The sequence below is a fragment of the Camelus dromedarius genome, chromosome 2 (assembly GCF_036321535.1).
Source record: "Camelus dromedarius isolate mCamDro1 chromosome 2, mCamDro1.pat, whole genome shotgun sequence".
Taxonomy (NCBI): Eukaryota; Metazoa; Chordata; class Mammalia; order Artiodactyla; family Camelidae; genus Camelus; species Camelus dromedarius.
In genome coordinates this window covers 74,804,075-75,039,446 of record NC_087437.1, presented here as the reverse complement: position 1 = coordinate 75,039,446, position 235,372 = coordinate 74,804,075, and the positions used below count along the sequence as shown (strand labels likewise).

The 235,372-nt window shown below is 38.4% G+C and overlaps 2 protein-coding genes and 1 long non-coding RNA gene across 3 annotated transcripts; 1 reads left to right on the top strand and 2 right to left on the bottom strand.

Annotated features, from left to right (window-relative positions):
• Positions 1 to 11,488: 11,488 nt before the first annotated feature.
• LOC105087696 (uncharacterized) lies at positions 11,489 to 44,695 on the bottom strand. The gene is made up of 4 exons (XR_004138241.2): positions 44,355 to 44,695; positions 34,815 to 34,971; positions 13,180 to 13,229; positions 11,489 to 11,790 (listed from the first exon to the last, which is right to left on the bottom strand). It is a non-coding gene; the product is annotated as an uncharacterized LOC105087696 (long non-coding RNA).
• Positions 44,696 to 47,453: 2,758 nt separating this feature from the next.
• MORC1 (MORC family CW-type zinc finger 1) lies at positions 47,454 to 191,627 on the bottom strand. Its single transcript, XM_064495638.1, is given in 28 exon segments — positions 47,454 to 47,823; positions 47,825 to 47,908; positions 50,588 to 50,782; positions 57,613 to 57,666; positions 59,335 to 59,422; positions 67,150 to 67,311; positions 70,616 to 70,682; positions 72,794 to 72,863; positions 85,028 to 85,132; positions 90,470 to 90,715; positions 91,668 to 91,733; positions 108,204 to 108,342; positions 113,198 to 113,303; positions 116,023 to 116,148; positions 133,354 to 133,508; positions 135,718 to 135,861; positions 138,063 to 138,127; positions 140,284 to 140,357; positions 141,038 to 141,117; positions 150,724 to 150,849; positions 168,470 to 168,575; positions 170,350 to 170,509; positions 175,962 to 176,070; positions 176,737 to 176,827; positions 179,774 to 179,842; positions 184,849 to 184,883; positions 188,191 to 188,244; positions 191,493 to 191,627. Coding segments are annotated over 28 exon segments (2,913 nt in total). The 5' UTR covers positions 191,558 to 191,627; the 3' UTR covers positions 47,454 to 47,751.
• A 13,740-nt stretch (positions 191,628 to 205,367) lies between these two features.
• Positions 205,368 to 219,402, top strand: C2H3orf85 (chromosome 2 C3orf85 homolog). Its single transcript, XM_031456081.2, has 4 exons — positions 205,368 to 205,453; positions 205,550 to 205,602; positions 216,778 to 216,911; positions 218,301 to 219,402. The coding sequence occupies exons 2-4, from the start codon at positions 205,554 to 205,556 to the stop codon at positions 218,388 to 218,390; spliced, it is 273 nt and encodes a 90-aa protein (XP_031311941.1). The 5' UTR covers positions 205,368 to 205,453; positions 205,550 to 205,553; the 3' UTR covers positions 218,391 to 219,402.
• The last annotated feature ends 15,970 nt before the right edge of the window (positions 219,403 to 235,372 follow it).

Below are 235,372 nucleotides of genomic sequence, written 5' to 3'. Positions count from 1 at the left end.
AGGCTCAGAAGAATAAAATCCTCACTCTGCCTGGAACAGTTTTTTGCCAAATGAACTGAAAATACAAGAACAGTGGGTAAGACTAACTCAGCTGATGGCAGACCAGTAAACCTGCAAACAACAGGAAATGGACAAAGAAGAACTCTAATTACAGGGATTCATGTCCAAAGAGACACAGAAGTGTGAAGAAACCATGTTGTAACTGTATTAACCTAGACTTGTACCAAAGTACCATTTTTATACTCAGTTTCCCTTTCTCTAGCACTCCTCCTTGACAGAGATACACTTAAAATTTTTTAATAGAGATAATGCATAAATAGAGTCTCCTTTTTCAAAGTCTGACACAATCAGCCTTATCTCTGGTCTTGAATATGAAATGAGAAGCAGAGATTGATGTCAGTATAACACAGAAGATGCTTTGGTTCCTACATTAAATTTTCCACCTTGTTAGTATTTGGAAGTGATCAGGGCAAGCTTTTGCACAATTCAAGAGGAAACCTTAGCAATATATGAAACCTTAACAGAAAAAAAGAAAAATTGAAAATCTTTCAGGAATGTCTTCCTTTAGTCCAAATAGTCACGGAACTGCCCCAATTTCCACCCCTTTAAGCTATCTGGTGAGGCTGTGAATGCAGACAAAGGAGCTGTGAAGGGTCTATATTTCCCTTGATTAAAAACAAAAGTGATTGATGAAGAAGGCTACACTTTTGTTTTAATTTTGATAAGGCTGGTCTGTTAGAGGTACACGTTCTGATGTAGGGACCCTGAGCCAGGGTTTAAGGCCACTGGCTCCACCAACCATGATTGGAGATCTAACTGAGTGGCTCTTAAGTGTTATCACCACACACACACATACACAGACAGTAATTATGTGAGGCGATGGAGGTGTTAATTAACCTCATCATGGTAATCATTTTGTAATATATGTATCAAATCATCATGTTGTATACCTTAAACTTACACAATGTTCTATGTCAATTATATCTCAATAAATCTGGGGAAAAAGGGACCATGGCAAGGACACAAAAAAAGTGAGTAACAATTTGGAAGGATGTCTATAATAATTATAAGAGCTAAAGTTTATTGTATACTTACAATATATATGTAAGCACAATGCCAAGTTATTTAGTTTCAGTAAGAAGCAATAAGTAGTTGTAAATCAGAACTTGTCAGTCAAGATATAGGCACTTATCCTTGAGATAGAGTTGATCTCAAAATCCTCAAAATGACATTTGAGTCAAATAATCAAAATATTTTGCCAATTTCTTCTCTAAATCCCCAAATTCAATTTTACTATAAACTTATTATATGCTTATAATTTGGGATCATAAGATTGAAAGTGAACTTCAGTTTAGCAAGGATGAAATGTTTCACAACTTCTGAGTAAGCCAAGTCCAAATTAATGTTTACTGTCCCTAGGCTGCCCATTTGGCCCTTAGCCAAATTGATCCCGTGTTTGAGGCTCTGCTCTAAGGAGGCCAGGGCACTGCAGCTGGTCCCAGCTGGTGCCCGGAATGTTTTGAGGTGGCCTTAGTCAGCACCCATAAGATTATCAAGTGTTCTAGCTCTATTACCCATCACAACTTCAGCATGCCTCTTGAGCTGCTATTATCCTTTGGAGAGTGCAGTGTGTTATGACTGAGACCATGAGATTTAGGATAAAAAGCATATACTCAATTCCTAACTTGGGGACATAATGACCTAAGATCTCTTAAAGTTATCTGAGCTTTAATTCCTTCATCCTTGAATTAGGAGTTGTAATAAAGTCTTCCTTATATAGCTTCTGTGAGGACCAAATAGACAACAAGCATGAAAGTTCTTGGTAAACTGGAAAGTCCTGTACAGATGTCATTATTTGTTTTTGCTGAATTAATTGAATTCTGTTGATTCCCTTTCAAGGTAGTAGTAATTTTGCCCTGGTGGAGAAAAGAAGCATTGAGATCTGTGTCCCTCTCTTTTATGGCCCTTTGATCATCTTGTTAAAGGTGTGATGTATCTCTGTCTACCTCAATATCTCTCTCTGTCTACATGAAACCTAGCACCTCTGTGACTTATTCTGACACAGTCACTCAAGAGAGACTTCTGCCCAGGCGAGAAGTTCAAAATAATGAACACATCTTGTTACTGAGACACTTTTGTCCTAATGGGAAACCCAATTCTAATGAGTTAGGCTGCATTACACTGAGAATTCCTTCTGCCCAGGTTTCAGGGAGGCTTAGCACCTAGAAGTGGCTGTAAACACAAATGCCCAGACAGGCAAAGCAGATCATGTTAATTAGTGACACTGACCGGGCATACTAACAGAGAGTGATGGAAGCTGACAAACTGGCAGGCACTTTTTGTCTAGAGGGAGCAGCAGCTACTCAACCACTTCCCTCTCATCTCCCCAATCTTCCAACTTTAAGAGAAGGTAAAGATCGAGATTTTTATGATTTTTTTTTCAATTTTCAAAATACACTGTGGGTACCAAAAATGACTGGATCTGGCCTATGAATATCTTACTTGGGATTCATGGCCTACAACCAAGGCAAGGCAGAGCTACTTACATCCTTGTCTGTTCCCTCTAGGGTCACAGTTACGTCTTAGTCCTTTGTGTTTTAGAAGCAAGATCTGTCTGGGGGGGACGAGGGGTCAGCAAGCAGACTGTGACGTCAACTGGATCGGTGGTGGCAATCTTGGCTGCACACTGAAGTCACCAAACGGGCTTTAAAAAATGCTGATGCATGGGGCCCCATCCCAGCAGTTCTGATTCACCTGACCTGGGTTACATCCTGGACATGGGAATTTTTTTAAAGTTTCCCAAGAGATTCTAATGTGAGGCGCAGTTGTGATCACCAAAGTGATAAAGGAAAATTGACAGTGCCCAGTGCCTGAAGCAGTGCTTGTTAGTACATTCAGACAGCAGTGGGAGAGTGCTGGAGTCTTAGGGGACCCATGCCAGCAATGGGAATAGTCCTGAGCATTTGCAGATTAAAATCCTAAATAGGAAAGGATTTATACAGTATTTTCAGAGCATGCTTAAGGTTTTCTCATTTTTCAAACAATGATTAAAATTTGTATAGACTCTGCAAGTCTGTGTTTCTACAATATTTAATGAAGGTGTTTTGCCTTACTTTGTCATGCACTTAGCTCTCTAAAGGAGAGGTGGCTGAACCCTGCCACAGGTGATGTGAAATGAGGCCCAGGGCTTTTGTAACTTCAGTGACAAACGCTATTCTCTCTAGACAGCTTCCCTTCCCTTTTACTGGAAACATAATTCTTCTCTGCTGTGGGAAAGTCATTTGAACTTTCTAAAGAAAATCCATTCTTAAGATTCAGGGGAGGCTGATGATATTTGCTCCCACTGGATGGGGGGTGTATGAGCAGGGTTAGCCAAGCCCTCCATCCTCCTTGGCCACAGTGACCGATGCAGGCAATGACCCAAGACAATCACTCTTTGCTCAGATTTGATATACAGGTGCATAGGGAAGAAGGGGGAAGAAAGGGATATTGATAGAGCTGGAGCTATAGAGGTGAAGAAAGAGAAACAGAGAGGAATAGGGAGGTGAGGGAAGGGAGATTCTCTTCCTTTGGAATGGAGAATTGTAAAAATTTAAGTTAGATTCATTTGTGGCTATGTATCTCAGCCTAAGGGAGAGCACTGAAGAGAATGAGGCCAGCATACAGAGACATTCAAAGACAGGAGCTGCAGAGAGCTGATAACGTCCTCTGAGCCCCGTACTCCGCTGTCTGAATGTTTGCGAGTGAGGAGATTCTCTTTTCTACTTGAGCTTATTTTGAGCTAGGTTTCTGCTGTTGACTACTACAGTGGAATTAATCTGCATCCTCTGGTCCTAAGCTGGCATAAGTACAGTCATCAGTTTACTCTAAACCATGATACATGCACCTGCTAAGATAAGACAGGTTAGAAGACAGGAAGAGGGAGCTTTATTTTCTACACCAGATTAAAACTGTATGAGACCGGCATAATCCGAGTGGAAAAATAGGCTGTACACCCAACAGACCAGATCATAAATCTGGAGGCACCCAAAGTCTGATCAGATCCGGTTTTACTCGAGCTATAGGACCTGGAAGAGGAGCTCAGGGAGCACCAACAGAGGAAGATACACCCAGAATATTGTTGTTACAGCCCTTATCTTTCAGTTAATTCTCCCCAAATGCACCTATAAATTCAATGCAGTTCTAATGGGAAATTCCAGCAGTGATTTTTATGGAAATTGACAAGCTGATGTTCCATTTTATATGGGAATGCCAAGGGTCAAGAATAGCTGAGACAATTGCAGAGAAGAAAGAAGATACCAGATATCAAGACATATTGTGTCAACAGAACAGAGTGTCTATTCTTTTTTTTCAATTTTAACCTTTGAACTAATTTTATACTTAAGGAAAATTTGCAAAAATAGTAGAAAGCATTACCTTATTATCACCATTTTATGACTGATTTTTAAAACACACTTTAAATTTCCCTCTAATATTAGCATCTTATGATTGACTTTTAAAATAAATTTTAAATTTGACATGTGAAATTGCTTCTGTTTTCTTTAAATTTGTGGGGTTTTTTTTTCCTATTATCTGTGACCTTGAAAACTTTTTGTGTTTGTTAACCCATAATCAGTTGCATTTTCTCCTTTGCAAATTTCCTTCCCAATCTTTGGAGCCTTACTCTTTTCTTGTTAATTTGTCTGAACTGTTATATTTAAAATGTGTTGTCACACTTGTACAAGTAAATTCAACATATTTATCTTTGAATTTTTTGATCCAATAGTTTTAGATTTAAGTATTAGATTTCTAACTATTTGAAAATCTTTTGAGATTTTGAGAACCATTTTGCTCTTAATGGTGCCATATCATTCTACTCTTCGAGACTTTATTTTGAATTCTGAAAAGAGCCAGAAACCATTCCTAGTTAATTCAGGTAACCAGAGTAAAGATACAGTAATATCATTTGGTAAGCAAATGAACAAACCAAAAACCAAAACCATCAGCCAGCTGTGAAGATGATATGATAGCATTATGATTTTCCTTTGTGATCCAGAAACTGCTTAAAAGGCAGTTTCAATAACATTGTAAAAATGGCAGCATCAGTTGGATTACATGAGCTCCTACACAAGTTAATTTGAAGAATAATGGAAAAAAAATTATTTCTCCATTCTGACTTTTGTGACATAATGAAGGGACATGGAATGGAAGAGAGATGACAGAGAGACCCTGAAGAGCTCTGTTAGCACCATCACTGTTAAGATGTATAGTCATTGGCAACCTGTGTAATTCCTCTGTTCATTTAGCAAATATTTGTTGAGTGCTTACTGTGTGCCAGGCTCTGTTGTAAGTGCTGGAAATACGTTAATAAACCAAACAGCCAAAAATCTCTGCCTTGTAGAATTTGTGTTCTAATGGAGAGAGGCAAAGAATAAACAAAATAAGCCATGGAATAGTAGGTTGGAAGATAAATTTACTCCATAGTACTGGTGAAGTAGAAAGGGGCATACGGAGTGTGAGGGTGAGGAGAAGGAACGTTTGCAATTTTAAATAGGTGTCAGGGATGACCTCACTGAGAAGGTGACAGCTGAGCAAAAGCTTGAGGTGAGAGAAAAAAAGCAAGGTTGCTATCTGGGGAAAAGCGTCTCAGGCAGAGAGAATAGCAAGAAGGAAGTCCCTGCAGAGGGCTGGCTGGTGCCTTCGGTGTCTTAAAGAAAGTGGCTCTTGTGGCCGAGTGAATGAGGGGAGAGTAGCAGCAGGTAAGGTGGAGGGAGGGGCAAGGGCAGATGGTGTACAGATCCGAAGGCCAGTCGGGGAAACTGTGGCTTTTATCTCCAGAGAGAATGGAAGCCACAAGGAGTTTCGAATGACATCATCTGCCTTTTACTTTAGCTGGATCACTCTGGCTGCTCTGCTGAGACTAGACTGTGGAGGGACAAGGGTGGAAGCAGGGAGACTAGTTAGGAGGTTGCCGTAGTAACCCAGGCGCTAACGAAGGGCAGCCTAGGGCAGGCTGGTCCTGTGGGTGGTGGTAGCGTGGTGGAGAAAGTGGTCAGGTGCTGGATATATTTTGACTTAATATTCTTATATGTATTACTCTAAATAATATATTAAATGGCCATTATAATATCTAAATTATCTTAGTAAATTTCTATTAGTTTTATATTATGTATAATATAAACTAATATTTATATTAGTTCGTAAAGTGCTCATAAAGTATTAAATATTATGGAAATGTAAAGTGTATGATCAGAAGGAATGTATGTATGTGGTGGAGCAGGGACTGAGTGTATAGTCTAATCATAAGACCTCTGTACAGACATGAGGGTCCTATCATTTTAGGAGCACAGGGAAAATCTTTACTCTGTATAACTGGCAGAGGACTTGTTCCCTGTCGGTATTTTAAAGCTTTTGCCCACTCGGAGATAATAGTTTATAGATGATTATTTTCTCAGACTTCATTAAAAGGGCCAATTAAGCATGGCTTGAGAACCAAGAGATTTAAATGTCTGGGACAAGTATCTGGCCTCCCTCTAGGCCAGAATGGAAGCCATTCCCTAAGAAGTAACCTTAGTTCCATGTGTCTAAGGCCTGGAACATTCTACGAGTTAGAGGAAAAGCGTGTACTAAACGTGCACCCTGCCAGGCACTGTGCTAGGTCCTCACGTATGTTCTCTCATGCTGGCATCATAACAGCTCTCACTAAAGTATTTTTAGTCTCATTTCATGGGTGTAGAAACAAACCTACTGAGGGAAAATGACGCATCGAGGGTAATACAATTAGTGAGCGATTGAGGCAGGATTTAAACTAGTCTGCATGCGTGCAGGACCGTGATCGCTTTGCTGTACCTTGCAGATGAAGTGTGCAGGACTCCACGACCCCAAGGAACTTGGAAGGTCAGTGCTGGGGACGGGTACAGCTCCGTGGTAGAGTGAGTGCTTAGCGTGCACAAGGTCCTGGGCTCACTCCCCAGGACCTCCATTTAAAAAAACAAAATTTAAAAAAGTAAAATTAAAAGTTCAATGCTGGGAGACAGTGTGGGTAGATGACTCTGGGGCTGAGTCTCTCATAGAGGAGATGTGAGCAGCTGTGGCTTCCACACCTGGTCATGCATCAGGGATATCAGAGACATAAAAACATTCATTTTGAAAAAAAACTTTTAGGTGACTTCTATGTAGGCAGCCTGTCTCTAGTCTTCCCTTCCATTCATGATAGGGGGCAACGCAGAATGAGGGATAGGGACAAAAAATAACAAACGGAAACAGCCCATAGGTAGCAACCTGCAACTCCACTGGCCATGAATCTAAAAAAATCTGGGCTTCATGCAGTTTGTGTCAAACAAGTTTTCTTAAATTTTGTTTCCAAGTAACTAATCTCCTTGAGGTCCTGAGGTGTCATCCTCTGCATTATGAAGGTTTCACAGAATCATAGACAACTGAAGGTGGAAGGGACCTCAGAGATTTGCTTCTTGCCCCCACCCCCTTGAGAGCTGAGAGACCAAGACCCAGAGGGGTAAATGGCTCGTCCAAGGTCACCAGAATCCAGGTCTGGGTCTTAGTCCAGTGCTCCTTCCACCAAGCAATTCTGCCTCCCTCCGTATTTTTCTCAGTGTTATCAGTCATCCTGCTGATAATACTTGGTACTCCCAGGGTTTAATCTGAATGTCCAATGTTGCCTACCTGCAGCTGTCCCCAGAAACAAACTCTAAGTATTGGAAAAGCTATTCCCAGTCCACACTGTTCTAATGATGCAAGTTTTTTCAGTAAGCATAAAACTCCAGCTTGGTTTTAAATGTCAAGACTTTTCTGGATTTCATTTTCATTGTAAAGGTTATTCTAATATAAATGGGGGGGGGGGAGCAGAGGAAGCAGGCTCTTTCTAGCACTTACTTTGTTTCTTTAATACAGTAACCCTTCTTTTAGGCCTCTTCATTTGCCTCTCAGTCATATGTTTAAACAAACTGTGTTCTCTCCTTAATTCCCCATTACATTTTTGCCAATACATTTTGGGAAGGAAAATGAAGGAAACATTTGCCCACCTAAACCGTCCTCCCGCCCGCACAGCCTACTGTCCTGCTTTAAAGCGCAGCTCTACATCAGCAGACTCTTCTCTACCAGAAAGGACCAAGACTTACTTGAAGGAATAGGTGGTCACCAGCCACTGACCTGAGGAGAAAGAAGAGAAACCACACTAGAGCTCATTCTCATCCTCAACTAGCTGCTGCTCCTCCCTTTCCTTTATGCTTCCTTTCTTTCTCGATATTTTGGGCCAGAGGATAAGGCCATCTTCTTTCCGGTGCATCTTCAACTATATAGAGGGATGGGAGTCAAATGACTTTAGCCTCCGTTTTTAAAGGGGAGGGGTTATTTTTATAAGGTAAACATTATTAGACCCTTTAATATTTTCCCTTTCATCTTTCCTTAAAAAATAGTATTCTTTTTTTCAAAGCATCAAAGAATTGTTAAAGAAAAAAGAGGAAGATACATCAGAAGATCTAGGATCTCATTAGACAGTTATGATTCTGGCTGGCTTACTGCCCTTTGGTAAGTGGGAATGACAGTCTCAGAAATTAATTAAAGTTGAACTTCTTCACCCACCCATTTGTCATGGAATCCCTTGCCTGAAAGTTTACTGTTAAACCATTAGGGGGAAACACACGAATTCCAATTAATTCAGAAAACTGTAAAATTAAAAAAAAATCACTGTGCAGAAGGCTCTACTTAGAGCTTATCATCTAAAGGAGGAATTTAAATTTACTTTAAAATATTTAGTTCATTGAAGTATCATGACTTCATATTTCAGTTAGGACTGTTTCCTCGGACTCAGGATCACGATGCTAAGCTGCAGAAGACAACATGGAGAAGAACATGACTTTGGGGAGATGTGACCTTAGAGATGGAAACTTGAAGAACAAGGCTCTGTTTTTCCAGCCTCTTTTTCTCCCTTACCTATCCATGATTTAATCTAAATTCTTCTGTACTTGAATTTCAGCTTATCTCCTTCTTAGGACCACCGTCAGCAAAACTATGAGGTAGACATCATTATGTGATTTGCTTTCTTATGACAAACAACTAACATCTTCACGTACTTCAACCACCAGCCATGTTCCTAAGAAGCTGCTGTGTGTGTTATGTGGGCCGGCCTGCCCTTCTTACAGATAAGCTTCCTTTGGAAAAGGAAGGGAGTACTGCTCTTATCTCTCTCCCATGTCAACTTGAGAAGAGGTTGACCTGGAGTGAGCATTGGGTACAGAGATGGAACAGAGCTTAGAAATCTAAGAGGCAGCATCCAGGGAAAAAAAAACAAAAAACAAAAAACAAAAAAACTGAAACCAAACCTGGCAAACTAAACAAACCAGTTATGGCACCAAAGGGGGTGATGAGTGGAGGAGGAAGGTCCAGGTAAGAGGCCACAGGTAACTGGAGCCTGGGGAGGCCAGATGAGAACGACAGGGTTCAAAGCATCCAGTGGGAGATGGCGCCTGGGATCAAGCAGAGCTTGGATGCTCTTATTACGGTGTCTGTGGGTGGGGAAGTGTCCTCAAGTTGTCTACTTGGCTCAGCCCATTTATTCTACCTGTGCTGCTAATTAATCTATAAACCCTCAACTCCAAACCCATCCTTCCATATTCCACTCTGTGATGCTGGGCTGGTACCCTGCTGACCACATTGCTCTGTTACCACAGTTGTTTCCCTGTTAGGTTCAGCCCATAGCAGGTGATACTATCAGGCAATAATCTGGGGAAATGACATCAGTTCTTTGAGTCTCAGCTACCAGACATAAAGTGGAGATAACAGCCACATCACTGGGCTGTTAGTATTCAACAGCCCACTCGGCACGATTCCAGGGTAAGTGCTCAGTACATACAGGGAGAGGGGGGAGTGGGTTTCCTGCCTTAAAGAGAATTGACCCTTAAGTCAGTCAGGGTCCAGTACTAGTCAGGATCCAGTCAGGGGAACAGAACACTAGTTACTTTAACAGAGAAAATTTAGTACCAGGAATTGGTTAAAAAGACACTGGAGGACAGAAAAAGCAAAGGGAAGACACCAAAGTAACCCAGAAATGTCAAGGAGCAGCTACCATTCTAGGCTGGAGAAACAAAGGGAAGAGGTTGAGATTAGCAGAACACAGAATTTTGGAAGGGGGATCTGGAACCCAGTTTTATGTGGAAAGGACATGGTGTACCTCAGAGGAATGTGGGGAGAGAGTGAAATCAACTACCACTGCCAGGATTAGGCTGTTGCTGGGGCGAGACTGTAATGATGTTTCCCTTTTCAATTCTACTGCTAGGAAGCTCGGAGTCCAATGGGTAGCCCATCTTTGGCAAATGAGAAGAACTTTGTGGTATTACGCCTGCAATGATTTTTCTCACCTTACTTTGTGATAATTTTATTTCAACGTATATTATGTACTTTGTAGATCTCAAAACCTTTTGGAAAATCCTAGAATATTTCCACCTCCATTTATACTACCTCCATCTGTCTCTTCATCAATCCATTCATCTACAACTTTTCCACCTCCATTTGTATTTCATTTCTACTGCCATGTGTACCTCTATCTATACTTTATCCATATCTGTAACTGTGTGGGAGACAGGGACAGTCCAGGTCTTTCTTCACATTTTCAGTTGTGTGTTTTTAACACAAACCTGACTATGAAAACATAATTAGGAAGCTCTTAACATAAAGATAGTTCATATCTGCTCTTCGACTTCCACTGTGTTTCCATGAGAAAGCCTTGTGTTGACAGAAGGAACTAATGGGCCTGTGATACAGAACCCAAAACTTAAAAAGTTCTAGCCCATCAAGAGATCCCATTCATCATTTCATTTTGGGGAAAGGATATAAAAAATGAAATGTCAGAGCTATAATGTCAGGACCGTTTAAAATGTCAAGTGCTTGTTGTTGCATAGCCCGGCTGTCTGCTGTTCTGATCAAACTTCCAACTGGCATAATAATTACAGATGATGCATTGCATTTTCATGCACAACTGGACCCCGATTTATAACAAATCTGATGGAAACATTCTGGTTGCCCAGCCAGAAATTTTCTCCTTTTACTACATACTTTAAGACTTTTCCTTTGGAGCAGAACATTATTACTGATTCAAGACAGGATTCAGGGTAAGGAATGAGAAAGAAGGGCAGAAAAAAAAAAGTTTCTTAACAGACCAGAACTCAGTCATTTATAACATACAGATGCAACAAGAGCCAAGAGGCAGTGAACGCATTTGCCAAATGCATGTTTAATCTGAGAAGAATGCTAAACTGGGGAGACACTGCCCGGAGAATCCAGCTCTGTTTCAAGATGCAGACTCATTAACGTGGGCAAGGAAACACACATGCGAGTTCTATTGTGAACTGATAGATATGGAGGCAAAACTTCAGTTTAATCATCACGTTCTAATCTGCAGAGAGCGAGCAGAATACATAAACAGAAGCAACAATGCTTCTGTCTAGCATCTTCATGGAAGTCTCTATGCGACTTCAGGTAAGTGAGGTATTCATAACCAGATACAAATTATCATAAAAACCTGAGATCAACAGCAGGTATGTACAGAAAGTCACACTTCTCCACTGAAAGTTTTGTGTCCTCTGAAAGTTGGGTAATGCTTTCCCGCAGCCACTTCATTCCCCCTTCCCTAAAGCAGCCTCGTCAGGGAGTTTGGAAGCCTCGCTCCTGTGTCTGGTAGCTTCCTGGCACTGATTACTCTCAGCACATTCTTTCCAAGCGCTTCAGCGTTTCCAGTCTTCAGAAGACCTTGATCTTTTTCTGTGCCATTGCTAATTCTTCTACATTTTAAAGTCAGTTCTCCCAGAAAAAAAAAAATGAAAGAACAATTATCAAGAGGCTTTGTCTATACCACTCACGAGCATACACAGTATATTCACTGGTACTTTTACTGATAGTCCTTTGATAACTTTTCATCTCTACCAGACTCTCAATTCCTTATATAGAAAAGCATTCAATGGTAAGATTGCTCGTGAAAATAAAGGTGATGAATACATCTATTTTCATCTTGAGCCGAGAACATCAGGCAATGCATCTGTTCACATGTACGTTTGTACCTCGACACAATGTTGATTATTTGACCTTAAATTTTGAAGGTATGACCAAGTCATAGGAGTATGAAGATTGCAGATTTCTAAGATCAGAAGGAAATGACTGTTTTGCAAGGCTGTTTTTAATATTCTGCTCTCTGAGGAAATAATTCCAAGGACACTCCAAAGCTGTGCAAAAGGTTAAACATTCATTCATTCCATGTGTAATGACTGGTCACTAGTTCTCCTCTCCTCTTCTGATTTTTGATTCCTAATTTTGTCCCCTTAACTTAAGCATTAGGCCTACGCTGACCAGTCCAGTGCTATAAAACTATCAGCTTTTACCCTCGTGTTCTGGCCATGATGTTTTCCACTAACCTCATCCCACAAGACAACATTTTGGGGTGATGGGGGTGGGGTTGACTAAACCATTTGGATTATAATTATGGGTGTATTCAAGTCGAAAGGTACAGATGCATTTCCTGATCTCAAGGAGGTTGTACTTCATAGGGTTTGTGGCTTGGTGGGAGGTTAGCCAAGGACAAGTGAAGTACGTTGAGTAGCTAGAAAACGTGCACCTGCGGCAGAAAGTCAGCAGGAACTGAAATCAAGTGTTATACTGCACCTGTGCGTTAATAGATAAAGATCTAAAACAAATAGACATATCTACAACACCACAGCAGTGACTCAAATATCAGTAAGCATAAAGTCACATTCTCATAAGATACTTTTCGGTTTCCATGGAAAAATACAAAAATGTGTGTTTTTTGAGAGAAATCTAATCTTTGTTTCTTGTTTTCCTTATGCCAAAGAAGTCTGTGCAAAACCCCAGCTAACAGCAGGTAGGATTAGAATCCCAGGGAAAAGGCAACCATGGAATAAACCAAAGTGAGGTAGGAAAACCTGAAAATACAAAGGAGGGTTGCGTGTGTGGGCGGGGAGGGTCGCATGGAGGCAATGGTGGTAGGGCGGCAGCGGGGGGAGGGTGTCATAAATAACAAAAGAATAACCATCCTTTACAAAGGGAAAACACAGCTGCTAAATTCCCAAAAGATTTTTCAAATTTCTAGTGGCTCAGCACGACCAAAAAGAGAAGCAAGAGTGGAGACAGGGGAGCTGAAGTCGGTTTTGACCAGTTACGACAACACTTCCTCATTACCGCTCCTGGCGAGGAGAGAAGCTGCATCCGAAGGGGCTGGAGTGCCGTTGCTGAGGTGGAAAAGAGAAAATAAAACATTTTCTAAATTGAGATATAATTGACATACTGTATTAATTTAAGATGTACAACATGATCATTTGATACATAGACATTGTAAGATAATTAGTATGTAAGTTAACACCCATTCCCTCACATAGTTATAAATTTTTCCTCTTGTGATAGGAACTTCAGAGTTACTCTTACCAACTTAAAGATGGAATTCGCTGCTGTTTTACCACATTTTTCAAAATGTCTGTGAATTCTGCATATTCATTTTTTCCCATTAAATAACTATTCACATACACACACACACACACACACCCCCACACCCACCCACACACACACCTCTTTTCCAAAGTAAGCCAACCTCTACCTGTAGCAACTTGTCATGCTTACTATTTCTGTCTGACATACTTATTTGGAAGTTTTCCTCACTCCATTTGTTCATTTATTCATCAAACATTTATTAAGCCGTCATTACAAGTGCCACATCCTGCAAGGCACGGCTGCCACCAGTCCAGCCAGCTACAGAGCAGTGAAGGTGGGAGGGGCTCAGAAAACCCATGCTGATGAATTGCTTTCCTGTATCCATTGTTTTTAAATGCTGCTTCCTAATCCTCTTTAAGTTGTCTATCGAGTTATGTCCCAACAAATTAAAAGGGTGGTTTCTGGGTCTCCCTAGAAAAGATGGCCTGTGCAAGTCCAGAAATTTCCCATCAAAAGATCTACTAGCAGAGAGCCAAAGACAAGAGGTGGTTGGGCTGGAGATCGTGGGACTCAAAGACCAAAAATGATTTGTTTGTTTTGTTTTATCCTTAAAAACATTTCAATCTTTTTGGGGTATCATTCAGAAATTTAAGAATTTTTATACATTATATGAAATATGCACACAACTTGTATCTGCATTATTTAGGGCTGCTTGTTCTGTTGGTGAATATTCTCGCCTCCTGGGGACTCTGAAGTTCGGTGTCATGGGTGCTTTTCCATTGATCACCACCAGGTTCAGTTTTACTGGTGATAGAACCACTACCCACGAATATTAGCTTTCATCTTGTTTTTGTGATCTGGTTCTTTTGTTGAATATCTCTCAATCATGGATTCCTTCTCATTAACATCTTAAATGTCTTTATAACGTCACCAAAAAATTACTCCCTCCTTTCAAAAAGCCAGAATTTACTGTGCATGCCCACATGAGCATTTTTTGCTCCAAAGAAGTCAGCCTGGTTAGCAAAGAGCCTGTCTAAAAGGAATTGTTTGTCAATTCTTTGTAAGTCTTTTAAATTAAAACTTTATGAAAATTTATGCTGGGGCTAGGAAGTGACGAAAGATGAAAATGGGGAGTCCTGGGAAATGAGAACGACCAGATTTTCAAGGGAGGGTGCAGGATTTTAAACAACAAGCTTTGTATTCAAGGGCAAGGTAGCGCTAGCCGCATTTAGCAGCATTGTGTGGCGGAGCGTGGGCAGCCGCAGTCCCCTCCCTTCTGTAAGGAAACTGGATTCCCTCAGATCTGGTCGTTCCCAGGTCCCCAGTTTGATCCACAGTGTTGCAGTCTTTCTGGTTAGGTGCTCCATAAAATACCTTTATGTTCTGGCCCTGTTTTCTTTTACCCCGAATATCTGCTCAATAACCACCCTCTGTCCTTTCCTCTCTGGCCTTGTTCTGTCTCTTTTCACTTTCACGTTTTATTATTATGAGCCATTTAGCTTGCCTTTGTCCCTGGGCTACTTGGCACTTTGTTAAACCTGCCTGGACACTTTCTGCACTTGAGGTGGTGAAGAGCACCTATAAATCTTCCAAAATCATGCCAAGAACAACCCCAAAGCGGTGCAGGGGAGCAGGCCGAGCGCTTCCCGGAGAAAAGGCTGCAGAATTCTGTGCTTAGTCATTTACCTGGACTTGTCTTGTGGTCTTCTGTTGTCACTCTTCAATAATATTGAACATTGCGCTTTAATTTTCTGTCCTTGTGATTCTCTTCAAGATCTCCTTCCTGGATGCTTTTGTTCGTAATGTGAAAATAAAACTAACTTGCTAAATTATAACAGTGATTAAAAAAAAAAATCAAACACTACACAAAAGATGTAATGAAAAGAAAGAATCCCCTATTACCTCTCCGGGCCCCCAGATCTACTTTCCACTGGTAATTAACTTGTGCTAATCGATCCGTGTTCCTATTTTATGAAGTCTGCGATGCACGTGCGAGCCTATGTGAACCTCCTAGCTGCCTTTCTTCCTGCATACAGCATTGCACACTTTGCTTGTTTCTTCTTTACTTCTTCCTTTGCTTTTCATACGACATCTTCTTGTCAGACACTCATTCACTTTACAACTATTTACAGAGCACCTACTGTGTGCCAGGAAGTGTGAGAGCACAGGAAATACCAAAGTACAGAGCACAGAAGTAGTACTTCCTTCGTGAAGTTTATAGCTCTTGATTTTTTTTTAACTTTCCTAGCTTTTATCCTACACCCCTCTTTCGATTAATCTTCTTTGATTTGCTAACTACCACGATGATTACATATAGAAGAATTCATAGCTGTTGTGCATTTTTCTGTTTCAGCAGATCTGATGTTGGTCATTCTTACACAAATTATTTGCAGCCCATTTGGGATTTTCATGTATGTTCCTGAAGTGTTTCTGGTTGCATCTTGGTGTGCTGGGGTCTTCTTTATCTTTGGTCTCAGTATTCATTTGGATCATTGGATACCAACGGTATGCTTGCTTTTTATTTTGAGAGATGGAAAAAAATGTTGGCACATAGCAACACTATTCTGATGCACCTACTTGAACATCTCTATTTCTACCAACACTGATTTTTTTATAACAATGATAATAAAAGAATTATTTGAGGTCTGTATACTTAGGCTTATACAAATGTGAATAGACAGCCTCCTCTGTGATGCGAACTTCCCCTTTATGTGTGAGTGAAGCATCTCATTCTCTGTCAAATACAGGCAGAAATCCTTTTACCCTTCTGCAAATATCAACCCTCTACGTCTTCATTTCTTTCCCTTCCTTGGCCTCTGGGGCACTGGGCTGTCTTTGTCCAGTAGTACAATTTTAGCATCTTTTTCTTGATACATGGAATGACTCTGAAGTCCCTTGATGAGATAATAGCTTCCAGTGGTTTCCATATAAAAACAAATTTTATTAGTTTTAATTCTGTATCTGCACTTGCCAAGAAACAGTGGTTCATTGTTATGTCAAAATGCAACTAGTTTATTTGATGTCTTCACTTGTTAAAAGCCAGTGATACATATTTTCTTAAATTACAAGTTTTTGTATCAGGGAAGCGATTTGTGTGATTAGTTCTGTAAGCTATTCCAGAAACCACCAGGCATGCCTTCTCTCCTGACATATTCCTGCAGGTCGAAGAGCTCATCTCCCTAGTGTAGGTAACCTCAGTCACTGCCTCAGCCCAACACCGTCTCTCTTGCAGATTCGCATCCTTTTTCAACCAGGCTCTATTTTCTGGCTCCTTCCAACCACATTCCCCATTTTATTGGTCTCTTACACTTTGTTCTTGGGGAAACTGCATAGACAGGAAAAGTCTTGCACCATTTTCTTGTTTTCTGGAACATGTCATCTGTCTCCTCAAACTGAGCCTCTTAAGGAAACTGCCATCTCACCCTTCTCTACAAGAAGTCACTTTTCCTCTTCCCCCACCACCAGCACTAGAAGCAGGATCCAGAGAGACTTTTCAGTCTTGACCCTTCCTTTTGGAATTCACTTATGATGCTACGTCTTAAACATCCCTGGTGTTCTGTCTACTTCCAGAATTCTCACCCTTTGATCAATGGTTCGCGCCTGGGTTGAGTGGGTATATCCTCTCTACTCCAATTCCTGCCACCCGCAGCAATGCTAAGATTAAAAATGAAAACAAAACCGAGTAAAACCTCCAGCATTTCTCCTGTTTGATGATCATTATTTTCAGGTGCATATTCCAAATGAGGTTTCTACTGCCTTCAACAGGCCCTACTCTCTCTGTTTTTCTGGTTCTTTTCTAGTTTCACTTAGCTTCCTGACCAACTGTGGGTAGTCTGAATCCGTTCCTTGCAAGCTTTCACCTGAACAGACTTACTTTATTCTCTATCCATGTAGACCTAAACATGGATGATAACACACCAAATGGCTTTGGTCTTGGTAAACAAGTAAGTGAACATACTGACTTGAGACTGACATGAGGCAGATCTTCCTTAAGAGGAAGATCGATGCTCTTGATACATTTCCAAATTGTTTTTCAGAGAATTATACTCTTGTCCAAGGTTTGGTTCATTCATAGTGATGATTTTATTTGAACTTCCCGGCCTCCTCATCACATCCTGCCAGGCCAAGCGGCCACATTAGACTAATGCAGACTGCCACACTCAGCATGGGTCTCTACTGCCTTCTAGTGTCCACGACAAGAAGTGACCCATGACATGCAGATTCATTCTGCAGATTGGTGACAACCATGGCTCCCATCCCCTCCCCTCCCCTACTCCCTTTTTAATCTCTTACTAACAGCATGTATTCCATAATTCCAAACTTTTTGTTTTTCAAGGACCATTCCTGGATATGCTCCCTCAATCTCAAATCAATACGCCCACCTGCCAGTTTACAGATTACAACCGCTTGGTGTAAGCACTCTCCCTCCTCTTGGAATGTCTGTCTTCCCTCCTCACTGCTGCCTCTGAAGAAGTGTAGCTTCTGAGATAAACAGGAACCCAGGTTTTAGGGCAGAAGAAGATGGAGAAATGAGCAGAAATGTAGAAAAGGAGAGAAAGCAGAAATGGAAGCGAGTATGGACAACACTTCCCAGAAATGTATAGTCAAAGGGAAGGAAAAATCTGATAGAAGATGGCATATTTGAAGGAAGGATTTTTCTATCGTAGGGAAAACTTAAGTTTATTCGTAGGCTGATGAGAAAGATCCAGTAGAAAGGAATTCATTACTAGCACATATCCCAGAGCGAACAGAAGATCCCTCTTCTCATATTTGCCCATTTTTTCCTTTTATCTCCCTTTACTCTTCTTTATATATCCCAAGGTGTCAACCACTGTGCATTAAATATAAATATGATCAATAAATATTTACTCAATTGAATTGTATGCACGGATCAAATTACAAAGTTGCAATAAGATCACAAGCAAGGTTTGCTTGAAGTGTTCATGCTTTTGTCTGAATGGCAACCCCCCCTCCCCACTACTCCTGCTCTGTAAGAAAAGCGAGTGCAGGGTAAGTAGCTAATTCACTGTCCCCATTTACGTGGATCTAATGAAACACCAATTTGGTAAATTCTTCAGGACTCAGGTTTGCTGGCCATTGAGGGCTTACATAACCCGCAAAGAAAAATTAAATCAGAGTTCAACTTTTCCAGAAGCAAATTCATTTTGTGACATTTCTACCCCAGTGTGACAGAGTTGGGGGAAATGTTTAGCAAAACTGACATATGAAACCTGTTCCAGTTGTTAAAAACAAGATTCTATGTCATTTCTGGGTAATGAGGCTTGGAAGTTAAGTGAACTGAATACAGTCTGAAGTTTTATTTTGTACAGCACTAAGGGATCTAGTCTACATTCTAAGTAACAAAAGATCCTAAGAGCCCACTGAAGAAAAAAAAATCATAGCGGTCACTGTCATAAGAATTCTGGACCCAGGCAACGGACAGTGTCCTCAACTTTAGAGTGACTGTCTCTGATCTTATGATGAACATGAAAGGATGTTCTGTAAGCACCTAATGCTTTCTCTCTGGCTTCTGCTGCTGTCACCTTTGATTTTTTGTACCCTCTTGCAGAGTGATCAACTGGGAAGACAGACACGCATGCCTTGGAAGGACACTGAATTTCTCACACTCTGCCCACATCTTTTCATCATAAAAGCCGTCGGGGGATGCAGGAAAAATGACATTCCCAGCATTCCTAGAGGGAAGATTTAACCATCCTTCCACCTCACCTACCCCTGCCCCAGGTGATCCAATTAAATAACCCAAATCTGATGTAGAAATTCATAATAAAAGAGAGGGAGAGAGAATGGACTAGTCATCTGAGAATTTGAACATAACTTTCTTGATTGAATGTGAATGAATCATTAGGAGAACGGTTGACAAATTATTTCCATTAGAGGCACAGTCAAATACAACTCTCTCTCACTGCTTCCCAAGCATTACTAATCCTGAATCCAGGGATTAATCATAATTAACAGCAACAAAGCACCACTCTTGGCCTTAGAAAGCTGAGATCTCGCACTTAATACTCAGTAACAGTTACAGACATGTAAGCATCCTATTAGATGGAAATTTTTAAGGTTTCTCAATGTCTTGGCAGAGGCCCCCAAAGCCTAGGAAATTCAGCTGGACATCCAGTGTTCCCACATCCTGAAGAGATACTAGACTACATGCATATGTCATAAGAGATTATGAAATTTCTAGAATTTGTCCATCACCCAACTCCAGGCAGTAAGTGAGAGTGAAAGACTGAGTGGAAAGGAGGGAGGGAGTTGTCAGTGTGCCCTGTATTTTCCCTCTTCTTGTATAAGCAGCATGTGGAGGGATGGGCAAGGGGCTGTGGCTTGTTTCCTTCCTTCCTTCCTCCCTCCCTCACTGAGTACATCTACTCTTTTCCCTCATTTTGCTGAGCCCTTCTCTGACCCCTGAATGTGAGCAGGAGCAGGTAGGAGAGAAAAGGGGAGGAGGTAGGTGAGATAAGGGGAGCAGGAGAGCCCTGACTTGGCAGGTGTGGTCATGATTACCTAGTTTCAGAGCTCTGTGGATGGCTGATGTTTAAAGACCACTCTTTGATGAACATAGACGCCAAAATCCTCACCAAAATTTTAGCAAATAGAATCCAACAACACATAAAAAAGATTATACATCATGACCAAGTGGGGTTCATCCCAGGGACACAAGGCTGGTTCAACATACGCAAATCAATCAGTGTAATACATCACATCAACAAGAGAAAGGACAAAAACCACATGATCATCTCAATTGATGCAGAAAAAGCATTTGATAAAATTCAACACCCATTTATGGTAAAAACTCTCGCCAAAGTGGGTATAGAGGGAACATATATCTCAACATAATAAAAGCTATATATGACAAACCTACAGCCAGCATAGTACTCAACGGTGAAAAACTCAAAAGCTTCCCACTAAAATCTGGGACAAGACAAGGATGCCCACTATCACCACTCCTATTCAACATAGTCCTGGAAGTCCTAGCCACAGCAGTCAGGCAAGAGAAAGAAATAAAAGGGATCCAAATTGGAAAAGAAGAGGTAAAAGTGTCATTATATGCTGATGACGTTACTATATATAGAAAACCCTAAAAGGTCCACACAAAAGCTACTAGAGCTGATTGAAGAATTCAGCAAGGTAGCAGGTTACAAAATTAACGTTCAAAAATCAGTTGCATTTCTTTACACTAACAATAAATCAACAGAAGAAGAAAGTAAAGAAACAATCCCCTTTAAAATAGCACCCAAAGTAATAAAATATCTGGGAATAAATCTAACCAAGGAGGTGAAAGAATTATACACAGAAAACTATAAACCATTGATGAAGGAAATTAAAGAAGACTAAAAAAAATGGAAAGATATTCCATGCTCTTGGATTGGAAGAATCAATATTGTTAAAATGGTCACACTGTCCAAGGCAATCTACAGATTTAATGCAATCCCTATCCAATTACCCAGGACATATTTCACAGAACTAGAAAAAATCATAATAAAATTCATATGGAACCATCAAAGACCTAGAATTGCCAAAGCATTACTGAAGAGAAAGAAAGAGGCTGGAGGAATAACTCTCCCAGACTTCAGACAATACTATAGAGCTACAGTCATCAAGACAGCATGGTATTGGTACCAAAACAGACATATAGACCAATGGAACAGAATAGAGAGCCCAGAAATGAACCCACAAACTTTTGGTCAACTCATCTTTGACAAAGGAGGCAAGAATATACATTGGAATAAAGACAGTCTCTTCAGCAAATGGTGTTGGGAAAACTGGACAGCAGCATGTAAAACAATGAAGCTAGAACACTCCCTTACACCATATACAAAAATCAACTCAAAATGGATTAAAGACTTAAACATAAGACAAGATACAATAAACCTCCTAGAGGAAAACATAGGCAAAACATTATCTGACATACATGTCAAAAATTTTCTCCTAGAAGAAATAAAAGCAAGAATAAACAAATGGGACCTAATGAAACTTACAAGCTTCTGCACAGCAAAGGAAACCAGAAATAAAACAAGAAGAAAACCTATGGAATGGGAGAAAATTTTTGCAAGTGAAACCGACAAAGGCTTGATCTCCAGAATATATAAGCAGCTCATATGACTCAATAAGAAAAAAATAAACAGCCCAATCCAAAAATGGGCAGAAGACCTAAACAAGCAATTCTCCAAGGAAGACATACAAATGATCAAAAAGCACATGAAAAAATGCTCAATATCACTAATTATCAGAGAAATGCAAATCAAAACTACAATGAGGTATCACCTCACACCAGTCAGAATGGCCGTCATTCAAAAATCCACAAATGACAAATGCTGGAGAGGCTGTGGAGAAAGGGGAACCCTCCTACACTGCTGGTGGGAATGCAGTCTGGTGCAGCCACTATGGAAAACAGTGTGGAGATTCCTCAAAAGACTAGGAATAGACTTACCATATGACCCAGGAATCCCACTCCTGGGCTTGTATCCAGAAGGAAATCTACTTCAGGATGACACCTGCACCCCAATGTTCATAGCAGCACTATTTACAATAGCCAAAACATGGAAACAGCCTAAATGTCCATCAACAGGTGACTGGATAAAGAAGATGTGGTATATTTATACAATGGAATACTACTCAGCCATAAAAACCGACAACATAATGCCATTTGCAGCAACACGGATGCTCCTGGAGAATGTCATTCTAAGTGAAGTAAGCCAGAAAGAGAAAGAAAAATACCATATGAGATCGCTCATATGTGGAATCTAAAAAACAAAAACAAAAACAAAAACAAAAACAAACAAAAACAAAGTGTTAATAAAGGACAGAAATAGACTCACAGACAGAGAATACAGACTTGTGGTTACCAGGGGGGTGGAGGGTGGGAAGGGATAGACTGGGATTTCAAAATTGTAGAATAGACTACACTGTATAGCACAGGGAAATATACACAAAATGTTATGATAACTCACAGAGAAAAAAATGTGACAATAAGTGTGTATATGTCCATGAATAACTGAAAAATTGTGCTGAACACTGGAATTTGACACAACATTGTAAAATGATTATAAATCAATAAAAAATGTTAAAAAAAAAAAATAAAGACCACTCTTTCTCTGAGCCTCCTACCCACCCACTTTTTTTTTTTTTTAATGACTGAGATGCTCCTGAACTCCCTAGTCATGAATCATGACTTTTGATTCCAGCTGAGCCCTTGAGGCTCCAAGTCTGGTTTTGAAACACTTGCACAACTGATATTTTGGGCCAGGCAATTCTTTCTTGTTCTCCAATGTTCTGTACATTGTAGAATGTTTAGTAACACCCCTGGTCTCCAAACAATAGATAGTGGTAGCTCCACACCCTCCTCCCTCTCCGCTTGACAACCAAATGTCTCAGGAATTGGCCAAATGTCCCCTGGGAGAGATCAAGTGCAAAATAGGTGAGAACCTCTCCAGGTCTGCCTTCATCTTTCTTCTGAGGTCTCTTTCCTTCACCAAACATGATCCAAGACAACTCTATGCCAGCTGCCTCAACCATGGCCCATAGCTGATTCGTGGAAAAACCCAAGCTTCCCAACAGATGCCAGGAATGCAGATACATCCTAAACTTCATCCCTCTGCTCCACTGCATGGTCTGCTTTAGATTTCTCAGGTGGGATTCAAACACTGGAACACGGTACAGTGTTCCCTAAACTGCACTGTACACCCACATCTCAGTGGTCTCCTTAAAGCCCCATGCTATTGACATGAGGGCTCTCACAAGAAATTATCTCCAATAATCCTTCTCCAAAACCTTCATCTTGACCATTTCATGCTCTTCAAGTACAATTAAAATGTAACTACTTCCTTTGTAAAACCTGCCTACAATTTAGTCCTTCCTTCAGATCTCTTAATACCTGGGCTGAATTCCATTTTAATGCAGCGTTATCAAGTGTTAAGAGAACTTATAAAGTCTGTATTATTCCTTACCTTGCTGGGGTTTTGTTTTGGTTTTCTTACTTGCCATTACATAGAAAGTATATTTGTAGATCACAGCTTTGTCCATTTGTTACAATATTTCATTCTAATTGTAGTTCTACCCATTGATTTTCCCTTGCAGTTTTGCTAACATTTATTCCAGGCATTATGTTTGTGACTCAGCTCCTTTCATCTATAAATGAAAATTTGGATCAGATCATTTCTAAGGACATCTGATTCTGAGTTGCAAATTCAGTGTACTGCACTCATAATGTTAATCTTACTTCATTATTTAGGTACAGTGTCCCACTTAACTTCTTGTGCTCTGGGATCCATTTTATCTCATACCATGGTTAAAACTATCCTCACTCCATTGGTAGATGGGTAGAGGGTAATATTTATAAAGGAACTCCTTGAACTTTAGAGATGAAAAGGATCTGATATCCCTGAGCAATTTATGAGAAATACTTCAGTCAAGCTCCCAGAAAGATTAGCTCCTCAGGTACCTTTATTCTGAGTCCATGTCTCTTGCTATATAAACAACCTTGTATTTTAGCTGCTCCCCACAAGACTTTCTGCACCAAGGCAGAGGAAAAAGATAAGTTGTTTTAGAACATCACATTTATTTCATTTTTCATCTAAATACTGTTAAATTTGTACACCTGAGAGTGGATGGCACATGGAAGCTATGCAGCCATACACTCAGTAACCAACAGGATAGTGAACCATACATTTCCTCAGCCATTCCAGACGTGCATCCCGAGAACAGCCGGCCACGTGGAGGACCGTCACAAGCTCCACAGGAAGACTGAATTAACTACATGATGTCCTGCAAAGGGTATTTTACTACTTCACTGACCATGAGGATTGTTCAGTAGTTCTCTTTTGTCAGTAGAACCATTTCCATCAACAACATACAGCTTAAAATAACATTTTAATTTTTACTTCATTTTTTTTCCCTTGTGCTACTAGATTTACAGCAGCAATAAACTCTGAAAAGTCAGCAAATCCATTTGATGGAAAGCAAGGTGGAAAGGGAAATAAATATTTAAGAAGACCAATTATTTTTTATTTGAGAAGTCATCATTCATAAGCAGGACCTTGAGTACAATTTAAACACAACCCACAGTATTTTGGCATAAAACTTTGCCCTGGCACTTTATTTAAAAAAAAAATACATGGGTAAAGTGTATAGATACAAGTAATTTTAAACAAATACGTGAGTACCTTTTTAGAGAAAATATCTACTTCTTACGACCAAAAAAAAAAAAAAAAAAAAAGATTCCCACATGCCATGATGGAAGGCTAAGTCCTCACCACTAAGCACCCAAAAGGGGCTTTTTTCTCCTGGACCCCTTCAGGCTGTGTCCTCTACTCGTGGAGAAGTCCAAATACCAATTTTTTAACTGAAGGGAAATAGATCAGATAGCTGAATTCTGTACTCTATTTTAGAAAAACTGGTTGAAGTTTTTGGATGGCTATTCTCCAGGATTCCTTTTAACAGCATCATGTTCAGTTATGAATCAAAACTGATGAGCTTTTTTACAAAGATTTTGTCACATTCAATCTTAGGAAAGGTTGTTGAAGGGTTACAAGTGTAGGTAGGTCCCATCATCCCGTTTGAAATCGATAAAATATTCTCAGTTGAAACAGAAACAGCCTGGGTCATTCATTCTTAAGAATCATACAGGTCAAACCTTGCTCAGCCGAAAGCTCAACTGTATTAAAAAGGCGGCCAGCTCTGGGGAGCGGGTGACCTGCCCCCTGCCATTCTCCCACGTGGCTTGGCTGCCAGTAGCAGCACATTCAGCCCAGGAAAACACACCATTTCCTGCATTCTCTTTAAAATATTTGGGATGTCAAGTCCTATTCACAAAACAGGATGTGACATAAGTACACCTTTCCCTTGAAGATAAAGGGCTTTAGGCTTATAGGTCTAAAGTAATACGTGTTTGATTTGAGTCAAACTTAAGCTTTGGAGTCTAGTTCAACCGAGTTTATAACAAAAACAACTGAGGAACTATCTGCAGTTCTGGATGTAGAGCAAAGCCTGTTTGGCTGGTTAATGGCTTGGTTTTGGTTTTGGTTTTGGTTTTTTTGAAGACAACTGCAGTCTCTCAGATATTGGAAGCCAGTGTGTAAATCTTATAGCATTGCCCTCATAATGTATCATACATTAAAATTTTCTACAATGTGGATAGTCAGAAATAAAGTGCGAAAATATTTAAAAATCATTTCACTACCTTTGGGTATTAGATTTTTGTTTCTTACAACAGGAATCTTTACTCTATCAATAATTTATGTGTTATAAGAGATAAGACTTCTGCTAACAGATGAGAGTCTGGTTGAAGGCTCCTGAAGGAAGTTTTCTCCATCTTTTTTTCCTACTGCTCACAACCACTCCACCTTCTTAATTCCTAGTACAGCTATGGCTGAGGTGAGGAAATACATTATTATAGAGATGAAGTTTAAGATGATGTCAGGATATCATATCTCCAGATTTGGTGGGACACAACCACTATTTCTCAGAAACGGGACTGGCAGGTTTGGAGGATGTAAGCTGGGTGGAACGGTATCTAACCACGGGTACATCTGCTCCGAGGTCTTACTCCTGCGTCTCCAGGGCTGACCAAACAAGACAATCACTTCATGTGTGGTTATTGTGCATACTTACCAAAAAGTCACAAAAACATCCTCTCTGCGAAGACTGAGCTGGCTTGTTGGAAACTTGATACTCCAGTGCATCCGTTAAACTGTATATTTCATGATGACTCGTTTCACATTATGAGTCCCACTTCAGTGGTCACAGTTTTCAGTGCCACTTGCATGATGAATGGCAATAGGCTAGATTAAGCAATGTTTTCCTTAGAATATTTGGTATTTTATAATGAGGCACAGTGGGTGGGTGGTCCTAACACCTTCCAATCCAGGCTCTGAAAGCTCTGGGCAAACCCCACCAGGAGATGAGCATAAATATTTTCATTGTGTGGTTTAAAAATGGACAACCTGGCTACAGCCAAAGTTCGATTATGGATGAGGAAATCTTTCTACTTGGACAAATGCAACCTCTTTCAAAAACTCCTGCAAGCAAAACATTTCCTGTTTTCACTGCAGCATCCTGGTATGCAGTCAGCAAATTAATCCTTACAGTCCTCAGCCAACTCTTCTTTCCAATTATCGTTCTATCAAGATTCTGTAGAAATTTGCATTGGCAAAAACAACTCTGGCAAAGGTAATTTAATAGCTTGTGTTGGAGAGGGTTTTAAAGTAAACGCTTATTCTGTAAAACAGAAGAAAACAATTCTTGTCTTCAGTTAATCTATAAGTTTCAAGGATGGGAGGGGGAGATTGAAGAGCCACAGAGAAGGTGAGCCATCTGCAAATGTGACACGAAGCATGCAATAGAGAATGTCCAAGACTTTTCTCTGGGGCGACCCAAGGGAACACCGTTTATACTTGTGTGGTTGAATTACAGGAGCCCCCGTGGCACGTAGAACTGTCCGGAGAAGTCTGACACTTCTTGGCCTTGAGCCAGAGTGGAGTTCATAAACTCTGCATCAGAATCACGAGGGGACAATGAAATATGTGGCTTCCTAGACCTCCTCCCACCCCAACAAAGCATCAAAACTACCTGGGATGGGGTTCAAGAGTTGGCATTTTAATAAATGAGTCTCATGTATCCTAAGATTTGGGAACCACAGACCTAAGCTGTCTCTCTAATCCAGGTCTCTGTAGGTGATATTAACATCCAACCATCTCTCCAAGTGGCTTTTGTGATTGTGGCTTACTCTCATTTGAATTTATATAACCTTATTAAAACTAATTAGGAAAATTATGACCCACATGGTTCAGTCTCAGAATAATGACACAGTCCTACGACTACAACCCAGCCATCAAAAATTAATTTCCAAGTAACAGCAAGGCTTTACTTTCATTTCTGGAACAAACATGAGTTGCAAGAAATTTATGGGTTTCTTCACAACACCCCCTTCCTCTCCCGTCTGCTCCTCTGCACACACCCTGCTGCTCAGACTTCAGCAATCTCCACCGCCAAGCTCCATGAGAACGTTCCATTCTTTTATCCTGCCAATCCTCCTCATAATTCTGCCCCACAAAGTCCTTAAAAATGAGTTTGGCAATGGCAGGATCCTCCTTTGAGGTTGGAGGGAGGAAAACAGGGCACAGAAAAAGCCAGTCCAATGAGCCTCAGGAGGAGGGTGTGGGAGCCTGTGTACAAAAATAATTTTAATCCCAGTGCGTTTATAGGTTTATGTATCATGTTTTTCGGATGGAGTAGATTATAGGGGAGAGATAAGCGGGGACCAAGACATGGAGGAATGACAGTTTCTCAGGCTCCTAAGGGAGTTTGGCCCCATTCATATGTTAAGTCATTTCATAGTTGGGGGTTCAAATGAGAAAGAAAAAATTTACAGAGACTTCAATTTTAAGCTTTTTCATGGTCTCTAAAATGTACAGAAACTAAGACATACTTTTTACAATTATAAAGCATAAGAAGACTTTTAAAAGCTAGTTCTTCCCTACTAAAGAGATGAAACTTGAGAAGTCTAATAAAAAAATAAGGGAAACGGTCATGTGCTTCTGCACAACAGAAAAGCCACAGGTGGAAATTATGGTCTCCAGGTGATGCCATAAATCAGTTGATTTTAAAGATCTGATCAACTTGAAATGAAGTTAGAAAGTTAAACTCTAAAGCTGATATTCATATGAAAATTATTGTTTTATTATTACCAAGTATGACTATTAATATATGTATTTTTAAAATGGGGAAAAGCCCACGTCCCATTGTTCTGGTCACTTTCCATGCATTCTCTCTCGTTCTAACAACAGCCTTACAGGCTGCCTTATTACTCCTATTTTTACAGAAGAGAAAGCCGTTTTTCAGAGAGGTTAAATCAGCTAATTCAAGCAGCAAAACGGGGGTGTGGGTGGGTTCAGGACTGAAACCCAGTCAGCCTGTTTTAAGACTTTTTCTTCCTTCCACCCAACAGTGCCCCGAGTTCCTTACAACTGAATTCTCTTTCTGGAAGAGGTGTCTGCAGGCTGACTAGATGGGACACATTCAAGGCAGCATGTTGCTGTGGATTTCTGCGAGTGAACTACCGGGTAACACATCGTGTAAGGCGGGGTAGGTAACTCGCTGTGTCTGAAGATGCCGCACTTGAAGCTCGTGTTTCCTTCAAACCCAGGGCCGCCCAAGGTGAAGCTGGCCGGGTGCTCCCAGTGGCTCTGCATCCGGGAGGCTTACGAGCCCCCCAAGTCCATGCCCCGCTGCACCGCCCACCATACCATCCTGCTCAGCAGGACCTCTTGCCCTCCCCTGCTGTCATGTCTGATGAATATTCCTTCTTCTATCTGTTTTGGAATCCTGGGCCCCTGCCTCATGGTTTGGCCTCCAGCACCCCGTACACAGCAGTGTCTCCCTGCTTACAGTTTCCCGTGGGAAACTTCCCCCGTGGCCCCTCCAGGACCGTTGATCAGCTGAACCAGCTATTGTGCCGGTGCTCCTTCAGCTGACCCTGTCCTCAGTCTCACCCATGCCTGTGGCTAGGAACCGAGAGCCTTCCTCCACTGTGCAGCCGGTCCTTCCTCGGCTCAGCGGTTCCCCTCTCCAGAGCCTCCCCCCTGCGTTACAGCCCTGATTCCGCTCTTCTCCACACCCTATAAAGTCTTTGGCTAAAATCTCGCTGTAGAGATCACCTGACCTGCTCAATATGGCCCTGCCATCACTCTCCGTTTGCCTGAGTGACCTTGAGAAACAGATACTGGAATGTTCTCTCAGTATATGTCAGAGACATCTGCTTTGGTGTTTTGTCCCAATGATAGAACCACGAATTGATGAACCGGATAATCTCACTAGGGAAACTTGGCTTCATTTCATTGATATAAATCATAGAATTTCAGCTCTTGAGACAGTGCTTCATTCTGCAGATGAGAAAGGGACTGGATGAGTAATAAGTCATGATTGCAGTCATGACGCAGTGACGACTGTTGGTGTTGATGTGACACTTGCTATTCATACAGGGCCAGGCATCCTGCTTTACAGGTGAGCTCATTTAACCCCAACAAGGCCCTGCTTGGTGTTCACAAGAAGCACAGCACCTGGGTTCTGGAACACTAAGATCATGGAAATAAAAATCACTATGACAACTAGTTAGCCCCATTTATTCCAGTGGACCCTCTTATTCAGGAAAACAATCCCAATCCAACAAGAATCCAAACTTTAGCTCAGATTAAAACTGCTTCCTCCCACAGCGTTAACTTACAGCGACTTTTCACGGAATCACTCTCTGAAAAATTCATGAATCATCACGGCCCCTAACCTGAAGACATTTAGATATTTTCACTCGTTTACATGCGACACTTTTCAGTGACATTTTTCCAGCTATGGCAGGTCAGTAGCAACATAGGAATTGAAAGTTCTTGCCTGAAAATGGTTACTCAGATGGTCGGAAGCAAGGAAACCCAGAGAGTGAGGATAAACACGTTATGTGGTTGATCAACAGTTGTCAGGGACATGTAATTTGCATTTTAGGAACTGAAAGAAAGTAGGCAACGTAAGGGCTGTCTATTATATCAAATACATGTGAATACTTTTTAAATACTTCTGTGAATTTTTTAAATCTGTAAGGGAAACGTGATGTTCAGCATTTAAGACCTAACCCATTTTCACCTACTGACACTTATATTAACAGCAAACATGATTTCCTCAGCCGTGGGATTGCTGGAACGCCCTGAGGAGAGGCTGGCTGGCCTCTGTCAGATGAGAAATCTGCTGCTGGCTTGGTAAATTGGTTCTATAATGTGATCTTTATGCATATCAGACACGGTTGTTTTTGACTTGGCCATGACTGTACAAAACTCAAGGGTTCCGGGACAGAGGGCATCTCATAATGTTTACCAAGCAAACTCCTGGTTATTAGTAGGTTTCCTGGATACCAGGGAGCCCTGACCACCTGCCCCCAGAATGCAGCCAGCTTAGCGTGCCCGGCCCGCTGTGAGTTAGAAGCCAGTCTCATGTGCATCTGGGGAAGGCAGGATAGTTGTCCAAGTCTGCACACTTCAGAACGAGGTAGTTACGGAATACCCAGCTGGAACTAGAGCAATGGCAGCCTCTTGCAGGGAAATTCCTCAGGTAGCCAATGTGGGTTTCTTCTCATAAAGCACCTGTCTCCTTAAACCGATATTGCAGCAGATAAAATACAATCCAGTCTCACACCCTAATTCAGCCAGCCTGCCTCCTATGCTTACATTATTTCCCACAGAAAAGCCTGGATCCTCGTTCTCTAATGACTGGGAGAGGTGCCCAGGGGATGGGGACAATGGCAGGTGAGACAGTGGGATGTATGTACCTATATTCCTGGCTTCTGCATGGGGCTGGGGGTATTGTCGTTCTTTGACTATGACTAAAAGAACAGTCAGAGGAACTGCTTCTGAATGAATAGTTTGGGACAGAGAATCCCCTTTTCATACGCATCCATGGTTCACAGCTCCTTGGTGGTGGCAGAAATGAGCCTAGCACAGTTTTCTGCTATTTTGACCGTGGTCTTTCTAGGATAGCAGGCACTGGCTGCACATTTGAACCACCAGACAGCTTAAAACTAACATTGTTTTGATTCAGTTGGACTGAGGGGGAGGCCCAGGCACTGTATTTCTAATTCCCCAGGTGCTTTTGTTACAGAGCCAAACCTGGGTCCGCTCAGCTGCGTGCAGCAAGGCCAGTCTACGGATACTGGCTTGTGGTGAGGGAATGAAGTGCAGCCTTTCCTGCAGGGCCAAGCAGGCAGTGTGGGCAGCTAACGCAAGACCTAAACTCTCAGCTGGCTTTCAGGGAAAGGTTTTTAAAGACAGGGTGAGGGAGACGGTTTCAGGGTATATGACCAGGCTCGTGGACATTCTTTCTATTGGTTGGTGGTGAGGTAACTGGGAATCAACATTATCAACCTTCTGGTTCCAACCGATCTGGGATCTATGTGCTCGTGGTCAGCATGAAGTTAGCTTCCTCCACCTGGTGGGGGTTTCAGTATCTGCAAAACAGCTCAAAGCTATGGCTCGGAATATGATCAATAGCCCTTGAAAATGTCCTGGGGACTTTGTTTAATGGCTAAACTATTTTTTTTGTCTTGCTTGACTGTTTTCCTTTGTTTCTGCATTTTCTTACTTCTGATTAAATCTGCTCTTTGGAACTTGAGGAAGAAGCCTAGGAGGCTAAAGTTTTCTGCAAACAGGAGGCAGGCAGAGTACACGGGGTGGTCTATCCCAGGAAGGCCCCATAGGGTCCTGCTCAGTTACACTTCTAACATGTAGCCAGAATTGAGAACCACGATTCCAACAGATTTTGTTCACATATGAGTTATAAAAATTAAGTTTTAAACGAATGTCAGCAGGTACAGTTGACATCTTTAACAGGTAACATTCTGAGGGGGCTTGACCAAAATTGATTGATGGTGTACATGAAAATACTTTGTAAACTATACAGTGCTAACTAAGAATGTTTTTATTTTCAGCAACAAATGCTTCCTAAGAACACGTATGCTGGCAGTTCTGAAGTTAGTAGCCGTGGTCTTTACCCTTAAGAGCTTGCAGCCTAATGGTTTACAATCTAATAGATGGCCATTTATCTCTAGTAATTGCAGTCACTTTGCAGGCCAGACAAGCCGGGCAGCCAGGGGGTTAATGATCAGCAGCAATTGTGACACAAGTTAAAAGCCAGGGTGCCTGCCAGTTTTTAAGGGCTCTCACACAAAGAGAAGCTGAGAAACCAGATAAGCAAAGGTCACTTCTGAATTTCAAAGTAGATCTGGGGCTCCCTTTCAGGTGTCCTGGGTGAGATTAAGAAGACAGTCAAAACTCTAAAGATGATTCCCATGTAATTAATTTCATTCTGTGGCAACCATTGCCTGGGGCCAGCACTGCCCCCAAACAACACGAGTGAATGTCTGATGCTCTCAGATCAATAAGAGACAAGAAACTGTGGGAAAGCAACCCCTGCACTTGTAGGCATATCTTTTCATCGGAAAATATAAATTTGAACTTGATAACCAGTAGAGTTAATCTCTGTGGGGGCTGAGGTCAGAATTATCTGCGTTTTACAGATAAGCACCCCCTCCCTTTGTTGGGCTGTACTACACTTCCCCCCACCCCAAAGTTTTCTCTAGCATTTCACACGAGCTGTGATAATGTAGGCAGGATCACTTTTGCCTCAGTTTTGGAATTGCAGCTCAGGTATGCCCATCCCTTTTGTGCAGGTTGTCCATAACGCAAACAGAGAAACCTACGGGAGGGGCTCAAACTGCAATGTTAATTACAGTATGATGAGCATTGGGTGCAGTTAAGCCAGGTTCTTCTCTATCTCACAGCTGCAGCGCTTAATCCTAGCTGGCTTCTTTGCTGGCCCTCACTTAGAGAAAGTTTTTGGAGCCCCTTATCCTGAGCACAGGCGTATTATTTTCTGGGTCGCTCCTTCCCCCCCTGCCCAGTACTCATTCCTATTTAACTGCCTAACAATCCCACTCTTCCCGAGATGCTGCCTCCCCTGTTCCCGTGGTAGCCAGTGAGTCACATTACAAGAGAGTCACAGAAGGGCTCATTAAATAGCAAGGGCTTCTGATACTGTAGAGCTAAGACTTGATTTGTGAACGCTTATTTGGTAAGCCATCACACGTATGGTAGAAATCATTAAGCCCCACAACTTGCCCCTTTATCTTCACTTTTCTCTCTGTAAACAGGTTAGTCACCTATGCTTAAGAATTCCCCACCATTCCCTCATTCTTGATTTGCAGGATTTGTCTGAGACTGCTGATTTAAATCTGAGAACTTGCATTGGCGGTTTTGTTTTATCCCAGTGTTCAGCTTTATCCTAGTGCTGACAACTGTTTTTCTGGCTTAAACCTTCACTTCTTTCATGGTTGTATTAACAGAGGAAGAACAGAACCAACCCTGTTGAAACAGCCTCCATCATTCTTTAGCCCATGCATTCTGTTACTTTAGCCCTGCACGTCGAGAGTTAGAGAAATGTTGCTGTGTTCAAATAAGTTAAGTTTCCTTTAGAAAGTTCCCATCCCGTGGTCCTGGGTTAGTTATGGCCGTTACTTGTAGGTAAGTTCACTTTTAGCCTAGAACTCCTTAGAATAAGCAGAGAGAAGAGAGATTGAGTAGAAACTGCTAACAACTTGAATTTTTGCAGCTTTGTGATTCTGCCTACGTGAGCAAGAACAAAGAATGTGATGTTTCCTTGAAGGCCAGGTGGCTCCAAGAAGTCTGCAAGCCTGCCTTCACCCTTTCACTTCCCCCTTTTTCTTCAGCATAAGAGAAGCCTTAACTCCACCCCGAATTAAGACAGGACACCAGCCTGCCATCTTCTTGGTCTGCTAGCTTTCCAAATTAAGTTACTACTTCTCACCCTAATGTCTTGTCTCTTGACTTATAGGCCTGTCTCATAGGTGAGCTTGGACTCTAAGTTTTGAGTTCAAAACCCATGAATTCAGAGAAATTATTTTACCTTCCTTATAACACCTCAGTATCTTACAGGAGGCAAAGCTTCTGACAAGCCTCCTTCCATTTTCCCCCCACCATTCCCTTCCGTACCAGTAGTCAGGCATCTATTACCCCATACCTGCCCTCCTGCACGTAGGTATCTGACAAAAGACTACTCTTAGAGAACTTCAGATTCAGTTTGAGCTGATGATGGTGCTCTGTTTGGAGAGCACCTGCAACAGAACCAGATCTGTTTTGCCCTAAACACAGCAAGCCAGGATGCTGAGACGCCAGGATTTTGAGGCAGAGTAAGTTACTCGCAGCAAGGGAGCCAAATAAAGAGACAGAAGGACAGAACAACTAAACTTCCCCCCACCGAAGGCCAGGGGCCCGGGTATTTATGGGATGAGGAATGAAGCAGCTGGGCTTTTGCGGCATGGGGGGGCGTGGGGAAAGGAGATTGGAAAAAGGTGCCCTAATCTTTGTTCTGCGCAGGCGTAATTGGGCTACAGACCCCTACAGTTCAAAAGGTCACCCAGCACGCATGCCCAGTTGGAGGGTGGGTGCTCCTATCTGGCCTTTTTTTATTGGAGAGTCAGTTTACAATGTTGTGTCAATTTCTGTGAGAATGCTTCAGTCATACATGAACAGACATATATTTATTTTCATATTCTTTTTCACCATAAGTTACTGCAAGATATTGAATTTAGTTCCCTGTGCTATGGTCCTATCTAGTCTTAATCAGCTCAGCTTCAACTAGAGGCAGCTGACTCCAGCTCCTGGACAACAACTCTGGCAAACAGTTTATTGTTTAGGCCACGTGCTGCTTGGAGAACATGCAAGTCTTAAAACGACCTTGATTAGTGAAGGCGGGTGAAATGGATTTAACCCACAGTTTCACACCCAAATGCCTAGGTGTGGCCCCGAGGGCTGAACGCTTACCTTCACACCTGTTACAGCAGCAAGGCTGTGGACCAGGAGCCAGAGGTGCTGAGGGCTGGCCTTCTGCTCTGAGATTCTCCTGCATCTGGTGCTGTGAGCACCTCATTTCTCAGCCATGGTGTAAGAGTAAATGTAGTCCTGACAACAGACTGGTTATCTGTATGGAGCAAAAGATACAGTTGAGGTGCGTGGAGTGTGTGCTCCCTGGTTACACTCTATACTTCAGCAGTGACCCTCTGCCTTAGTTAGGTCCCCATTGACCCTTCTCTCTCCTACCTTGTACTTTAATTTGAGCTGTTCTCTTAATTGAAATACCGAACTATTTTGTTAAAGGTGGCATACCATAGCAGTTTAGACTGCAGCCCTTGGAGTCAGACTGCCGGCATTCCAATTCTGCTCTGTAGTTTTAAGCAAGTCACTTAATCTCTGTGCCTCAGTGGCCTCGTCTATAAAATGGGAATGATAAAAATCATATCTACTCTTATATTATTGTTGACGATTCTATAAGATAATAAGCAGAAAGTGCTTAAGACAGTGACAGGCACAGAAATGTTCATTAAACATTAGCTTTTATTCATAATAGTTCAAGTTCTTCACTTTTTCAACACCTCAACATGCCTCAACTTCCCCAGAAAACCTTTTCTAACCAAATCTACAACTTAGTTTTCGTTGCATCTTCTGGCCCCAGTAAATGTACCCTTGAATAGCACTATACTCCTGCTATAGTTTTTGATGTTATACTTTATATATTTTATATATTTTCTTAAGGCATTTGATCTCAACATAACTTTCATCAGCTAGACTGTAAACTCTTTGGGCGAACAGAAAATCATGTCTTCTACCTACCTACTCACCCCCATCCCCACACCTTTCCAAAATCTGAGTGTGATTTTTCTGCTATTACCTGCCCTGCTGGGATGGGATTGAAGAATTCCCTAGTCCATCCATCCAGCTGGCCTGTCTAGGAACAGGCTGGACCATTAGTCACAATACTGGGCAGAATTTTAAAAGCAGCCCTGTAATACCCAAGACCCATCTGGAACCTTGAAACTAGAGAGTTAGTACAATGCTTTGCCCTCTCTCAATCTCTGATTCTTTATTTACTAACTTTAATTTTTTGAGGCTGCATTTGTCACCCCACTAGATTGTGAACTCCTTTGAGGACAGGTAGATAAAAATTCCATAGACTGGGGAAGTGTGGACTAGGGAAGGAAAAGAGGGTTGCAGGACACTGGGGGAGGGGGAGGGAATGGGCCCTGCTCTGTGAGAGTCGAGAATAGTCAGAGGGTTGGGCAAGAGAAGCCACTGGCGATGGCAGAGGTAAGAGCAGAAGCACCTGTGATTGACTGGAGGAAGCTCACCAGGTTCCCCTGAATCTGGCGTAGCTTGGGAGGAAAGGCTGTAAGGAGTCTCTGGTCAGACAATCCTGAGCCAGCCTAAGAGACTTTCATACCTAAGAGTATAAACAGAGTGACCAGGAGGCCCCACCCTGCGGAGACAGCAGCATTCTGAGTGAAGCAGGAGATGAGGAGAGTGTCTGTCTCAGCACCTACCAGTGTGGACAGACGCTCCCCTGATCTCTTAACAATACCTTGAGTTCTAGGTATCAACACCCACGTGGTTTATATGCAGCCCTGGAAAGTGGAGGGAGAAATCTCCTTGGTAAAATGGGGACTCAAAAGACAAATTAATTTTATTATGGAAAACTAAAGTATATTTCTTAAATGCCTGAGTATGCAAGCTGAAATTCTTACCAGATACACACACACACACACACACACACACACACACACACACACACACACACACACACAAAAACACTTTAAAACTCCCCCTGAGAGAATCATTCCAGTTGGGCACTAAGCTATAACTTGGAAGACACAGTGGCCCTCTTTAGTATAAATATGGGAGAATGGGGTGGGTGTAGCTCAGTGGTAGAGCTCGTACTTAGCATGCAGGAGGTCCTGGGTTCAATCCCCAGTACCTCCATTAAATAAATAAATAAATAAGCCTAATTACCACCCCCAAAAAGCCCACAACAAATAAAAATTAAACGAATAAATAAATAAATGGGGAAAAGGTGAAGGAGAGAGAGAGGAACGGAAAGGAAAGAAGTGCATATACAGAAGAGAGGGCCCTAGAGTTGTCACTGCCCTTGTTATTTTATTTAATGGTTCAGTAGACATTTGTTCAGCATCTACTTCATGCCGCCATGCTGGGTGTCTGGTCTGGGGAAGCGTGCGGGATTTGGCGGGGACGCTTCATCAGTTTTACTCCTCAAATTTCTGCACGTTGTTCCCTGAGGAAGAATTCATGCACCACTTGCATTTCAAAAGAGAAAGGACATGTGAAGAAAAGCAAACTAAAGGTGGAGTGTGCAGAAAGGGGTGCGGCTGGAGCATGAAGGGTACGGGACGAACAGCAGTGCTAGGTGCTCCTTCGTCGCCAGGCTCTGCCCGGACTTCAGCAGAGCAGGAGTGAGCTCCACGTCATGCACTCTGTATGCACAGAACCCAGTGCGCGGGTTCACGCCTAGCATAGGAAGAAGTTTCCAGGGAACTGGGCGTTTTGCATCTGTCTCCAGGTGAAGCATGTGTAGGCTCAGGTGAGAATAGTGCAGCCCACGGCCATTTTCACTGCCTTTTAGGAACCAGTTGCCAGCAACAAGAGCTACACACTCACAGTGCTTCTTGCTTTTGGAGTATCTGTGCTGGCCCAGACCCAGCTCCAGCGCTCACCACTTTTCCTCAGCTTCTGCTCTGCAGTGAGTCATTAGGCAATGGCTCCCTTTCGCCAGCAAATCAGTGGCAGAAACGTGGGGGGGAGGAGGTGGCCCTGGTCAGTCCCTGGAGCTCACCTAACGGCAAATCCCACCGTCCACCCTGGGTGGGTGTCGTACTGACCACGAGAGCCGCAAGCTTTGATCGTGTTGTACTTTGCACGGAGACTTCATGTTTTGAGGAGGTTACTCGCTACCAGGTTTAGACCCTCAGCTTCCAAGTCGGGAGGGTTTCCGTAGTGGAATGGACAATTCCTAGCTGCAGAAACGAAGAAATCTGTTCCCTGAACAGAGACGGACCTTACTTTTGAGGGGAGCAGTTTTCATCACTGACCTTACCTATGAAGTTTAGCTAATATCTTTTATCTTTATTTCTTTTTTGTGTTATAAAATTTTCAAAAATCAGTTTTTTACTTTTCATCATGTACATCATTCATGCACATATCTAAAACGCAAAGTCTTATACTTTAAAACTGAACTTTTTGGGTTTTTTTTCTAACTTGTTACTTACATGCATGTAATTGAGCTGCTTATTCTGCTTTTGGCTTTATTTATCAGTTTTAGACTTTATCTGTTTACTTCCCATAATAGCAAATGACAAGTATTTAACTCTGTGACCCTCGTACACATCCCAGTGGTGGGCTGGAGCTTATTCTGACTGCTGGTGTGAGCTGATTGTTAAATTTTCAGAAATTTTGCAAGCCAAATATTAAATGATTGGTAGCTTGGTGGGTAGGGTATAGCTCAGTGGTAGAGTGCAGGTTTAGCATGCACAAGGTCCTGGGTTCAATCCCCAGTATCGCCATTAAAAAATAATAATAATAAGTAAAAATTAAAAAAAAAGAATGGGTAAATACACTGAATCAGAAAAAAATTAAAAATAACTGGTAGCTTGAAATTGGCCACAGTGGGAGTATTTACACCATGGAAATCAGCAAATGTTACCAGGGCTATTTTCCCCTCAGAAAACTAGTTGTTAAACATTTCCCAGCATGCCACTGTTCTTCCTCCATACCCTCACAAATGCAGATTAATCTAAAAGTCAAAAGTTTCATTTTAATGACTCCGGTAAATTTTGTTCTCTTCATAGCCCATTGGTAGTCCTAAATTATTGACTTCCTTATTTTACATGGCGTTAATAAGTGCCTCATTGTACTGGCACCTCCTGAAATTAATTGGACAATCCACAAAAAGGGAGACAGCCAGTAATTACATGCTTACGAAGTATTCTTGCCAAACAAATGAATCTGATCTATTTAAGCTTCTTCAGCTGAATACCAGTTTACTGATAATATGAAGAATAGAAAGCAAGTTAGATGACACAAGAAAGCAACCAACTAAATCTAGAATGCAGGATATCCTACGGGACCAATGACTCACTTTTCTTAGTAAATCAATAACATAAATGGAGTGGGGAAGTGGGTAAGAAACTATTACAGAAAAAACAGACTTAACGTCATAACCCCAATTTCCATGTATGGATCCTGCTTGGATCCGAATTCAGATTAAGGAACAATAAAAAAAGTATGCTTGAGAGCAGGGACATTTGCCCATAGACCAGGTATTAGACGACATTAGGGGTTACTGTCACCTTGTCCTGTCTGATAATGGCATAGAACTTACCTTTTAAAAAGTGTCCTTACTGGTATTAGATGAATAATAAAGTATTTGCAGAGGAAATAGTACATTTGATTGTTTTTTTTCTTTTTAAAAAATCCTGGGAAAATGTAGGAGGACAGATAAAACAAAGTGACAAAACTTCAGTAACTGTTGAAGATGGATGATGGTCTATAAGAGTTCATTAGATATGCCACTCTGAATATGTGTGAAATTTTCGTAGTAAAAAATTTTAATCGCTTCATTTTAAATCTCCTTTGTGTTTTCTTTGTGCTTAGCCTTGTCAGTCTTTTCAAATGTACCAGCAGATTAAGTATCAATTAATGAATTAATACTGTTTTTGAAATCCTTAAACATCCAACCCATCAGTGTCATTTTTCAGGGTTTCCTCCGCAAGTCCCCTTCTTCCTTTTCAGTGGGGACTAGCTGCACATTGGGCTTTCTGCACAGCTGCTGGTGTGCACTTCCCTTCTCCGTGACCCTGGACTGCCCAGGCCTCTTTTCCTGTGTCAGATTCACTCTCTCCCTCTTTGTTGATAGATTCCCTCATTTTGCTGGAGCACCTGCTCCAGTAGCTTCCTAAGAAAAATTAAGCGTGACGTACATTTTTCAGTCCTTGAATGTCTCCTCCCACATTGATTTGGCTTGACACTTTTCCCCTCAGAATTTTGGAGGCTTTTCACCATCGATTTCTAGCCTCCGGTGAAGGTGTTATGAAGCTCAATGCTGTTTTGATTTCCATTCTTTCCCCTTTACTGAAGATTACAGAACTCAGCGTATGCTGTCGGTTGATCTCTTTCTACTTGTTACTGTACTAGACGTGGCTGGCACAATAACAAATACTTGTTATTGTGAAATGTGTGTCTGATAGGTTGGGGAAATTTTTCTGGTTTGTTTTGTTATCTTACATTTTCTCTGGGCTCTGTTCCTATGACTCTTACTCTTAGGATATTAGAACTATTAATCCCAATTTAGGATTTTATTTGGAAAAATGCTGTGTAAAACAAAACAAGTCAGGGAAGGTTGAACGAGCTGCCAGACCAAGATGCTAAGCTGACCCAGGTGAGCAGAGCGAGAGAAGGGAGTCCTTGAGCCAAAGCCAGCTGACAGAGGAGTCCCCTGTGTCAATAAGGGTTGACCTTATTTCTGCTGCACTCGATCACCGGCTGTAATCTAAACGTAGGCACAGACTCAGCTGAAGTGCAGTGATGGCTTTCAAAGCGATGCACCTGGGGCCCTGGTCAATGACCTTCCCTAGAGCCTGAGGCGCCAACATCATGGCCACTACTGTCAAGCAGGTGCTATTATCATTGTATGTTGACTGGGTCAGTCTATGTGCTATGCCTGGAACACTCAGAAAGCATTAGGGATTATTACTGAGTGCCAAGGAGAAACCTGCAAGGGTGTGTGATTGGCCAAAGAAACTTATAAATTTTATGCTCTGAATTTCAGGATCTATTTGCTTTTACTTTAAGCACTATTCTAATAAGCTTGGTTAACTTGAGTACAAGCCAAAGCCAGTTAAGAATGGCAGAGTTAAAAGAGATTGGAAACTTATTAGTGTTGTAACAATCAGAAAGCTGGGAAAGGCGTGTTTGACAGCAGGGACAGAGACAGAAAAACAACAAAAACCAAAATGTAACAAAAGCTCGTATTTGCAGAATGTTTAACATTTGGAAACATAGCCCCAGCAACTTCAATCGACATAGGCGCTTCTTGGGTTTTCAGAAATGTAACAACCAGTGTTCACAATAACGACTCTGAGAGCAAGAAAATGTCTCACCAGCACTCTGAGGAAGCAGGAAAGTAAGAAATGTGGTTTAGACAGATTACCACACAGAATAAACTGCAGAGGAGCTCCACAGAAAGACTGAACCCTCCAGGATTCTGGACAGCTGGTAGTTTTATTGATGTAATTAAATATATGGCTTTTCTGTTTTCCTGTGCATAATTGCGTAGCACTTCTTCCTGTCACTTGATAATGAGCAACCCTTACCCTTCTCATTTTATGACCCGATTTTATGTTGAGATCCCCACACCTTTCATGGCATCATCTCCGCCTGGGTTCACTTGCTTCCTAAGCAAACATAAAATCTCTCTGATAAATCATGAATAGCAGTAGAATTTCCAAGTCATTTAAAGTAAGCTCCTGCGGGGCTCGGCCATCCCATGACTGTCACCGAGGGGATTCTCTCTCCAGTGGCGCACACACCCTAGGCTGCCTGTCTGGACGCCTTCTGCCCTGCTTCCTCAACAGCCGCTTCACTTACACAGCACTTCCTGTTTCCACCCGGCCCTCCTCCCTGTGTTCCTGCTCTTGTATGTGAGCCCCTGACGTGCACGGTGCTCTCACAAATCCTGGTCAACAACAGAACTGCGGGCCTAGGATGTGACATCAACACCTTTGGAGAATAAAGAGCTTGACAACAGCTGATTTTCCAACCCTCAGGGGTACCGTCAGAGCCTGAGAAGCCACCGTCTGGAGCCTCAGGCGTCCACTATGAAATCAGGTTGCTCACAGCAGGCACAGTGGGACAGAAGCAGCCACACAAGTGAAACACAGAGAAAGACACACGGAGAGAAAGAGAGCTGAGAGATACGTATAGGGGCAGATACAGACAACATGCCAGCGTGCACACAGGATCCTGCCTTAGCCCAGGCTGCTGTAACACAAATACCATAGACTGGGAGGATTAAACAGAAATGTGTTTCTCACAGTCCTTCAGGCTGGGAAGTCCAAGGTCAAGGCACAAGCAGATTCAGTGTCTGGTGAGAGCCCACTTCCTGGTTCACAGATGATGGTCTTCTGTGTTCTCACACAAGGGGCAAGAGAGGTCTCTGGGGCCTCTTTATAAGGGCCCTGATCTCGTTCAGGAAGGCTCTGCCGTCATGACCCAATCACCTTCCAAAGACCCCCACCTCCAAATGTGTCACACTGGGGTTTGGATTTCAACATACGAATTTGAAGGGGGACATTCAGTCCACAGCAGATCGCGAACATACTTAAGAACAAAAGCAGGATCCGCCTCATTTCCCCACTGATTTGTAAGCTCCTTGGGGGCAGAGCTCTGTTTGCTTGCATCTACACTTAATAAAATCTGGGAGGAGGAATGAGGAGGAACATACTGTCACGCTAAGCAGGCAGTGTTTAACTCATGTTGATAACAATGAACAAAGTACAATATTGTCCTAAAAGAAATCCTTCCCTGACATTCCTACAAGGATTAATATAGCTGTTAATTTGCACAGGTTTAATTCTCTCCAGTTCCTGGCTGTTACCTTCTTTTAAGTCATTTGTTTTGGTTTTGGTTTTGGTTTCGGCTTTAGAAAAGGGCTCAAAAGGTTATGTTAGATTCCATACATCTTAATGGACAGCCAGTGGTTTTAAGGGCATTGAATTAATGATCCCTTCTTTCTCTTGTATTATCACGCACAGCCTTCTAAAGTCATCTGCTCTTCCGTGGGGAGTATTCCCCTTCCCATTTGTCCTGGATGGCAGCAGCACATTGTGCAATATACAGATCTACAGGTAAAACAACTGGGATCCCCAAATAAAGCAGGCAGAGAGAACCTGAGTCCAGTATTTTGGATTGTTACTTTTTGGTCTTAGTTTTTCTATTCCATATTTTTTCTCATTTTTGTATTTTTCAAGACAAAATTAAATGTGCTGCAACGCCTCAGGAATGAGTAAATTCAAACAACAGTTGAGTAACAAGCCTCAGAAATGAAAATTTATCTGAATTTAAAATTAAATTGTTTTGTTTTTCCACAAACTAAATTGGTCAGATATGAAAAAAAAAAAAAAGATTATGAAGCATTCTAACTTTTGATTTGAGTACGAACAATGTGTTGGCTAATTTGTATTGATTTTATCTGCCAATCTAGATGCAATCACACTTTTAAAAGCAGATTCCTGTAATTTGCTTTTCTATAAAATGTCACCAATGCATTAAATACTTTGAAAACAGTCTCTGTAAATCAGTCTGCACTTATTAGATTTGTTTAAACGATAGCATTAGAATTCCATGCCGAGAGTTAATTTGGTTTTAAAATAACTCCCTACATGCAGAACATTTCCAAGGGCGGAGAGGCTAGTTCCCAATTATTTTCATGCCAGCAGTGCTAAATGTGTTTAATGACTCACTTACCTACCAGCTGTGGGTTCTCTGAACACCTCCCCATTCAGTGGAACACACACATTTTACCTCAGGCTATTTTATATTGAAAAATGGGGGAAATGCAGAACCATAGCCAAATGATAAGTTAAAGTTCTTACCTTGTTTCTGTCAAAGGTATTATAGACTTGATCAACTTGCTGACTGGCCTTTTGATTCAGATCTTGCAGACCCAAGAGTGTCTTAAATTCATGCAGTGTTTGCAGACCAGGTGGCTATTCCATCATAAATCCTCCATACCACACATAGGTCTCTTATGCAGGAATTGCTGTCTGACCACTGCTAGAGATTCGCTATTCCCCATCATGATTCATGGTCTACAGCTTTTTCTCAGTCTGTTTTCACGTTAGATCTCTCTGGACTTAATCCCTCACTCTTCTCTAAAACTTGAAGTCAAGAGATACCCTTAGAAAGCTACTCTAAACTTCATACAGCTCTAGGCTAAATGAGTGTAGAAAGCCAATGAGACTGACTCATCTGTATAATTTTGAGACCAAGGTCACTTACCAACTGATGAGATTGTGCTTACTGCCATTCAGAGATAGCTTTCTGTGAAGGGCAGAGAATATTTTAGAGAGAGTAATCCTTGTCATATTGTTAATCATCAATTAAGCCTACATTATTGAGTGGTACGGTGGGGTCTAATGGAAGGAACTTGGATTTGCAATCAGGAAGCCTGGGTTCTAGGCTTTGCTCACCGCTTATTAACTATATGGTAGTTCTTATGTCTCAGTTTCCCCATCTGTCAAATAGTATCAAGAGAATTTGCCTTCTCATACCTGAATATTGTGAAGATAAACTTAGATGAAGAGCATGTTTTTAAGCCATGGAAAAATTAGACATTCTGAGTACTGTTAAATTAAAAGGAAGTCTATGTATAAAAGAGGGAAATGAGTACCAGGTAGTTAGTAGTAAGAAGTTTTAGATGTAGTAGGCAGTAGAGTGTGGTCTGCAGATAAAGGGACATACCAGGCTGTGTCTTCCGGCATTGAGCTTGTCACTGCACCTCCCTTTTCTGTTGTCTTTTGTCTCTCAAGTCTGCATCTCCCTATGCCCTCTGCCTGCCACTTTTATCCCACTCCAGTTCCTGAGCTTATCTTGTCCCAGCCAAGCCCCAACTGCCAATGCACTTGAGAGCTGAGCCAATGGGCCTAAGAACTGTATCCATGCCCAATAATGGAAATGAACTGCCCCATGTGGTTCCCAAGCCATTTTGCTACCAACCATACTTAAGTATAAGAGAATTACATCATTTCCATCTGCAGCATCTCATCCAAAGTATGGCTCTCCTAACCTTACTCCATCTTTTCTTCCCCCCCAGTTCCTGTGTTGACTCAGTTCAATAGTCTAGTCACTGCTTTGGTCCCCATTCCTTAGTCCTGATTACTTGTTTAAAACCCCAGGTCCCCCAAGAACTGGAGCCACTGGGGCCTAAATGAACTGCCTTGACAGGAAGTGGGGAGGTTATAGTTAAAATTTTCTTTCAAACACACCTATGTAGACTTTCAATAGAAAATTTCGATTTCAAAATTAGAGTTAAATAACAGGTATTCAATAAGGTCAGAGAAATGTGGAACTTACTCATTTGGAAGTGTTACCTGAAACATTAGGATGGATGAGATTTCTTATGCAGAGTAGAAAGAAAGAAGATGAGATAATGAGGACTCAGCCCTGGGGATTATTCAGTTAGGAATATGAGGACTATTCTGTTAAAATCTTCAAAAGCCATTCTCTGGGGAAGTCCCCCCTCGGACTCTTCCTAAATGTCTGCCAGAAAAATGCTCAGAGGCATTGACTTCTTATCGCCATTGACTAATCACCAAGTTTTAGATTAAAGGAAGGATGGATACTGAAGGCAGAGTTAGGTAATGAAAGTTTTCAGGGGTCAAAAAAATCCCTTGTGGGGAGAAAATTTTGGATAGATCAAGAATGCAAGGACCTGAGATCCAGAAACTGTGTTTGGTTGTATAAATAATGCTCTAAAAATCTGCACAATGATTACTTGAACTAAAAGAGAATTCTTACATTGGGTACAATATTTATATCCAAAAATCACAAGTCTTGCTAATAAAACATTAGCCAGTCATAAGATAATGGGAAAAAAGACTCACTTATAATAAGGCAACAAATAAATCTAAAATTATAATAAATGTAACTACAATGTGCTAGATGTATTTGAAGAAACATTTTGAATACTAATATAGGTCACTAATAAAGACCTGAACATATAGAAAGGCATATTTTGGTCTTGGATAGAAAGATTTGAGATATATTTTTTAAAAAGGCACTTTTCCCTATATTAACCTATAACATTACCAGAAACCCAACAAAATACAAATACAATTTGAGGGGTGGGTGGTAACTTAAAACCTAATTCTAAGTTTGAGTGAGAATTACACATGCAAGGATACAGAGGAAAGTGCTGAAAAATAAAATTAACTAGCACTACCAGAAGAACATGGGTCTGACATGAGAAAAGATGAAACAATTAATGGAAAAAATAGAGGTTTTTTTTTTTAAGAACTCAGCCCAAATATAAATGAGAATTTAACATGCAATAAGGTGGCACAGCAGATCAGTGGGGAAAAGACTGATTATTCTATTAATAATTCTGGGACAATATTAGGGTTATCTGGAAACACACACACAACTAGATTTCTAACTTATTCCCTATATCAAACTAAATTCTAGATGAGTCAAAGATTTAACAACATAATTATTAAAATTATTCTAAGAAAACAAAGTAAAATTTCTTTATAATTTTAGCACTGAAAAGTACTCTTTAATTATGACTAAGAACCCAGAAACCATAAGAACCCAGAAACCATAAACAAAAGGAAATTAAACCAAAAGTTTTTAAAAATCTCATATGGCTCACCATGAAAACAAAAGAAAATGAAAATTTATGAGAAAATATTTGTGAGACACATCATATAAAAAAGATAATTTCTATAATATGAAAATAGTTCCTATAAGTCAGTAGGAACATTACCACCAAACTGAAAAATTTTTAAATTCAAATGAATTTTAAACATGAAAAGATGCTCAGCCTTACTCATAAGAAATGTACATTAAAGCTACACGTATGTAACACCTTCCACCTATTTGATCAGCAACATAAGAAAGTTGGATAATTCATGGGGTAGGAGAAGGCATAAAGAAACAGGCATTTACACATTGCTGGGGAAGTGTATATTAATACAATTTTTATGAAGTCTATTAGGCAATATCTATGAATAATAAAATGTACATACCCTTTGACCCAGCCATTCAGCTTCTGAGATTTATTTAACAAGGATAATTGCACATTGTGAAATGAACATATTTACAAGAATGTTAACTGTTGTGCACACGTGGATCCAAAACGATGAGAGAAATGTGACTGTACATCACAAGAGAACAGTTAAATACGTTTTGGTATCTCCATAGACTGAAATAATAAAGAGCAGTTTAAAGATAACGGGGCAGCCCTATATGCACTGATCCTGATGTGAAATGATCTTGAAGGCATATTAAGTGGAAAAACAACAGCATCTTTTGGCTACTTTTATATCCATATGTATATCCATGTAATGATTTATATGAGTTTAGATACATTGACTGATTTTGGATAAATTCACCAGGAACTGGTCAAAGTATGCCTCTTGAGAAGAGTAATTAAGTAGCTAAAACCAAGAATGGGGTGAAGACTTAGCACCATATTCCATTTCACATGTTCTGAATTTTGTACTATGTGCGTGTACATAAAATTAAAATTACATAATTCTACAAAATTAAATGTTTTATTGCTTTTGTCCAAAGCTGCAGACATTTCCAAATAAAAGTTATCAAGGAAAATGAAAAACACAGTTCTCACATTATGCTGAGAAGATTTACTCTTTTACTATAACTCAATAATAAAATTATAAACCATATTTGAAAGTTTTGGGGGGATTTATATTATGTGGTTTACTGAGTATTGGCTGCAATAGAGAAAGAGTATAATGTCTTTCTTTTACAACTCAAGTTCCAAGAGGAGGTGATTCTTTGTATATAGTTTGTATATAGTTTTTAAAAATCACTGTTTTCCAGATTTATACAATCCTTTTAATGAAAACAAAATTTAGGCCTAAACGACATTTCCATCTTTCTTAGTAGCTCACGTGGGAATTAGAGAACTCTGGAAATGGTTTCTCAAAGAAAAGGAAGAGTCAGGGAACAGACTGGGAAATATAAAAACCAAATCAGTCTTTATTTCTAAATACAACTTTCTTAGTGTTAAACAAGATGAACTTTACAATAACAAGTACAGAGAAGTTTTTTTTTAAAGAATCTTCCTTTTTTTTTCTTATTAGCATTTAAAAAAATGAGATGTCCTCTCTGACTTTTAAGTGTAAGAAGTACTTTCCTTTTTTTCTGAAGGAAGACTATGTCCTGAATCTGTAGTCCCTTTATTTAAAAGCATTATGAAAAAGGAGATTATCTTCTTTAAGCAAAGCTTCTAAATAACTGTCAATCTGCTCCAGGTCTCCTGCTGGACCACCCTGGAAAAGAGAAGCAACAACCATAGCAGGCGAAGAAGCCACAGGGTTTATTCCTGTAATCTGGGTGGCCTTGGGCCAGTCTTCCCTATGATTCATGCAGCAAAAAAACCCAGTTTGCATTTGAATAATAGTTTTAACCTTTTGAAATGTTTTTGCATTTAATCTTGTTTTATGCTCACAAGTGGCTAGAAACCTGGATTTTTTTTTCTTTCTTCTTTAGTGGAGGCTAGTTCGACTGTTTTTTACCCCCTTCTATTTAATTACTTGTTATATTCCTAAAGCCCTCATCCTTCTCTGTTGTAGGCTCTCATCTTCCAGCTTAAAAATTCATGAATCTTTAGCCTTAGAGGCAAAGCAGATGAATAGGCAAATTCCGACTTCTCTGTTTCTCTTTATTCCACAGCATCTTTCCTACAACTCGGGTGCGCTGCCCTGATCTGGGTGATCACATGCTCTCCTTTCCTGGGCTTCTTGATCCATGAACACCGGAGAACCTCTTTATTGACCTAAATCTCAGGCCCACCATGGCATCAACTCACTCTCCAACTGAGCTGATGGCTAAGAGAAGTTTTAGGAAGGACCTTTCAGAAATAATCCCAATTTTATTACTGTTCCAAATAAGTGTCTGGCATGATCACAGTTTCTCCATCCCTTATCTGGTTCCATTAAATGTGTTTCTGCTTTGCTCCGTCTGCCCTAGATTTGCTCAGCTCTCTAACAAGGCTGAATTGTACTGAGCCTTAGCTTTGTGCCTAGGGCCCTGTTTCTGCAGATGGCTTCCATGGTATTGATATTCGCCAGGATTTCCAAATATTCACTGACTCTGAGGAATGCCCTGTGTGACCCATTCTGACACTGACTGCTTTCAATCTGTTCAGTCTGGTCTAATCCTTTGGCTTCTGCTCTCTGCCTGGCAGACTAGACTTCTTTTTTTCTAGGACTCCAGGTGGGTTCTCTCCCCCAGATTCTTCATATGCCTGCCCCATCCATCTGCTCCAGGTCCACCTCATCTCACATCTCTGCTCCACTCCACCAAAGTTGCTCTGGCAATCAGAGACAGTGAAAATGGAAATTTCAAGTGGGGGACGAGAGTAAACATACTTAGGCAAGAGCCCTCTGAAGACCTCTCCAGTGATACTAGATAAAGCATTTCATATTCTGTGGGCTAAAGCCCTTGGCCTCTTTACTAAACTTTGTGAACAAAGCAAATTAAATTAGTATAATTATTCTGGTTACTGCAAGGGAACCCAGGGGTTTGACATAGAAGGAAGAGTAAACTATTATTCTTTCTGCTTTTTTCCTACCTGAACAGATTTGCTATTATGAGAACCAATAATTTTTATGAACCTTTCTGATAGAGAGAGGTATTCGATCACTATGATATAGAATTTCTTTGATCGCTCTAGTTCTTCTTATTAGTGAACAACAGTCATCAACATCACTGAAACTCTACCACGTGTGAAGTACCGTACCAGACCTTCCACGTGTAAGAACGTTTGCCACCTTTTGCAGCCATAAAAACCCAAAAGAGGTCCACTCCTACAAACTGGCTTAGGTAGGACTGTTGATAGAAGCACAAATATAATTACCATTTTGTGAAAACAATTAGCTTTAATCACTCTTTTTTTATTTTAATACTGAAACATTTTGACTGTTGCCTGGACCACCCAAGAAGAGAGGGTATCTTCTCTTTTGGCTATATATTTAATCAAAAATACTCTCCGTGTTTTATTTTATATTTAATATAAGTGAAATTTCAGAGAAACCAAAAGACGTATAGTTTTTGAAAGAGTGGACTCACACTGACTAAAACCCAGGCGGTCTGCTTCCAAGTCCGTGCAACAATGACTACACCCACACACAGCAGGCTTCCTTGTTCTTCTCGCCCCCCTCATGGGCAAGGCGGGCCTCCCGGCCTCCAGGCCTCCAGGGAGGCTGCTCTGTGGGAGACAGCTCCTGCCCGCTCACCCTGCATGGCCCAGGAAGGCCCTGTCTCCTGTCCCAGACCCAGGGCCTGTGTCCCAACAAAATGCCACCTGCTTCCTGGGTTCACTGTTGATTTCGTACTTTATTTCTAGCGTCTACAGAACGACTGACTCTTCAACACTGGCTACAGATGCTTTAGTTTGCGACAGGTTTTACTCAGCTCTCCTACATGCTGTCGCAGGAGATAGGCCTCTCCTCGTTGGCTCAGTCTACCGTGGAAGCCCGAGCCTTTGTGCACCCAGACACACCGACAAACGAGCTGGACACTGATTTATACTTAGGTGACACTTCCCGGTCTCTCCAAACTCTCTTCTAAGATTAGAAAAGTCTATTTTTTATTTATATATTAGGGTACAAGTTAAAATATTTTGTTGTCTGAAAAAATTAGAAAAAATTTCCTACTGGAAATATGCTATTGAGGAGACAGTGTGATCAAACTCTACCAACAGTACAAGCAAGGATTCTGACTTTTTAAACAGAAAAAATACTAGACCTTTTAAAAATATTCTAGTATATACTTTCAAAGTTCATTTACTTGTGATTCCAATATCCCTTTAGGGAGAGTAAGGGCTAGTTTAAGCGACTCGCCCGAGGTTAGTAGGTGGGTGACGACGTCAGAAGAGAAAGAGTGGGAAAGGCCCAGTGCTCTTCCCACAACTGTAGTCCTGCTACTCAAATGAAAGCTTTTCTTACCAGCTGAAGTTTCTGCAGTAACACTGCCAGTTTCGCACGGAGATCATTCAGGTTGTCTTCAGCAGCTTTTCTTTTCTTTTCACATTGTCCCAGAGATACCTCATTAAGCACTCCTCTTCTGTTTGCATCGAAGATAATGGACTGCATTTTTCTCCTGAGATTTTTTTCATATTGGACCATGTAAACATTCTGGATCTGGGAATGTTTTTAAAGCAGTTTTAGTATATTTTAAAAATATTACTTTCCCCACTAATATCATAAAGCCATTTCATAGCCCAGTTCTGGACACAGGTACCAAAGGTCAACTCTATATGTATGTACTAGGGGTGGTCTAAATTTACTACGGGTGGTCTGAATTTAAGACATGTTGATCCCTTAAAGAACCAACGATCTGATGGGAGAGGAAGAGAGAGGGGAAGGATGTACAATACAGTCCAGTAACTGTGATGTAAGGAGGCACACCAAGGTCAGCTCGGAGACCCTTGCTTTGAGATGAAGAAGAAACCTGGTAATGGTTGGATTTGTTCTCCCCAGTGCTACCAGGTTATTCAAGGCACAAAGGGGACAGGTGCCTGTGACCACTCTCCACAGCACCAGGGATTCATGGGCAGTGACAGGACAGCCAGCCACTTGGGGCTTTCTTGGCAGATGACGTTATTTATAACTCAAGTCTGCAGCGTCTGAAAAGCACAGAAACTCCAGTAAGAGGAATTCCTATTCTGCCACTCTCTTTGGGTTCCTTATTCTGATGTAAAGAGTACACTTAGATACTAGCTCATATGACCTTTGCTAATTCAAGAGCCTTGATTATTTTCCAAGAGCTCATGTGGTGCCTGAGGCACTCACGGAGTAGAGAGAAGTCATGGGGAGGCCAAATGCTTCAATTTCAAAATGACATTAATTGCTTGTATCAACATTTTGAGAAAGCCAGGGGGTATTCTGAAAAAAGAGATACAGGGCAAATCCTGTTTTGGTAAACATCTGAACATTTCTGCAATAAGGAGAGTTCTGTGATCTAATACAGTGGGTTTCCAGGAAACTTGTAAGGTAGCCTCGTTTGTCTTCCGGGTCTGCCTTCCCTCTCCCCTCCTCCACTACAGTCACTAAAACGTTTGGGCCTCCCCAGCACTGTCCACATCACATCCTTTAAGCGCTTGTTGACCTCACAAATTTCTCCTTTTTCTATAAAATCCTTTAAACAAACAAAACCCCTTAAATATACTGAATTCTGTTAATAGACATACACCACTTCCTAAATTCAAGGCACTGAATTTTATTATAGGTGATGCAAAAATGTGTAAGTTTCAGTCTCTGTCCTCAAGAAGTCTTCTAGTCTACAGAATGAGACAATACAAGTATGCAAATATTACATCTTATAGAAGAAAATGTGTTGTGCCCAAGTAAGGCACAGATATTTTCAGAGTGGAAAGGAGGGTGCAGATTCTCCACTAAATTAAAGAGCATTAAAGTCATGACTTAAGATTCTTAACTTGGATTGACGTCAGTAACTCACCTCCAACTACTTACACTTTTCATGTGCTATTAACTGAGAGGAGTCTTTGGGAACAGAGACCCCCTACTCCACAGTGGCAAATACTGGCCATATATGTGTGCATTCACACACACACACAAACACACATCATGTGTCCTATTAAAGGTGTGATTTAATCGTGAAATCTGTAGATTGTCATGTAAAGAAATGTTAGGTTTTTTAGAGACTTAAACTGGCTGGGCGTTTGTGTGAGGGATGAGGAATTAGACTGTGAAATTCCTGACCTGGCTCTGCCTCGTCTTGCCTTCTGTCCTGAGTTCTAGGCCTCACTCTCCCAGGTAAACACCAGGCTCATTCCTCCATAGGCCCTTTGCCCTTGCTGCTTTCTCTGTTCAGTAAATTCAGCCCCAGGTCTACGCAAGGCTCACCCTTGGCCTCAATCTGTGTTAAAACATGGCTCAGATAGTCCTTGCTCTCTGTATCTGAAAGAGGCCCCCCCTGCCCCAAGACACAATCACTGTCTATCTCCTGGCCCTGCACAATTACTTTATGCACAATTACGTTATGTGTTTTTTAATCTGCATTTAGTATCATTATGTGACACTACCTTATGGTTTATTTAAGTATCTGTTATCTGTCTTTCCCTCTGGAAGGTAAATTCTACGTTTAAAAGTCTCTTTTGTTCACTTCTGTATTTCTAATGCCTTCCACAAAGCACTGAACAGTGGAGAATCAGGACAGGAGATGTGCGGCAGTCACAGCAAGGGGATTTTAAACGCGTGGCCGATCCTGCCTTGAATTCCAGGCTCTGTTCCGAGACCTTGGAGGAGAGTCCGTTTCTGAACATCCTCAATTCAACCAAGAAGAAGCTGATGGCCTATAACTAAGGCAACAACCACCTCCTCCAGGAAGCTTCCTAGATGCTTCCCGTGGAGGCTTCAGTCAAACCCAAGAAGTGAGATCTCCCACGGCCTGAAGGTGGAGGAGGGAACCAAATTCAACAGCTGGGAGAATGAGGACAGAGTCACAGACAGTTCAAATGTCACCAATCTTAAAGTTCTTAGTTTTCAGAACTTGAGAATTTTGCAACTTTCGCCATCCTGAACAATAGCCAGGGAACATTTTTTTAATAAAAAGCAACAAAATAAATAAAATTAAAAAGAAACATAAAATATGAAAAGCATTATTTAGAAGAACAACAGTATTGCTCATCAGTAACAAAAAGAAACACACTATTGAAGGGCATTACGTGGGGCGAATAAAGCCAATAGGAAAGCGACGCCTACTGTACGGTCCCATCACATTCCTCAGATGACAGAATTATGGAGATGGAGGACAGATGGGTGGCCGCCCGGGGTGAGGGCTGTTTGTGCGTCGTGGGGTGTGACTATACAGGGATAGCACAGGGGTATCTTTGTGGTAATGGGAGTTTGCATCCTGATTGTGGTGGTGGTGGTTATACAAGCTACACATATGATAAAATGAGACACACATTTGACCAATTTCCTGGTTTTTATACCTTACTGTAATTATATAATTATGTAAAATGTAAGCACTGGGGAACATTAGGTGAAGGGTACCTGGGACCTCTCTATGATTTTGTAATTTGCTGTGTATCTATAATCATGTTTTTTGAAGTTCAAAAGGCAGCACTGTTACCACAGCACGACAGTAAGAATGTTTATATAGCACACTACATTCAAAGTCGTCTCAGCCTCTCTTGTAACCAGTAAACTATGTTCCCTTCAAACACTACCAGCCAGTTTAGCCAGCTTCCTAATTTAAGCTTCTGTCTTTTGTAGGCTAAAAACTCCAGGAGGTTTCTATAAAAGGTATCAATTTTGACAACTTTTAAAGCTTAATGTAAAAGGACTTCTAGTTGTTTTTAACATTTTAATTATGGTGCGTAGAGAGCTGTAATGTGATGAGAGGCTAGTTCTGCTGGTTAAACCTACTCTTGTGGAGGTATTTGTGACAGATCAAAAATGGAATTCTTCCAAACCCCATTATTTCAGAATGGAATTAGGAGTTGAAAGAAAGAATATTCGACTGAGATTTTAATTTTCTGCCTTGAATTCAAAACGTCACAGCTCTAGCAGCTCTGAAGCTCCAGAATCCCACCAAGTTTGCACAAAACAAGGCAGGCCCACAAGATCTGTCTAGAGCTTTTATACCCTACTCAGGAGAATATGTATGTGTGGATGTGAGCGGGCTCTACAGCAGAAACAATCAACTCTGACTCAGTGCACGATGGTTCAGGGGCAGGTGTGTTCAAGGGCGCTTACTGATGCTTCTGTCGAGCTAGATAAGGGAAAACTGTGAATTTCAAGGATTCTATAATCTAGTTGAAGAGAAAATAAAATACAAGAGAATACTCCAGTACAAAGCCAAAAATTTAATTAATGCTAAAATAGAGTCTGAAGGTTCTCTCAGAACACCAAAATTAACATGGAGAGACTGAAGTAGGCGTGATGGAGAAGACAGCACTGAGCAGGCTCTACGAAGGGTGGGCAGGATTTCAAGAGGCCATCTGTGGACTGGAAAAGTGGAGAAGAGTATTCTAGGGGACAGCATAGGAAAAGGCCCAGAGGCAGGCCAGGCTAGTAGGCTGGAGCAACTCCATTTTGGATGGAGCAGATGGCTGGTAAGAGGAAAGTTTAAAAGACGGTGGTTCAGGTTGGGTTGCACAGGACCACCAATGCCGTCAGGAATCACCTGCTACCCTTAGTAGTTGTTAAAACCACTAGTGTGGTCAAAGTGAGGTGACCAAAGAAGTCTGTAATTTCCCAAAGGTCCTCCTACAGTTTGATGTGGCTCTGTTTATTAAAAGTACACATTTTGGTTGGGGGTCAAATCAGTGGTAGAGTGCATGCTTAGCATTCACAAGGTCCTAGGTTCACTGGTACCTCCATTTTAAAAAAAAAAGTACACACTTTAAAGCAAGGTGCATAGAGTTGTCCTCTACATGGATTGCAACGAATGATTTAATAGTTCTCATAACCATCCACTTAAAGCTACCAATCATTAATAAAGTCCTTAAGACCAGGCAATTTCATGTGAGGGAAATCATGACTCCAGTTGTTCTGCATTTTGCTTGCAACATCTCAGTTTCAGCAGGAACTCATGGCCTCCTGTCTGTTTATCTTGCTTTGATTCTCTGAACTTGCCCTGAACATTAAAAGGATTCTACTCATCATCTATGCTAACACCCTGAATAGACACTGAATTATTCAGCCTGGCCTCCAAGACCCCACAACTTGGCTCCATTACTGAGTGTTGACGCTGAAAAAACAACATTTAGAAACAGACGTGAAGGGCATAGACAAGCAAGGACACACTGAGATGTATGACAAACTAATTCTTAGCAAATTTCTAAGCTTTGTAGTGAAGATATTTAACTCAGAGTTCCCTGACCAGTAGTCAAAGATCTGTGGGAAGATTCAGGAGCCTTACTGGTAATTTGTCAAACCGGCTGCTACAGACTTAAGAGTTGGGACAATTCCTGGTGGGACATTAAACAACCTGCCTACCACATGACCTCCCCACATCATATTTTATTGTTGTCATCTCCCCATATACATTGTATCATGTAATGTCAAGGTCTCTGGAAAGCAAACAGTAATTCTTTTATACCAATAGGCTGAGAAGCTGTAGTATACCCATTGCAAGTAATACATGCAAACACTACCCCATGGATGAAGTGTTACCATCTGGATAAGAACGAGATGGAGGAAAGCGGCACAGTGAAAAGAGCTGTGCACTGGGACAAACCTGGGTTCCAGTCCTGAATGTGCTACTTACTTGCATCATGGCATTGGAAGATTATCTCTCTGACTCTCCATTACCTCATTACTGACATGGAAGTAGTGGCATCCACTCCCAAAGTTGTTATGAGAGTTAAATAAGGTAACATATAGAAAAGGCCTTGTTCGGTGCCTATCTCTAGTGGCTCTCAATCAATCATAGTTTTACATTCGTTGATGAAAATAGTATTAGTGCTAGAATAGAGTCAAAAATATGTTGGGAAAAGCTCTTTTATTCTAACTAGGAAATGTTGACAAGTTAGTCTACAAGCTGAATATGTTCAATTACTACTTTCTCCAGAAAACATTATTCAGAAAATAAATTCACTTTCAGTTGAACAATGATTAGAAACTAAGAACAAGAACTACCATATTCCTTCCTTCCCAGTTGCTTATCGCAGGCCAGTAGGCACTCATGCAGAAACATCTGAGGCAAACCTATCAGCAGGGGATTACATTTAGGCACACCCTAAAATACTTTGTGATATAGCCTTTCTAAGAAGAGATCTAGTTTAGGTTCTAATTTTCAAATTTGCCTTGTTATATGCTTTTAAGAACTTACTTCACAATTCTATTTCATTTATAAAACATAAGTATTCAAATATACCCCATTCCCTGCAAAAGAGATGAGGCAGTGCCTTTGGTTATAGTTGTACTTTGCACAACTCCAGGGGGCAACATTCACCTCCCAGACTTTACAGATCTGCATGTTATTATGATAGCCTTCCAGAAGATGGCTGTAAGCAGAAGCACTTGGGAAAAGACGCTAGTATATATGCTAGTGATGGAGCTGGGGCACCTGTTTGAGCAAACCCAGGTAAAGTCTCAGTGTGAGCCTAACATCTCCATATTGATCCTGGTGCCATGAACATTTCTAGACTGTTGTGGCTTCAGTGATGTACCTGGGGACCTCAGTGGCTGTACCGGCTCTAACATCAACCCCCTATGTTAGCTTGGCCAAGTTCACATCTTGGAGTCTCAATTCCCTTGAGTGTGAATTAAGGAAGCTGGAGGCATATGATTTTTTGAGATATTTCTCTAGTAGAACTGCAGTACTCTATGGACTCTTTCCTCCCCCACAGGAAATCTTTAGGAACTACTAGACACACAGTATTGTAAGAAAACTATATACATACATATACAAAAAAAAACTATCCAGAGAGAGAAAGGTGGTAATGAAATACACCAAAAAAAAAAAAAAAAAAAAAAAGCCCAACAAACCTGTGATCTTGGAATGCTATGGGACCACGGATGAATTTCTTAAAATTTCTTTCACTTTCTTTCATTAGCACTAATTACTTTCAGGGCTACTTTTGTAATAGAAAAATCATAAACTTAAAAAACTGTTGATAGAATACAAAAAAACCCAGAGAGATATCAAACTGTCCAAAATAAAGACTTTAATCTACAAGTGATTTCTGGTGTAGTACGCTGTCTTGAGGATTCAGTGAATCTATTTCTTAAAGTCTCAGAATGTCATGTTTCTTGTTCAAAACACAGTCCTACTCCAAGTGTTTCATAAGCTTTATTCTGTGGAAACATTTGCATCTTTAAAATTCAAAAAAGATGTTGCTTTGTGACATCTGATATGCTACACATTAATCTAAGTCTTGATAAGTGAATGCAAATTTGATTTCCTTCCAAACGTAACATTTGGAAATGCATATTATTTCTCCTTTGGAATGTAGGATCGTTTAGAATATAAATGACTACGTTGAAAGGAAGCTTACCTGGTCGAAACACATTTTCAGCTTTTTGTTTGTCTGCTCTGGGCACTGCTCCAGCTGTTTTTATAAATGATAACAGAACAGGATATTAACTTCTAGGGAACGAGCTGTCTACAGCAGAGTTATAACATGCAACTATCTAGTATACAAAAGCTTTGCCTACAACTAGCCAACATTGGTACTGTGGGTCTTTTAAGCCTGGATCTAATTAAATTAATTACCTACAGTACACCTCACCTCATTCCAAAACAAAAGATTAAAGCAGCTTACCTAATACAACATGGTTTATAAAAATTACAGAAGAAAGAGAAAATCAAGGTGAAGGAAAAGTAAATGATAAATAATAAACATTCAAAAAGACACCAAGAAAGCAGTTGGGAGTCTGGATTTCTTGGATGGGAGCATCACAGAAATAAACTGGGGAGTCACTGGCATGTGGGACAGTATTTAAAGTCAGAGACTAGTTGAGATCGCCTAGAAACAACATCTAACAGAGAGAAGAAAGTGGTTCAGGAATGAGCCCACAGACATGCCAACATTCAGAAATCAAATAGAGGAATTGCCAGCAAAAGGAATGGGAGGGAGGGAGGGAAGCAAGAAAATGATAAGCATGTTGTCATGGAAGCTACACAAAGACAGTGCTTCGCAGGGGGTGGGGTGTGGCTCAGGGGTAGAGCGCATGCTTAGCATGCATGAGGTTCTGGGTTTAATCCCCAGCACCTCCATTAAAAAAAAAAAAGTGCCTCAAGAAAGAAAAAGTGGTCAATTGGGCTGAAGGCCTCTTGAGGTCGGATAAGATAAGTGACTGCTGCATTTGTCAGTATCGTGGTCACTGGTGGTCTGACAAGACAGGCTCAGTGAGGCAGTGGAGTCAGAGCCCAGTGGGAGAGAATGAGGTGAGAGTAGTTGGTGAAGAGGCAGAAACAATGATTGTAGGTTATTAAGGACTTCATCCAGACATATGATTAAGTAAGATTAAGGCATATGGTCCCTCTGTCCAATTAATCCCTTGGTGCTCTTTTCATGTGTATCCATCCTTCCCATAAGCTACACTGAGCATGAGATGGAGAAGGAGCCCCAGCCTCCTATGCCCTGCGGGCTGTTCTCCAGCCCCATGAGCAGCTCTGGCAGCCCCAAGCCTGCACACCTCGCTCAGCGTCACCCCAGCCCGCCATGACTTAGTAGCCCGGGGACTGCCCACTGAGAGCCAGTGCCACGCTCACCCTGCACGCCCCAGGCAGCTGCTATCAGAGTCTTCCTTCCAACCGTATGTGGTACTGCCCTCGAGAGGAGATCTGGTAAATACAATTTTCTTCATCTCTCCTTGTGACGTCTTCATGATTCTAACAAGACTCTGGGTACCTAACGTGGCTGACCCAGTCTTCACCTCAGCTCCTCATGAAAGGCGGCTGAGGAAGGGTATGTAAGGGATAGAGACTATTTTTGCTGCAAGGAGAAAAGTCAGGGACTATTTCCTGTTTCTTTTCATCTCTGCAACCAACTCCTCAGTCTGTACAATCTTCCCAGGGTTTATTTAAACCTTGGCCATGCTGGTTTTCTGTGCAGCTTTAATTCCGAGTCATCCACTTAGTATAAACGTCCCCATGGTCATTCACTGAAGCCATGCTAGGTCCTCTCACTGGTAACACTTTACGTTTTTCTTCACTGAAGATTAAATTCAGGCTATTCGGTCAGTCCCTTAAAGTTCAAAAAAAGCCAGCTTACCTCAGAGCTCGCTGTAAGTTCCTCTAGAGATCTGTGGCCAAATTCTGATGGTAGCTGATACTCAGGAAAGAAATACAGAAGAATCTCCCTAGGAATATAAGCACAGCAGAGATGGGGATACAGCAGGAAAAGAGACGCAGCCCTCGCCGGTCAGAACTGACCCTGCCTCCTGGGTTCTGTTAAACATCTTGGCAAAGATGAACATTCATGCCTGCCGAATAGTTTGTTTTTATCTCTGGCATCAGAGTGTTCTTCAAAAGGCACTGACTGGGGAGAGGGAGGCGACTCTGGCTACAAAAGGGCAACAGGAGGAATCCCTGTGGTGATGGAGGTGTTCTGTATCTTGACTGTGTCATATTGTCCTATAGTTTTGCAAGATGGTACCATTGGGAGAACTCGGGTAAAGGGTACAGGGGATCTCTCCGTATTATTTCTTACAACAGCATGTGAATCTACACTTACCTTAAAATAAAAATTTTGTTAAAGCAAGCAAGCAAGCATGTGCTCACAATGCCCATCCATAACCAAGCGGTCCAGGAAAGTCTGCGCCTACCTCAGTGTTCTCATTGGCAGAGGACAGACTAGCATTGCAAAATTTCTGGAAGAAAAGAGGCTGACTACAGGCTTACTTTCTTTTCTCTAAGAAAACCAGAGAACTTAACTCTCAGAGTAATTCTTTCATCAGGACCTCCGGAACTAGTCCTAGAAATCATACATTGTCACTGCTCTTTCCAAACAGCGATGGTCATTGTTCTGACAGGTGCTTGGTTGTGTCAAAAGGCAGTAGCACCCTACCCTGCCAGTGTGGTGGCTTTTCTAGGATTAATCACCTAAATGACACTTATTTCATTCCTGGGAGAATATGACAGCTAGCAATTTACAGCTACCACATCATAAAAGTGTACAGAGCATTTTCATGGTGAAGTGCTCCAAGAACTTCACGTTCCAAGGGAAGCACAGTTTTTCAGCTGTAAAATAACATGGCACAAAAACAATAAAACAGCTATTTCTTATATAATTTACATTCCTAGCATTTTAAGTATATTATTTGTGGCAATATTCATTTGTAATTTTAAGGAGATTCAATCCGAAAAGTTAAACATCTTCAGCACTTCTGCAACATTAAACGTAACACACACACACAAACATACTCCTCAGAATTATTTGCCTGGCTAGTAAGATGAGTGGGGAGGGGGCAGGGTGAAAAGGGGCTTCCAGGTATTTGAGATGAGCAGAAATCAGATGGCACAGAAAGTAACCCTTCAACTGGGAAAGGGGGCCTGTGGTCAAGTTTAAGGCGGGTTTGGTGGGGCAGGAGTGGTGAGAGGTTATTTATACAAACCATCCCTCTCTCTCCCTAAATCCAGCCTCCCTTCCTTCAATACAGGACTGAAACCTCATCTGAGTACTGGTCCCTTTCATGCTGGGTCTACATTCTTTTGGGTTTAGATTTAGAGCTAATCAGCAACCTTCCAAGAAGATATTTCTAGAAAAAAAAATATTCAGAGGGGATATTTGGTGGGGTGTGGGAGAGCATGGAGGAGCAGGATGGGGAGAGACAAAGTCCTGAATCTGTTCTGGATTATTCTCAGTCTGTGAAATCTCTACATCAAAATCTGCACCACCACCACAGTAGTCTGCATAATATCTTACATGTAGGTACTATTATTTCTAAAGATAAATTGACGAAGAGATGAGTAGAGACAGAGATGGAAAGAGAGGAAGGCAGAAAGAGAGAGATTATTTTAAAGTAAAGCACTATGTAAAGGTTTTATTGGAACCACAGTAGCTTTTGTCATGTTGCATTTTCTCAATACACCCAAGCTCATGAATTCCACAGACATTCCCTGAACCACTACGAAAACTCAGCCTTTATCTGGCACCTTACAGAGCCTGGCATCGTGCCCCCATGCCAGGAACCCAGTGCATTCTTATTACGCTGAATACAGCCTAGCAGGGAATGCAGACAAGGAAGCAAACTACTCCAATACAGCGTGAGAGAAGCCAGAATGAGAATGCCGTGCCATGGGCACCAAGAGGAGAAGATGGGGCCCTAATCCATACTTGGGGGGCCCCAAAGGAAGAGTAGGAGTTAGCGAGCTGTGTGGGACAGGGGCCACAGCATGTGATGAAAGCATTCCAGGCCAACTGCTCTATACTTTGGGGAACTGAGTATTTTCTGGTGGGATTAAGCCACCTGGTCAGGTGCTAGAAATGTGCTAAGTGCTGCTGCAGACTTTATATACAAAACTTCATGTAATCATTAAGGAAGCTCTTTGGTTGAGGAGTTATTCCTATTTGGAACCTCTCTGGTTTCCTAGTTATTAAGAACCCTCACCCAACCCCCATGGGTACTCTCTTTCTGTGTCCCTCTCCCTCCAGGACCCTTGCATCTAGCTTTTTAGTCTCTCCTCCACATGACTCTTGCTAAACAGCTCTTCCCTTGGGGATTCTGTCCCACAGGACTGACTAGAGAAAAAGACAAATTATCTAGCTCCTGCGGTTTCCAAGCACAACACACAGACCTTTATCTTTTTCTGAAAAATTAATTCAGGAAAACTATCAAATAATATTTAAAAAAACCCCATAAGATACCCCAAATCATAAATGTAGGGTCTGAATGAAGATGTTTAAAAACCCTTTAAAAATTCCTTCTTTTATAGTCTTGAGTCCCCTCAATGATATTCTTCAATGCTACTTTTTGTTCCCGAGGGTGTATCTTACCACTTCTCTCCACTCTCAAACTTCAGGTTTCCTTTAAGACAGAAAACAGTGATCCTCTAATCCACAAAAGGTCCTTCAAGGAGTTGTGCCAGGAGGTGCCCATTGCAAAACTACAGGAATAAACTGGTGTCTGCTCTCCTGTATCCAAGTGCACGCTGTGCATTCTGGGGGACTCGTGCACCAAATGCTACCATTTCAAAGGGAGTCTTCTTCCATCAGGAACACCTCTTCTTCCCTTAGAGGATTTACTTACAGTCCTACCCCCCAATCTGAAAATAAAATCAGGAATTTGTCTTTTTAAATATTATCTCTCTTCTTGGGAATTCAGAAATAAGTATCCTAAAGATCTTCCAGAGATCCTGTTTGCATCCAGGACTGTAATAGGGTTTGGCTACGATGCCCCAGTTCAGTTGAATTCCTATAGAAACCATACCCATATCTGCAAGTTTGAGTTGGAAATTTTTACAGAGTTCAACTAGCTGAGCCACAACACTAAATCAGCTCTGTCTCTATACCTGACGGCCAAGCTCTGCAAAGCTCTGCCAAGCTCCAGCTAAGGGCCATTTCCTTTTCAGTCCATGGTCATATCCCCTTCTCAACTAAGTAATTTTTCCTTAAGTAAAATCTCTTACTTGCATTAACACAACTCTGCTCTTTCTAGACATGAGCAGAGACACACAGAGGTACCTGGTCATCCTGCTGTTCTTTTTAAAGAGTAACCTAGTTAGTAAGTTTAGTCTTGGTTAAGGAGAAGAGCAAGCCTCCTACTCAAGGTAGATCTAAACTCTCTTCTTCAACCCAGTTATAGGCTAAAATGAAATGTAAATGGCATGGCTCCACTTTCTAAAACCAGGAATCAGGTCCTGGTTTTTGATAGACTTCAACAGCTAGTTTTTTGTTTTTTTTTTTTTAATTTAAATTTTGTGGTCTTTTCTTTTGCTTCAGTAACTGGCAGTGACCTGTAAAAAGTGACTTTCTTTTTAAAACTTATTTTTGGTATTTTTAAAACTTAAGATAATATAAAACATGTTTGTGCTCTTGTAGAGATGAAATAAACGAATCTGCTTTATTATCAAGTATATATATACAATGATAAATTAAAACAATGCATTATAGGTTAGCATTTATGAATAAGGACTATTAGACCAGACTGCCAAGATTCAAATCCCAGCTCTACCACTTAAGAGTTATGTAATGTGGGCAAATTACTTAACCTCTGCATACCTCAATTTTCTCATCTGTAAAATGGGGATAAGAAAAGTATCTATTTATAGAGCTGTTGTAAGGTTTGAGTAAGTTAACACACACAGAGCCCTTAGAACAGCATCTGGCACACAGTAATTACATCATCATCATCATCATCATCATCATCATAATTGTTGAAAGTGACTTGAGATTTGATACTACTTCAATATTTAAGGACCATTTGATAAAATTTAACAGTCTGGATTTCAGTTTAGCTTATTTACCTCTGATTTACTAACACAACTCAGTTGTACCCTATTATTTGAAAATACTTTAATATCCAGCAATACTATTTACTGTCTTTTACACTAATCCCTTTCAATTTAATTAAAAGTATTCTTTCAAAATCTACTAATACACATTAGACACAATGTGGAAAATTCTGTTTTCAAAGAAGTTACTATATTTGGGGATTAAATAAATTAATAATATAAAACAAAAAATAATGCAAGATAGGAAAATGCTAAACTGAGCATAATCAGGTGATAAAAATAGGCAGTGAGAACTACTGTTTTTTTATTAATTAATTTTGCTAACATGGACCCAATAGAAGACGCCTATTTGGCAGTGTTAGAAGGGGTAAGGGCAATGTCATGTCCACAGTGAACCAAGTAGAGGGAACACTCCACACATGCAGAAGGGCCCAACTGCTCTCTTATCTTGTGATAAGCAAGGCAAAGCTGGTGAATAATCGTGAGTGCAAAGAAAACAGGGCCCTCCATACTGTACACAGCCAGACGCAATCTTCATGCCTTGAGGAATTTAAGTCTAGTTAACACAAGGAATAATACGTGGACCAGACAACAGAATAGTGCAGTTCAGGGAAAGGAATATAACAAAGAAGACAAGAAATCTGTTTTCACTGGTGAAATGCGAGAAAACACAGTACATGCTGCTAAAGGCTAAGAGAAAACTGGTAGAGGAGGAGCTCATTTTGTTCCAGTTGACGCCTTGGGCTGTGCACAGTTTTTTTTCCCATTGAATTTTTTTATCAAACAATCACCACAAAAAAATTCAAGCTGGCTCAGACAGGAGCTTATTTATTAATTCATTTGGCTTTCAGAGTGTTCAGCTGATAATACCATGATGATTTCAATTACTAAAGATTCTACACGTTCATTAGGGAGATGGTTTCCGGGAAATTTTCATTTTCTATTGGTGCCTAATTATAGAAGTAGATGCACTTCAAAGTCTCAGCAAACTCAATCAGATTATCTCCTTTTTGATCACGTGCAACTCGTTAAAATTAATACTCATGATACACTTAGACGCAGAACAAAAATTAACCAAGTAAAAACTAAAGAAAATGATGATGTGCGGTAGGACATCCAAACTCTGCTGCAACACAACCAGGCAAGTCTCTCCAGGTCTCACAGTGCAGAGAGAAGCAAAGTGTGTGTGTGTGTGTGTGTCTGTGCATTACAAAATGTGTGTGTGTATACATGTGTACATATGTGTGTGTACATATATATGTACACACACACATATATACACACACACACACACACACATACATACACACTGTGGTAAAGAGCATGAGATTCCAAATCAGGGAGCTTGGGCCTAAACCCAACCTTGTCCTTCATAGCTGTGTAAGTGTCTTTGTGACTTTGAGTGTTATCTAGTTTCTCTAAGCTTTTTTTTTTTTTTTTTTTTTAAGAATAATAACAGCCTTGTAAGCTTGTGGGAGTAAGAAGCTAATGTATACAAAGCACTTGGGTGAATGTCTAAAATACAGTAATGACTCATAAATGATAGCTATTATTATCAAGAAGGCCTGGTTCACTTGAGGCAACATCCTAATCATTGGACATGTGGTCATATCCATACCACATAATTTTTTAAAATTCATTAGTTTGTAATAATACAACAAAACTTTCAGCTGTAATATCTTTAACAGTGGTTTAAGTGCTGCAAGAGAAACTGTATACTGAATATAATTTTATTAAATTGTATACATAGTTCTTAGAAATGACATCTTGCTCTTCAAATATTTCAAAAATTAAAAAACATTAAATATGATATTTTTAAAATGCACACATTTATTCAGACACACACAGGTATGTACATATGTAATTTATTGCATATTACCATGTCTTAGGGGCCAAATGACTTGCCTGAATCAGAACTAGTAAGTAAAAAACCAGGGTTCAAGTTTATGGCTACCCAACTTCAAAGATGAGGATCTTACATATTACTTCTGGACAAATACTGACAGAAGGTAGGAAATGGTTGGAGACCCCATTCTTCAGGGAGTATAGTGTAGGCCATGGCAGTATGAGACTGATGTCCATCCAGGTCACTGGATGAATGGCCTTTTCAACCTCAAATACCTGTACAACCCTGAGGTCTGCCTTGCTTCTGTTACATTCCCAGGCTAGGGCAAGCTTGGCAACCCAGACCCAGTGCAGAGTTGGTGGTCAGAACTCAGTGTTCAGGAACACAGCACCCTGGCTTCATTTCTTGGTAAACAATTCACCTCTGGATCCCTGGTGTCATTAGTGAAAATAAGTCCTGATGCAAAGTCCAAGGTGCATCCACCCACTACAGCAAGAGCTTCCTCCCTTCTCCTGGGGCAGCACGAGGGTTAGGATGTGTTCCTGAAGGACAGTCGGTGGGGCCTTCATGCCCATATAAGCGCAGCCCTACAGCTGGATGCTGCCATAGATGCTTCCATAAAGCTCGGGGCAACTGCAGAACGGAGTTCCTGTCTTCCAGTGGTTTGCAGTCTACTTTCACTCACAGGACCCTAGACCCTAGCCTGGGCCTGGGTAGGGGCTATTGCTCCCTATATATATGCCCAACCTCTACCTTTCTCTTTCCGCCTTCCTGGTCCTGTTCTCTGCCAACTCTCTTCTTTGGGAAGATTTTGTAGTCACTGATGAAAAAGTCAAAGTAATTGTTCTAAGGGAAAATACAGCTAGAGCATGTTGTATTTTCCCTCTGCTGAAAGCCTCCTACTCAGAGTCTGTGAGGCCCAACCAAATCAACTGGCTGTGCTAATTAGTGGCGGTACTGCCCCTGCCCCTCAGCCTCTCATATGACACCTATTTTAGAGCACTCTTTTGTATGCTAACTTCTTTGGCTTGACTGTAAAGCCCCCTCCTATCATTGGTCCCTATTTAGAAAGACTCTGAATCTTGGACTTCACCCCCTCCTTACCTCTATCCTTTGAGAACTGAGATCCAGACATTTAAATCCCTCATTAATTGTGCCCACAAATGTTAAGATTCTACACTGAACCTAAAAGTAAAACTCAGTTTCTCTCAGTAGGATCAGTATCTAAAGCTACAAAAAGAGACTTTTTAGAAGGCCATAATGTCATGAGGGTCTTTGTGAGGCAGGAAAGAAAGAAAGAAAGAAAGGAAGGAAGAAAGGAAGAAAGAAAAGAAAGAAGGAAAGAAAGAAAGAGAGAGGAAGGAATACAGGGAGGGAGGGAAAAGGAGGGAGGGACACAGGCAGGGAGAAAGGCAGGAAGAAATTCAGGAAGAATTTTTTTTGCCCCCTTCATTACAAATGACACTCATTCATTTTTGTTTTAATAGTCCTTTCTGTCCTGTCTTTTACCCTGACAAATTCTGGTTCTTTATTACACTGGATTGAGTCCTAAACATCCACCATTCTACTGGACCATGCAACAATAGGGTAGTTAGCAACAACAGTTCCATTTCAAAGACATGTAACCCACAGTGTATCTACATTAGTGCAGTTAGGAGACAAGTTATAAAGACATTCTATCAAATTTTCTCAATACTATTACCACTCAGTATGGGAAAAGTATCAGGAGTTGTCACTGTTTAGAAAACTCAACAAAGCATGTGGAAATATGTTAGCAAATATCTTTACCTTAAATTAGATGTCAGTTTTCTTACTGTTTCCTTGACAGATGTGCTTTGAGAAGATTCTGTCAGTGAAGAAGCAACTTTACAAACACCACTCACAGAAACTCTGGCTTTATATCCAGATCTTGGATTTAAATCTTCCACTGGCATACTGGGCGAAAACAAACTGAGGTTTACAATTTCTAAGTAGAAATCATATTAGATACTAATAAATTCAGAAACATTAATATGTAACAAATGAAATGTTAACACCCAACAAATGAAAGCAAGGACATAAATGTAATGCTGAAATTGTCATTTATGTAACTATATAAAATCTATTCTCATTTAGAAAAATTACTATTTATTCCTGACAAATTTTGTTGCAAGGTTTTGGGTACCCATGATTAAATAGAATTGGCAGTAACTTATTCCTTTTTTTTAATTGACGTATAGTCGGTTTATAATGTTGTGGTAATTTTTGGTGTACAGCAAAATTATAGTGTTTCAGTTATACATATACATATATATATTCCTTTTTATATTCTTTTTCATTATAGGCCATTACAAGGTATTAAATATAGTTCCCTCTGCACTACAGTAGGATCTTGTTGTTTATCTAATTTATTCTTAACAATAGTAGTCATATGCCATTTGTCTCTTACTTGCTGAAAAAGGCTTTAAAACTAAAGTTCAATTTTAGCCTGGGGGAAGGTAGGTAGAGAAATAAAGTCAGCTGAAAGAAATATTTAGTCACGATACAGTGGAAGAAGGGTGTTCCAAGTGAAGTGGAATGATCCAGGGTAGATACGAGGTAGGACTGTCTGGGGAGGCAGGAGAAGGCCAGAGCTGCCGGGTGAGGGCAGAGGAAGAAGATAGAGAGAGATGAGGTGAGAGGCACTAGCCACGGGGCAGGGACTGGCGCTGATTCTAAGCAGAGCACATGCCACCACTGGAGGATTATTTACATGGGAGTGAGGTGGTCTGTGTTTTAAAAGGATAGCTGGCTGCAGCATGGACAATAGCTCACAATGAGGATGCATAAGGTAGTACGCAGTGTGTTAATGAGACCCAAAGCTTTCAGTATTGTGGGAATAAAAAAAAAGCTCAAGAAGGCTGAGGGACACGCGGTATGGGAGACAAAGCTGGGTAGGCCGTCAGGGGTCAGATCACGCAGGATCTTGTTTGCCAAGTAAAAAGATTTTTGTAGTCCTTTCGTGGTAATGTCCACGAATTAAGACTACAGCTCTAGAGTCTCCTATGTTTGCACTGTAATGGGCCCTTTAAAAACTGGGTAATAGTTTATACCAAATGGAATGTGCTTCTACTGTCAACAGTTCTTTGGCATAAATTATACTAACTTCAGTTGATGTTTTATTTAAGATTAAGAACATTATAACTAATGCTTAATTGTCTGTTAAAGAACACTCATGCAATGTCTAAAGCCTATTAATTATAACCTCCTTTATACTCAAATTTTATTAAAGAAGTCCTTTAAATTTTTTTAACCATTTTGGGGATGCTAGAAATTCATGCTGGTGTTGGGAGTGGGGGGTAAAATGCACTATACCAGAGCACAGCAGTTCCATTCTGAACCTTTGCTTCTTCTGCCAAATAATAATAGTGCCTACCTCACAGAGCTGTGCTGAGGATTAAACAAGATATACAGAGAATTTAGCTCAATGTCTATTAGTTCTATTAGTAAGTGTTCTGTAGATAGCACCTAATTATTATTGCTATTGTAATCATCTTTATCATTACTACCACTACTGATAAATTTGATCAGATTCTTCCATTAAGATTGTTTTAACTGGATAAAAGTCCTAACATTCATATTGTAGTTATGATTCAAAGATTATTTAAAAAACACAGTTTATAAAAACTAAAAGTAATACATGAAATAATATCCAAATTTTAATAAATAACTCTAGGTTAAAGTATTGTTCATAAAATGACCTAGCAACAGCATTGGGAAAAAATTACATTGTTTATTCAATCAACAAATACTAAAGAAGGCCACCTCTGAGGCAGGTGCTCGTCTGGGTGCAAAGGACACAGAGGTGAGAAAGACAACCACCACTCTTGTGGAGCGAGTTAGCTTCTAGTGAAAATATAGAAAATAAGAAAACTAGAATGTAAAGCATTAAAATAAACAAATGTTTCAATAAGATACTTTAGAACAGTCATAAGGGATCTGGAAAAAAAATACAATGGGAGGATACAATTTGCTAGTGTGCCCCGTCAGAAGCGGGGCAGGCTATTTTAGCTGGAGTGTTCAGGGAAGACTTGTCAGAGGCTGCGAGTCAGGGAGAAGAGAAGATACATTCCCTGTCCTTCATGAAGCTGACATGCAGTGGGAAGACAGACACTCAGACGACAATTCCACCTGACTGTGAGGAGCAGCTCACGGTGTGTGTCAGAACATGGCTGGTACTTAACAAATAATCACTGAAGCTGGAGGAAATGTGATGGGATTTGATCCCTGCAACAGCGGCTCTGTGAACACCTGAGTCTGCCCAGGAGAACTGAGGGCCCCAAAGGAGAGAACACTTGAACTGGAACATGAATGAAGGGTAGCAGACTGGTGCACAAGTTTCAGAGGGCATCTGAGCCCGGGAAGTAGTGTGATAAAACAGAACTCTAAATAATTTAGAAACTCTGGGAAGCAAAATCAGGGCTGACCAGGGAGGTGGGCCGAAGGAGACTTGTGCAATGGAAAGGAGTTTGCGCCTTTTCTTAAAAGTGATGCGGCTGTGAAAGGCTTCTGAGTAGAAGAGGGAAGTGATGGGATTCGAGGGTAAGAGTGACCACTCAGTCTGCAAGTGCAGGAAAATAAAAGCTCCTCTCTCTCTCTTTTTTTTTTTTTTTCTTTTTTCTTTTTCTTTTTTCTTGTACTTAATTCAACATGCTCCTCTACAAAAAGAGCACAGAATTTGGATTCCGTGACACCAGGTCTGAGTGCCGGGAAAAAGGCTTAGACAGATTTAGAGCAGGAGTGAGCGTAAGAATTTGCTTCCTGGAAAACATTTTTTTTCTTCTATTGGATATCCTAAATATTCAGCTGATTTTATATAAAAGTGACAAAAGTCTCCTGTCAAGAAAATTCTAGCATGCAAGGATTATTACAATTACATACATGCACGACAATAAGATCACAAGCCACACACACACAAAAACGCATTCATGATTTCAGTCATACCTTAGATATATGTGACATTTTCAGTTCTTTGACTATATTACAGCAATTTGAATTAGTTGCTTGCCTGTTCCATTTCATTATTCCCAAATCGTCACAAAAGAAAATGAAAAGGTTTGGGAAAAGGATAAGAAACCTAGTGTGCTCTATTCTTTCCTTTGTAAAATTTGGTTCCACTCTTAATTGCCTGGCTTGTTGCTATTATTTTCTTTCTTCCTGCATTTAAACACTGATAATTGCTTTTCAACAGTGTAACTGCACTCACTTGGACTGTGCGTAATTGCAGTACACTTACCTTTCCCGGTTAGGTGATGAAGAGCTTCTCTTTATTTCTGAAGTTTCACTGCACAGCTCTTGTTTTTCTTCAAAAGAACATAGACAAAATGAAGACAATCACATTGTAGTGATCACACAATAAAGTGATCTGAAAGACGTGTAAGCAGTTCATTAAATACCTGCATATAATTTGTTTTTGTATTCAAACACCTTTTTGTAAAACTGCACCAATATGTTCTTAAGGTAATTTATAATAACTTCTTAATAAAGTGTATACAGTACATAGAAGAATCCAAGAGCCTCTGTAGCTTATTTTTTTTTTTTTTGTAATTTCTTTTTATCTGCTTTTGGTATGCATGGCATGGCTAACTGGAACTGTTCAGTTTCCCTTCTTTCACTAGCCTCTGTGCAGACAACCACTGGTCTCCTCCAAGTACCTCACTGCATTCCATTCTGGGATCAGGTTCAAAGACATCCTGACAGATTCCAGTCAGGAATGCGCCTCTAGTAGAGAGCAGAACTTTAAAGCAGGAGGAGACCTACAGTCATCTAGTTAGGCTGTCGGTCTCTACTCAGGGAACCTCAGAATCAGAATTTCAGAGAGGCTAGTCATTGCCACAGAATGGCAGAAATGCTTTGATCCCCTTGGCTTGGTTTTAAGAGTGTCTTGAGGATAGTCTAAGTAAGTTAACGCATCCTTCTTCCATCTCTAGAATTCTCTGTGATAACTGTGATCTTATTCTACCAAGTAAACCCTTGACAATAAGTTTTGGGCTATTGAAGACCAAGTAGAACAGGAGAGCAACAAGGTAAGTTTTAGATGGTGAGTAAATGGCTGAGGACCTGTCTGAATCCTTTAAGGAAACATAAAAGAGAACAGACATAGAGGTTTTCCAAGCACACTTCAGTCACCCTTGGTTTTACTCATGATTTGCAGGCAAAGTGAAATTTCTTAATCTAATAGCCAACTAATCCATAATTACAGTCATTTGAAAATATTTCACAATTGGTTCCTTCCAAATCCAGGATGAGTACTTGAAATGAAATATTCATTTTAGGATCAAAATTGTATTAACAATTTTTCCATTATAATTTGGAAATCCAACAGGCACATACTTGAAGGCATGTTAGCAGTTTTCAACTTCTGTAAAAGATTGGCTTTAAAATTAAGAGACCCTTACAAAAGAAATCTTGATTGTGGAATGGCAAATTATCCTAATTATGATGAAAAAGAAAAAGTGTGATTTCTTAGGGGCCTCACTAATGGGTTCAAATATAAAGATGTGAATGAATGACTGATGAGGTCACCTAAGCAACAAAGTGTGAAGGAAGGGAGAGCTTAGTGAACATGAAATGATGGCATGGATCAACACAACAAGGACGAGCATGATGGAGACAAAATGAGCTGAGACCTGCTAAGGAAACTAAGAAAGGCTTTAAAACTTATTTCAGAATAAGAAGATGACGATAAAAATAACAGACTTGCTGCTTAGGCCCAAAGGTATAATATTACAATAAAAGAGACAATGGTATAATAATAATACAACACATAATAAAATAATTCTAGTAATAATAATGAGTGGACACTCAGAAAATAAAATTTTCTGAGTCTAGTTTGTTTCCAGCTTCTCCATCCAGGGGAACTGTCTTTGGACTGAATATAATCAGACGGCAACTTTCTGTTTAAAAAAAAGCTCAAGTCACTCACCTGAGACCACTTATGTCCCATGGTCATAAAGGAACTAATAAATATGTTTGTTGAACTACTCTTAGTGATCTCAGAGGAATCATGCAAATAGGAAAAGGACTAAATAATTGAAAATAGAGGAATGTCATTATAATTTTCAAAATAGGCTCCAAAATTATAGACCTGATATCAATCCTCAGCAAATTTCTAAATAGAAGTCAATGAAGAGGGGGACCTAAGTCCAATGTTGGGAATTTCAGGCAGTGAGGCAGTGCTGGGGGTAATATTCTCAGGCAGGAAGTGCCCCTCTGTCCTTCAAGACATGTGACATTGAAAGCTCACTCTCTACCCATCTCCCCTCCCACTTCTGGGACAACAAATTTAATTTTTAAAATCCAAACTGCTAGCAAATGTCTGATTTATACCCTGCATAAGATATGTCTCACAAGTCATACTGAAAACAACTCAAACATCACAACTAATATATGTAAACTAAATTCTTTGTTTTACCTTTTTTCATAAAAGAAACTTCCTTTTTTTCTTCTTTCAATAAAACATCAGTGTCATTTTCATCTAAAATCTGAAAGACAAGCTCTTTATTTAAAACTGTAAATAACAAAGGACATATTATAAGGTGCAAAACTGACCTTGAACATCAATGCCCCTGTAAGAGAGAGACCATAAAGTTGCCAGAAGTACAGTTTGCACATGTTTTGAAGGGAGACAAGTTTACGTGTTGTTGAAAATTATACTGGCATGCATCTCAAGGAAAGTTGCATTATAATTGTCACATTTACTTCTATCATTTCTTTAATGGGATTTTTACACTTCTACCAATAGTTGTGTGTTTGTATTTTAAAATATCTGTGTCTGACATGGCTATAACAACGACTCCAACGCATGAGCCAAGTATTGGATCACCAGGAGCAACCAAGGAGCATCTGCTGTTTTGAGAAGGGCTATCACACCCCTAGTTGCTGCAGAGCAGATAAGAGTACAAGGTCAACACTAGTGCAGTGAGGACTTTGGGGAGGTTGGGGCCTGAGGTCCCCCATCATAATAGGAAAGAACATGGGGATGGGGCCGGGGCTAGGAGTGAACCTGGAATGTTAAAGGGTGGGACACCTTGTCTTTTGACAGAATCTCAGGAAGTCTGCCTTAAAAGGGGTTGCAAAGCCTTAATGTATTTATTGAATGCAGGAGCCAGGAGGGTTGGTGGCACCTGAGAGTGAGGGGATGTGTGTGATGTGGGGGGACGGGGGCTTAGTGGGGCTGGGAGAGGTAGGGCTGGAGCACGGCAATCAGAAGCTAGGTCTACCATCACTGACTGTGGGAATTCTGTAAGCCCATTTTACAAAGCTCACACGAAACAAACTCACATTTAGGGAATGTACTTCTTTGGACCAGAGAGTTAGTTCGTTTATGCCCTTCAGGAAAGTAGACCCAGAAGCCCTCCATATGTATTTTTAAGTCTGTGAGAAGGTGTGGGAAAGGCAGTAAAAAAAAGACTGGAGAAGAATGGAGAAGGCAGGGGTAAGGCCAAAGCTCTGTCTGCATCTCAATCTGAAGACTCCTGAACACGCGCTGGGACACACCAGGCTCCTCAGCTATCACCTGGTGTAAGGTGTGGAGCTGTCAGTTTCCTGGAACTTACCAATTGTGCATGTAGCCTTCGCCTTTCATGCCCCCTCTAAACTGCTAAACAAAGCAGTGGGATGGAGAGGCTATCAACCCTCCTTTTCTCCCCACCCCGGAAACAAAAGCATATGCTATATATACATGGCATTCTGGAAGCTGCTCCGTCAGGAAGCAGGGTAAATGGGCACACACGTAACCTAGCAACGAAAGAACTGTGAGGCTGTCCACCATCACTGTTTACAAGGGAAAAAGCCTTATAGCTAAGGGGAAACAAAACTGATTCTAAGCTACTCTGGTCCATTTCAAAATATTTTTATTCTTATACTGTAAATAAATTCATGCTCCAAGAAGTAGATTAACTGCACATTTTTTAAAAGTTCATTCCACAAAATGACCTTTAAATGGATATCTTATTTATTTCTGATGTAACATAAAATTTAAAGTTCTCTTCTGATGTGCTGACATACAAGGAAAATCTATATGTTTTATCTCCCTTTTGAGCTGAATATTTTTTGACCAGTTTATAAGCAGAATAGACTATTCCCCAAAAATGTTAACAGCAACCACAAGATAAGCTTATGAAAGGAACTATTTAACACCTTTCATAATAACCACTTTGTTATAACCTATGATGATCCTGTTCAGGAAGTATTCATTTCCTCTGGTAACTCTTCTTTAGGATACAAATCAGACAAGACAGAAGAATCCAAGGTTAGCAAAAATGACAGCACTCCCAGCAGGGAACTGTTGTCCACGGTACTATTAACACAGCCTCCTGAAATTATTTTTGCATTTTATGGTTTAGTTCTCTGCTTTGAGTTCTGCCTTGTGGGGGCTGTTTCCATGAGATGTAGGTATGTCCCCTCCCCCCCAAAATGTTACTTATACAAAGCTGTATCATTTCTATTGCAGGAGAGATTTCCTTCTTTTCTTTTCCTTTCCTGTATTTTCTTTATTGTTTGGCATAGGGATGTTAAAAATATTCTGGACAAACAATTCACAGCCTACAGTATTTCCTTTTAAATAACACTGTGGCAATATCCAAGTTCCATAGGATGCTGCCTTTGTTTTTTGTTTCTTTACAATGTACTTGTAGCTCTAAAGGTCTGATTTTTTTTTCAATCTGAGACAAGAAAACATGCAGTTGTCTTTTCAGTGACACTATTTGTATATTTTGATACTTGCAAAGCTCCTCCACACACATCATTTCACTATAGAAATGTTCTCCAATCATTTAGGCTTAACTGTGTCTCATGCTCTGCAGTTTGGGGACATGTGTTTCCTAAGATTTTACCTCTGTCATGAAAGAGATAACACCTCCCACACAGCAAATGAGATTACAGTTAAGTCTTAACACGGGGTTTTAGATACCTTAATTAAAATTACGTTAACAATGAGTAGAGTGGAATTTGCCAGTTCTCCAAGGTATGCAATGGATCAGCCTAATACCACATGCTCAATTTTGTGAAGTATCTATTTAAGAGGATAAATAAATCATAAATGGATGAGAGGGAGGGAAGAGCAGACCACGGGCAGCTGTACAGCACTTCTAATTCGACTGTCGTTAAAGAAGCTTAAGAGCTGGTTGCTATCACTCCATCTGGTTTCTTCCCTTCTATTTTTTTGCCCCTCCACACCCACCCCAAACATTTTATCAAGGACCCATAAAGGCTACCAGACCAGTAACTGCCTTCCTGCCAAGTTCATAGACCCTTCCTGTTTTCACTCTTCTGTAATTAACATTATGTTCTAGACGCCTCCTTTTTGTTCATCAATTTATTCAATAAAATTGAGTTCCCAGCACGGGGCAGACACTGTGATGGTGAAGACTACAAAGTCCTGCCTTTATGGAGCTTATTTTCTAGTGGGGGAGAAAGGAATGAAATAAATTAAAAGATGGATACGTAATCGTGTAAGTTCTGTGAAGAAAACTAGCCCAGGGAAGAGGAGGATGACCTGGGCTCCTGTGTAATCTGAGCCCAGCTGCCTCTCTGGGCTCATTGTTCTCTTCCACACCCTCCTTTCTCCAGGCCTTTGACTTGTTGATTTGTTTGTTGCCTCAACTTTTTCCTAGTCTTTCCTCAGACAATGCCCCCACCCCAAACCTAGCTTGCCCCCTCTACACACCACTGCACTCGCTCTCACCACAGCCAACACTGACACTCCCTGTCCCCTTCCCCGCTGTTTCTCTCCTTAGCGCTCACCAGTCTACCATGCAACATACTGTGCTTACTCATCTTGTCTATTGTCTGGTTCCCCCACTAGAATGGAAGCACCGTGAAGACAGGGAGTAGTGCCTATTATTTCCCTGCTGTATCCCCAGTGTTGAGAATATTAACTGATATTCCTTACATGCACAGAATAAAAGGCAGTGAAAAAGCAAGTCAAGAAAATACATGTGTGTTGCTGGGGGTGGGGAGCAGTGGAGTCCGGGAATTATAAACAGCAAAAGGAAAGGCTATCAGGCAAAAATAAGCTCAGGGTTTTGGAGGCCAAGGAACATCAGGGTGACTGCAGTGGAAGGAGAGAAGGAATGTATAGTAGGCAGTGAGGACAGAAAGGAGGCCAGGACAGGTCATGGAGGGCCTTGGAGGGCACTAAATTTTGTTCTAAGGGTAAGCAGAAGCCACCGGAGGGTTCTGAGAAGAATGGTTAATCTGACTTACATATTTTGGATGGGATAAGCAGATTTTTAACTGTGGAGGCCAAAAGCAGCAATGCAATCATTTATAGGGCTATTGCTGTAGTCCTGATGAGAGATGGTGGTAAACTGGCCAGACAGGCAGCTGTGGAGGTGGTAGAACAGAGCATAATACATCTGAAGGTTGATTCAGCAAGACTGGCTGATGCATTGAGGGCAGGGTGTGAAAAAAGGAGAGAAATTCAGGTTTCAGCCTGAGTAACTGAGCAATGGTACCATTTATTGAGATGGGGAAGCATAAAGTCCCTTGGAATTCCTTCCTTTCTTGGTTTTGATAACCCTCTGTGTCCCAACTCTTTCTGGGTAGTTATTATTTTTCTGTCTACTCTCAATCCCTCAAAGAAAATTTCAGGGGATTAAATGATCACCTTTACAGAAACAATGGCTTTATTGGCATCATCAACCTTAACTTCTCATCTTTGCTCCAGCTATTTCCAACTGACTTCAGGACACTTACACTTGAATAGCCGGCTGGAACTTCAGATTCTCAGCCTCATCTTGGTCCACTTAGATTCCTCTGGTTAATTCCTCCTATGTAAAATAACTTTTTCGTTCCAGGTTGCCATTTCAAAACCATTGTCATTCTTTAATCTTCCATGCCCCTTCCCAAGTTGTGTTGTTTTCCCTTCAAAATGTTTCACTTTTCCTTGTCTTCTTATACCACAATCTCCAGGCAGCAGCATCCTGCTTGCTTTTTTGGTCTTTAGTTTCTTGCCTTTCCAGTACTGCTCCATTATCACATTTTCGTAACACAAGGAATGACTCTCCATGATGAAATGTTCCTTCTCAAAACTAGCCTACAGGTCCTGACTACTTACTCTCTCATGTACAAACCCTTCCTAAGCTCTTCTCAAGGTGATTCTAAGATATCAGGAAATATTTTCAGTATCTTAACAACATCCTCTGTAATAGCCAAAAGGTTCTCTTCAGATTCCCCTGTAAGCACAAGATAGACTTCTGCCTCCACACCTCTGCCCACACAGTTCTCTCTACCTGGAATACATCCTCTCCTTTTCTTATGTCTTTCCCACTTTTTAAGGCAAGTATAAGTCCTACTCTTCCCAAAATGTCTTTATTTACTCTAACACATACTGATTTCTCCCTTTCTCTGAAAAAGTATTAACAGTAAATTACAAACAATTTTTATTATTTTTAACTTTCAAGCATCATATCTATGGGACACAGATAAGACTGGGATCCTGTAGTGGCCTTGATCCCAGCTTAAAATTACCCTTAAACCATTACACAGCTCTATTTCACTTCTTCAGTTGCTAGCTGCCTCACCTCTCTGCATACTTTCCCCTCCAGACTCTCCAATTCTGCAGCAATGAGCTTTTTTCTGCCTGTGGGACCACCCCCTTTCCCCTCCCTCCCACTCCCTCCCACACCCATGGGGTCACTCTCTAGCTCTCCCCTTTCTTCTCAATTTTCATTCTTTACTCCCATCTCCTGGCCCACCCAAAGGCTGAATCTGCCCTCTTTAGAACTACAGAAGGTCCTTTTTAAAAAATGTTTTGCATAACACACTTATTTTCATTCTATCACAAATCATCCCACTAATTTTCATAATAACCTTGAGAGCAGATAATAGTATTATTCCCCTTTTATAGATAAGAAAACCGAAAACCGTAAGTTGATACAACTGACAAGCGGCATGGAGGTCTGAACATGAACCGGGTCAATCTGCCGAAGTCCAAGAGCCTGTCTCCTTTCTGTAAAATAATGCTAGCTCATGGTTTTGTAAACTGTCTTCCAATTTTTCTGCTCCTTTAGGGCAAAGATCATGTTTTGGGTCCTTTTTTTGTTTTGAGGAGTTTTGGGGTGTCCTCCAAAATCTCTTAACATAGAATTGTTCAATAAATGTCAGGAATTAGTGCACGGTTGCTGAGAATTCACACAGCCGCACTTGAATATTTAGATTCATTATAAGGGGCTCATAAGATTTTCCTTTAGGTCAGAGGCTTTATCACATACTGTCTTTGTGTCTGTAAGTCCACTAGTGAGCTGACGGATGATGCTGTGGAGGGTGAGTACAGACAATCTTTCCTCCAAGGCCCTTGGGGCAGCTCTGGTTTATACTTCATAAAGGGGCTGGCTCTGCCTGTGAAATTTCTGATACTGTGGGCAACAATCACAGGATTACACAGGTTCACACAGAGGCAACGGCACCATCACCAAGCAGGAAAACTGACGAAGAAGTGGCCTGCTTTTGAAATTAAGGCAACTTCAATCATCCGAAATCATGTCATTGTAATATCAACACCGTTTGCTATTTTAAAACATTTCTGCTAGGAGTCGGAAAACTTTTGTGTATTTAGGTTAAATGCAGCTGATTGAGGGACTGGCTATGCAGGCTATTCGCTTTTCTTTTTTTTTTTCACCTGCTTTTGGGTTACTGAGACATCTTTTCACTTTGTCATGGTTCTGATGCCAAAACAGAGTACTTACAGTTGTTTTTTGTTTGTTGGTTTTGGTTTTTGTATTTTATTTTATTTCATTTCATTTCATTTTTGGCTACCATAGCGCACAAGCCTAGACACTGGAAACTCATTAGCTCTTCCAGACATTCCTCAGCTTTTATAACATAGCACGGAGGCCCTGTCAAAGACACCAGGGATTCAGAATGGGTTGATGGCTTTCTGAGCTGGCATCAGCCTCTTTTGAAAGTTGCCCCAAAGAGCTAACCATGTGTAATTGGTAAAGGACTTAGTTCATTCTGAGACAGGAAGAAGGTCCATCAACTTATTCCTTTATTCATTGGTCTTGAGCCCAGAAAGTTATCATGCTCTGGACAAGACACTGGAGGTTACACCTCCTTATTTATCAGAGTAAATCCCGGAGACTCCATTGCCAAACTCTTAAAATTCAGCTGTCAATGGTGATCTGGCCACTGAGTTTTTAAAATGTCTGCAGATTAGCAAAATGAAATGAATCCAACTGCCAGTCTGTTTTTGAGGCCAGGTGTAAGGCAAAAAGATCTAAATGACCACAGAGGACAAAAGGGCTAAAGCTAATCCAACCAAAAAAGGTAGTATGGTTCCTGGTCATTGAACAGGAAGCTCTAACATAATTGAAAATAACCACACCCACAGATATTATTTCACAGCCTTTGCAGTCTGGGTTTGCCTCTGATATTCTCAGAAGTAACTGAAAGAAAATTATTATAAAATATGGAAAAATAACAAATAAAAAGTATTTAGGGAAAAGGTAGATGTTGCTTCATATTAGAGTCAGAAAACTAGCAGAATGTCAATTTGAAGTACATGCTCCACCAACATGAATAAGACACGCATGTGTGTAACAAAAAGTTAGTACTTTTATCACTCTGACTCAAGTCTCAGAAAATTATTCCTACTCAACTTCTCTAAGTTACTGTTGGCATTGGTAATTTCATCTCCCTGGTATCTCTGAATTTTGAAGCTTTCTTCAAATTGATCATTTGCTTGCCTGACCATATGTTGTGGTTTGGCAAACTAATTTTCCCAGTTCCCTTTTAGAACAGATCCCCTAGGATGTCTATTCTGCGCAGTCGCTTCTAATATCTCAACTGGTGACATAACCTGAGACTGCTCACCTCTTTGACAAGATGCTTGGTAGTCTAGTCCCATTGCTTCATTTTTATTTTTATTGCTTCTGTTAAGCATAGTACAGTGACAGCTGATCAAACTGCATTACTTTGAGGGGCGCTGGGGTACTAGGGAGCTCATATGCCAAATTTTTGCCTGGAGTAAAGTTGAACTGCCAATTTATTATATAGCAGGGCACAGGAGTTTTTAATTGAACTTAGACAAATCCTTAATTACAACAGTACCACAGGGCACTGCTCCAGTAAAGCACAACTGTAGCAACCTTCACTCAGATGTTGATTCCCCTGGCATCTTTAAGAGGTGATGTAAAAAGACTTCCTTCCCATCTGGGGTTAACTGGGACATATCTGAAATTTACACATGGGTTTTTAAATGCTTGAGACAGAAACAGTTCAGAATACACAGTATTTGTGAAAAGAGCAGGCAGGGTATATGTTTTGAGCATGAAGGATGGGAAATAATAGGATTTTATGGAAATTAGGAGACACCAGCTCATTGGAGGGGTTGGTGGTGAGGTTATGACCACAACCATACACTGGACTGATACTCTTGGGCAAGGAGAAGATGCTTCTTTCCAGGAATCACCCCTGAGATGATGATCCTGATGACTACTATGTGACTCTAGGTTTATGGGAAAGAAAAGAGTCAGACCTTTTGCACACAAAAAAAATGGCGTTGTATAGGTCAGATTTAGGGTGGACAAGGTAAGAAATGGGATAAAGGGAAGTTAGCTTAATCTGGGCAAGAAGTGGGTGATGCCTCCATTTTTTTAACTGAATTCAAGACTCTTGGCTGGAGAATGCCCATGTATGAAACTATGGAAACCCGTCTAAGCCAAAATGCTGTTAATCAATGTAGTATTGATCTGTATCCTGAAATCCTCACCCCTTTTTGAGTACTTCAACCAACCCGGGTGGAGCGGGCTGGATGACCTGACGTGGGGGACAGCAGATGGAGATGGACGCTAACAGGAGAAGTCACAATGAGGAATGGTTACGACAGTGGGAGCTGACACTGAACAGCTAGGGTTAGAGGCGGCCACTTCCTGACAGTGTGATCCTGAGCAAGTTTATACTCCTCATCTGGGGATGAAAAGAGAACGTACCCTTCAGGTTATTAAAAGGATGGGATGAGATGAGGCACGTGAAGTACGGTGCCTGAGTTTCATCACAGCCACACAGAGAAAGGAAAGGCTACCTCTACTAAAACACACATGCACACACACATGGTAGAATTTCAGAAAAATAGTTTTGCAGGATCTGAGATAATACATCTGGATCACACTAGTCACCCTGAAATGGTGGAGGGCACTGTAGCTGTGCTAACAAGATTGTGTAAAATGATGAAAGAAGTTTGCCGCAGTGCAGACTGATGGCCCATATATGTCTCCAGAGGTCCAGTCAGACGGCTGTCTAGGGTATTTTGAAGAGGATTAAGATATCTTAAAAAAAAAAAAAAAAAACTCCTCATTATTTTCATGACAGTTTTTAATCTCTAGAAAATGCCTGGAGTTTTAACTGAATCCCAGTTGGAGATTTCCACAGCTCCAAACGACACGCCAGCAAGGTCTTACCAAGAACACTCTCACTGCGATGGACTTCGAAAAGGGGTGGCCCACGCTGGCCGAAAGGCCTGGCATAAATTAATATCAAAAAGGAAAAAAACTGCACAGAAGTGCTCCAGCAAACTATGTGATCAGAAGCAATGGGAGATAGGGAAAATGAAGCCCAGCACTGCACGAAGGATGAGGGAGCACGTGAAATGTGGCACACACAGGATACAGACATTAAAAATGACTCAGAAGTAAGGATTATCCCCCTGGGGAAACAAAACAAAACAAAACAAAAGAATATGGTTTAAAAAAAAAAAGCCTCCAGAGAAGGTAGGCCTTGGAGAAAAAGGAATATAAAAGCACGCAGTCAAGAATCAGGGGGAGGAAGAAGTCAGGAAGACAGATCAAACTGTGGTAACCCTGAGCCACAGCAGATGAGGTGATTTTGGAGAATAAATGTTAATAAGGCTGAAAGAATCAACAGTGGTCAGATTTAGTATAAATCTGAGAAGCAATCAATACTCTTATCACTTCACTTGAAACTGCATGACTGTCACTACAAGAGCCAGAGTGAGGTGTGCCGGAAACTTGAAAGAGAGGGAAGTGAAGTTCGCGGATACGAAAAAGTCCTTTCAAAAGGGAGACTCACAGACACAAAAGAAAGAATGTGCTGCTCAAAATAGAGCTGTTCTCTGTGAAAGGTGAAAAAAATACACTTGTAAGAGCATAGGAGCAAAGGATAAGGGTGCTGGGCAGGTGCCCTTTCAGTGTTACACGTGTGATTGGTAGCATCATCTCTGCCCTCCCATCTGGGGGCATGGACACAGCAGGCTGCTTTACCTGCAAGTCCTTTAAATATTCAGGCACACAGCTCACTAGCTCTGTGACCGGCCAGCGCAGGCAGATGGGCATAAAGGGAGAGAACACACAGCATCCATCAGAATATGTCTTCCAATTGGACTGAGGCTGGATTTCTCTTTTTAATGGTTAAACTGCCGTTACGATACTATACAAGTCTCTTGAGTTCAAATAATGTGGAATCATTCCTGTGAGATGGACTTTCTTTGGTGTGCTGAACATGTATTTTGGAACCTATTACTGGGCTCCAGTAAATTCACCAAAGTAATAAGAACTCCCTAACTGTGGGGGGGTGGGGGTGGGAGAGCCAATTACTCCTCCTTAAGTGATCTTTTGCAGCCCTGCACACCCTCCTCCTTTGAATTTGACAGGCACAGGATCAGAATTAAAGCACATGGTACACACACATTCACACAAGCACTACAGTTAGAAGATAACTGGGGAGGAGTCCCAGGGTTAAGAACAATTTTTTTTTTAGTTTCTGAGTTTAAGAAAGTACAGACAGACAAGCATTCAGAAGCAATGATTTTCTACTTAAATTACTGCAACTACAGCCAAACAGAAAAGGTGATGTGCATCTCTGGATAATGTATATGTATCCAAATTAATTAGACACCATGAGTTTGAAAACAGGCTTCCTGCTAGGGTCACAGGGATACAAATAAATCATTCCACATACATTCACACAAGTAACATCAGAACTTGAGAAATATTACATAAAAAGACAACAATTTTAATATAAATGTCATACCTAATTTGTGAAAAAGCACTTGCTAAAAGCTGCATGCAAAGCTTAGAGAGGTGACAAAGCAATGGCTGCATGAAAAACACGCAGATTCTGCAAAGCAGGTGGTGACTAGTAATATTCACAGGTATAGTTATACCACACTTAGCTTCAAAGAGGTAAAGAGGTTGTGTTATTTACACACTAGTTGTAGTCTTCTTTTCTGGCCTCTGATTATATTTTGAGCCTTTTCCTTTTGAAAATACGTAGGTGTTCCCTTTCTTCACATCCTGGATTTAACTGTTCCTTACTGTCAATATGAAGGGGTTTTCTCTTCTGTTCCCATTCAAAAATCATTCCTAGAGCTTTTCAACATCCCTTCTTAAAACAATTATAATTATGGATGAAATGACATGATGCCTGGGGGTAATGGGGTCAGGGTAGGGATACAGATGAACCAAGACCAGCCGTGAGCTGATAATTGCTGGAGCTGGGAAATGTGCACATAGTGGGTGGGTGATTGTCTTATGTCTGAAATTTTCCATAATGAAAATTTTTTAAAATAAAACTTTCATTATTGTTATATCATAAACCTTGTGATAATGTTTTTCTGCTAAAGGGCACACATATTAGGCTAAAGTCAGAAGATATTCTGTTCTTACTGGCTTATTTGTAACTGAAACTTAATCCATAATTCTAAGATGCATTTTGAAGTAACTTACCTAAAGATATGTACAATGAGGTGGGCCTTTTTCTAAGTACTCCCACTTACATTATCATGTCAAACAGTAACAACCATCTAGGCAACTACACTCATTCTCATTTAAAGTTTAGTTTTAAGCTTCTTGGCAATCAAGATACAAAGAGAACTATAGTGAAGAATAAAATTCATATTCTGATAAAAGAAAACATCAAATAAACTTTTTTCCTGACACTAAATTCTAATGTTCAAAGGAACCTTTTCATTATAACATAAAGGGCACTCTATAACAAAATGGACAGTGTCTTTAATGTGGCTTCACAGATGAAGTGTTTGTCACATAGATAGTCCTTGAGTCAATTCTTCCTGTACACCAAAGCTTTTTACCCTTGGCTCAGTAAGGGAAACCAGCTCTGCTGGGGTCTGTAGTAGACCAGTCCAGATACGTAGGTTTTTTGATATTGACTACCAAGTTCGAATCAGGGATACACAATCCAGAGAAGTAAATGGAAAGTATGTCTATATTTCTTGAAAAGACTTCTCTCAGCAGGGCTTTTGGCAGTGGCCTAATTTAAGTCAGTTTAGAATTACAGTTTCTGGTGAGAATCCATACTATGAATATAGAAAGGTCCATATGCTTTGGATTTGAGTATTCAGGTTTAGAGATGACCTTCAAGTTACATATACATAAATTATATAAATTAACATAATATTAAAGCTTTCTCACCCTGATAACTCAAATGAAGAGCATTGTGGCCCGGTGGTGAGGAGGCATCAGTCCCAGTTGTAGTCTCACTAGTTTGCATAGCCTTGGGCAAGTAACTAACTTTTTTAAGTCTTGTTTCTTCACCTAAAAACTAGGTTATTCAATTAAATGTTTCAGTTACTCTGAGGCACTCATGTGAAATACCTCTTGGATTCCTCTAATCTTTACGAATATAAATAAATTTCAATGTGTCATTTAGTCAGTAAAGTTTATCTAACCTGGATTATATCCAAATTGCTGTTGCTGGTTTCAACTTCAATCAAAACTTTACATTTCTGCACAGGGTTTTGACTCTGTTTCCTCTTCATTTCCCAAGAAGAGGCCTGGAGCAAGGTGTTAACAAAAAATGTACAAGGATTAGTAGCAATCAATGGTATACATTAAACCACCTTCACTCTTCCCTTCACTCAGCCTCTATTAACTGCTGACTTCTGTAGGATATTCAAAAGAAATTCAATTTCTGATCTTTTCCCTCAAGAAGTATATGACTTAGATATGCACATGTAAAGGTTAAATAACAATATAAAACAATAACAAAATAATATCAAACATTTTACCAAACATTTCAAGGAGGGTTAGCACCTACCCTTCTGAAAATATTCCAAAAATTGCAGAGGAAGAAACACTTATGAACTCCTCCTATGAGGCTAACATCACCCAGATACCAAAATCAGATAAAGATAACACACAAAAAAAAAGAAAAAGAAAAGAAAATTATGGGCCAATATCACTGATGAAGATAGATGCAAAAAATCCTCAACAAAATACTAGCAGACCAACTACAACAACGCATTAAAAGGCTCATATACCATGCTCAAGTGGGATTTAACCCAGGGGTGCGAGGATTTTTCGATATCTGCAAATCAATCAATGTGACACACCACATTAACAAGCTGAAGAGTAAAAACCATATGATCATCTCAATGGATGCAGAAAAAGCTTTTGATAAAATTTAACATCCATTTATGATAAAAACTCTCCAGAAAGTGGGCATAGAGGGAACATACCTCATTATAATAAAGGCCATAGATGACAAACCCACAGTTAATATCATATTCAACAGTGAAAAGCTGAAAGTATTTCCTCTGAGATCAGGAACAAGACAAGGATGCCCACTCTCGCTACTTTTATTTAACATAGTTCTGGAAGTCCTAGCCACAGCCATCAGAGAAGAAAAATAAATAAAAAGAATCCAAATTGGAAAAGAAATTAAATTCTCACTATTTACAGATGACATGATATTATACGTAGAAAATCCTAAAGACGTCACCAGAAAACTACTAGAGCTCATCAGTGAATTTGGTAAAATTGTAGGATACAAAATCAATATAAAGAAATATGTTGCATTTCTATACACTAACAATGAACTATCAGAAAGAGACATTAAGGAAATAATCATATTTACCATCACATCAAAAAGAATAAAATACCTAGGAATAAACCTACCTAAGGAGGCAAAAGATCTATACTCTGAAAACTGTAAGACACTGATGAAAGAAAATGAAGACAACACAGATGGAAAGATACACTGTGTTCTTGGGTTGGAAGAATTAATATTGTTAAAATGACCATACTACCCAAGGCAATCTACAGATTCAATGTAATCCTTATTAAAGTATCAATGGCAATTTTCATAGGCCTAGAACAAATCATTTTAAAATCTGTATGGGAACACAAAAGACCATGAATAGACAAAACAACCGTGAAAAAGAAGAACAGAGCTAGAGGAATCACACTCCCACACTTCAGACTATACTACAAAGCTACAATAATCAAAGCAGAATGGTACTGGCACAAAAAGAGACACAAAGATCTATGGAACAGAATAGAGAACCCAGAAATAAAGCCATGCTCTTATGGTTAATTAATCTATGACAAAGGAAGCAAGAATATACAATGGAAAAAAGACAGTCCCTTCAATGAATGGTGCTGGGAAAACTGGACAGTTACATATAAGAGAATGAAATTAGAACATTCTCTAACACCATATACAAAAATAAACTCCAAATGGATTAAAGACTTAAATGCAGTCATTTTTTGATATTGAAAAGAAATCTTCATAGTTGAAAAGGTCAGAAACCCCTGGAATGAAAAATTTATGATACAGGGAAAGAACTCCTTTGATTGGAATGGCTAGAGGTAGACTCTTAACTTCTTGAAGGCAAAAACTGTGTCTTATTTATCTCTGAATCCACAGTACCTGGATCAGAGTAATCCTTAATTTACATTTGTTGGTAAAATGAATTAATCAAGTAAACTGAGGGAAAATTCACAGGAATTCAAAGTTGCAGATGTAGGAAAAATAAATGTATTATTTTTATGGGGAGTCCCATCTTCAGGAAATGGGAGGGTGGCTAGAATAAAAAAGTAGAATTTTCTGAGAAGTACAAGGATGCAATAACACTTCTCTAAGAAGAATCATTAATTAATTAATTACCTGTATTAATAGAGCTGAACTGTGGTACATATAAGCTAAAACAGTGGCTAATTCCAGACCCATTTTTATCAAGCTTTTGGAGCACACGATAAGGTTTAGTCTACCTTCCTAATTCCATTTCTTTAGGCTAATATTAAAAATAATCACATTTCCTGCACCTTCACTGTCTGGTACAGGGAATGCCTAGTGTTGCGTTTATTGGATAGAAGACTAGAAATGTACAGCAAATAATCCTCAAGTACTCAAATGCTGTTTGAATTGAAGTTTAAACCTGATTAAATTCATTTTCAAGTGCTTATCAAGAATTTCACAGTCTTCTGATCTATCCACCTCACTTCTAGATTTTAAGTATAGATTATCTTCTGAGGTAAAACTTATCTTCCTAAGAGCTAATGTACAACCTTTTCCATTTCTTTACCTTCCACTTGCTAATCAACTTCCAATCTGGTTTCTATTCTCTCCAGTCCAATAACAATAATAAAATTCTTCCTGTGATCTTCTATTGCCGCTAAGTTATTAAGTCAATGGAGTGTTTATAGAACTTTAGCCTGCTGAGTTAGCCCCTCAACAGAATTCAGGCTCTCTGACCATCTCACTCTGAATTGCCTTCTTTCCCTCTTGCTTTAGTGATAAGACAAATTCCTGTCCTTTCTTCTTCCTACTCTGGACATTCCTTCACAATCACTTGTACATACTTACCCTTCAACAGCTAGCTATAAATGCTGAAATCCATCAAGTTTCTGTCTAGTACTTTCCTTCTTTCCCTTCCTCCTTAGTTGACATGTTCTCCTGAAAGTCTCAGACTGAGGAAGCTGAACTCATGGTCCTGCCCACAAGCCCAGTCACCTTCTAGGATTCCCTAATTCAATGAATGGAATAACCATCCACCTAGGAGCAAGAGTCAGAAATCCTGTAGTCATTCTTGCCACTTCCCTCTGCTTCACCTTCCACACCCAATGTATCCCCAAACCAGTGTTCCCTTCTCAAGGTAAACACAAGGAACAAACATATCCTCTTCTCTCCACCCTAAACGAGCACCCTCGCCCACACCACCATTATTTCCCCACAAGGCCGCTGCAAGAGCCTTTTAATCGCTCTGCCCACATTCATGCTGCTCTCTAGTCCATCTTCCATACTCAACCAAAGCAATATTTTCCAAAGGAAAATCTAGACATGTCACTTCCCTACTTAAAACCCTGCAGTGGTGTCCTGCTGCTTTCAGGATAAATACAAAATCCCTTCTCAAAGCCTATATGCCTGCAAGGTTCTGGTCACTCCCTGCTCATCTCACATCACAGTCCCTTTCCAGCTCTCTGCCCCATCATAGCTTACTTGTCTTCTTAAGGTACTTTGTGTTTCATGTATCCTTGTTAGCAAATGATGTTTGCATTGCTTGGAAATGCTCTTCCTCCTTTTATCCATTTAATTGAAATTCAATCCTAAAAGTTCTGTCATCACTTTTTCAGGGAAGACTTACCTATCCTCCCAGAGTCAAATCCCTTATTATAAGTATTCATGCTATTATGTCATAAAAACTGCCACAGTAGCAGTTCACATTTGTCTGTATGATCGTTGGATTATCTGTCTCCATCGCTAGACTGTAAGTTCAATGGGGGATGGGACCATATGTGGTTTTGTTCACAGTTAAATCCCCTGTAGCTGGCTGGCATACTGAATGTCACATTATACACACACACACACACACAAACACACACACACACACACACACATACACACACTAAGTACATCTCCATGTTTAAAGTCTAAAATATGTTATTCTAACACCTGGGGCTCACTTCAACTTTTCAATCACTTGTATGTTTCTGGAGCATGCAACCTACCTATAAAATAAGCCTACAAATCTCAAATTTTGAATTGCATAGTTAATGAATGGAAATAAAGGTTAAAGGAGATATAACTATAAAACTACAACAACTACTTTTTATATTATAAGCATACTAGTTTTTAGACACAGTAAAAGTTGAATAAATGTCTGCCTAACAGGGAATTTGTACATTCAAACATGATATACAACTCAAAGTAAAATTCTGAAGATTATAGACAGATTCAGCTTGGCTTCTACAGTCTCAAGAAAAGACTTAGGGCCAAAACTTCAAAATTATAGGGAACTGGATTTCAAATATTTTAAGAAAATGAGTTACCCAAAAATGAAATAGAAAAGGCTGCCTTAGGAGGTAATGAGTCCCCATCACTAAAAATTTTCAAGAATCTATGCACTATTTTCCAAAGATACTACAAAGGAATGTGTGAGATATTTCTGTAATGGAACTATTATTCAGAATAATTCCTTCTGAAAGAACCATGTCTAAAATCTTGTCTCGCACCACGCTTAACACAGTGTCTTATGCAGAGCAGAAGTTCAGCGAATACTTGCTAAACTTATTTTATTGCTTTCAGAGCCTATGGCAACTCATTTGAATATTTCCCATGGTGTCCCATATTCCCCCTTTAAGGGTGAATTTAATTTCTGGAAACAGCAAAAAGACGTCAGAAGTCAAATTTGACAAACAAGGCAGATAAACTAGGCAATAAATTTTGGCTTATAAAGGATATAAAATGGCAGTGAGATAATATCTGTAATCATTTAACACTGAATCTGGCACAGGGGAAACGCCCACTCAATTAGGTATTGTAATCATTATATACTGAATCAAGAGCAGATTCTCAAAGAGGAATTAAATAAAGGTAACATTGTAAGAATTAATCTGTAGTGATTCTTAAAAAAGAAAAACAAACAAACTCATTTGGATACATGGAAATCCTAGGACGGCACATTTGTTAAAATTAAGCTCAGCACTTAGTTATATATCAACATTACATCTCATTTTTCAAGAACTTTGACTACAGAGATAACTACCTATGTAGAATTTGACTAAGCATTTTTGCTATAAAGCAAAATCCTCAAGGTTACGTATTTATCCTATATGAATATTCCTCTCTTAAGTATAGATTAATATTCTTTTCCCATCCAGGTGTTTCTGAGGAACCCTTCAATGCTGATACTAGCAATCTGACTTTTCCTCCAAAAGAGAGAATATAGAAAAAAAAATACAGAAATTGGGACCTTGTAAGATTACAATGTGTACGCTATAATCAGAGTGCTTTGAAAATGGGAAAATGGAGCAAAACCTTTACTAAATGCTACTTCCAGAAAAGTGAATTACTACAAATTTTGCAAATAAGGAAAAAAAAAAACAACCACCTGGGATCTCTCAGCTAGGCTGACATTTTCCAGCAGGGTTGCTGCATGTCTCTGCTGTTGAGGCTTCACTCTCTTCTGCATAGACTTCATCATGATTTTAGTCTCTGAAATACATTCTACACTGGAGTCCGACTCCTCTGTGCTATTTTTCCAGCCTCCACTGCTGACTGAAAGCTCAAAGGATGAAAGAGACTCATGCTTCAAGTCATCACCAGAAGGCCTGATTCTCTGAGTTTTCTTATTTCCCTTAAATAACAAAGAACGGGTCTTTTATTTTGGGTAGCTGGCTTATTTATAATTAATTACCATTTCCTTTATAATCTTATGACATTAGGTGATATTTATTACTAATAAAATTTTTAAAAATCAGAAGCTTAGAAAATAGACTTTGGCAAACGTATACTGCTATAATGGCTTGTTTAGAATTTGATTTGGCAAAGCTAGGCTGAGAGTCAAGAAACCTTCTGATTTTGAGGATGGATGCAAAAGACCCCAAACTGAGTAAAATACACTGTGCTTCCTGACTCTCCTGCTCCAACAGAGATTTTCTTGCTTTTGGAGCCTTGGTGCATATATATCAATAATCTATTCATCTAAAGTTTGGCCATCATTTGCCTCTTAAGAAATGTGAATAACTAAAACTGTAAAGAGTTTTCCATAATTTTTTTGGTGTGTGATTAGTCTAACTCTAAAGTTTCAAAAAAATTAAATTTTAGATAGTAACAGACATTTGAGGAATATACTGTAATGTGACATTTGGCAAACACAAAAACAATGTAGGAATTACATATACAACATATTTCTAGGCAAATATATATCCACAGACTCACACAGATGCACATCCTTTCTCTCTCTGATTTTATATATATAATTTTCTGTAATACATAAATACACATTTTTTCTATATCTTGAACTATATTGAAAAGAATGTATTGGAAAAATACATTAAAATAATTATATTTTAAATGGTCATCTCCAGTCAATAAGACAATAGGTAATTTAAATTTTCTTATTTATAATTTACTTTCTAAGTTTCCCCTAATAAACATGTATTACTTTAGCAAGAAAAAAAATAATGACAGTGAAAAAATACCTATCAGTGCTTCACTTTAAACCATGATAACATTCGGCCCTTGATAAGTCTTCTCCTTCACATGGGAAATGTCACAAATGGTTCAATCCCACTTGAATTACTCACCTTAGGTGCTGAAGTTTGGCAGGTGGTAGTGAACTCAGTGATCCTACTTGTTGGTATAAACTGAGGCTATCGTGGAAAAAATCATTAGACAAACGTAAGTAAAAATAACTCTTGACTGGCATAGTATAATAATTCAGTATTCTTCATTTCTTAAAGTGCCAAGATCGCATTCATTATTAAGGCGTCTCTGATGTATAATTAGTAGTGGCAGTACAAGAGAATCCAATGAAGCATTACAGATCAAATGCCCTACGAGCAATATAAAGGTGTCACTGTACCAAACACTGTCTCCACAGCCCTTGTTTCCCCTCTCTGGAGAACCTTTTTCTTTATTTGCAGGTCCCAGTATCTGGAATAAATCTTAACCTTTAACAACAGCTCTGTATAGTTCAGAGCTCTGGGTCTGAGCTTCAGGAGACTTTTGAGGGTAGACTGGCCTTATCTGTGTCCCTAACAACTGAGATGCTGTCTTACCCTCAACATCCAGCTCCTGCCCTCTACTCAAAGGCATAGCTAGAGAGAGAAAGTATTTGCTTTTCCCAAAAAAAGAAGTGCCTTTAAGATAATATTTTGATGTGATAATTGTTACACTAAGTGATGAGATGTTAATGAAATATTCAAAGAGAAAATAAAGAGTAATGTGGGCCCTGCACCCCAGATCCAGGATCACTCCCCTTGGAATGAGACCCTTCTTAGGGGTCCACTTGCACCTCCTTTTTGGTGCACCTACTTTCTTTTACTGTGCCACAGACACCATCACGGTATCCAGCTCAGTGTCCAGATTCTTTAGGACAGAAAATTTACCTCACTCTTGCAAGTACCCTAATCCCCAAACTGGAGTCCTGACTCTGATTCAGGGTTGGATCTGCTGAAAAATTTTCCAGTGTGGATGGACTCCAGAGATGTTGAAATGGTGCCTTTTCCTCCGTCCTGAGATCCAAATAAATACCCATTGGTGGCATCTTATAAACTGTAGGTACCCTTAAGGCAACCCTTCCGAAACTGAATTATTTCACCTCTGTACCTGTGCCCATCCCCAACCTGTACTTCCTCTTGCAGTCCCTCTTTTGACGAGTAACACCACCAAACACCTGGACATCCAAGCTAGGCTGTCCTTGGCCAACAATCACTCTCAGTCCCCTCACCCTATCAGTGACCAAAGCTTGTGGATTTTCCCACAGGTCTGCACTAGCCTCAAGTCACCATCCTGTTTCAATGACTTTATCATCTTTTGCTTAAACTATTTTCTATAACCTCACTTTCTTGCTTCTAGTTCAGAGACTTCTCTATATATCTGTGTCATGATCACTTTCTACATAATGTTACTCCCTGCATTAAAATAAGGAAGACAAGAGAGAAGAAGAGGGGCAAAAGAGAGAGGGGAGGGGGCATTCTCAAAATTGGATGCATGTGATTAGAATCACCCAGTAAGCCTTTAAGAAAAACTCTTGATGCCAAGTCTACACCCTGAAATTCTAATTTAATTATGTGGGGATGTGGACCTGGCATCAGTAGTTTTTAAAGCTCTCCAGGTGATTTTAATATGCAGTCAGGATTGAGAAGGACTAGCTTAGAAGATAGTTTTCTGTGTGTAGCACCTACCACGTGATGCAGCACACAACCAACGTTCAATTCAAGTTTATTAAACGTAGCCAAACAGCACCTAGCATGACATACAAGCAGCTCTCAAATGGCTGCACCTAAACTCTCTAAACCTTCTTCTGAACATTCTTCTGAACCATCTTTCCATCTGTCTGACATCCCTTGTTGCCCTCATACACTAGATGCCCAATCACACTGACTCTTCCTCGGGTTCAGGTTCATGTTCCCATGCCTTTTGTATCACCCATTTCCTGCACCTGGAGTGACATTTCTCATCTTCTCCAGTTGTCAAATTTCCCTTATCCTTCCAGTCTCAGTTCAAATATTATCCACTATGAATGCCTTTTCCAGTTCCCCAAGGGAAAATTAATTGCTTTATCTTCTATGTTCCTCCTGGCATTACATCTTTTTAGATGTTTAGATATATCTATATATGTAGATTCACATGAACAATATACATTTTTTAAAGTATATTTTTTAAGTCTCTTTACTACTCCATTCTCTATTCATTCAGTTCACCTTCCACTAATAGGTAACCACTGCTACTACTTTCTTGTTTAACTTTCCGGAGATTTGTTTATATATCATATACAAGCATATATAAATAAGTTTTTCCAACTTTCTTGAGGAAGGGAAAAATGGTAGTATATTATACACACAGTCTATTACTTTCTTCTCCATTGAAGTATATATCCTAGACATCCTTCTCCATTAATACTTAAAATGCTTCTTTAGTCCCTTTTACAGCTGCATTGTATTCTTCCCCTCTCCAGTTTTATTGAGATATAACTAACCTACATCACTAAGTTTAAGATATACAGTATAATGGCTTGGCTTACACATATTGTGATATTACCATAATAAGTTTAGTTATCATCCCTCATCTCATATAGATTCAAGTAAAAGAAAGAAAAAATGTTTTTCCTTGTAATGAGAACTCTTAGGATCTACTCACTTACTTTTATACATTATCATACAGTGTTAGTGATAGTTACATGCCTCAAAGTTTCCCTGAGCTCCCTCCCTCCAACCCTTCCCTATAACTCTTCCAATTTCCACCCCAACCATGGGCAACCACTGTTCTGCTTTCTCTCAGTATAATCTGCATGTTCTAAATTTTATCTTAAGTGGAATTATAAATCTTTTTTGGTCTGACTTCTTTCACTAGGAAGAATTATTTTGAAATTAATCTATATTGCTTTGTGGATCAATAGTGCATTCCTTTTTATTGCTGAGTAGTATTGCACTGAATGGACATACCACAATTTGTCCTTTCACCTATTGATGGTCACTTGGGTGGTTTCCAGTGTTTGGCTACAAAACTACTATGAGTATACAAGTTGCTGTGTAGACATATGCTTACCTTCATGTGTTTATTTTGATGACTATATATCTCCCTTGGAGAAATGTCTATTCAAATGTTTGGCCCATTTTTTTTTAAACAGAGGGAATTTACCATAGTGATTGGTAACAGAGGAGACTGAAGAGGCTGAGAAGACTATAAGAAATGTTATCAAAAGCAGGAAGCTCTTAGAAGCCTCAGGTTGGAGGGACAATAGGAAGAACTGATATTATCAGAACCCAGGGGCCATAGTTCTATAGGTCAGAAGTTCAAGTACATTATGACTCAGCTAGGTCCTCCATTTAGAGTCTTACAATTGCCTATTTTTTTAAATTGTGTTGTTTATCTTATTATTGAGTTTTTAAAGTTCTTTATATGTTCTAGATAATGGTCCAGTATCAGACATGGTTTTACAGATCTTTTCTCCCAGTCTGTGGCTTGATTTTTCAATTTCTTAAATGTGTCCTCTCAAGAGCAAAAGCTTTATCATTTTGATGAGGTCCAATTTGTAAATTTTCTTTTATAACTCATGCATTTTGAACCATATTGAAGAAATCTTTGCCAACTCTAGGCCATGAAAATTTCTTCCTATATTTTCTTCTAGAAGGTTTGTAGTTTTAGCTTTTACATTTAGACCAATGATCCATTTCAAGATAATTTTTATATGGTTTGAGGTAAGAGTCAAGGTTCATCATTTTGAGGACACATGTCTATCCAAATGTTTTGGTATCATTTGTTGAAAAGATTCTTTCTTCCATTGAAATGTATTGGTCCTTTTGTTGAAAAACAACTGACTACATACATATGAGTCTATTTCTGGACTCATTCTATTCCATGGCTCTATTTATCCCTTTTAATACCAATACTAGATTGTATTTATTTCTACAGATTTATAATAAGTATTGAAATAAGGTGAAGTCAGTCCATCAACTTTGTTTTTTCCAAAATGATTTTGACTATTATAAATCCTTTGCATTCTATATGAATTTTGTAGTAAGTTTTGCAATTTCTACCTAAAATAAAGCTGACAAATTCTGATCAAAGTACAGACCTATCAGAGAGAACTGACATAGTGACATATTACCAATACTGAGTCTTCAAACTCATGAACATAGATTATCTCTCTGTTTATTTGCTTTATTTTTTAGCAATATTTTGCTTTTCAGTATAGGTCTTGCTCATCTTTTGTCAAATTTATCCCAAAGTATTTCACATATTCTAATGCTATTGAAAGTGGTATTATTTTTTTTATTTCAATTGCAATTGTTTGCTGCTAGTATGCTAAATTAAAATATTTTTTATATACTGATTTTTGTACCCTGTAACCTTGCTAAGCTCGTTTCACTAATTCCAGTAACTTTTTAATAGATTCCACCCTATTTTCTACATAGACTATCACATCTAAAAAGAAAAACTGTTTTACCTCTTCCTTTGCAATCAGAATGCTTTTATTTCTTTTTATGTCTTTCTTGTACTTCTAGAACCTCCTGAGCAATGCTGAATTGGAATGGTGAGAGCAAACCTCCTTGTCTAATTCCTCATCTTAGGGGGGAGAGATTTCAGTCTTTCACTAGTAAGTACGATTTTCGCTGTAAGGTTTTTCTAGATGCCCTTTATCACATGGAGGGAGTTTTTCTCTGTTCCTAATTTGCTTAGAGTTTTTATCAGAAATGGATGCTGTTGCTTCTTTTTTGTCATTCATATCTTAAAGAAATTTTTTCCTTTTTGCTTATGATATTTATATGTTACACATTTACATGGTGTCTTACCCATATTTTACTGGAATTTTTCCCTTTTTTTTTTTTTGAAATGATACCTTATTTAGCTGCTGTACTAGCTTGTTCATTAAACACATCACTATAAAAGTTAGGTTTTCCAGGAATAGCTCTTTGCCAGAATTTTCTATAGGAAGGATAGGTGGAGGATGAGTCTAGGCAAGTTTATTTTTTTTTTTTAACCCACAAGCAAAACCTCTTTCCTTCTCATCTTTACCCCAAAAAACCCCACTGCTTCTGCAAATATGGCTCTTTTGAATACTTTCATGTGCATTCCACACCTTCTACTTCTGTGAAGCAAAGCAGGTCCAGTAAGGTTTCTGTTGCTGTCCAGCTTCTGTACATAAAGGCTATAGCTTTTTCACCTCCAGATGAACCCTTCTTCAGTAAAGGTATTTGTGTTGATTCTTCAGAGGTGCTATTGCTGGGCTCTTTCTTTCATTTCTCTTCCTTTCCACCTGTGGGGTTCCTGCATTATCTTGACTACTTTGGACAGCCCTGCAGTATTTTGGTATATGTTTCTTAGCTTGACTGAAACTGGAGTTTGCATTTTTGTTTCCTGTTTTCCTTGTTATTCTTAAAAGACCCCCTGAAAAAGAACAGGAAGATGCTATATCTACATAGCCATATTTATAGCAGAAGTCTCCTACATCCTTTTTACCTACATTTATCATGGTATGTACCTCACTGTCTTATAGTTAAGATGAGTTTCTCTCTCCACAGACTGTGAAATCTCAAATCATTTTTTATCTGCAGTAGCTATCCCAAAGTTTAGAACTTTATAGGTACTCAATAAAATGTTGATGACGGACAGGATAAACAGATGCTCTCAGAGCCTACTGCTCATTTCTTCCACTGTTAAAAAACTGTCCCAAGTCTACTCTGTACTAATAATGTGACTACTTCTCTAATACCTGTCAGAGGTCATCACATCTTTGAGATGCTTTATATTAAACACCAGTGTCCTGTTTCTGTGCAGCAAAATAGAATGAATCTAGTGACAATGTATGATCCACTTAAATCAACTGGGTTTGCATCATTTTTGGTGCTAGCTTAATGGTAATTACTTTTTGCTGTAAAGTTTTATTGTAATGAGTTTTGACCTGAACTATTAATCATGTCACTAGAGTTGTGAGTAAATAAAAATATTTTTTAATTCCATAAATTTTCCTCTTCTTATATTCATTTCAGAGTTGTGTTTCTACAAAAGAACTTCAGGCATCATAGAAAAACATGGCAAAAGTGTTTCAGCTACATTTTCAATAGAAAAACATCAATAATGATGGTACATCTTTGATTGCATTTTTTGTAAAACAGAAATTCATGTAACAAAGCTAATCCATTTCAACTTCTGTCCCAGTTAATTCGTAGTTGTTTACTAGAGAGAGCATTCTTTTTATCACCACCATCACCTTTTCAGATTTCAAAGAATTGTCATCACCCTAGAAAGCTTGCTAATATCAGTATTTATATTTATATGACACTCACAAACTCTCCCAGCAGACTGTTACATTTCTTCACATGTTTGGAGAGTCCTGAAAATCAGACTCAATCAGCAAAAGCTGTATAAGATGAAGTATCTCTGGCAGCAGGAAAACTGAAGGATCCTTATCCCAGGAATAAAGAAGAGAATGTCAGAGGTGCATAAGAATCACTGGGGAGCTAGGCACAAATGCAGATTCCAAGGCTTCCATCCCAGAGATTCTTGTTCAGTCTGCTGTAGATCTCAGAAATCTGCATTTTTACAAACATGAGATGTTTTTACACAGACAATCCTATCACCATCGACATACAGCACAAAAAGACAGGGGAGTCTCCTTTCTAATTTTGCATCCATGCTTTGTGGCACTGTAGAGAAAATATTTTCATGTTTCTGCACCATTAAGGCTTTCTGATCAAATTTTGCCAAAACTTGAGACAGCCTAGAAGAACAAATCTTGAATTTATGACTAATTATTAGAGAGCATCTGAAGAGATTTACTTCCCTGGAGGTATGTGTTTACATTTTAAGGAAGGAGATCTAGGACCATGGGGATATTGCCTGGGTTGTAAAGCTGGAGAAGCTAATCTTATCTTACTCCCAAGAGATTTATTTCTATTCCAAACAGCAGGAGTAAGAACCCAGGATACTTCTCAAAGAGCAAACAAGTATGTGTATCTGTTGGGTGGTGGGGTGGGATTAGGGAGATGGCTGTCCCTCTCCTATTTAAACTTCCAGATTCATTTTTTTCAGAGTTCCTTGCCATAGTACAAACTCCAGTGTATGAAGGGTAGCATAAGCTCTGCCTCATCTGTTGCCCCAGGGGTACAAATGAGGGCAAAAGGGAATCAGCACAATTATTTTCTATAATTAAATAATGATCTGCTCTGCTCCAGAAACCTCATGTTTGCGTTCAGAATAAAATTAATATATATGGATACTTAAAACTTAACAGTCTGTAAATGAAAATGGGCAACTAATACTCACAGGCTCTAAAACTGGATGGGTCTTTGCAAATACCCAGTTTAATCCTCTTTTTACTGTACTAGAGGAGTGCTAGGATCAAGAACTAGCAACAACTGACAGGCCTGAGGTCACTCGGCTCATAAACAGAGCCAAGACCTGAAGTTAGGCATCCTGATACCAGTCCGGTGCACTGTCCACCACACCCCACCTTCTGTAAGGAGCCCCTAAGCATCCTTACCTCTGTTCTGCTGTCTAAAACAATCACTGCCCTCTACATCTGCCTAATAAACAGAGCTCTTTCAAAAGCAAAAAATCTGACTACCATTAGCTGTTAATTTCTCAGTTTCTCCCACACTGAAGGGCTATCAATCCAAAATGCAAGCAGGAGATCAAAGTAGTTCAAATACCTTTGAACTAAGAATCAGTCTCATATTCTGGATCTAGCTTTATTCCTACTGTGTTTCTGCGACCTCAGTCAGACAGGCAATATAGTTTGGTAACAGAGTGAGGGGTCTGGAGCCTGTGTCGGCTGGAATCACAGTTCTGCAGATTCCTAACTCCTTCCTTGGCAATTTACTTCTCTGTGCCTCAGCTTCCTCATCTCTAAAACAGGACTCATAGCAATCACAGGAAGGTCATGAGGATTAAACGAGTCAGTACGTTCAAGGCATCTCTAAGGACGGCGCATTCTAACTGCTATTATCATTTAATCCTTCCATTCATCCTTCTCATTTAAGTTCCCCCATGTATGTAATATGTACAGTTACAGTAATCATTCAGGGTAGTTTTAGAATTCACCAAAATATATATAACTATGGAAATCTTGGGGAAGAAATTGGAGAGGAAAAAGCAATTGGACATATGAAAAATATGCAACTGTCACTTACTATGAAAAAGTCTGTGGTGATCAAATGGTGTATTCAGAACTAAGCAGCAGACAAATCCTGAAGCAAATAAAGTGTGAGCTTCAGGCTCCGCCCTTACACAGGCCCCCTTCATGGTCCTGTCCCTGACTTCATAGTTATAATTTTGCATTTTCTTTTTAGAAGGAGATCCCCCAAAATGTATAAACCTCAGACTTTAAAGCACTAGATCTGCCATTGTTCAGAAGTATTGTAAGTAATACTTAGCTATTTTCAAATGCTAGGTGCTATTCCTAGTGGTCTTGGCTAGAAGACCTTCCTTGAGGATTCTCGGAAGAGAGGAAGGATGACTCTTTTGCAAAGCAAAAGACATGGACAAACACTGGTTATTTCTCTAGGACTGGATTAGACACCACACCCTTTGTTAGAGGCTGAGCCTGGCCAGGCAAGACTGATGGAAGGAGTGGGAGGGTTAAACCACATATTGGTAAAGGACAAGGTGGAAAATGTAACTCAAATGAGATTAAGTTTAAATTCTGCTCAAGCCTACAGGAGTTAGGACAGGAGAAGGCACCAGATTCAAACCAAGAATATGATCAGGAGACAAAGGTTAACTCGAGAGGCATGAGCTATGGGGTTTGAGTGAAAAATTAGAAAAATCATGAAGTACAATTCTTTAAACTGAATTCAAAATGTAAAGGTGGGTCCTGAGTAAGAAGTGAGATTAGATCTAACAGGATGAGAAACAGGAATCAGGCTCGGGGGAGGACATAGCAGTGCTGGCGCTCTGAGGTACACACTCAGAGGCACAGAGTTCCTTTAGAGGGAACCAGGGAGGAGCCTGCTCTGGAAGGAAGCCAAACACTTGTCCCTGACTCCGAGCAGAGTCAGGAAATAGACCCTGAGGTGCATCCAGGGTGCAAGGCAACCTCTGACTGTTCCTGAGTAGCATGCATGCTGGTCGAAAACTGGCTGTATGTACAGTTCAGGTGCTTAAGGAATGATTGCAGGGCAGAGATCAAATAGGTACATTTGCAGCAAAACCCAAATTAGTCTTCTCTCCAGTGAAAGCCATTTCAGGTAACACACCTGAACCTCCACTTCTCTCTCCATCTCTGCGGATGTGAACAGGAAGGACTGACTGACATGCAGAGAGGGATGTAATGTGGCAAGACCACTTGCCACCGTCAAAGCTACTTCTGTCCTTCTTGGAGGAAGGATGAGTTCCCTCTGGACTTGAATTCCTATTGGCCTTCCTAATATTTGGTCACTTCTGTAAAACCAGGAACGGACAACAATGGATGATATTTCCTGGTCTCAACCTCCAGGGCAAAAGAGGGTGACTTACGAAGCCAGGAGCAGGAACTATCCTAGTCTCCCCACACCACACTGTGCCCTGAAGCCACGTTGTTCTGATGCCCCGTAACTGCTGGTACTATCCTGGTTTGTTTAGTAAACTACAGCGGCATTCTGTCAGGCAGTGTGGCATCAGCTCCTCAAGAAATGATGAAGAAGATAAACTGGAGGACCACTTTTTCACACCATATGCAAAAATAAACTCAAAATAGATTAAAGACTTAAATGTAACCATAAAACTGCAAGAAGAAAACATGCAATATGTTCTTTGACATCAGTCCTAGCAAATTTTTTTCTGGACATTTCTCCTCAGACAAGGGCAACAAAAGCAAAAATAAACAAATGGGACTACATCAAACGAAAAAGCTTTTGTACAGCGAAGGAAACCATCAACAAAAGGAAAAGGCAATTTACTGAATGGAAGAAGGTATTTGTAAATGATATTACCTGATAAGGGGTTAATACCCAAAATATATAAAGGACTCATACAACTCTATATCAAAAAACAAACAACCTGTTTAAAAAATGGGCAAGGGACCTGAATAGACATTTTCCCAAAGACACACAGATGGCCAACTGACACACGAAAAGATTCTTGATATGACTAATCATTAGGGAAATGAAAATCAAAACTAGAAAGAGATACCACCTCACACCTGTTAGAATGGCTATTCTCAAAAAGATAAACAAACAAACAAACAACAAAAAAAACCAACTATTTGTGAGGATGTGGAGTAAATGGAAACCTGGCACACTGTTGGTAAAAATGTAAACTGGTGCAGCCACTATGGAAAACAGTATGGACATTCTTCAAAAAACTAAAAACAGAACTATTACATGATCCAGCAATTCTACTTTGGGATATTTATATGAAGAAAACAAACATACTAATTTAAAAAAAATATTACCCCTATGTTCACTGCAGTACTATTTACAAAATCAAATATATGGAAACAACCTAAATGTCCGTGAATAGATGAACAAATAAAGAAAATGTGGCACACACACACACACACACACACACACACAAACACACACACACAAACACACACAACGGAATATTACTCAGCCATAAAAGAGAAGGAAGTCTTACCATTTGTGACAATGCGGATGGACCTAGAGGGTATTAAGCTAAGTAAAATAAGTCAAAGACAAAGACAAATACCATATGATCTCACTTATATGTGGAATCTAAAAAACAAAACAAACAAACAAAGCAAAACAGAGATTCATAGACAAAGAGAACAAACTGGTGGCTGCCAGAGGGGAAGGGGGCAAGGACGTGGGCCAAATAGGTGAAAGGGATTAAGAGGTACAAACCTCCAGTTATAAAATAAGTTAAGTCCGGAGGATCTTAATGTACAGCATTAGAGGATGTAATACACAGTCAATAATACTGTAATAACTCTGTATGGTGGCAGATGGTAGCTAGACTTATCATGGTGATCATTTTGTAAATATAAAAATATTGAATCATTATGTTGTACACCTGAAACTAATATAATACTGTATCAATTATAATTCAATAAGAAAAAAAGAATTTGGACAAGTAAACCAAGCTAAGAAGTTGAACAGCTACTGTTCAACAGGTACTGTGCCCAACACGGAGCCAGATGTGGTGGTGGGAGATAAATGAGAAAATGAACGTGATACCTGCCCTCAACGAGTTTTCATGAGCAGTAACAACTCATTTGCTATGCTGTGAACACGGGGCCCACAGGTGTGAGTATATTATGCATTATTCCTTTTGGAAAAGCAATGCATCACCATATAGAAATGAGATTTTTGTAGCAAGAGTAATAAAGTAAAACATTTCAATTACACTGAGTACAACAGCCCCTTGTTAGAAAGGGTCTTTAGGTGTCATAAATTTCAGATTATGGCAGTTTACGTAAGGAGGCTGAAAACTACTCTTGATGAATAAATATATTTTCTAAGGAAACTGTCCCTGTAGTTATATAAATCTGAAATCTCAGCATCCTACACAATAATGACACATTAAAAAGATTAAATTCTAAATGGGAAAATGCGTTCACATTCTTCATTACAAAGCCGTACTCAGATATGCCATTTCAATTTGAAAAACACAGCTAAAAGTTCGACGAGTCCCTTTTGCTCTACATTTACTGCTAAAACAACCAAGGTGGGAACGGTCAGACGACACTGCTTCATTTTTTTGTGTCCACATGAGCACCACAAAAGAACAGAATGCTACTGCTGGAGTTCCTTTTCAACAGGCATGGCATTTATAAAGGCTATTCGTTTGATGCAAAGACTACGAACAAGACAAATAAAATCCAAATACAGTCCCTGTACTCCCATTCAAACGCAACACTTCATCCTGACCAAGCATAAGAACATTTTGGTCTCCAGTAATATCTGAAGAAGGTTTTCAGTCTAACCTACATAGTGTCAACCAATCCAATGCAAAATATTTATTATTTTTGAACCTATTTGTGAAGAATTTTGCATAAATCAATGTGTTCCTTCAATCTTTCACTTCTTGCTCACTAAAAACCTATTACATAAAAGGTCCAGGCCTAGGTGTTGTTGGGAATGCAAAGATGAATAAAAAATGATCCCTTTCAAAAATCTTACAGTTGAATATAGGAGACAGATTAGGTACACAACTAACTATAATGCCAGATAGAAAGTGAAACATGCTCTTAAGACAGACACACATCAAGGGCAAAGGGAACTAGAAGGAAGGAGATATTTTCACAGGAAGGGAAATGAGAGAAGACTTCATACAGCAATGACATTATTTTTGGATCTTGAAGGGCTAGGGAAGGGGCAGATGTTGTTTCAGACAAAATGGCAGGAATAAGGACACCCAGAGCAGCCCAGAAGGAAGACAGGGCAGCTCAGTGGGAGAATTCCACAAAAGGGAAGACATTGATACCAAAGAAGGACTAGTGTCAGATTAGAGAGAGCCTGGACAGTGGGATGAGAAATTAACATTAATCAGGGAAGATTAACCCAGAAAGACCTAAAGATACATAAGCAATACAGCACATATGCACAAACATACTGATTATATAAATACACTACCCATTAATTTATGTACAAATGGGTAAATGTAGAGTAGACTTCATTCAGGGAATCAAGCCATACACACACACACACACATTCATCATCTGCCTTATAATGATTTGAAGGCATTAAGTGGATTTAAAGTGGCACCAAAAAATCCTGAATGAAATGCACCTGTAATATATTCCATGTGCATGACAATAGAAGACAGATGAGACTAAGTTGTGAGCTAAAACTGAGAACTGGGTGAAACAGGACTGGAGAGAGTCCTCAAATGCAGAGGAACTGATTTTGTAACTCTACGGTTTTAAAATTCTTGTCTAGGTTTACTGAAAAACAGAGTAACAATAACCCAGATGATATGCCATTAGTAGCTAAACAATCAAGAGTGACAATGAAAATGAAGATGCTTCATCACTTCGCCAGCAGGTGGCACTTGCCACTTGGTATAGAAAACAGCAGGTAATGAGGAAGGAGGGAAAACATGGAGCTGGGAATACTCATTCATCTACTCAGAAAGGAGACAGCAGAACGCCGGTCAGAAAGAAGCACAATTTGTGAAGAGGCTCTTGGCTTGTTGATACAGTTTATCAATTGCATCTTGGACTTGAGCCCTTCTATTAGGTTTACTGAACTTACACATTTCCCTTAACAAATAGGATTTGCATTATATCAGATTCTTGCCTTTGTAAATGTTCTTATATCCTTTTTGTATTTATTGTAGGAGACTGTGAGCAGAACAGTGCTGGAGTAGGCAAAAAAAAAAAGACACAAAGTCCAACTTCACCATTTAAAGATGTGTGGATTGATTCAAGTTATTTTAATTCTCTGAAATTCACTTCCCTCTGTTGCTGTAACTGACAGAACTACTATAATGTTATGGGGCTTAAATACAATACTATCTGTGGAAATGATAGCTTTGGACCTAGTTATTTCATTCCCTCCCAGAGGATAAGATCTAATCACTGGGACACTTCGTTTACCAGAACAGTTTTCAGACTCACTGTGAGTTTTCTCTACCTAGGGCATCCTGCAGAGGTGCCCCTAGAATTTAGACTTTGTCACTCTCCATACCAGTAGGGTGGATGAGGGGTGGAGAAGAGTCTGTAGCTACTGATTTCTGGTACTACTACAATAATATTACCTTTCCTACCATGATTCTATCCCTCCTGGTTGTCAGTGACACAGAACCAAAGAATCTAAGATCCAGAAAGGTCTCTGATTTGTCAAGCCAATTCTTCATTTTCCAGATCAGGATAACTTCTGCCATTAAAGGTGAAATGCAAGAGAGTAAGAAATGGGATGTGCAGATTCAGGTCATTTTTACATTTGCTCCCCAGGCTTAATCAGTGGGTAAGTGAGCACTGGTTGTAGTGGGAGGCAGGAAGAGAGAACAGGAGGTGAGCAAACCATCATTACATGGCATACATCTTCTTATTTCCTGATAATGAGAGAATGGGCACCACCGATGACACAGTGGAACCATGGTCATATTCTAGCTGTTATTTGGTTTTCCAGTGGTGTCTACCCTACACCTGATCACATCTGCACCAAACCTCAGTGGCACCAATGCCCTGTTTTTCTGATCTTCCCACCCTTGCCTGTGTCACAGCCTAACAGCACTTCTTCTAAAAGGCAGCCAGGAAGGAAGTAAATTCTCACTGAGCACTGTATGGTTTTGAGTATTTTTTTCTCACAGCAGGTAGCTGTCACCAACATAGTTCTTTTTAATATTTTATAAATTATTTCTGTGAAAAAGGGATTGCAGTCACCTTTCAGAGGTCTTCTATTCAGTAATTACCATATTTTATAATGAGTTACACAGTGTTTAAAAGACAGACCTGTCACACAAATGCTGTTTGTTTTTAAAAATACATAAGTTTAGCATGTGCCTTAAAACACTGTTCCCATGAAGAAACAAACTCACGCTTATCTCCAAGTCTTCACTTATAATGTTCTTCTCACCCGGAACACCCTGTCCTTCCCTCTCTTTACCTTAAACAGACTTCAAGATACAAGCTGAGGGCCGCTTCCTCTACAAAACTTTGTTTGAATGAAGCTTCCCTCACTATCTCCTTGTAATAAACTTCTAATCTAGTTTCAGCTACAGATCAGACAAGTATTGAACTAGTATTATCTTACAGTGGTTGCTAATTTTAAATGCTATTAGATTCAGTCCACAAAGGAGGGCATGTTTTATTTATTGGTTCAACAACTATCTACTGAGTACTTACTACATGCCAGGCAGTGTATTAGGTAATAGAGACTCATGATGTATAAAACCAAGACTATCCTTGCATTCAGGGGCCCTACATTCTGGTATCAGAATTACTCTGTATTCCCCACCATACCTAACACTGGACAGACCCAAAGGCAAGTATGTGCTCAAAGACCACTTCAAAGTTAACTGGTTGCCCATGGCTGGGTGGAACCAAACTTCTCCTTGACTGCCAGGGCCAGTTAAGGGTACTGAGTACCTGCAGTGTGTTAAAGATGTGAGAATTATTTTCACAAAAAGGAGGAGGGGAGGATGGTGAGGAATCTTCTATGCCCTTTGAACTGATGAGAGTAGGTTTCTATTTAAGCACTGCTAAACTTTGTCATTTATATCTGAAATAGACTGAATCTATAAACCTGGAGCAAATTTTTACAAAAAAATCAACTACCAAGAAAGAAAGAATAAGATGGCTCAAATGTGTTACTCTATCAGTCTCCATCAAAATCTCTACCTCTAAGATGAATAAAACATCTGATACTAAACAAACAACAAGGTAATTAAGACATCATGACTGGCACCATCTCTATCCAAGGGTCAGCTCTGACCTTGATAGTAAAAAAAAAAATCCAGAGACTGCAATAAAGGTAAAAATCAATTCAGGATGTGCTGAATGCCTTCACAAAGCTACAAGGAGTGGTAAACAAAGTATGAAACAAAACAAATTAAGATATTGCACATTGAAAAGATCTGACTGCACCTAATTGTTTATTAAAATAACCACAGGTGCTGATATCTTTACTTCCGAGTGTTATTAAACCTGCAACTAGAAGCTCTAAGAATTGTGAAAAGTTGAGCCACTTTTAGGGGTTGAAGAATGCTTAGGAGAGTATGTTTCAAATGACTTTCAGAATCTTTCCCAAAAGACCCTGAGACTACAGGCTAAAAGGGGAGGTCAGGCTTTTCTGGTTGTGATCCCAGGTGGTGGCTGGACTCACACAGCAGATCCCTCGTGAAGTGGGAGGGAGACGAAGACGAAGCTGAGGTAGAAAAGAAAGTTTATCTTCTAAGAACTCAAGAATACAGTTCATAATCAGCTGTTAAGCTTGGGTGTCTTAACTCCCACTCAGAAAGGGAATTTTCTATTCAGATGAGCATTTTCTTTCCTGACAACTTCACAGGAGTCAAGACATTTGGGCATATGGTGCTGACCTCCTCAGCTTCTATTTGAGGAACCTGACAGGCTACACAATTTAAAAATGCTGAATTGGGGTGCTAAATCTATGAACAGAGATGTAATTACTTTATTAGTTAGGAGATTAAAACAGTAATTCTGCATGCCACTTTTTCTTTCACTTGCAATTGTCATGGTTACCTACATTTACTGATAGTAATGTTTTATTTATTGCATTTTCTTAACAATTAAATATGACTTTGAGTTCCTGTATTAATGGGCTAACATTTTTTAAAAGAACAACCCTTTACCTCAAAAATCTACCCTCAGGGAGGAAGCCTAATGAAATAAAAAGAGTCTAGTCTTTGGCATCATACAGACCTGTATCCCAGTCTTGACCATGTGACCTTCGACACTCTGGCTGACCTCCACGAGGCTGTATGCACATCCTAGAGTGGAAATATATTCCCCTGTTCCTCATACACACTGTTATGTAGATGGACTTAGGTAACATGTATAAAATACATTATTATTTGAAGATTTCTCCCCTCCTGGACCCCTGAAGCCCTTGTATCACCTCTAGAACAGTCCTTGGATCCAAAATTTAAAGAAGGTGACAAAAAAGATAGAAAAAAGAGGCTACACATTTTACTTAGGTAAACCACATGTAGTCATGAAACCAACAGCTCCAGAGTCTGGTAGATTTGGGAAAGAATTACTAACTGCTCACCTGTCGAGGCTGTTCTGCCAGTCGATTCTGATACCTTTGGACTGACTCTCGAAGTTGCTTCTCTTTCTCAGTTTTTGATGGTGGTACTGTGTTCATAGTGCCCAGAGGGATGGAAGGCAGACGTTCCATCTGACAACAACTTTTCACAGTCAGCAAGGACAAGAGACAATGTCAGGAGGAAATATACAATTATTTTTACTGCCTGTAAAAAATTATGTACTTCTACAAAGAGTAACTCTCTGGCTTATATCCAAATCTCAAATGCCGCATTTCTCACATAGAGCATGGTACTGAGTGTTTAGGTAATACATGACTTTAAATCTCCAGGCTGCGTGGAAAAGAACTTAATGGAAAATGTGGTGGGTAGGATATATTTACAAGAATGGGAGAATATTCATTATTTACTAATGCTTCATTTATCCTTCATTATCATGAAATGAGGCCTTCTGCAAAAATGTTTTTTAGATAACCAAAGCTTACCTCATTACTGGCAAACATTTTTTTCACAGAAAAATTTGGGATAGGAATCTATATATCTCTCTAAAATATACCAAATAATTCTGCTTCTGAAACCCTCGGATCCTTTGTTTGATGACTCAGGATGACTGTGAAGACCAGCGACTACGTGGTGGGATGCAGCACTCAGCGATGCCCTGGGCAGGGGCAGTGGGGTTACTGAGCCACGTGGGGGAGCCCTTCGTCCAGCTGCCTGGATGAGCCTGCCTGCAGCGTCCTAACAACCTCGTCTCCCTGCTGCTGTCAGGGTGGCTGCTGCTGGTCGACACCCTGCTTCCCACCCTCACTGCTGTGATGTCTCTAATCATGAGCAGGTTAATACACGTATAACACAATCAAGTAGAACTGTGAGTAAATCGCAATAAACAAGCTGTGGATGGGGGCTTCCCTTATGGTTACAAAAAGTACTAAAGATTTTTGAGACATATGGTTGGGAAGGTTTGAGCCCTCTTTTTTTTTCTTTTCTATTCCTGGTTTCATGGCTATGTGCTGGAGAGCTGAGTTAGCCAAACTGTTGAATAACTGAGATGTATTTATTCACCTTGGTATGAAGGCTTGGCAGGGATCAGAAGTCCCACTCTCGCGGACAGGACCTCGATTCAGGGTGTGTCTGAGGATGTGCGGTGGTGGGGCAGAACGCAGAGGGAGGTCAGTTCCTAGAGCCTGCCTAACACAAGGGCTTTCCCTGATTGATAGGTGCCACAAAGCAGGGAAAGTGTTATAAAATAAATGAGCGCTAAGCCAGGAAAGGGAGGAGGAGGTTGACAACAGAGAGAGGGATGTCTCCCACCGGAAACAGTGCAGGGAAAATGAAGCCTCACACGCCCACTGTATTTCTCTATTTTTCAAGGCTGCAGCATATATTTTTCTTGCCCCCACCAACAGAGAAGTGTAAGGACTACAATCAAATTCAGGTACTACTGTGAAGAAACACTTAATTCCACCTACATATGGTATTTGTTTTTATTGTTATTTTCAAAAAAAGGTGGTAGGTAAACAAAACAGGGAACACCTACCTATATATATATAACCACCTGCAGTGTTCATTTAAAGACACCTGTGGGGTGGTACCTATACAGGTTTCTATTTCATTTGTGAAAAGAACCTTTTGGCAGCATTAAGTTTTTTACTTAGGAAAGAGAAACTTCAGGTATTTTATTAAAATGCAATCCATTCAATTGTCTTCAAAGATTTTTGGAAACAATTAGATTTTAATGTGCAATACAGACCATAGATATTTTTCAACATCCTTTTCAAAATTCAGACTTTTTGGTTTAGTCAAAAAATAGGCATCATTTTTACCCTGCTGGTGATCCCTATTTTCAATACAGATAAATGCACAGAATGAATGTAATGGAAGTGTATTGATGTCTATTTCCTGGGTACTGTGACAGAAATGTCTAGCCTCTCTCTGTGTCTAAAGTGGAAAACAAAAAGAGGCTTCAGTGGTCTGAAAAACAATGGCTCCATCTTACCCTGCCTGGGTCACCAACTCTGAATAATACCATTTGTAAAATGGTGTGTTTTGTCACCATAAAGTGTCTAGAATCAGGCTTCCTGAAATAAGGATCCCTTCAGAGGGTGGGTGGTGTGGTAAGGCAGAAAAAGTGCAGGGTTTGCATCAAAGTGCTTGGCTTCACATTTCAGGTCTAACGAGGAATCCTGGACAAGTCACTGGACTTCCCTTAGCCTCACTGTTTTCTCCTCGGAGAAATGAAATAAGTTCATACTGTTATTGGAAAGATGAGATGACATAATTGCTATGTAAGAGAGAGCTATTATTATGTTTCTTGCCTAAGTTCTGGGCAGACGTTGTTCATTCAAATACTGTTCATTGGTATTAACCTAGCTGACAATTGGCAATTAACTGCTGACCATAAACTACATTTTCTGTAAACACAGACAATGCCACCTTTCACCCTATTACTCTGTCCTTCCACCATCTGCCTAATAAATAAGTATACTTCACTTCTCATCACTTTAATACAGCTATTTTAAGTGATCCTGTCCAAATCCCACTGCACATTTATATCAGGGTTTTGCTATTTGGGAGCATATTCTCAAAGGATGCACAGTCCATCCAACCATGTTGAATCAGAGGACTGAGCGAGGCCCTCAGATCAACTTCTCTTCCCCTGGGAATCTTCATCTGCAGAGCTGTTTAATGATCTCCCGTAAAGGAAGTGTCAACTCACAAGTAACTGCCCTTGTAATCAGAAGTTTTTCTCTACATCTCCCATTTCTAAGTCTCTTGCTATCACTTTAAGCATATTTTTTGTCATAATCTTTTCAGTGGAAATGAAATACAGATGGTCAAAATTATGTCAGTATATTTAAAGAATCAAGGACTTAAGAAATTATAAATGTAAGAAGATTTTTTTGCATTTCAGGCTTTTAAGGTCCATCAGTTTTCTGTCAACATGGCAAATTTATCTTGCCTGTCGTCACAAGTGGCAGAATTTTGATGTGTAAGAGACAGAATTAATACAGCTTTGAAACTAATTTTACACTGTTCTGTGATGACATCATTTTTCAAGGAAAACAGGGCGAAAGTCTGCCTATTCAAGGACATTGGTGAGCTGAAGACAAGGGAGGCGATAGAGGACAGAATCCCAGTTCTGTGGGTTTGACAGTACCTAACACTGGTCTAAGAAGTCACAGATACACGGTTAGAACTGTGGGAAGAACCTAAATTCTCATGGCTTATGAGGGGGCCCCCAGAGACCAGGGACTTAAATAGTCCCTACAAGGGGCTATGCTAGGCCTAGAAAAGACGCAAAAGGTACCATTACTACCCTCCATTCTATGTGATGGTAAAGATGAGTTAAAGAGAGGTAATATCTTTTGTCCAAGGCTTCACAGCTAATGGAGCCAGGAGTCAAACCCTGGCAGGTGGCCCCAGAGTCTGAACTCTAAACGCTGTCCTACACTGTATCAAAGTTCCTAGCTCACGGTAAGTGATCATTATTATTAATTCCCCAGCGCACTTTTTTTTTTAACAGCTGGGGGTTTGAACAAATTTTATTTACATTTCCAAGCACAGCTCATTCCACACAGAAATTTTAAAAACGAAACCAAAACAACAAAACTTCTTTTAAAGAATACTTAGGTAAAAATAATAACAATAAAAATACTACATATCACACTATCCTTTTCTTAAAAGATTGTCATATATATATGCATACATATATATATTCAATTTATTTATTTTAATGGAGGTACAGGGGACGGAAACCAGGACCTCGTGCGTGCTAGGCACACGCTCTACCACAGAGCTACACCCTCCTCCCACATCAGACTATTCCTAATATTGGAACTGAGCTTTAACTTTGTTCCAAGTTAGGGCTGGAATCAGGTTAGGAGTCAGAAACCCGGGCCAGTGGCTTCATGAACAGGTTTCTCATGCCCCAACTTGGGCTTCAATTTCCACTTCTCTAAAATGAAGAAGTGAGACTAGATCAGTGTTTTAGAATCATGCTCCCTGGAGCTTTATACTCTAGCAGAAAGTAGGGAACAGAAGTGAGAAGTGGATACCTTTGGCCCCCAGATTTTCAGTCTCTAATGCAATCAGGACAGTTCTGTTTTTATCTGTTTCATATAGTTGGAGTCAGAGACATTTTATTTTGGGGGGGAAAAAACAGGTTCTGAAAGCGAGAAAAGAAGATTGAATAAAACCCCTGGGCCATGTAAAATCTAAGAGCCCCTGTCACCTCTGACAGTTTTCATTACTCTCTAAATATTATTAACCTGGGGACTCCAGGTGGAAGGGGTTTTAGTAGCAGTTTCTAAATATTTTCTTCTTTTTAATTTTTTTCAATTGCTTTTCTTTTCAGGGCTGGATAAAAATAATCAAACAGGAGTTACTACCCTAATGTCTGTATTAGTAATATTGATCCACTTATCCAGGCCAAAGGACTTAGTACTCCATGGAAATGCAATGCTTGACTTAGGGGTGCCTTTGTTAAAGAGGAGTATTAACTCTCCCCTCTGCCAAGGAAAAGAATATAAGTCAAAAAGGGCTTGTAATAACATTGCCATTCATCAATATTTAATCAGTCTTTTTCCTGTTTTAGTTTGAACTTCTTCCTCCAAGAGCACAAAGCAATGAAATCAATATATGTCTTAAACAGAAAAAGCACATGATCTAACAGTTTAGTGCCTCTGGAGACACCCTCTAGGTAAAACTCCTGCACGATAAGATTGTATGTTGTGTGAAAACGAACTGGAAGGCAGAACTTTTAAACACCAGGTCGAGTTCTCCCAACAGTGGAAGCACAGAGCCGCACAGCCATTGTTTATAAAAAGTTACACCCAGGTCTCTTTCAACTTGATGGAAAAGAGCACTAACGAAATGCCCTTCCAGAGATGACAGCTACTATTGCTAAAATGTATCTATAGCTGACATTTTCCAGTTTCACACATGCATATTTTAGGAATTAGAAATGGATAAAGAATTTTAGAAAACTATCAAAAATTACCTGTTTTCCTGGAGATTAGGGTTATTAGCACAAATCCAGATGTCAAAAGATTCTTTCTCCTGGTAATGAGTAGAGGAAGGCAAGACTCTCCATTTAAGGCAAAGATCTAAAATCATCAAAGCAAAATCACACACAAGAAAGATCACAATCAGAAGTGAACCTATCAGAGTAGGATGTCAGACTGCATATACCAGAAGTATGAGCTATCTTTCAATCCAATGACAAGTGAATCCTTGACACTATACCACTATATTTGGTGGCACAAACAGTTTAGGATTCTATGAGCTACCCAAGGACACCATCAATAAATTGTTGTTGCTGTTGCTGTTGTCACTATTATTGCTTAAGTTCTTTCCAGTTGGTTTCTGCTAGTTTCAGCCAAAAGAATCTTAAGTAATCCATCCCTCTTTATTTTTTCTTAAACTACATGAGACTTCCAGTGACTTGACTCCCGCATTTTTTCTGACCTGTTATCTAACTGCTGGCAACACCACTTTCCATCTCCAACCACACAACCACCATAACTAGGAAATCAAGCTCTCTCTACCATTTATACACTTCCTTGTTCTGTACTTTCAAAAGCTGCTCTTATCCTACTCTCCAGTCTCTATTTACTGACTACTTCGTCCATTTCTCCCTTTCAGTCCCTCTTTGCTTTTGCACCCTACCCTCTGCAGCCTATGCTTCACTTTACTCCTGAATTCCCTTCGGACACAGTGCTAATGGCTGTTAAGTAAATACTTCTCTCTGTTCATCTAAGATGGAGGCAGGGTGCACAGTAGTTAAGAATCTGAATAGCTCCATAATTACCACCTCAATGACCTAGGAAAAATTACTTCTCTCTGTTTCAGTATCATCACCTGTAAAAAGAGATTAATTTTAGTACTTACCTAAAAGGGTTACTAAGAATTAAATGAAATAATACTAATGATAAAAACCAACATTGCTCAATATTATTGGTAATAGTTAATTTTATGTGTCAATTTGACTGGACTATGGAGTGCCTGGATATTTGGTCAAACATTATTCTGAGTATATATGTAAGGGTCTTTTGGATGAGGTTAACATTTGAGTTGGTAGAATGAGTAAAGCAGATTGTTCTTCCTAATGTGGGTGAGCCTCATCAAATCAGTTGAAGGCATGAATAGAGCAAAAAAAAGGCTGACTCTCTTAAGAGTAAGAGGGGCTTCTTTCTGACTGTCTTGAACTGGGACATTAGCTTTTCCCCACATTCCAAAAAACTAAAACATCAACTCTTCCTAGGTATCAAGCTTGTCAACATTTAGATTGAAAAGACATCATTGGCTCTTCTGGTTTTTAGGCCTTCAGATTGAAACTGAAATTAAACCATGGCTCTTCTGGGTCCCCAGCTTGCTGACAACAGATCTTGGGACTTGTAAGCCTCCATAATTATGTGCACCAATTCTCTATAATTAATACCTATCTGTCTATCTACCTTTCCATCCATCCATTCATCCACCCATATGTTCATCTATTCTGCTGGTTCTGTTTCTCTGGAGAACTCTAGTATACTATCTTAAGCACTTAGTAAACTTTTACATGTGTTAATTAATTATATTTTCACTAAACTGTATAATGTAGCTACAAATACTAACCTCATTTTATAAATAAGAAAACTGAGGCTTAGAGAAGTTAAGGAATTGGCCCAATTTCATACAGCTCTCAGGTACTGGAGAATGGATTCTGGCAGTACCTTGCACATATCAAAAACACAGAGTGATTTTTAGCCATTCTTACTATCATTCAGGAGGTTGTTGCATATAGTCATCAATTTCCTCAATTATACCTTCTAAGTATCTGTCATGGGTGTTCCTCTTAAATCTCACTGCCATGCCTTTTCTCAGACATTTACAATTTCTCACCTGGATCCTGGATTATGCCTGTAGTATCATCAGAGGTCTGACCCTAATCTTTGCTCTAGCCCTCCCTCCAAATCATTCTGCCCTGAGCTGCCAGAGCAAGCTTACTGCAAGTGACATCTAACCAGTCAGGTCCTATTTAGACCACTCCAGGCTAAAGATTGGGGTATTCCTTCAGCCGTGTGTAAATAATTACACTATTTTGCACACTACAGTGTGCTTTTTTTTGTTTGTTTGCTTGACTGTCCTCCCCACTGGATGGCAGATTCCTTGCAGACAATAGGGACTGTCTTTAATTCTCTAACCCATGGTATAGTGGCTAGAAGACATATCCAAGGCAACAATAAGTGTTCAATGCTCCAATGATATCACTCTCTTTTTGAAAAGCTTCCAATGCCTCTCCATTGCTTATTAAAGTAAAAACTCCTTATCCTGGCATTCAAGGCCATTTAACATGTTTACTCAGCCTAATAGTTTTGTCTCATTATTTATTCATCATTCATTCATTCAGTAGTCAATTACTAAGTACCTACTATATATGTTAACACAGTGTTGAGTATTAAAAACAGGAAAATGACTGTTTCTATTATTCCATCACAAAAATATTAGCTGAAGGATACACCTGATACTAACACACACTTCCAGCTACAGCTCTGCCTTTCAAAAGTCCACCTCTGCCAGAAGCCTTGCTTCAACTTCCTCTTCCCCCTACTCTTTGAACCCCCAAAGAACTTTATGTCTCTTTCCCATCATTTACATTATTTTCACCTCTATTATAATTATTTGCATGCTCATCTTAACCTTTCTTCTAGACCTAAATCTCCTTGAAAGCAAGAACCTTGTCTTACCCACCTTTGTCTTCTTCACACCCCATTTTTGACCCAATGATTTGTATATTAGGAACTCACTAAATGTTTGCTAACTGGAGTGGAATTCAACACTCACCACACTGAATGATGAATGGGATGGCCATGGCTTGTCTTCTGTGATACCGAACAGAATCTAAAGATCTCTCCACATCATTATTTGCATATCCAAATTCATTCCAAAACAATGTCAGACTTCTATTACCTGAAAAAAAAGGAAGAAAAAAGAAAGCAGGCAGAGAATAATGAAAGAATATAAAATCAATAAGATCAAGATGATAAGCAAAGAGAAGTTTGGATATAAACATATGTATGTACAATATGATCTCAACTATGTAAAACTTAGTATATATATACAGAAATAAGAAATTAAAATATTAACATTGGTTTTCTCTGAGTACAGGTGAAATTTGTTTTCTGCTTTATACTCTCTTGCATTGTCCAAATTATATGTAATAAATATGCAATACCTTTATAATAAAACTAAACACAATTTCAGTTATAAAATAAATACCTACTTTTATTGTTGCAGTAAAATACATTGACATTTCAAATTTTTTTCTTAAATATTCCCAGGAGAGACTGTACTGATTAAACTTAACAGCCACCCTTAAGACTACTGATACAAATATTTATCATCTTGTCTCACATCCAGAGTTTCTATTTTCTCTCTTTCCCCCTTTCCTTCCAGTCTCTGTTGTTTATGCCCTACCCTCGCCCCAGACTCTAAACATCATCCTTGCTTAGAAACAGCACTTGTTGTGGAGGAATATGCAGGAGTCCTCCTTGAGAGGCAGTGTTTTTATTCTTTGATCCAGCAATTGCACCGCTAGGAATCTTTCCTACAAACACACAAAACAATGGCCATATATATTATAGCACTTTTTAAATAGCAAACAAACAAAACAAAAACAGAAACAAAACACCTGGAAGCAATGTAAAAGCCTAGAACAGGGAACTGATAAATCCCATTTCCAAACAAGGGAACACTAGGTAACCTTTAAAACACGGAGTTAGAGCCAAATTATTGTATTAAGATCTCCAAGAGAGAATTTTAATAGTAATTTTTTAAAGACATAAAACAGCATACCTAGCATAGTCAATTTTTGCAATGCAAAAAAGCATATACATATAAAATTTTGACAGACATACTTTTCTTTTCCTAAAAGGATACAAAAGAAAGTTTTAATAGCGGCTATCACTGGAGAAAGGGACAGTTTGAGAAGAGGTCAGGGGAAGGTACTTTCACTTTTCATTTTTTACTTTCTGAACATTTTGAATGTTTTTACACGTGCATGTATCACTTAAAAAATTTTTTTTGAAAAAAGAATCCACGTTTACCATTCTGTCCAATATGATAATCAACTGGCCACATGTGGCTACTGACCACTTGAAATGTGGCAGACATACATTTCATCAACGTACAAAGTTCAAAAAGTAAGGTTCTAAAATATATATCTTGGAAATAACATACATGAAATAGGGCCAGGCTTACATCAACCTTAACATACCACTGTGTAATCCAAGCAAAACACAAATAAACATCCTTACACCTAACTATTCCTGTTAAAATTTAGGTTCAGAATGCTACGTGCCTTTAAGACTAACAGGGAAGGGACTCAGTCTTCCAAAGGGGCTTTACAACTGGGCTGGGCTGACAGCCCACAAATTCTCAGGTCTCCTGCCTTGTTTTTTCACAAAATCCCTACCAGCTCGCACCTCAAATTTCACTTTGCATTCTGCTCCTTGGGCTTTTCTCAACTCAGACCCTACTTTTTCACTGCACACCAGATCCTGAAATACTCTTTGGTGTCTGGACAGGGCTCATGAGGTCCTGTCCTCTGAATTTCACATGAACTACTCAGCTCTTACTATGTTGAGGCATGAAGTGGTGTAGATAAAAGTCAGGTGACTTTGACCACTGTGTCTGCCACAAATTCACTGTGTAACTGTGGGAAGCCAGTAAATTTTCTTAACCATAAAGTAAATGTTTACAATAACTTGCCTTACATTGTTATCACTAAGAATAAATATGAAGGTGTATTAAAAACTATAGGGCCCTGAAGAAATTTAAGTTGCTGCTAATCTGTATTTGTTCTCTTTCTCATTGTTACTTCCCCAAGAAGACCTCACCTTTTCAAAGGAGGAACTGTGCTTTATCACTTTGCATGCCCTCAACTCAGAGATCAGCATCCTGCACCTAACAAGCCCTCAAAAAATGTTGCTGCACTCTTGACAAAACAGCTCATCGATGTGTTGTTCAGGATAAAATAAAATTTAAATAATATCTCTCCCTGAAAACATTAACTAAACACAATTAACACAACCCAGCAAACTTATAAAATGAGTATCAACTGTGAACCCCACCACGAGGATTTTAACAGAGGTAAAACTACTAGAATGTTAGAAATATAGACACACACCTCTTGAGTGTGGGTTGTTATGTGCTCTGTGATCACACCACTCTTACAACATTACACATTACATTTCAGTTCACTTTGATGCCTGTTTTTCCCTTTAGAGAGTGAAATCCTTGAAGACAATAGCTATGTTTAGGATTCTGTTTTCAGCAGCTGACACTCAGAGCTTAATGTTTACTTATAAGACTAAATAATACTAAAGGATTACTGGTTATCAAAGGCAGAAATGAGAACATTCAGTAGCCCAACATCTAATGATAGGTGACTGATAGAAGATATACTATTCAAAGTAGATATCAGGACAAAGAAAACAACCAGAGTTACTCAATCTGGGGATCAGAAATGGCTTTTCCTAACTGCCATGGGAACTTTGACTTTTTTCCTTCAGACAGAAGTTACTCCAATATGAACAATTTATAATATGTTATTAAAACAAATTTCCATGTAGTGGCCCCTAAAGACTAGGTAGATGCTTCAGCAAGTAGATAAGTACATTGGTCAGTGAAATGGTAGTGGGAAAAAACATATCACACCAGTTCCTGTTTTGTTCCATGTGTTACTCAGTTTGTAGATATTTATACAATTATCCTGAGAAAATAATTCCTCCCATTCAAAGGAACTCCCAAAAGGCTATTAGTGGATTTTTCAGCCAAAACACTGAGAGAATGGGATAATACAATCAAAGTGCTGGGAGGAAAAAAAACCCCTGCTAATCAAGAACATGTTATCCAGCAAATATGTCCTTTAGAAATGAGGGAAAGATAAAAAAAAAAAAAATCAACAAACAAAACAAACAAAACAAAAGCTGAGGGAGTTAATTACCAGTAGTCCTGCCTTACAAGAAATATTAAAGGATGTTCTCCAAGCTGAAATGAAAAGAAACTAACTAGTAACTTGAAAACATAAAACTCACTGGTAAGGGTAAATACATAGTCAAAATCAGGATACTTTAATTTTGTAATGGTGGTATATAAATCACTTAAATCTAGTATAAAGTTTAAAAGACAAAAGTATTAAAAAAAACCATAGCTACAATAATTTCTTAATGGATATACAATAGTAAAACATGTAAGCTATGAAATAAAAAACAAAATGTTTGTGGGGGGAGGGAATATAAAGGTCAAGTTTTTACATGCAAGTGAAGTTGTTATACTTAGAATAAACTATTATAAGTATAACGTATTTTATGTAAATCTCATAACCACAAAGCAAAAACGTGTAGCAGATGCACAGAAGATAAAAAGAAAGGATTCAAAATATAACACTACAGAAAATCATTGTAACACAAAGGATGAGACCAAGAGAGGAAGAAAGAAACAAAGGAACTAAAAAGCAGCCAGAAAACAATCAATAAGATAGCAGCAGTAAGTCCTTATCTATCCATAATTATTTTAAATGTAAGTGGATTAAATTCTCCCATCAGAAGTTGTAAAGTGGCTGAATATATAAGATCCAACTATATGCTGCCTATAAGAGATTCACTTTAGTTTTAAGGACACACATTAGCTCAAACTGAAGAGATGGAAAAAAATATACAATGCAAATGGAAACCAAAAATGAGCATGGGTAACTATACTCGTATCAGAACAAATAAACTTTAAGTCAAAAATGATAAGAAGAGGGAAAAAAAAGTTATTACCCAGTGATAGAGAAGTTGAATCATCAAGAGGCTATAACAATTGTAAATACACATACATCCAACATCAGAGCACCTAAATATATTAAGCAAATAGTAACAAATTTAAAGGAAGAAATAGACAGCAATGCAATGATAGTAGGGAATCAAAAAAAAAAAAGAAAGGAAAAAAATCATGATCATCTCAATAAACACTGAAAAAGCATTTGATAAAATTCAACACCCATTCATGATAAAAAAAAAAAAAACTCTTACCAAAGTTGGTATAGAGGGAACATATCTCAACATAACAAAAGCTATTTATATTTAATGTGATCACTATCAAATTACCCAGAAAATTTTTCACAGAAATAGAACAAATAATCCTAAAATTTATACAGAATCACAAAAGACCCAGAATTGCCAAAGCAATACTGAAGAAAAAGAATGAAGCTGGAAGAACAACCCTCTCAGACTTCAGATACTACTACAGAGCTATGTAATCAAAACAGCATGGTTTTGATACAAAAACAGACATATGGATCAATGGAACAGAATAGAGAGCCCAGAAATAAAATCCACAAACTTTTGGTCAATCTTTGACAAAGGAGGCAAGAACATACAACGGAGTAAAGACAATCTCTTCAGCAAATGGTGCTGGGATAACTGGAGAGCCATATGTAAATCAGTGAAGTTAGAATGCTCCCTCACACCATACACAAAATAAACTCAAAATGGCTTAAAGACTTCAACATAAGACAAGACACTATAAACCTCTTAGAAGAAAACACAGGCAAAGCATTATCTGACACAAATCTCAGCAATGTTCTCCTAGGGCATTCTACTCAGGCAATAGAAATAAAAGCAAAAATTAACAAATGGGACTTAATTAAACTTATGAGCTTTTCACAGCAAAGGAAACCATAAGCAAAACAAAAAGACAACCTACGGAATGGAAGAAAATATTTGCAAAAGATGAAACTGACAAGAGCTTAATTTCCAGAATATATAAACAGCTCGTACAACTTAATAACAAAATAAAACAACCCACCCAATCCAAAAATGGACAGAAGACCTAAACAAGCAATTCTCCAATGAAGACATGCAAATGCATTGAAAAAAAAATGCTCAATATCATTAATCAGAGAAATGAAAATCAAAACTACAATGAGGTTTCACCTCACCCCAGTTAGAATGGCCATTATTCAAAAGTCCACAAATGATAAATGCTGGAGAGGGTGTGGAGAAAAGGGAACCCTCCTACAGTGTTGCTGGGAATGTAGTTTGGTGCACCCATTATGGAAAACAGCATAGAGATTCCTCAAATGACTAAAAACAGACTTACCATATGATCCAGCAATCCAACTCCTGGGCATATATCAAGAGGAAACTCTTAATTTGAAAAGATACATGCACCCCAATGATCATAGCAGCACTATTTACAATAGCCAAGACATGGAAACAACCTAAATGTCCATCAACAGATGACTGGATAAAGGAGCTGTGGTATACTTACACAATGGAATAGTACTTGGCCATAAAAAATAATAAAATAATGCCATTTGCAGCAACATGGATGGACCTAGAGATCATCATTCTAAACGAAGCCAGAAAGAGAAAGAAAATACCATACGATACCACTTGTATGTGGAATCTAAAAATAAAGAAAAAAAGAGGACGCTAATGAACTCATCTACAAAACAGAAACAGACTCACATAGTAAACAATCTTATGGTTACCAGGGGAGGAGGGTGGGAAGGGATAAATTTGGGAGTTAAAGATTTGCAAATGTTAGCCACCATATATAAAAATAGATTAAAAAACAAATTTTTCTGTATAGCACAGGGAACTGTATTCAATATCCTGTAATAACCTTTAATGAAAAAGAATGTGAAAACAAATATATGTATGTATAACTAAAACATTATGGTGCACACCAGAAATTGACACAACATTGTAAGCTGACTATACTTCAATTAAAAAAAATATTGAGATAAATGAAAACAGAAACACAACATACCAAAACATCAGATGCAACAAAAGCAGTTCTAAGAAAGACATCCATAGTGATAAGCACCTACATTAAGAAACAAGAAAGATCTCAATCTAATTTTACACATCAAGGAACTAGAAAAAGAACTAAGACCAAAGTTAACAGAAGAAAGTAAATATCAGAACAGAATAAATGGAATAGAGAATTTAAAAATAGAAAAGATCACTAAAACTAACAGCTGCTTTTTGAAAAGATAAATATAATTGACAAACCCTTAATCAGACTAGGTAAGAAAAAGAGTGAAGACTCAAATAAAATCAGAAATGAAAGAGGAGACATTACAACTGATAATACAGAAATACAAAGGACATTAAGAAACTATGAACAACTACTTGCCAACAAATTATATAACGTAGAAGAAATAGGTAAATTCCTAGAAACATATAACCTACTAAGACTGAATCATAAAGAAATAGAAAATCTGAACAACCCAAGAATGAATAGAGAGATTGAATCAATAATCAAAAAATCTCTCAACAAAGAAAAGCCAAGTACCAGATAGCTTTACTGGTGAATTTTATCAAACATTTTTAAAAAATGAATTCCTGTCCTTCTCCATCTTTTCCAAAATTGAAGAGGAAGACACACCTCCAAACTCATTTTCATAAGGCCCACATTACCCTGATTCCAAAACCAGGTACGGACACTACAAGAAAAGTACAGGCTAATGCCAGTGGTGAACATGGATACAAAAATTGTCAACAAAATAAAGCACACCAAATTCAGCAGAGAGATAGGAGGATTGTGTGGTATTCATCTCTGGATGCAAGAACGGTTCAACATACACAAATCAATAAACACCATACATCACATTAATGGAATGAAGAATAAAAATCATTTGATAATCTCAATAGATGTAGAAATAGCATTTGACAAAATTCAACATCCTTTTATGATAAAACCTCTCAATGCATTAGGTACAGAAGCAATATACCAGAATAGACAAAGCTATCTTGAGAAAGAAGAACAAAACTAGAGGCATCACAATTCCTAATTACAAATTATATTACAAAGCTATAGTAATCAAAACAGTATGGCATTGGCAGAAAAACAGAAATACTGACCAATGGAACAGAATAGGAAGCCTAGAGGTAAACTCAAACATATACAGTAAACTAACCTTTGACAAAAGTGCCAGGAATACACAATGGGGAAAGAATAGTCTTTTCAATAAATGGTGGGAAAAATAGGTTAAAGACTTAAATGTAAGACCCAAAACCATAGAGTTCCTGGAAGAAAATAAAACAAAAAGCTCCTTGATGTTGGTGTGGGCATTTATTTTTTTGGATATGACACCAAAAGCACAAGTAACAAAAGGAAAAAAAACCCAAGTGGGACTACATCAAAGTGAAAAGCTTTTGTACAGCAAAGGAAACAATCAAAAAATGAAAAGGCAACACACAGAAGGGGAGAAAATATCTGTGGATCATTTGTACGATAAGGGGTTAATATCTAAACTACACAAAGAACTCACACAATTGAATAGCACAAACAAAAACAAAAAAACCAAATACTTATTTAAAAATGGGCAAAAAACCTATTGAACAGTTTTCCAAAAAAGACATACAAATAGCTAACAGGTTCATGAAAAAGGTGTTCAACATCACTAACAATCAGGGAAATGGAAAACAAAACCAAATAAGCTATCACCTCACCCCTGTTAGGATGGCTATTATCAAAATGAGAAGAGATAAACAAGTGTTGTCAAGGATGTGGAGTAAAAAGGATCCCTTGTACATTGTTGGTGGGAATGTAAATTGGGACAACCATTATGGAAAACTGTATGTGGTTTCCTCAAAAAATTAAAAGTATAACTACTATATGATCCAGAAATCCACTTCTGGGTGTGTATCTGAAAGATATGAAATCAGTGTCTTGAAGAGATACCTGCACTCCCATGTTCACTGCAGCATTAGTTACTACAAGCAAGATATGGAAATACTAAAGTCACTTTAATATTCACTGATGGATGGGATGTTGAAGAAAATGTGTGTGTATATGTGTGTGTGTGTGTGTGTGTGTGTGAGAGAGAGAGAGAGAGAGAGATTAAGAGGGAGAATAGACTATTATCCATAAACAATTTGGAAATCCTTCCACTTGCAACAAGAATGAACTTGGAGAGCATTCTGCTAAATGAAATAAGCCAAAGAAAGATAAATATTGTATGCCATGACTTATATGTGGAATCTAAAAATTACAGTAATAATATAGTTGAACTCATAAAAACTGAGAGTAGAGTAAAACCAGCAACTGTGGGCCAGAGGAAACAGGGAGGTGTTGGTTGAAGGGTACAAACTTTCAGTTATAAGATGAGTAAGTTCTGAGGATCTAATGTACAGCATGGTGACTACAGTCAATAATACTGTACTGTATAATTGAAATTTGCTGAGAGAGTAGATCTTAAGCATTCTCACCTCTTACACATGTAAAACAGTAACTATGTGAGGTGGCAGAAATATTAATTAACTTAATTGTGGTAAATATTTCACAATGTATATGTATAGCAAATCATCATGTTGTTCACTTAAAGCATACACTAGCTTTTGTAAATTATATCCCAATAAAAATGGGAAAAAAATCACTGTCTATCCTAGTCTGGCAAAATACAGTAAAATTAATAAAAATTCATTATATTACATTGGCCTTAACTAATGGAATGGTATACAATTATGGATTTTTTAATATATGGTTTTTATAAAACATCTTTTGTTAATACGTCTTAATGAAGGTTTTAAAATTGCTGTTTCATCCAGAAGTCAATTAAGAGCAAAAAAATGAAATTTCAAAACATGCAAAAGTACTTGATTTTTAAAAACACATCTTAAATATTTCCACCCACCTACAGAGTGCTATGTAGATAACCCCAAATTTATTAATTTCAAAATTATATTATTTTAACAACTGCAGGGTATTCTAATCTGAAAATTCAGTTTACTTTTGAAAACAGGAAATGGCTATAACCAAACAGGTAGTATTCAAAATTACAAAAGAATGAATATCTTGAGACTTTTGTTTGAGTAATCAATGAGCATGATCAAGGGTTAATGCACAGAGAATTAAAGTCATAATTTCTAGACTAAGTATCTGAGAAAAACTGCGAAAATTTAATTTATTACTCGCTCTGTTTAGAGTACTTTATTCAGAAGATTCCTAATGCTTAAATTAGTCTGATTAATTTTTCAGGTCTCTTAAAACTAGGAAAAAATAATGGGAACTACTAAAATAACTTACGAAAAATTTGCCACAAACCAGTAACTAAAAGATCAGTTCAAATAGATTTTGCCTCTTAAAAAGAGGAGAAGCACAACACCCTCCTAGATGTCAGTTTCATGTCTATTCACAGAATGTACAATGACATCCAGGGAATCAATTAGCCAAGGGGAAAAATAATTAAATTCAGTAATAAACTACCAAAGCCAAGCTTTGATGGTTTCCATCCAAACAAGGAAGGCTACACAGTTTATGAAATCAAAGCACCAGGAAAATCGTAAGATGGAGAAGGTATTTAAATCAGGTCCCTGTCTTCAGGTTGTTCTGCATCTTAAACAGATGATTATATTCTATTTCTAAAGATCTCCTCCGACAGAAGTTACACACCCATTCTCAGGAGACTATAAATCATGCCGCCTCCTCTGCGGAAGACTGTCCTGTTTGTCATTCGAAGCTAAGCCAGACATCAGACCCCTCCTAAGCTGATCCACGGTGTGGTCATTTATCTTGTATAGTCTTGATGGCATCTCTGGGTTAGGGATGGCAAACTGGTTTCAACTGATATGTCAGTTCCAACCTGTTGGTAGTGATGCCTGTACCCTCTCTAAGCCAATCGCCCCTTAAGAGGAAGAAGTGGCACAACAGCTTAGAGAGTGTGTGGTGCACGTGGGATGCGGGAAGGCCTACATAACCGCTTCCCAAAGCGCTCTGTTTGATTGGAGGAAAACAAGGCAAGAGATGTCTTCAGCAGTGGTGAAGAGGCCTTCAACGCCATCCCTTCTCTTGGCTCCTGGGTGTGTTGGAGTGGGGCTGGGCCTGTCTCGGGGTAGTGTACAGTCAGTGGCAGCTGCAGCCAGAATGTCTTCACTTCTTCACCCTACAGTGAGCACAGCAGGCTCCAGGCAAAATTCCAGAAATCTGCGGCGCTGGCCCAACCTGCACTGAGTGTCAGCTTCATGACTTCATCTGATGACGCAGCACTGCTGTCTCTCACTTCCTATCAGCTGCTTCCTGTAAGGAGCTCCTTAAGCTGCAAAATGATTTCAAAACCACCACCCCCAACTTGAGAAAATACATGATGACAAAAAATAAGTTAAAAATTTAATAACACGTGTGATTAAGATGTGATTTTCCATCTTACTACCCACAACTACATCTATACATACTTGAAAAGCTGCAGCACATATATGCACAAGGCATGACACTACTTTAGACAGTCATTGGTAGGCAGGGATCTAAGGACTCCGAGTCATACTCAAAGGCCCCCTAGGGCCTCCTGCCTCCCAGTTCAGAACCACAATGTTCTGTGAGCTGAACACTAGGTAAGAAGACTGCTGTGAGCCTCGTGATGACAAACCTTCAAAAACAAATCTGAGGAAAGTTAGGTTTCCATGGCATCTTTTCTTTTAAAGAAGCAATTTTACTTTCCCTTTTAAGGTTATATTTTCATTTAGTCATTTTCATAGCTTTTCTTTAGATATATTCATTTTTTTCTATTCTTTCTAAAATGTGGAAGTCAAAATTAGACATAATAATATGATCTACTGCACACTCATAAAAAGTTCTGTGTTATCACGGGCAAAAGCCTAGTCATCTAGTCTCCCCTCAATGCCTGGGTTAGCATAATTTATCCTTCTACCAGGATTCTCTTTACCTCACTCAGACATACACAAAATCTCTAACTGACTTAATGTTCTCAAAAGTCTAAACATTCTTCTGTTGTTAATACTACTTATGTGTAATTCTGATTGCATTGTCTTACTTTCAGAGTCATTAGCTACAATTGACTCTCTTTTACCAAGGTACACATATGCAGACTAATGAAGAAAGTTTTGAGATCTTGCTTCTGATATGGCAGGGTAAAAATCAAACTGTAAGAATCAAAGTGTATATAATTCCAGACAAAAGAAAAATGGTTGGCTTTTTCAAATTTTATCTGCAATACAGGTGAGATCCTCTGAGATATTTTAGCAAGAAACTTCATTATAGATGTAAAAAATGTCATTATCATGATAATAAGTGCAGTCAGAAAGAAAAGGAAGCCTAAGTGCTGTCAATGGTGATAATTTCAATTGCCAGGTGAAAGCAGTGTAAATGAATAAAATCTAAGAATGTGATTTAAACAAAATAAAAGGAAGTCAATCCACTGAACTCCTGAACCATCCCGCTATTTGCTGGGAACTGGCACAAAGTAACAATTTTAAACAGAGTATATATTGATGCCATATAAATCAGTCAGGCACAATGTCTGTACTGTTTTTTAATATTTTAATTTTATCTCTAATTCCTCTCACATCAAGCTCTTCCTCCAATGCAATTTGCTCAGTGGTACAGAGCTCTACTGCTGCTGCTGTCAAATAGTAAATCACCAGCTAACATGGTAACCAAACAGTAGGTAAGGGACATTCTTCCTTATAGAAGTGTTAGAAGTAATAAGTGATGAAAATACAATGGAATTAAAATACAAGATTTTGGAGCTCCTAAGGGACCTGACCTTTGATCATTAACTGTTCATATCACTAAAAGAGAAACAACTGAACAATATATGGCTCCTGATAGAACACACTACCACCTATGAAGTATCTTGACAAGAAAAAAAAAAAACACACACACACATGCACATTTGAATTTGATCAAGCTGCTAGATTCTACCAATTTACAAAGAAATAAACCGACTGAAAGAATGCAGTAATGCAGTAAGCAAAATTTAAACTATGAAAACTGTAAGACAACCAACCGAGTTTTTCCTATGAATAAACTGCAAAAAAAAAAAAAAAAAAGAAAGAAAGAAAAGAAAAAGAAAGAGAAAGAGTGAGCGATAAAGAGAAATGTAAGGATAGAGTAGAGGGACTATGAATTATATTATCACAGGAAATAAATAGAAATGAAAACAATAGATTGGATATTTTATGATATTACAAAAGCACTGATAATTTTTAGGTGTAATATATATAATGTGGTTATGTTCTTACACAGGGTTCTTTAACAATACATGCTAAAATATATACAGATATAACTGTATAGTGTCTGGAATTTCCTTCATAATTCAGTTTGGGGGCAGTAGGTAAAAGTACAGATAAAACAGTTTGCCCAGGAGTTGATAATTGTTGAGGTTCGATGATGAGTTTCTGATTTCATAATATTCTCTTTAAACCTGTCTAGTTTTGCAATTTCCCACATATATTAGTTTACTAGAGCTGCCATAACAAAACACTGCTGACTAGGTGGCTTAAAACACAGAAATGTTTATCTTCACAGCTCTGGAGGCTGGAAGTCCAAGATCAAGGTGTTGGCAGGTTTGGTTTCTTGAGAGACCTCTTTCCTTGGCTTACATATGGCAACCTTCTCACTGTGTCCTCACATATTCTCCTCTCTGTGCACACCCATCTCTGGTGTCTCCTTGTGTGTCCACACTTCCTCTTCTTATAAGGACACATTAGATTAGGGCCCACCCTAATGTCTCATTTAAACTTAATCGCCTCTTTAAAGGTCCTCTCTCCAGACACAATCACATTCTCGGGGTTGCTGGGGGTTAGGACTAAAACATATGAATTCAAGGGAGACACAATTCAGCCCATAACACCATAATAAAATGTTTTAAAATAAAAGATAAAATATAACATTGAAAATACAAAATTCTAAAAATACACTAGAATAAGTACATAAAATCTGTAACTTCAAAAACTGAATTTTTAAAAAGTATGACTTCTAAAAAGTATGACACCTTTTAATATATACATAGGCCTCCTTAGTCAATGCATATCCCTAGCTGAATGTGATGTTTCAATTTTCCTGAAGTGCCTTTCTGAGATCTCAGAGACTTAACATACATCATAAGAGAAAGAAAATTTTGTTGTGAGCAGCTAGCTGTATCTTGCTACCAGACTGTTAGGGGCTGAATGTTTGAGTCCTTCCTAAATTCACATGTTGAAACCTAATTCCCACTGTGATGGTACGTGGAGGTAGGGCCTTTGGGAAGTCATTAGGTCATGAAGGGGAGCCATCATGAATGGGATCAGTGCCCTTATAAAGAGAAGCCAGAGAGATAGCTCACTCTCTTTCCACCATGGAGGATACAACAGTATGTCGGCAGTCTGCAAACCAGAAGAGGGTCCTCACCAGAACCCAACTGTGCTGGCATCCTGATCTTGGACTTCCAGCCTCCACAACTTTGAGAAATGAATTTATGTTGTTCATAAACCAGCCAGCTTATGGTATCTTGCTATAGCAGCCCAAGCTAAGACATAGAGAACTGTCTACTTATAAAAGAATTATTCATCTAACAAATATTAGCCCTTACTTTCAAAATTACAAAAATTGAGAAACTGACATGAGTTAGGTGACAGCTTAATAGGAAGATCTGTAGCTGGCTAACTGCCCTCACCCAGTGTCCCATTTCTAACTCACTGGAGGTCACCAGTGGAGGGCCAGGTGCTTGATTTCCCTGTCCTGCGCAATAGGATTTAAATAAAATCATAGAGAAAATACTGGCCAAACCTAACATACCAGGAAAAATAGCACATTAGTTAAAAGTCAACATTAAATTCCAAAACAGGTCCTGACAATATTAAAAAATGGGCCTCATAAAGTGATAAAACTTAATAGGAACAAATGTATGATTCTACACTAGGGTCCAAAAATACTTACTGGAAAAATATAAGGGAGGTATGGTTTAAGAAGAATACACATTAAACATTTTATTAAGAATTTTAATTGGTAATAAAGACACTGAGGGTCAATAATGTGCTTACCGAGAATTAATATATTAGGCTACAGCAACAGAATTACAACAACTTAAAGACAGGATGATCCCATTTTATTCAAGGTTGCTAGAGTTTCATCTGACATTTTTTTCTAGGTGATACACTTTATAAAGAATAGTATTAAAATGGTGAATATATTTAATGTCATGTCAAATAAAAAATAGCAACAGAACTTGGAAATGTGAGGATAAAATAAGACTGAAGAGAGACAGAAAACTTCAAATATCTGGAGGGCTGCCATCTGAAAAGGCTTTAGGCCTATCCTTCATGGCCCCAAGAGGGAAGAATGAAGTTAGCCTTGCTAACTCCTCTTCATCCTTCAGTAAGTATCTCTTCCTCAGAGAGGTCTTCTCTGGCCTCTGAACTGTGAGCTCCTGATCACTGGCTTCCTTCCACACACACATTCTTCTCTGCTGGGCACCAATCCTACTTTCATTTGTCAAACTGTGTTAGTCCCACTCAATGGTAAATTCCCAGAGAGTGGGGGGACCATGTCTGATTTGTTGGTCCTATGACACTCAGTGCCTAGCGTAGATAAATGAATGAAGGAATGCATGAGAAATAGATTTGACATTAATATGGAAATGTATTTTTCCAACACAGCTGCACAAAGATTCATGGGATGCCTCCAGAAGTAGCAGTTTTTCTTTTGTGGGAAACCCTTGCTCATGCTTAAAATGCCATCCACTTGCCTGGGGCAGGGGTGGGTGAGGTAGAGGGGATTAAAGCATGGGGGACTGGATTAAATGGTTTTTAACCTTCTTGACAACCTGATGCTCTGTGATCTGAGCTCCACTGGGAAAGGTTGTGCTCATTACATCATAGATTTCATTTTAGCACATCGGCTATTTCTGATCCATTTTGGAAAACTTTAGTAATACGTTTCTATGTAACTGCTCCTGTTCAAACTCAAATTTCATTTTATATTTATATCTTTTCCTCTTCCTTCTCTTCTTACTCCAAAAAAGCTGATGATAAGTATTTCCATTTTATTGTAAGGATGAACAAAGCTTCAGAAAACATAATTGCAGATACTGAAGTAAGGACAGACTCAGAGATGAGAAAAATACTTCTGAGATTCTCAGCATCAATTGTGTTGAAAGTGAATGCAGATTTGACAAATGAAACAAAGTCATTACCTCTCCATTTCCCTTTCTGCTGATTTGATTTTTACAGCAGCCCAATTTTCCATAGAAACAGATCAGATTTACAGCAAATACAAAGATTGCATCTTTTATTTATAAGGCCAAAAAAATCCACCTAAATAATTTTCATTAAAATTGTGTCCTGTAATACTGGCTTTCAGAGTATGAGTCAAGCATTACACAACTTTGCTTATTCCTGTGGGAATTAATTAAGCAAAGACCTTGAAGGTTAATCTCCTCAGCACAGCTCCCAAGACTACCAATTCTGACCTTGATTACTTGATTCGGTTTGATAATGAAGTTTGGGGATGAAGCTGTGAGGTGTGTGAGCAAATACACATGCTCACTATCCTTTCTCCAGCCTCTGCTTTTCTTCTAGGGGAACAGCTTTGTGAGAGCATCTTCTAGCCTAAATTAGGCAATTACGGAATGAGGAAATCAACATGTTATTGATCATTAATACTTAAAATACAAATACAATTTACTTATTTTGAATCTTATTACATCCATGGAGAAGGTTTTGAAAAATTAGGTAGAAAGATAGGGAGAGGAAGTTACATGTGAGGGGAGGCTGGCAGGTGACATCCTGGAGCTGAGAGTAGTGTTGGGAGAACACCCACGCACCAGGCAAAGGCACTTCCAGAGAGCTCCCACACAATCAGGACTAAGACTGTCCTGAGTAAACTGGGGCTGGATCGAGATCATTCCTATCACCTTTAAACTTAATGCCTAACTTTTTCTGAGGATATAATCCCTTATTCTAAGGATAAGCAAGACAAGGAAGGGATTACAGAGAAAATAGGAGGACGGGGAAGTTACAGTTTTCAAATGCTCAATGTTTTCCTCTTGTACCGGGTCATGCTAGCATTTAAAGACCAGTGAGTAGATCCTTGATTTATATCACCTCACTCTGTATATTTCTATGTCTTCTACAGCTTTAAGCACACCTTCCAAATAATGCAGTCATTCCTACATTTAGAGTAACTTCGAACATGTCTCTGAGACAAAAAAAAGTACATGTGAAAAAAGCATGCCTATGCTAAGCAAAAGTTACATGGATGTATCATTCAGAGAAGAGCTTATTAAACTTTAATGTGCATACACATCACCTGGACATCTTGCTAACAGGCAGATTTTAATCCAGTAGGTCATGGTTGGGGCCTGAGATTCTGCATTTATAACAAGCTCTCAGGTGATGCTGTGGCTGCTGGTCCACAGATCACATCTGAGGAGGATTTAGACCATGATGTGAAAATCTGGCTTCGGCAGGAAATCTGTGCCCCCAACTTCATTTCCACCTTTATATTTTGCCCCCTAAGTTCCTGAGCTCTTTCCTGTTTCACTGGTATCAGAAAATTTCAGGACCAAGAAGAGTGGGTACAAAAGGAAAGAAAATATTCTGAAATTACAACTTCAAGTGGAGCAGTAAGAAGATTTTAAGTTGTCTCAAGGGTAGACATACTTTTTGATATGCATGAATTACACATACTTCATGCAAATCACTGAACGAATACATGGTAGCCTGTCTATTTCTTTCCATAAATGAAGCCCTATGTCTGCATAACTTAACGGAAGTTCATTAAATTAATGCACAGCACACCATCATTGTTCAGGTATCTCTGGAGAGTGAGGCGATCTGAGTAAGTCAAATTTTCCGGATGACTGGAGTTTATCTTTTTACGTTTCCAAACAAATTTATTTTATTGATTTTTAATCTAAATCTTTCAGAATTATATATTCAATACCTGTTAGATATACAAAACAAGCTTTAATATATCTACAGTTATCCAGGGTCAGTGATGATTATTCTATGGCATGATGTAAGTACCATGCTACAGAAGGTATCGGGTGCATGTGGGGCTCTGCACTCCCACACACACAGTGTCCCTCTGGGGGCGTCTCAGGTTATTTCCAGCAAACTTTTGCCTGTTCCTATGCAATCAGCTGCCACTTCATATGCTCTGTGATTGTCCTCCTCTTACAATTTTTTAATCTGCAGGTTTATTTTTCCCATAATATTCTGGGGAAGCTTTTCAGACTGACTTTCTTCCCATTTCCCTCATGCTTGTTTTTTTAATGCAGGTGCTCTCTTCCAGGGTTTTGAGTTACTGGTTCCCTGAATCAGTGCAATCATTCCGGCTTAAAGAAATCACCAAAGTCAATTCCCCCTTAAGTATCTCTTACTATGACTACTGAATACTCACTGATCCCGGTGTCCTTACAGTACTGGACCAAGTACTGTCCCATGACTTTTAGAAGATGATTATACTCTTGGACATTGAGAAATTCCTGTTTATTATGGGATGGTTCCATGATCTCCAGGGGTATATTAACAATGCCAACCACACCTGCACCAAGTCTGGAAGAACGCATACATATATAAATTATATGAAATTTAGCTGAGGAAAAAGAAAAAGCAACTATACCCTGGTCTTTTGAAATCACTTTTCAAAACATAACTTCAGTTATTTGGTCTGGACCATGTCAGAGTTTAACAAATTGTAATTATTTTGTTAAATAAATCTATAGTAATCCCAGGTATCTTTGGTTCCATAATACAAAAATCTCTTAATACATCATTACTGAATTAATATGACACCTTTTCCAAATGTATAACCTTATATGGGGAGTCAGGGTGGGTGGGAAGCGGCAATCTTTTAGCATTAAACACCCCTAACAATGCCTTGCAGTGATACACTGACACGGTCCTTTTAATGACACTGGCCAGAGAGTTACTTTCTTCATCCTCATCGCCTCTGTCAGGCTGGATTTCTCCTCATTGCAGAGTTCCACGGGTGCTCAGAGAATTCTACTAAGGGAATATGCAGGTTAGATTATTCCATAAGGTAACAACTAGATGGATAAACTAGATTTTTTTTTTTTAACATTTTTAGCGGCTCATGGTATATGCAGCTGGGATATTCTCCTCAGTGACATGAGCTGTTTAGGGAAAGGACACCCAGGAGTCTAGCTCCTTAGGGACTCCCATCGCCCATGGCCCAGTACACAAGTCATGCCTTCCCAATTTGCGGCCCCTGCTTATCATGTTTTTCACCACTTCCCCCTTCCACCCTGCCCTCCCTTCACTATTCATTCGGTAAGTCTAAATGTGGGCATCATTTATTTCAGGAAAGCAGGCTTAACTTCCCCCAGTTTGGTTTACCACCCCTCCTAAAAGACTCTTTTTGCACCTGATACTTGCCTCTAACATATATTTGTTTGTTCATTCATTTGGTGATTCATTCATGCTCAGTACCTAGCCCCAATCCAGGAACTAGCAATATATTATGAGTAAGAAAGAGAAGGTCCCTATTTATGAAGTTTCTCCTCTACTGAAGGGTGACAGGCATTAAGGGTGACAAGATCATTTCAGATGGTAGTGAGTGGGAAACACAGCAGGTCCTGTAGTACATGAAGAGAGAGACAGGTGGAGAGGGTGAGGTCAAGGGCTAATTTTACTTAGACAGTCCAGCAAGACCTTCCTGTGGAGGGGACTTCAGAGCTGGTGCCTGGGTGACATGCTAGGACCAGCAGTGAGATCTGAGGACAGAAGGTTCAAGGCAGGGGGAACAGCAAATGTCAAGGCTTCCTAAGCAGGAAGGAGCTTAGGACGGGTGAGGAACAGGAAGCCTGCTGGTGTGAGGGGAATGCACTGAGGGTAGGTGTGGGCAGGGGTGCCCCAGAGCCAGGCAGAAGCCAGATTACCGGAAGACTATGTTCTATTCCACATGCACTGGGATTTTAAGCAGGAGAGTAAACTAATTTATGTTTTAAAAGATCATTCTTGCTGTTCCCACACAACATAAAAGATATGTATGCATACACTTGTCCATCTCACTGGACTACAAGTTCCTTAGCAAAAAGTAGTAGGTCTTCACCATTTTGTCTGCAGAGCTTGGTAAGCACCTGGCTTGCATGTGTATGCACAGGACATTGCAATACAAGAACTTGCTGAATGAACAAAGAAGTGAACCACCAATTCCCCGAAGCGAGGAAGCAAGATGAAACGGATGTTGCCCTGAGCCATTCTTCTGGTCACGGTTATCCTGTCTGCCTCTGCACTTTTCTATGGTCTCTCTTCAGGACTCCATAATTCATGAGAGAAGCTGGTGGAGTTTCAGACCACTGGGAAAGTACTCTGGAATCCAAACAGGCTGGAGAGTGTTACTAACATAGGCTCATGCAGGTAACTGGCAGGAACTCATACACACAAGGGCTGCACAAAATGTTAACAGGGCTGCGTTATAAGGCTACAGATTTTTCTCTTCTAATATTTCTTCACTCTGCTTAGATTATTTATAAATTGGTGAAATATTAAAATGTAACCAAAGTAGATAGGACAAGAAATGGTAAAGTTTCCAAAAGCATGCTTTTTCTGTACAGCAGGCATGCAGCTCCACCAATATTATGAATCAGGCAGAATATTGCTTGTGCACTGATGGGAAGGGTGGACAGAGGATAGGACACCTGCTCCCATTATGATTAATCACTTATCTAACTCCACAGACAGAATCTTACTGCAACCTCTCTCATCCTGCCTGTGCCTCTGAAAACAAAAACATACTTACAAGGACTTCAGTTTTAGTTGTGGGCCCACTTTCTCATGCATTTTGATCAAGCGGTTATTACTGTAAATGAACATCCCAGCTTGGCTTTGGTTTTCTATGTTCACTCCAAAGAACAGGGAGAGTGTCCTTGCTTTTTTTAATTCTCTAGCATTACATTTAGAAAGTTAAAAAAAAGTTTTATTTAATAAAAATATACAATTTACAGACTGTTAATAATTAAACTCAGAAGGTAAACATTAAAGGAACTGTAAATAAAACATCCAGGTATTTTGCAAAACCTCGTGGGCAACTCAGTACCTCTGTATAGCCAAGTATTTTGCATAAACATGATAGCCAATAATTAAACCAGTCAAACACAAGCATTCTTTGACTCAAAAATGAGTTTACCAATTTAAATTTATAAGAACTAGAAAGTGCAAAGGAGCTGTGAAATGTTAACTGGTCTAATAAGTACACTGCAGCATTTTTGAAAAATGATTTTGACTATTTTAAAATTTAGGTGTTTCTAAACACTGGATGCGATTTCTAATTTTCAGCATGTTCTCACACCTCCAAATATCCTACATAGATTGGAATGTGACAAAAGATATTCTTTAGTTTTCTTTTTCCAAAATTAAAGATAAGTCAAAGTTAATACAGCAAGTTTACAAGGGTAACAGATATTAGCTCCGGTTTTTCTTACTCTGTCTGCTATGCTATGTTTTATGTGACTTTTGCATTAAAAGTGTAAAGACAGAAATTGATACATAGCAGGAAATGATAGAAACAACCACAGTAACAGGATGCTGCTTGGAGCATGAAAAGCACCTGGATGTAAGAACCAGAAAGATGGAGCTGGCTTCAGATGCAAGTTCATCCTTGGAATAACCCTGCGACTATGGATGAGTGACTTCAACTTTCTGTCTCACCTGAAAAAATGGGAATAATACCTGCCCAGCCACTTGGGATGCCGAGAGGACTAGAGGAGATGATGTAAATATAATGTGAACTGATTAGGAGCCTAGCAAATGTTATTTTCTTTTCTCAACCAAGAATAGTACCAAATATAACTCTTCCTCTCCACCCATTCTGTAGCTCCTCTCATTCCACAAAAACAGCTTTTCTTTTCAAATTCATGGCCATGGGCCATTACAACTGACATAACATAGTTACTGGACTGATTAGAGGTATCCATCACTAAAGGACAATGATAAAGTTCTATCAGTCCTTTTATGTGGATATGATACACAGAGTACATCAGACTTTCTGAGGGAGTGACTGACATATATTACGTATTTTTAAACGCATATACATGTCGGGTTAAATATGTATGAATCAAATTTTTTTTCAAAAATGTCTACTCAATAATTAAATCACTATTGTTCCACAAAAAAGAATACTGACTTTGTAAGGGATCCCAAAACAGGGTGTTAGAGGATATTACTCTGTGATGTTACGTGGCATACTGATTGTCTTTACATTTTAAAAAAGCATTCTGCTATAAAGACAAGTTCATGTCAACTGGCTTTATAAAATACAGGTTGGTCACCTTTCACGCCTATCATTATGATGGCAAAAAAGTCAACAACCATCTTTTTCTTTCTGAGGACTTTAAAGAGGCCTTTGCTTTTCAATGAAGATTTCTATGGCATTTATTTAATATTAATTTTGATGAATGCAAAATTAACATTTCCAATTTAAATTTTGAGGAAAGTTATGGTTATACAGCACTTTATGGTTCACAAAAAAATGCTTAAAACTAGTAATTCTTCCCTAGAAATTTGTTTCTTGAAATTATCATGGTTTTTAAAGTGTGACTTTACTTGACAACAGTGATTACTTTCAGTTTAACTTGCTTAACACCTGAGCTGGACAGCAAGTCAACCTTACCAATGAAAATAATGGTTTTGTAATATAGGCTTGCTATTTTTATTTTGCCCATATATAAGTGACACATTTATTTGAAATATATTCTATCTTAAACTGTAAGCAGTGCTAGAAAAGGGAAGGAATTGGAACCAATCCTCCAGAGTTTAAATGGTAAAGGACACAGAGAAAATGAAGCTGGCAGCTGATCTCCTGGGAAGTTCTCTTCCTCATCCAATCAGACACTGAACTAATTTTTCACTCTGTGCTTAGAAGTTTTAACATTACGTTAATATGTGCATACATGAAAATATGATTTTATAAATACTTTCCATTAGTTATGTTGGTTGGGGGATTGTGACCATATTATGCTTAATATTATAAAATATCACAGGTTGAGAAAGAGAAACTCACAAAATCACCAAATCTGCCTACTCAGAAATTAGAATGTTTTAACGTAGTGTAAGGATTTTAGCAAATAGAAAACCTTATTATCTTACCTTCGTTTCTCTTGAAGAATCTTATGCTTTGCTTTTACATCTTCCGAAGCTTTTTGTAATACATCCTGGAGAAGCACATTTGGTTAGGAGAGAACATAATGCCATTAAATTAATGAGCACTGAGCTGATATTTATTATCCTATTATCCAAAGGTTTCACAAGGGTAATAGTGATAGGTCACAGTGCCCAATGCAATTCTACCTGAGAAGATACTCAATAAATACTTGATAAATGATTACGTTCCAAAAGCTACGAAGACAAACCAAATTCTGGCCCACAGGTTCTCTTTCTGCACATATTCTGATGTCTTCTCTGTTTTTCAGAGAAAGAGACACTGCTCCCTGTAATGTCACAGTGGTTTTCACACAAACTACATGAAAGCTTGGGAAAGCCATTCAATGTACCTAGACTCTGACTTTGGTCTGTGAGAACATAAAACACTGAATCACGTGATCCACCACTAAGGCTTCTTTCGGGAGTGGGCGGAGATTACAATTAAAAAATTTGTCAAAGGCCAAAGAAAATGTCTCCTTTTTACCAAGTTCCATACTCCCCAAACTTTCCCTTGATAGGCAATCCCATCCCCCCACTTTCTCCCTCTCACAGGTCCTATACCAGTGCCCATCTGTCTTCCTTCTCTTTTAATTTGATATATTAACTCATTCACTGCCCTATCTCCAGAATGTTCCCTCCAGTCAGGCAGAAAAGAAATTATGCATTATTACTATCTCACAAATAAGAACAGACTTTTAATGTACTGTATCCACCTGAAGTGAAAGATGGGCATCTCATTTGATGGGTATACCACTGACTGAACCTTGTTTTCACTGACTTTAAAGTAAAAGAAAATGGTAAATTGTTGGTGAGTATTTCACTTCAAATTCAACTACTCAACTGCCTAGAGGAATTTCAGAGGTCAAAAGCTGAGGTCATTCTACTTTGCTCTCTTCTCTGAGTTAAAGAAACCAGTGTGCATCAGAGCATCAAAGCAAGCTGGTCAAAGACATCCCCACCCTTCCCGTCAATGCACTTAGAGCACCGAGCAAAGAGAGAGCGAGATGTAAAGTGCTAAGGGAAGAAGAAAGTGAGGTCCTGACCTATTAGAGTCTGTTTCTCTTGTCTCACAAATACATAAAGCCAAGGAAACTGATTTTTAGAGATGAAATAAAGAAAGATTAAACTTTTCTTTAAAAATCAGTAACAATAAGATAGGTCTATATTTAACTTAAAAAAAAATGAAAAGAAAAAGATAAAAGAGAATTTGGGGAAAGCCATGGACAGCTTTGGGGAATTAACATGTGCTACTCTTTAATTCCACCGCATATTCATGACCCTTAGATATGAGAGCTCTTTATCAGACACAGCTCTGGTCCTTGAAAGTTTAAGGACAAATTACAGAAAGAATTCATACAGTGAGTCTGTAGAAGAGGATGAAGAAAAGGTGAAGTGAAACATTTTTTTCTCCATACACCTCCTTCTACCACTGTATGCAAGCAAATAAATGTGTTGTGCAATGATTCACCATGGTAGAAAGCTTGGTACCATGTCTTGCTAAAAGTTAGCAAACTTACAATACATGTCCTGCAGCAATATTCTTTTTTTTTCCTAGTTGCTACGAACTATAATTAATAATAATAGTTCTTTATAACCTATCTTACTCATGGGCATAGCGCAAGGATTAAGAGGATGTTTATGGATTGTGTGGAGCAACTCATAAGAAAAGAGCTTTGTAAGCTGGAAGCACTGTTATTAATATTCATAATTATAGCACATAACTCCTAGCACTGGAAAGAAGGATTGCTTATTAGTCTCCTCCTTGCTCTCCCCATTTATTTAGGTCCATAGGGAGCTATAATTTGAAAAGATATTTTCAAGGAGACTTGATAGGCTAGTTTTTTCTGCTAGCTTTTCATTATTTTCTCTTTTTCTCATATGACTCTTCATTTTAAAGACATGAGCTGTGATGCTCTTCTCCACGGTTCCCAATTCACCCCACAATTTATTCATCTTCTCTCTCAATCTCAGCCTTCTCCTCACTCACCTTGCCGAGTTTTTGCTCCTTTCTCTGCACTCAGCTATTCTGTTTATCTGTGTTAAAATTAATCTTCTGAGTTTGCCTCTGTTTAAAAGTCTAGAAAGTAAGTGGTAAGAGACAACTGTGTACAAGAAAAAGCAAATGACACTGTTTGCCATTTAAGAAGACTGACTCTCTATGTCCCACCTTGGCAGGAGAAGACAAGGAAGTTCTGTCAGAGTTGTTTGTTTCAATTTGTACTTCTTTCAGTGTGAGTTCAGCTAGAAACAAAATTAAGATAATAAAATGTCACTCTTTCAAGTATTTTTAAGTGAACATTTTAGTCATCTCTATAACTAGTAAGAATGGCTTAAAGATAATGATCTCGGAAAATCCTATATTCCTCCTATAGCTTTTATGCATTCCAAGAGCAGGTAGCCATCCTTGGCTTCCTCTAATGCACAACAGTTTATAGGGCACACACGTACACATACAAATTCAAAAGTCAGGTCTGAACATTTGGCCGACTGAAAACTCTCTAAAACCAATGAAATATGGATAAAGAGCTACTTGTCACTCCAGGATCACTGGGAAAAAATGGTTTTGTCCTTCTGTGGAAGGAGTGAATGTATAGAACATTCCTTCTTAAAGCGGATGCAACACGAGTCTCTAAAATGATCTCACTCATCATCAGGACAACCAGCGTTTCTAAATATAACAATCTAGTTTCAAATGTGTACTTAGAGCTTGAATTATATTCATAATAATAAATAATATCATAACTAGATAAAACCAAAGATGGAAAATGTGTTAATGAAGTTCCTTAGAGGTAGGAATTACAACTGATTAATTGTGGTTATTTCTACAATGCTTAGAGCAGGGTATGTCTCAGCATAATTGCTCACTTAATGTTTGCTGAATAAAGTAACAATAATGATGTAGCCCATAGGTAATTACATACCTATCTTTACTGCTTCTTCTGCCTTTTTAACTTCATTTTTAAATGTCCCTTTAAAAGATGATGTGACATACAGATACTTTCTGAAATGAAAAAAGAAAGAAGAATATAATCAAGTCAGATTATCATTTTAAAGTACATGATACAAAAATGTTCTTTAGGAAGACTATATATTCTAGAGATACGTAATTATTAAGAGAAATTCATCAAGTAAGTGGCATTCAGTTGGTACATCAGCAAAGTTTATACCTGAGACAAATTTGTCTTTGAATACTTGGAAATTTAGCTTTTGCAAGGGAAATTCAGGAGAGAGATAAGAAAATCTCTGCCCACACAGATGTTCACTTATACATGTAAAATAGGATAATTTTCTCAAAAAAGAAGAATTTCTATGCAATTGTTCCATTATCAAAGTTTCTGGTTAATATATATAGCCTTCTCACCCAGATCATCACTGACACTGGATAAACTGTTTCTCCCAGTCCCTAAACAATTATCTCCGAGATGCTCAGAAACACACATTAAAATATCATTTTAAATAAAACACGTTTTGTACTTTATTGCTCAAGAAGCCTGTTTTCAAGGTCCAGTGTTTCACTGAGAGCAAAGACATTCCAGAACAATCAGGGAGGAGGAAATGTACATACACGTTCCCCACTCTCTCCAGAAACTCAAAGCGAGCAAAACAGGTGAGAGAAGCTCTGCAGAAAAGGGGTTCCCTGAAAGCAACTGAAACTATGTGTATCTGTTACAGATGATTCCAGGAAGGAGGATTGGGTTTAAATCATCATGGAGAGAAAAAGTCCAGAACATTATTTGGTTTGAAAACGCACAAAGCTCTGTATATCTCATTCTATACTGTTTGCCTCATGCCCATGTAGACTCAGGAGCTTACCATTCTCCGATACCTTCAATGTCTAGAAAGCCATCAGATTTTCAGTGAGAGGTAGATGGGGACTTGTAGAACATCTCTTGAAGTCAAAACATTTTAAGACATATAAAAAGAAGCATTTGTTCAGGCAGAGGAGAGTCTAAATCTATATGCCCAATGAGTCTCTACCAGGGATAGATAAAATACTGCCCATGGGCCAAATTGAGCCAGTAGCTTGTTTTTGTTACAGTCTAAGACCTAAGAACGATTCTTCCACTTTAAAGGATTTAGGGGGAAAAAAGGAAAAAAATAAGAATATGCAAAAGAGACTGAACGTGTCCAGATATTTACTCTTGGGCACTTTACAGCAAAGGCTGACCGATCTCTAGAATCTAGGCTAATTGCAATGGCTTTTGAATAATAGTTTGATCCAGAATTGCATTTCTGTGCTCTGACTTTTAAACAATGTAAGCAGTTAATGCAAATTCTTCACAATACAAACAGGTCACACAAAATTTACATGTTTGTTAGCTGGAATCTGTTTATACTTAAAGACTCTTCTATTATCTCAAAAGAAGCTGCACAGATATACTCAAGACAGAACACTGCCATGATTAATCATTAAGAGTTGGACTACCTGTAGTCCATTTACCTGGGTTAAAGACCGTGGTGTGCCCCTATACTAGTAGTGCAAATTACAAAAGACTGAGCAAATTACTTCACTTTCTGTGATTCCATTTCCTTATCTGTAAATGGAGATTAAAACAATGGTGTCTATCTCAAAGGGCTGATACGAGAATTAAAGGTGTCAACACAGCTCAAAAACTTAGAACAACGCTGGTTCATAGCAAGTACTTAATATGTGTTTTATTTAATAAATAACTTATAAAGTGTGTTTATTAGATGCATGCTTTAGAGGAAATGTATATTTTAGAGGGAATATACATTGGAAATGAGGAAATAAAATGAGCAGCTGAATGATTTCCTTTTCTTTTAAGAATCTGAAAAATCTGTAGAAGTTTGCCCAATTAACTACATAAAAGGCTTAATGTTAAAAAACAACAACAATAAAACACACTAAATGTCATCCTATATTCATCTACTTCAATGGTTTAATGAACAATTCAAGTTAAAGTAACTAACTGTGTATCTTCTCCTCTGACTTCATGTTCATTTTCAAATAAGATTATACAGTTAGCACAGGAAAGGAACACCTAAAAAATCTAAGGCAAAGTAATTCTCAGTTTATTCCCTTATTTTTCTTGCACACTGAACATTATCCATTTAAGTCATAACCTACATATATTTCAAATCACTTTCTGCTACATTTTGAGAATAGCAAAATCTAAGTTTTAAATAGGAAATTACTGGTCATTATATACTAAAATTATCATTTTTTTAATTACATACTAATCATATAATCTGGTTTGAATTATTTAAATCAAATATTTTTCTAAAAAGTTAAAGTGAAATCAAGGAGAAACTGAACAATGAGTAATCTTTCAAAGATGATATGAATTATACTATTCAAGCATTTTCATAGACTATGTGCTTACAGCCATAGAAGGTATGGGTGGCGTAAAAAGTGCCAACTCTGCATTAGTTGCTTAATTTTAAACAACAAAAACCAAAAAAATGTGCTCTCATCATGGTTGGCATTGAGATAATCTGGTCCCAGATGATCTGCACACCCCAGATGACATTTTAAATTTTACAACTGCTCACAACAATTAAAGAATATGAGATATCTTAGAAATATGCATCACTTTGTAAATCCAGGGTAGTAAGTCTGCCATTCTTATAAAGTAAAGAATTTTGGGTCAAATTTCCGTCCACAATCAGAAGCCCTCATCAGCCTTACACATTGTCTTTTCCTACTAGTGGACTCTGGAAGATAAAAATGCCTTTGAGAGCCAAAGTACCACTACCACTGGAGGATAAGGAAGAAATCAATCCAGCTCCATCTGTTCCTCAGTCCTTGCAACACTCCTTGCAAGGGAATGGTGTCCCATCTAGAACTGGGCTTCTAGTTTCTCAGAGGTTAGAATTTTTCCAAACCCATTCCCCAAACTTTGTATTTACTTTACTTTTGCCCACAACCAAAGGCTATGGTCTCGCCTCCAACTTATTTCTATCTTCTAACTCTGCCTTGTCCTGCCACATTTTAGGTCTCCACGCCTCAAACATTTCACCTTTTACTTCCCTACTCTCTTCTATCAATGAAATTGTATTCAAGTATTTTGCTTATGTCCCCTTTCTACATAAACCAATTGTTTGAATATTTTCTTTCTAAAAGAGCTTAAAAACATAAGGTCAATGAAAACTATTGAGGGAAATGAAAGTTAAAACAATACAAAAGTTTTGCTCCTTAGAATGGCAAAAATAAAATAAGAAAATACTATTAATAACAACCACACAAAAGCACACTCTTACACAACTGTTTGTGTAACAATAAATTGGTTCTACTTCTTGGAGGGTAAACTAACAGCACCGTCAAAATTAATGATGTACCTATCCTCTGACCTAGAATTTGCTTCTGTAATATGCTCTATAGAAATAACATGCACAAGCATATGAGCATAAATATACATCTGTCTGACGGTGCCCAAGCATGTCCAGTTTAGCATTTTAATGATGAAAACCCTAAAAACCCTAAGTATACAGCAATAAAGAAATAGTTAAAGAGACCATAGAGTACTACACAATATATTTGACAAAGACAGAGAAAGATCTCCAAGAGGTAATTTAAACTTTCATTGGCATTTAGTCCTCACATTTATAAAACTTCTCCAAAACATTTTGGATAATACAAAATAAAATATTTTTAAAAAAATTTATGTTGAAAAATATACTACAAGTAAAGAAAAGCAAAGTTATAAACTTGTGTTTATGCAGAAAAAATTAGCCCACGGTTATGAATCACAACTACATTGTTAGTCACAATCATGATTATTTTCTTTTTTAAATTATTTGAGTTTATCCAATTTAGTCATACTGTAAAATAGTTACAATCCTTAATCATTCATGAAAACATATAATGAGGCATGGTTAAGAACTCTGTGGCTAGTGTAATGCTGACAGCTAGACCTGGATGTCAAATAGGCCTCTCAAACTTACTATGTCCAGAATAAGTGGGAAAAATCCCATTCATTGTTTTTCCCGACCCCGACACTGGGACCTCCGCTATCATTCCCAAGCTTTAGCTCAGGAAGGAATGTAGAAGGCTTTCACGACTCCTCATTTTCTCTCCACCGCACATCCAATCCATCAGCAAGTCTTGTTGGCTCTATCTCTACAGCATATCTGTAATCTGAACACTTCTAATTACTTCCAACACTACCACCCCAGCTCAAGCCACTATAATTTCTCACCTAGAATACAATAATGGTATCCTACCTCATTTCCCTTCCTCCCTTCTTGCCCCTTAAAATCAGTTCTCTACTTAGCAGCTGCAATAATCTTTTAAAATAATAAATCAAGTAATGTCACTCCTCTCAAAAGTCTACATTCTTAATACGACCACCTCTTCCCACCATGTTGCTGAAGATCCTACAGGATCTGCCGCCGTCTACCTCACCTCCTCCAGATCCCTGTGCTCTTGCTGTATTAGCTTTTTCCCCTTGCCTTTACTTGGTCTTCTCTTCCTGGAAACATCTCCCCATAAAATTCTTACATGACTCACTGTGGTATCCACCCTCCAAGACATCCTTCAATGGCTCTTACCTCCTGGTGTTCATGCCTTTGTGTAGTGCCCTCCCACACTGACTCTAGGCTGGCCTCTGTGACCAAAGGAATACAGAAGTGATGGTGTATGAATCTTGAGGCTAGGTTCTAAAAGACTGCAGTTTCTATTTAGTTTTTTTGAATTGCACACTCTGGTGGGAACCAGTCCCTGTGGCATTAAAATACTCAGGTAGGCCTGTGCAGTGGCCTTTGTAAAGAGGAACCAAACTGCCTGCCATGTGAGTCAGCCACCTTAGAAATGTGTCTTCTAGAAATCCTAGCCAAAATCAGCCACCTCATGAGAGATATCAAAACAAAACCACCCTACAGAGCCACAATCAAATTACTGACCCATAGACACTGAGAAACAATAAATGGTTACTTCATTATTAAGCCACTAAATTTTTCGGGTGATCTGTTTTGCAGGGATAGATGATACTTTCGCTTTCTCAGTTTATTCAGCTCTGCTCAGAAGCTATTTATTTAAAAGTAAATTCCTTCCTTAATTTCCTATCTAAAATAATCATCCAAAACCTCCCATCCAATAAAATCTCTATTTTTTTAAATCTACTTTGTGTTTCTTTTCTTGGCACTTAAAATTACCCACAATTAATATTATTATTATTATTGTTGTGTTGTTACTATTATTTTGCTTATCATCTTTTCCACCACTAGAATGTAAGCTTTATGAGGGCAGGAATTTTTTGTTGCTGTTTGTACTAAATTCTAAATGCCTAGAAGACTGCCTCACACAGGATGGTCATTCCAACCATTTCTTATTATCCATCTGCACAATATCAACTACTGCTTGCTCACAAATATTCTGGGAACTTAGCTGAGCATTGTTTAAAATAAAACATATTTTTATTTTAATCCTCACAACAACCCTGAGGGGCATTCCCAGTGCACACTGGAGAAGCATCAGGCTTAAGCAATTGCTGAAGATTCACAATTAGTAAATAAAATCAAAACTCAGATCCACGTTTGGCTGATGTAAATTTCAATTTCAACCACTTTCCTATATTGAAAGATTAAATAATTTAAGATCATACAAACTTACGAAGGGATACATAAGATGCACAGTTTACGAAGGAGACACTTTTAAAATACTATTAGTCTATCTAGGTGGATGTGATGTGAGGCGGTGGGGAGCATCCCTAAAACTGAAGACCACCTCAGAAACACAGAGTGGCAGGGTATTCAGCAGCAGACTATAAACTTAGTGTCCCTAAATAACTTAAAAAGGACCACGGTGCGCCTGTGAAAGCAAGAGGACTCCAATTCCGTATCACTTGGGCTCCTTTCAATGTTATGAGTCCACAACAAAGCAGTGTTAATGAGGAATGGAGATCTTCAAATACACTTCGAATCTGTCTCCCTTAAAGAGCTTTCAAAAGTGACCATTCTATGTTCTTCCTTAGTCCTAACATGCAGAGATTTTAATGCCTGCATAAATCTGAGAGTTATTTCTCTGTTAAACCTAAAGAAGTCAAAGCCAAAGAAAATCAGTAATGTCTGTTGCCTAAGATCAAGTTGCATAAAATCAAGTCCATATTATATAAACAACACTTAACACGCAAATAATTACAGACTTCTAAAATCTTTAAGTTGAAAAAAACTTAGAAATCACCCAGCTGAAACTCTTCCCCAAATAATAATTCTTTCTACAATCCAGGCTCTTCCCTAGACAAAGCTGTCTTCGTCTTGGATGGGTGTGTCTTCCACTGCTGAAGAGCATGATCATTAATCTCATGACACACTCATGGCTCTCTCTGAATTGCTATACCTTGTGTCATGTGTCTGGAGAAACTAAATTTGCCATCTTAAACATACTGGATTTGGTATCCTGGGTATTAAATTGGCTAAGTGGACCAAGCACTGGTGTTCAACCAAAGGAAGCTATGTGAGCAATCAAACCAACCTCCACTTCTGGTGTGTCTTGTCCCCAAATTCTGCCCAATAAGGAAGCTTTGAATTTGATGGTGGAAAACCCAGTGTTGGAGGAGCAAGTACTAGGCACACAGAGCAAAGTCAGTTCAGCAGAGCCCAGGGATGTTCTGAGCAAAACTGGGCTGTTCTTTAAAACAACTGAGTCATGGAAAAACTGAGACAAAGGAGAAATTAAGGGGACTGTATGGTGCCCTTCTCCTTGACTTCTCTGAATATACTTATGCTAAATACCAATTGAAAAAGGTAATCTGTGTGTCTCTGCCTTGCAAAAACAGCCTAACACATGCTGAGCTAGCTCCAACTGTCTTCTACTTCTATCCAGCCATCCAAGTTCTACCCTCTAGACTTCCAACCATCCTATGACAGTCTGTCACATTTCACTCAGGCCTTAAGTCTTCTCTTGCCCATGGCGTAACGCTCAATTCCATCAATGAAGCTAGCACGGGCTTTGAAGGAATTTGGACATCCTCCTCCAGGCATGGCACAAGCAGGATATGGTTTATTAGTGCTATCACCATCTTATTCTGCTCACTAAGTTCCATAAACATTTTTAGCAACCCTGTTACACTGTCAGCTTATACGAAGCATGTTGTCAGTGAAAACATATTTTTTATGTAAATTAGTGTCCAGTCTAGTATATTAACACAATATGATTTTTAAAATCTAAATTCAGGTCTGTACGTTATATTACATTTATATTTTGTACTTCAACTCTTTCACATCTTGTTCATATTATGCCTGATATAAGATATCCCTCCTAGTTCAGGGTCAACTATGAATTTAAACCATGTGCTTTTTATCCAAGTTACTGATAAAAATACTGAACAGAATATGATTAAAGAAGGAGACACTAAAAATTTCCCTCTAGTCCTCTTCTGAACTTGTTATAGACATTGGGGAAAAGGAGCTACAACAACTGTAACTCCACCCACACAATTAAAATCCAGTGTTCTTTTTGCTACAAAAATATACAGAAATGGCTGACCATGAAGTATAGTCATGTATTCTTATCAATAATACTTCAGGGTGCATTTCTAGAAGTTTATTGGTGCCTGGGTGGTCAAGTAGACAGAATATTTAATCATTGTAATATATTTTAAATGCCTCTACTCTGATCAAATAGGGTCATCACCAGCTCTTAATTTGTTCTGATATAGCCATTAGAGCTATAGTGCCTTTTAGGAAGGAAATAAAGTAAGGGTTACCCCACTAGGGGTGAGATAACATGAAGAGAACTCCACGTATTTCTTAACACAAAATTATTGCCACCAGAGAACCTGTGAGGAAAACAATATGCAAGTAAATAAGGCAAATGGAGAGAAAAGTAAGCCTAAGGGATAATACCATGAAAGATTAAATCTGTCCCGACTGTATATCCCAAATATCAGATTTAACAGTTTATCAGAGCTCCATACACCACCTGGCAAAGGTTCAAGCCTCATTAAATATCTTTTAGGGAACAAGATAAATATATTATATCTACTTTCTGGTAAGATAGGTCTAAGAATATTACTTCAAAAAGTGAATAAAAAATATACTAGAATGTGAAACAGCCATCACTTGAGATAATTAATTTAGGCAGATAAAATTCAATTTAATAAAATTCCCTCAGGCAAAAAATAATTTTAAAAAAATGAATAAATAAATAAAAATAAAATTCTCTCAGAAAATATAGACAAATCCACATTTTCCGTTGGCTTAAAACATTTTTTACCCAAACTGAGAGGAATAATTTAATTTGAAAAGATCAGCTCTATTGATTGATCCAGAAGATCTGTGGTACCTCCCAGAAGAATGAGACTGATGAAAAGGAAGTACCACTCTGATATGAATTAGGGAACAAACAGATTTACAGAGTAAGTCTCAGGCTTGGTATACTTCATTTTTCAAAATGTGATCTGTAGTATAGCCAGAAATCAAAAATAGTTCTCGAGGAATTCATTGGTATGTGGTCAAGGCACTCAATTCAGAGATCCATAATTTTTAATATTAATATTGATATGAGTGACTGCAAGGCCCCAGGACAGCAACTACTTTTTCATGAAAATAAGACAACATAACAAATGTGGGTCTATTACAAAGAATTATTGTTGTATAGGAGAAGGAAGATGAAATTTGAATTGGTAAGGAATCAAGAACCAGAAGATTTGAGTTCTTGTCCAGTTCCAACATTTATTTATTTCTAAAATGATGATAAAACCTAACACTAGGGTCATGGCAAAAATCAAATAAAATAATGCATATAAAAAGGCACATACAGAGAAAAAGTTCAAGCATTAAATGTTCCTCTCAGTAGACAGTAAACTCCTGAAAATATAACTAATCTTATCTGTCTATGCTTTGTACCTAGCACAACCTCAGATGAATAGAAGATTTCAATAAATGTTTAGTGAATAAATGAATGACCACTCAGAAACTACACACCAAAAAAAAAAAAAAACTGTTCTGGCTGCACACACAGTTGGGCAAGATAAGTTATATAATATGCAAATGTCAGTTTAAAAACCTTATGCTAAAATATTACAGGTAAGTAAAATATAAACGAACCACACGTGTACTTACACATATATTCATTCTACATACATATATATGTATATGATTTACTAGTTCAAATATATTGTATAAAAAGAAAATATAAGTCAACTAATTTTTTTAATGGAACCTATTCTAATCAAAGTACCTTGGATTCACTGAAGTAAACAACAAATTCCTACCCGGGGGAATGATGTAACTTAAGAACGGCTTCTGTGGTATGTTGCTATTATGGCCAAATATTTGTTTCACACGATTACTCTTCAGCAAACTTTCCAGAATGCAGTTTAAATTTTATTTACAATTGTAAAAATCACTTTAACAATTGGGTAGGAGGTATTTTATAAATAAAAACTTTATGAAGATAAATCAAAAAAGTATAGCTATAATCTTAAGAAGGAAGAAATAACAGTATGACAATAAAAAACTAATTAAACCTATGTTGTTGGTTAAAATTTTAGAGTAGATTTTAATGTATTTATAACTTTTAAAAATTATTGTATGTGTTCTCAATTTTTTGTTAGATATGTAAGTTAAATAAGTTGAGCATTAAACAAAGTATAAATAAATTTTAAAAAATAACTACGAAGATCATTGAAGGAAGGAGAGTTACCTTGGTCTGTAGAGGCAATAACATAGGTATTTTGTTTGAACTCTTTTGGCCTGAATGAAAATTCTCATCCAAGGGTCAAAATACAGAACAGATGTGTAGGCTCTGAATGACCATCTCTCTGGAAAACTAGAAAAGAAGATAACAAAGGCCATACTGTAGAGGATGTAATAATGACATTATTTGAGAAGAAAAAATCAGTTCTAAGTAGATTTATATCAGCAGTATAAAAGATACTATTCATTAAAGCTATCAGCCCAGAAGGACAGAATCAAGCCAAATAAATAAAATAATCCCCCTGCTCAAACATAATAAAAAGAATGCAGGCCCACATGAATAAAATACATTTCCATGAAGTTAGTGCAAACAGAGAAATACAATAAAATGTTTCATTTGCTTTGAAAATTATGAACAAGAAACATAAAACTTCATCCTGTAAGTGCAATAAGTATTAAAGTAAGTATTAATGGTCAGCTGAGAGGAGAAGTCCGACAACATGATAAGTGGAAAAAGAAGAGAAGAGAGAAAAATAAAGGATAGAAAGGCAATAAAATGGAAGCAGAAACAATGTAAATAGCCTATGAAGAGAACTACCCTTCTAAAGCTGCACATTGCTGAGAAATGGCTGCACTGCCGTATACCAACAATTCCAGGGACCTTCTACATTAAAGTTTATTTATGAACTGTAAATCCTCTCCAATTAGACAAGAAATAAAGATTAAAAACAAGCCCAGCCACCTACTTAAGAAGGAGTGCTCTCCATCTACTGGATCCCAGAAAAGGCTACTATGAAGGGCTACAAGGCCAAGTCGAAAGCAGGGGGCCGTAAACCCATCACTTTTACAAGCCCACCTCAGTCCAGAGGGAGATGGGTTGATGGAAAGGAAATATAAAGCCCATCTGGGGAGGTCAGCTCAATGGGGTCACACTATTGGCAGTTACTCAGTAAGAAAGAACAGAACTCCAAGGAATTTACAAAAATGAAGACAAAGCCCATGAGCAGTGCAAGGATTTCCTGGTTGGTTATACTTTCCTAAGGCAGGATCTGAAGCTCATTAAAAAGTCAGGAATTTCTTTTAATTGTTTGAAAAGAAATTCTTTAAAAGTAAGCCTTGAGTGGAATTTCCCAATGTAAATGATATAAAAGTATCCAGTCCATGGCTATTATTCCATAACTTCTGGTGCAACTTTGATGTGACAAGAGAGGCTGTCTGCACTAAGGTGCAGCACTGCAATAATACAGTCGGTTATTAGTATACAAGCAGCTGCACAATCAAGTCCTCATCTGTTAAAAGAAAAAAAAGTCACCATGGGACACTATACAAATTCTGAGTACTTTTACCATTATTCAAATCCTCTCTGGATCTCCTGATTTGGAATTACCCCTACAACTAGCAGCTCTTTCTTTTGACTCTCCTTGAAGCTAACACTTCTCTGTCATTTGAAGATAAAAGTCAAAAGTAATTCAAAGCCAAATTAGGGAATTTGAGAAATACAGTGAGATATCAAGCTGGGTTAGACAAGTTTGGGTTAAAAAGAATTATACAAACATAAAGTAAGGACACATACTTCTACCTCCTGATAGGTCAATTTTTTTTACGAATTCAATAAATATTTATAGGTAACTATTCATAGCATGCATGTTGGGGATCCTCAAGACTTCCCCTGTGTTAGGAGAGGCATTAGAAGGTCTCATGGGACTTAGCACACACCTGCACTCATGGCGATGCAGCAGGACATACACTGGTGCATAGGGAAAAGACAGGTGGAGTCTGGAGGAATCCTTGCGTGGCTTTCTTATGTCCTCTCCCTCTCATGAAGGATCACACAGAGACTACTCTTTCCCTAGCTATGAAAATGTAGCAACATGTGTGTGATGCTTCTGCCCAGGGAAGCCCTTTAGAGACTAAGCACCAAAGGTTTTCTGGTTTTTTGTTTGTTTTTGTTTTTGTTTTTTACTGGGGCTGGCTGTATAAATACCCTCTGCCCAGGATGTATCAAAATTTCAGAGTCCCAGAAAGACAGTCATCAGCAAAAATCACATTGTTTGCACAGTCTAGACACAGTAAGCCACCCTTATCTGTTAGAGTAAGTTTTTTATCAGTGTCAGGAACCATTTACCAGCCAAGTTTCCCGAAGCCAGCCAAGGGCCAGTCTTGTAAGCAAGCCTTCTAGTGTCAACCCTTTTCTATACACATACCACCTACTTCTGAAAGTTCCCATTTACTTGTGACAAACAGAATGGCAATACCTCCCATGCTATTATAATGTCTGTGATAGAAAGACAAAGGCGGCTAAACATGAAATCTGTACATCAAATAGGCCACCCAATGTAACTTTCAAACGTCTTTACATGATGTGTAAGGTCTTTCACATCTGGACCCCACCTAACCCTCCAGCCTCTTCTCCTGCTGGCTTCAGTCTAGCTATTTAGTCTCGCTCTCAGTTCTCCAGGTATGGGATCCTGCCTTCTTACCAAGAATCAGCACATTTAATTATTTGGCCATTTTCAGTCAGATCCTCTTCACGCCTCAGGAGATCTCACTTCCTCTCAAAGCCTCCCCTCGCTCCCCAAGTCTGGGTGAGCCACTCCCCACCTTCTCTGTGCCCCCCCATCACAGTACTTGCCACGTAATGTGTCACTGCCTGCTTACCTACTTGTCTCTTCGTCAGGCTGTATGCTCCATGAGGCTAGCATCCTCATCAATAAAAATTTGTTTGAATAAGTAATAATTATTCAGGACTTTCTTGGCTATATTTAGAATAAACAACAGGTGGTTCCCTATATAAGACTTTTAATGACTTTTTAATGACTGATCATCTTCCATGATGATGTTACCAGTCTATAAAGAAAGCTACTCCCTTGGGAAACTGAGATACAAATGTTCGAAGTCATCAAGGTATCTTCAGAACTAAGGGGAAGAAAAATACTGTTACTCTCCATCAATTATCACTTCATATATCTTTTCCAAGAGCAGTTCTTCTCTTGTTTCCTCCTAAAATGTCTTTTCCATCTTAAAGTTTTCCAGAAGTGTCCATTTCTCTATCTTTGTCTGTATCATCTCTCTTTCTCTCTCATTTTCTACTTAAATGTCTATAAATAAACTGAGAAAGGAAGATGGAGAGCAAACTCCCCAACATACACACATGCACATGACCAATGACACATTCAAGAAGAGAGAATTTTAAGGTAGAAACTGGCTTTATAGTCTGAAATACAATGGGAGGAAATGGAGTAGTCTATGTGCTTGTCCCCTGCTCAGCAGTGGGTATTCTCAGTCTCTAATTTAGCCTCCAGCTGTGGCCATCGCCTGTGTGCAGCCTCTTTCTTCTCCCAGCCTATCCACGTCATCCTGCTGCTGTTGGAAGTGTTGCTCCGTATGCCACAGATCATGGGTCGATTGGTGTGCTGTGGCCACCAAACTGTGTTGTCAGAAAGAGGGGTCTCATGGACAAGGTCATATCTCCTTTACCAATTCATATGCTCTGTGGCTGGAGTCTGAGCATGTGAATTTTTTTAAGCTATGCAGGAGATTGTTTAACTCTTACCAGCTTTGAGAACCATTGCCTGGTAGACCTACTGCACAGGGTGGTACATAAGGCAGTTTTCCTGGAAGAGGGGAGTTGAATAACCTCTTGAAGGAATCTGGAGCTAGAACACCCTCCACATTTATCCACACTGGGGACACAGAGAGCAGACTCCTATCTGGCCCAACCACTGAGCTACCTTCCGTGATCGAGAAAACGACTCTAAAATCTAAGCACCAGACTAAATTAGATCCCTTAGGGAATATCTCAGAAGTGCCATATTTTTATTCATGAAAATACTGAATAGTATAACCAAAACTGTTTTCTAAATTTGCTAAAATCCCTACAAAATCTCTGAAGATTTCTTAAAGTTGAAATGAACAAGACTTATATGATCCTGAATCTAATGAAGTGCATAAAGATTTTTAACTAGCTTAAGTTCTGAACTATAAAGGGCCTAACCAAATTTAATCTTAGGGAAGATTATACCTAAGAGAAATGTCAACTCAAAGAGGTAATTTAGAAGAAAACTTATAAGCTCTGCTTCTGTCATAACCACAATATGGCAAGCAGCACATTATAACAACTTGAAGCTCTAAGTTTTGATGTGTTCCCAGCCAGCTCAGGTAAGACATAAACTAGGGACATCATGGACTTCTGCACAATGACTGTCAATTTAGAAACACACTGGCAACATGGCATCTAGTTTAAAAACATTATTTAGCATAAAATTTCAACTCCATTACTCCATATTATATCATTACTTTCAGAGCTGGTTTTTTGGATGGGTTCCTCTAGCTGCCTCAGATCCTGAGCCATAACAGATTCCAGGGGCATGGCAGGCCCTTTTGATGACAGCCAAATCCACGACATGTCTTTCTTACTAGAATGTGTGTTTTCTACATTTTCTCATAAAGTTGAGTATGCAAAGTCCTTATGACATTAAGTAACTGAGATGAACACGGGCACAAAGCAATCACACGTATAAGAGACCAAGTGAAATGGTCATATGATCCTGGCCCCTAAAAAAGGAATCAGGAAAAATGCTATAGGAGTGATCAAGCCTCCACAGTTTGGAGGTCAAAAAAGGTAACAAAAACACTTTACAAAATTTCCTAAAGCTCCCTGTCTCATCCTAATAAAGATCCCCAGTGATCTTCAGGGATGGAGGCCAGTAGAACCCACAACTGAGAGTGCCAGCACCTTCCAGTGAAAGTGTCTGCAATATCCTTAGAAAATTACCTACACATTGACAGTCAGTGCTGTCTACCTTAATTCAATTCATCTGTTGCTTGCTATGTACCAGACATGAATTGGTTTACAGAGCATTACAGTAAGTGCTAGAGAGAAGTGCTGTAGGAGAATAAGAACGGAGGGAATTAAAAGACACTGAGAGCTTCCATGTGCCTCGTACTGTGCCTATTCTATTTCTACAGGATTCATATTAGGTTTATGATGCTATAGCCTCATTTTATAGATGAGAACACTGAAATCTATAGAGACTACAGATAACTTACCACTAGAATGAAAGCTCTCTCAACAGAATTCAAGACAACTTGGAGCAAAAAATATTTGTCTATTTTGTTCCCTGACATATCCCTAGCTCCTAAAACAAAGCCTGACACTCACACTCAATAAATAGCCACTGAACAAGTGAATGTAAAATGAATCTACTTATAGGCAGCAACTCAGTGGAAGAACCCAGGAATTTGAGGCCAGTTCTAAGTAACTACAAAGTCCACTCTCCTTATAATGTACCCCCTCATCTCTAAGGCTGATGGGTTTGAATCACTGCACTGCAATGTGACTTGGAGTGGTGACAGGTAGACGATGGACTCAGGCAAATCCACCCTCCACAGCCCCTACCTGCCTATAAGCCTGAGGTTCTGGTTCCTTCAACTTAATCCATAAAACTGGATTCAAGGATCTGATGCCCATGTCTTCTAACTCTGTATGGACCTTACTCTACACAGAATAAATTATATGGCATTAGACTGCAAATACTGCCCAACCATTCAATTATCCCTAATGTCTCTGCTGACAGACCACGGCATCATATAAAGAAATATTTTTAAATAAACCAAAAACTAGATAGAATCAAGCTAGTAGATAAGAAGACATATTAGTCTCCTGCTGAAATCCAAGGAAGAATAGTAAGGAGGCCTGGTGCCTACAGAGGAATGAGAGGGAAAGAAGATGAGACAAAGGGCAGATAAGTATTTCAAGCAGGATGCTGCAAAACATTGGTAAAGACTTACTTTTTCTCTGGGTAAAATGGAAGATCACTGGAGAACTTTGTATAGAATATTTAAAAGACTACTCTGGCTGCTTACAGAGGGGCAAGGCTGGAAGAGTGGAGTCAAGGGTGGAAGCAGGGAGACCAGTGGACCAGTGGGAGGTCTTCTGCAATAATCCAGATGAGACACGATGGTGGCTCAAACCAGCATCACACCAGTAGAGAAGGTGATAGTGATTGGATCTGGAACTATTTGAATGCACAGCCAATAGGAAATAAATAAGTTGAAAGAATCCTCCAATTGCTGAGTACAAAAAATTAGAAAAAGATAAGACTCCACCAATATACACATCATGGGAATTATTAAAGGTTAAGGGAAAAAAAATCCTAAAAGCTCTCTAACAGGAAACAATAAGTAATTTACAAAAGTTAATAACCACAGCTACATCAGACTTCTCATTAACAATATGGATTCAAGAAGTCAAATGAGCAATAGGTTCTGAGAAAAATAATTTTTGAACCAGTATTTCTTTATCCATTTAAACAAGTACTGAGGTGGGGATGATAAAGGCACTTTTAAGGATACAAAGCTTCCAAAAATGTATCACCAATAGACTCTGAAATAATTATTTGAGAATTTACAGGATTATATTCTAATATAATAATCTAAACTAATAAATAAGTGAAGAAGATATGGGATGAAGATAGCATGATAAGCAAAACCAATTTTTTAGTCTTATAGTCTAATCACATATGCAGGGTGTGATAAAGTACTGTAAAGTTTGTAAATAAATTTTATATAAAATAATCAAAAGAGAAGAAACTGGTAAGGAAGAGAAATAAAAGCATACTAAGATTTTGACTTATTTGTGAGAAGATACAGATACTGATTAACTATAAACTTTGATAAGAAAATTAAATATGCTTATATATGTTTGCTTAAAATGTAAAAGGTAATTCACAGAAAGAATAGAATGGAACAAATAATTTTCAAACTATTGGAATAGAAAAAAAAAGAATCTTCCTCCTTGAAAACAAAAATCACATCTCAACCAATCTTACAAATGGAGAAAAAGGAAAAAAAAAGCAGAACAAAATAAACAAAAACCAAGTAAGTGTAAACAAATAACAACCAAGGTAGCAAAGCAAATATAAAACATAAAATTAGAAGGCATCATAAGTTCAACCATAATAGATGTCATTATAAATGTGTAGACAAATTTCCTATTAAAAGATAGAAGCATTTAGACTGAGTCAAAAATCTGGTTATATTCCATTTATATAAGAGAGACCAAAAATAAAAGAGCACTGCTCTAAATAAAGCGGTGGCAAAATATACAGTAATAAAAAGTTAACTGAAAGAAAAAAAAAATAGGATATTAGACAAAAATAGAAATAAAGTTATTAGAAAATATTAACTGGAACATAAAGGGATATTTTAAATTAATAAAAGGTTCACTTAAACAAAATGACATATGTGCCACAAATCTAACAACTCTGAAACACATACAACAAACACTAATAGAAATACAAGAAACATGGATGTATTCATTGGCACTGTCAGAGATTCCAGCACACTTCTCTCAGAAATTGAAGGATCAAGAGGGAAAAAAAGATATTGAAGGTGTGAATAACTTAATTTGAAAGTAGTATTAGACTCTTTCCTTATCAGAGAGTCACATTTTTCCAATGTTTAAAACATTAGGCCACAAGAAAATCTCAGCTGATTTCAAAGAGCAGATATAAAACAGGCTATATTCTCTGATCAACATTTATTAAAATTAGAACAGTAAGAAGAAGATATTTCACATTTCCCCCTCAAAAATAAATCCTATGCCTTTATAGATTTTTAAAATATTTTTTAAAAATAATTTTTGAGCTAAAGAGGAAATAAAATGAAATTTATAAACTACTGAAAAATAAGCAAAAATGATAGTTCTACATTTTGAAACCTGTGAAATATAGCCATAATGCAAGTAGTAAATAAGAGCCTGAGCTGTTTAGATTAGAAAGAGATTGAAAGTGAACAGATAAAATACATGCCTCAAGGAAACAGAAAAAAATGAAATAAATCCAAAGAATGTTTAAAAAAGTTAATATACATATAAAATTAACATAAACCTAGTCGACTTAATTAAAAGAATCCAAAATTGTTTCATTTTTAAAGATAGTCAAAACAGTTACATCTCTCTAGCCAAGAAGAAAAGATGGCAGAAGTACACGATAAGAGAAGTAAAAGTAGACAAAACTACAAGACTGGAAGAAAAGAGAAATTCTGTAAGAATATTCTGTGCAAAACTCCGTATCAACAAACTTGAAAATCTAAATAAAATAAGTATTTTTATAAGAAATTATAATGATAAATTTGGCCCAAGAATTTTAAAATCTTAACAGATTAACAGTTATAACGATGGAAAAGTGATGAAAGTAAAAAGGAAATAACAGGATCACAGATTTTTTATGGAAGTTCTACCAAGTCTATAGGTAAACAAGAAATTCATTTCAACTAAACTCATCCAAATCAACAATAGAGGTGAAAAGCTTCCCACCTCATTCTACTATAATCTATATACCAATACTAAACAAGACAAGAGAAACAAAAGCATAATTCTAGCCAGTCTGATGTGTAAACATTAAGGCAAAAAAATTTTTAATAAAATACTAGCAAAATTAACATGGTGAATAATGCATCGTAAACTAGTTGGATTTATTTGAGTGATGCAAGAATGGTTCAACATCATAAACTCTACTATAATAACACACTGCTTTAACAGATTAAATGAGAAAAACAAAACTAAATCACCTCAACAGATGTCAAAAAGCATTGACTAAAATTTAATACCCATCTCCTGTTGTGAAAAATAAATAAAAGGCACTCATTAAACTGACTTCTTCAGTTTGACAAAAGGCATTAATGCAAAGGAATAATAACTAGAACAAGTATCACACCTAATGGTTAAACAAAAAAGAATTCCATTCAGACAAAAACAAGACAAAAAAGCATGTCTGCTATTATCACTTCTATTTAATTCGTAATTAGTTAAAATAAGAAAAAAAGAAATAAGTATAAGTAACAGAAATGAAGACAAAAAACCATCACTATTTGCAAATGAAAACTATGTAGAAAATTTAATTAAATTTAAATTTAATCTTATTAGAATAAAATAGTTCAGTAAATGGTGAGACATAAAATCAACAGGCAAAAAGTCAATGGCTTTCCTACCTAGAAAAAGCAACAGAGGGAAAAAAGTCTTATTTGAAAGCCAAGAAGAGTCAGAAAATATCTATGACTAAACCTAACAAGAAATATACAAGAACCAAATGAAGAATAGTTAACAATTCCTCAGCTCATACTATGTGTAAGAAGTTTTCTAAGCACTTGTTACATCATATGTCATTTAACCTTGGCAACAACTCTGTGATATAATACTATTATTATTACTGCCATTTTCAAATGAGTAAATTGAAGTTCTTTGAGGTTAACCACCTGCCCCATAATAGCACAGCTTGTAGAACTACAAATTGAACACAGTCTAACTACCAAAGCCTTGTTCTTAATTACTATGATATACTATGATGTTATAAAACACCACTCAACTATATAAAAGAATACAGGAATAAGAACCAACACATAAATATGTCAGTTCTCTCCCAATTAATCTATAAATTCAATGAACTACCAATCAAAATTCCAAGAATTTTTTTAGAATTAAACCTGAAAAGCTTATTTTAAAAATTCATATAGAAAAGAACATCCACAAGAAGAGGCTATTAAAAAAAAAAAAAAACAGGGATACTTCTTTTACCAAATGTCAAAACACATTATAAGGGCTATAGCAATTAAGAAATTCTAATGGGGCAGAAATAGAAAAATATGTCAGTGAAAAGGAACAGATTGTCTAGAAAAAGATTCAAGCACGGTAGGACTGGTTTATACTAACAATGCATTTCAAATAAGTAGAAAAGGTTGAACTATTTAAAAATGTTGTATGCATGAGGAAAACATGAAATTAATCTATCTTCTCCATGCACACACAATTTATACCATGTTCAAATTCCAGATGGATTAAAAGTCTATACAAAAATAAACTACAAATATTAGTAAATATTATAGTTGGTTTTCTGAGGGCTGTGAAGAAAAATCTATTCCATAACTTTTGCCTAGGTTCTGATGCTACCTGGCAAAATTTTTAAAGATTGATTATATCAAATCCTGGTGACAATCAGGACATTGAGAAAATTCAGACCATTGGTTAAGTGCATAGAGAATTTAAGTTTTTTGCACAGTACTTTAGCACTATCTATTTAAATTTAAAATTACTACTTCTTAATCTAGCAATATTATTTCTGAGAATACTAAAGAAATACTTGTGCACGTGTCCCCAAAATATAAGCATAAAGAACTCTTTTGTTAAAAGAGTGAAAAAGTGAAGTCCCATCCATCGGGGAGTGTTGATGTATATCAATGTATAATAATGGAATACCATGCAAAATTGCTACACACCAACATATAGTAATTGATTATTATACAGCCATTTTAAAAATTAGATACATGATTTTAAAAAGAGTCAGCTTTTAAAATGAAGTATAGCACTATCTGATAAAAGGAACCAGGGTTCCTTGGAGATGATGGCAGGGTTACAGCAGGGGAAAGAGAAGTATAACATGAGCGTGGAACATCTTGTGGCTCCAGCAAGCACAAAAATGTTCAGAAATGATGGTGACATGAAAAAAAAAATAAAATTCAGTTTGAATGGGCTCCTACTAGCCAAATCTAGGACAACTTTAGCCACAGAATTTATTCTGATAGTGAATAGATTATAACCCTTAGCATAAAAAGAATAAGAAAGAACCCATGGATTCATGCTACATACATCTGAAGAGAGGAAGGGCAAGAGGCTGAAAGATAAAGCAAGTGTGGAAAAACATCAACCTTTGCCTAATCTGAGTGAAAAGCATATCGGAATTCTTTATATTATCTTCTCCACCCTTTTGAAAAGTCTAAGTTATATCAAAAGAAAAAGTTAAGAAGAAAAACAATCCAAGAAGGGAGGGTATACATCAGTGTGGTAAAGTGTGTACTTAGCACCCATGAGGTCCTGGGTTCAATTCCCAGTACCTCCATTAAATTTTTTTCACCAAAAGGAAAAAAAAAAAAAAAACCTACATTAAAAATTTTTTTTCTTAAAGAAAAAGTTTGAGTCAAATCTAATATAAACTGACAAGTGCTGTAAAAAAGCCAGATGATATATTTAAAAACTCAAGTTGCAGAATAATTTCTACAGGAGGAGAGAGACTGAAGGAACTGTGATGGAGAATGAGGAAGCACTATTATACTGATCTGTGTGTTTATGCAGCTTTGATTAGTTTCAATAAATTAATATTTGTGAACGACTTTAGGCCCATACCGCATACCCACTCCACTCTTTGCCCCAAAGATTAACACCACTGGAACAGGTGTTGGACCACCAGGTAAACTAGGAGGAGTGAGATACAGGAGGGAATACAGAAAGCTAATGTGTGGATCCAGGATTCAGTGGTGTATCACATGAAATTTCAAAATCTCAATTATGAAACTATAATTCTATACTAGTATCCACACAAAAACTTTATATCTTAAGAATGAAATTTAAAACATCTGAATTTTAGAGTTATAATTCCATAGATGGCATCTACATAAACTCTCTGGGTAAGGGATGCCGAAGTGGAATTACAACCCTGTAGATTTTGCAGATGCCAATTTATACTAACCACATACAAGGTAATGATGGGCACTGACTCATTTTAAAATCCTCCACCATCCTGTCATCTTCTATTAGCTTAGTCTTACTGTACTCCATCACTACAGAACCTTTGAAAATGACTCTAAATTTTAATCACCTGTGTGATTGTGATTGAAGGTTACTTACAGACACCAGTGTGAAGGAGAAAAAGGATTAACTTGATTCTGTTTTGCACAAATGGACTACTTCAATGGGAAAAAATACAATTTGGTGGTGGGGGGTGGTTACAAAAGTTTGAGATATGTAACTTGGTCCAGAGTTCCAAAAATCACCACAATATAAATTAATACACAAAAATTGTCTAGAGATTAAACAATATGCTATTAAAAAACCAATGGGTCAATGAGGAAATCAAAGCTGAAATTAAAAAAAAAAACCTTGAGACAAATGAAAATGAAAGCACAGCCACACAAAATTTATGGGACACAGCAAAGGCAGTGCTAAGAGGGAAGTTTATAGTGATACAGGCCTTCCTCAAAAAACAACAACAATCTCAAATAAACAATTTAACCCACCAACTAAAAGAACTCGAAAAAGAAGAACAAAAACCGCAGAAGGAAGGAAATTATAAAGATCAGGGAGGAAATAAATAAAATAGAGATTTAAAAAAAACCTAGAAAAATCAATCAAACCAAAAGCTGGTTTTTTGAAAAAGTAAATAAAATCGACAAACCTCTGGCCAAACTCACAAAGATGAAAAAAGAGAGAGCACAAATTAGCGAAATAAGAAAGGAAAATGGAGAAATTACAACAAATAAAATAGAAATACAGAATATCATACAAGAATATTATGAAAAACTATATGGAACCAACTGGATAACCTAAAGGAGATGGACAAGTTTCTGGAAACATACAGTCCACCAAGACTGAATCAAGAAGAATCTGACCACTTGAACAAACCGATCACTAGAAATGAAATCGAAATAGCAATAAAAAACCTCCCTACAAAGAAAAGTCCAAGACCAGACGGCTTCACTGGGGAATTCTACCAAACATACAAAGAAGAACTCATACCAGTCCTTCTCAAACTCTTCCAGAAGACTGAAAAGGAGGGAATACTCCCAAACTCATTCTATGAAGCCACCATCACTCTGATACCAAAACCAGGCAAAGACACTACCAAAAAAGAGAATTACAGGCCAATATCACTGATGAACATAGACGCCAAAATCCTCACCAAAATATTAGCAAATAGAATCCAACAACACATAAAAAAGACCTAATGAAACTTACAAGCTTCTGCACAGCAAAGGAAACCATAAGTAAAACAAAAAGACAACCTACAGAATGGGAGAAAATTTTTGCAAATGAAACCGACAAAGGCTTGATCTCTAGAATATGTAAGCAGCTCATACGACTTAATAAGGAACAACTAAACAACCCAATCCAAAAATGGGCAAAAGACCTAAACAAGCAATTCTCCAAGGAAGACATACAAATGATCAATAGGTACATGAAAAAATGATCAATATCACTAATTATCAGAGAAATGCAAATCAAAACTACAATGAGGTATCACCTCACACCAGTCAGAATGGCCATCATTCAAAAATCCACAAATGACAAATGCTGGAGAGGCTGTGGAGAAAGGTGAACCCTCCTACACTGCTGGTGGGAATGCAGTTTGGTGCAGCCACTATGGAAAACAGTATGGAGATTCCTCAAAAGACTAGGAATAGACTTACCATATGACCCAGGAATCCCACTTCTGGGCATATATCCAGAAGGAACCCTACTTCAGGATGACACCTGCACCCCAATGTTCATAGCAGCACTATTTACAATAGCCAAAAACATGGAGACAGCCTAAATGTCCATCAACAGATGACTGGATAAAGAAGTGGTATATTTATACAATGGAATACTACTCAGCCATAAAAATGACAACATAATGCCATTTGCAGCAACATGGATGCTCCTGGAGAATGTCATTCTAAGTGAAGTAAGCCAGAAAGAGAAAGAAAAACACCATATGAGATCGCTTATATGTGGAATCTAAAAAAAACAAAAACAAACAAAGCATAAATACAAAACAGAAACAGGCTCACAGACATAGAATACAAACCTGTAGTTGCCAAGGGGGCGGAGGGTGGGAAGGGATACACGGGATTTCAAAATTGTAGAACAGATAAACAAGATTATACTGTATAGCACAGGGAAATACACACAAGATCTTATGGTAGCTCACAGAGAAAAAAATGTGACAACGAATATACATATGTTCATGTATAACTAAAAAATTGTGCTCTACGCTGGAATTTGACACAACATTGTAAAATGATTATAAATCAATAGAAAATGTTAAAAAAAAAAGAAAAATACCATATGAGATCACTCATATGAGGAATCTAAAAAAAAAAAAACATAAATACAAAACAGAAAGAGACTCACAGACATAGAATACAAACTTGTGGTTGCCAAGGGGGCGGGGGTTGGGAAGGGACAGACTGGGATTTTAAAATGCAGAATAGATAAACAAGATTATACTGTATAGCACAGGGAAATATATACAAGATCTTGTGGTAGCTCATAGTGAAAAAAAATGTGAAAATGAATATATATATGTTCATGTATAACTGAAAAATTGTGCTGTACACTAGAATTTGACACAACATTGTAAAATGACTATTACTCAATAAAAAAAGTAAAAAAGAATTTTTTTAAATAAGGAAAAGTGAATATTTTACAGATAAAAAAAAAATTGTCTAAGCACGCCCTAAAGAAATAACTTGTTTTCTGTTATTAGCTCACCTTTAATTTTCAGTATTCTCAGCGCCCCCGTGCCCCTCCATTTTGTTCCAAACTCTTGATTTTCTTTTGACTTCTTACAAAGCTATTTTTCATGCCATCTTCTTTCCTTTCTGGAAACTTTCTTTAATTTAACATGAAAAATTCAACACAATTCTTTCCCTGCAGGTACAACTCACTTTCCGCACATCACACTGGAACCTCTGTGTGTTTCCCTGGTCCTTTCTACATACCACATTCACAGATTCAAACTTCAATTTAACATTTCACACACTAGTGCAAACTTCTGCCTCATCTGCATTCTGAAGTTCTGAGATGACTGGCATCTACATATAATTTTTTAAATTTAAGTGAAAACGGGTTGTTTTCAGATAATACTTCCAAAGCACATGCCACTGCCTGTGTGCTTGAGCATCACTCCTAAGGAAATTTTCATGAGGTTACTGTCATCTTGAAACAAGGCCTTGCCAATGGTTGGATTACTAGTTAGAGCTTAAGCCCATAGCAGAATGATAAAAGGTTTTGATTGCTAAGTTTAAAATTGATGCCAAATATTCACAAGAAATGTATGAAAGTTCAGACCCTTGGACTCAGTAGTTCTGTGCCTGGGAATCTGTCTTAAAGAAAATAATTTTAAAAAATTTAAAAAATCCACCTGTATGAAATATTTATTTCAACATTATCCACAAATAATGAGAAACACTGAGACTAATGCTACTATCCAAAATACAGGAATTATTACATAAATTACGATGAATCAACTTAATGGACTGGTATAAAGCCGCTTATCAATAAATCATTATGAGCACAGGAAGTATACCACAATAAAGGTGTTTCAAAAGGAAAGAAACCAGGAGGCATATTAAGACTACATAATGAAGAACAAAGTTTAGAAATAAATCGTAAATGAAAAAAGAAAAATGAGGCTATACTTCAGAATGAAATAATACAAATAATCAATTATGATATATAAATTCTTCCCCTTAAAAATTTTAAAAATATTCTTTCACTTTTGCTTTTACAATAAACAAAACTGGAAGAAAACAAATCATATCAGAAAACCTCTTCTCCAAGGCCAAACAAAAGCCTGAATGCTTGGATCTTCCTATTCCTATGTAGAAAATTATTTTCAGAATCAGCAGGAGCACACCATCTAAGACTAAAGGTGAAGATTATACAGTTCTGAGGTTTGAAACTTGTTTTAGACAGATACAGAATTATGCCCAGTGGCTTTGTGGGGATACAGTAACAAGAAAAAGAAATGGCGAAAAAGTTATGTTACAAACCACTTGTTCTTGAAACCAACATTATGTAAATTCTACCAGATTAGAAGTTCAAATATCAGAAGTCATAAATGGAAGAGGAGTCAGAAAAAGATCCATCCTGGACCAGACATGTTCCTTGAGCCCAAGGACTGAATGGTTTTCTAGTCCCTGAGAGAAGAGGAATTAGGTGTTAATGTCAGAATCCACTGACTTTTTAGAAGAACTATAGTGGCATTGTTACCCCTCCCCAGGAGGTGATACTGTCCCTTCTTGGCACCATCATGGTAGTCACAGCAGAAACTATGAAATGTATAGCAACCATGGTATAGAAGTTGTCTCCTCCTTACAATAATCCTTCCTCATAAAATCCCATTCTTGTCTTTAGAAAACTTTTCTTGTGATTAAAGTATGAAATTGTTAATTGAAAATCAAACAAAAAAGTCCAATGTGGTCAATGTTCCGAAGTTTAATTGTATATGTTGTGTCTGATCCATTTTCTTTATTTTGTAATTAATTTTCTAAATGGCTTAAGAGGCTTCTGGTTCCATGAAACAATCTGAAAACAGTAAGAATTTTTCCAAAGAATAGCTGTCAAATTATTTCTCTAATAATTTGTTTCCTGATGCTAGTGTTGAAATGCCAAGGCTCTCTGACAGATAACTGTTTGAAATGTGAGCTCAAAGCTTTTAAATAGTATGAGACATCGGTTTTGGAACCAGCTGTTAAGCAGAAAGGCAGGGCCAGCGGGAAAAGGAGGAGACAGTAATGGAGGTGCCAGTAAAAGCTCTGGACCTCCTTTCTGATATTGGCATGTTAATGTTGGCAAAAGGGTTCCCAGCATTTGCAGAACAGTAATTAGGCTGAATTTTTTTTTCCAAGAGAAAAAAAAAAAAAAACACACAAAAGACCTTCATTTCTGTGTAAATTAAGAATTCTACATGTTAGAACAAAATGAGAAAAAATTATAAATTAGAAAAAAATAGAAAAGATAATCTAAAACTGTGTTATCAAATGTTAAATTTTCTAACTGGGGAAAGGACTTTCAAAATTGCACTTCAAAGGCAAAAGAAAAAGTTCTCCAAGATGATGTGTTTACTTGGTTCTTAATCTCTTAGTCTAAAGCTGCACTGCCCAGTATGGTAGCTACCGGCCACAGGCGCACATGATGTGTGCTATATGCATAAAACACACACTGGATTTCAAATATTTAGATGGAAAACAATGAATGTAAAATGTCTCAATATTTTGCATACTGAAATTATAATATTTTTGTGTACCAGATTAAACAAAAACATTATTAAAATTAGAAATTTTGCCTGTTTCTTTTTACTTTTCTTAATGTAGCTACTAGAAAATTTAAGATGACATATGAGTTTTATATTTGTGGCTCTCATTATATTTCTATTGAACAACCCTGGTTCATAAAATAATCAGATTGAATTAAATTCCTTTAAAATTCCCCCTAGCTCTAGCATTTTGACACTAAGAGACTACAGGCTTAAACTAGTAAGTTTTAAATACAAAGTTACTTTAGGGAAATCTCAGTTTGGTCACCGTGCCATTATTTCACCACACTTTTTCACCATGCCCCCTAGTGCTTTCTCATTCTACTTCCTACAGATCCCCAGTAACCAAGAAAAATGAATGTGTTCATTTATTTCTTTATAAACTGCAAGTATGTGGTTCATAAGGCCATTGTGAATTGCCATTCAGTCGTATTCCTTTTTGCTTCACGCCATATAATATGTCTTTTTTTTTTAATGATCTGTAATGAACAATGAACTTGTGTTTTTTTCCTCAGTTTTAACACTCATAAAATAGGAGTCTGGGAATTAGAGAACCTTAGATGTCTTATGTTCCAGTGGTCCACACCCATGCTGGCACCTCTGCATCACCCAGCGAACATACGAAAAACTGATTTCTAGGCTTGATATCTAGAGATTCTGACTCAGTAGATCTGAGACAAGACAGGATTCTATACTTCTCAGGGAGCTGTCCAGGTCACTCAGAGGCACAGCCAGATTTGGGACTCAGTGGTCTAGCCTAGCTCACTTCATCTCTAACTGAGGTAAAATGAATTATCCCAGTGCTAAGGCCCAGTGGCCCCAGACCTGGAACCAGGATGCAGGGCTCCTAACTCCAGCTCACTGCCATTGAGACACATTCTGCCAAAGGCACAAATTACTCACTCCTCAAGAGCTCCCGCCATCAGTATATCTTCCTTGTCAGTTTTAACATCCAACTCAGGCTCTCCACTAAGCAGAAGCTTCAAGTTATAAACAACCAGCAAAGTTCCTAGTGGAAAAGTAGATGTTTGACTTGTCAATATTTAACTACACTAAGTATTAGTCATGGTGCTATTGTCTCATCTGTGGAATTAAGCCTGCCATAGACCGAATTTCCTTTTGTACTTCAGTAAATAGTATGCTTGGATAAGTTCCAAAATATACGTCTTACAGCAAATTCTACTCTGTGCCAAGGAGTGTTGAGTTTCTACAGTATAGTGCTTCTTTTTACTACTCAATTCATTATATATTTCAATGTGGATTCTTAAACTTTGGCACTGGTTTCATAATTTGCATTATAAAAACTGTTAGAAGCCTGAGCCAAATTTGTATTATAGGTAAAGCTCTCATTGGCAGAACCGAAATCAATGCCCATAAGAACAAAGATGAGTTTTTTAAATTTGTGTAAATATGAAGTATTGCTTTTAGGCCCTAAAACAGGTGTTGGTAAACTCTGTAAAGGGCCAGATAATGAATATTTCAGGCCTTTCAGGCCTCTCACAACTACTCACAACTCAACTCCACAGTTGTAACATGAAAGCTGCCGTAGCGAATACATAAATGAATGATGTGGCCATGATCCAATAAAAATTTATTTACAAAAACAGGTATGGGGCAGGATTTGACCTGCAGGCCCTAGTTTGCTGACCTCTGCTCTAATGCAAAGTAAACAAAGAAGTCCAAATTCTTTATGATGTTGATTATAATATAAGGACAAATAGCAACGTCAGAGAAATTAAAAGAACAACCAATTATAATTTTTTTGGTAATACTAAAACAGAAGGGAGAACAGTGGAGTGACTGAGGATTTGGACTTGGATTTGGGAACCTAAATGCCTGTGTCTAAATCTGGGATCAATCATTTGCTAGCATAATGGCCTCAGATAAGTTTCTTAACTTCTCTGAACCTAAGTTTTCTAGTCTACACAATGGAGCTCATGAGGTACCTACCACATAGAGTTGTTTTACAGATTAAATGAGTTAACTTTTACAAAGCATTTAGAAAAGTATTCAGGAAGTACTAGACTCTTTGTTACTACTTATATGAGCATTTCACAATTGGAAGGCAGCTAAGAGATTACATTAACTGTCTTTAAAGTATGCCATGTGGATATTAATGAAATGAATATTTACTTAGCTGCCAATATTTTTCCCTCTATGACAAAGGGAAAACAATAACAGAAAACTTCCCTTTTAAACAAATTAGAGAAGAAATTCTGAAGGTAACATAGACCAAGTTAGAAACAAAGTTTCTCAGAATTTTACTAGACAACATAACATAAAACAATTTTACTATAAACATAACAGAATTCTGCCAATAACTATTACAAAAAGCAGAATGCAAATAGCTTTCTCTAGAGTAGGATTCTTTTTGTTTCTAGATAAGAAAAGTTGTAGAAGTCTGAAGAAAGACTGGCACAGAAGTCTGAACTGGTTACTTTATAAATTGCTAACAGTCTTATAAACCCTGGGATCATCTAATCTTGGATGCTGCAGTAAACACCTCCAGACTTTGCTGTCTCATGCAGGGACTGTATCACCCTCTTCCCATCCAGCTTCACCAAGCTTATACAAGTACACACCTTTCTCCAAGTGTCAGGGACTTAACAGTGATTCCTGTTTGGATTCGCCTAAGACAAAAGTTACATAAATAAGACAAATAACCACCCCATATGATATCCCATGTGATATTATAAATAGAAAAAATATGAAAACATTGAGTCTTTCATAAGACACTGAAAACAAATACTTCCATCAAAATTTCAGAGTTTTGATGATCTTACCACACTTCCCGTAGATCACATCAAATTGCTGCATCAATTCAGCTTCGGTTTTAAACGGAGAGTACTCATAAATTATAGACAGTTCTGTTGAGAACTTTTGAGGATCATCTGTGACAGATTCTTTGGTTCTTGTTAACCATGAAGGTATTGGAACCACAACCTATTTAAAAAAATGCACATCAATTTACTATGAAATACACAAATGAAAACCATCATTCTTCTGTCTGATCCTAATTCTGTTCATTTACCATCCAGCCGAATTATAAAACACAAAGTTAAAGTTTATTCCCCTTCCCCCACATTCTAGTTTTACAAGGAGAAGACGAGTAACAAATATGTATACTCCAAATTTTATTCTAAAATGCTCTACTGCAGAACATGCAGACAGATGGAGTCTACTTCAGCTCCCTACTGAGCTATAGGTTGAATGGCAGAGGGAGCAATGGTATCGACATTTTAGAAGCTGAAAAGCATATGACAGCACATCCAAGAAAACCAGTCTGAAGCCCATGCCAGAAAAGAGAAGAACCAGCCTGATTTACAACTCAGTCTCCTCAAAGGCTCAGAGGTTGATGGCATGAATTAACTCTGGAGGTGGGTAAAAGGAAGAGAGAGCCCCATCTGGCAATAGCTCCTCCCCCACCTCCACTGGGACGGGATGTCTATGCTCTGGAAAGAGTGGGAAAATGCTTTTCTGGATTAGAGGACAAATCATGCACAGTTGGCTAGGGACATACTGAAATTAGGGGGATTATATAAAAGTATACTTGTTGGATGCTGAGAACCCCAGACCTCTTCTCTCATTTGGTTGCCAGGAAGCTGTCAGTCAGCTAGGCCTTCAGGCAGAAGACTGTAGGGGTCTTTTTTGAGATAGCTGACCAGCCCAGAAGGAAAGACACTGAGGATTTCCAAAAAAAACAGGCCATCTAGATCACATTATTGTGGCACTCATGGCTGCCAAGCCCCACCCACACTACACTCCCAGAGCTTTCAACTGACATTTTATTGGACTGATCTTCAAAGTACTGAGGATTAAAAGCCATCTAAGAAAAGCCTCTAATGTGATTCAGACCAAATAAACAAGCACAAACAAGCAAGTCAGTGGTAACAAAAACCGTAAGAGAAAGATGAAAATTTCAGGGGGAAAAAATCAATCATAGTTGATATCTTCAGAGCTCTAAGAAGCAATACTGTATCCATGAAACAAGAACTATGTATCTTTAAAAAGGAATAATGAGAAAATTTAAATATTCCTTAGAAATAAATAATATGATTATAGGAAAATTTTTCTATGAAAGGGTTGGAAGAAATGTTAGAAAAATCTCCAAGAAAACAAAACAAAAACTATAAAGGACAGAAAGCAAAAGAGAAAAGATAAGAACAAAGATCTTCAAAAAAAAAAAAAAAAAAAAGAATGGGTCACACAGAAGACTTGGGAATTAAAATGGCTTCAAATAACTTATTTTTATCTTTTTACACCTTTATTGTGATATGCTTTCTGTACAGTAAACTACACATATTTCAGATGTACACTTTGATGAATTTCGATAGATGTATACACCTATGAAACCACCAATCAAGACAGCTAACATTTCCATCACTCCCCAAGAGGTGCAATTTTTAGGCTTCTGATTTATCCCTCCCCATTCCCTTTAACCCCTGGTAACCATAAGTTTGTTCTCTATGTCTTCAAGCTTTTTAAATAATGACACTAGAAATTAGAAGATAATGGAGCAATGCCTTCAAAATCCTGAAAGAAAATTAATTCTAAGAAAAAAATACCAAGCCAAACTATCATTAAGTGGGTACGATAAAAACAGTTCCCTGCATGTGAAGTCTCAAAATATTTTCTCTCTCATGCCCTCTTGCTGAGAAAGCAAATGGAAGATGTGTCACAACAAGAAGAGGGAGCAAGCAAGGAAAGAAATTTGAAATGTGACACAGAAGAGAGGTGAAGAGAATCGCCAGGAGGGTGGCAGGGCAGATCCCAGGATGACAGATGAATGCCAGCTTTGGAAAGCAGGAGTGTGAGGGGCAACGCCTGAGAAAATTCCAAAGCAGAGCTCTTCAAGAAGGTGGGACTGACAAAATGGCAGCTTGAGATTGGGGTTAACATAGTGATAAAGGCATATAAAACCAGCACACACGCAGGCAGAGATAAGCACACAGAACACTAAGCAATTATTAATTATTAATTAAAAGTGGTGCAGGAAAGGGAAAAAATGATAGTTCATGAGACAGCCTAACTGTGCATAGTGTTCATACAGTCTCGTAACATAAACACTGAAAACTGGCATAACCAAAATTACAGTCGAACTATGTTGAGAGTGGAGAATTGGAAGGGTGGGTATGTGTGATAGGAGGAAAGGAAAAGAAATAGGTAAACCCTCCTGTTTTCTAGTGGGAGGTTAACAAATAATGCCTACATCAAGTCAAGAAGTAGCAATACAAGCATGTTACATAGAGATTTGCAGGAAAATATCAAAATACTGTTGAAGGAGATTGCCTCTGTATAAGTGGAAATGGGAAGGGGTTGCTGGTTTTAGTTTAAAAAAAGAGAATGGCCCATTTTAGGAAAGCTATAACCTCGGCTGTGACCCAACTTCCCTCCATGCCCTTTACATACAAGAGACATAATGTAAATGCTTAAAGTATGGCTCCTCCTCATGTCAGAATCCCACTCAGCTACTCTCTACTGCCTACAGACTGCTCCAGCCCCAAGCCAGGACTGCCAGTGGACATGACGGCTTCCTGCTGGGCAATTTCCATACTATCCCTCCAAACCCACAATCATCTCCCAGTCTGACACTTGCCAAATGCCATTTCTCACCACATACCTGCCTTTACAGTTGTAAATTGTACCCTCTCCATAAAAACCCTCATTGACCACTCAAGGTTCTCTAATCTCTCTATCCACATCATTGCTTTGGATAGTTCTGTAACAGCAGGAATACATACTCACTGAACAGCATGCTTTTTAAACACCCTTGCTTTGTTATTTATCAAATTCACACTTGTCTGCCTTATTTTGTGACAAGACTGAGAACACTTTGACAGTCAGACAGTTTTCTTCTGCTTTCTAGCTGGGTCTATCCAGTGCTGGGCCAATAGCGATGCCTCAACATGCATTTGCTATACTGAATTATAACTGATGTTCATAATAGTAAAACTCAAACACTGCAGATTAATAAAATGTCTCTGGGTCAGCAAATGGAGTTGAAATTATGAGAGTTAGAGTTATAGTTTTAAGTATGTTTTGCATTCAATTTCTTTAGATGTCATATTCCAAGTATTGTGAATCCAGTATTCTATTTATTTTAAAAATGATCATCTATTTTTGGACAAGTAGAGTAATTGTTTTGTAGGCTTCTTCCAAAAAGCTCATTGTGCCAAAGGGAGCCTCTTATCCTGAAGATTTGTGTACCTGGATAATAAAGTTCTGAAAACTGCCTAGGAGTTAAAAACTTACTCAAGAAAAGATCAATAGGACAAGATTCTAATGACCCCAGGATGGGCAGCCACCCTCTCTCCATTTCCCAAATACATATATATATTCTTAAATTTCTTTTTTTAAATTGAAGTACAGTCTGTTTACAATGTTGTGTCAATTTCTAGTGTACAACGTAATAGTTCAGTCATACATACACATATATTCGTCTTCATGTTATTTATAGATTACTATAAGACATTGAATATAGTTCCCTGTGCTATACAGTATAAACTTGTTGTTTACCTATTTTATATATAGTAGTTAGTATCTCCAAATCTTGAACTCCCAATTTATCCTTTCCCACTCCCCTCCCCGTAAGTTTGTTTTCTATGTCTGTGAGTCTGTTTCTGCTTTGTAAACAAGTTCATTTGGCTTTTTTTTAGGTTGCACATGAGTGATACCATGTGGTATTTTTCTTTCACTTTCTGGCTTACTTCACTTAGAATGACAATCTCCAGGTCCACCCATCTTGCTGCAAATTGCATTATTTTATTCTTTTTTATGGCCGAGTAGTATTCCATTGTATAAATATACCACAACTTCTTTATCCAGTCTTCTGTCGATGGACATTTAGGTTGTCTCCATGTCTTGGCTATTGTAAATGGTGCTGCTAGAAACACTGGGGTGCATGTATCTTTTCAAACTAAAGTTCCCTTCAGATATACACCTACCCAGAAGTGGGACTACTGGATCATATGGTTAGTCTATTTTTAGTTTTTTGAGGAATCTCGATGCTGTTTTCCATAAGGGCTGTATCAAACTACATTCCCACAAACAGTGTAGGAAGGTTCCCTTTTCTCCACACCCTCTCCAGCATTTATTGTTTGTGGGTTTTTGAATGACGGCCATTCTGACTGGTGTGAGATGATACCACACTGTAGACTTGATTTGCATTTCTCTGATAATTAGCAATATTGAGCATATTTTCATGTGCCTATTGGCCATTTGCACATCTTCAATGGAGAATTGCTTGTTTAGGTCTTCTGCCCATTTTTGGATTGAGCTGTTTTTTTTTTTTATTGTTAAGTTGTATAAGCTGTTTATATATTCTATAAATTAAGCCCTGTCAGTCTCACCTTTTGCAAATATTTTTTTCCATTCTGTAGATTGTCTTTTTGTTTTATTTTTTAGTTTCCTTTGATGTGAAAAGCTTATAAATTTAATTAGGTCCCATTTGTTTATTTTTTCTTTTATTTCTGTTGCCTAGGTAGACTGCCCTAGGAGAACATCGCTAAGACTTATGTTAGATAATGTTTTGCCTATTTTTTTTTCTAAGAGGTTTATAGTGTCTTGTCTTATGTTTAAGTCTTTAAGCCATTTTGAGTTTATTTTTGTGTATGGTGTGAGGGAGTATTCTAACTTCACTGATTTATATGTAGCTGTCCAGTTTTCCCAACACCATTTGCTGAAGAGACTGTTTTTGTTCCATTGGATATTCTTGCTTCCTTTGTCAAAGATTAATTGACCAAAAGTCTGTGGGTTTATTTCTGGGCCCTCTATTCTGTTCCATTGATCCATATATCTGTTTTTGTATCAACATAATGCTGTTTTGATCATTGTAGCTCTGGAGTAGTGTCTGAAGTTTAGGAGGGTTATTCCTCCAGCTTCATTCTTTTTCTTCAGTATTGCTTTGGCAATTCTGGGTCTTTTGTGATTCCATATAAATTTTAGGATTATTTGTTCTAGTTCTGTGAAAAATGCCCTGGGTAATTTGACAGGGATCACATTAAATCTGTAGATTGCTTCAGCCATTTTAACAATATCAATTCTTCCAAACCAAGAACATGAGACATCTTTCAATTTCTTTAAGTCATCTTTAATTTCCTTAGTCAATGTTTTGTAGTTCTCCATGTGTAAGTCTTTTACTTCTTTGGTCAGATTTATTCCTAAGTATTTTATTTTTTTGGATGCAATTTTAAAAGGGATTGTTTGTTTACTCTCCTTTTCTGATATTTCATTGTTAGCGTAAAGAAATGCAACTGATTTCCGTATGTTAATCTTGTATCCTGCTTAACTTTCTAAATCATAATCAGAAAGAACCTATGATAGACTTTATCTCCTGAGATGGTAAATGAAAACAACCCCATTACCATGGGAACCAAAGGAAAATCTCAACCCTTACCTCATTCAGACCTTCTCTTTCACAGAATGTCTGAGAAAAAAACACACAGGTCATCGTTTCCTCCTTTTTTGTAAAAAGAATAAAGTCTTTTCCAATCCTCATGGATCCACTATATTAAAAATCAAAAACAATGGTTTACACCTCAAACAGCAGAAAGAAGGAACAGGCAGGCATGATACTGTGTACTACAATGGGTTGTTCTTTTCCTAGAAAGAACTCCAATGTTTTGCTAACCAAAAACCAAGAGAGTACAAGTATGATTTTTTTCCTCAAAGCCAAGCAGGATTTGAACTAATATAGCGCCACACTCTTGCTTGGGATGTGACTACTGAAGATAAGGTGCTAGGGCTCAAGCAAAGAACAATCATCTTGTCCCTGGCAGGTGTTACACACGTGTTAGTGGCCTCATGTCCTCACCTTTTATGGAGGTGGACTAATAAAATATGCTGCGGACACATAACACCTACACTGTGGTATGCTTGAGAAACAACAGAACACAAAAATACAATGAAGCTCCAAGGTACAGGGGTGCTACTTCAGCAATCCCTGAAAAAAAGATTCATCACCTACTTGAGATTTAAATTGAAAAATATTGTGAAGATTTAAGTCAGTTATGGGTATGAAAATTCTAAAACAAGGTAGGACTCTCAAGTTTATATTATTTCTTAATCTTTACAAACTTAGATCATTCTCTGTAAGATTTCCTTTATCTAAATATTATTCCCTCAATAATCCACATCAATAATATATGAATTAAAAGAAAAAAAAGTCTCACCTTTTAAGACCATTGCCATATTGCCCAATAAACTTCAAGGTCGATAACCGTTTCTTGGATGTTCCAAAGTAAATGATATCTGAAGCTTCCTCTATAATTGACAAAGACATCTAAGTGGTTAGGACTGATAAGTCACTCACACTGGCCAGAAGTCCAGCTGTCAGGATGTCATACATATTTCAGGACATTGGGACAAACTGACACCTTTTGGGTCAGCCCAGAGATGAAGATCCTTCTTAGGCTCAATAATCTCTGAGCAGGATCTTAACGGTAATATATTGAAGGAGGTCAGACAGACCCAGCCATGTGACCCTGGGTAAGTAGAGTTTAAAACTCTGAGCCTTAATATCCTCGTCCCTAAAGGCGAACTACTAACACTTACATCCCAGAGTTGTTGATGAAGATGAATGAAATGAATTAAATGAGATGATGTGTTAACCTTGAATAACACACGTCATTTGATAAATGCTAATAAATTAAAGGTGCTATAATCATTTGTACCATTAGTAATTTCTATGGTTTTGTCTCTTATCCAGCCCCATGTGAGACTGAGAAGAGTAGAATGGCTTCTGGTCTGCTGCTCACTGGGGAAGAAGGGCTACTTATTTCAGACTTTGAGAAGTAGTCTTCTGATCTCTTGAGGACATTTTGGAATTCTAGAGAAGAATCCTCTGAACTTCAGAATATACATACCTCTAAGAAACAGAAATGCTCCAGGAAACAGGGAAATATAGAAATGGGTCTCCTAATTGGCCTCCTGGAATACACACTCCAGAATTGCCTTCAGGACCCTGCGTCAGTCTGGGTGAAGACAGGCTAGAGTTCAGTGGAACTTGGCATAGGGTGTGTAAAGATAGTCTGCTTGTCTGAAACTGACTGGACCTTTTATCACATGTTCTTATTAAGGGTTGGGTATTAGATGAAGGTGTCTATAATGATAATACTAGCTACCACTTACTGTTCAGTATGTGCCAGGTATTATATCATATACTTCATCTGCACTGACTATTAAATATTTATAACAAACCTACAAGGCTATAAGGAAGATACCATTATTATATGCATGTTACAGATAAGGAAATTGAAGTTTTAGGAATTTATGTAACCTGCCCAAGGTCACATTGATAAATGCTACCCACAGAGCTATAAGCCAGAGTTGCAAAAGACCAAATCCCATGGTTTTCATCACACACCACACACACTCTCATGTATGGTGGACAGAGTTCTGGGCACAGGGATGGAACATTGGATAGGACAGACATTACCCCCGCCCTCAATAACTTTATGTCATGGTTGGAGAAATAGACTGAAAGAAATAGACAAACAAGATCATTTCTGAGAGAATTAAGTGACGGAAACAAAACTAGGGTAACATGATAGAGAAGTAACAGGAGTGTGGCCCACAGACAGAATGATCAGGGAAGGCCTCTTTCATAAGGTGTCATACGAGGTGAGATTCAAACGATGAAGAGCCAGCCAGGTGCAGCTGGAGTGCCATAAGCAAAGGCATGAGCAGGACGACAAAAGGTCAAAGAGGTGGACAGAGGCCAAATCATGCAAGAAGTGTTACTGGGGAGTATGAATTTAATTCTAATGGAAAACCACTAAGAGTTTAAAGCAGCAGCATCAATATGATCTACTAAAAGAAAAAACCCACTCAGGATTGCTGCATGCGGAATGCACTATAATCGGGCAAGACTGGAAGTGAAAAGAGTTTGGAAATCACTGCAGTCATCTTCTACAGGTCAAGATTTATGGAGCTCAAGGTAGGCAACAGATATTTTCTATTTCCAGTCATCAGAAAAACTCTTCCAACTTATTACTTGAGTTCCAATGTGAATAAAGAAATGCTCTCTCAACACTAGTGGGACTTTTCAAAATATAACTGTATATGTCAACTGAAGTGTGAGTTTCTTCTGAGGATCACAGTATTTGTCAGTTGTCTGTGTTTTGATCATTTTGTTTGAGGACCCATATAAAGAAGCTGCTGCTTCTTTTGAGGAACTACCTTAAAATACACCACAAATATTCTGACTATTAGACCAAGGAGGTCTTTGAGACTTGGAAGAAGAAAAGTGTTTTACTTTGTATTCTTAGCTTCTATCAGCACCAACAATCATTCTTTCCAAATTACTTGAACTCCCTCATCATTTGTTAAATCTAGTGGTCAAAATCTCTGGCTTGTGGGACATACACAAATGTTATAAGAATTCAGGGATAAGCTATCCCAATTAATGCAAATCCCTTATCTGAGGGAATAACATCTCAATTCCACGGGACACAGTATTATGCACCTACTATGTGTTGCCTTTCTGCTAGCCTTGAAGATAACAAGGTAAATCATGCAATGAATTGTAGATGTTTTCATTATGATGAGAACATTCAATTGAAGCAACTAAATCTCTCAACATGCAGAGGAAAAATACAAACCAATAAAAACAAGGAGAGGTGTGATGGAAATGTTATCTGTCTTGATTGTGGTAGTGGTTTCATTGGTGTATAAATCTACCAAAACTCATCAAATTGTACATCTGAAGTATTTGTAGTCTACTGTACAGGAATCATACCACAATAAAGGTGCTAAAAAAAAAAAAAAAAAAGGAGAGGTGACCTCTACCTCAAGGTCAAGCAGAAAAATTTAAATAGCCTAAAGGCATTGGAAACTGTCTCATGTCTGTCACAAGCAATAACTGAAGAGTGTGCTAAAAACAGTCTCACAGTCCATCCAATTACTGTTTGTTTTCCATTCATTTCCAGATCCTTTTCCTTACAAGTAACAGGGACCCTGTGCCTTTCATTTTTCTGGCGATATTTATTTATATTCACTTTTTGTCTTGCTTTAGATGGTTACAATGAATTTACTCTGTCAGCTGGAATATTTAAACCTAAAAAGTTCAACAATATGTTAAGTCTGGTGTTTATTTCCCCTAATATCTCCATACCTGTTTCTGTATAGATGGCTCAATTTATTTTTATTTATTTTATGGGTTTTCAGACTGCTCTAACAGCCAGTTAGGTATCTAGATAATTAACTTACCAGGGCTCATACCACATCCATCATCCAGGAAGCACAACATAAATCCACCCTGCAGGTTTTCATTATCCACTGTAAGAGAAAGCAATTATTACTAATAAATATTGGGCTTAATTTGTTCGTCAGAAAGTCATGCTGCTCGAGTAATTATTTGTCCTCCTAAAATGCAGCCACTGAATGACAGAGTTATGGCACAAGGATGAGGCTCAGAAAGGCGTCTTTGCAACAGTTTCACAAGAAACTGCTGGAGGAAAATGATCACGCAACAGAAAGGCTTTAAATTAACATGTTTTACATGTACACAGTAATAAATTATGGATACAGCATGACATGCCCTCTCTGGAGTCTGACTGCTCCTTTCAACTTCAGGTATCTCCTCCCTGGGGGAGGGAATAAAAAGAGACAGTGATGTGACCCCGGGATACCCCTATCAAACTGATCCACCCTTATGCCCTTCCACCCAAGCACTAATTCTAAAGTCAATCCAGGTCATTCTTATTAAATTCATCAGGCTCTCTTCCGAGGTGTTAATTCCCATAAGAGCCATTTTGCTCATGCTTCTTGGTGGCAGCAAATATTTGCCTCTTGAAAATGCATTAGATTTTTGAAAGTAGCTATTTGGAATCAATTTTGATGATTAAGAGATATCATTAAATTACATAATATAATCTCTTGTTTAAAAAATTTTGAAGGTGTAACCAAAACTAACGAGACTAATTTTAATGCACAGTTTGTAATCTGGCTCTCAAAGTAATTTCAACATTTGGAAATATAAATTCTAGCACATCTCTTTTTGGTAACAACTTTATTGAGAAATAGCTTACACACACCAAAAAAAAAAAAAACCCTGCACATGTTTAAAATGTAAAATTTGGTATATTTTGACATATGTAAATACCTGTGGAATCATCACCACAATCAAGGCAGTGAACATAGCCATCACCCCAGGTGTTTCCCTGTGTCCCTTGTAGTCCCTCCTTTTTGCCCCTTCTATGCCCTGTCACCCTCACCCCCACCCCCAGGCAGCCACTGATTTACTGATCTATCCTTATAGATTCATTTCTAACATTGATTAAGTTAACTGTGTTCGATGGTCACCTCTAACCCACATTTCAAAAGTTAGTGTTCAATATAGTCTATAAATAAATATCTAAAAAGCACACTTAAGCTTTCTGAGTTTATCATTTCATGGCCATGTACCCACTTCTAATCCCTCTCCTCTCTTTAATTCACTTCCGGTCTACAAACACTTTGGATCTTTGCTACCATTTCACTTTCCCACTTCTTTCCACCTGGTCTTCTGGTCAGCTTCCCACAACTTCTGTGTCAGCATAGTCCTCTCCCCCTCTAGGTATACACTCCATCCAGCCCTCCCTCTGACTAAAGCTAACATTCCTCTGCTTTTCAACTTTCACTGAGTTCTCTGCATGATGCAGTAATTCTCAGCCTTGGCTGCACATTTAATCATCAGGAGATATTCTGAATGAACTGGTCTTGGATGGGGTTCAGGAATAAAAGCTCCTCCCAATTATCCTCCCAATTATCCTAAGGTTGATCAGGACTGGGAATCACCTGATCCAAGTCAGCCTGCATAGTTACAACAATTGATTTTACAGCCCTTGGTAACAGTTCTCATGTAAGGATCTTGCAGAAAGCAGGGCATTTCTTTGGTGAACAGGTGGGAAAGACTCAAAATTCCCAAGAGACATACACAGTGCTTAATTTTTCTATAAATCCCAGTTAGGGAATACAGATAACCACAGCCTCAAAATTTAGTCTTTCCCTACTACCCAACCTGAAGCTTGGCCATGTTTATTTTAATTCCTTAAAACTATGGATTTCAGCTCGATATCTAGTATCTGTTAAGTAGTTATGCCCAAAACAAACCACAGCATCTTCTCCTGTATCAGACTGCCTCCTCTTTCTGGTGTTTCCTGTGTAATAATGGCATCACTCATTAGGCTTCAGCTGCCCAAGTCAAAGCCTCAGGATCAACTTACGGTGAAAAAGAATATGAAAACAAATATATATATATATATATATATATATATATATATATATATATATATATATATATATATATATATATATATATTCCTATATGACTGAAGTATTGGGCTGTACACCAGAAATTGACACATTCTAAACTGACTATACTTCAAAAAAATTTTTAAAATTAAAAAAAAATCTCAGGATCAAGTTCCCTACCCTCTTACCCAATGTACAGACATGTGTTCTCAATTCCACCTCCTAATGTCTCCCAAATTTAACCGCTTTCTCCATTCTTACAATACTGTCTTAGTTCAGGAAACCATCTCTCTTCTGGATGAAAGCAACAGCTCCCTAACTCCTTGTTCCCACTGAATCAGGGTGTGCAGATGGTCTGCAGCCACTCGTGTGTTTCACTGGTCTCCTGCTTATATCTCCAGCGTGGTTTCCCACTGCCCACAGGATGAAACCTAAACTGGCTAACAAATCTTGCTTGCCTTTCATGACCTGACTCTCCTACCTTTCTGTGATGATTAAACTTATGTGTCAACTTCACCAAGCCACAGTGCCCAGTTGTTTGGTCCAACACTAGTCGAGACGTTGTGATGAAAGTACTCGTGGATGTAATTAACATTTACAATCAGCTGACTCTGAGTAGATAATCTCCATAACGTGGGTCAGCCTCATCCAATCAGTTGCAGGCCATAAACACAAAGACTGAGATTCCCAAAGAAGCAGCAATTTTCTGCCTCAAGACTACAACACAGAAAACCCGCTTAAGCATCCAGGCTTGGCCTTCCCTAAAGATTTAGAACTCGAGAAAGCAACATCAGCTCTGGCCTGGATTTGCAACCTGCCAGCTGCCCTACAGATTTTTGACTTGCCAGTCCCCACAATCATGTGAACCAACTCCTTCAAGTAATGCCCCCCACTCTCTTTCCCTCCTTCTCTCTCTCTAGCTAGAACTGTATCTATCCATCCATCCATTCATCCATCCATCCATCTCCTATTGGTTGTTTCTCTGAAGAACCCTGACTAATACACTCCCCAAGCTCATCTCTTGTCACCCCCTCCCCTGCCCTTCCACTTTCACACAAATAACCTCCTTGGACTAACCCTGAACATCTAGAACATTTCTGCCATGCCACTAGTGTCCTATGTTCTCTCCAGATTCAAGTGATTACACATTCTGCCCCTCTCCCTTTACCATCCCTGATTATCCAGGATAAGGCCTATTTTCCCTTTAGGTCTCTAAGTTCATAAAAGATTTTTTCCAGGAAGTCTTCCTAATCCTTCCACATCATCTGGTGCCCATAATGAATGTTTTCTTTGTAATTTGTGTTCCCACTTTTCATAGTATATTCAAATACCTGTGCATGTGTCTATTTCTCTTTCAGACTAGTCGTTCTTACAGTTTTTGGAACTCGGCTGCCTCTGAGATATGATGAAAGCTAAGGGCCTTCTACCCATAATAGTGAAGATGCATACCATATTTTCCACAGACCCCTTCACTAGGATGCCAGTTCCTTAAAAGCAGGCACTGTGTCTACTCAGCACTTAGCCCAGTGTCTGCCACTTAGTAAGCACTAAAAAAATGTACTGAATACGTATCTATGTTTATTAGAACTAATGCACAAAGACAACTAAAACACCCATGGCTAAACATATTTAGCTTGAATTTTATAGCCCTCAAGTTACTTGGAAGAAAACTTAAGATTAGAAAGTAATTCAGAGGCCTCAGTAAATAATTTAAAAACTAGTCTGATGCTTCAATTAATTATGCATCCCAGATTAACAGGCACACATTAAGATACATAAAATAGATAAACAACAGGGACCTACTGTATAGCACAGGGAACTATACTCAATTTCTTGTAATAACGTACAATGGAAAACAATCTGAAAAGAATATATATATATATGTATAACTGAATCACTTTGTTGTATACCTGAAACTAACATTGTAAATCAACTACACTTCAATAAAAAAAAATGTATGTGTCCTCATACCAATTCTATCAGTGCATAAGCCCTGGCCCTAGTTTATTTATTTTTATTTTTTAAAGAAAAATCAGTTTGCTAGGTTGATAGGTTTATTGTGGTTTGCTGCAATAAAAAATTTTATAACATGAATAGGTAATTTAAAACCAGAAACTATAAGCTCAGTTTTTCACAAAACACAATAACCTAAATAAAGAAGTGCCACTTTCAACTCAAATTGCAAAGGTCCTTTTCCATTTTTTGTGACAATGCCAAGTACTAAAGAAAGTGGGGTGAAGTGGGAGTAGAAAGGGAAGAAGAGTGTCATTTATTATGATTCCTTGGATCTCTCAAGATGTCCACGTCTCTCTTCCTCATGAGCCAAAAGCACCCACCTGGCACAAGATCTCAAACACTTAGAAAAGTGAACTGAACTGAATTGCTTTTTTTACTGATAAGGATTTACATCAGGGACCACATCCTCTCAACTGTGACCAACAGCCAATATTTACAGGAGAGCTGACAGAACACGGGTTGGAGGTCAGTTTTTATACCAGAGGTGTGTCTCTAGGAAATGTTAACTGCAGGACTGGATCACAAAACCTAACTTCATCTGCATCATCTTCTAATGAAATGAACTAAAAAGTGCAATAAATACTTGATGACTGAAAATGAAGTCAGCAGAAGAAAACATACTTGGTTTGAATTTTATAGCTTTCAAGCATTCATACAGCATGTTCACTTATGCATTTTAGAACTATGATAAGTTGGGAATGATGTATACTTAATTGTGAATAATCATTAAGTTAATATGCATTTTAAAATAAACCTGTTTTCTCATGGCAGCCAAACTGACTGCTCCAAATCACTCTGACGCTTTCACAAAACCCTAGAAGATTTAATTTTGTAAATGAGTCCTCTAGCAAGTGAACAACTTCACAAAAGGAGTGTACTGTTCTCAACCTGGCTTCCCATAGGTTCCCTGTAATCACAAAGCACTTAGATTACATTAAAAATCTATAAAATATGTTTGATTTCATGAAATAAAATAAAAGCAAAATAACTACAGGCTTTTCCATTAGAAAAAGGAAGAAAGCAAATCTGCTCACCTGAAAACACATCAAGTCTTGCAGCCCCTGCATCTCTGAAACAATATAAAAATATTATTGCTTCAGTATGAAATTATGTTTCTACAATTTACATTAATCTGAATTGTTCATGTGATATATGATCTATTGTCAGACAACAATAGAGAAATTCACTTAAATTGCTTCAAAAACAATTACTAAAATGTCTCACCCTGAATTCATAGACTAAGACCTATCATCACTATAATTTGAGAATGTTACAAAGCCTGGAACTCAGAAATTTAAAAGAAGAGATGGAATTTAGTGAAAGCTACACATAATGCCCAACAAAATGGATATATGAATATTGAACAAAACTGGTTGGAGAATAATTCAGAAGTCACTTGAAGATTTTCATCATATATTATACTACAAAAAATTATTAAGTAATGTGTATCATGTGATGAGCTTACGGTACCTTTTCTTTTTTTCTTATTTTCTTAGTTTTCTACAATTCACAGATATTATTTGTGTATTTTCTTAAACTGTTTTCTAAAGTAAAAACTTTAGAAGGAAAGGAGAAATAGCCAGAAGATCCTGGTTTCCATGTGAAGGCTGAGAGAGAAACGAGTAAGACAGTGAGAAAAGAGGTCCAGCTGACGAGGAAGTGAGTACGCTGAGGGAAGGAGGAGTCTAAAAGGAAGCTCAGAAGTATAACCACCCATTGGACTCTGAGGGTGAAATATGAGACTCTTGTGAAATTTCCAATAGTCTCAACCCAAAACTATCCCAAATAAATCTGAGTAGGTACACTGTACTTATTCTACAAGTCTAGATCCAAAGTTAGCCCCTTAGCTCCTTCCTCTTGCCAACTGCTGCTTCTAAGCATCTCCTGCATAGAAATTCTGGAGTTACCATTGCCATTGCTTGAGCGTTTTCTGTGTCACAAGTAGATGCTGAATTTGTGTTTTTAAAACTTCCCTTCTAATCCTTACCACAATCCCATGACACACAGGTATCACGCTCTCCATTGTATAAATATACATTGTACACAGTACCACATACACAATAGCTGCTCAATAAATGCTACTATACTGAAAATCGAAGATTTTCCATAGAATCAGTTTCTTCATAGACAACTTCCATGGGATAAGACAGGAAACAGTCATTCACCTTTACAGTATTATAAGACATTTCATAATAAGTTTCATACCTGAGCCCAGGTACTTTCTCTCTGAACACCTGTTGTATTAGGAAGAGTCCCCTAACCATTCCTTTCTATCCCACCACATTTTTCCTTCTCTCTCTACAACATTCTTTTAATACCTTTCAGTTCTAATTGTGATGCCTACCAGAGATCATCAAAATACTAAATATAATAATATAAAATAAATCCTTAGAGTAACACAGGGACTTTATGAAGACTTCCAGAGACCAGCTGAGCATCTTGAGTAATTCTCGTCAACAGCTTCATTTGCTGTCAATTACGAGCATCTAAGCAGCAGTGTCCCCTGAAGACAGACGAGCTGAGGAGTTCAGGTTGACTGTGGGGACACTGGGAATGAGAAAGACAGAGGCTGGTCCCAAGAGAGTACCTGCTATGCACCTGATCCCGCTGAGGAATGTGGCCTCAAGGTTGCTACTTCTAATCTTAAAAAAAAAAATGGGATGCAGGTATTTTAATTTGGCAACTCCTGTTTCTCAAACTTTATGAACGATTCCTTCTTTTCTTCTCACTCTTTATGAACACTCTACAAACTTTCACTATGAGTCAAACAAACTTGAGAAAGGCTGGACCTGGTCAGGGGGCTGCCAGTTTACAAATGCTGCTCTAAGAACTGCTTACTGATCGCATTTCTCTCACTCCCGAGTCTGAAGTCAGTGTTTCCTTACCAATCACCAATCCTCTTGTACTCCATCAACTATGCCTATTGTTCTATTTCTCATACATTCTGATTTTACCTGCCCTCCTCTGATAAATGAATGAGTGAAACAACTTCACAGGAGAAAAGACAGTTGGCAAAATAGACAAATGTGTTCTTTCACTGTTACAGATGTCAAGTTGCTGAAAATGGACATTTAGTAGGACACAGGACTAATGGATACTGGAGGAGCCTTGCTTCAGAGCTTTGCGCAGAAACAAACAATAGAAACCCTGATATCCTGCAGACAGACTAACCATGAACACTCATGTGCCGTGGCCCCATCCCTGTTAGTGCCTCCTAAGTTGAGTCCATTGCTCTTCTTAGCAACCAACTTGATTCTTTCCCTCCTCCCTTCCTTCCTGTGAGATCTGTGATCCCATCAGTTCTACAGGGTTTTGTATAAGGAGGAGCTAGTGACATTTTACTTGGTGTTGAGCATTGCTGTGCAGGAGGTTCTTGCTAGAGAGTTAAACGACTACACCCTGTAGTCACACTCAGTCACCTTCCTTCTAAGGCCAAAAGTGGGGGCAAAACATTGAAACACAGTCATCAATCAGTGGCAGGGAATTTAGATCTCCCCACAGAGATCCCTGATCCAACAACCACATACTACTTCCCAGGCAGACTTTGCTTTCTGCAGAAAAGGTAGACAAAATCTTCTGCTGTAGGAAAACACAAGCATAAAACAATCTAATGCCATATTCAGTGAGCCAAAAAACTGACTCCCTTGAAAACCCTCACAAACACACTATCGAGCAGGCCTTAAATTGTTAAAGAGGTTTCCTGAAACATTTATACCTTTGTTCGAGATAGTAAAATGGGGCAAGGGAGTTCTGTAGCCAGATAGCCTGAATTTGAATCTAGGTCTGTCCAATATTAACTGTGTGACCTTGAATAAATCATCCAACCTCTCTGTGCATCAATTTCTACATCTCTAGAATGGAAATAATGATTCCCAGCTCAAAGTACTTTTGTAAAGAAGAACGAGTTAATAACTGCATATGAAGTACTTAGAGCAGGGTCTGATACACAGTAGTTCAACACCAGTTAGCTCTTTTCTCCTTAACTATGCAATTTGCTTCAATGCAGACTTCAATAAATGCCCAACCCCAAATCTAAATTATCGTATATAGTACATACTGATATTAAACTCAAAAAACATTCAAATGAATATTTGCCATTATATGGTTATTAACACAAAGACTGACAGATGTTCAATTTACCTGCACTTCTAGTCTGATCACAAATACAAACTGAATAAAGATGAATGAGCCCTCCTCTCACTTGTTCTTTTTCCTATAAGATCTTGATTTTATAGGAAATCAGCTCACAAAGCATTCCAGCAGGTAGCGGGTGGGAAATGACATCATCTTTTCATCTCTAAATATAACTAGATGTGATTAATGTCATAAAGTCCCTTTGTCCCTTTGAATTACTTCTGTTCACAGATAAGTCTTACCTTGCATTGTCCAGCAATTCAGCCAGTGCTCCAAACAGAAAACTGTGAGTGGTGCTGATGAAGAAACAGAGGGAAAACCAAAGTTAAACCAACTCCGTAATCAATATAAAAGGTTCAAGACACGTGCAGACAAATGTTCTCCAGCTCGAGACAGAGAATCAATTAGGGAGTTATTCTAGAAACAACCGTCTCAGCACGGTCAGGATTCTGAAGTATGTGTGCTCCATCACAAAGCCAGGGCTAAGAACACTATTGCCAAAGTAGCCTGTCCACTCCTGAGAAAACAGACTTAGGGACCTTGCTGGACCTTAGAGCAAACTGTGACATTTAGTAATTGCTTTATAAGCATTTATTCAAGTTTTCTCACAGAATTTTTCATTAAAACTGTATTATTTAAGGCCAAATTATTTCTGAAAAACCTTGATCAAAATCTTAGGCCCCCTAGGGAGGGAGAGTATAGCTCAGTGGTAGGGCACACGTTTAGTACGCATGAGGTCCTGGGTTCAATCTCCAGTACATCCTCTAAAAATAAATAAATAAACCGAATTACCTCCCCCTCCAGAAAAAAAAAAAAAAATGAAACAACAACAAAATCCTAGCTCCCTAAAAGACCCTAAGACTCCATCTGCAGGCAGTGACACTAGCGGGGCACTCCTGTTTCCACCACTAATCTGTACTCTTCTGTGGAATCTGTTCACTTTGTAAAAGCCTGCTGCTTAAATAATCTTATAGATTACATGGTTCTCCCCTGAACCCCTGGTGCCAGGTCCTGGGTAATGGAACCCACTAGATAGTCATCATTATCTACACTTTGAAGGCTGAATGGTCACCTATAGGTGGAATCAAGCCGCTCTTAGGGTCCCACACTTGCTTTTCATTTCCTGATGTGGATATTTTGATCAGCAACCTTCTCACAGCAGTAAGGGAAGGTTCAGGACACAATTTTCATCGTATATTTAGGTACAAATATAACAGGTAGCAGAAGCAAGAGAGACCCATTTATCAAAAAAATCTGCTCATTTGTACAGGAGGAATAATCATCTGCAATGTCTCAAAGACTCCAAATTCCTCAGGGCACAGGATATTAGGTAAAAAATTATTTTTAAAAAGTACATATATATATTTATTTTGGAATTTTAAACTATAAACACATGCTGATGAGGGATCTCTTGACTCCAGTTAGCTTCCAAATTTGTAATTAAAATAAACCTACTAAATACAATTGTTGCAAAAAGGTGTTCTGCACTCAAACGAAAGTGCTTAAAAATCTAAAATAGAGCAAAAGAGAAGTGTAGGTGATATGCTTTACTAAAGTAGCACTTTAAACCACAAGCCTTTCTAAACAACTCTTCAGGAAAGTTGCTGCAATCATTTTGACCAAAAAAATGCCTACAAGTTCCTGTACTATTTCACTCAAGCGATTTTTACTGCCTGCATGCTATATGCCAGTGTGGACAGACATGGTCTTTATCCTTTGGGGGCTCAAGCTTGTGGGGAATGTGAAAAATATAAAGCAAACAAACATATATATATGCTAACACAGATTGTGTTTAGGTGCTATGGAGAGGGAGTGACAGGAGAGAGCAACTGGTGAAGAAGGGAGTGGGGGTCAGGGAGACCCTCTCTTCATAGAAGGCTGAACCCTGACGGATGAGGAGAAATCCATGAAAAGCCAAAGTGGAAACTCCAGCAAGAGGAGGCACAAAGCCCCTGAAGCAGAAGAAAGCCAAGGAGTCCAGTCCACTCTGGCTGTGGTCAGACGGGGAGATCATGCGGAGACGCGGGGGGGCCAGGCGGTGCAGCCCTTCCTACACCGTGGTTTGGAGCTCGGACTTGGTCCTCATGCAACTAGAAACCACTGCTGTGTTTCAAGAAGACTGGCATATCTGGTTTCCATTCTTAAAAGCTCACACTGGCAGCTTTCAGGAAAATGGATTACAGGGGAGCAAGAATGGGAAGCAGAGAACCCAGTTTAGAGGCGGTGTGGAGTCCAGAAAAGAGAGGCAGTGGAGATGGAGAGAAATGGATGAACTGAGACACAAGAGTGTGAAGAGGACTTGATGATGGATTCCACGTGGGAGTCAAGCATAGGAGGAATAAAAAAAAATCACTCCTGTTTTTATTGAGGCAAGTCTCAAAAATCTTACCAAGGAGGGCTGAGAAGATGCCAATCTGTATCTGGTTCTGTGGCGGTTGCTTCATGCTCTTGTTCTGCTATTAAGTACCAGACGGCCAACTGACAATGGGGTGAGTTGGGTGGGGGCAGTTTGGGGGCGGAGGAGGCTGGGGAGCAATAGTTGCCAAAATTATACAAAACTGAGTCTGGGGAACTTTTCTAAGAAAATTCACAGTCCTTTCAGCACTCAGCTTATAATTTTTCTTCAACCCACTCAAAACTGCTATTTCTTCGTCTGTCTTCTACCTCAGTTAACTTTTAACTATTTGTACCATCCTTCCCAGCGTGAAATCATTCTCCATGATAACGAGATAAAAACCTAACTATCTGCTGAACATTGTCTGTTTTATTCTGTTGTAAGAAACATACTGTTTGTTTCAAGCAGCAAGGCCAGGTTTTTTTACTTCCATTTCTGTGGTTTCAAATTTGCTGCATCTTTTCTATCAATCATTACTCCTAATAAATCCAAATTACTAAAAGGTTCCAAAAAGTCAGCATAGCACTATGAATTACACAGCATTCACTGCCACGCTTTGCTGGGTTGGAAATGACATGAAAGAGAAAACCTCCATCACCTGCCTCTGCAATGTGAAAATGAAAATCTGAAATAACACCTAAAGAGTAGCCAAAAGGCATCTGGGCTTGACAGAGGAGAAACAGTGCCCTAGTAACAAGCAAATGTGAGATGTGAGATTCCTATCATCGGAGAGGTTACATTTTCAGAAAGACTCAGGATGCAACCGAGGCTGGAATCAATAAATACAAATTACTCTCTGGAGGGCAACTTTAATCTTTAAAATGTCAGTGTGTGGGGTAGAGAAATCACTAGAGATAAGGAAGGTTGGTAGGAAGAGGCTTGCGCTGACCTACAATTAAAACAGTTTTGTTAAATGATAAACCTGGGCCTTCCTACCGCTCGGTGTCATTGAAGAGCACCTGACCCAGAATATATAACTTCATCACTTTTTCGTTAAAGTTTTCTAAAAGCCATGTACACTTTAAATAAATAGTTCCATAAATCAATAGTACCAAGTTCCTTTTTTTTAAGGGGTACTTCGCTAGGAGATGGACAAAAATCTCCTCTTTCGTGTGAAAGCCTCCCCTATGGCTACCCCAGGGCACTCACGAGTTGGCGTGGATAAAATCCAGATGCAGCCGGGCCCTCCGCAGAGCAGCATACTTGTCGCCCATGCCCTGGAACGCGACCCGCACGACCCTAGGTGACGGAGACGCCGCGCGCAGCAGCCGTTCGCCCTCGCCCACGCCCACGCCCACGCCCACGCGCAGACACCTGCTCGGCGAGCACGCGCTCCCCCTGGCGGCTGGAGCGCGAAGCTCACCCTGCACTGTGACCCACCTGGTGAAAATAAAGCCAGGCTCCTCTTCCCAAACTGAGATTCAAGTAACCTTCCTAGACACTCGTTCCTATCATTCCCCAACTGGAAAATGGAGCTCAAGGCTGGGGCTAGAAATTGATCAGAAATGACCATACTCTTATACACACATAAACACACAGAATGGGAAGAATCTGGGTCGTGAGGTCGGAAAGAGGGCAGGGGGAGGTAGGTAAAGAAAATGGGTCGTTTTCTTGCGTGATTGACACAGCAGAGGTTAAGCACTTTGTGTTCTTACCCCAACACTTCTCTTCCTGTGTTGCCCGGGCTAATCCTGTTTTCTCCAGTTGAAAGAAAGAAGAAAAGAGGTCAGCCAGAGAGAGAAAGGAAGGAAGAACTAAAGGCAATCAGAACAGAACTTGGACTTTGCTGTAATGTAAAGGCTTGTGTTCCAGGAGAACCGCTTTCACCTGTCAGTTGACATTCACATCTTTGATGTGCTGGCCTGGCTCAAAGAATAGACATTCTGTGTTGTTGCAAAAGACAGAAGTGGGCAGGTGGAATGTAGAAAGCAGGGCCTTGGGGGTAAATATAAGGAAGGGCTGTGTACGCCAGCTATCCAAAACAGGATACAAAGCACTGAGTCAGCAAATCCCGAGCTGAAACAGGGTTTGTCAAGGATGTGTTATGAAAAGGACCTGGCTGGGATGAGGAATTATTACACCTAGTTGACTTTTAAGTGTTCAAACTCATTCATTCTAGGACAATATGACTTGCAAGTAATGTAGCTCAATAGTATGCAGCAGAGGTTTTGTATGAGAGTTTTAAACTTAGAAATAAGCATCTATGGAATAAAGAAGTTGAACTAGATGTGTTTGTGATTTCCAGGCATTACACAAGCAATGAGGTTCACAAAAAGGAAAAAAAAATTGTCAGTTTGGGGGTACTCAATCTACTTCTAAGGACAGAAGTTTATCAGCCACTACATTTATAAGACAAAATAGAGGAGGAGAGAATTTGAATGGCAACCTAAAGGCACATGATGTTCTACTTTAATTTCAAAACTAGAAGTAAACATACACATTTCAAGTAATTTTCTTGATTGCATTTTTGTTTTAACGGTAGCTGATGTGATGGTGTTTTGATAGCAAAGTTTTCTTTACTAAGCAACGTGAGCTATATTTCCAACTTTTCCTTTCATAGAACTTCAAGGAAAATATATTTTATTTTCATTTTATGGGTAAGAAAAGCTTGATGAGCCTCTTCTGGATTTATTTTACTACCCCAATTTCCAGCTGCTACCTCAAAGCAATTTACCATTGGGAGGGCACCAGAGCCACTAGCCTGTAATTAGCAAAGGCTGTAATACCTAATTTCTACCAGAGGAAAGGGTGTGATTATCACTGAAGCACTTCTTCTAATAATCTGAGCAGAGCCCTCCTACAGTAAGTGGGCAGTCCCAAAGCTCTAGACAGTACTGATTGGCCTGGATGACAGGCATGCAGGGGAATCTGTTTGATGGTGCTAAAAAAAAAAATTCCTGAGATCATTGCACACAATCCACCAAAAGCCTTTTCCCCATTTCAGCTCTGTTTGGCCACTCTGTCATAAAGGCAATTCTTGTTCCTCTTTAAGGTATACTTTGGGGATTTCCTGTCTCAGCCACCTCCCTCGGCCCTGCCTCAGGATTCATTTTAACATTATTTCATGATAAAAATACTCGAGGAATAGCAGGAAGGGGAAATCTTAAACAAATACGTCATCTGCTCCTCTTATGGTTGATCCTGAGGTTAAGGACAGTCAATTTGAGATGAGAGACTTCAGCTCTTCCTGACTGAACTTTTCAGCTTTGCAGCACGCATGTACTAGTCACAAACAATGGCTCAGATCTTTCAAACCCCACTTCCCCCCTTTCACTTAAATAACTTTGTATGAACCAACATCTCATTGCTCTTCACAAACATGTTTAAATTTGAGACAAAGTTCATAAACATAAAAAACAATACTTGTACCTACCAGCATGCACAATGGTATGCCACTTTCGAAGTGATGTCAGTATAAGAGAATAAACACAGAAAGCAAATGCTGTTAAGATGATAATGTTGAAAGACGCCAGTGCCTCGCAATTGATAATACTGAAATGTTTCTGAAAGCAGCTCACACCCTTCTTGCTCATTTTCTTGCTTCTGTGTGAACCTGGTCAGTGTGTTTTCATCTATTCCAATCTACTCCATGTTAGACAGCGGTGGGGTTTTCATTACGGAATTTCTGTCCTCTGTATAACTGACCATCTTTAGACTCTAGGTATTCAGCCCTGTGATAAGCACCTCTGGAGATGGTGGAAATATGAAGCTAAAGCTTGCCCAAAGAATAATGATGGTATTAAACGAGTTATAAATTAAGGTATTCACTCTGGGTTGGCTTAGCCACTAGCCATTTTCCCACCTTTCCTCTTTCTACTATCAAAGCTGAAAATTTGCTTTCCTGTACTACCCTATAGCAAAGTGTGGCCATCTGACTCAGTCCTCATAAACAACATGAAAGCTGAAGTGTGCTGAGTGGTTTCTAGAAACCCACTAGATAAAAGGCATAGGCAGGGCTGGTTCTGGCTCCCTTCTCCCTTGTTTCTGCCTTGAATACAGAAACAATACTTGGATTTGGGGGTGTCATTTGCATCCATGAGGGAAAGGTCAAGAGAACCGTGTGAAGCTGCCCAAACATTCTTGAATTACTAAACCCAAACCAGCAGTCACTCCCCTCCAGATTTCTCATTATGAAACAAGACTTAAACTTCATCTTTATTGGTTTAAGTAATTATAATTGGATTTTCTTTTACTTGTAGCCAAAATTATCCCTAACCAATAGAGAGACAAAGCATAATGCAAGAAAGCATTAGAAGCATACTTTCTTTACATTACTGGACACCAGGAGATTATTTATGATGACCTATGATTTATAGTCTTTTCTTGCCAGAAGTGGTATATGGGAGTTGAGAGGAAGGAAGACACTTGCAGCAGCCACTAGAACAGAGATTGAGGAAGCGGGCGAGACACGTGTCTGTATACAGAGTGTCATAACTAAAATTATTAGACTGAAGGGCAGGAGGAGACAATGTTGGCCAGATAAGGAAGGAGAGCATTAAAGATAAGTTGGAGCATCAGGGTGAAATTTATGTTTAGTGTGACGTGTAATTTGGAACTCTTATTGGCTCATGCAGTGAATCAGCCATTTATTTGGTGAGAGACAGCTCGATGGTAGATTCTAAGAATATAAAAATAAAAATATCTTGTTTCTGCCTTCCAGGGATTACAGTTCAATAGAGCCAGACTGTATCAGGTTTCAATGTAGGAAACAAACCATTCCAGGCACGTCAGGCACAAAGAAATATAATGCAGGGAAATGGATATTGACAAAAACCAGGGAACAGATAGAAGGGCCGAATCAGGGGCCACACGGGACAGTTGAATTCAGCCTCACACTATGAAGCTGCAGAATAGAGGGCAGCAGCCTCCTGATGCCACTGCTACAACCCCCTCCAGTTACCCATGAGGATGGTTTCCATATACAGGAACACTGATGCTGCCCATTGCCTCTGCTCACTCACATCCCATGTCCTGCATAGTAGCAGCAAAACAAAACAATATTTTTTCACATTCAGAATCTAAGTACGGTTTCTAGTTTTTCAATCTTTCTAACGGGAGAGATTGCAGAGAAGATGCAGGAGACTAAGGGAGACAATATACAGTTTCCACCACACCAATGGACTTTTAAGCAACAGTTGGTGCATCAAGGTCCTCTGAAAGAAGTTCAGGCTCCAAAGAGGGAGGTGAGTTAGGAAAGATTTCAAAAAAGTGATGGCACTTGAACAGCGCTTTGAAAGATGACCTTACATTTGCCAGGTAAACAAAATCAGGATTGGCTTTCTGGGTAAGAATGCTCAGTTAGAAAAAGCAAAAGTATGGAGCTACTGAGATATTCAGTAGGTAGCTCATTGTGTCTGGAGTTTGGGGGCACAAAGTGGGCCAGGAGGGGAGGAGTTTCAAGGTTCAAAAGGACTGAGAATGAAGTGGGGGTCAGATCATGGTGGACCCTGAATGCTGTATTGAACAATTTGGAATGAATGTATCCTGTGGGTGGTGGGAAACCAGAGTCAGGCCTTACACCGTAAAGCACTATGACTGAGTTTATGCTTCATACGGATTGCTCTAGAAGCATGCGAATACTAGACGGGGAGTTCAAGACTAGAAGCGGGAAGGCCAGTTCTCAGAGTGTTGCAGCAGAAAGTGAGGAGTAGCCCCTTGAGCTGGGGAGAATCTTGATGTTATGGGAGAAAGAGATGAACTGGGTGTCCTGATAGCTTATGAAGGTGTAAAGGTCAGCTGTAGAAGACTTGCAATAATGCGGAGAGCAAACAACGGAGACGAGGACTGGGGTGGTGCCAAAGGAGAAAAGGAAATGACTATGAAAGGTCTTGATGAGGAACGTGTGGGAGTGGGCATCTCTAAATGCGATCACAAGATACTAGTAAATGTAGGGGAAGAAATACAAGTTTGGGTGGCTTAACTTAGTTCTTCAGGGGTCTGAGGGAGGCAGGAAAGAGAGGGCAAAAGTCACCCCATGTTTTTAAGCTTGAAGTCCTAGGGAGATGGTGTTGCTGTTGACAGTATTGGGTAAGTCACCAAAAATTACCAGTTTGAAAGGTAGAAGAGAATGAGTTCATTTTTTTTTCCTGTTAGGGTATAGCATTAAACAGCCATCCAAGTAGGGAAATGTCCATGCACTTTAAATGAATATGTGGTTTTCCTGTTTTCGATGGAGTTAGCTAACAATGGGTTATCATTTGTCAATAAAATATAATTTTGTGTTATGGAAAATACTAGTGAAGTTATTTAGCCTTGTGTGCCTCTGAAGTCAGAGGCTGAGATGTTCAAGAAAATGGGAGAAGCTGGTTAAAGATACCAAGAAGAGACACACTTGGGTAAAGATATGGGGACATGTGAATTTTGTGGCTATAAGTTCGTATTTGTCAAGACTGATCCAAAAAATCAGCAAATATATTTTCTGTACTGAACCCCCATTTAGATATGATGCCTCATTTCTGAATTGAGGCTGTATATCCACTCAATAGTTTGCCAATAATTATACACTAGCCTCAGCCAGAGAAGACTAGATGGCATTTCCTATAATTGTATTTCCTTGGATTTCTCCTTAGAAAATGAAGGGGAACCAATGTGTCCAGATTCCTCTCAAACTTGTTCCATATTCTTTCAAAGAAAAACTCTTTCAAAAATCATTGCAAATAGCCAAATTGAGTGCATTAGTAGAATGCAAAGTGATGAAACAACACACACTGATCTTTGGGAGCATTCTGTAATCAAAGTCTTTTTAAAAGTTCAAAGGTGGAAAAAACCTCACACATGTAAGGGAGACTTGTACCCTGACCTTTGAGCACAGCACTTACAGACGTGCAATGAATCACTGGCAATTCAAAGGAAGGAATAAGCACATTTTTCCTGCTGTGGCCAAAAGAACCACCTCTTAAAATTTCCTCTCTAACTCAAATTGCAGACCTTTGAAATACAATAAATTGTCCTGTATGTTCTCCAACAGACAATTTTCAGTCTGGGGACCTTTCTTACCCATAATTGTATTATCTTCCCCTCATATCATCCCACAATAACATCCAGAAAATGCCTGGTATATTTTAGACACTTAAATAAATTTTTGTTTCTGAAATGAAATTTGCTACTTTCACTACTATCATATTCCTCTCATATGAAATTGCCAGACTTCTGTTACTTGAGGTAAGCTCAAATAATGTTATAATAATAATAAAAAAAACTTTTTAGAGCAGGGACAACGTTTGTCTGTAATCAAAGCTGCACAACAGTTTTAGAATAGTTTTGGGGTTTGTTTTATTGTTGGACTTCATGTATTTTATACGTAGAACTTCTTTATTCTACCATATATATAACAACTAAGTAATGCAAAATATCTAACATGTAAAAGAAAGGAGCCTGTGTTGTGATATTAGGGGTCTTCTATCATCAGCCTAACACTCCACCATCTTGTTATTTGTAGCCTGAAATTTCTTCAACAAGGTGTAAAGTGATATTACCTTTCTTCTTGTATCTAACTCGTATAGATAGAAAATCCCCGTAATACCGAAGGTGATGAATAATTATTATCATCAACTTCCCACTCACAGGATCTTCCCCCAGAAAGAGGCATGCCATTACATGCCAAGGACTTAAAGGGACTGGGATCATAGACTTGACTGGATTTATTGAATTTTGTCTCACATTATTGTATAACTTAGGGGTTAAAAAGTTTCTTCAAGACATCTAGGTGCCTGATGGACCTAGAGTGTATAGTTGGTCATTTCCTATCCTCTCTTCTGTCTTTCATTTTCCCCTGGAGCACAGACATTCCCTCAGTCTCTGTCATGGTCTTATCTTTGTACCTGTATCTCAATCAGACCATAAAATGTCTTTGTTTAATTATCTTAAACTGAGTCCTAATGCTTATTCTTTCTAAGTTTGTAGTCTCTTCCTTTTTCTCATCCTCCACTTCAGGACTATCCCTCCATGCTTGTCCTCACCTAAAGTTCTCCTTTTTATAGCATTATATGTCTCGTCTTTAGTAACCAAGGATTATTAACCCTGAGCAGAAAGTCTGATGGTGACAGTAGAGAATGTGGCATCCCACTGACCTAAAGGGGACTGGGGCATTGAAAGAGATTGAGATTCTCTAGCCATTACACCTCTATTAAAAGTTAAATCTTTATTCTTCATAGTAACCCTCTTTATGGGGATGATCACAATTTCAAGAGCCTGGAACCTGCACTAAATTTGGTTTTCTAGTTCCAGAGGATATATTCTCAGGATTTCTTGAGCAATATATTACAGTGGATAACAAAGAAATTGACTATAATAAAGTGCATTTAATACCTATTATATGACCAGGAGTAAACCAAATAATCTGGTTTTAGGGCTCATGAAAAATTTGTGAATTCTATCTGAATAGTCTCCTAAAAATGAAACCAATGCTGCCTGGGTATAAAGGCCTCTTGCCAAGCACCCTAACTCACTCTTGCCCATTTATACCTGCCATGATACAGTTTGCTTCCATGGGAAAAAAATGTACCCATCAACCTGTTGGTCAACCTCAGTGGGAAAAGGAACTAAAATTTTACATTAGCCTTGACATGTTGACCCAGAAATAGAAATCATTTCACAATTTTTAATATTCTAGGATGGGAACCAAATCAGGAGAGATGAAGAGGGAGGGTTGTGGGAGAGCATTTCTTATCTTTCTCAAACCTTTCTTCTTTTCAAGGAGGAAAAGCAGTCTCACCAAAGAAAATTTTTATCATCAGCTGAGAGAACCTCATGGGGACTCTTCCTCCCCCCTACTATTCTCCATTCACCTTCCAAATATTCCTGTTCCTTTTGGATAAACAAGAGTTGAGAGAAGCAAAACTACACATATTTGAAGAGTTTTCTCTTTGCTACCTGTGAACTGTATCCCCCCAAAATTTTTATGTTGAATCCCTAATGCCTAGTACTTAAGAACGTGACTGTATTCAGAGAGAAAGCCTTCAAAGAGGTGATTAAGTTAACATGAGGTTGTGAGGGTGTGCTCTGATTCAATCTGATTGGTGTCCTTGTAAGCAAAGGAAAATAGGACAGAGACATCAGGGATGCATGTGTTCACAGAGGGAAAACCATGTGAAGAGGCAGCAAGAGGGGGGCCAAAGAAGAGCCAAAAGGAGTGGCCCAAAGGAAACCAAATCCATCAACACTTTGATCCTGGATTTCTAGCCTCCAGAACCATGAGAAACAAATTTCTATTGCCTATGCCACCCATTCTCTGGTGTTTGCTATGGCAGCCCTAGCAAACTAACGTATCTCCACCCAGTAACAATTCATGGAAAGCAATTCCTGCCATTCTTATCCAACCACTGTGCCAGCTGTTGCTCTCCTTTTAACCTCTTGCCCCTCAAGATTCTCTGCTTATACTCCTCAATCCCCTTACCCACCCACAGTATTTCATTTTCAAGTGCCCTCATCCATAACTCTCTCCAATATCTTAACTCCCATATCTTCTTCTCAAGGAACAAGGCATTTTAAGCAACAATTTAAATCCTTTAAAACCAAGCCTTTTCCTGGAGAATCCAACTGTTGTTTTTGCACACTAGACTGAAACATATGTACTTATATTTTGATCCTGAGTAAGTCACACGGTAAGGGCTCAATTACAGGTTGCAGCAGGAAAAAAAAAAAGCATCATGAAATGATAGAACAGCCTTTACTTCAGATCTACACTAGATTATCAAGTTTATCTTCTGAGATTACCAGAATCATGAGAACAGACTGCTTCCCTATGGGACTAATACTAACACCCACAGAGCTACCTGCAGAGGAAATCTGGCCCCATTCACGTCCACAGTGATTCTCCAGAAATGCGTTCTTTGCTTTCAGTTTAGTGAAGCATGGAAGACTTAGCAAATGACAGACTGTGTTTTGATAGTGAGCCAACTGGGCAGGGCTCCTTGATAGTTCTCTGTTCTGTAAACTAGCTAGTACATTGCTGATGCTCAATAAATGCCACATATTATCAACTATCAATTATTCAGTGTATAATGACGAAGATGCCTTGGCATGCATTACCCCTCAAAGCCTCATCAAGAACTTGTGTGATCCAGACACCACATCATAAAACAGATTGATATTTTTACTTAAACTGCTAGACTGTATACATTTGTATTAATGACACATCTTTAAATTACTCCAATTTGTTTATAGAGACAGCCAACAGAACTCACTGAAATTATTGAACATCAATAACATAGAGAAATTTTTTTAAGTTAGGCCAGTACAATATTTGCAAGCATTACTATGATAGCCTCAGATGATAACTGACTAATGTATTGTGTCCATTCAAGCACCTTGCTCTATACCCATACTCTTTTCTTTCCTGGAATTTTCTTCCTCCCCCAACTGGATTTGTCCTCATGAAAAAATCCAACTGACCTCATTTGGAAACTTCCTCTGAAATGACCTTCTCCCACACAAGAAACAATGTTTGATAGATCTTTGTAACAACTTTAGTACTAGGAACAATGTACATGGAATGTGTTCAAAATAGATAGATTCTAAGAAGTGCCTAGATCATTGGGGGTGTCCAGTAAAACAGCTGAATGAAGGAACACCTGAAGCATAAATCTGTAAATTCCCCATTGTCTGTCTTTACATTACTGTGTGGTAGATATACACATTATCAAATAAATGGGGAAAAGGAAGGAGAAGGAACCCCTGAACAGTAGGGGCAGCCTGGATCTCAAGATGACAGTGACCTCCAGATAATAGGCAGCTCCCCTCCTCTCCAAACCGAGAAGGATCTGTTCAATCTTTCAAAGACCCTGAACCACCTACATCTAGTAAAAGAGAAATCTATTAGGCAAGTCCTTAAACTTTACCAAACCACATTAAACCTAAGGCATCTCAAGCTGTAGCAAGTTTTAAAATCTGCAGCAGTCACACTGAAAATGAATACAAAACCGAATACATTTCTCCAACACTTTAGCTAATTTCTCCAAATGAATCCAGCCCCTACTATTAACATACTGGGGGTACATGCCCCCACGTCCTGATAACAGCATTGAAGAGTTAGTAGTTATGACAGCAAGAGGGAATAAAGTGTACTTAAGTGGAGGAGAAAGGTGAAAGAAAGACTATACCTCCTGTTTGCCTTCAGCAGGGCTTCATTTTATTCACAAATTGAGAAAAATAAATAAAAACAAAATTCTAGCTTCCAAGACAAAACAATATTCTATGTAGTAATTCAAAAATAGTTCCTGGAGATTCTTAGACATAGAAAACAAACTTATGGTTCACTAAGGGGAGTGGTGAGGGAGGGGTAAATTGGGAGTTTGGGATTGGCTAATGCAAACTACTATGTAAAGAACAGATAAACAACGGGGCCCTACTATAATAGCACAAGCAACCATATTCAGTGGCTGATAGTAACCTGTAATGAAAAAGAACGTGAAAAAAAAATGTACGTATAACTGAATCACTATGCTGTACACCAGAAACTAATACAACATTGTAAATCAACTATACTTCAATTTTAAAAATGGGAAAAAAATAGTTTCTGTATTATACCGAGTCTGAATCTGACATCTTGTGCCTCACTAAAGAGCTACTTTCTGCCTGTAGCACAGACTTTTCAGAAACGCTTACTCATTCCTGGGATGTAGTTGCTGTCATCCTCTGCCTAAATGTAAACCAAAACCATGGGGGTAATGGAATATTCCCTCAGTTCTAGGAGAGAAACGATACCTCTGAGGCTTGACCTGATCATAATGACATGTTATACTCTATCTTAGTGTATAAAAACTGTATCAAACCCATCTGCGGCCAAATCAATTTAAAACTGAATCTTTCACCAGGTGCCATGGAAAAAATTTGTCCTCAGTTAGCAACTCTTTGAGAATCTCAAATAACTTCACAAAACGAAATGCTGTCACTAGCTTATATTTTCAATAGGTTGAATGCTGTTGAAAGTTCAGTACAATGTTTATAAGGGATAGTATCCTCTTCTCCTTCAACACGTTATCTGATCCTCCACCTTCTCCTGATGTTGATAATCACTGGATCATGCAAGGCAGCACCATGCCCTCCACCCCTTCTTATCAGAATTTGATAAATGAGCATTGCACTCTCAAAAGCTTTGCAGTTTACAGAGTCTGATTGCATTGGTGGCATGACTCAGAGCACAAACTAAATTCAGCCTGCTCCTTGGTAGAATAAAGTTTTCTTTCTTTTCTTTTTTCTTGTTTAAAAAAATTTATAGTATTATATCTGATTTCACACTATTTTCTTCCAACATTTATATTTCATTTATATGGAAGAGACCATGGGAGCTTACCAAGGTCTCTCATATCATATTAAAGTAATCATTTCTAAGTATAAAGCATCAAATTGTAAACAGACTCCATTGATGAGTTTCATGAATTCATGCCGCTTGATCTTTCTAGTTTTCAAAGATAGACATTCCAATTTCATTTTAAAGAGCATTTATGTCTTTGTAATTAAGATTGCCGATTTTTATGCATCCAACTTTTTTCTTTGATAGATCATAAGAAAAGACAAGCTATAGGGAACACTATTTAAAACTCAAGTTTTGTTAACATAAAAACAAAACTGCTATACTTTAGTTGTGTTTTTTGTTTGTTTGCTTGCTTGCTTTTTGCTGTCAGTAGGATAAGACTGCGTACTGGTAGACTGGTGCAGGAAAATACGGACTCAGTTTAATGTAGTTCAGTTTAATTTGAATCAGTTGATTCAATTAGGTTCATCTTTAAAGAGGGCTATTAGGTAACAGGCACTGTGCTAGGTGCTGAAGGCATACAAACAGGAGGAAGCTGCAGTGTCAGCCTTCAGGAAGCATGCAATCTACTCAAGAATACTGAAATGTACACACATAACCGTAATACAGGGAAGCATGGCCTAAGTACTGAAGATATGCTGATGTAAGAAAGGGCAGACAAATCTCATTTGGGGGGTGGGGAGGTCAGAGATGGCTCCGTTCACCAGGAAGGATAAGATTTTCTGGCCCATGAAGGATCGAATACAAACTCCACTGTGAAACTGAGTGGACGAGGCCACATTCACCTATGAGTCAAAGTAGGGTCACCCATTCACCTAATTTGTTTCATTTCATTGGCTTATGCCTCTAAGCATAAGCAGCCACTTTACTTCTTCTTCAGTCTCACCCTGTAATGGCTGAACACTCCTTCAACAAATCACTAAACCTCCCTGAGCCTCAGTTTACCATCTGTAAAATGGTAATAATATCTTCACATAAAATTGTCATGAGGATTAAGAGACTGCATATATAATTTATGAGAGAACTATTATTGTTTTATACTTGCAATACACACCCTAGCCAAAATGACGGACTACTGATCCATTCTGTGAAAGAAGTAAAAGAAAAGAGATAGGATGCAACCTGTTCCCATTCCCCTCTCCAGACAAGGCTCATTTTAGGTCCAAAAGCTGAAGAATTATGGGGATTAACGAGGGAGATGAATTTCTCCTTTGATTCTGTAAACTTTAAATAACAAGAAAGCATTTTTTTCTTTGGGTTTTCTTGAGCTTCTTCCTGTCTATTACACAGCTGCATATTTATATGGCTCCATCAAGTAAAAAACAAGGAAACTTACAGAAATGTGGCAGTAGTTGTTGCACCAACAAAATCTTTTCTAGATGGAGACATGGGGCAGGCTGCCAAGATTTTGCTGTGCTTATTTCCAGATATCTATCTTCCCAAGCCTTGCATCAGTAATTGGAGGCACAATACCCATCTAGTCAGATCCAGGTTTCTAACCACTCTACAATTCAAAGGTAAACATCAAGAAAGCTTTCTCCTACCACATTTATATCCCTACACCTACTTGATACAGACTGCATAATCCTGATGAGACTGGCCAACAAATGCATAGTTTGCTGTTAAGAATAAATTTATGATGATGAATTTATTCATTTAACTGTTAGTCATGCCACTGAAAAAGGTAATTGTTTGAAAAATCAGAATAAAAAATTTTCTGGTTATAGTCATCATACACTTTTGTTTTTTGGAAACAAAACAAATTTTGGAAACAAACAGAATTCACCATGCTGTTAAACATTCCTTTGTTCTTAATTAAACTTTTTATTATTGGATGTGTAGAATCACTCAGTCTCACAAGAAATAATACAGAGAGATCCTGTGTGCTCTTCACCCAGCTTCTCCCAATGGTAACATTTTGCAAAACTATAATGCAGTGCAATATCACAACCAGAATACTGACACTGATATATCTACCAATCCTATTCAGATTTCCCCAGCCTTATATGTACTCATTTGTGTGTGTGTATGTGTGTGTGTGTGTGAGAGAGAGATGTTTAGTTCTATGCAATTTTATCACATGTTTATGTTCATGTATCCACCAGCATAGTCACAATACAGAATCATCATAAGGGTCTCTCATATTGCCCCTGTATAACCACTCCCACCTACCCTGCTCCATCCTTAATCCCTAACAACTACTAAAACATTTATAATTTTGTCATATCAAAAAGATTATATAAATGGAATCATACAGGTAAGTAGCTATTTGAGATTGGCTTTTTTTAACACATCATAATTCCCTTGAGATTCGTCCAAGTTGTTGTGTCTATCAATAACTTGTATTATTACTGCTGAGTCATAATCCACGGTATAAACGTACCTCAGTGCATTTAACATTCAGCTGTTAAAGGACTTCTGGGTTGTTTCCAGCTTTTGCCTATTACTAATAAAGCTGCTATGAACATTCTTTTACAGGTTTTCATATGAACATGAATCTTCATTTCACTGAGATAAATGCCCAGTAGTGCAGTTGCTAGGTTGTATGATAACTGCATGCTCAGATTTATAAGAAACTGGCAAACTCTTTCCCAAAGTGACCGCACCATTTTATAACCTCACAGCAGTGTATGAGTGATCCAGTTTTTCCACCTTTTTTGTTTTGTTTGGGTATGATTTTTTACATTATCTTAGTCTGTGTTGATGGTAAAATTAGTAAATAAATACACGACCCATGTAAGAACAGCCTGTAAAAAGTCAGTCTCAAAAGTCCAAAGGGTAAAAGACAGGAGTTATATAAAAAAGTCTCTCAAGCAACAGCTTCTTTCTGACTTGTCTCAGCTCATAGGGCCTCCAGGTATGCAGGAAATGCTTCATATTCCTGGAAAGTACCCAATATGCCCTAAGCCTTTGCTCGGTTTAAATTAAAATAAATATTTTCTTTCCAAAACAGGATCATGGCCTACAAAATGCTTCAAGTGGCCCTGTGTTCAACATTGCTAATAGATAAGAATCTATTTATTTTTTCTTTGTCGTGTCTTTTATAACAGTTAGGTTGACAGATAACCCCTTTTGAGTTTTTAAAGAAATGAACAAACCTATTTTAATCATGGACCAATTCTAAAGCATTAGGGAAACCAAACATTGTGTTATGCTGTGGTTTTGAACATGTTAGTGTTAACTGTATGTGTGATCATTTTATTCCTAATTATATATTAACATATTAACATGTTACTGTTGCTAAGAAGTCTATTTAACTGCTGCCTCCAAAGAAGTGCTCTGGTGTCCTTGAACAAAGAAAAATTTTAAATGCCTTTTAGAAACTATAATACTTAAATGATACAATTATGTGGAAACCTCAAGGTACTTTCAGTGTGTGAATTCATTAACCTTTTAGGCAAGCTGTAGCTCAGAGAAGTGCTGAAGGCACTAAAGGCCAGATGATTTGCTGCCAAATTGACCCAGTAACTATGTGGCTTATATCTGAATGGAACTGAGAGGTCATTTGTTTTTCTTGTAACCAAAACTGAAAATACTTACAAAGGTATAAATTATTTTCACAGTTAAATCTCTATAATTTAGAAATACTTCTAATAAAGATGCTTAAATCAGAATAAATTTCTACTTTTATGATAAGCTTGAGACCCAAGCAAAAAAATATATGTATTTTGCCTGAGACACACACACACAGATAGAGATACAAATATATATCTGAAGTATGAATCTAGATATGTGTGTATACATAGATATGTGTGTGTATATAATCAGCCTTTTATTGCTAAGTATATGAATAATTTTAATAAAGTGTTTTAATCACCTATATTGCACTTTGCATTTAGGACATGTTTAAATAAATGATTAGCAAATTTTAGCCAAGTTATTATTAAGCAATTATTATCAAGGCATATGCAGTCATACTCAGTTACAGCCCACATCTCCAGTTCAAGAAAGTGAGGCTGGCTCAGTTTAAGAGAGTGTCTGAGGAGCAACTGTAAATTGAAGTCATGGGTTGGTTATAATCCATCGTATAAAGCTTTGCCTTGACTGCTGATCCCTGTAGCTGACTTTAGAGTGGACGATGGTGGATGACCGCAAGGCTAAAAGCACTACAGTTGGTCCACATTCACCTATGAACACGACAGGGTCAAAAAGACCAGGCAAAAGGAAAATGGTTCTGTAAATTGCCTTTCATAGACTTTCTTTAAAAGCAAGCTGGAATTAGCTTTAATTCCAGCTGGAATACAAATTTTTCTACCTATAAAGTCAACTGGTTTGACTAACTTCACTTGAAAAATAAATAAATAAATACATACAAACATACATAAAATCATGTAGTTGAAGTTCACGAAATAATCTGAGGATCAGAATCCAAGGACAGAGGGATGTTGACACTGCTGGGTTAACCCTTCAGTCTCAGGATAGACTTGCAGGCCTAGGAGACTAGCCTTTAGAATCAGATTCAGTTGTTACACTAAAAACTAGTTCAACTGACATTTTCTAAATCACATAGCTCTAAAGTAGGAAATAATAGCTTCAGTCAGCTCTCTTTGTTTCCTCCCCACCCCACCCCTCTTTTTCATTTGAGAATGTAGCCTATTCATCTGCACTTCCCAGAGCCCTTCTGCTTGCCACAAGAAAACAATTTTTAAGTCTGTTTTTATTATTTAAAAAAAAAAAACTTTTCTTGTTACAAATTAGTTGTCTAATAAATTACTTTCGTCTAGAACTTAATTTGAAGTAAGTTGGGAAAAGATCTCATTATCCATTTCCCTAGTGGGAATGCTGAAGCCAAAAATGATGAAGCACCTACTCAAGTAATTAAATTTATGAGCAGAGTCTCCAAATTATTTTATTGATTTTCTCAAAATAGTAATGAATCCAGATGGGGACTGATTCCCTGGTCAGAGAATTAGAAGTCCAAGTGTCCTGATTTGATTGAAAGACAAAAATAAAACAAAACAAAAACCCTCTCTTTAGCATTTAGGTCAAGAATTGCCTACTCTGATAATCAGACAGCAAATATTAATACTACTATTTTAAATCTTTTTTATGTGTGAGGGGCTTTCCATATATTATCTTAGTTCAACTCTCATAATCACTCTGAAAACAGGTGTTATGAGTGTTACTGTACAAAGAGAAAACTGAGGCTGAGAGAAATTAAATGACCAAGCTACACAGTCAATGATGGATGCCAGATTCACAACCAAATTCTACATCCAGGTCTTCTGAGAACAAAAGTCTTCCTCCTGCTATGCAAACTGTCCCCTCTGTCACTGTAATGCCAGGTATGGGATATGCAGGTGTAAGATAGGCAGCAGAGCACAGAACATTTCTTTCCAAAAAAGTAATAGAGCCAATATCGGAGCCATTGGTTCCAAAAGAAAAGGTCAGTGGTTAGGGAGCTGGATCACTTTATCTGAGAAAATAGAGCCAAACCAGGACATAGCCAAGGACAGTTCCTAGTTGAACTGACTTAAATAAAAGTCCCAAACCCAACATGTTCCACCTCAACAGTGCAATTTAAAAAAAAAAAAATTGAAATATAGTTGATTTACAACATTGTGTTAGTTTCAGGTGTACAGCAAAGTGATTCAGTTATATATACAATATTTTCAGATTTTTTTTCCATTATAGTCTATTATAAGATATCTCATATAGTTCCATGTGATTTACAGTCAGTCCTTTTTGTTTATCTAATTTGTATATATTAGTGTGTATCTGCTAATCCCAAACTCCTAATTTATCCCTCCCTCCTTTCCCCTTTCATAACCATAAGATTATCTGTTTCTGCTATGTAAATAAGTTCATTTGTGTTACTTTTTTAGATTTCACAAATAAGTAGTATGATGTCTGTCTTTCTGACTTACTTCACTTATGATAATCTTTAAGTCCATCAATGTTATTGCAGATGGCATTATTTCATTTTTATGGCTGACTAATATTCCATTGTATATGTATACCACATCATCTTTATCCAGTCATCTGTCGATGGATATTGACAGGTTGCTTCCAGGTCTTGGCTATTGTAAATAGTGCTGCTATGAACATCGGGGTGCATGTATCTTTTTGAATGAGTTTTTGTCTTTTCTGGATATATGACCAGGAGTGACATTACTGGATCATATGGTAACATTTTTAGTTTTTTAAGGAACCTCCATACTGTTCTTCATAGTGGCTGTACCAATTTACTTTCCCACCAACAGTACAGGAAGGTTCCCTTTTCTCCACACCCTCTCCAGCATTTATTGTTTGTAGACTTTTTGATAATGACCATTCTGACTGGTATGAGGTGGTACCTCACTGTAGTTTTGATTTGCATTTCTCTAATAATTAGTGATGTTGAGCATCTTGTCATGTGCCTGTTGGCCATCTGTATGTCTTCTATGGAGAAAGAGAAATGTCTATTTAGGTCTTATGCTCATGTTTTGATTGGGTTGTTTGTTTGCTTTTTTTTTTTTTTTTTTTTGATATTGAATTGTATGAGCTGTTTGTGTATTTTGGAAATCCCTTATGGATCACATATTTTCTGAATATTTTCTCCAAATCCTTAGGTTGTCTTCACTTTGTTTATGCTTTCCTTTGCTATGCAAAAGCTTATAGGTTTGATTAGGTCCCATTTGTTTTTGCTTTTATTTCTTTTGCCTTGGGAGACTGACCTAACAAAACATTGCTACGATTTATGTCAGAGAATGTTTTACTTATATTCTCTTCTAGGAGTTTTATGGTGTCATGTCTTAAACTTAAGTCTTTAAGCCATTTTGAGTTGATTTTTGTGTGTGGTGTGAGGGAGTGTTCTAACTTCACTGATTTACATGGGGCTGTCCAGCTTTTCCAAAACTTCTTGTTGATGAGACTGTCTTTTCTCCGGTATATATTCTTACCTCCTTGTTGAGGATTAATTGACCATAGGTGGGTGGATGTATTTCTGGGCTCTCTATTCTGTTTCATTGATCCATAGGACTATTTTTGTACCAATACCAAGCTGTTTTGATTACTGTAGCTTTGTAGTATTATAACAGGGCACTTTTAAAAATCAAACATCCCTATTCATAAAAAGAGCAAATACAGAAAATGCACATATTTGGAAAATATTTCACTGAGTTAGTAAACCAGTCCTTGGGGTTGACCCATTGATGAAACAATTTAGGGATTCATGACCATATTGTTGGCCTGTGGTCAGATCTAGCCATAAAGAACAAGCATGACTTCTGGTTTTACATAGGGGAAAAAAAAACTGCCTTTGGCCTGTTTCTCTAGTACAGTTCCAGCTCTTATTGTTCAATCCAGAATTAATAATTAAGGCCAATTTTTCTTGAAGGGGTTTTTTTGTTTGCCTTTGTTTGTTTTTGCAAGAGCTTTTAATGTCACATTTTCTTCCCCACAACCCTGTCAGCACCTCCAGTCCTTCCCTTTGCCTTCTTCTCTGCTATAGAAGGAATAAGGAATAGACGTTCTCAGTCACCCCTGCAGCCTTCTAGTTCCTAGAGAGTCTGTATTCCCTGATTTTTTTAAATTTAATTTATTATATAAAATTTTGTTCTTAGTTTCACTTGCTCACTTTGACTTAAGATTGATTGATGCTCTAAAACAGTGGGTAGTGAGAATAACCTAGGAAATAACTTGGTTGGAGGAAAAATGTCACTGCCTATGACTAGATTCAGTGAGTACTCTGGATGTTGTAAAAAAAAACTGTTTTCCTACCCACATGCCCAAAATGGTCCTGGCTCTAGAGTTGGGAATCCCATCAACACACGTAGGCAGTGATCCAGAAGGAATCACAATTGATTGAATCATATAAAATGCTGCCTTTCATGGGATACAAATTTCTCTGTCCACAAGATTAAAAACTAATAAAAGACCTGCCAGCTTCAGAAATATGCCCGACAGAATTAATGGCCGTGTGTGTGAGCACATATGTGGGTGTATGCTACTGTGCCAAGAGCGGGTTAAAACAGAGTTAAGTTAAACTCAAGTAATACAAGTTTCTGTTTGCTTTTCAAAGTACTGAACACATCAGCAATTGTAACATCAGTAAAGCCAAAGTTCCTGAGTTAAAAGTTCAATTTCAAAAGTGTTTTATTAACAGATGGTTTAACAGGATCATGGGGATTTGTGAGCTGGTCCTGCAGTTCACTTCCTTCCATGCTCTTTGTTCTCTGCCTTTACCTCCCCCATTTGCCCCGCCCCTTTCCCCATGGCTTTTCACCTTTAGTACCCTCCCTTCTGTCTCTCCTTCCTTTGATTTCTTTTCTCCTTCTTCTTCACAGTTTTTCTCTCACAATCCAAATTTCTTGTCTCTCTCTCTCTCTCAATTTTATGTGAATTACAGCAAAGTGAGAGAATCCATTATACTAAAATACAACCCTTAAATCTTCTACTATAAAGTTTGGGGTCAGTTACCAAAGCTTACAGTAGAAAGGAAGTAGTATAAGTACGTAAAGGGCCTGGTGACTGGATCCTAGAATTTGCAAATTTCATATAAAATTTCAGGTTACAGAATCAGAACAGAAAGTGTGCCTTCTGAGGGCAGCTCACTCTCAAGAGGAAGGAAGAATGAGCTGGACATGCCAAGTTATGCCTCTTGGATTTACCCAGCAGGAGCTCTACACCAGTTCCCCTGCATGGAAGAAAACAGGGATCTGCCATCAGACTCTGCCCTTCATTCTGTGTCTAAGTTTCACATCAGGCTTTTTGATCTTTTTAGTGTGTATGTTCCTACAACAAATACCGTTTTCATAGTATATAGACCGTTCAGTCATTTCTCTACTATCAGATTTAAGGACTCTTCTTCAGCCTCCCCTGAGTGATCACAATATAGGGACTGTTTGCACTTCTAATTATACAAATGATACAGCTTCCCTCACTTTCACACTGCCCACCAGCCTGTGGGGGGCACTCATATCTTTGTGCCTAATATGAATACACTTTTATTTGGTTTTGCTTACTTATTGGCTAGGTGTTTTGACTTCTCTTTCACTTATGTCTGTCTGTCTCCATGCAGATAGAAATTCCTTGACGGTAGTAGGAGTTGCTCCCACTTAGCATATTCTACATGCTTCCAATGACATAATATCATTCAGAGAAAGTAACTGTCAGTCATAACCTATTTGTTATGAATACATTCCAATTCAAACTATCAGAGCTGAAAGAGACCTTAGAGATCACATGATCCAGCCCTGTTTTACAGAACAGAAAGTAGAAGTGTAGGAATAAGAAGTGGCTTGGGGACCAAACTCATCACTGCAGGGCCAGGATAAGACTTTGGATCTCTGATCCTTCTTGGCTTGTGTGGAAGAGCTATGATCTCAAGTATCTCCACGCTCTGACGTGTCTGCCTTATTTCTACTGTACAGACTTTACTGCAGAGGATATTTCAGAAACGTTTAGACAGCAGAACTTAGCGTGGCAGGTCCTATTAAAACTGACTATGATACAAGATGAACGGAAGGAGGGCATATAAGGAGTTGGAAAGAAACAGAGAAGATTTTTTATAGCTTATGATTATAAAGTTTAAAGTAGGCCTGGTTGATATTGCCTACATTAAAAAAAAAAAAAACACCCATTTAAAAACCAACAAAGTAATAAAATGCAGTTTTAGTTTTCAACCCCTGGCAGTATTATACAGGCTTACAAATACAAAACTCTGATATTGCTCTCACTAACTCTCAAGGTTGATCAGGCAGAATGAAAAAGGGAGGGGAAACTTCTCAAGCAGAGAGGATAATAGCATGCCCTTCTGCATTACTTGCATTTTATTTCCAGCCCTGCCACTGACTTACTATGTGACCTTGAGTGAGTCATTTCATCTCTGTGTGTCAATTTTCTCATTTGTAAAATAGGATAATAAATACTAGTTTCTGTCCCTCTCGTGGGTGATGTTATTATCACCATCAATTAATATTTATTGGATGCCTGTTGGACGTAAAATGCTGAGGTAGGAGCTTTGGTCTGGGAGGTGGGGGAAAGAGGAGATGAAATATTTTCCATGAGCAAAAAGGAGGAAGATTTACAAAAGATAGAATTATTAGAGCCTAAAATAGCTATGCCTTATATTTTAAAGCCTACTTCTCTGCTGAGATTTATGTAATAGCATTTTTTCTTAGTTATTATACAATGCAGCAGGATAATTATGGTACAGAATACTGTTTTACTTTTAGATGATTCCAAGTAACACTATCTTAAGCAATTACTGTACTTTCTTTTGTAACTGTAAATATTCTAAGCATAATTTATTTTAAAATATTTGTTAGTTATTGATAGTATTGGATCTACTTACCTAGCCACTACTTTTATTTTTAAAAACTTCCTCTTTTTTAACAGAATAAATCTACATTAAATATCTAACACTGTAACTAATACCTTTTCTTCAAAGAGAATGAAGAGAAATCTGTAGTCACCTATTAGCATATCCCAGCTAAACCCAAAATTTTAATGCTGGTCATTCCACAGTAATCAGCCCAAATGAATGGGAGTTTCTTAGTCTGTCCGAATCAATCCTGTCTTCCTACTTCTGCTGTCATTACCCGATTCAGGTCCAACTAATCTCGCATCTGGAACTATTCGAAGAGCTTCCAACTTTGTGTCTTTCACTCTGTCCTCTTCCTTTTTACCAACTGTCCTCCACACAAGTGACAAAGGAGTTTTCAAAAGTTAATCTGTGAACGGATAAACAAAATGTCGGCATAAACATACAAAATATTATTCAGCCTTAAAAAGAAATGAAATGCTACAACATAGATAAGCTTTGAAGATACTATACTAAGTGAAGTAAGTCAGACACTGTGTTGTATGGTTCCTCCTATTTGAGGTGCCTGGACTAAGCAAATTCATAGGGACAGAAAGTAAATAATGGTTACCAGGGGCTGGGTGAGAGGGCAATGGGAGTTACTTTTTAAAGGGTACAAAGTTTCTATTGGGGATGATAAAAAAAAGTCTGGAGATAGAGGTGATGGTTGCCCCACATGGTGAATGTACTTGATATCACTGAATTGTACAATAAAAAATGGTTAAAGTGGTAAGTTTTACATTATGTATGTTTTATCACAATAAAACAATGATTTTAAATGTACATCTGGTCCTATCATTTTCTTGTCCAGAAATGATAATAAATTATTTACAGAATAAAGTCCAAACTCCTTGATATGACAGTAATAATCCTTCAGAATGGAGCTCCAGTTTATCTTTACAACATTATCTCTGATAATCTACACCACAAACAACCCTACCTTTCAATCACATTGGCAGAGTGAGCGTCACTGAGACTTACTCTGGTCCTCTGCTCCTTGGCTCTCCAATCTCCTTCAGCCTGGAATATATGTCCATTGCTTCCACTCCCTTCCTCCTGGCTGTGGAAAGTTTATACCCTTTGAAGCTTAACTCGAAAGCAACTTCTCTGTGAGGCCTTCCCACCAATATCAAAATTAATCACTCCCCTTCCAATAGTCTAGTCACAATGTATCATCTTATAATTCTTTTTAAACTCTGAATATAATGGGAGTTCCTTAGCGGCAAGAGGTTTTTATTGTTTATCTTTCCATGCAATGATGATTACAAGAGCAGAAACTAGGGTCGGGCAAGTAAGTGAAGGTCTTATGACACAAAATTTGTAAAAGCCTAAGAGTTAATCTTTTCTTATATTTATGCTGTCTGATCTTATTTGCCTCATCCTAGTCTCAACTCCAGTGATCACCAGTTTACTTTGACATTAGTTAGTGCTTACAATGCATTGTATTAGTTTTCTACTACAGCATAGCTTATTTCCCCAAACCTAGCAGCTTACAACAATAAACAGCTATTATGTCATGTTTCTGAGAGTCAGGAATTTGGGGGTATCTTAGGTCAATTGTTCTGACTTAGGATCTCTCATGAGGTTGCAGTAAAGATATTAATGGGGGCTGTGGTCTTCTGAAGGTCTGACTGGAGCAAAAGCATCAGGTTCCCAGGTGGGTCACTTACATGGCTGTTGGTGGGATGCTTCAGCTCCTTCACATGTGGTCCAGCCCCTTGGGGATGCTTGAGTGTCCTCAGAACATGGCAGCTGACTTCCCTCAGAGCAAGTGACCCAAGAGTGGTGCACAGCAGAAGCTGTCATGTCTTTTATGTCTCAGCCACAGAAATCACACACTGTCCTTTCCTCAGTATCCTGTGGTTACAGCCCTACTAAGTGAAAAAGGGGACCACACAGAATAGGAATCCTAGGAGGCAGTGATCTTTGAGAATCGTCTTAAAGGATGGCTTCCACAGACATACTGGTTTGATTGTATCGATTAGATTACCTAGTAGCAGGTTAGTATTACTTCTGATATCTGTTACTCTTATCTTCTAAAGTTTACATTTGTCTTTTATTTTTAAATCATTGAATAAATAAAACTGCTAACTTGTTATAAATGGAGAATATATCTGAGTCACTTTTCAACCCTCCATTAGTAGTACAGTGTTTTGCACCTAGAGGCAGCTTGAAGGATGTATAATATACAGAGAGGCTGTCATTTTCAATAGGTACCTATTTAGAACTCGAGCTTACTGGATTGACAAATAAACTAGAAACAATAGAGCTAATAACTAGAACCCTTCTCAGAGCACAAGGTCAAGATTGGGAAAATATGAGATCATACGGAATGTATAAGTAATGATCACTTTTTCTATAGAAGTTAAAGACTTCTGTTATTATTGTGACTGTTATCTGGCCCCAAGCATTCCTCTCTCAAGTCATAATACAGTGCAATGGCTCTGAAAGGGGACTCCCACCTCTCCCTCCTGCTACTCTGGCCTTAAACATATTATTTAACTTTTCTGTGCCTTAATTTCCTTGTTTCCAAAATAAAATGATTGATAAACTACTTCTTAGGTTTGTTGTGTGTATTAAGGTAAAAATATTTAGCATGATGCTCAATAAATGTTAATGAATATTATCATTATTGTATTTATTTATATGAAACTCTAATACAGCTACCTCTAACCATTGTTTCCAGAAATCGGTCTTGTAGATTCCTAATGCCACACTTTTGCACACATCGTTCTTTCAGCAAATTAAAAGACTTGTCCCTTCTCCCATTATGCTAAATATAATCACTTCCTCAAGGAATAGGATAAGCGATTTCCCTGACCTGCTTGTGCCCCGGTGCTCCTGTGCTTCGTATCAACACCTTCTCCTAAGCAGCTTTAAAAAAATCAAATCTTGCATTACCTTGTTTTATTTTGTATCTTGGATCCTTCACCCCCTCTCCTATAGAGAGGAGGTCTCATATCTGACAGTTCACTATAACCTTGATCTATACGGAGTATTGGTCAATGGAGACTTGCTAATGATAAAGATGTAGAATGCCTAATGTAACATTACCTACATTTAGATTCGTAATAAATGCTTCTTTATCACAAGCAATGAACAGATTGTATTGTTACCACAAATCAGTCAGGAATGTGTTCATTCTTTATACTGATTCCAGTTACAACTCTGAACATGATTGTGTTTTATTTAGGAATGAAAGCACAATATAGACTATTAAAATGTCAAGATCTTAAAGAAGTCTGGATTTTTTTTTAATATTTTTTTCCTTAATTCTAGAGTGGGAAGGAGATTGAAAATGCAAGCCTGTTCAATTTAAAGATGGCTCTATCAATGTTAACAATTTTAACCACAGTGCAAGATTTGGGAGCAGTCTAGTTCAAAATGAAAGATATGTTCTATTTTGGAAGGCTAAGGAAGCAAGAATAAGATTGTAGACTGCCAGGTTTGAACCAAGGGGTTTCTATCTATTAATTTATCCAATCCTTACAGTAATCCTGTAATTATCTTACTGTGTTATTACTATTATATCTCTTTACAAGCAAGAAAACTAGAGCTCAGAAAAATTAATCAACTTGCCTAAAAAAGTGATAGAGTTGGAATTTGAATTTAAGTCTGCAGGCTCCCATACATGTACAGAAACTCTGAAAATCTCCATCCACCACACAGCATTGGCTTTCATGCTGTACGATATGAAGGTCATATAGGATGGTGACAGTACAATGATGCCAAAGGACTGAGAAGCAGCCATCTCCTCCTCCAGGTCATAGACTTCCCAGGGTTTCCTTCTCAGGTGCCCATTCTCCCAAAGACCACAGCTGTGTTTCTTTAAGAGGAAACATTGAGAATGTAAACTATTGCCCTAAAAGATACTGTGCTCTTGGACTCAATTACAGGAGCACTGGGAGCACCATTTTTATTGGAGGACCCAGCAAACCAGTTCCTACGTCTCAAAAGACACATATATTTGCAGGATTACTGGGACCCAGATCACAGTCCGAATATGTGGGGAAAAACACTGGCTGATCAGGTATTTGTATTAGAAACAAATGGCCCTTCACCATCTCTCTTTCTAAGTAGGCATGGCATCAGCTGGCATTAACCCACCACTAGGCCAATCCCTGATTTTTTCCTCTCTAGCTGTCTTGTACTATACCTGCTGTCTCCACCCCATGAATTAGTTTTTGTCGGTAAACTTCATCTCCTCCTTTAAGACTAAGATCAACTGTCCCTTCCTTTCTGAAGCCTTTCCCTTCTATCCAGGAAGGCATTTGTCCTTCCTTCTTCTCTCCCCTTTGCAGGCTATTGGCATGTGAATAGCTCTCAAATGTCACCCTGGAATTATTTGTCTCATGCACCCAGCCTCCTAGCTAGACTACAAAGGTAAAGTGCTTGTCTTATCCATCAAGGTCATTATTCTCAAGTTTCAGTAAATTGATTATTGCCTATTTGGGTAGATGGATGGATGGGTCATGGTCACATTTTAGTTCCCTTTTAGTTGTTCAGTAGCTAATTTTCCTCTGTGGTAATTATCCAAGCCTTTAATGTCATTCCTTTGTTTGTTTGCTTTTTATACCTTTTCCCATTTATTTGTATTCTCACTCCAAGAGAAATAAATAAGAAACTCATTAGCCAGTTTCATTTCATGCTTACATTTTGATGGAAGATGACACTGAAACTCTGGGCCAAATGAAATTGCTAAATTATCTGAGGATTTAAATTATTCAAGATTCCCCTCTTACAATTTAGCAATTTAGACAACAAAGAAGAACAATTAATTAATTCACTTATTTATTCTCTCCTTTCACATATATCAGGTTCTCACTATCACGAGGCATAAGGGTTATATAAAGTCATAAAGAAATTGAGTGTCCTTGTTTTTCTGGGGTCTGCGTCTTATCCTTACTCTGCTTCACTGGGTTTTAACTGGTATACTAGGATCAGCTTGTTTCTGCTTAGCACTTATTGATGAAAACCACCAGCTTGAATAATGAACTTAGTTTTATGCCTATTTTTCTCCAACAGGCATCATTTAGAGGTATTAAAACAAGACATTTGTTTATTCTGAAAATTAAATAATTACTTAAACTGGTAGGCTGTGTCTTCTTTACAGAATACTGAAATTTTCAAGTACTCTCCTGCCTGTAATTGTAGACCATTGCTGTAATTAGCTGACAGATACCATAATGTAACAAGACTTTACTACATTGGTTCATACTGTGGCCGCACACATACTGCAAAGCATCTGAACACTGAAGTAAACAGATCACAAAAGTGTGAAACCAAACCTCATTTGGTCTTATTCTTCCGATGTATGTCTCTCAGTCTTTTGGGAATAGCTGCATAATAGTCAGAATAATTGATGCAATGTATGTTCTACATACTCAGAGATCATGACTTGAGTCTCCTTTTGTTGCAGGCTCGTGAAACATGGACTGCTTTGAAAACAACAGCACAGCATTATCTGAATGTGAATATTTTCACCTTTGATACATCTACTGCCCAGTAAATGTGCTTTGCTGGTTAAACCAGGATAGCAAGAATAGTGGGAGTCAAAAAGTGATGCTATGCCCAAACCACCAGCTTTGGAGACCTGGGAGCAAATCCATGCCATTTACCAGATTATTTATTATGTCTGCTTCATGGACCTGTTGAAAGGAGTAAATATGAAAATCCATGTAGAGGCCTAGAATTAGAAGTTCTCAATAAATGGTAGCTTTTAAAATGAGAACTAGAATAAAGACTGAAGAATAACATTTACAAAAAAGGGGGCTTTTGGGGAAAAGGAAATAAGAAACAAAAAAGTAGTGTTATTAAAATTCTCTATCCAAAAAGAAAAAAAAAAACTGTTGTAGTTCTTGCTTTCTATTGCCTCTTCTTTGAGAAAACGAGTAGACTTTTTAATTCAAGGAAGGAAAAGTGTTCTCTCAAATGGAGCTAGTCCTCTCCTCTTTTCTTCAGTACTTATCACTTCCTAAAGCCCGTCTATTCTAAGAACATATTTTTGAAACTTTTTTTGTCAGAGCGTACTGATGTAGGCAATAGAGAATAAAATCTTAACTCATAATGGGGAGCAGATGACGATTAGGAAGCCCCTTATCTATAAGTCTTCCTTATAAAGTTTGAAATTTTGTGCAAGTCTTGCATTCTGATCCATAATATGTTTATGTTTGTTTCAATATGAAATAACAGTTTTAAAGAAATCTCACACTCATTATCAGTCACTCCCCATTCCCCCATGCCCCAGCCCCTAGTAATCAGTAATAAACTTTTCATAGCTATAGAAAGAAAGAAAGAAAGAAAGAAAGAAAGAAAGAAAGAAAGAAAGAAAGAAAGAAAGAAAGAAAGAAAGAAAGAAAGAAAGGAAGGAAGGAAGGAAGGAAGGAAGGAAGGAAGGAAGGAAGGAAGGAAGAAAGAAAGAAAGAAAGAAAGAAAGAAAGAAAGAAAGAAAGAAAGAAAGAAAGAAAGAAAGAAAGAAAGAAAGAAAGAAAGAAAGAAAGAAAGAAAGAAAAAGAAAGGAAGGAAGGAAGGAAGAAAGGAAGGAAGAAAGAAAGAAGAAAGAAAGGGAGAAAGGAACATTTTTAACCTACTGGTCAGGTTCTTTTATTAATCTTTCCAATAAAACTGAAAAATTAACTCTAAAGAAAAGTGGACTAAATTTATCCTATAGTTTTCCACATATCTATGAAATACCACTTCAGTAATCTAGTTTGAGGAGTACTGAGGAGATGATACAACCAATCACCAAGATTGCCCTCCAAAATCACAGATAAGTGGACTTTTTACCTTCAAAAGTCTATTTCTTTGTATATTTAGGTCAATTGTTCTCTGCAGGGATTTCTTTTGGTAAATAGAAGCATCCCACCAAGACCATAGTTGGTCTTATGTGGTCTTACACAGTCTCAAGCACTTTTCAGCAGGAAAAATCAGATGCCAAGAAGCTGCACAGTAAAGACTTTGGCCCAGCACTTCCTTCCCCAAAAGGGCACCGGAAGCTACTCAGTATTCTCCACGTTCTGTTCCATCCCTCTGTTTTATTTAGGCCTTCAACTGATTAAATGAGTTCAATCATATTACGGAGGGCAATCTGCTTTAGTCAAAGTCCACCAATTTAGGGGGAAGGGTATAGCTCAGTGGTAGAGTGCATGCTTAGCATACAAGAGGCCCTGGGTTCAATCCCCAGTACCTCCATTAAACAAACAAACATAAATTATCTCCCCAACAACAAAAAGATCTTTAAAAAAAAAAGAAGTCCATCAATTTAAGTGTTAATCTCATCCAAAAACACCCTTACAGAAACACCCAAGAATAATGTTTGACCACAAATCTAGACAGAGTGGTTCAGCCAAGCTGACACATAAAACTGACCATTACAACTTACTGTAAGTTATTTAGACTGTCTACACATACTTTATACACACATGCACACACACACTCACATAGCTGTGACTGGAGCAACGTGTGGTGGAGAAAAAGAAAAGGACTTTCATTTGTTTCATTCAGTCTAACACAAGAAAGAAGCTTCATGGATTGTGAGGCACTAATAATGTGAAATCATAAGGTAGCTGCTAAGTTGATTTTGATTTAGGTAACATTAAGGAGCAATTCTGCAATTAGGTTGTCATCTGATATAACAAGCATAGAAAGGGGGCTTCTTGTCTAAACATAATTTTGTGAGAAATTATTAGAAATGTACGTGGTATCAGAAAACAAACAAAGCAAAAACAACGTGGTCTTCCTGAAATAATTTGTCTAGAAATCTAGTGGTTAACTTCCACATAGTGATCAGGAAGCAGTGACTATTCAGTTGTGTAGATAAGATTTAAGAAAACCCAGATACTACATATTTAGTGTCTACATACAAAATTAGCTTAGACTATAACAACTCTAAATTCAGTGTTTAAATAAACTGATTATATTGAGGTACCAATATTATGGCTAACTCAATTTAACTGATTATTTTCCAAAGACTCATGATTTTTACTTTGGTGGGGGCAGGGGGAGTGTCCTTTAAGTCATTATCTAATATATAAACCTTGTATGAGGTGCTTTAACTCTGTATCTAATTTATAAACCCTATGTAAAAGTCTGCCTCTTTGAAGACTGAAGGCTCTTTCAACATTTTTAAGAACCTAGAACAAACTATATCAGTCTGGACAAGGAAAGACAGAACAAACTATATCAGTCTGGACAAGGAAAGACAGAGAGGATCAGAGACTACTCTTTTCCTCACTTACTTCCTGAGACTCTGTGGCTGGGATATTTACATGTTCTACTGCAGCATTAAGAACATAAGTGCTGTGGTGACTGAATTCTTCTGAAGTACAAGGTTTTCAATCTGAGGTCTAAAAGGAATCATGGTGATTTGCCCTCTTAGTCTGATTGATTAAATAGGCTCACAATTTATGCTCAAGTGACTAGTAAAAAAAAAAATATTCCCGCTAAATTAAGACTCCCCTGAGATTCTAGTGCATTTTGAGGCTCACTAGCCTCACTCTTGTAACATAAACGGTATTCTGCTAAGTTTTCCTGCCTTTTTTAATAGAACTAGTCAACATATATGTCAAAGATCAGACTGACTCTTTTAATGGTCTCTTGGACACTCCATCCACTAGAATCCCTATAATGCTGTTTCATGTAGTTTCCCAGTGAACGTTTCAATGCTAAATTAGTCCAAGGAAACAATTCCAAGTCTTCTTCAATGCAATTCATGAGAAGTACAGTTCTAATATTGTTATATATCCTGCTCAAAAACCTTGTCTTGTTTTAAAACTTTTGACTGATGAAGAGGGCAGAAAATAACATGTTTCTTACTAAGACACAGACTTTGCTGTATACTATACTAGACAGTTTTATACTTTATCATACTGCATCATGATAACATTCTGATAAGGTAGGTCCTGCAGATCCCATCTTAAAGAAAAAAATTAAGGCTTAGATATACTACCCAGATAGAGCTAACTGGTATATATACCTCTAAAACAGCAATTACAATGTCTAGTCTTAAATCCTGGCATCACTAGCTGTGCCATCTTGTGCAAGTCACTTACCTCTCCAGGCCTCAATTTCCTCTTCTTTAATATGGGAATAATTGGACCTACTTAATGTGGGGAATACATAAAATGATACACATGAAGCATTCAGAACAGTGCCTGGCATGTAAATAAACACTCTAATAAAAGTTAGCTACAATTATAATCTTGTCAACAGTTACATAAAAGTCCATGCTCTTTTCTGTATACCACAATTTTGCTCCAGAATTATGTTATCCAGAACTCAAAGCTCCCCATGATCTGGTCCCTCTCCTATTATTTTATCTACTCCCCTCAAACAGTCTTGCTACTTTGCATCATTTATTGATTCACTTATTCACTTATTTAACAAGTACTGCTGCCAACTTTCTTTGGCCTGGTCAAGGCAGAGGTACAAAGAGGACTGAGACACAGTCCCTTCTCCATAGAGCTTTAAATTCAGAAGAGAGATAAGCATCTGCTGTATTTATACAGATGAATTACAGAGACTCAAATAATAAATCATGTATGCACAGAGGATAGATAACTTACTCAGGGAAGGCTTCACTGAGGAGGAGGCTTTAGATTTAGGCTTCAAAGGATGCATAAGAGTAATATGTATATGCTGTCTTCATAATTAGAGTTTTTGTATTTTACTGTATTTTATATTTACAGTATTATACTTATACTATTATTACTATAGCATATATTTATAATATCATAGTATAAGCTTTTTAAGATCAGAATTTATTTGAAATTTATATTTGCAACTTCAATACCCAGGACAGTGGCTGGTATGCAACAAGAATTTGATAAATAAATGAGTACTGTTAAGAAGGATGCCTATCAGGGAGGTAAGGAGTATTCACACAATTTTCCTGTTACCATTTGCTATAGACTGAATATTTGTGACCCTTCAAAATTCATATGTTGCATTCTAATCCCCAATGTAATGGGTTTGGAGGTGGGACCTTTGAGGGTGATTAGGTCAGAGAGCAGAACTTTCATGAATGCAATTAGTGCCCTTATAAAAAAAGAAATCAGAGAGCCCCCTTGCCCTTTCTGCCATGAAAAGACACAGCAAGAAGATGGTCATCTGTGAACCAGGAAGCCAGCCCTCATCAAACACCAAATCTACTGGCACTTTGATTTTCAACTTCTCAGCCTCTAGAACTATGAGAAATAAATTTCTTTCATTTCTTGTCGTTTATCAGCCACCCAGTCTATGGTGCTCTTTTATAGTCACCCAAACAGATTGACACCTTCTTATATCAGTGGCTGGGACAAACAAGTAATATGCAATATAATGTATCCACACACTGTCCAGCAAATCAATAGAGGACTGATTAAGAACTCAATATTTTTTCATTTCTGGCCTTTAGTTTCATCCACACAGCAGACCTAATCTCAAAAGACATCCATCCTCCTGTGTGCCAATTCATTATAATTTAAATAGAATAACTAATGGATGGGGAATACTGTACATATAGAACACATTAAAAATGAAGGTGTTTATTTTCATATGTTGATTTTACTTATTCCATTTATTTTCTTCAAATTGATCTAAAACATCTTAGGCAACTGAACCAGTAGAGAATATATATATATCTCACACTATTATCTTCAATGATAGTGACAGCCTGAATGAATTTTATTGAAAGTAATTTAGCATTGACTGGTTAAATATATAAACTACCCAATTGAAGCAGAGATATTGCCAGGCTCCTTCAAATTAGAGACAAAAAATAAATGTTTGGAGATTACATCACAAATTGGAACTGTCTTGGAAGGCAGTTCAAATGTAAAAATGAAATAAATTATCTAAATTCAAAACATTTTATGCCATCCATCACAGTGACAAATGCAGCTGCATTTTCTCCTTCTGATCATAATGTTAGAAAACAAGCTAATTATTTTTAACAGACAATTTCAGAAAAGGTATGCCTTCTTAGCACTACCTTCTTTTGCTCCATCAGAAGTGTATTTTAAAAGGGGTTCTTTGATGATCTTTAATCCAGGCAGTAATAAGAGAGGGAAAAAATAACTTGTAGTATAGATGAAATTTTAAAAACCTTTAAATTTATCATACATAGACTCTCCTACATTTTTCTTGAGAAGCTTAAAGTTTAAGTCCTGGTTCTGCCCCTTCCTTGGTGGATGGGAAGGATGTAGTCTGTGATTTAAGAATGTCATCTCTGGAGCCAAAGGCCTGGAGTCATACTTCCCTGGCTAGCATTGTCTCCTTGGTCATGTCCCTTAGCCCCACTGTGGCTGAGTTTCCCACCTATGGAATGATAAATGCACCAACCTCGTTGGGGTGGAGTGGTGCTTGCATGACATGAGTTTCTGGCATATAATAGTCTCTCTACAAATACTTGTTTGCAGTAATAGAATGCACATATCTTGGCTTCCAAAATAGACGTAACTGTTAGGAAGATTTGTCACCTTATAAATACAAAAGGTTTTTAAAAAGCTAGAGATATACCTGCTTATGATAACAGTGTTGAAGAAATTTCCACTAGGGACTCCAGTCAACAATTTTACCATCTGAACTTCTGTTTTTTGATCCACATACCAACATAGGTCATTTTCCCTCAATATACCATAAAATGGTTACCCAAATGATGACAAGCATGAAGAAAATAAAAATCAAGGAGCTCCCAAGTGTTGGTATTTCCAAAGCAACAAGAGATTAATTATTACTATTGTGCTGTCTTTCTAAAGCATCTCAAACACTGACCTCACAGCTATACATTTGTGAGCTTGGTATGTTTGAGGCATTACAACTACTTTATGCTAAGGGATTCAAAGATGAATGGGAGCAATCCTTGCTCTTAAGGGTCTCAAGGGACTCAAGTGTAACGAGGGGTCTCCATATGTGTACCCTATGATGCAAAAGTACCACAATGGAAGTTATGGCAGCAAAAGGTTCTTAATGCCTGGTGCCTGCCTGAAGCTCTGATCTCATTCTGGGCTTCCTCTCATAACATGTTCTGGTCACACTGGCCTTCACCATTACTTTAAAGCATGCCAAATCTGCTCCAGCCTCATAGACTTACACTTCCACTGTCTGGATTCTTCTTCCTGGGAAGGTCACAACATTGGCTTCTTCTTATCATTTGGATCTCAGCTCAAGTGTTCCTCCACAGAGAAAGCATCCCTTTCTAACTAGACTTAAGTAGCTTGCTGTATTAGTTTAGTCCTGCTACTGTACCAAACTACCACAAATGTAGTGGCTTTAACAATATGAATGTACAATCTTACAATTCTGCAGGTCAGAAGACAGACACCATTCTCACAGGTGTCAAATGTCAGCAGGGCTGTGTTCCTCCCAGGATAATGTTAGGAAGAATCTGTTTTCTCGCCTTTCCCAGATTCCAGGATACTTCACTCCTTGGCTCATGGTCCCTTTTTTCCATCTTCAAAACCTGCAGTGTTATATCTTCTGCTCCTTCATCCATCCATCATTCATCCATTCTCTCTCACTTCTTCTTTGTCCAGAGCTAGAAAGAAGTCTCCTTATTTATGGACTCACGATTAGATTGGACTCATCTGAATAATCTAATAAAATCTCCCCATGTTATTTCTTTTTAAAAAGTTTTTCTCCATCTCATTTCTTAACCTTAATCACACCTGCAACATCCCTTTTGCCATGTAAGATAACATACTCACAGATTCCCAGGATTGGGATGTGGACATCTTTGGGGCTTGTAGTTCTGCCTACCACACTACCACACTTAATCCTCCCTTAGTCTCTATTATGTTGCCTTTTTCTTTCTTATTATTTTTGTAGCACTATACGAAATTCTATTTATTTAATTATAATTTACTTATTATTATATATTTCCTTGCTATGTGAAAAATCCCTCCTTCTACCCATTTCCCCTATACTATTCAGTAATCTTGAGAATAAGAATTTGATCTACTTTGATTATAGCAGCAACCCCAGCCCCTAGAGCAGCATCTGGCATGATGTAGGCACTCAATGAGCTCTTGTTAAATGAATAAATAAACCCAGCTTTGGTAATTGATGTAAGCTTTAGAGAGGAGGTGCTGCCTAAATTAAGTCTTGAAGATGGATAAGGAAATTATGGAATGAAAATTAGAGATTGGAAATTCCAGCTTGTACAGGAGAGAGCAAAGTCACTGTGGAATGACAATAGTGCTCTTGGAGGAGTGGCCAAGGATGAGACAGCCTGAAAAAAAATGAGTCAGAGGCAAATCACCAAAAAACTTTTCAGACTTTATCTTTCAAGTAATTAGAGCCATTGAAGGGTTTTTATATGGAGGAGTAACTTGATTAGCTCTGCATTTAGGAAGACACTATGCCACTGATGTCACTGTCAAACATTATTTGGAGGAAGGCCAAATGGGAGACTGAGAAGTGTGTTGTGTTCTATCTTCCAAGATTTTAGCTGATTAATCTGATAAATGAAAGAATGCCAAAGTGTTAGTAGAAAATTGTTGGTAGAAAATCTATCTCTTCCACTAGGCAATAAGTATTACAATAGTTGACCATTGGAGATAATTTTCTTCTTTCCCCTAGCAACTGTGAATGATTTTGGAAGCATACTGGGCTGCTTTCTTAAGATTTTCTTGAAATCTTAAAAAAGACAGGTAGTATAAAAGCTCATTGCTATAACAATTTTTTAAAATCCTTAAAGATTCAATTTTACATGTTCCAGTCTAGCAGTGTCTTACAGAGTCACATTTGGCAAGATATTCCAGCTGTCTTTTTCTCATTTGTTCCAACTGTACAATGGTATAAACAAAAACAAATAAAAACAAAACAAAACAAAAAAAAACACTGCTATATGATGACAGCTTATAATTATATTGTGAGAAAGTAAAGAGTCAAAGATGACACCAAAGCTTCAAATGCAGATGACATGGGTAGTGAAGGCTTCAAAAGCAGAAAAGATTGATGACAGCAGGAAAATCTGACAGGTTCATGAGGTCAGGGGAAACTGTGTTTGATTTTAAAAGCATTTAATTTCATGATCCATCCTCATTTTATTCTACTTTATATTCATATCATATTATGCAAAAACACAGGTGTTAGATTTGGGAAGTTACGGACTCACTTCCTAGTTAAGATTTTTACATGAAAAAGATAATCAGCCAGTGCTACTCTGGCAAAAGCAAAACAGACAGGACATTAAATAAGTAAATAAACAAAAACTCATGGTATTTAATAAATTGCAGAACGGTTCCCTCACCTCTCTCCTTTTGTCTCTCATTTCTCTAGTGATCAATTTTGAAAAACTTAGTAAAATATATGACAATTTAAATGTTAATAGTTATAGATTCTATTACTTTCCAGTTTAAAAGAAATATATTTCAAAATAATAGTTTTATAGAAAACATATTTAATGCAATTCTTTATCTAACCCAAAATAATCATGACCTTCTTCCTTATTGTTGCTAGTTAAGACTGTCTTTTTATATTAATCACGTTTGATGTGTTCTAGGGGACCCAAATTGGGGAAAATTATTCAACTACTTTAACATATGCACAAAATGACTTAAATAATTAAGAAAATTCTGGTTGTATATGTAGACCTACATGAATTAGTGATGATCTGAGAGAAGCAAAAATAATTTTTAAATTGCCCATATCTAGTGCTGGGAAGGATGCAGAGCAACAGGAAGTCATTCATTGCTAACAGTTATACGAAATGGTACAACCACTTTGGAAGATGGTTGTACAGCTTCCTACAAAGCTTAAACATAGTCTTATCATATGATCCAGCAATCACACTTCTAGGTATATACCCAATTAGGTTGAAAACTTACATCCTGACAAAAGCCTGCATATAAATGTTTATAGCAGCATTATTCATAATTGCCACAAACTGGAAACAACCAAGATGCGCCTCAATGAGTGAATAAATAAACAAACTGTGGTACATCCATACAGTGGAATATTATTCACCAGTAAAAAGATATGACCTATCAAGCCATAAAAAGACATAGAGAAATCTTAAATGGATACTGCTAAGTTAAAGAAGCCAGTGTGAAAAGACCACATACTGTATGATTCCAACTATACAACATTCTGGAAGATGCAAAACTACAGAAAGAATAAACAGATTCACGGTTGCCAAAAGCTTGGGGTGATAAATAAGAAGGGTATATAGCACAGGGGATTTTTAGAGGGCGATACAATTCTGTGTGATATCGTAATGACAGATACATGACACTGTATATTTGTCAAAACTCATAGAACCAGAAAACACAGAATAAACTTGAGTGCTAACTATATACTTTAATTAATAATGAATCAATATGGGTTCATTACTTGTAACAAATGTGCCACACAAGTGCAAGATGTTAATAAGAAAAATTGTGTGGTAGGGGTGTGGTATATGGGAACCCTGTGTACTACCTCCTCAATTTTCTATAAATCTAAAACTGTCCTAAAAAATAAAGTCTATTTTGTTTTAATGAATGAGGAAAAAAGCACTGCTCTGACATTTTAAAACTATGTAAGTGCCAACATTCACTCCTGGCCTTCCAAAATATTTTACTTGGAGAAAGGGTGATCACACACCTGGTTTGCCTGGGATATTCCCAGTTTATGTCAGTTATTCAGGTATAATTATTAACTGAGCCTCTCTGTTCTCAAAAGTGTTCCATTTGGGATGATAAATTACATGATCACTGTTCTTAGAAGGGAAAGGGAAGTAACATCTTTCTAACATCTGTCTTTGAATGCAAGGAACTGGACTATGCCCTTTCCTTAATGTCTCATTTAAGCCTCACAATGTTCCCATGAGACCGATTTTGTCCTCCCCAATTTGTAGAGGGAAAAACTTGAAGCTCAGAAGCTCATTTACTTAAGATCATACAATTCATCATTGGCAGATCCTGCAGTTACACCTTCACCTCTGACTCCAAAGCTCATGCTCTTTCTATTGTAGTATTTGAATGGTGAAGAAAAGCTGGGTGATAGATACTTGGACATTCTTTCCAGACCTTGTAATTCTTGAAAGAATTCTATGGTAGTTATACCTGAGAAGCTCATGTGCATGGTATGGAGGTAGTAAAAAGTAGAGATTATATGTAAAGAGAGCTGTATTTATTAAGCTCCTGAGAATCTTTTCCAGTAAATTACAATGATGTTATAGTTACCAACTGTTTCATCCCTGGTCATGTGACAATAATGACATTTGTAATTCATTATTTCCCATAAGTACAGTGGTTGGTAGCACCTAGATCTATTGTATAACCACAGAAGAGAAAAGCTATTAATTTGTGCCACCACACTGTACAGCCAGGAAGAAATCATTAGGGATGCAGAGAGTCCTCTGGGCCATAGCAGCTCACTCTTCTGGCTAACTAGAGACAAATGAAACTTCTACTTTTTTACTATCAATATAGCTGGGCTCGGTTTGAAGACCACAGTTTCCTGGCCATACACACTCTCCCACACACATTCTTCTCCTCCACTTTCAAATCCTCAGAGTACAACAGCCACCCCAGCCACTTGCCATCATTCCCAAAAAGAAAGGCTTGCCTTGAAATAATACTTTCACTGTGACAGAATAGTAGTAGCATCTACTGGATTAGATGTTGTTTTGTAAAGGATCTCTTCAAAAGATAATTAAACCTTCTTACCCATATGGAAGTTTTGAAAAATGGGTAAGAATTTTGCTCTTTGTGTCATGCTTTAGGAAGCAGGTTGTGTAGTGGATACGAGCATCATCTCTAGATTGAGTCCCAGCTCTGACACTGAATTCTGTCAATAGCACCTCAATATTGTATTTTCTCTGTTCCTCAGTTTCCTCATGTGGGAAATGGAAGCAATACAAGCATCCACTTCATAGGGTTGTTGTGAGCTTAAATAGGCATATAAGAGACTTAGCCTTACAATGTAAGTTCCATGAGTGTGGGAGAGGTTTGACTCCACTCTTAAAATACACAGTCTAGTACAGAAGTTTTTAAACTGTGGTCTGGGGACTTTTAGGGAATCCCCAAGACTCTGGCAGGGGGGTCACGAGGTCAAAACTATTTTAGTAAAAATACTAGGACATTATTTGCCTTCTTCCCTCTCATTCTCACGTGGGTGCAGAATGGAGTTTCCCAGAATCTATGTGATAAGAGACACTGCAACAGATAGAATGTGGAAGCAAATATGAGAAAATCCAGCCACCTTCTATTAAAGAGATTATAAGTTATAAAACAAAATCACTCTTCTAACTTGCTTGCTTTGGAAAACATAGTTCTTCACATAAAAATGCATTTTATGTTAACATGTAATGGGTTTATATTATTATTGTTAAAAGAGTTAATGAACACATATTTTTAAATATCTCAGTTTTACTTTCTAATGTAGTAACTATCATTGGCTATAGCTCGCATAATCAAAGCTTTTTAGAGCCTAAAAAAAAAATTTCCAAGAGTGTAAAGGGGTCGTGAGATGAAGAAAACTGAGAACCACTAATTTAGTACAAGCCTAGCACATAGTAACCACTTAATAACTACTGAATTGCTAGAACAGGGCTTGACTTAGGGGAACTCAATAAATGAGAGTGTTGCTGCTGCTGCTGGTGATGGGTTGATGGTGACAAAAAATCATGATGTGAAGCTTGCTGGGAGCCTTCTATATGACAGGAGTAAGTATAGCAGTAATCTTTTGTGGAAATCTTATCTTGCCTAAGGCATGGCAGATGTTAGAGTTTAATGTAACACAAAATTATTTTCAGTGTTCAGACTCTCTTTTTCTTAGCTTATTCTTTTCCTAATGGGGTTGCTCATTCTCATCCTACCAGAAGAACTTTGGAATTGAGCCAAGGCCTGAAAAATTCAGAGTGTTCTGAATGGTATCAGATTGAATGACATGAAGGTCAGGATCTCTGGGACCCACAAAATAAGGAACCATGGACATGTGATTAATATATACTGTGAAAATTGGATGGAGAACATGCCTCTAAACCTTCTCAACAAACAGGATGCCCCCAGTCCTCCTCTCAATTTCTCCTTCTTTCTGCATTGTCTCCAGCTATATAACACAGACTTTCATTTTTTCCAGATATGCTGCTACACTGGCTCTCCAGGAAGAAAAACATTTCCGGGTAGTAGTGTTCGCTGATTTCCATAGTGTAAATAGTCCCATTGTGGCCAGTTTCAAGTTTGCTGATACGATGTTGCTAGAGTCCAATTTGGCAGAAGAAACATATAATTGGCTCTCGTGGTCCCAGCACACCACTGGTGCTGGCCCTGCACTATGACGTTAAATTCACTTAAGTCCTGGCACTAAGTTCAGCTGCTCACCTGGCTTTCTTAGATCTTTGATCATTAGCCCCACCCTCTCACCCAGTACTTCCAGCTAGTCAGTATCCTCAGGTCCCAGAATTATCTCCTGCTACTTCTGCTTTTGTGTTTTGTACTTTGCTACCTACATTGTCTGTCACCTTTGTGTCCTAATATCCCTCCTTCATCCTTCTGCTTATTCATTTGCTATGCAACTTTTTATTGACAAACTAAAGGACTTCCTCTTCAGTAAAATCTTCTCCAAATATACAGAGGTATTACTTACCTCACTCCCCTAAAATGATAGGGCATACTGAGGGATAATATTTATCTAAGTAATGGTGATAATATTGGTTATCCAGAATATATCAATATGGTGTTGTGGAAACAGTTCAGAATGGCATCCCTCCCTCTGCTGTTAATATACTGAGTGATCGTGGGCAAATCACTTAAATGTTCTGAGCCTTGATTTTCTCATTTGTAAAATGCAATGGAATACATGATTTCAAAGAATATTTTTCTTTCCTTAAATTCCTCTGTTCTACAGTCAAGTTACTTTATATAAACAAAAATCATATGACCTACTCCCATTGATAAAATTCAGTATTTCTTTGATTTTGAAACAAGTCAACTTCACTATGTTCTATCTGATAATCACCCATTCCTAATATTTTATATTAAGAATAATTCTGTTCACCATCATCTTTCATCTCAGTTCCTCTGTAAGATCAACTTCACCCCTTTTCAACAGATAAAACAACCAAAAGTGCTTTTGGTAAGTAATTAAAATAACAATTCTAACCAACTTCATAAAGGTGATAGTAAAAGAATTACAAGTAAAAAAGCATTTAGGCATAAAACTCCTTAAAATGAAAGGTTTCGATTCTTAAATATTTTTAACATGCTGCTGAAGAAGTATTTCCTATATGACCTCAGAGTCTAAAAAGAACCATTGGGAAAAAATGATTTGAGAAAATATTTTGTTCACATGCAGCTTCAGGAGAATTATCTGATGATGTGGTAGCATTAAGTTTTATACTGACTGATAAAGCCAAATGATATTCTTTTTTTTTATTTCAACTTTACTGAGGCATAGCTGACATACAAAATTGTAGGATGTTTAAAATGCAGGTTGTGGTGATTTGATATATGTATACTCTGTGAAAGACTTCCCCTAATCTAGTAATAAACATATTCACCACTTCATGTATTCATCTTTTTTTTTTCTGGTGTGAATATTTAAGTTCTGCTGTCTTAGCAAATTTCAATTGTGCAACACAGTATTGTCAACTAGAGTCATCACATTACACATTTGATCCTCAGAACTTACTCATCTTATAGGTAAAAGTTTGCACTCATTTACCAACCTCTCCCTATTCCCCACACCCTCCAGCCCCTGGCAACCACCTTTCTACTCTGTTTTTATAAGTCTAACTTTTGTTTTAGATTCCACATAGCTAAACCATATCCTTAAACAAAACAAAACTAATCTACGGTTAAGTCCCACATTTTTCTTTCATATCTTTCTTTCTGGAGATTGCAAAGTTTCTTTCATCATTAAACTCAAGTCTAGTTCCAATCTTTCTGGAATCTTGTGCTTATTTTCTCCTTGCTCCTGTAAACTCACAGTGTGTGGTGAGGTAACTGCAAGGCAAGGAGCTGTGTTTAATCCTTTTTTGCATGGTTTGACTTGGCATTCTGGAATGCACAATTTCATGAATAGGGACAAGCAGAACGACTCAAGTTGATATTGAATGCAAATCTTCAGCCTGTTTCTCAGCATGATAGGTAGTAAAATCAAGGAACTACAGTTTGTAAGTGAGTTTAGAGGTCATCCATTTCCTCACAACTTACAGTGTGTTAGGAACCAGCAGCATCAGCATCATCAGTGTGTTCAGAACGTAGAAGCGCAGACCTCATCTCACATCTGCTGAATCAGACCCTATTTTAACAAGATCCCCAGGTGATTTGCTTACCTACAATATACCACCTCTGATTAAGTGACAAACCAGCCTGTACTCGAATGTGTGCAGTCAGAGGAACTCACTCCAATTCCTTCTTCCTCTAAAGCATACTAACCAGTACTTAAGGTTCATTGGAAATATGGTTTTAATGATAGCTTTCTCTTGCTCAAATGAATCACCTAATGTCCACATGTATTGTTCCAGAATTTGTAGCCAAACACAATCTAAGCTTTTCCATTCTTATTTTCCAGTCTTCTTTATATGGTGCCTCTATTCCAAAATTGACTACCTTAAAAGAACCCAGAAAAAAATCTACCTGTGTCACATAACAATGCTAGCAGTCAGTTCTGCTATCATTCTTCCTCTCTGGAACCCTCTTTCCTTATTGCTCTGCTTGTTTAGATTCTATTCACCCATGAAACCCCATCTCAGTGCTGTCCAGAGTACAATCCAACTCACCTGTGTTTCCAAAGACGTTCACTAGAGCAGGGCCAAAGGACCAGTGCCTTATTGATGTGTTCCGTTTAACCTGTATGGGGGCTTTAGAGAACTAGAATTTCAGTGCCTTAAAACAGGACATGCACTGTCTGATTTGATCACAGCCCTCACTATTTCCTTTTGTATCATCCTTGAACAGATTCATACATTTCCAATACCAACTTTCCATTTGGCATCCTTGACCTAGTAATTCCCCCATAAATAAAGGACTCCTCCAGTGTTCTTAGTCCAATTCCTAAATGATACACAATTTTTCTTTTCACATTTAATGTTTTGACCACACTCTTCCATCTATATTGGCCTGCGTGGGCTACAATAATGAAATACCACAGACTGAGTGGCTTCACATAATTTTCTCACATTTCTGGAAGCTAGAAGCCCAAGACTGAGGTGCTTCCAGGGTTGGTTTCTGGTGAGACTTATCTTCTTGACTTGCAGTCACCTTCTCACTTTGTCAGGTCTCTTCCCTGTGTGGGCACAGAGAGAGAAAGATCTCTAGTGTCTCTTTCTCTTCCTATAAGGACACCAGTTCTATCAAATTAGAATCCCACCTTCATGACCTCATTTACTTTAGTTACCTCCTTAACAGTGCTATCTCCTACTACAGTCACATTGGCAGGGGTTAGGGCTTCAACATATGAATGGGGGCAGTGCATAATTCAGTCCATAACACTATCAAAACACATTTATATCCTGGAGAATCATACATTACTGTACACAATTCCTCTATCTTTACCATCTAAGGGCTTTATCATCTAAGATATTCATGCAGACTTTATAGCTGAACTCAAGGCAAGATTAGGGTAACCTTCTACACCAGTAGCAATTCACAGAAAACAGAATCAAGCTGATTTCAGCCTGGTTGCCATTGACAAAGAGGCAACAATACCTGCCCCCAGAGAGTTTGCTATGTGCTAGATAGTGTTGTAAGCATTTTTACATATACTTACATATTTTTGGCCTCATGACACTATATGATAAAAGTACTGCCTATATTGTTCCCTTTTTACTGATGAGAAAACTGAGACATACTAAGTAAATGGACTGTCTAAGGCTACAAAGGTAGAACATGCTCAGCTGGGATTCAAGACCAGGCTGTTTGGCTCCTGGGTCGGTGCTCCTGGCCATTGTACCAAACTCTGCTTCTCAACAATGGAGACAAACGGATGAGGTGGACTTTATTGGAAAGGATTATAGCAAAGCCCCAATATAATCATATATTAATTTATAAATATATATTCATCTCACATATATTTAAGTAATCATCAGCATAAAAAGTTAAAAAAAATACACTGATAGGACAATTTATTGTCCAAATGTGGAACTTTGGGTAAAAAATGGGTGCTATTAATAATTATGTTGCAACAACAGGAGTAAACAGTGTCCCAGGCAAAGCAAGATGTACAATCACACTATTTACTGAGCATCCTTCATATGCCAGTACCATGCTAACAACTTTAGGCATATAATCTTTATAAAATCTCACTCAGATAGGCATTGTTATCCCCAATTTACAGGTGAAGAAACTGAGGATCAAAAAGGTCAGGTAACTTGCCCAAAGACACAACAAACAAGTAGTAGAGCTAGGATTTAAACCAGGTCTGTCTGAATCCAAAACAGTGCTCTTAACTAGCACCCAAGATTGCTTTCCTCTTCCTACAGACAGCAAACAAGTTATGGATGCTTAAGACAATTATATGTGATTATAAGTTCAGGGAAATAATTTGGTATTTATTAGGCTTATGAATTTATTTGTTTGAAGT

Excerpts from the sequence above, each read along its gene's own strand:
- C2H3orf85 (XM_031456081.2), top strand. The coding sequence starts at position 205,554 with ATGGCCTACAAAATGCTTCAAGTGGCCCTGTGTTCAACATTGCTAATA. Across the intron at positions 205,603-216,777 it reads GTGTTCAACATTGCTAATAG|GAGCACTGGGAGCACCATTT; the intron begins ATAAGAATCTAT and ends ACTCAATTACAG. Across the intron at positions 216,912-218,300 it reads GAAAAACACTGGCTGATCAG|GCTCGTGAAACATGGACTGC; the intron begins GTATTTGTATTA and ends CTTTTGTTGCAG.